Raw genomic sequence first — 202876 nt, 5'->3', positions numbered from 1 at the left:
CCCACGGTTTCAGACTGTAAGGGATAGAACTGGGAATTTCAACAAAGGACTGTCTGACTCCAAAACCAGGGAGGAGAAATGGGCCTTTAGCCACCACTGGTTAAATCCCTATTTTGGTAATTTCTTCCTTTTAGGGATACTTAAACCTCACTAGGCAAAAAACAGGGAGAGAAAGAATAAAAGTTATCTCCCATTAAATTCAAATGAAGTTTTCTGACAGACTTATCTGACACCCTGCCAGAGTCTTCGAGCATCTGACCTCAGTTTACCACTCCAGCTTCATCTCCCAGAACTCCTCTTTATACTCCAAGAACACCCAAACTGAACTCTACCACCTGGATCTTTGCCCAGCTATTCTCTCCACCAGGAGCTCTCTTACTCTCCTGATAGGCCTGGCTATTTCTTCTGGTTTTCCATGTCTCAATTTAGATGTCACTTCCCCCAGGAAGCCTTCTGTAACCCCTGTTGGGCTCAAACTGCACTATGGGCTTCTTCTATCAACATGCTCATTAATTTAAGTATTTACTAAGCACCTACTATGTGCCAGCACTGTGTTGCAATGAGCAGAGACCAGGGCCCTACCCTTGTGCACTCAGGTCTTCCTGCTGTTGAGTTCCTGGCTTGCTTGTCTGCCTCTCCCTCCAGACTTTGATGGGAGCAATGCCCAGCAGAACTCTCTTGGCCATTTAAATCCACAAAGGTAGCCTCCCTGCCTTTGCTCACCAAGCCCTCCAGTCTGGCCAAGTATGGTGGACTGAATTGTGTACCCCAATTTAGACATGTTCTTGATGTTAGTCTTCATTCTGGTGAGTGTGGATCTCTTATAAATAGGATCTCTTGAAGATGTTTTTTCAGTTAAGCTGTGGCCCAACTGAATCAGGTTGGGTTTTAATCTGGATCACTGGAGTCCTTTATAAGAAGATTGAAATTCAGGTGTTGAAGGAGAAACTCATGGAGAAAAGCTGGAAGCCAGCAAAACCCAGAGGAGAAAGGAGAAGATGCTGTCATGTGCATTGCCATGTGATAGAAAAGCCAAGGACCAGGAATCAACAGCAGCCAGCCCCAGAATGCCCCCATCTTCAGGGAGAAAACATTGCTTTACTGACTCCTTGATTTTGGACTTCCCCCAGCCTCAAAAGGTGAGCAAATAAATTTCCATTGTTTAAGCCAACAATGGTATTTGTTTTAGTAGCCGGGAAACTAATACACTGAGACTGACTGAATAGGGCAAGTCCTTGGTTTTAGGAATGGGACATTGACAAGAAGCCCCAGAGATGTGGCAAAGGGGCATTTCCAAAGCTTTCATTCCTGTAAAGCCCGCCTCTGCTGGGGCCACTGGAATTAACACAGCGTTTAGGACAACCCCCTGGTTTGGGCTGGAGCATCTTTCTCTGGGACCTTGGTCACCTCATCTCCCAGACCTCAAAGGCTACATTTGACCCACTTCAGGGAACTGTTCCCAGAGTTTGGGGGGAAATGTACTCATTAGAGGGCACGTTGCCTGGTTCTTCCTCTCTGGCCTTATCTCTCCTCACTGCCAAACCTGAACCTTTCCATACCAGCACCCCTAGAGCAGGCCCAGAGAGGCAGTACAGAAAAAGACTGCCCTGTCTTGTAATCCTGATCTACCACTGATTAGCAGTTTTAGGCTCCATGAGCATTCACCAAACAGGTATTGAAAGGGTGAATAAATGAATAATGAATGAAACCAATAAATGATTTTCTGGAAGGCCCCATTCTGGAAACCATCAATAAACTATCTGGTGTGTTGGAAAACAAGTGTCTCTTAAAAAGCTGCTTTAAAAAAAAAATTAAATTCCTCTCCTCCAAAACGTTAAAAGTGGGTAGTTCATTCTTTCTTCTGACTCACAGCCTGTGTCCCAGGGGCCTCCCAGAGTCTGAAGTTTCCATTTATTTCCAGAGAGGTTTTCCCCCCATTAGATTTAGACACATTAGAGTTGAGCCCCAGGTGGGAGTCACATTCTTGGTGACTCATTGCTGCCCCTGGTGACTGACGGGAGAATCTTAATTAGCCGCAGTTTTACAGTGAAGCCAAGGAGGCAGAGGAGGTGAAGACATTCATCTGCAGTCCCGACCTCAGGCAGCTGTGCCTCTGAGCACTGTCACTGAGGAAGCAGCGGTGGGTGGGAGGGTAGAGAGCTGCCCCACGGGGCATCCACGTTCCCGATGGCACCTTCAGTCATCTCAAATAGAAACTCCTGATAAGCTGATAAGTCCCACCCCAGTGTTAAGAAAGAGTCTTGAAACCTCTCCTCGGCTAGCACATGCAGCAGAACACCCCAGGCTTTGCCCTGCCCGCAGTCTGGACTGAATGATGCTGGCAGTTGCCACCATTTAGTGCACAGTATTACCTGCTAGACACTGGGTATCATATCACTTAGTCCTCACAACACCCTGTGAGATGTACTAACCCATTTTGCAGATGGGAGCAGTGAGGCATATGGTTAACTGACACACAAAATCCCATAGCCAATGTGTGGTGGCACCAGCAGTCAACAGGGTTCACTGTATTCATCCATTCATTTGTTCATTCTTCAAACATTTCTGAGCACTACTACATACCAGGTACTCTCTGGGTGCACAAAGATATACTTATTGCCCTCAAGGACTTAAAATGTATTTACAATAAGAAAATATTAGAAACTACTTAATCTGGGAATCAGACACAAACTTTGATGGTATAAACAAGTGCAAAGGCCATGTCAGCACATGGAAATGTGTGTAGGAGAGCACACACAGTGTGTGTGCCCAGATGTCAGCTGGACAGCCTCCCTGGGCCTCCCAGTCATTTGCATGATCCATTCTCCAAGTATTTACTGCATTGCAGCTCTGAGCCAACCACTGAGTCCCCTGTTTAATGTGCAACTCAGATGGCACTACTTCAAGGCAGCCTTCCCTGATTACCCACGCAAAAAAATGGTGCATTATCCATGATATACTTATTCATTTAGGTGACTTGCAACCCCACTGAGTTGTAAACCCTTTTCCCACCTCTATCTCCCCAGGAACCAGCATGATGCGAGGCACAGAGCAAGCAATTGTTAATTAGCTACCATGTATTGAACTTTGCCTGTGTGCCTTGACTTGTGCTCTGTGCTTTACATGCATTATTTCATTTAATCCTCCCCAAACCTCTATGAGATGGGTACTATTATTAGCTCCATTTTATAGATGAGGAAATTGAGGCTTAGAGAGGTTAAATAACCTGCCCAAGGTCACATAGCTAGTAAGTAATACTCCCAGAAAACAAACCAATTTGTGTATGTCTGAATACAAATCTATGTTCTAACCACTACACTACCTGCTGCCATAATTGGTAATAGAATTAAATGTGAAATATATGACAAAGTCTCACCTTAAAAGAGCTTGTATCCAGAAATCCAATATGAAATATTAATTAATTAATTACTCAAAACATTGCTTATTTGCTTATTTTTGAATTAAACATTTATTTGGCATCTGCTTATACATAGGACCCAAGCTGTAGAAGATACACTTTGGCTCCTTCCTTCAACTGTTACAGTCTGAATTGTAGGATAAGTTATACATACTTGAAAAAAAGAACATCAAAGCAAAAGTAAGAAATAAGAATATATCATGAGACAAGTCTACATATATCAAAATGTAGTATGTGATTATGGAAAGAAGGACTCAATAATAAAGAAGTTCTAAAATTGTAATTTTTATCTGTATTGATTCATTTATTGAAAATGCTGATTGAGCACAACACTATACCAGAGAGCATCCTGAATGGGAAGAAATGTGAGAACTTTGAGAGAGCAGTGTGGCTGACAGCTCTCTGAAAAGCCCAGATTTTCCAAGCACCTGTGTAGAAGTTGGAAGGTGATGGAAATTTCCAAAAGATTAGCCTGAACTTCTAAAAAGAAGCAAGGAAGACCAAAACTTGGAATGGTTGAGACACAAATGCTAAAGACAATAAAAGGTTAATTTAAATCCATATATGGATCAAAAAATAAATTAAAAATGAATTGAGCATATGTAATGTTAACAGATGGCAGTAGGAAAGCAAAACTACCAGTTTCCTGTTTTACTCAATCTTCATCACAGAGAAAGAGCTTCCATTTGGTCTACATCATAAAAATGGGAAATAACCAGGACAGGAAGAAAGATAGAGAAAGAGCACCTAGCAATTTAAATTATTTCAGTAGCCAGATCATGAGGAATGACTGCCGAGGGTCAAAAAGGATATTTAGGTATGATCTCAGAAACTTATTCAGTGATCATGAAGAAACTATGACAGAAGAATTTAATAAGTGTGTCCCATTTCAAATAGAGGAGAAAGATTGACACCCACAAAGTTCTGCACCTGATTTTTTTAAAATTCAGTTTTATTGAGATATATTCACATACATACAATCATCCATGGTGTACAATCAGCTGTTCACAGTATCATCATATAGTTATGCATTCATCACCCCCATCTATTTTTGAACATTTTCCTTACACCAGAAAGAATCAGAATAAGAATAAAAAAAAAAAAGAAAGTAAAAAAGAACACCCAAATCATCCCCCCCATCCCACCCTGTTTTTCATTTAGTTTTTGTCCCCATTTTTCTACTCATCCATCCATACACTGGATAAAGGGAGTGCAATCCACAGGGTTTTCCCAATCACACTGTCACCCCTTACAAGCTACATTGTTATACAATCGTCTTCAAGAGTCAAGGCTTCTGGTTTGGAGTTTGATAGTTTCAAGTATTTACTTCTAGCTATTCCAGTACATTAAAACCTAAAGAGGTTTATCTATAGTGCATAAGAATGTCCACCAGAGTGACCTCTCGACTCCATTTGAAATCTCTCAGCCACTGAAACTTTATTTCATTTCATTTCGCCATCTCCCTTTTGGTCAAGAAGATGGTCTCAATCCCACGATGCCAGGTCCAGAATCATCCCTGGGAGTCATATCCTGCATTGCCAGGGAGATTTACTCCCCTGGGAGTCAGGTCCCACGTAGCAGGGAGGGCAGTGAGATCACCTGCCAAGGTGGCTTAGCTAGAGAGAGAGGGCTACATCTGAGCAACAAAGAGGCACTCGGGGAGATTCTTAGGCACAATTATAAGCAACTGCAACTGATTATTAAACTAAAATGAAAGAGGAGAGCATTAAGAGCTTGTATGGGTTCACCAGGAATAATCTTACCAAAGGTCACAGTTACTAGTGTAGGTAGATCTGGAACCTGTTGTAGGAATTGCATCCAAAAACATGACTGTACAGGGATTTGTACAAAGCATTTCATGATCTGCTTACAGGAAAAATGAAGAAATCAGGACTGCATAACATTACAGTTCAGTGGATTTGTAGGTCAAAAAATAGTGGACCAACTTTGTTTAATCTGACGACATCAGACTAGAAAGAATTTCCTAGTGAAATGCTCTAGTCCTCTGTCATTGACATTTAAAAAAGGAATTTAATGAACATAAATCCAGAATTCTCATCAAATTTTAAATTGAACAAGGCTGATAAGGAAATCAAGATTCAAAATTGTTTCAGTGATTTGTAATACACCAAAGGAAGTATGGTGAAATTTAACAGTCCCATCTTTAGGCTTTTAAAATTCAATTACATTTCAGCATGTGGTAAGCCAGATATTCTGAAGCACCTTCTTCTCAAAATACCTCCATCCTGGATAAAATAGACTTTGTCATGTGTTACTAGGCTGAAAGTATATCAAAGAAAGAGTGGAGGGCAGTGAACAGCAAATAAATATGAAAGGCAGAGTTTTCTTGAGACCGAAGGTGTATATCAGACCCATAAACATAAACCTTGGCCAGTTATAAGTTGGAGGAGCTGAGCCTGAGAATCCATATTTACACAGGACTCTCAAATGGTCTAGAGCAGTCTCAGATGGGTAGCATTTCTTCACCACTAATCTATGGCATTAAAAATTAAGAAAGTGGTTACCTTTGCTGGGGGGGGGGCAGGAAAGGGGCATGAAGCAGGTTTCTGAGGTGCTGGTAATCTATATGTTGATTTGGGTGCTGATTACACAGGTGTATTCACTTGTGCAAATTCATCAAGCTATATACTTATGTTCAATTTTATATACGTATATTATGCTTCACTATGAATAAACATTTTTAAACAAAGTTAAAATCAGTATCAGCAAACACAAGGAAACAAGTCACAGAAAGAGTCAGCAGATAGAGCAAAGCAGATCTTTAGATGCTAAAATTATTAGATACAGAACATAAGTAACTATGTATGTAACGTTAACATAAATAAAAGATGAAATCACAAAAATTGGTAAGCAAATATATTATGCTTAAATGACAAGAGAGGTTTTAAAAGACCCAAATAGAAATTTTAGAAATGAAAATGCCCATTTCGAAGTTAAAAGAACAACATTCAAAGTATGGGGTAAGCAGCAGGTAAGAATAGCCAATGAGAAAATTGGTGAATTGGAAAATGAATCTTAAGAAATGACCCAGAATGCCACACAGAGTGACAAGCCATGAAAACTCTGAAAGATATATTATGGAATATGCAGGATAGAATGAGAAGTTCTAATATCCATTTAATCAGCACCAAAAAGATGAGAAGGAAGGCGAGGCTATATTTGAAGAGGTAATAGCTGAGAATTTCCAGAGCAGAAAAAGACATGAATCCTCAGATACAGGAAGCATAACATATCCCACACAGGATAAATAATAGAAAATCCACACCAAGAAACACTGTAGTGAAACTGCCAGATACTGAAAACAAAGAAAAGATCTTAAAATCAGCTTAAGATTAAAAAAAAAAAACAAAAACAGATTACTCACAAAAGTAGGAATTAAATTGTTAGCACATTTCTCAATGATGACAACAGAAGCCAAAAGACAGTGAAATTATATCTTCAAAGACCCAAGAACTGAGTATCTAGCAAAACTAAGTTTAAAGAATGAGAGCGTAATACAGACATTTTCAGATAAATAAAAACTAAGTAATTTACCACTGGAAGACTTTGATTAAATGAACTACTAAGATTTACTTCAAGAGAAGAAAAATGATCCCATTAAGAAGAATTGAAATGAAAGGAGGAAAAATGAGCGAAGAAATTGACAAAATTATCAGTATGATAGTGATGACAACAAGAATAATAGCTAATTTGTGAGTTTAAAACAGAGTCATAAGTAAAATACTGGACAACACTAAATTAGGACGGAGGCAATTGGAGTTAAAGTGTTTTAATGCCTTTGTATTTATGTGGGAAGGGAATTAAGATATTAGCTTTAGCCTTTGTTGAATCTGTGTGGTAAAATGTCAGTGGTACTCACTAAAATAATGTAAATGACATATATAACTTTCAAACTAGTAGAAGGCAGGGGGGAATAGCATAAACCAGTAAGTGGAAAAATCAACTATCAACCTAAAAGAAGTGTCGGAAAAAGAGAAACAAATGGGAAAAGTAAGTGCAGATGTGCCAATAATCACAGTAAATATAAATGAACTAAGCTCATCCATTAAAAGTCAGAATTCTCAAATTGGATCATTATCCCAGGAATGCAAGGATAGTTTAACACTAGAAAATGTATTCCTGAAAGCACCGACCTATCAAAGGAGAAGCGCTTTAAGATCTTTTTGGAAAAAGTCAGCAATTCTTCATTGTAATAATTCATAGCAAACCAAGAACAGAAGAGACCTTCCTTAAGCAGTTAAGATTTACAGCAAATATCATTCTCAATAATAAAAAGTTAGAAATATTTCCTTCAAAAATCAGAAAAGAGGACAATTCCAATCTCAACAGGCCTTTTCAAAGACGTTGATGAGCTGATCCTAAGATTCACATGGAAGAGCAAAAGTCCAAGAAAAGTCAAAACATTCCCAATTGTTCTAGTTTGCTAATGCTGCCAGAATGCAAAACACCACAGATGGATTGGCTTTTATAAAAGGCGGTTTATTTGGTTACACAGTTACAGTCTTAAGACCGTAAAGTGTCCAAGGTAACACATCAGCAATTGGGTACCTTCACTGGAGGATGGCCAATGGTGTCCAGAAAACCTCTGTTAGCTGGGAAGGCATGTGGCTGGTGTCTGCTCCAAAGTTCTGGTTTCAAAATGGCTTTCTCCCAGGACATTCCTCTCTAGGCTGCAGTTCCTCAAAAATGTCAATCTTAGTTGCACTTGGGATATTTGTCCTCTCTCTGCTTCTCTGGAGCAAGAATCTGCTTTCAACGGTTGTCTTCAAAATGTCTCTGATCTGCAGCTCCTGTGCTTTCTTTAAAGTGTCCCACTTGGCTGTAGCTCCTCTTCAAAACATCACTCACAGCTGCACTGAGTTCCTTCTGCTTGTCAGCTCATTTATAGGCTCCACTGATCAAGGCCCACCCTGAATGGGTGGGGCTATGCCTCCATGGAAATTATCTCATCAGAGTTATCACCTACAGTTGGGTGGGGCACATCTCCATGGAAACACTCAAAGAATTCCAATCTAATCAGCACTAAAATGTCTGCCCAACAAAATTGCATCAAAGAATATGGCTTTTTCTGGGGGACATAATACATTCAAACTGGCACACCAATGAAGAAGAAAAAGAAAATATCAAGACTTATTAAAAGTGTTATAATTAAGACAATGTAGTATTCATGCAGGGGTAGATAAAAATGCCAATGAAACGATAGAAATCACTGAAATAGACCAATGCTTATCAGGAAATGATTTATGAAAGAGGTGACATTTCAAATCACTGGAGAAAGGAGAGACAAATCAGTAAAAAGTACTAGGACAATTGATTATCCAAAGAGAAAAATACGTAATTTAACCACTATTTCACCTCTCACCAAAAAAAAAAAAAAAGTCAAATGGGTCAAAACCCAATGTAAAAGACAAATCTTTAAACTTTTAGAAAGCAAATAGGAGAATGTCTTTAGGCTCTTTGAGTCATCCTTGACAACACTTGCCACCATCAGCCTTTTTCTAATCTAGTGGGTGTAAAATGGTATCTCATTGTGATCTTAATCTTCATGCCCATGATTATTAATGAGGTTAGGCAATTTTCATATGGTTATTTGCCATTCATGTTTCCATGTCTGTGATATCTCTGTTTATATCACGTCTACATTTTTCTAGTTGTTCTTGTCTTAATGATTTGGATGGCATATGTGTTGCAGATATTTTCTCCCAGGTTGTGGCTTATATATATATATATATATATATATATATTTTTTTTTTTTTTTACTGTTTTTGGATAAACAAGCACTAATTTTAATTTAGTCAAATTATCATTCATGATTAATGCTTTTTGATCTTGTTTAAGAAATCTTTTCCTACCTCAACTGACCCACATGAATGGGGATTATAGGAATATAGTGCCCCAAGGAAAATAGGGTTGCTAGTACTGAATTGGGAGTAATGGTTGCTGAACTAGCAAAAAACAACAGATGAGGAAACAAAAGTTCAAAGGGTTTAAGTCGCTTGAATACATTTCAGGTGAAGATGGTAATGCCAGCTTCATCTCTGCCTCTTATTAGATATCTAAGGATCTAAACTTCAGTTTCTTCACCCATAAATAAGAAATGATGAAGAAATTGATGAGAGCGCCAACCTCAAAGGGCTGAGAGAATCAAGCAGCATAACATCTCTGACACAGAGGAAGTGTGAGTAATGTTAGCTATCATCATCCTCATTCTTGCACCAAGCACTTATGGGCCCCGCCCAGTCCTTAGAGGGACCTGAAAACTGTCTTTGAATAGTGGAAGGTCAGTCATGGAAAAGAAATTGTGAAGACCCAAAAAATAGATCTGGAATCAGTGGGTAAAGGTTTTCAGCAGGTGTGTGCATGTGCAGGGCAGAGTTCTTGCTGAGAAAACACGCTTTTTCCAAGGCTTCATGCTGGATGGCTCACAGGCTTCATTTCAGGATCCACAACACCCATCTCATTATAGGGAAGCCTCTTCCTCTTAGCTGTCTCTGGTTTCTCTCCTGGGACCTTTAAGCATCTCACCATAGCCACATAAACACAAACATCTAAACAAAACTTTCAAAGATGTGTGTCACCTTATGCCATTTAAATCATGATGCTTCCTGATCCGTCTGATCAAAGATCAGGACCCAACTTGTCTCTTCTCTGAGCTGTGGAGGTTGTACATGGACCATCCTTGTGGTCATCCTTCAGTAGGAGATCCTGTGCCCAGATTGGAGTTCTGGGGACTGGAAGTACTTGGTACCCAATGGGGCCAGGAGCAGGAGGAGCCAAGTCTGGTCATCTCTTCCCAAGGGCACACAAGTGGCTGGGAGCAGGCCAAAGGTCAGAAACAAGATGGACATTGGAACAGAGTAGAGAGAGATGGCACAGACAAAAGCCAGGATGTCAAGGCAGTGTGGAAAACAGACATAGGGTGGGCAGATGGCAATTAATAGCTAGCTAACACTTCTTCATTGCCTGCTCTGTACCAGGCATGTGATTTTCATGCATTATTCTATTTGTTTTAATCTTAAAAACAACGAGTGTGAGGTTATTACTTCCACCATGTAACAGATGAGGAAACCAGGCTGGAGGTTAGGTAACTTGCCCAAGATCACGTAGCCAGCAATTGGTGGATCCGGGAATTGTCTCCAAAGTCCATGCTCTTAACCACTGTATCACATGATACTCAATGAGCACCTAGTAGGACTTTGTGCAAGACTTACATTGTGCAGGCTGTTACGTAGACTCCATTGAAGTCTCAGATGATGGAATGCACGTTGGGGGAAGCTCAGGAAATTACCACCTAGGATCCTTTCCCTAGGAAATGTGCCTCATTTTAGAGATGGCAGCTCACGACCGCTGCGGCTACATTTGAACACAGCCTGGTTGGATGTGATTGGGTCTCCATGGAAACACAGCTTCGCTGGCTTCTGCTTCCAAGGCAGTCTGCTTCCAATCTCTGAGAATTAATTTCAAATATAGTTTCAGGACTTAATCTGTACCATATTTATACATGAGAACTCTACTGCAGTACAAAGTAATGGCTAGGAACACAGGATTGGCTCGCCGGCAGGCTTGCCTCTGCCATTTGCTAAATGTACACTTCTGACAAGTTGCTTACTCTTTCTGGATCCCTGTTTTCCCACCTACAAAATAGGAGTAATAATAGCACTTACTTCACAGGTTTGTTCTGAGTATCATCACAATCTTTAGCACAAATTAAGTGTTATTATTCCTCTCCCACATCCCCATTCTCCTGCTGCCATCCCCAGTCCCAACGCTAGAGGAACCAACTTGTCCTACATCCGGGAAGCCCCTCGGTCCAGGATGATTAGTCACCCTCCCCAACAGTGCAGTAAGGAAAGTCGTAATTGTCCAGCTACAATGGTAGCCAAGGGGGCTTGAGGAGGTTTGAGTTCAAGGCTTACACTGGTAATTAAAAATCATGGCAGTTTTGTGGTCAGTGGATGTAGAATGATAGCTCAGAGGCACAGAAAACTCACTGCAACCAAAGGTCAATCCAATTAACTATTTAAATTTGCATCCTCATGGGTGGGAGTTGCCTTATTCATCTTTGTCACCTCCTCCATACTGTGAATTGTCCTCCATACCATAGAGTGAACTGTCAAATGAGTGAATAACAAATCCCTTAAAACACATTTGATGCAAAATGATCTTAAATCCCAGACCAGGAACTGCTTGTTTCAACATATCTCCAGAGCAGCCAAACAGGTCTATTTCTTAAGGTCATATGTTATGTATACAGTGGCCTGCATCTAAATCCCTTTCTGGAGTGACTTTGGAGTAGGCCCTGCCTCTGGAGGGGAAATCCCATCCTGGGAGTGCAATTCCTGCCTCAAAAATCATTCGTGAGTCATTGATAAGGAATTGGCACCTTCTGCTCACAACTGCTCCCCACCCCCCACCCCTGTCTCCGGCAGCTGGGGCTGATGCGATTGTCAATGGATTTCTAAACAGATGCCTAATACATGGCCCAGAAGGTGTGTCTGTCCCTAGAAAACACCTGTGCTCCTTACATCTGAGGCAAGCAGGGGCCATGTTTCAGAATATGGAGAGAAAATGTCTCTTTGCTGGGATCCGTGGGGTGTGGGGGTAAGGAGCATGTGTTGTTCTCAGCGTTCCAGGCTGGAGCACTGGCAGGGCTGTGACACTGTGACATGGCAGGAAAGAGATGGTTTAGGAGACTGACCGTGTGCTCACACGCTGGTGTGGAACAGTCCTGGCTGTGCCCCTTCCTAGCTGTGAGACTTGGAACAAATCCCTCTCTGAGCCTCAGTTTCCTTATCTGTAAAATGAGGATAATAATAGTACTGGGGGATTGTGAAGATTAAAGGACTTATTACTTGTAAAGATGTGAAACATGGGGCCTAATAAAGCTCAATATTCATAGCCACTATTACTGAGTTGTTTTGTTTTTTTTGTGTGTGCTCTAACATAAACACCTCACATGATATTGTTGCAAGGGGGAAAATACCCCCCAAATCTACAAAGGCAGATAACAGGCACTCAGTAAATGTTGGCGACTGTTATTAAGAGCTTTTAAGTCATGACCTGAATCCTGGGCCTAAGACTCACCAAGCTGCCCTGTGAATACTCAGAGACACTCATTTAAGAAATTTCTTCGAGACACACTCTCAAGTGGTATTCCTGTCCAAAACATATCACCTGACTGTAATCGTGAGGAAACCTCAGACAAGCACAATGTCAAGGATATGAAAGACAAAGGCCAGGGAACTGTTCAGATTCAAGGATCTGTGACTGTTATGTGCAATGCATAATCTTGAATTGGATCCTGGACCAGAAAGAAAAAAAAACACTATCAAGGACATTATTAGAACAATTGGTAAAATTTGAAAGGTCTGCAGATTAAGTAATAATATTGTATCATTGCCACACCTTCTGGTTTTTGGTAATTGCCCTGTGATTACATAAGAGAATGTACATGTCCTTGGGAAATATATTCTGATGTATTTGGGGTAAATGGACATGACAGCTCCAACTTACTCTCAAACAGTTTAGAAAAAAGTAATACGTATGTACAGAAAACAAATGAAAAAGCAAACATGGCAAAATGTTCACCAGTGAAGCTGGATGAAGGGTATATAGGAGTTCTTTGTACTATTCTTGCAACTTTCATGTAAGCTTGAAATTATTTCTAAATAAATAAAATGAGGCTGAAAAACAATAAACCCTTAAAAGAAGCAAAGAAACCGTGCAGTTATGCAAGCAGCTAATTCCCTGCTCAGGGCCACAAGTGAGTAACCCTCCCGCTCTTTCCTCACTGTCCCTCTTGTGGTCAGCCTGGAAAAGCCAATATTATGATTATAGGCAGCTTTAGAATCTGCCACAGAAACAGGGCCAACCCTCAGACATGCTTGTGCAGGTGACAGAGGGAGGAAGGTAATGGATCCAGAGCAGTGCAGCGCCGTGGCTGGGGGTGAGAGGTGGGGGCACTCCAGTGGCATCCTTTGACCTGCCTGCAACAGTTAACCTAGATGTCTCATGAAGAGGTCAGGGAGAAAAGCAGAGACTGTTTTGGCACTTCAGGGCCAAAGAAGGAGAACTTGGCTCCCAGGAGAGGAGCTGTGCTGGTCGCCAGCAATAAGAGGGCGCTGTTTCCTCCCGTGTCACCCCCTGAGCAGCACCAACTTGCCGTGGACTCTGGATGTGCCCACTGAGTGGTTTCACAGATCTGCAGATCCCGGGGCCCGGATTGGGGTGAGGCCAGTGAGATGAGTCAGGCAAGTGAAGGACCGAATCCTGTCTTTATTTTAAATTTTAATATTTTGTTCATAATGGATTTTTAAAATTAATTTTTATTTTTCAAAATATTGCATTAACATATTATTTATCTCGATTACTGAGTTTCCTGGCACCCCCTTACATTTTGCACCCGAAACAAATGCCTCACTTTACTCACCCTAGTCCCACCCTGGCAGATCTAAGCTGTTCATTGCAGCACCACCAGCTCAGGATTTGCAATTGACCGGATGAGAGCTCGAGTTACGTGGACCCTTTGGTAAAGAAGGCCTGGCAAAGGGAATTAATCTTGAGAACCCACATGCCTGCCTTTGACAGCACTTCACAGCCGGCAACTGGAGCCCCACTTCTTTTTCTCCAAGTTTCAATTTTCTCATCTGTAAAAAGGGTATAGCCATCCCTTCTTTGCACAGTTTATTCTAAAGACTGAATATCACACTGACAGAGTACCCTAAGGGCCAGGCACTGTGGTGAGTCTTTTCTTTAGTTATAAATTCGACCTTCAAAGCTAGTATTATCCCCATTTTAAAGGTGAGGAAATGGGCACAGAGAGGTGTAGTTATTTGTCCATGGTCAAACAGCCAGTAAATAGAACATTTGCGTTAACCTCTACACCAGCATTCTCAATAGGGGGTGATCCCCCACCCCTGCCAGGGGATGTTTGGCAATGTTTGGAGACATTTTTGGTAGTTGTGGCTGGGGTGGGGGTTGGGTTGCTACTGGCATCTAGTGGGTAGAGGCCAGAGATGCTGCTAAACATCCTACAGTGCCCGTGACAGCCCTCCCACCACAACAAAGGATGACTCAGCCCCAAAACATCAATAGTGTCAAGGTTGAGAAGCTGCACTCTAATCCATGCACCTGAGGCCAGGGAGTTATTTGAGGACTTAGCACTTAGTGCTCCATGAATGGGATTATGTTGTGGGGGTGCTTATTATTATTATTATCTTTCTTCTTTATGGCCTGGGGTTTCCCTTGGTTTTCCAGGGAAGCCGAGTTCCCCTGGCTTAGGGGTCACAGAGCAGTTGAGAACCTGGGCTTTGAAGTCCATCAGAGCATCCTATTATTCATTCAACAATTATTTATTGAGCACCTACTACGTGCCAGCCCTGTCCTGGGCAGTGGAAATGCGTCAAGGTGTCCCTGTCTCCCCAGAGATGTCTAGTGGGGAGACAGACAGACATCAGACCTGGAAAAATGCAAGCTCGTGGATAATAATACATTATGATACTGCCTGGGAAGCAAAGGAACTGGGCACTAGGAAAGAGAGCAAGAGGTAACGATCCCAATGGGGAGGGGGTCAGGAGGGCTTCTTTTTAAGCTGAGACCTGCAGGTGGAAGGAGGAGCATTGCAGGTGGAGAGAACAGCTGTAAGGAGGCCCAGAGGTGGGAAATGAAAGGCAGGCAGTGTGAGAGGAGGCCATGGGGAGAGAGAGGGGAGCAAAGCAATGTGACCTTGAAGAGGTGAGTAGGTAGAGGCCAGATCACTGGGGCCTGGGGGCCACTTTGAGGAGTTTGGGCTTTACACCTTATGAGGATCCTTTGAAGGCTTTTAATCATTGCAGTGACACAATCAAGGCCTGCCCTTCAGAACGTGACCCACTTGAGGTCAGGCACCACTCGGTGTGGAAGATGCCGAGAGCAAGGTTGAAACCCAGAGCCTGCTTCATCAGCTGGCACCCATCATACAAAGGTGAGGTATGGCCATTACACAACCTCAAATGATGCATCTTCCCTGTCCCTAAACTCCAAGCCAGTTGTGAAACGTGATGACTCTAGCGATTTGCGTACATTATAAGATTATTGCTGGGGCACATCATTATTAGACAAAAGATGGGCTTAGTCACTGGAAACACCTGTTTGGGTCCTGCAGCTGGTCCCCTGCCAGTAGCAGGGAGTTTCCCACAGGCCCCTTGTTTCCCTTTGTTGCTTGTTCATGACTCAGACTGTGACACTTTCACTCCCCCAGAATCTCCATCTTGCTTCCTCAAATTCCAATCTTTGCCCCACTGTACTGGCCCCTACTGACTCTTGTCCCACCCGGGCCCTGTGATGATTGACTGTGGTTGCTGCTGATGTTTCTGTGATGATTTGAGGTCATGTGCCTGAACTCCTGAACGTCATTTCTGCCCATTCATAGACATGCATCGGACTCTTGGGCAGGGACTTACTGACAAGGACAGGAGCTGGAGGCTTTGAGGGGACCTGATTGTCTTTGCACAAGCAGGAACAGTATTTCCCTAGTGGGAATTTGCTCAATATATTAAAAGGAATGATATGGAGGGTTCCATGGACCATAAATTTGGGACATCCTCTTTCCACACAGTTAAGCAGCTTTCCTGATTACAGGATTTTTCAGAGCATTTAATATGCCAATGTGCATTGTAAAGGAAAGATGCATATGCAACTTTTTTTTCCAGAAGCATGTTGCAGATTAATGTCTGCAGGTACTTGCACTGAGAAACATCATAATAAAGCTAGCTCAGAGCTACTAAATGGCCGGAGGAAAAAAACCTCAACCGACTCAGACAGTGTGTTTGACTTAGGTGAAGCCATCGTCTTCCTTTCCTTCTAGGCTCTAGGCTTCTGGAAGGGACTGCCCCCGACTCCCAACAATAGACAAATGGGCCAGAGAGTTTTTCCTTTCCTGAGCTATCTGCTGGAGGCTTGTTCACTCTGACCCTCCGGCTTACCACTGACTGGAGAAGTGGAAGGGTAGAGTGGGGTGAGGCTGGCTCAAAGCTACCCTTGACTCAGTTGTACACAAAGGCAGAAAACGTGTTTGCAAGGGCATTACTTAACCTGCTTAAAAGAACAAAAAATTTTAGCACTTTTTTTCTGTTTTTCTTTAAATTACTAAGGAAGTACATATTTTTGTTTAAAAAATTTCAATTCAAACAATACACAAGTGTAGACAGTAAAAAGTGGAAGTCCTCCTTTCATCTCTTCCTCCCCCCCCACAGGCCACAGCTTTCCTTATAAAGGTTTTGATATGACTGGTTTGGTGGCTAAGAAGGCTGATCTGGCATCTGAGTGGCTGGGTTTGAATCCCAGCTTTGCCATCACTAGCTGTGTATCCTTGGGTGCTTGGGTGCAAACCTTTTTGCTCATCTGTAAAACGGAAGAACTAAATAAGGGTTTGGGGGAGTATTGAGTGAGATGAGACACATAAAACGCTCAGCATGGTGCATGCACCTGTTAGATTCACTTGGCTTGGACACTTTTATTTTAAAGTTCAATTTCCATCCATTTGCAAATGTCCAAAAATCCATTTGCAATGAAAGTTCTAATTTAAAAAATGAGTTCAGTCTCTTCAGTCTGTTGATGTGAATTTTTTAAGTCCCCAAGGACAGTTTCTATGCAGAAACCACTCTTCAGAGTGGTTATTTTAAAATAAAGTTTATTTTTCAAATTAATATTCAAGTTATCAAAGTTAAAAATTCAAAAACATAGACTGGTTGACTTTCTTTATCCTACAGGTTAGTTTATTTTTAATGCTGGGGACTAAAAACTTTCTTAGGACTCTGAAGGGTAATTGTTACCTTAGAAAATACCAGGCTTTTATATTTGCCTTGCAAAAGGTCTTGCTCTTTTTATAAGACCAACTAGGATTGCCAGATAAAATTCTGGATGCCCAGATAAATTGGAATTATCTGAAATTCAAATTTTACTAGCATTTTTTATTTTTATTTGCTAAATCTGGGATCCCTAAGTTCAGCAAACTTATACAATTAATTTTAAGGGGGTTTGGTTCCATATAGGAACCTTTTAAACTTCTTTTATAAATTTAATATACTCTATTTCTTAAAGTTCTTCAATTGTCTGAATTAACAAAAACAAAACCCTTTTTGAAGACCAAGTAATTCTTCTAATAAATTAAATTTCTAAAGCATGCTAAACCAAAGTTCTTGTAAATTTTCCATAAATTTAATAGGATTTCAACTTAAAGTCACAAATCTAAACCAATCCCGTCAATTGCACAATTTACGTTAGAGTTACAAGACTAAGTTTAACAGGCCCAAATCCTCCATAAGTTCCAACTTCATAAAATATCAGATATGTACAGATTCCTTCTTGAAACACTCAAAATTGTATACCATGGTTCTGAGTCTTTTAACCATTTTTATACTCATTTTATTCTAAAATCTTCCTGTGGTTGGAAGATGCCCATTCCCCAAGGAAGACAATTACCCCCCAGTTAAAGAGAGCCACGGTAATCATGCAGTGCAATTCATTTCACCATGAACTAAGAAAACCATTATTTCCTTCCATGTAATATTTGGGGTTATCTCCTTAGAATATCTGGGGCATGGATTTTGGTCAGGCTGCTGAGTGGATATATGGGGACACCAAAAACACACACTTCCCCCTATTTATGGTGGCTATGCCAATAACTCTGTCACTTCAAGAGGGGGTGGTCACCTAGGTCCCAATGCTGGCTTCAAGTTATTGTCGTTATCTAACCTTTTCATGGGAAGAATTTCCTTGCAGAAGTCTAGAAATCTCACCTGGGATTTATAACTCGATTGGATTTTGCATTTCTTTTTACTTTTCAGATCTTCATGTTTTCCTGCTTAAATCTCTAAAACTAATTTCACTTGGACTGAAATTATACAATTCTTGCAAAAACTTCCTTTCTTAGGGTCACACAACTCTGAGAAACAGTAAAATAATATCAGGTTGAATCATGGAGCTCTCCAGGGGTTTTAACTTGACTATCTGTCCTCCAAGTCCAAGGGCGTTTGCTGGCCTGTTCTAGCAGATCAGCAGTTGCTCTCCCTGGTAACACATTGCCAGTGTTTTGGTGTGTTAAATCATGCACAATGAAACTGCTTTAAAAAATTATGTAATTCAAACTAGACTTGGTCTTAATTTATTCTCATTAGGGCAGTTAGAGAGTTAGCATCTGGGTGTGTCCAGGGACAGCTGACCTCCAAATCCCTGTGATATCAGAAACCCTGCAGAATTTCCCGCTGCCGCCTGCCTAATTGTCCCCCAGCAGAAGGCTCCATCATGCCCTCTGGGGTGGACCACACTTCCGAGTTCGTCAACTGTCAGGAAAAAGGAAAGGCACAGGAGAGATGACCAAATGCCAGAGCTGGCTCTGGGGTGAGGACGGAGCCTAAATTAGGCGGACTAATTTCCTCCCCAGGGTGATAAAAACAGGGGCTCCTGAAGGCTAGCCCATTTCCTTGGGGAATGAAACTTGTGATCTTCAGTTCCTCAGAGAAGTGAAAGTAGCAACCAGGAATCCAGTAATTCCTGTTATCTGCAGGCTTTATAAGTCAGCAGAGCTCAGGGAAGCGCCAGGATCCTGGCTCTCAACCACCACTGTGTTCTCACCAAGCCCTGAAGCCGGAGGACTCCTGCGATGTCGCGGACACTGGGGCCCCTGCTTCTCCTCCTCCTCACCATCAGCAGTGCCTTGGCCCTGAGGATCTGCTCCTTCAACGTAAGGTCCTTTGGGGAAACCAAGAAGGACAACGGGGAGGCCATGGAAGTCATTGTCAAGGTGAGCCCCCTTCCCTGTCACCACGATAGCTGGACACCCCTTGTGCTCTCTCGGCCGCCTTCAGACTTTGGGTCTCTGGAGGAATTTAACTCAAGTCAGCCCTTGGAGGCGAAGGCTGCAGCTGGCTTGGAATTCTGTAACAACAATGGCAACAATTACAATCTGTGTAACTGTTACCTCTCTGTACCCTGTGTCATCCTCCTTAAGATGGGGATAATAGTGTCTCCCTCACAGAATTGTGAGGCATATAGGAGTTGGTAAATGCAAAGCTCTTAAAACAGAGTAGGGCTCATTGTGAGTTCCAGGTGAGGGTTGGGTATTATGGATTCTTTTTACCATTTATTGAATGCGTGTGTCATGCACTTTACATACAATTTCATTTCATTATCCTTATGAGGACAGATTATTATTCCCGATGTAGAGGTTAAATAACATCATGGAGCTGGTGAGTGGTAGAGCTGGGAGGCCAGCCCAACCTAATCTTACCTTTTAACCACCAATGCAACACAACATTTCCCTCTCGCCTCTCCCTCCTTCCTTCTCCCTCCTTCCTTCTCCCTCCTTCCTTCATATTTCTCTTTCTCTTTCTTTCTTTTCTTCTCTCTCCCTCCCTCCCTCTCTTTTTTTCTCTTTTTCTCTCTCTCTTTCTCTCATCCTCCCGTCTCTCCATTCTAATCTTTCTCTCCTCTCAGGGAACACTTTCCTTGGGCGATACGACTGATGCCTGGGATGGTGCTCACAGTTCTCTGGAGTTGGTTGACTCTATCCCACAGGTTAATTTATTTTTGATGCTGGGAATTAGAAACTTTCCTAGGGCTCTGATGGGAGTGGTTTTACCTCAGAAAACTCCAGAGGCGCCATGGTGTGGTGGAAAGACGATGAGTTTTAACACCAGGCAGCCCGGGTTCAGTTCCCACTTGCCAGCTGAGTGAGCTCGGGAGTTCCCTTCACCTCTCTCAGCCACCAGTTCCATTCACGAAATGGGGCTGCTTTCCCCACAGCCCCTGTTGGCTGGGAGAATTCCAGAAGCATAAGGCCCACGGCAGGCCTGCGACAAGGCAGGTGTTCACAGCTGAGAGCTGTAGTTGTTATTAGGCAAAGTAGAGTCGAGTGAAGACTGACAGGCTCTGTTCTCACTGAGATGATCCTCCCAGCCCAGGTTGGCCCTGCCCTTTGGATGGTGAAATAATTATTTAGATGTTGTTGTTTAGCCGTGACAGCCATGCCAAGCCTGTGGGAAGCATGGCTCCCCAGCTCAAGAGGGAATTCTGACATGCAAGGAAACTATTTTCCCCACTTCCTCACACAGGGCCCCATGGAGCCTGAGTCTCTGTTGAGTTCCCATCACCTCCCTCACTTGCTCAACCCAGGAAATGTCACCACAGTCTTAAAAGGCTGTCTTTTTGTCCCTTGGTGAGTCCATGGTAGGTGGCCTACACTTGGCATCTCCCCAGTGTGGTCATGCCCTAGGGGACCAACTGCTGGGCAGCCCATCACACCTAACACCAAGAGTGTCTCAAGTCTTCATCAAGCCCTCCTTACCTTCCCCATGGCTGCAGACACATCCTACAAACAGAGGCCCTCCCCAAACTCTGCTAGAGTCACCCCCAGAGTGTTTACAGCCAAACCCAAATCCCAGGCATTCTGAATAGTAATATTTTTAGGGTCTGTTGACTGAGCACCTACTCTAGGCCAGTCATTTTATATTTGTATTGGATACCATGAGCTATGTGACCTTACCCCCATTTTGTAAATGAGAAAAGCAAGCCTCAGAGAGGTTAAGTGACTTGTCTGAGTTTTATAACTAGCAAGGGGAAGAACCAGGATCAAACCCAATTTAATAACCCAGTTTGATAAGTGGAAATGCCTTTCCCACTCTTCCACACTTGATTTACCACTTTGGAGGTGAGCTCTGCAGCATCCTGCTGTCGTCATGACTACCTTCATTAGGAAGGTTGGAGAGTCCAGGAGGCCTGCGTTCGCCTTCTTGGGTTTGCCGACAGCACCGTCCTCCAGATGCCATACCCCGCCTGGTGTTCGGTTCTTTAGCTTGTGCCCTTAAACAGCAGACCTCATTCATCCAAAAAATACTTACCGAAAGTACACTATGTGCCAGCCATGCTTCCAGATACTGGGGCTACCGACGGTGGATGTGGGAGGCATTGTCTTCATTTTCTTACCACTTAGAGCACATGATAATTATTTCAGGACTGCTTGCTATATCCCAGGTCCTTACTGTGAGTGTAAGTTGAATCTTCTGAGTGATACGTAAATCTGAACCTATTTTGCGGGATGGAAGCCACCCATATCATCAGTTTTGTGGTCTGATTTTGCATTAGAAGTATTTCCCATGTTGTTAATAATTCTTTAAAACATGACTTTCAATGCTGTAGAATGCTTGCTCCTGTGTTTGCAACATACTTGATTTAAAGTTTTCCTATTTGGGGGTACTTAAGCTGTTTCCAATTTTTTACTGCAATGCATCTTCCTCTTTGATCGGTACAAGCAATAAAACTAATAATATTAATTTCTTGAGTGCCTCCTATATGGCTGGCACTAAGTACCCACTTAATCCTCCAGCAACCCTGTGAAGGACTATCACCCTCAATTTATAGATGCGGTAACTGAGGTGCAGTGAAGTAGTGGATTTTTTTTTTACAGTAGAACACATTCCTCAAATTGGGAAGACTGGATCCAAGGGTATCTACATTTTTAAAGATTTTTTGATACATCCTCTAAAGTGCCTTCCAGAAAGGTCTGACAGCCACAAGTAACTAAATCAGCAGGCTGGCTTAATGAAGGGCTTCCAGCTCTCCCTGGTGAACCCTGCATGGCTAATGCCATGGATTTCAAACAAACCCACTGTCCTCTTTCCCAGTCACTCCCTGGCTGGGTCCCCAGCCTGGGGCAGCTTTTGAAAGGCTGAGCCCCCAGTTGCCAGGGAGGGAGGTCCTGGATGAGTGAGCACTGCTGGCTCTGCCCTCTCTGCCCTTCTGGAGACAGAACAAGAATACATGCTCTGCAGACAGAGCGTCAGTGGTATTATTCTCCTCCATGTCTATGGTGGTTGTGTGAGAGGATAAAATTAACCTTAGGGATGCCCTATCCCTGAACAACAAATTCTGTGGCATTGACCTCACCAGAATACACAGAAAGGCCCCAGTGGTCACCAAGGTGCATGGGCTTGATCTGCACCCTGGTCTCCAGGCTCACTTGGAAGGAGATGCTCCTGTGTTCTTTGCCCACTGAGCCCCTTCTCACCTTTCAGGGCCTCTTCAAATGACACTTGTTCCTTGGAGCCTTTCTTGATCCTCCTAGCAGAAGAAATTAATTATTCCTTCAAACTCCCACAGCTTATGACTCTTATTTAGCACAAATTTGATTTGCCTCACATTACAGTTAGTTGTTTCCATTTGTCTCTCTCTATAGTGAGGGCAGGGACTGTATTTAACAGTTCAGCAGGGTTTGCTTTGGAGTCTCACAGACCTGGGTTCGAATCCTGACTCTGCCACCTATTGGCTGTACCACCTTGAGCTGGTCACTCAACCACTCTGAGCTTGGTTTTCTGCTTTGTTGGGTGAGCCAATAATCATAGTCTCTTATAGGGTTGCTGTGAGGCTCAGAGGAAGCTCACAATACATGCTAGTTCTTGGCAAGTGCCTTGGGAACTAGCAAAACTATGAGGACATTTTCCTGTCACCGATACCCTCTAATGTGTCCCTTTTGAGTTGGCACCTTAAACTGCTTGCTGAATAAAACATTAACTTCTTCACCCCAACCTTGTCCTTACTCAATTATTATCATTATCTTTATGCCTCTTTATTTCTGCAGCATCCAGCACAGTGCCTTTCCCTTACTAAGGGTTTAATAAATATCTCTTATTTTAGTTGTAGTTGATCAAGCAAAGCTGAGAGGTAGAATTTGCAGGGGTCATGACAGTGGGCTCTGGACTTGGATTGCATAGATTCAAATTCTGCCTCAGCCGCTTTCCAGCTGGATGATTTTGTATAACTTTCTTAGCTTTCCCTGAACTGCAGACTCCTTATCTTTAAAATGTACTTAACAGCACCTATCTCAGAGAATCTTTTCAGGGAAGAAATAAAATTAATTTAATAAAGCACCCATGCAATACCTAAAATATAATAAATGCCCAATGAAAGATTCTATTATTAATAATAATTATTATATTGTTGTTAATACATGGCCTCACACGCTTGGGCATTCTCTCACTGCAGGTCATCAAACGCTGTGACATCATACTGCTGATGGAAATCAAGGACAGCAACAACATGATCTGCCCCATGCTGATGGAGAGGCTGAACAGGTAAGGACGGGGGCCAGGCCCTCTGTCATTCAAGGTCAAATGCAAGCCCAGGGGAACTGAAACTTAGAGTGGGGCCACACGTCGCCAGAGCGGCCCAGGATTCCAGCTATCAGCCACAGTGGTGAGAACTTTCAGCAGGCTGGTTTTAATATGTTTCATAAAGTGAAACGGGAAAAACGTGAGGAGTCAGGACAGAGAGAGAAACGAAAGCAGACAAAAGGCTGGGCTGAGAGGTACCATCATAAAGAGAAGATTGAATGCCAACAATAGAAGAAAGGTTCAATAAAATTATATGTCCACTGGCAGCCATTAAATATGCTTGCTACAGAGGAAATTAGAGCTCTGTATTCCAGCATGGAAAGATGGCAGCGGTAAATTGCAGAAAGCAAGTTCAGAATTGTAGGTAGAGTAGTCCATTTCAGTCATCACATTACATTGTACGTGAATAAGCACGTGTATGTGTTTGCAAAGCATGTGTTTGTGTTTGCATGGGTGTAGAAAAAAGACTGGATGGATGACCTCCAAACTGTTAATAGTGGTTACTTTTGGAGGGTGGGATTGGAGGCCAGTATGGGGCTGGAGGGGGCAGTCACTGAAGAAGTGGGAAATATTTGCTTCTTATTTTCTATTATTTTACAAGTCTGAATTAATTTCATAATTTAAAAATCAATAAAAACAAAAAAGTAATGCCCATCAAATAGTTTTAAATGACACTGGGTGACATTTATGATTTATATTCTTTCTCAAAGAATGATCAGTAGACCCACTCACCTGAAAATCACCCCAGAGAGTGAGTTAAAAATGCATATTCATATGCCCTAGATCTATTGAATGAAAATATCTGTTACAGAGGAATCTGTATTTTAACAAGCTTTCCAGGTGATTCTGGTACACTCTAATTTTTTAAAACCTCTAGTATAATGTTTCTTTTGCAGATGCAACAACAAACTAGGTACACAATAATATGTACCATGTAGCTCAATTCTGTTAAAGAAAAAAGCACATGTAAAAGATCCAAAGAAAATGCACCAAAATATTGAAAGTGGCTATCTCAGGGTACAAATTTACAAGGAATTTAAATGTAATTTCTTCTATATATTTTCTGTATTTTCCAAGTTTTCTACAGTGAAGATGTTACATTTTCCCCCAGTCTTTTTCTTATGAACTATTTCAAACATACTTAAAAGCACAGAGATTATTATAAACAGCCATGTGTTCACCTCCCAGATTTAATAAACAGCAACATCTGGCCAATATTATACTTTGATAATTAAGAAAAGTCACAATATTTTTAAAAATACAGGGCAATCCAGACTCAATATGTATGGGGAGGAACAGCTGTGAACACTGTCCTTTACACAGGGGCCTCTTGGACTTGCCCCACCCCTGCCTGGACCTCTGTTTCTCATCTGAAAATAACTGGTTGTAGCAGAGCATCTCTTTTTGAGCCTCGGCTAATCCTCTGTTTCTGAATTCATCTTGGATTCTGAGAGAGTGTGGTAGGGGTTAAGAGCCCAGGCTCTGCTCAGACCACCTGGGTTTGGATCCTGGCTCTGCCATGACCTCAGGCAAGTTACCGAAGCTCGCTGAGCCTCGTTTTACCTGTCTGTAAAATGGGGCTAATGATAGAACCCACTTTCCTGAGGTTTTGTGCTAATTAAATTAAATCATGCATGTAAGTGGTTTAATGGTGCCTGGCATATAGCAGTACTCAATAAGTGCTAGCAGTTTCTTATACCAGTGAGGGGAAGGGAAGGAAGCATTACAAGGACAGGTAATGGTCCAGGGTGCCACATGATAACCAATTAGAGCCAGGCCTCCTGTTACCCAATCTGCAGGTGCTTTCTCATGCACTCTCCACAACAACCCTGTAGGGTAGGTACTATTACTGCGCCCCATGTAGCTGAGGGAAAGGAGACACAGCGAGGAGGAACCTGCCCAAGGTCACCAGCCCATAAGTGGCTGAGCCTACCTTGGAACCTTTGGAACCTGGGTCACTCCTGACTCTAAAGCCTACGCTTTATTCTGACGCCACTCAGCTTTCCTTGGAGGGGCCCCAGTCAGTTTCCAGGAGTGTGGAGGACTGAGGGGACAGGTGAGCTCCAGACCTCTCCCCACCATTGGTATAGGGCAGATCTTTCCACCACACAGGCCTCAGTCTTGATGCTCCCTAACCTGCCTAGACCGTGCCATGGACCCGAGGCAAAGCCAAGCCTGTTTATTCATCCCCTTATCCCCCATAAGCCAAGAAGGCCCTTGGTCACCTTGCAGCTGAGTCACTGCAAGAAGTTTGCCAGTCCAGGCCTTGGCAGGCTAGATTCAAAGCAGGAACAGCCTTCCCAGGTGGGAAGCCCAGCTGGATCCATGGTCCACACATCTGGGGCCCCAGTGGTGAGTCTGCTGTCAAACACACATCAGAGGTACCAGGGATTTTGGTACCCCCAAATACCCCTTCTGTTTCTTTCCAACCAAATCTGAGAATATGCCACAGCGGTAGATGTGCCCTAGAACATTTTGTGGGCAGATGGAGTGAAACTGTGTCAGGCTGTAACCACGGTGGAGTTATCAGCTGGTTTGGCAAACACTCAGAGAGACTCAAGTTTCCCTAGTGTAGGTGAGGGGTGGGGTCATCTGTATCTCCAGCCCCCAGAATATAAACAACTGACGGGAAATCACAGTTCCCAGGCTTATGAGAAATTGCCTGGTGATTTTCAGAGAAGGAGAAAATGCTCAATTAAGATGTTACTAAGAATCTATGATGTAATAAATGCTCACGAGCAGCGCATGGATGGGGTAACCCCAAGAGGTTTACTACACCGGGAATTATGAGCTGCAGCCTCAGCCGTGGACCAGAGAGGGATCTGGGACTGATTCTGATTTGAATTGCCTATGGCCTGCAGGCTCAAGTGTGTGGGCTTGGGAGTGAATCAGAACTGGGTTCAAATGCCAGTTTTGCATTTGCAGGCTATAATTTACAAGGACAAGAAATAATAGCTCTAAAGATCCCGGCTGGTGTCACATCGCCAATCAACCATGACCCTTCTTATCAGACTCAAAGAAGGTGCCTTAGTTTCCTAGCTGCTATGACAAATACCACACATGCGTTGGCGTAAACAAGAGGAACTTATCGGCTCTTGGTTTCAGAGGCTAGAAGTCTTGCTTCCTCACTGGATAATTTGTGGGTTCCTCAGCTTTCCCATCCCATGGCGACATCTTTTTCTTCCGGTTCCATTGACTTTGGTTTCAGGCTCCTTCCTGTGTCTTTCTCTGTTTCTGGATTTCTTCTACTTGCCAAGGACTCTAGTAATCGGATTGAGGCCCCCCTCATTCATTTGGAACACACCCTAGCTAAAACCACATCCTCAAGAGATTCCATTTACAATGGGCTCTCAAAAACAGGAATGCAGACTAAGAACAAGAAAAGGTGTTTGGGGGAGGACATAGTTCAACCTACCACCGAAGCAAGGATGCTGATGAACAGTAGCCCTTCCACAGGATGCCGGGGCATATGGAAGCAGATTGGAGAAGGGAGGACATATGCAGTGTGTGAATATTTATTCTTTAAGAAGCAACGTGAAATCTTTATGTTTTATAGAAATTCAAGGAGAAGCATAACATACAGCTACGTGATTAGCTCTCGGCTTGGAAGAAAAACATATAAAGAACAGTATGCCTTTCTCTACAAGTAAGTATAATCTATGCTTCCTGGAGGATGGCCCATTTATAAATGATGACTGTGAATTAAATCAACATGCCTTTTTTTTTCAAAACCTGATTTTCTTCTTGCAGCAGTTCTCAATATTGATCAAAATAATTGCTGTCAAAATTGGGTCTGATGCAAACTCTTCAAGCTAGAAAAAACAAGCAGCTTCCTTACACCTTACTTGTTGACTGGATCAGTGGTTTCCTTGGCTCAGGGGTCCTTTCTTCTACATAGCCAAGTCCTGGTCCAGGAAACCTGAGCTTCCCAGCATTGCTGACTCTTGAGCTTCATATTCTTGGTTCCTTCCTGCTAAATGATTCTTTTTTTAAGTCTGCACATTAACTTGTGGGTGCTTCAGATAATGAGTATGGCTCAGGCCTGCGGTTCCCAAAGGGTCTTGGCCACTGAGAAGAGTTGACCCAGCCTTGCTCTCGAGGAAAAATCCCTTCCAGCTAACAAAGTCATAGAATCCTAACGAAGCCATGGGAGCCTTCTTTCTTGAAAGAAGCAAGAACACAGAACTGACTTTGTTGAGAGGGCTTCCTCTTTTCTCTTTTAGGGAAAAACTGGTGTCTGTGAAGAGAAGCTACCTCTACCACGACTATCAGAATGGAGACGCAGATGTGTTTTCCCGGGAGCCCTTTGTGATCTGGTTCCAGTCACCCTACACGGGTGAGACCCTTAGGCCCCTCCCACCCATGATGAGAGTGGCCAGATCTCCCAGTGACCCCAGGAGTGGGCAGCAGCCCCGAATGTGAGCCCCCAGCTCATAGGCAGGGGTGGGGATCCAGGGGGAGAAGGAGAGAGAAACCCCAAAGGACGTGCTCAGAACGTGACAGCTACACTTAGCAGATGGGCAAGGCACGGGTTCCTGGTAGAGGAAGGTTTTTAGACTCTCTGCACAAGACCACTTTATTTTTAAAAATAACTTTTATGGGTTTTTTTTTCCTGATTATAAAAGGAGTACAAACTGACAAGACTTAATTTTTCAAGTTAGAAAAAAAATTTTTCCCTAATCCCAAAGCCAAATAGGCTCATTATTTTTTTACAAAAAAAAAAAAAACAAAATGGGAAAATTAAAATACCCGCAATGCCAGCAAGGAACACTGTCTAACAGTTTCTCTTACCCCTGAAGGGCAGGTGGGAGAAAAGAGGCTTTCATTATGAAAAATAAGCCACGTAATGACCCTGACAGCATTCAAATCCCAGCCACTGGCTGGAACCCTCTGGAAATGGGGGGACCCAGATGATGCAACTTGTGCCTTCTGGAGGGAGATCCTGCTCCCCACCGAGCAGTGCTCCTGTGACTTTGACAGGGGAAGTGTGTGACCTCCCCTCTCTCCTGTCCTCAGCTATCAAGGACTTTGTGATCATCCCCCTGCACACCACTCCTGAGACGTCCATTAAAGAGATCGATGAGCTGGCTGATGTCTACATAGATGTGAAACGCCGTTGGAAGGCTGAGGTGACAGCCCACTGTGTTTGTCCAACTCCCATCTAGCAGGAGCAGAATCTTGTCCTCGAGTGGGCATGACTCCCAGGGAAGGATGAGGGGGTCAAGGCTTGTGCAGGCCACCATCATGTTATAGTCTCATTATAGGCCCTAGATATCCCGCTTGCTAAATCTGCCCTGATACCATCCATGTGGGTCAGGGAGTTCATATACTGCACCACTAATGATGGCTGCCAACGTTTACTGGGTGAATAGCTCATGACAGGCACTGTTCTGAGGCTTGGCATGCACAAGTCTATTTAATCCTTCCAATAACCTCATGAGGTAGGTCCTTTTATCAGTCCCTCTTTGCAGTTGAGGAGGGTGAAGCACAGAGAGGTCAGGAAACTTTTGGTTTCAAGTGACAGAATCTCAAACTGGCTCATAAAAAGGGGGAACAAATAATTGGCTTGTGTAACTGAAATGCCTATGAGTAGTTCAGGCATAGCTGGATCCAGGACTCAGACAATGTAATCGGGGCTTGGTTTACCTCTCTCCTCTCTCCTTCCATCTCTTGGCTCTCCTTTTCTCTGGGTGGGCTCCATTCTCAAGCCAGCTCTAATCTTGAGGTAGCAAGATGGCTGGCAGCAGCTCCAGGCCAACTGACAAATTCTCTTTCCCAAAGTAAGATAAATGCCCTGGGATTGAGTCTCATTGGCTCTGATTAAGTCACATGTCCCTGAGCCAATCACTGTGAACCAGGGGGTTGAGATGCTGTGATTGGCTAATTCTGTGTCAGCTCTGCCAAACCTCATGGGCTTAGTGGGGCGAGGGGAGGCTTCCCAAGGAAACTTGTGGTGCTGTTTTCAGCAGGAGGAATACATCCTCCATCCCTCTAGGCCTCAATTATTTCCTCTTCTGGAAAACAAGGATGCCACCACCTGTGGCCATGAGGGTCCATGAAAGCTCCTGGCAAATGTGGAAGTGCTCCAGGGAGCTCTTCTTCCACACATCTTGCTCCTCCTTTAAGGATATGACTTCCCCACCCCCCTTTTTTTCTCCGCGGTTCTCTGCTCAAAGTGCAAAATGGGCCAAGTGACATGTGGACACATTTGCTCAGAGTAGGGGCTTGGAGAACACAAGGAGTGCATTTCATTGCTTTTTGGTAAATAGCAAGGCAAAATGAAGGCTCATTCATTTCTTCTTTCCTTAAGTTATGAATGCATTCATTCATTCAGTCTGCAAGAATTTATTGAGCTCTAGGGAAGCGTTAGTGGTGCAAAAGGGATTCAGAGGGGAATTTTGTGCTTCAGCGAGGCAGATCTGGAGACAATTCTTGACTTCACCACTTGACCTCCCAGTTCTGTGACCTTGAGCAAGTCTCTTAATTCCCCTGATCACAGTTTCTACAGCTGTGAGGCGGGGCTAATGGTCCCTTCTACCTCCTAGTGCTTGTTGTGTGAGAGTTAAAGTAAATTTTACAAAAAACTTAACCTTGGGCCTGGTACATAGAGAGTGCCCAGTAAATCATGCCTTTTATGAGTAAGAAGTTATAATCATTCAGTTTAAGGGTGTCATCCTGCCCTCGAGTGCACTCGTCAGTCTCAAGGGGAACCATCATCGCAGCGGTCAAATAAAATGTTTCTGAAGAAAACTCTAAAGTCAGCAATAACCCCAAACCTTAGCACAAACCAGGAAATCCGGCCCTTCCTCTAGATTGAACAGGCAAAATTCTGTTCCAAGTGCCCTGCAAGAAAAAACACTCCCATGACAGAAAGATTCTGTTGGTGGCCTCGGGGTGGAGGTGGACAGCTCACTGTAAGACTCTGTTCCTTCCCACCCCTACTCCCCACCTTCTCTAATAGATAGAATTTCCACAGGAAAAGGGCCCAGGTTCAAAACAGTGGGACAGAAGGAGCGGAGGCAAAGCCGTCAAATATACCACACATGTTCATTTTTCTTGCTTGGAGGCAAAAGGCATTGATTCATTCTTATGTTTATACCCTGCAATAATTCAAGCCAGAGACAAAAGAAGTGTGGGAATACATGAGCAGGATTCTTTCATCCCCGTCTAACTCTGTACGCTGGATTATACAGATGCTCGCTGAGTAAGAGCAGGAAGGAGCAGCTCCCCCACACACCCTCCTTCCCACTAAGAACACCCTCCCCTGTACGCGCCCGCCTGTCAAATACTCATCAAAACTGTGACTCAATTTTACACCGTGGCCCCTCCTTTTCAAAAGCAAAAAGAAATGGAGACAGACCCCATTGTTTCCTGGGCGTGGGAGGCAGAGTCATGGTTAGCAGTCCCGAGCCAAAGCATTCTGCAGCAACGTGAAAATGGTTCTTTCAGAATTTCATTTTCATGGGCGATTTCAACGCAGACTGCAGCTATGTCCCCAGGAAGTCCTGGAAGAGCATCCGCCTGAGGATCGACCCCAGGTTCGTTTGGCTGATCGGGGACCAAGAGGACACCACGGTCAAGGGGAGCACCAACTGTGCATATGACAGGTATGAGCCTCTGCCCGGACCTCTGCTAGGTAAATAGCAGGGCAAAATGAAGACTCATTCATTTCTTCATTCCTTAAATTATGAATACATTCGTTCATTCAGTTCACAAGAATTTATCGAGCATCTATTAAGCGTTGGGCTATGGGGAAGCGTTAGTGGCACAAAAGGGAACCAGAGGGGAATCTTGTGCCACGAGGCTTTCAGTGCGGCAGATCTGGGGACAATTCTTGACTTGTCCTGTGGTGCCTTGGTGTGGGTTAGAAAATGTGCCCCCCTTCTGAGCAGACAAAGCATCGCCAGGGCACACTGGTTGCAGAACAGGCAGTTAGATTTCAGAACTGCATGACCAAATTGCAATGGCTTTGCACACTGTAGCTTAGCAATGATAAGCACGCGCTCTAGAGTCAGGCAGCCCCGGGTTCAAATCCTGACTCTACCACTTACTATGTCTGTGACCAAAAGATTTAAGCTCTCCATGCCTTAGTTTCCTCACCTGTAAAATGGAGATTGTGACAGTCCCTCATTCATGGAGATCTGATGAGGATTAAGTGAGGTAACATATGTAAAGCTGCTAGTACAGACATTGTATAAGTGCCTGATACATTCACTGGCTGCGAATTATTCCATCTCCAAGATATGCCACAAATTATTCACCCAATCTCCTGTCGTTGGGCATTAGGCTATTTCCAATGGTTTGCTGTTATAAATGCTGCTGCAATGAACATTGGATATATGCTATTCCAGTTTGCTAATGCTGCCCTTTTGCAAAACACCAGAAATGGATTGGCTTTTATAAAGGGGTTTTATTTGGTTACAAAATTACAGCCTTAAGGCCATAAAGTGTCCACGGTAAGGCATCAACAAAGGGTACCTTCTCTGGAGAAAGGCCATTGGCATCCGGAAAACCTCTGTTAGCTGGGAAGGCACATGGCTAGCATCTGCTTGCTCCCAGGTTGCATTTCAAAATGGCATTCTCCAAAATGTTGCTCTCGGGCCATTTTATCCTCTCTTAGCTGCAGCTGCTCTGTGTCTGGGCCTGTGTGGCTCTTTTTAAAGTACTCCAGTGATCCAATAAAGACCCACCCTGAATGGGGGGGGGGCAACACCTCCATGGAAATAATCCAATGAAAGTTCTCGCCCACAGTTGGTTGATTCACATCTCCATGGAAACACTGAACCAATAGGTTCCAACCTAATCAACACTAATACATCTGCCCCCAAAAGATTGCATCAAAGAATATGGCTTTTTCTGGGAGACGTAACATATACAAACTAGCACATATGCCTTTTGTGCATAGTTGTATGAATTGTTCAGGGTAAAATCCTAAAAATGAGACCAGTCAAGGCAAGGGTATTTATACTTTTAAAGTTTTTGTTGCACATACCTAAATGCAAACAAATGCATTAACATAAAACATTCCCTTGTAACTGTGAGGGCTCTTCGGGGATTTTCAAGTGGCTTTCACCTTTACTCCTTAATTCAGGAGCAAGGTGGGGGTGCCTGAAACATGTGAACATTAGCGAGCTTCTGGTGCAAAGCAGAGACCACAGACTGGGAAAATCGTCGGAGCCCTGGTCTCATGGGTGGCCGCAGTTCCCAGCGCTCACCCTGCTGCCGAGGAAGCACAAGGGGGCCGTCTGTGAGAAACAGTTCCCACTTCTCAAGTTTTGAGGTCTGGCTTTCATTTCCACCCCATGACATCCTTTGTTCCTCTTAGAGCTTTCAGGGCTGGCGTTTGCCTCGCTCCAGCTCTCAGAAGTGGAAACAGCCCTAGCATTGGGGGCATCAGAATCGAGGTGGGGAAGTGTGCAGGAGGCTTAGCTCCCAGACTGCAGCCTCACCCCCACCCCACCCTGTTTGAGGGGCTTCCAGCAAAGCTCGCTGGAGACGGCCACGTGCCAATCACACAGGCCCATTGTGTGACCTTGGGCAGGTCAAGTCCTTTCCCTGACTCCATTTTTCTTCCCTGGCAAATGAGGGGGGATGATAAAAAATAACGGTGTAGAAGAACAGTAAATCACAAGGAAAGTGTTCATAATAGATCAGATGAGGTGGGGAAACAGGTTAAAAAAAGTATTTACTAAAAGGACCACATATTTTATAAACCTATATGCCAAATGATGGATTACATGTGATTTATTTTTCATTTTATTTATTTATTTATTTTTAAATTTATTTAAAAATTTTATATACAAGCTAGGATGATCTGTTGCAATCAAATGATTCGGCTATTTTTATTTTTTTTTTTTTTACAAAACAATTCGTACATTCAATTGTTCACAGTACCATTACATAGTTGTACATTCATCACCTAAATCAATCCCTGACACCTTCATTAGCACACACACAAAAATAACAAGAATAATAATTAAAGTGAAAAAGAGCAATTGAAGTAAAAAAGAACACTGGGTACCTTTGTCTGTTTGTTTCCTTCTCCTATTTTTCTACTCATCCATCCATAAACTAGACAAAGTGGAGTGTGGTCCTTATGGCTTTTCCAATCCCATTGTCACCCCTCATAAGCTACATTTTTATACAACTGTCTTCAAGATTCATGGGTTCTGGGTTGTAGTTTGATAGTTTCAGGTATCCACCACCAGCTACCCCAATTCTTTAGAACGTAAAAAGGGTTGTCTAAAGTGTGCGTAAGAGTGCCCACCAGAGTGACCTCTCGGCTCCTTTTGGAATCTCTCTGCCACTGAAGCTTATTTCATTTCCTTTCACATCCCCCTTTTGGTCAAGAAGATGTTCTCCATCCCACGATGCCAGGTCTACATTCCTCCCCGGGAGTCATATTCCACATTGCCAGGGAGATTCACTCCCCTGGGTGTCTGATCCCATGTAGGGGGGAGGGCAGTGATTTCACCTTTCAAGTTGGCTTAGCTAGAGAGACAGGGCCACATCTGAGCAACAAAGAGGCATTCGGGAGGAGGCTCTTAGGCACAATTATAGGGAGGTCTAGCCTCTCCTTTGCAGCAACCGTCTTCCCAAGGGTAAAACCTATGGTAGAGGGCTCAACCCATCAAACCACCAGTCCCCTATGTCTGTGGTCATGTTAGCAACCATGGAGGTGGGGTAGGCCAATACCCCTGCATTCTCCACAGGCTCCTCAAGGAGGCACTACATATTTTTTTCCTTGTTTTTCTTTTTTTTTTTTTTAACTTTCCTTTCTTTTTTAAATCAACTGTATGAAAAACAAAAAACAAAAAAAATACAATAAAAGAACATTTCAAAGAGACCATAACAAGGGAGTAAGAAAAAGACAACTAACCTAAGATAAGTGCTTAACTTCCAACATGTTCCTACTTTACCCCAAGAAAGTTACCTAATATAGCAACATTTCTGTGAACTTGTTCCTACTATATCCATCAGAAATTAACAGACCATAGTCATTCCTGGGCATCCCCAGAATGTTAAATAGCTTATCTGTTCTTCTTGGATTATTGCTCCCCCTTCCTTAATGGCTCTCTATTGCTAGTTCCCCTACATTCTAGATTATAAACCATTTGTTTTACATTTTTCATAGTTCACGTTAGTGGTAGCATATAATATTTCTCTTTTTGTGCCTGGCTTATTTCGCTCAGCACTATGTCTTCAAGGTTCATCCATGTTGTCATATGTTTCACGAGATCGTTCCTTCTTACTGCCGTGTAGTATTCCATCTTGTGTATATACCACATTTTATTTATCCCCTCATCTGTTGAAGGACATTTGGGTTGTTTCCATCTCTTGGCAATTGTGAATGATGCTGCTATGAACATTGCGTGCAGATATCTGTTCGTGTCACTGCTTTCCGATCTTCCGGGTATATACCGAGAAGTGCAATCGCTGGATCGAATGGTAACTCTATATCTAGTTTTCTAAGGAACTGCCAGACCGACTTCCAGAGTGGCTGAACCATTATACAGTCCCACCAACAGTGAATAAGAGTTCCAATTTCTCCACATCCCCTCCAGCATTTATAGTTTCCTGTTTGTTTAATGGCAGCCATTCTAATCGGTATGAGATGGTATCTCATTGTGGTCTTAATTTGCATCTCTCTAATAGCTAGTGAAGCTGAACATTTTTTCATGTGTTTCTTGGCCATTTGTATTTCCTCTTCAGAGAACTGTCTTTTCATATCTTTTGCCCATTTTATAATTGGGCTGTCTGTACTATTGTCATTGAGTTGTAGGATTTCTTTATATATGCAAGATATCAGTCTTTTGTCAGATACATGGTTTCCAAAAATTTTTTCCCATTGAGTTGGCTGCCTCTTTACCTTTTTGACAAATTCCTTTGAGGTGCAGAAACTTCTAAGCTTGAGGAGTTCCCATTTATCTATTTTGTCTTTTGTTGCTTGTGCTTTGGGTGTAAAGTCTAGGAAGTGGCCGCCTAATACAAGGTCTTGAAGATGTTTTCCTACATTATCTTCTAGGAGTTTTATGGTACTTTCTTTTATATTGAGATCTTTCGTCCATTTTGAGTTAATTTTTGTGTAGGGTGTGAGGTAGGGTCCTCTTTCATTCTTTTGGATATGGATATCCAACTCTCCCAGCCCCATTTGTTGAAAAGACCATTATGACTCAGTACAGTGACTTTGGGGGCCTTATCAAAGATCAGTCGGCCATAGATCTGAGGGTCTATCTCTGAATTCTCAATTCGATTCCATTGATCTATATGTCTATCTTTGTGCAGGTACCATGCTGTTTTGACAACTGTGGCTTTATAATAAGCTTCAAAGTCAGGGAGTGTAAGTCCTCCCACTTCGTTTTTCTTTTTTAGAGCGTCTTTAGCAATTCGAGGCATCTTCCCTTTCCAAATAAATTTAATAACTAGCTTTTCCAAGTCTGCAAAGTAGGTTGTTGGAATTTTGATTGGGATTGCATTGAATCTGTAGATGAGTTTGGGTAGAATTGACGTCTTAATGACATTTAGCCTTCCTATCCATGAACATGGAATATTTTCCATCTTTTAAGGTCCCCTTCTATTTCTTTTAGTAGAGTTATGTAGTTTTCTTTGTATAGGTCTTTTACATCTTTGGTTAAGTTTATTCCTAGGCACTTGATTTTTTTAGTTGCTATTGAAAATGGTATCTTTTTCTTGAGTGTCTCTTCAGTTTGTTCATTTCTAGCATATAGAAACATAACTGACTTATGTGCATTAATCTTGTATCCCGCTACTTTGCTAAATTTGTTTATTAGCTCTAGTAGCTGTATCGTCGATTTATCAGGGTTTTCTAGATATAAGATCATATCATCTGCAAACAATGACAGTTTTACTTCTTCTTTTCCAAATTGGATGCCTTTTATTTCTTTGTCTTGCCGGATTGCCCTGGCTAGCACTTCCAGCACAATGTTGAATAACTGTTGACAGTGGGCATCCTTGGCTTGTTCCTGATCTTAGAGGGAAGGCTTTCAGTCTCTCACCATTGAGTGCTATGCTGGCTGTGGGTTTTTCATATACGCTCTTTATCATATTGAGGAAGTTTCCTTCAATTCCTACCTTTTGAAGTGTTTTTATCAAAAACGGATGTTGGATTTTGTCAAATGCTTTTTCAGCATCTATTGAGATGATCAATTGATTTTTCCCTTTCGAGTTTTTAATGTGTTGTAATACATTGATTGTTTTTCTTATGTTGAACCATCCTTGCATGCCTGGAATGAACCCCACTTGGTCATGGTGTATGATTTTTTTAATGTGTCTTTGGATTCGATTTGCAAGTATTTTGTTGAGGATTTTTGCATCTATATTCATTAGGGAGATTGGCCGGTAGTTTTCCTTTTTTGTAGCATCTTTGCCTGGTTTTGGTATTAGATTGATGTTAGCTTCATAAAATGAGTTAGGTAGTGTTCCATTTTTTTCAATGTTTTGAAAGAGTTTGAGTAAGATTGGTGTCAGTTCTTTCTGGAAAGTTTGGTAGAATTCCCCTGTGAAGCCATCTGGCCCTGGGCATTTATTTGTGGGAAGATTTTTGATGACTGATTGGATCTCTTTGCTTGTGATGGGTTGGTTGAGGTCTTCTATTTCTTCTCTGGTCAGTCTAGGTTGTTCATATGTTTCCAGGAAATTGTCCATTTCCTCTACATTATCCAGTTTGTTGCCATACAGTTGTTCATAGTATCCTCTTATAATTTTTTTAATTTCTTCAGGATCTGCAGTTATGTCACTTTTTTCATTCATTATTTTGTTTATATGGGTCTTCTCTCTTTTTGATTTTGTCAGTCTAGCTAGAGGCTTGTCAATCTTGTTGATCTTCTCAAAGAACCAACTTTTGGTGATATTTATCCTCTCTATTGTTTTTTTGTTCTCTATGTCATTTATTTCTGCTTTAATCCTTGTTATTTCTTTTCTTCTACTTAGTTTAGGATTGGTTTGCTGTTCATTTTCTAGCTTCTTCAGTTGATCCATTAGTTCTTTGATTTTGGCTCTTTCTTCCTTTTTAATATATGCGTTTAGTGCTATAAATTTCCCCCTTAGCACTGCTTTTGCTGCATCCCATAGGTTTTGGTATGTTGTGTTCTCATTTTCATTCGTCTCTATACATGTGATTTTTAAAAGATTAGTTTATTATGTTCCTGCTCTGAATTTTCTATGTTTTCCATCACAGCATGTGTAGATTTTATGACTTTTAAAAAGCCATAAAAATATTTTTGGTAAGGGAAGTTAGATGAGATGGTCTCAATTCCAGTCTTTATTCTGTGTTCAAATATTTATTTATTGAACACCTACCATGTGTTGAGCACTGGTGGGCATGCAAAGACGCCCAGGTCTGGCCCATGCACTGGACGAGCCTCGAGGGCACATAACATGAATTGGTGACTCACTGCACACATAGCTAGAAGAAGTCGAAAACCAGAATAAAACACAGGAGAGCCTTAACTACGTTGTCCTTTGCCAGCTGGGTCTGAACGAATGGCCTTAACAAATCCTCAACCTGATATATGAGCTTAGTTTTGAGTTGCTTTAAAAATTAACAGTGTGTCAAAGGACATTATCAAGAAAGTGATCAGACAACCTACAGAATGGGAGAAAATTTGGGGGAAACATTTATCTGATAATGGCTTAGTATCCAGAATATATAAAGAACTCCTACAATTCAACAACAAAAGACAAGTGACCCAATTGAAAAATGGGCAAAGGACTTGAATAGACATTTTTCCAAAGAAGATACACAAATGGCCAATAAGCACATGAAAAAATGCTCAATATCATGATCTGTTTTAGTTTCCCAGCTACTAAAACAAATACATGCAATGGATTGGCTTAACAACAGGAGTTTGTTAGCTCATGGTTTAGAGGTTGATGGCTGGCTTCCTCCCGGGGTCGGGATTTCCTGGTTGGCCAGCAATCTTGGGGTTCCTTGGCTTTTCTGTTACATGGTAATGTGCATGGTAGCATCTTCTCCTTTCTCTCCTGGATTCCATTGACTTCTAGCTTCTGGCTGCTCCCTGTGGCTTCCTTTTCTGTGTCCTATTTCCTTTGTTCATAAGGACTTCAGTCGTGTTGTTAACTAATAACATCTTCAAAGGTCCTATTTACAAATAAGTTTACACCCACGGGACCAGGGGTTGGGACCTGAACATGCCTTTCGTGGGGGACATGACTCAACATGAGCCATTAAGGAAATACAGGTCAAAATCATGAGATACCACACCCATTAGGATGGCTATTATTTTTAAAAATGGGAAATAGCAAGTATTGGAGAGAATGTGGAGAAATTGGAACTCTCATGCATTGCTGGTGGGAATGTAGAATGGTGCAGCTGCTGTGGACATCAGTTTGGCAGTTCCTCAAAAGTTAAATTTGGAATTACCATATGACCTGGCAATTTCACTTTTAGGTATATATTCCAAAGAGTGAAAGCAGGGACTCAGACACTTGTGCACCAATGTTCATAGCAGCACTAGTCACAATAGCCAAAAGGTGAAAACAACCCAAGTGCCCAACAACAGATGAATAGATAAACAAAATATGGCATATCCTTACAATAGAACATTATTCAGCCATAGAAAGGAATGAAGTTCCAATAAATGCAACAGTGAGCCTTGTTTTCGATGAGTCTTGAAAGCATTGTGCTGAGTGAAATAAGCCAAACATCAAAGGACAAATATTGGATGATTCCATTTATACAAAATATCCATAATAGGCAAATTCACAGAGACAGAAAGTAGACTTTCTGAAGGGAGGAGGAGGGCTGAGGGGAGGAAGAATGAGAAGTTATTGTTTAAAGGGTGAAGAGTTTCTGTTTTGGGTGGTGAAAAAGTTTAGCAATGGAAAGTGGTGATGGTAGCACAACATTTTGAAAGTAATCAATGCCATTGAATTGTACATGTGAAAGTGGTTACAATGGGACATTGTATGTTATATATGTGTCACCACAACAGCAACCAAAAGTTAAAGATGGGGATGTTGATGAACCCAAAATCTGCAGTCAGAATCACGGGAAGGTTGGTGGATATTCGTGATATTCATGAAACGGCGGTTTGACAGCTCGTGTCATTCTTCGGTCACTCGGTTGGAACCATGTAGCACCGGACTGCATCATCCCTCTTGGGCTACATTTGAGTCCATGTTTCCAAACTCTAGTCATTTAAGTGCCACATTCCCATTTTTTTTTTTGTCATTGCTGCAAAACCTGTACTATTGTTTTTCTTTATATTTTTCTTTATTTGCACTCCTGAAACAAATTACTTTTAAATTAAAACTTCATGATATTGGAGACTCAGGCAAGATGGCGGCATAGAAAGGAGTGGAAGCTAAGTAGTCCCCCTGGAATAACTACAAAAAACCAGAAACAACTAGTAAATAATCCAGAATAACTGCGGGGGGACAAACGAGACCATCCATTCATCATACACCAACCTGAATTGGGAGGAATGCCCGAGAACACAGCATAAAATCTGTAAGCAAAACCTGTGGAACCAGGTCGGGAGACCCCCTCCCCCATAGCCCGAGCTGTGGAGCCTCATGGTGCCACAGAGACGCTCTCTCCCAGCAAGCGAATACAGCTCAGCTGAGCTCCAACTGGGGTTTTAAGTAGCGAGTGTGAACTGCTCACTACAGGTACGCAGCCCCAAAAAACAGACAGAGGCTTTGGGTGATGACTGACCTGGGAGAGCCGTAGGGTTGCCTTGGACTGGGTCTGAAGTGGACTATCTGTTTCTTTTTTGGCTCAGTGGAGAAAGCCCCAGTCATTTTCAGTTTCCAGGGCTGTGACTCGGGGAAGGATGAAGACAGCACAAGCAGAGAGAGAGACCATTGAAATGCTAATGACCTCCACCTGAGGGGTCTGTCTTCTCTAGGAGGAAAGGGGTGGGGCCCTTTCCATTCAGAACCAGACCCCAGAGCCTGGGGGAACACAGCCATACCTCCTCAAACCAGTCAAGAATTATAGGCTAACAGGCGTCACCTGCTGGGCAGAAAAGCATAGTGACCCGAGGCATCAAAGGGTGGAGCAATTTTCTAAGACACACCTGCAGGGAAACCAGATACTGAATATTTCTTCCCTCTGGGGCCTGAGCCTGTTCTGGTCCGGGAAAACCTGATTTGGATAACCAAGGAAACCATGCCTAGACAACAGAAAATTACAACCTACACTAAGAAAAACAAAGTTATGGCCCAGTCAAAGGAACAAACGTACACTTCAACTGAGATACAGGAATTTAAACAACTAATGCTAAATCAATTCAAAAAGTTTAGAGAAGATATTGCAAAAGAGATAGAGGCTGTAAAGGAAGCACTGGACATGTATACGGCAGAAATCAAAAGTTCAAAAAACCTACTAGTAGAATCTATGGAAATGAAAGGCACAACACAAGAGATGAAAGACACAATGGAAACATACAACAGCAGATCTCAAGAGGCAGAAGAAAACACCCAGGAACTGGAGAACAAAATACCTGAAAGCCTACACGCAAAGGAGCAGATGGAGAAAAGAATGAAAAAATATGAGCAACGTCTCCGGGAACTCAAGGATGAAACAAAGTACAATAATGTACGTATCATTGGTGTCCCAGAAGGAGAAGAGAAGGGAAAGGGGGCAGAAGCAATAATAGAGGAAATAATTAATGAAAATTTCCCATTTCTTATGAAAGACATAAAATTACAGATCCAAGGAGCGCAGCGTACTCCAAACAGAAGAGATATGAAGAGGCCTACACCAAGACACTTAATAATCAGATTATCAAATGTCAAAGACAAAGAGAGAATCCTGAAAGCAGCAAGAGAAAAGCAATCCATTACATACAAAGGAAGCTTAATAAGACTATGTGCGGATCTCTCAGCAGAAACCATGGAGGCAAGGAAGTGGTGTGATATATTTAAGATACTGAAAGAGAAAAACCACCAACCAAGAATCCTGTATCCAGCAAAGCTGTCCTTCAAATATGAGGGAGAGCTCAAAATATTTTCTGACAAACAGGCAATGAGAGACTTGTGAACAAGACACCTGCCCTACAGGAAATACTAAAGGGAGCACTACAGGGTGATAGAAGACAGGAGTGTGTGGTTTGGAACACAATTTGGGGAGATGGTAGCACAACAATGTAAGTACACTGAACAAAGGTAACTATGAATACGGTTGAGAGAGAAAGATGGGGAGCATGTGAGACATCACAAGAAAGGAGGAAAGATAACGACTGGGACTGTGTAACTTGGTGAAATCTAGAGTATTCAACAAATGTGATAAAATGTACAAATATGTTCTTTTACGAGGGAGAACAAGCAAATGTCAACCTTGCAAGGTGTTAAAAATGGGGAGGCATTGGGGGAGGGATGCAATCAGCATAAACTAGAGACTGTAACTAATAGAATCATTGTATTATGCTTCCTTTAATGTAACAAAGGTGATATACCAAGGTGAATGCAGATAAGAGGGGGGGATAGGGGAGGCATATTAGACACTTGACATTGGTGGTATTGTCTGATTCTTTATTCTATGATTTAAGGTTATTTTTCCTTTTGCTGCTTCCTAGCTGTCTTTTTTTTTTTGTTTCCTCTTTTTTTGCCTCTCTACCTTCTTTGACTCTCCCTCCTGCCTTGTGGAAGAAATGTAGATGCTCTTGCTTAGTATGAGCAGCATGTTCAATTAGGATGAACTTAAATGTTTGGAAATGAACACGGGTGTTGGTAGCAAGATGTGAGAATAACTAACAGCGCCGAATGGTGTGTGGATGAGGTGGAAAGGGGAAGCTCAGAGCCATATATATCACCAGAAGGAAAGTTGGAGGTCAAAAGATGGAAATGTATAAAACTGAATCCTATGGTGGGCAATGTCCATGATCAACTGTACAAATACTAGAAATCACTTCGTGAACCAGAACAAATGTATGACAAAAACAATTAGAAGTTAATAATAGAGGGGCATATAGGGAAGAACTATATACCTATTACAAACTATATACTACAGTTAGTAGTATTTCAACATTTTTTCATAAACAGTAACAAACGTACTATATCAATACTAGGAGTCAACAATTGAGGGGGGTTGGTTAGGGATAGGGGAGGTTTAGAGTTTCCTTTTCTTTTTTTCTTTTTGCATCTTTCACTTTATTTCTTGTCTGGAGTAATGAAAAGTTTCTAAAAATTGAACAAAAATTAAGTGTGATGGATGCACAGATGTATGAGGGTACCCAGGGGCAAGTGATTGTACACTTTGGATCTTTGGATAATTGTATGGTATCTGAACAATCTCAATAAAAATGAAAAAAAAAAAAAAAAAAAAAATTAATGATATTGAGGTAAATAGGAAGATGATCATTTGCCACAACTTGAAGGCTTATGTTGAAGTTAAAAATAAACCCATGTAACAAATGTTCCATATCAATGCAAGGTTTTGGTGGTGAGATGGTTTATGGGTATCCTGTATTTTATGCATGATTGTTCTGTAAACCCTTGACTTCTCTAATAAAGAAAAAAAATGAAGAAGGAGAAGGAGAGGGAGAAAACAATGGAGGGGATGGGAAGGTAAAGGGAAAAACCAAGCATTATTCACAATTGCCAAAAGGGAGAAGCCATACAAGTGCCCATCAATCAACGAATGGACAAACAAAATGTTAAAAAAAAAAGAAAGAAAAAAATACAGTGAAAACTGAACAGTGTTTAATTCTGCCTTAATTTTCTTGCCTGCAGAATGCTCGGATCCTGTGGTCTGCTCTTTTGTCAAAATGGGTACATAGAGAGGTATTAAAAATGAGTCAGCCCCTAACAGAGAGTTTTTCCAAAACCTCATTGGGAAAATTGAAAAAATAATTGTAAAGGGAACAACAACCTTCTCAGTACATAAGCCATTGAATGTGATGTGGTGTCCATGTGTCATGTAAAATCTCCTCTAATCCCACCAGGGGTCCCTGCCCACAGTGGGAAATGCTGTCCTGGTTCTCACAGGGCCAAGGTGAGGGCTGATTCTATTTAGCAGCCTTAGGGAGTGCCCTGGAGGGTTAGAAGCTTAGCAAGGTGTGGACTGTGAGCACCACAAGAAATGGCCAGAGTGCTCAGGCAATTCCAACTGTGAAATACAGGCCTCAGTTGAATCCCAGAAACCAGCAGGATGCACTGACTGTGACTGCCTTCCCTCCCCTTGCTCCAGGATCGTGCTTAGAGGGCAAGAGATCATCAGCTCTGTGGTCCCAGACTCAAACCGCGTCTTTGACTTCCAGAAAGCTTACAAGTTGACAGAAGAGGAGGTGAGCTGCCATCTTGTCTTTCTTGGGAAGGTGGGTTGGTGCCACCCTTCGAGGTCAACATTGAAAACGCAATTGGGCCATTGGACCTTGAGCCTCAATGCCTGTGATCTGTGATTTGAGCATCTGCCCAAATTTCAGATTGGGCTGCTCTGCAGATGATGCTCTCTAGAGGGTGTTCTGTTGGGTGACTTCAGGCATTTCATCTTCCTCCCATGAGTCTGAATTTGCTCATCATGAAATAATTTGTCAAATAATCTCCCAGGCATCTCCTAATTCCCCAATTGGTCTCTCTTTCCTCCTTGCAGGCTCTAAATGTCAGTGACCACTTTCCAGTTGAATTTAAACTACAGTCTTCAACAGCCCTCACCAACAGCAAAAAATCTGTTGCTCCAAGGAAAAAAAAAGCCAATCTTTCCTAGATACAAGAGTGCCATTTATATAACCATTTCTCGCCTCTAAATAAAACAGCTCTAACAGGTATAAACTGCTCCCTGCACTCAGGAAACAAGACTGATCCAACAGCTTTCATTTTTCAACTTGAATTTAATCCACCCTGAGCCAAATTCCTAGGGCTCCTATGTCCCTGAATTGTCCAAAAATAAACAAGAGGTTTTTGTGGTCCAAAAGGATGGTAATGGTGCCCTGAGCTCCGTCAGCTGTCACTGCCACTGCTCAACCCTGCCACGTAACAAACAGGCTGCAGGAAGAGGAAGAACTTATGCCTTCTGTCTTCATGAGGTGTTCCTAGGAAGAGACCAGAAATGCCAAGGTCCAAGGTCCTAACTACACCCCTGTGATTGGGGGTGCAATTAACTGTTTTAGGAACCTGCCTCCTCCTGTCCAAGGTCAGGCCACCAGCACATCTTGCCCGGATGAAAGATGAAGGCTACTCCCACCAGCTCTTCCTGCCTCCAAATTGTCCTCCTCCAACTCAGCCAACTCAGCAAACTTCAGTGCCATCCTTTGAAATACCACCTGACAACATCCCACCTCCGTTCCCACCCCCTGCTTATAACTCCTTCAGGGGCTCCCTGTCATCATCTGATAGACCCTGGAGTCTTTGGAAGCCCAGGAGGGTCTCTATTATCTGGCCTCACCTTGCACTTTATGCCCCAGCAGGACTTCCTGTTCTGTGCACATCCCATGCTCTCCCTCTTTCTGGGCTTTGGTTCTGTCCCACCCACCCCTCCCGCATCCCAGAAGCCTGGGCTAAGTGTCCCCGACCCCCAGGTATGCCATATCTCTATTGTAGCCTCTAGGATGATATTCGCCACATTGTATTCTCACCAAGGCTGTTATTAGGGCTCTCTGGGGTCCCCATCGACAAAAAGTCCAGTTGGCTTGGAGATATCCGAGTTTTTGTTCTCTTTCTGCAACCAAAGAAACTCATGGGAGACCAGCAACACGGCACCATTTTGCCTGTATCCAAGGTGTCATGTTTGTTTGTTTTGCTTTGTTTTCCCTTATACATTTTCTTTGTTCAAGTAGTCCAAGAACATGGCTAAACATGTAAGCAGTACCAAAGAATAAGCAGCAAGAAGCAATGCCGCACCCCGATTGCCATCCCCCAGTTTCCCATCCCAGAAGCAACCTCTGTTACCAGCTTATGTGTTCTTAAGAGAAATTCTATGCATAAATAAGCACCAAATAACCTTTAAAAATACAAAGTATAGCATCCTATATGCACAGTTCTAGTCCTCTGCTTATTTTCCTAATATATTGTGAACAACTTTTGAAATTATGTAACATCTGACTGCGGGAATAAAATCAAGAGGGCCTGCTTGAGCAGCGGGAAATCATCTTCTCTGAGCATCCAAATTAAGCTCAGAGGTCTTATTGGAGTCGAAGAGGCCGTAGAGTGTCAAGGCTGCTAAGACTTCTGTCACCCCCTCTCCTTATTGGGCTTGCTGTCCCATTTTCCAAGGCTTGATCTGTGCCCTAATGAATTCTAAGAAGGCATGACATGCCATCTCACTTAGTTCCAACCACAACACCAAGAGGTGAGGTCTGTAGTCTATTTTATAGATGAGGAAACTGAGGCCCAGAGACGTTAAGTAACTTGTCCAAGGTCACACAGCTGGTGAGTGGTGGAGTCTAGAGCCAACTTGTTCATTAGGCACAGGAGGCATGTGCTGAGGGCCCATCCCACACACAATACTTTAAGGGCCCACAAAAATGTTTAACTTCTTTCAAAATCAGAAGACAGAAAAGGAACATTTAGGTTGAGGAAACAAATTTAATATATAATATTAATATACTTGTCTTTATATCAATGCAGTCATAAAATATAATGTTTAATATTTTTTTTAATGGGAGGAAGCGGCCCGCAAAGGCAAAATTGCCTGGGTACCATGAAAGTCAGGATTCAAATCCAGGCCGGTCTGCCTCCAAAGTCCATGCTCTCATCGCTGTCTAGCCTAAGCCCATTTTACAGGCAGGGAAATTGAGGTCTAAGGTCTCACGGCAAGTGGGTGGCAGAGCCAGGGGAGAATCCAGGTTCCCAGTGGTCCAGCCATCACACCGTGTGGTTCAACACCACCACCTGGTGGCCTCTCTGGGAACTTCCCTTTATCAAAAGATGAAACCAGGAAGAGAACAGGTTCAGGCAACCCCAGAAAGCAACTGCTGGCCGCAGGACTGATTTTAAGCTCTACACCCAGCAGTGGAGGAGTCAGGCCAGGGAGCTGACTCCACGCCCTGCCTCTCTGAGCTGTCATCGGAATGCACACATCCCTCTACACACACATACACACAACTCCTGGGGGAGACTAAGGTGACAGAGCCAGCCCGTAGAGTTCATATTTGTAAAGTTCTTAGACCTGCACTGTCCAATAGGAATATAATGCCAGCCAATATGAAATTTTAAATGTTCTTGTAGCCACAATTTTAAAAAGTAAAAAGCAAGTGAAATTAATTTCAATAATTTCTTTTATTTAACCCCAAGTTCATGGCACCTGTGGGCCAAGTCTGACCCACCACCTGTTTTTGTTAAAAAAAAAAAAAATTTCATTGGAACAGCCATGCCCGTCCATCCGTCCATATGTCTGTGTATTGTCTATGGCTGCTTTCACCCTACAATGGCAGGGTTGAGTAGATGCACTGTTGAGACTTGAATGGCCCCAAATCTGAAAATATTTACTATCTGGTCCTTTACAGAGAAAGTTTGCCAACCCCTGATTTAATTTCATAGATCCAAATTTGGTCATTTCAACATATAACTCAAATAATTCAATATTTTACATTCTTTTGATCATATAGATTTTTGAAGTCTGGTGTGCCTTTTAAACTTCAATTTGGACGAGATACATTTCAAATGCTCAGTGAACACGTGCAGCTTATGGCTGCTGAACTGGACAACACAGGCTTAAGGCAATGCCTGGCATGTGGCAAATATCATATGGGTGTTCATTAAAAACCTACATAGATAAATGCCCCACAAGCCCTCCTCAACTGGTTTCCCAGAGAGAATTAAGCCCTAACATCCTAGGATATCCACTGTTTGTAATGAGTCAAATTTCTCCCTGTGCATCCAGAGTGGTGCTTGCTGTGTCCCATCCTTGGGAGAACTGAGAAAACAGTCACTCCAGTCATGTTCAGTAAGGCTGCATTTTCGACCCCAATTGAGGAAGGCTGCCCCAGTGGAAGCCTGTCCTCTTCTAAGTGGTTTGCAGACCTGCTGTGAGTACAGCCATCATCATCATAATTTATACAATTCACACGTGTAGGACCAGGCACTGTGCAAATCACTTTCTGGGCATTGTATTGTTTAAGGACAGAAATGATAGTGATCTCCCACAGAAAGCCTGCCCTGACCACCCCCAGCCCCATGCTGGCTTAGGTGCCCGTCTGAGCTCCACAAGGGCCCACCTGCCCCCTCACAGCCCTTCTTACTCTGAGCACCAAGAGGGTCTGCTTCCCTTAGACCCCAGGAGCCCAGCCTGGGCCTGGCCCATGGGAGCTGCTTGATCAGTAGCTTTTGCATTCAATCAAATGACCCCAGACAAATCCAGGGGGTTATTTGGTATTTGATTAAACTCAGCAGGTATTTATTAAGCACCTCTGATGTATGAGGCTGCAGTGCAAGTTCCAGGAGAATCACATTCACCCATTTATCCTCACTCATGCTCTCTGCCTCTTATTTTTTCTTGCTCAAGATCTTCCACAAAATTGTTAAAGGAAACCAAAGCAAGTTAGCTCAACACACAGTTCTAAGTGGCCCAGCTCCAGCTCTAAGTGGCCCAGCTCCTTTGTACAGTTTCAGGCTAAGAGGCAGACTAGGAGAGACCTGAAAACCATCCTAGAGATGGCCCTCCAAAGCACTGTTTACCCAGTTTTTTCTCTAGGAACTGTTCTTTTGACTGGCTGAGGACTGGAGGAGAACCACAGGCCCTTGGTTAAACAAGACGAACCCACCAGCATTTTGGCTTCACAAAGAGCTGCTGCATGCAGGGGTGACTCTGGGCTCTGCACGTGCCCAAGGTCTTCTGAGTGATGGGGTGCTATGTGCACCCACACTGGATAGGCTTCCATGTACAACCACTTGACATTGTGGGATTCTGGGAAAGAACTCTTCCCCAGGAAAGGAGGGAGTTCCCTCAAGATGGCCCCAGGAACCAAGGGTCAGCTATCAGAAGGTAGGGGACTTCTGAGTTCAGGGTGTTGGCTAAGCATCAAAACTACTCCCAGAGCAGCCACAGGACACAGCAGGCATGGTAGCAGAGACTGGCTAAATTTCATCAACCTCCCTCTTCCTTCTGGCCACAAGGTCACACGACATTCCCCAGCCTTCTTGCATCTAGATGGGGTCCTGTGACTTGTTCTCATGGGAACAGTGAGAGTGGAAGTGATGTGTGTCACCTCCAGGCCAAGGTGGTTACGAGTGGGTGTGTTGTCTCCATTCTTTGCTTCTCTTCCCTGGCTTGGGGAAGGACTGTGAGACCCCAGGGGATGGCAGAGTCACTGGATGGGAGGAGCCTGGGCCCCTGGATCAGCATGTGGAAGGTCTCCCATGGAACATCAGATAGGACTGTGATGAAAGAAATACATTTTTATTGGTTTAAACAACTGAGATTCAGGGACTGTTTGTTACAGCCATAAAGCAACGCTGACTAATACAAGTTATGGGGGCTGAGAGAAGCTGCAAACTACTTCTTCCCTCAACTGTGGATATATTGGGACCAAGCAACTCTGCTATGGATCCCTTCAAAAGAATGTAGAGGTAAAGAGCAGGGAGATATTCTACACCCCACTCCCGACTCAGCACCTTAAGGACTTTGAGAGCCCCTCCCCCAACCCAGGTCTGCAGATGGAGCACTTGGTGACTCCCCAGATTTCCTCAGGAAAGCGGCACGGCGCCCCACACCGTGCTGGGGGTGACGGGGATGAGGGGAGCTCTGCAAGGAGCTGAGGTCCTTGAGAGCAGACAATAACTGGCTCAGAGGGTCCACCCACCCATCAATCCCAGGGTGTCCGTGTCAGAGTCCCGCCCCTGCCCATCCTCAGTGGTGGGCTTTGGAGGGCTGCCCTCAGCAGGAGAGGCAAAGCCACAGGCAGGGCTCAAAAGAACAGAGTGAGGTGGGTGGTGCCTCCACCCTGGGTTCACATGAGCTGGTCTGTTCGCCGAGGGCAAGGGAAGATGCCACTTTTGATATAAAAAGTCTCTGTGATGGGCTTGGCCCTCCCATAGGTGGGAGCCTTGGCGTCCTTCACGGCATCCCCTGGAACAGAGAAGAGGCCTGGGTGAGCAGGGCCACCACTCTGCTGACCAGCCCCACACCAACCCAGAGGGCGGGGATCCGCAGGGACGCCTGGTACAATTGCTTGGTTGTTCCAGTCCTGAGAGACTTCTGTACCAGTTAGGAACAGCTGCTGCCCCAAGGGCCCCCAACTCCTACTTCAGGAACCCCAGACCTTCCCATGATCTGATAACTAAAGCCTGGCACAGAGTGAGGCTCTCGAGACCCTGCTTTGGCCCCAATGGCTGGGATCTCTTCTGGTGAGTACCACTCATGCCATTCCAGTGGTTAAATATTTTGACCCTATCTCTACCCCAAGCTCCCTTAACCCTCAATCGCATTTCTCTCCATTGTCCAGGGATACCCCACTCATTCCAGTGCCCAAGGCTGAACTTGTTCCTTGCTACCCAAATGCCCATAGCCTGCAAATCCTGACTGTTGAACCACTAATAATGCTGCTGCTGCTGCTGCTGCTGCTGATAATAATAATAATAATAATAATGACCACCATTCACTGAATAGTTACTATGTACCAGGCACTAGACTGGTGCTTTATATGTGTAAAAGGGCATTTGGGGCTGACTCAGCTGTTGCCCAGCCAATGCTTTCAACCCCTCTTTCCCGGGGTCATTTGCACCCCCTGGGATGATGGCAGCTCCCGCGTGTAACTGCAGGGAGAGGGCAGGCGTGGTCAGCAGGACGTGTGGCATCTCCTCCCCATCTGATCCCTGAACCGGGTGTGGGTTAGGGGTCTGAGGTCAAAAGCTTACAGAATGTTCCAGAGACACTGTGAGCAACTCTGGACTCAAGCACAGCTACCAGGGAGGAAACCAGTCTCCCGGTCTCTGACCCGAACCCGGCTCTAGTGCCCAGGGAGCATCCAGAACCGGCTGGCATGGAGCTGCTGGATAAAATACAGGATGCTCAGATGGATTTGAATTTCCAAAACATATCATGGGACATACTTATACTAAAAATTTATTCGTCATTTATCTGAAATTCAAATTTGAACGGGCACCCTGTGCTTTTATTTGCTAAATCTGGCAACTATGATTAGCGGTGGCTTCACAGGCAATGGCCATGGATCCAAGGGGCCAAGGCAAAGGAGGAGGAGTATGGGGGACACTACATGGGGCTCAGACTGAGAATCGCTCTGTGGACATGGGAAGTCAGGTCTTTCTTAGGGGAATCCCCAAGGAGAAGATACTACTCAGGGATCTGCTCAAACGTCCCCTCCCCAGTGGCCCTTCTCTGTCCGTCCTGCCTACCAGAGCAGCCCCCGTTTCCAACCCCTTTCTCCTGACATATTTCCAAACTTTATCACCCCAATACTCAATGTGTGGTCTCCAGACCAGCTGTAGCAGCAGCATCTGGGAGCTTGTGAGAAATGCAGAGTCTCGATGCCATCCCTCCCTCCACCTCCCACTGAATTAGAACCTGCACTTTAATAAGAGACCCTGTGACTTGTGCGCACAGTAAAGTTTGTAACGCGCTGCTCTACAGCATGCACCACTGTGTGACACTAAATCATTGCTCTGTGTTTGTGGATTGTGTTCTGTGAGGACATGGGCCATGTCTGTCTTGTTCTCTGCTCCATCCCCAGGCGGAAAAAGTGCCTGATACGTTATCAGGTGCTCAATAAAGATGTGTTGAATGAATGAATGAACTAGAATTGAAACCCAGGGCTCCTAATTTCAAGTGAGCTCCCTGGGCACTCTTCTCTAACTCATTTCAGGGATCTCCAGATCTTCCTCTGTGTGGCTGTCCTAAATAAATAAAGGACCAGATGTTGAATGAATGAATGTCCTACTCAAGCCTCACCAGGATTTGTGAGGATAATTCCAATTCAACATACTTCCCCATCTGATTTCCCTAAAACTCTGTGACAGGAGGGCAGGTTCTATTTTATCGTCATTTATCAAATGCGGAAACTGAGGCCCAGAGAGATTAAGGCTCTTGGCCTAAGATCACACAATTCAGAGGTAGTGGCATCAGGACTTGAACTCAGACTTCTTGATTCCAAATCAAGTTCTGTATAACCCAGTCCATGTTCATTCATTCATTCATTTGTTCATTCATTTCACAGCCATTGAAATAATGACGTGAACTAAATGCTCACCAGGCCAGAAGGATATGCAAGAAACGGTGATGCTGTGGCCCAGTGCTTTCACAGGCTCAAAAAGCTGCAGAGGCACACAAGGGGGCTCAACTAATTCTGCCTGGAGGATTCTCAGAAGACTTCCTCGAGGAGGTGACACTAAAAGTTAGCCAGGAAGAGGGAGGAACAGGAGACAGCACCCCAGGTGGAAAGACCAGAACACGCAAAGGCCCACAAGGGTGAAGGTACCTGGCCGTGTGGGCAATGGTGAGCCAGGGCCATGCACCGGCGAGTGAGGGGTGGGGAAGGAAGAGGCTGGGGAGGGAGGCCATGCTTCCTGCCAAAGGCCCGCAGCGGCAGGACGGCGGTGGTCCTTACCCACGTGCCAGCCGTACTCCCAGGATGACAGGATCGGGTACCGGTACTTCTCCCGAGGCTGCTGCCGTTTCCGCTCCCTGAGGTACCGGGCCCGGCCTTGGCCCTCGTGGGAGATGCCCTGGAAGAGCAGCTGCAGGATGCCTGGGGGGACGACCCTCATTTCCAAGCCCTCTGGCCTGGTCTGGCCCGCTGCGCCCTGGGCTGCCCCTTGGGCATCCCAGACTCTGTCTCCCTTGGGTGGGGGGCCCTGGACACCCACTCCCCTGGACAGCTGACTCTGGAGTCCCTTTGTCTCTGGCCATGCACCCCGCACCTCCTTGCTGTCCGGGGAGCTGGTGGAAGGCACGGGGCCTGGTCCCGAGGCTGACCTGGGGGGGCCCTGCTGGGGCTGCTTCCTGGGCAAGGGCCTCTCCTTCAGGTACTTGTGACCATAGCTGATGTTCCAGGCCACCCTGGTGGCAGTCTCCTTCTGGATGCGCTCCTTCCAGCAGGCCTGGTTGTGGGAGGTGAACAGCTCCCTCATGGCAGTAGGGGGAGGGCAGGGGGGAAGGAAAGAGTCTGCCTGCAGCTCTGCCCGCCTGTGTTTGGGCTGCTGGTGCCCCATCTCCAAGGATATGTGCAGCCAATGAAGATCAGGTTGCCGGGGCCCTGCAGGAGAGGAGGGACAGAGCTGTGCCCGGGCCCATCCCACTGTCTCACAGGCAGCACTTAGGACCGGCCAGGCTGGGAAAGGGGACAGAGGCTAGCCAGACCCCTTCCAGAGACGCTGCCGCAGAGGGACTCAGGGCCTGGGACTTTCTCCCTCACGCCCAGAGGGCCCTGGAGTGGGGCATGAGGCGTCACACCCTCTGTTCCTTTCACAAACCCTGATGTACACCTCCCGTATGCCAGACATCCCAGGGGGTCCAAAAGGAGCCCAGTCTCTGCCCTCGGGAGAGTTTTGCCACATGACTCTGGAGTCCAACCCTGCAGACACTGGGCTCCTCCACTCCTAGCTGCATGGCCTTGGGCGAGTCAGGAGACCTTTCTGAGCCTCAGCTGCCTCATCTTTACAATGGGACGATCGTGGGAACTACCGTCCTTATCAGGAATGTATAAAAATGACTGGGGCAGTGCCTGATGTGGAGGGAGCCCTCTGAAAACGACTGCTGGTTATCAAGCACCAATTGGGTGCCAGCCGCTGTGTTGGGCCCTGATGCCTTAAATCACCTTTGGAGAAGTGATGTGGCTGCCTCAGAATGTGGTGGGGCTTGCCCTGTGCAGTCCCTAGACTGGGGACTTCACTGCTTCATCTCACTCCATCCCTCACTGCAACTCACAAACAGACCCGCTTACCTCACTTTTCCAGAGGAGGAAACTGAGGCTCAGCAACATCAAATGGCCTTCCTACGGCTGACTCCAAAACCCATGTCCATGTGTTATAAAACTCTCCCCAGGAGTGTGACAAGCATCAGGACAGAGGCACAAGCAGGGTGGGGTGAGGCAGAGGAGGAACCAGCAGCACCCTAAAGTCTGCCTCCCAGATCCCCCACACCCTCTGCCTCCCCGACTAGGGCCCTCCAGGGTGAGTGCCAAGAAGGGGAAGCTTACCGCAAATGCCCCAGGGGTACCTGCCTTTCTGTTCTCTGCTCATTGTGCTTTCTTTTATTCATTCAACAAACATGCGTTCACTCTTGACCCTGTGCCAGGCACTGAGCATGGTATTAAGGGTAGATGAGGAGGGACAGAGCCATGTGCTTCCTGCCCTCAGGATTCCACAGTCCAGAAGAAGAGGCAGACTCATAAATCTGTCTTGCTGAGGGAAAAGAGGAATGGGGTGGTCAGGGAGGACTTCCTGGAGAAAGTGCCCTCTGACACCTGAACTATGAACACAAGTTCATAGAGGGAGGGGTGTTGCAGACTGGGGTCCCCAGTCTGAGAGGCAAGAAAAATGATAGCTCTATAAGACCATCCTCTGGGCCTCAGTCCTCCCAGTTATAAAACAGGGCCTTAGAGAGAGACTAGGAAGTTTGGGAAGATTAAGAGCAGGTCAAGCAGGACAGCCTGGGCCCCTTCTGTTTCCTTTTGAGCACTCACAGTGATGATCGATGAGCTGTGCAGCCACCTTTTAAATCTGAGCTCCCTGATCAGGCCATTAATTCTTTCCACATTTACTGAGGGCTTACTAGGTGCCAGGAGCGTCACTGAACAAAACCAAATGCCCTGCTCTCCTGGAATTTGTGCTCCTGTGCTCTGTCTTGCTAATACAGTATCTTCAGGGTCTGGGTAGTGCCTGAGGCACAGTAGACGCTGGAGGAAAGGTTGAAAAAGCGCCCTTCACACTGGCTCTGTTGCAGAGGGGCGGTTCGGGGTGAGGGGTGGAGGGAGGAGAGTCAGATGCTACGGAAGCAGGGTCCGGGGGAGGCGGCGCCGCTCCCCAAGCTCAGGGAAGCCTCCTCTGCCCAGACCGCCCCAGCTCGCAGGCTGCTAAGTCCAGGAGCCGGGAGAGGCGGGGGGGGGGGGGAGTGTGGGCGTCCCGCCGCCCCCGACTTCCAAGACCACGTTCCTCCCCGACAGCAGGGTCTGTCCTCGGCGAGCAATTCGCGTGTCCGAGGCGACCCCTAGCGGTCTCCGGGGCGACGACAACTGGGCGGCCATTCCTCAGCCCACTTGGCCGACACCAGCCGGCGCGGGCGGGGTCGACCCCGGCTGGTCTGGGGGATGGAGTTTCCCCTTCCAGGGGAGGGGAATGGGGAGGGCGTAGAGAAGCGCCCCAAAGCACCACCTTACAGCGGGCCCGAGGACTCCGACGGCCCACAGAGAGAGCCGCCCTCACCCCCGCTCCCCTGTACCAGGCCCCTGCACACAGTTCCCAACTTCACGGTCCCTGCCCGCGCTTTTACACAGGCTTCACCATTACTACCTGTGTGACCTTGGGCAGGTCACTTAACCTCTCTGAACCCTGGTAACCTCCCCTGTAAAATGAGGATAATAAGAATCATTACCTAGCACTAGTGCCTTATTTAGGAGATTATTTTTCTTCCTCTAGATTAGTTTATTAATTTATTTAAACCCTACCCAACATCCTCTGGGTAGATGTGGGGCAGCCTTTTCTTAGTAGGAAAACCCATTTTCCTACTAAGGGGAAATGGGTCACAGAGGATCTGAAACCCAGGAGGAACAATGGGCAGGGATGAGGGCTGACTGGCATGGGCTCTTCCCCCACCTGTCTGGCTGCTCCTCCCAGCCACCGTGTCCTGCCTTGTTTGGAGTTCTGCCCTGGGCCTGCCCCCTCCAGTCCCACTGATGACGCCCCAACCTCAGTCCCCAGGCTGGGCTCTGTCCACAACGCCCATCCTTGGACTCAGAACTTAATGTGTGTCCTTAAAGTCTAAGGACCCTCTCCTGGATTGAAAACTCCTCATGCAGAAGAACCGTCTTAGTCACCTTACCACCATCATAGTATTTTGAACACTTACCATGTACCAGACTCTATGACATGTCCTTTACGTGCATTTTTCAGTTAATCTTCAGCACGCCCTATGGTGTGGGCCCTATTACCCCATTTCATAGTGGAGAAAACTGAGGCATGGAGGGGGTAAGTGACCTGCCTGAGCTCCTGACAGGGCCAGAATTTGAACCCCCAGCCAGTGCTCACAACCACCATGATAAGCTGCTTCTCCACGAGCCACCCTTCCCCCCACTGGGGCAACCCCTTCCTTTCTTCCTCAGGGAGCTGACTGTCCCCAACATATAGCAGCTTTGGGGGAGGGGAGGGTCTGCCCAAGCCACTTGGGGATGGTATGCTGATGGGTCTTCCTAAAGGTTAATCTTATAATGGAAAGCTGCCCGTTATTTTCCCATTTTATGGATGAGGGCACTGAGACACCAATTTGTTAATCGCCAGCATTTTTTCAGCTGGGAACCTGCAGCACTGGGGTTGGAAACCACACTTGAACCTGTAGCATCAGACCGACTGCTCCTGATGGCTTCACACACACTAGTACTGTCTGCTATAGTTGAGCCTGAAGCTGGCGTTTCCGGGGCTTGGCGCCTCCGCCAGTTTCCTTCTCTGAGATCACCCCACCAGAGTTCAGCATCATCTTTTACCCAGGAAAATATCTGCTATGTGAAAAAGGAGGGCAGATGCAGACAGAGAAAGGCATTGGAGAAACATGGGCAATAAAAGATTCCTGGATTTTTTCATCTCTGACCTTTGTCCTGGGGAGATAAGCAAGTCCCCAGAATGAAACACCCTTGGATCTGAGCCACAAATCAGGCTCGTAAAGTAAATTCCTTGTCTCCTGCCTGCAACTGAGAATTGAGAAAGAGAAAAAGGGGTGTGTGGGATGTGGGGCGGCCCACCCTAAATTCCATACACATGAGCTGGTCCCCCATGGGCTTGGAGGGCCCAGACAAAATGCCTTATAACAAAGCAGAGAAGGATCCCTTTGTTTAAAAAGATTCCTCCCACCATGTGTCTGGGTAGCACCCTTAGGACAAAGCCAGAGGAAAAGAATCTAATCCGGGCTTGCCTTGGGCCCTCACTCCTTCTGATGTGACATTTTTACTCCCTCTTCCAGTTATGATTTGCTATTGTGAGGAAGAAAAATATGACCTATTCGAGACAAATTTCTGGAAGAGTCTTCATAAACGAAACAGTCTGATCACAAAACCCCTTCCCCCTCTAAGTTAATGGAGACTTGGAAAGATTCCATTCTTTTACTAGACCCTGCTTCTGTCATCAGGCCAAGTTCTAAGGCTAAGGGGCACTTAAATTAACTATCTTGTTTCTCTATTTTAAAATAGAAACCTGGGGGGATTCGCAAGGCTGGAGTACTCATTTTGCCATTAATCTCTATTCTGCTAATTTTTAAGGCTGTGCAATTTTCAAGGGAAATTCAATCCCTATGTGCCTGATTCTACTCATCAAAATGTGGCTTTCAAGGCTCCTTTGAAGTCCTAAAATTAGGTATGTGGTCAAAGGCCCACGTAGTTGGACTGCATTGGAAATAAAAAGCTACGTTGATGAAATGTTTCCTTCCTGGCAGCGTTTGCTAAATGAGCAAACCGGGTTTGTTGGGTTACAAAGGGAAAAGTGATGGGGAGAAGGCGGGAACTGGGTTTGGCGAGGTGGGGGTGGGGAGCTCTTCAGTGTCAATTAGATTTGTTTCATATCCCCACCCTCACCCCAAAGTGGGGGCCAGGCAGGTGAGGTCTGAGGCCCCCCAGAGGGCTCTGCTTTTGCCTTCAGAGGTGTATCCTTGTCCTGGATTGTCAGTCTCAGCATTAGCACCATCCCCTGAGAGCCATCTCCAGGCACACACAGGCCAAGGCAGAGAGGCCCGAGAACAAGGTGGCACACTGTCCCCAAAGCAAGGACGGAACTACCTACCTACCCACCAGTTGGTTAAAGGGATTAATGCATTTGGGGACCTCCAGGCAAAGGAAAATTGCATCCATCAAAACAAAACAAAAATGAGGTCATGCTATCGGCACTGGGTTGGAAAGAAATTTATGATCAATTGTTAAGTTGAAGAACACTCTGCCTAACATGATTCCATCTTGGAACAAAATAAACTATGCACATGCACCAACATCTTAACAGTATCTTTGGCGGAATGGATGGTGAAAAAGAAGCTTTATTTTTTGTACTGTATTCTTGTGTATTCGTTTAAGTTGTTAAAGGGAGCAATGAAAACGTTTTTAACTAAAATCAAAAGCAACAACATATTAGCGCATTTTAAAATGCCCATCAGGTTAACAGGCAGCTGGGAAGGTGCCGAAGCGTCTATGTCCTGCCAGGGAAATGCATTTCCCAAGTTGACTCCTTATTGGATTTCTACATCCTCTTGACAATTTGAACACTCTGGTTTCTGCCTTTAGGGAAAATAGGTGTCCTGATTCCAGAGTGCAGATGAAAGTGCCTAACCAGGTTATACAGAAAGAGAACACGCGACCCTCGTGGTGGAAACTGTGTCTGGTGGGCCCACACAGAGCCCAGCAAGAGGCATTAGGGTTGACATGGTAATAGCGGTAATAAATAACAGATCTCCCGGTTGAGTTCCTACTATACACTATACACCAGGCACTAGGCCAAGTGCTTGACTCAGCAATACAATCAGGTGTTACTGTCAGGTAGTACTATATCACTGTCCCTATTTTATAAATGAAGGAGTCAGGGATCACAAGGGGAAAGCACTAACCCAAGGCCATTCAGCTAGAAAGAGGGAGAGCAGGGTTTTGAACCCAGATGTGTCCTTGCTCCAGAGGCTAAAAAAAATTAAAGGGAATCATCAGGGACGCGAGTCAGCTGCTCCATTTGGTACCGTCCCCTGGAGGTTGCCGGAGGCCACCCTGAAGCCCCAAAAGCAGCAGATCCACATTATGGACAAGTACAGAAAAAAGTCATTCTCCCATCTTCAGTCACAGAAAGTGACATTGTTGGCTAAAACACAAAGAGATGCAGGGCCTCTTTTCAGGAGAGAAAGTAGGCAGGGCCTCCCCGGGCCCAGCAGACCAGATCACCCTCTCTAGGCCCTTTGTACCTTTCGGACCCTGGTCAGCTGCCACCCGGGCACCCACCCAGCTCAGGCAGCCTCCTGTTAGGGACCACAGCCCTCTAGCTGGGACCCAGGCCCTGGACCCCAGCCTCGGCAAGCTCAGACCCCAGTCTAGCTCCCAGACCCAGCAGCACCAAGAGAGGCGGCTCAAAGCCCAGCACAGGCCTGTCTGGAAATGCTCCTGTCCTTGGTTCATTGGCCTTCCCCAGTTCACCTGTACCCTAGCCCCTGTGGGGGCAAAAGAGCCTTTTTAGGCAAGCAGATTTTAGGCAAGACTTAAAACGACCATGACTGCAGTAGAGACTGAAAAGAAAAGAACAGAGGGAGCTTGGAAGGCAACAGGATCAGAGAACAGACTCCCAGATCCTCAGCCAGGAGGCGGGGCGGCGAGAGAGGAGAGCACAGCCTGCAGCTCCAGGACATTCGGTGCCTTCCCTTCCCCATCACCCCCACCCGCCCCCCAGCCAGGCAGAACTGGGGAGGGCACTTCTCCCTGTCTTCTCAGACAGGTACCGCGTACCAACAGTTCTTATCTGTGTCTGCGGCACTTTTCAATACTAGAATTTGGGGCAGCACATTTGGAGGGATTAAAAGAGTCAAAACCAGTCAGCTGTGCTAGCACTGCAGCCAGCGTTCCTGTGTGGCAATGACTCACAGGGACTGCGTGTCACCAAGACTCTGCTTTGTCGCTGTCAGAGGAGAACGTTCCCTGCCCTCCCCTTGCTGTTGTATGTGGTCAAAGTTCTTATAACTCCCAAAGTTCAGGGTTTGCTTCACCACCTATTTCATAAGGCTTTCGACAACCCATCAACTCCACACTCCAACTGACAGGCATGGCCAAAACAGATTATATTCTTAAGAGTGGGAGCCACTGATAAAATTTGGGGACCCAGTGTGGAGCTAAGGACTGCTGCCAAGTAGCTGACTGCCCGGCACTCCACCAAGCTTGACGGCTTGTCCACCACCCCCTGCTTCTAACCTTTACTACACACCAGGAGGGGCAGGTACTGCGTGGCAGGTCCATTCACTTGTTTTCTTGTGTGATCCTCACAAATGCTCAGGGAGGTTAAAGGACTTGCCCAAGATGACCCAGGAGTAAATGGCAGAACTAGGATTTGAATCAGGGAACCCAGATTCTCCTGGCTCACCTATGGTGTGTGTGTGTGTGTGGGGGGGGGGGCTTGGAGGAGACTGGGTGTCTAGTGTGGATGGGGCATGGATGCGGGGGGGGGGGGCTTGGAGGAGACTGGGTGTCTAGTGTGGATGGGGCATGGATGCCCAGGGAAGGCATGATTCCAGGCTCTCTGCAGGTGAGCAGGCAGCTGCTGGTAGGAAAGGGGCAAAGTCGATCAGTTAAAATTGGAAAGGACCTGGCACCTGCCTCCTCCAGGGTCAAGTTCCAAATTTTTCAAGGTGTTTACACAAACAACTGGTTCCCTTGGCAGCCCAGCCCAGGTGCAGGTGAGTGCCCTCCTTGCAGTTCCAGCCCGTGACCAGCAGACGCGCACAGCTTTCCACCCTGCGGCCTTTGGGGGGAAATGTGACCCGGGCACGGCCGTCATGTTCCTTTCAGCTCCCAGCGGGACTTCATCGGCTCCTCACGACCACCCCGAGGGAGGTGAAGTGACTTCCCCAAGGCCACATAGCTCGCGAATGGCTGAACCGGGATACCTGCTGTCAAAGTCCATGTCCTCAACCTACACATGCTGCTTCCCCCGAACAGAAACCAGCCAGGCTTCAAGAAGGCGCAGAAATCAAAGCCTGGGCCCCTGTGCTCCTCTGTGGGCAAACTTGTGGCCTGCCTGGACTCCACCGGGCGGAATCTGAACGGACTCCTCCAAACCCACAGGCCTCCTCAGGCTGGAGGAATCCAGAAGAGTCACTCACAGGGCAGGCCACATGGAGGGGCCTCCCTCCAGGAGGAGGGGCAGGAGAAGCCCTCCTTTCCTCCAACTTCCTTTCCCTCTCAAAGGTAAACAAATCTCCACCCTCATCTCTAGCCAGTGGCAAGAAGAAACACACAAAGGTATCCAGAGTCTCCCCTCCCTGCCCCTCCCCAGGCCTGGAGGGCCGGGAGCCTGGAAGGGACTTCCTGTCGCCATGCCAAGGACCTCTCCCGGGGGGGGGGGGGGGGGGGGGGGGAGGGGGGGGGGGGGGGCCCATGTCACCTTTCTTCTGGCCCCTGCTCCCACGGTGGTATGGCCAGGCAGGGAGAATGTCCACTGTGGTGTCAAAAAGACCAGGACCCAGGGACTGCTCCCAGGTGAGTTTTGAGACTGCAAACAAGTCAATGCAGCACCTGTCAGTTTTGCCATCAGTGAAATGAGGCCACAGGCCTGCTGTGAGGATTAGGGGGTGAGATGCTGGCTGCACCCTAAGCATTCAGTAATCAGAAGCTCTTCCCAGCAGGAAGGACAAACAGAGAGAGAGGAAGAGAGAGCAGTGGAAGGGGATATGATAGGTGATAGCTTTTTATTCCAACAGATTCCTTAAAATGAGATTTCCTGAGATAATCAGGAAAAGAGTTTTTAAAAATTAAAAACAAAAATGAAAGTACATACCACAGCCTTCACCTAAGTGGGTTTTGCAATATCCATGACTCTTACAAGCCAGGGCAGGCCCCAGCAAACCTCTCAGGGAGGCTGGGTTCGTGCTGGGGCCTTGGCACCCCCTTCCCAGCATCCCCTTGTCCATCAGGCCCTGCCCTCTGTGGACACCTGACCTCGCCTGGTGATCAATGTCCACAAGACTGAGGGGAGAGGCTCAACTCGATGGGTGGGACCTGACTCCCAAGGATGTAAATCTCTCTGACAATGTGGAATATGACTCCTGGGATGAATCTGGACCCGGCATCGTGGGACTGAGAACATCTTCTTGACCAGAAGGAGGATGCAAAATGAAACAAAATAAAGCTTCAGTGGCTGAGAGATTTCAAATGGAGTTGAGAGGTCACTCTGGTGGACATTCTTATGCACTGTATAGATAACACTTTTTAGGTTTTAATGCATTGGAATAGCTAGAAGTAAATACCTGAAATTATCAAACTTCAACCCAGTAGCCTGGATTCTTAAAGACGATTGTATAACAATGTAGTTTACAAGGAGTGATGGTGTGATGGTGAAAACCTAGTGGATCACACTCCCTTTATCCAGTGCATGGATGGATGAGGTGAAAGACGGGGACAAAAAACTAAATGAAAAATAGGGTGTGGGGGGGATGATTTCGGTATTCTTTACTTTTTTTTTTTTATTCTTATTTTCACTTTTTCTGGCACAAGGCAAATGTTCAAAAAATAGATTGGGGTGATGAATGCACAATTAACTATATGATGGTGCTGTGAACAACTGATTATACACTGTGGATGACTGTATGGTATGGAATATATCTCAATAAAATTGCATTAAAAAAAATAAATAAAGAGGCTAGGCTCATTGTCAAAACAAGTTGTTGAACGGTGGCCTTCAGCCGGGGATTGGGAGAGTTGGTCAGAGGCTCAAATCACTTTTTCCAGCAACGACACTCTCCAAGAAAACAAGGGGAATTTTATGGAGCAAACATTTTATTTAATAAGTTATAAGATACAATTTACAATTCAGCAATTGATTCCAGTTTCTTCTCCACGTCCCAGCTCAGAATGCCTGTGATCATTTCACATTAGACTTTGGCCACTCCAGTTTATAACAAGTGGGGCTGTTGCCAACCCTCACCCCCAGCTGCTGCACCCTGCTGAAGGGCACACACTCGTCCCCTGCCATGTGAGGGCACCCCAAAGCAGTGGCCACTTCCTCAGGACGAAGCAGCAAGTCAGAAGGGTGTACCTGCAGAGACCATACTGCAAATCTGGGGTCTACAGTCAGGCAACATCCCTTTAGCTTTATCTCAGGTCTGCAGGAAGGCATCAAAATGCCCTACACTCCACTTTTGGAATTTTGCACCTGCATCTCGCTTTCTAAAACAGCCTCAAATGACATGGGATCAGGGCCAGATATACCACCACCATCAGCTAAACAGTGGATGCCTTTCCTTCCCCTTCAGCAATTCCCTGCCTTTCAGGCCAAAGGTCAGCAGGAGTTCTGTTCTTTCCTATCTATAATTATTTTCCAGGAAAAGTTACCCACAAAGCTGATGGGGGTGGGTGGAGAGTGTTATGTGGCTGAGATGGACCCCAGCTTAGGAGGGCACTAATGCATGGACCCACCTGAGGCCCCTTTAAACATTCTGGTAAGATTCACCAGACTGACAAATGGCCAGAGTGTGTGTTATGAACAAAGGCTAGTGTTGGTAAAAAAAAAAAGGCAAGTGGGGTGCTGCTTGCCACTGCAAGACCAAGTGACTGAAACAGGTTTTTAAAACAAAAGCAAAAACACGGCCACCAAGACTGTCACATGTTATGACTTTGCAAGGACATCTTCAGCAGCATAAAGGGAGAGGCCCTATGAAGCCACTCAGGCCAGCCTGCTACCTGGGAGACGGCCCTCTGGGGAATGTAAAAAGGCCACAGAGCATTTGGGGAGAGGGGAAGGGAAGAATGAGCAGTGTTAAAAGAATGGCAGCTACCTAATAACATTTTCTTACATAATATGGGCACTGGAGTACATTAAGATGCTTTTAAGTCCACCTCCACTTTCTAAATAACCACCTAAACTAGGTTTCCTTTTTTGTTCCCGGGCCCCTCCCAGTCTTATTTCATAAATGCTAAAAATCAAATCCAAAGCTTAGGCTAGCCAATTTCATTTTCCAAGAATGTCAGTCCTCCCCGTGTTCTCGGCCTCTCCGCAGTGGTGCCACCAAGAGGTCTGATTTGAACTGAGTGCACCCGGAATCTTCGGCCTACGACTTATTCAGAAGGCACTTTAGAATGGCAATGTTAGGGATGGGGTTTCAGACCCACGAACAGGCTGGAGAACTTTGTATAAAATGAGTTACAAACAAGCAACAAAAGCAGCCACCGGCACACACCTCTCAGGATCTGATGAGAACCGTTTTAAGGCACCGTGACATGGAAGGGGCTGCCGGGGATGTGCTCCTCCCCCCACTTCACGGCCAGAATGTAATCCCCCTTCTCCTTGACGACGTAGGTGACGTTGTACTGCTGACTGCCCACGTGCTTCATGGAGACTTCTTCGCAGGGGGTGGTGGGCCCATGGACCCCAATCAGCAGCATATTTGAGCCTGGGAGATAGGAGAAGACGGTTATTTCACCAGGATGCAGTCGGGCAGGGAGAGAACAGGAGGGGATTTGGAAGACACCAGCGACTGCCTGTGGACATTCTCCGAGGATGCAGAGCCCCTAAAGAGGATGGGGCTTGTCAGCAGGGCTGGGTGGGTTCAAATCTCTGCCCAGCCACTTCCTAGTTGGGTGAGCTTGGATGTGGAACTTCACATCTCCCTGTCTTAGCTTCCCCATCTACAAACGGGATGATGATAGCACGTACCTACTGGGCTTGTTGTGAGGTTTAGTGGTTATAGGTGTCAAGCCCTCAGCACACAGAGCTATTTAAGAGTTGCTTTTATGATCTTCTTGTTTATCCTCATAAGAACCTTAAGGGAGTTGCCATTATCATTTCCATTTTAGAGATGAGGAAACTGGCTTTTAGAAAGATTTAGTAATTTGCCCAAGGTCACATGGCTGATGAGCTTTGCAAATGAATGAGTGAATGAATGAATGAAGTGGTAAAGCCAGGTTTCAAACCCCAGATTTCCAGGTTCTGATGCCAGAACCATTGACACCCAAATAAATACCAAGGACTCAACAGCTATTAGAGCAATTAGTGGCAGAGAAGGGGCTGGGTTACTGATTCGGTCTGCCCATCCATTACGGGAATAATTCTACCTTTTCATCCACCTTGAGATCGTTTGGAATAAGCAATATTTAAAAACATTCCAAGAGAGGGAAGCAACCTAAATGTCCTACCTCAGATGAGTGGATAAATAAATTGTGGTACATACACATGATGGAATACTACACAGCAGTGAGAAAGAACGAGGTCATGAAACATAACGACATGGATGAACCTTGTGGATATAATCTTGAGTGAAATAAGTCAGATACAAAAGGAGAGATATTATATGATAACACTAATGTGAACTCTGTAAAAAAGGTAAAACAAGTGTCTTACATTGTAGAATATAGGGAACACAGAGATAGATAGCAACTTGTGAAGGGGGAATGGTAATCTAGTAAGAACAGATAAGATATTGAGGGTGATCTTAATGATATGGAAATGCTCAGGAATGACTACGGTTCGTTAATTTTCTTAGGGTATGGTAGGAGCATATTGATAGCAATGTACTTATTTTAGAATATTTGTTTTTCTTATTCCTTTTGTTTTGTTTGAAATGTTTTAATTTTTTGGTCAAGTTTAAAAAAAAGAACATTAAGGGCAGGAGAAGGGGGTGACAGAATAATTGCAAATGGGTGGACACTGCAGAAGACGTCAGCATGGAAGGCAAGAGTCCCGAGGTGGCTCAGGCTGCCCCAGCCCCACCCCGACCCCCATGCCCGAGCAGGGCCACCCCGCCTACCGGCTTTGCTGCAGTCCACCAGGAAGGAGCTCTTCTGGCCCACAAAGGCCTTTGAGAGGCCTGCCCCCTTGGAGGTGACCTTGCTGGCATCTGAGGATGCCTTGGGGATGGCGCTGTAGCAGGTCTCTGTCGAGGACCTGGTCACCGACTCCACCAGGATGGATGAGGTCTCGTTGGTGGAGCCGGGGCTGACCAGGCGCTGGCCTAGGATGTGGGAGGAAGGGAGGTGGGCATGAGTGGCCAGAGCAAAGGTGAGGGGTCTCTCAGCTAGGGGACAGGGGAGCCCCACACCCCAACAGCTGGATCCCAAATGCACCAGATCCCCATCTCACACCCATGATGTCTTCTCAATTCCCTGGGCTCCCAACCCACACAACTAGGATCTGGTACTCTGGGCAGATGCAGGAGTCCGGAGCTGGCGAATAAGATGGTTACTTGGGACTCCCGCTCATGTAAACATGGCCAATCAGTAGGATGCACATCTTCCCATTTTTATAAAGTCCTCTATGGATAAGCAGTGTAAAAGTTTGGAAGGACATATAACAAAATCTCAACAATGACTCTGCATGAGAGAGGATGTTTTTACTATCTGCAACAAATCTACTTATACTGCTATAAGCAGTATATAATATACAACTTTTACAGTGAATCCATGCAGAAAGATACATGTGGGAGGTATTCACTATAACATTTATGGTGCTTATCTTGGGTGGTGGGCTGTGAGGTGGTTCTGAGTAGGGTATTTTTCCCACTGTTCTGAAGGAGACATATTTTTGCAAAATTAATAAAGCTTTTTGGATAATTTAGAAGTGAAGTTTAGAAGTGAGGGGATATTAAGACCCTGATTGAAACAAGTATCTAAGATCTCAATTATGTAAACATTTCTCCTTTTCGGTTAGAGACAGAAAATCCCCCAACACACTTTCTCAACGTCTATACCCCTGCTCTACCTATTTACTCTGCAAGTGTCAAATGTGCACTCCCTCTGACTTGTGATACTGCTTCTTTACACTCAAGGATCAAAGTAGATTCAACATATCCCAACAAACCATCCACAGTCTCTCCTATCAAACAGCGCTAATGTTATTCTGGCGAAACCAGCTCCACGTGCCAAGGTGACCCATCATTACCTGTCACTTTGGCCTTGAAGGGACTGCCCATGATGTGGTTGGGCCCACCATACTTGACACCGATCAGGTAGTTCCCGGGAGCCATTGGGGTGTACATGACTTTGTACCCTTCTGGGGTTTCCTGGCAATCCATTTTAACCTTGGATGGGCCTTCAATGGTGACGGATAACGTCCCTGGCCCCGCTCGGGTGGTGTTGATGAAAAATTCAGACTGGATACCTGGTGGAAAGGAGGAGGGAATGTCGTGTTCATGGTTTGGAGGGTTTGGGGGGGGTTTGTCTGGGGGTTTTCCCCGAGGGTAATGAGGCGGAGGGGTTGCTGTGGTGGTGTGGGAACCCTCTGGTGCCAGCTCTGAGCTCCTGGTACAGAGCACATTGGGCCCTGGGGGCGGGAGCCTCCTTGCCAAGGCGAGGCAGGAGTGTGGGTGACATTTCACCCACAAGCACCGACTGCCTGGACACCCTGTTCTTTCTTCTGGGCACAAGTCATGGCTGAGGGCGAGAAGCCTGAGTCATCACTGTGAGCCTAAAGGGCTACTTCAGCCGCTGGGATCCGGCTCGGCCTCCTTGGGGGTGGGGGAGGCACGGGCCCCTCTGACTTCCCCTTTCTCCTCTGGGCTCTTCTGGGCAGATGGGGAGAAGCCAAGGAGGCCCAGCGTCTTCTCCCTTCCACCTCAGGCTCCTCACCCCAGAGATGATGCTGACTCCTGGGGGAGGAGCTATCGTCTGCAGCCCCACCTGCTCTGCCAGGAACACCAGCCACCAGGAAGGAAGGAAACAGAAGCTCCTGTGGTTGTAACCCCACCACACCATGTGCGCTCCAGGTCCTGTGCTGAGCATGTTACGTGCTCTGCTGCATGGAATCCTGCACAGGGAGGTTTGGGGTCTGAGCCAGGTCTGCCTACGCTGGGGCCCGGGCCCGCCTCTTGGCCACTAGCACCGGATGGACAGTGAGGACTGCCCTGAATGCCCCAACTGCAGCCCTGAGACCCTTGGCTGGCCCTGCGAGGTCTGTCCCCCACACAGATGACATCCTGCCCCACAACGAGAGGGGAGCTGAGCTGCAGCAAAGGACCAGCCTGAGCCCAGTGCCCCACAAAGGGCCGGCCCCTTCAGGCCCCTTTCCAGTCCAGAGGCAGATGTGGTGGTCCATGGGGACTGGTTGGGGTCCAGACACCAGCTGCTTGACCACCATGGTGCCCTCTACAGGACATCCCTGGCACAGCATTCCCATCCAGGGCCTGGCTTTTCCAGAGCCCACAATGCTGCCCCAGCTGGAACTATTTTGGTTTAATTATAGCTCCTAGGCCAGAGAAAGAATTTTTGTTCTGGTTATCAATAAATCAAAGGATTTGCTCTCCTGCCACCCCCAAACACAACCCAGCTGTTTCTGGAAGCTCCTGAGGTGCTGCCTGCCCCAGGGCCCTCCCCACCATCCCAGCCGTGTTAGGGTATTTAATCTGTGCAGCTGAGACACCCCTGAAGCAGCGGGTGCTGAGGATGGAGCCACATGGCCCAGGAATGGGGAGCAGCAAGGAGACTGGCTTCCAGGAAGTCGCTGCAAGGGGGTGATAAGGAAAGATATTTTGAAAGCGGAGTTGAAAAGAGCTGGCTTCAGTGGAAAGAAGCCTTAGCCTTTTTAACAAGTTACTCCATTCCTGAGAAAAATCAGTTCATCCTGACTGGGAGGACCGGGAAAGGTGGGAAAGGGAAATAAAAAATTATGGGGGAAGAGCTACCTGGCTGGGAACTTTGCACACTACCGCCACCAAGGCTCAGAATGTGCATATCGGGTGGGTTCTCTTCCTACCCCCATTTTACAGAGCAGGAAGTGGAGGCTCAGTGAGGTCAAATCCCTTGTTCCAAGACACACCGCTGGGGAAAGGCAGCAGAACTGGGATTTAAACATAAGGGTTGTCCCAGGCCTGAGAGAAGACAGGAGAACCCTCTCTCTCTCACCACACCTCTAGCAATAACCAATATCCGATACTCCAAACATCTCTGGGTGTGGTCCTCTCCTCCACCCCAAGATTGAGGGGCTCAGTCTCTGTGAGTTTAATGCACGTTTACTGCAGCACCACTCGATCTAAGGCAGGCGATGGGGTAGTGGGAGAGCAGCAGGCTCTTCTGTTACAACTCCTGCACACTGAGGCCCCTGGATCATTTAATCAGGGAAGTAGCTCTGCTGTCACAAAGAGTCTGGAACTCTCTGTTCTCACTCCCAACCTCTCAGCTCCCCCACTCCAGCAGAGTCCTGCCCCAAATTCTCTGCATTCCCTTGCTCCAAAATCTGCAGAATGGACCATTTATAGCTGGAGCCAAGAGAAACAGCAAACCCACCCAGAAAAACACAGGAAAGTTTGCTTTGTTCAGACGGTCAGGACACGGGCCCTCAGCGGCCAAGCACAGATACCTTTTCATTCCATTTGCACTGCAGCTGTGTAATCTTAGGATGGCTATTTGGGAAAAGGCTTGGGAGCAGGAGGGCTAGAAAAACAAAACACCTTTGCCTTGACAAGAGCAATATTTACACAGGGTTTGGAACAGGCGTGCTCTGTACCTCTCCCCTCCGGGCTGAGAGTTTCCCTGCAAGACCAGCTCCTTCTCTCAGCAGCGTCCTGTGCTTACAAAGCAAAGCACAGTTTGAAACTCAAGCTCCCGAGAAGGTGTACAAGCCACCAAGAAGCAGCAGGAGAAGGCTCAGGGTGGCAGGAGAGGGGGCTCCTGGCAGGCGTGTGAAACCCTGGCGCCTGCTCTGGGGTCTGGACCAAGGCCTGCCGGGTGCTCAAATTCCAGGAGGATCCCAGCCTTCGGTGGTGGGTGGCTTGGCAGGGGCCAACTACCTGCACCACTGCCTGGGAACCATTCCAGGGCAGCTGGGAGGACAGGGCGCCTGGTTTAGGGCCCCAAAGCAGGCTGGGGGGGCAGTCACTGTCTTAGGTGAACCAGCCACTGAGGAGATGGTGAAGCCTGGGGGTGAAGGGCACAGGCTCTGAGATCACAGACCTGGGCTGCTCCCTGGCTTAGACCCTCTCAGCTGAGTAAGCCTGGGAAGAGACTCAACCTCTCTGTGTCTCAGTTTGCCCATCTGTAAAATGGGACATCACCTAGCCTCACAGGGCCTTTGGGAGGGAGAAATGACACTGGCTCTTTTACAAAGGGCAAGTTGCTAGCTCAGAGTTCAGTGTGGGGCCTGAATGGAATCAACCTGGGGAGTCTGGCAGCACTCGTATCACCCTGTGAGTGGTTCTGCTGAGGTCACTGCTTTGACCTGGGCCCCAGAGTGGCATGCCAGGCACTCCCACCCCTGGGTGGGGCCCCTTGGCCACTTAGGACATGCGCTCCCCAGGGCTGGATGCTGGGTAACCGCAGCCACTCATCCCCTCATCTATCGGGAGGCAATTCCGCCCCTTATCCCGCCAGGGGAGGAGCACAGGAGGGCTGTGTCCACACAGGGGACTGCAGAAATCTGGGATTGGGGCCACCTTTCTAAGAGGACCCAAAGCCACAGCCTTGTGCAAACCGTGTCCCAGTGCATCCACACCTGCAGATGTGTCCCACAGAAAAGCTCTCACCCTGCATCCTCCCTAATAGTGCTGCACTGGAAACCAGCCCATGCCCATCTCCAGGGGACTGTTCAAGTAACCTACAGTTCACAGTGTGAATACTAAATGCAGCCTTTAAAAGGTAGAGGGGGAATAGATCTTGTGACATGGGAAGATCAATATGTCAAGTGAAAAAAAGCAAGCTGTACAACAATGAATGTGCAGTAAGAGATTGCTTCTGCCTATCTATCTAATGAACCAACTAACAACTGAGCCACAAAGATGAAGATGGAGAGAGAGAGCGTCTGACAGTCCTCTCCTCAGTGTTGGCAGTGTTTATTTCTGGACCTGGAGGCAAGGAGTTAGCAGAAAATGTGAGTGTCACTTTATATACATCTGTGCTGCCTGTACTTTTCACAAATGTGTCCATCTGTGGCAAAGACTGAAAACAAATTATAACAGGCCCCCAAAGCTTCAGAATTCTTTGACCATTTCAGTCATATTTCCTCCTCCATGAGGATCAGAGAGTAAAAGGGGGAGGAAATGGGCTATGATGGGCCTTTCCGCCTCTTCGACATGTTTTTGGGAGCTGGGGACCACTAAGGGAGCTAACAGGCCTCCGGGGAGGCCCCTTAACATGCATCAGGAATCTTGTATAGGCAAAGAAACCCTGAAAACCAACGACAGTCAGGTCCCCGACTATCTCTGACCATCCCTAAGATCAAGGAACTTGGTGAAGGAAAAATCTGAATCCAGAGGCAGTAAGAAATGTGATGACACAGCCACCAACCCTCACTGGAGATTTATCATGGGCAAACCAAATCTCCCAAAACAAGCCTGGAGAGCGAGTGCCTCCAAAGTGTGTGTTATTCATGTGCTTGAGGACAGCCGCCATAAAAGGCTTCCTCGAAGTGTGAAGATTTCACCTGGCTTTGCCCCTGGAGCCGGCCGAGCCATAGGCGAGGGGTGGGGGTCGTGTGTTACCTGTGCTGCCCCCCTCGAGCCCTGCACCATAGGCGGACACCAGGGCGGGGTTCCCCGCTTGTCCAGGCTCCCCAACGCGCACTTTGAAGGGACTTCCAACCACGTGGCTCCCGTTGAACTTGACGTCGATTGCGTGGACACCATTCTCGTGGGGGATGAATCGAACGGCGTACTTATCTACGAGAGGAGGCAAAGTCAGAGTAAAACCAGACAAATGAATACCACCAAGCAAGGTGAGGACAAAGGACAGGCGGCCAACCTGAGGCGGCAAATCTCAGCTCATGAATGGAACAATAGTTCTAGTGGAAGCCTGGCACCCAACACACTGGCTTTCAAAGCTGGATGGGCTTATTTGCATGTCCCTAGTCAGTCCCCTGGGAAATGCATCCAAATCTCAAATTTATGTTTGATACTCTGTGGCTACCCAGGGCTGCCTTATCCCCTGTGACCTTGCCTTGCAAGAACAGTCCTTTCTTTATGAAAAACTCACTTATTACAAAGTTTCTCTACTTGGCCACTTGAAAGGGAAGAAAATGCTTCCAACTGGCATTTATGCTCAAAGCTAGCAACTGTCCTGCATGCCAATGGCCAAACTTCTCGCCGTCTGTTTGCACCATAGCATGAGGCAGGACAATCCGTTAACTGAAATGGCTCTAAGAATATCCATCTATAATGCATCACTTGACCATCCCTTCCTCCTTAAAGCCCTCCCGCCTGGGATGCAGGTAGCCTGTTCTTCCATGTTGTCCTATCTCCCTGGCTCCTTATACCCTTCATCCCCTTCAGAATTTGTTTCTTATAGCTCCACCCTGACCCTCTGCTCTCTCTCCTCTGACCACTATTCACATGAAGTGAACATCTATAAGGAGTTGTTCATCCCACATCCTTCATCACTGCACCTCCCCTCAGCAGTGCCCAGGTGGGTATCCACTCCTTCTCTCTTAAAGCCAATGCAATTTAGGGGAAGCTGATGCCCCCCATTGTCCAAGGGTGGTCCTTGGTTGGATCAAGCTAATCAGGAAAATCCTTTCTCCAAGCCTAAGTCAAGCAATTCTTTATTCACAGGAAGTGACTCAGGAATGGGCATGTGTCCCAGTTCAGTGGGTTTGGAGGACAGGTTTGCTGGAGACTTCTAGGAAAGGAGGCATTCAGACTTCTAAGAAAGAATCCAGAGGAGAGGATGTTTCTCATGACTGATGTGGTGTGAAGATGAGAAGTCTGGGGCTGCTGCAGCCATCTTGCCACCAACAGAAGGACAGCCTCAGAATAAGGCCCACAAAGCAGGAGAAAGAGCACAGATATTCGGGGTTTTGAAAGACACTGCTGGATGAATTAAACTGCTGCTCAAGCCCATCTTAGATCCTGAACTTCCCAATGATGTGCATTGATGGACCTCTTTACTGTGTGAGTCTGCTCCAGTTGGGTGTTCTGTAATTCGCAACCAACACCATCCTAACTGTCACACACTGGTGATCTCAGATATCATAAGGCTTCAAACACTGTCCCAGGATTGCGGACATCATATTTCACTCGTTGCCAATCACAATGCTGTAATGATCTTTGATATTAAACATCCCACTTGGATATCTGGGAGGCACTTCAAAATGCCCCAAAACAAAACAGTCACCTCTTCAAGGCCGTGACCACTGCTCATCCATCTTTATAATTGCACTACCCAATCTATCCAGTCACCCAGATACACGTAACTTTTCTTAATTCACCCTCTCATTCACCCCCATGGTCAGCGGATCACCAAGTGTTATTGTTCTCTGACCTCAAGTTCCCCTCTTTCATTTCCAACACAGTTGATTGATTCTGTTCTCTCTAATCAACCACTCTAGAAGCATTAGCTCACCACTGTGCCTTTCAAATGTTCCAACACATTCTCTATAGTGTTGCCAGACTTAAGCAAGGTGTGACCCCCCCCCCCAATATTTGTTCCTTCTAAGGCTCCCCACTGCCTTTTCTGCCCAGAGGGAGAAAGACATCTAAATGCTAACCCAGGTCTTAGATTGTTACCCTCACTGTACAGACAGCCGGGCACAGAGCAAATGCTCAATAAAGGTGGTGATCATGTCTCTTCCTCATCCATCAAAGCCCACATTAAATGTCACCTCCTCCAAGAAGCCCTCATGCACTTGCCAAGGCAGACACCATTTTTCTCTCCTCCTCTGAGCATCCACAGCATTTGTTCTCAATTTTCCAGGGTACTTGGTGATTACCTGGTACCAGCACAGTGTACTGCAGGTTTCTGGCCAGGTTCTTGCTAGACTTTGAGCTCCTCTTTGAGGGCAGGAAACATGACCCTCAGCTCTGCTTTCCTACCAAGGCTCTGGCACTTAATAAATGTTTATTGGCAAAATGGTCTCTTTAAAGTTGATTGATATTGGTGAATTCCATATACCAAGGCACTGGGCAAGAAAATCTTATGCTATTGAGCCCTAGGGACCCAGATCCTATTTTTTAAGGGTTACTGATGAACACCGATCTACCCTTTCTCTCAGAGTAAAGTGAGATCAAAATGTACTTAACTCACGCCATTAGAGCTGCAATACAATAAAAATCTGTTAAGATTTCACTAAAATGAAACAATATCAAGATAAATGTCATGTGAAAGGAATCTGGAAAACAGAAAATAAAGCAGTATTTTGTTTAAAAAAAAAAAAAAAGATGCATCATACCCTAAAATGTCTTCCCGCCCGTCCCCTGCAAATGTTTATACCCTAATTTATAAAGAGTGCCTGGCACTGGCAAAGGGAACACAAACACTCACTGGCAGTGTGAGTCTGATCAGTCCTCCGCTGGGATGCACATTTGCAGAAACACTGCGCGGAAAGCGCGGATTCTACTGGGCCTTGCTCACCTGGTTCCAGTTCGGACACGTGGCATTCCTCCACGGCGCCAGAGGGGCTGTGCACCTTTGCATCAATCTTGCCTTTTGCCCCATTCAACCTTATTGCAAAGGATGCTGGCTGGTTAACTTTTAATCCCGATTCCTGAGAATTTAATACATTAGACAGGTTATAGCCCTTGGTGGTCCCTGCTCAGTGGCACATGCTGACACAACCCGGAACTCCAGGTGACGGTTCTCAGGCAAACAGGCCCAGAATGTTTGTCCATATAACATCTGACATCAGAAGAGTTGGTAGGCCATCACACATTTCTAGCATTAAATATAATATATGAAAGCAGAGACACACGTCTGCATGGTCTCATACCCAAACCATCTTGATTCAGACTGGAAGCTGGGGCTGGAGGCTTGAAACAGGACTGTAGTCTCAGCATCTCAAATAAGAGCCAGAGAGGTCCAGAAAATAAGGGCTGCTTCTTAGGAGGGGGCTGGCATCTGACAAAACCATGCACCCACTAATGTGAACAAGTTTTATGTGACTGTTTATTATCTCAAGGGTAGGAATGGAGAGAACTTGAAATAAAATTGAAAAGGGCTACACACACGAGGGAGACAGTTCTGCATAATGGTTAAGAATCAGCTGGGCCTGAGTTTACTCCTATTTCCCAGTTATTTGACTAAGTTGATGAACTTCTTTGAGTCACAGTTTCCTCATCTGTAAAACAGGCTTAAAACCAGACTCTCACTCAGAGAGGTGCTGCAAGGATTAAATGAGTTTACGTTGGCAAGCCCAGAGCACAGGACCTGGCCCACACACAGTAAGGCTCGAAATTGTTAGCTCATCATTAAATATTAATATCTATTTAAATTTATCTGTACCCCAAAAGAGGCAATAGGAAAAAGTGTGGCTTTTTCTCTCGCTGGATCAATTTTACTCTCTATGCTCGGTGGAAATTATCCTCTTCAGGAAGGAGCTGATTAAAAATTTCGATACTTAGGAAGAAAGCCGAGCAGCAACATTTCAGGTATTTAAAGACAGGCCAATACTGCCTAGAAAATTTGACAAACTAGCAGCTCCAATTTGACCTTGGTTGGGCAGCTACTTCTCAAATGCTAAAGCAGCAGGACTCACACTTTAATGTGCAAGGGAACCATCTGGGGATTTTGTTAAAATGCAGAGTCTAATTCAGTGGGCCTGGGATTTTACATTTCTTGTTAAGTTCCCAGGTGATGCCATGGCTGCTGGCCTGAGGATCATATTTCAGTAGCAAAGTGATGTAACTGCGCTAAATAGGTAGTCACTAACTATGCAAGTTAAAATTAATTACAATGAAATAAAATTCATAATTTAGTTCCTTCATCACACTAGCCACATTTCAAGTGCTCAATACCTACAGGTGGCTAGTGGCTACCGTTCTGAACAGCACTGATACGGAACATTTCCATCATCGCAGAATGTTCTATTGGCCAGTGCTGCCACTGACCGGAACGGAAAGACAAGAGCACAAAATTAAGGAGTCTTTGATCACCAGATCACCCCTCCCCCAAAAAGTGCCGGCAGACTCCAACTTTCTAAAAAGTCTCAAAAGCAAGACAAAACAATACATGCCCTTCTCTCCTAACTGGCCCCAGATGTTGCCACGTAGGCCTCCAATAAATCTCTGATAAATAATTTACATATTCCTCGGCATCAAATGACCCTGGAAAATCAGAGAATGCTGTGGGATCATATCCCTCCTGCTGGAGCTGGTTACAAAAGCCTGCTGAGTACTTATTTAAATATATATGACTGAGATGTGATGAGAGGACTGTCAACAGAAAAGTTTCCAGGGAGGATTTCTCCAAACCAGCTCCTTGCGGACAGTACCATTTACGTTACCTGAATCCGCTTGCCGCTAAATCCTCAAGAGGGAGATAAATACCTCAGAAGATCCGAAAGAAATCTTCGAGATGCATGAAGGCAGCTGTTTGCCCTCAATGAATGCCAGGTTTATCTCCCTCCGTAGGTTTTAGCTAAGTCGGCAAGAAAAGAAACTTCTGCTAAGAAGCCTTTAAATGAAACACAAGAAAAACATCTACACCACAGCGACCAGTTGGCACCCCTGGCACTCCCCGGTGAGGCCTCTTCAATTGGTGATTATGGTCTGGGTTCCACTTGGGCCTCCAAACTAATGATGTTTGGAACGACTAGCTGTATCCCAACTCCCCTCAGGGTAAGGTTAGAATTTCCAATGTAAACCAAGTGTATGGAATTAGAGCCAATGAGCTTCCCCAGCTGAGATTTGAGATTGGATTGTAATCAATCCAATAATCGTCAATAATTGGGGGAAGCTGAAGGCTATTTAGCCAGAAATCATATGCTAGGATTCGGGTGTTATTCTACATCTGAATAGCTACTCCTCATTCAGACACCTAATTATTTTTGAGGGTTCTGAGAAAAGACCCAAAGGCAGATCCAATTAGTTCTCAGTTTGGCTGAAGGGCTGGTGAAACCTTGAATTAAATGGCCTGTTTATAAGGGAGCAGAGCTAAATTTCCTGACAGGTTGGACGATGCAGCCATTTGGCACAAGGTCGGGGTTAGGGCTTGAGGAACCACAGAGACCTTGCTCTGCTTCATATTAGTTGGTTCCCTGTAGCCACAACCTTCCCATACCTCAATTTGTTCATCTTTAAAATGGGGCTTAATTGCTTCTTGGCCTTTTGGCTACGATTAACGGTAAACCAGGATCAAGAGCTCTTACTCCTCAGGCTGTTGCAAGGATTTCATAAGGTAACACGGATAAAGTTCTTTACACAATGCGATGCACACTTAGTGTAATAAATCATCATCCTAAAGTAAATTACCAATTGACTTTCTTGAGGAAAAGGAAGCCAAAAGAGCAGGCCACCATGGAAGTTACGGCTGTGTTTGTTTTGTCTCGAAAACCCTCCTTATCCTTTAACCAATCATTAACAAGCTTTTTTGGTTTCTTTTAAATATTGATCAACAAACTTGACCCCAAACATTGAGGTGCTTTTTGTTTACTGTGGCTGTTTTTGCTACTCCAACTGTCTTCTAAGTGTCTGGGAGCTGAGAAAGCTCCCCCAAGATTGGCACCACTTGTGAGTGGTCAAAAGTGGGCCCGGGCCCTTGGCACTGAAGCGGGGCTTGAGGTGGCCTCAGGAGTCCAGGGGTCCCACTGGTCGGCCCATGGCCAAGGAGAGGGATGCTTCCTTGTGTCTCACCTGAAGGCTCATAACAGTGAGGCGGCGGGCGTCGTCAGAGGGTGCAACGACCGGCACCAGGTAGGGGCTTTCTGGGATGTGCTCATCGTTGAACTTGATGGACACCTCGTAGTTACCTGCGGGGACAGGAAAGTCCCATCATTCAGAGATTCCGAAAGGGGGTCCCAGAGCAGCCTCTTACGTCTTACCTAGGGCGGAAATGCCTTTGCAGAGACCCTGCCCTCCCTCCTCACCCTCTGCGGAGGGAGTCACGCCCCCGGCCACGGCCAGCTGGGTGAGGGCACATCACCCGGCCGTGCTGGGCCAATGAGCTTTTCTTGGACGGGCAGGGGCTGGGATCCTTAACCTGGGTCCGCAGGGCACCCCAAAGGATCTGTGTATAGAATTCAGGAGATGGACGAATTTGAATGGGAAAAACTGACTTCCTTATTCTTCCCTAATCTTTAATTGAAATTGAGCACTTCCTTCCTTTAGAAATGTCAGCAAACCCACAGCACATTAAAAGTACCTGTGACTCTGTCACCAATGACAATCTCAGATATTTTCACATCACTTTACAGTTTTACATATGTTTTGACATATCATTTATACTCATCAATACTTAGAAATTAGGGTAGTTAATAGACCGTCACCAAATCTTAGGATTTAATGCATGAATGAAGAAGTATATCATTGCTATATTATACGTTTGGTATTTCAATATTTTGGAACTACCTTTTAATATAACTGATTTCCTTTATAATTGGATGTATTGTATTTTATGAATTTCAGAACATTATTCTGAGAATGGTTCCCATGGGCTTCACCAGATGCCACAAGGGTCCACGGGATGTTAAAAGTTAAGAACCCCTGCTCTAGGGAGCCCAGAGGCTGGGGCCACCATTTGGAGGCAGCCACAACCAGCCAAGGTCTGAGGGTCAGTGGAGAGCCAGGCTGGTTGGAAAGAATGGAGCATTTCAGTGGAAGAATGAAGCAAAGAGACAGGCTGAGACAGACGACAAGGAGAAAACCAGAAAAAGAATTTCTGCCCGTTTGAAGCCTGGGTGCATTTCCTGCGACCAGGTTTCTAGGAGGCTCCCCTGTGCACCCATGCAAATGAATTCTTCATCGATTTTCTGTTCCTGGCAACCTACCCCTCCCCGAACAAGGAAAATGTCCTCGATCGGCCTTTAAGTACATACCGGGCTCTTGGGCTATATAAGACACACCACATGATCCATTTTTATGGTCATCAAATGTAATCTCGGCTTTACTGGGGCCCTCAACAGCGATGGAGAGGCCTCCGGCGCCAGCTTCCCGGGTCCAGATGCTGAACTCGGCTGAGAGCAGATAAACACCTGGTTAGTGAGCGAGCCCAGCACACGCCCCTGTGCTGCTGCTTGCTGAAACTGGCAGTGCTGGGTTTAGTTTGATGCCAGCCCTCTTGTCTTTCCCTAATCCCAAGGAAAACCCAGGCAAGAGCCACTCCTGAGGTTTCCTAAGCACCATACCAATGATTGTAAGTTCATGGCAAACCTGGTGTCTTTTTTATACACTCAAACCAAGCCAGAAAAAGACAAAAATGTTCAGGTTGTTCCCACAGATCTTCCCACCAGCAACCACCACTAGCGGAACCTTACAATCGGTTCTGCAGAATTCGAGTGCGTTCCACAGAACATAGCCCTGCAAGATGCTCTGGAAACAGCCCCATTACTTAGCTCCTTACTTAGAGATTCCTGATGCAAACTAATAAATTACAGGCTTTGAGAAGTCCCTTTGTTAGAAACTTGTGAGTTTTGGGTAAGCTAGCATTTCCAAGCTTATTTAGCCGCAGAGGCCATTTTTAAGACATGCTCCATCAGAACCCCAAGTAAGAAACGATGCTTTAGAACAGGGCAAAGGGTATATACAGCATGTTCACACAGCCCACGCTCGATCCACTCTCCTGCCGGGAAGGCTCACCTGGAACTCCCGCTTCTCCTCTCTCCAGGCCGGGGCCTCCCGCCCGGACCTTGTGGGCGCCCCCCTCGCCGAGCGGCCCCACTGTGAACTGGAAGGGGCTGCCCGTCACGTGCTGCCCGCGGTACTTGACGCTGACCGTGTGAACGCCCATCTCCTGAGGCACAAAGCGGACACAGTGCGAGTTCTTCCCCATGGGCACGATCTCTGCCTCGGTCACGCGGCCGGAGGGGCTGGTGACGTGCGCTGACATGTCACTGCTGTTGATCTCTGAAGGGGGATGTGAGGTTGGGGAGAAAGAAAGGAGGGTCAAGGCAAAGGCTCGAGGAAGGGCAGGCAGTAAAGGGCAAGGTGGGCGCAGCCTGGTGGGGGGTGGCTGTTCCCTGGTGGGTGTGGGGTGCTCAACTCCCTCCCCTTCAGCCTGGATGCTTCCCAGCTCCTCAAATCCCTGGGCTGCTTTGGCCACATGGAGAGAGCAGTGTCCTTCCAGCCACCTGGTGCAGAAAGCATTCTCAGGGCACTGATACATTCTGCTCCATCAGGTATTTTTGTAGCCTCCTAATTCCACACAGCAGCTTTAAAAGGGAGCCTGAGCTGTCACAGCATGTGAACACAAACCACGATAGCACAGATGTTTCTAGGCCAAAGATAACACGAAGCATGTGTCAAGCTTAGAGGGACTCCTTTCTGTAGGCAGCTAAGGACAGAAAACTCAAGAGCCAACACCGCTCACTGCCTAGAAGCCGTGGCATTTCTTTTAGGCAACAAGACAAAATGCAAATGGAGAAAAAATACACACACATCAGTCCTAACGGCAAAGGGGGAAAACATGCATGAGCAAAGTCTGCAGCAAACTGAAGACCAGAGGCCACACTTCCAGAAAAGCGTTGCCTCAAGTTACCAACACTGGGAAGCAGACCATGCCGAGCCCACAGGGTGTGCCCATATCATGCCAACGACCAAGCCCGACATAGCGGGAACAGGCAGAGAGCAGACCATGCCGAGGAATAGAAACGGATCACCTATAGCAGCCTGAGACTGCACCCTCCAGCCCTACAGCATCTGGGTGGAGCAGTTCATGACTCTGAGCCTGAAGACAGAGAAAGGAAGGGAGATTGAGGAGTGGGTCACCCCACATGGCCTGTGGCCTCAGGACAGACAGCTGGAAGCTGGTCCATTGTCCTCCACTCATAACTGACAAGAGAGGATCATTTGAGTAATGAGCGGGAAAACGAGTCTCACTGAGGGTCATCTGGTACCCAGTAACTGAAAAGTGGAACAACGTGAACGAGTCAGAAGGGATTTAAGAGAAAGGGTAATTATTCATATTACTCAAAGATAAGATACTCACTAGTTCCTCAAGAAACAAATAGGCAAAAGCAAGAGAACAGACCATTCTCAAAATGAGAAATGCAAAGCAGATGAAAACAGTCTATGTCACTAGCAATCAGAGGAATGAAAGGGAAAATGAGTACCATATTTTCTCCATCAGATTGGCCAACGTGAGAATGGAAGCCAGTGCCCAGTGTTGGTGGGCATGTGGAAAAATGGGCACTGACACCTTCTCTGGAGGACATTTTACCAAAGTGTGGCTGCATCTGAACTGTATTACCCCAGCCACCTCATAGCCAGGCATCCATAGCACGTGATGGCGACTGTCACAGCAGCCCAGTGACAGAAGTCAGGGAACTGGAAATGAGTGCACAGGGAAGGAGACAGCAAAATGAAGGAAGGTGCATCTAGACACAACGTGGAATACCTTGTGGTCATTAGATGGTGTGGAGGCTTGCGTTTTTATGTGGAAATATTCCACAATATAGTGAGTGTATGTTGTGGAAATGGAGTACACGTGTCCGTGAGGATGCAGGCATTGCTGTCCAGTTCTGTGTCTCAAATGTAGGGTAGCTATAATCAAAACATGGAAAATAACAAGTGCTGAAAAGGCTATGGAGAATTGGAATGCTGATGCATTACTAGTGGGAATGTAAAACGGTGCAACCGTGTGTAAAATGGTTTGGTGTTCCTCAAAAAGTTAAGCACAGAATTATCCCAGCAATCCCACTCCTAGGACCACAACCAGGAGAAATGAAAATGTATTTCCACACAAATATACTGTACGTGAATGTTCTTAGAAATGTTATTCAAACGAGCTAAAGAATGGAAACAACTTAAATGTCCATCAACCAACGAATGGATCAACAAAACATCGACTATCCAACACAGTGGAGTATTACTCAACAACAAAAAGGAATGAAGTGCTGACATGTGTTATAAAATGCTAAGTGAAAAAAGCCAGTCACAAAAAGCCATGTAAATTGTCTGATTCCGTTCATATAAAGTGTCCAGAATAGGCAAATCCATAGAGCTGGAAAGTAGATTCATAGTTGCCAGAGGCTGGGGAGAGGGGAATGGGCAGTGACTGTTAGTGGGCAGAGGGTTTCCTTTTTGGGATGGAAATGGTCTGGTATTGGACAGTGGGGATGGATGCACAATCTTATGAAAATACTAAAATTACTGAATGGTACACTTTAAAATGGTAGATTTTATGTTGTGTGAATTGTATTCTCAATTTTTAAGAAATGAAGTATGCCAGTTTGAATGTATTGTCCCCCAAACACCATTATTTTTCATGTAGTCTTGTGGGGCAGACTTTTGGTGCTGATTAGATTTGCTTGGAATGTGCCCCACCCAGCTGTGGGTGATGACTCTGATGAGATGTTCCCATGGAGGCGTGGCCCCGCCCATTCAGGGTGGGCCTTGATCAGTGGAGCCATATAAATGAGCTGACTCAAAGAGAAGGAATTCAGTGCAGCTGTGAGTGACGTCTTGAAAAGGAGCAAGCTTGCTAGAGAGGAACGTCCTGGGAGAAAGCCATTTTGAAACCAGAACTTTGGAGCAGAAGCCAGCCACGTGCCTTCCGAGCTAAAAGAGGTTTTCTGGATGCCATTGGCTATCCTCCAGTGAGGGTACCCGATTATTGATGTGTTACCTTGGACACTTTATGGCCTTAAGACTGTAACTGTGTAGCCAAATAAACTCCCTTTTTATAAAAGCCAGTCCGTCTCTGGTGTTTTGCATTCCGCAGCATTAGCAAACTAGAACATGAAGAAAAACATGAACAACCTCCTTGGATGGTAAGATATGAGGTGACTCTTCCTTTCTCCATTTTTGAGCACATAACTTCTTATGATCACAAACATCAAAACAACTCTTTTTAAGTGATTCCAGTTTGACACTACAGTGAGGAAGATTTTACCACATTCAGGCATGTCTACACAGGAAGAACCCATCAGATTCAGCTGAGAAGGCAGAGTAACCGAATCTGCAACCTGTCAGGAGAGCCGCGAGATGCAGCGGAGGAAAGAGAGCCCACTCTCCAGGAGATCCCAACACGAGTTTCATCGGAAGACTATTCAGATTTTCCTTCTCCATAGAATTTGTGCAACTCCACAACGTGGGCCAACTTCTGGGAGGAGGAGCCTCCGAACCTTCATTTACACAGTGACTCCTCTGGTGGAGGGTTCTTTATAGAAAACACCTGGGCCACACTTCAGACAGAACATGGTCTGTTTACTGGCTAATTTGGCCCCAGGAAGAACAATTCACAGCCAAAGGGCTTGATGAGGCTGTCCAGCCTGCAGTGCAGCCCTCGCAGCCCTCGTTCTTATTTTAGAAATGAATAGAAATGTTAGAAGGCTCCCTCTGGGCCGCACTTCTTAAATACTTCCAGATATTGGCATCAGCAGAGCCACTTTTCTCACTGACATTATTCTATTCAACAGACAGTAAACCTAAAATGTTAAAGGATTTCTGTTTCTCCTGTCATGTGACAAAGTAAAGTTATTTCATTTGGGAGAAGAAAAAGGTAGCAGGTTAACGGACTTATTTTTTCTTGGACGGGCCTCTGTGCAAAAAAGTAAGAACAGAAATAGAAATAGAAAATAACAAGAAAATGAAATAAAAGATCACCAGACCCACGGTTGCCTAGGATAGTAAATTCTGGGCCATGCCTGGACATGGTATCCCAGTGGTGCTCATTGTCCTGACTTCCCTGGGGGCTGGTGCCAGGCTGCCCTGACCCAAGAGCCCTGTGCCCACCTGGAATTTTGAGGTTCAGGTCACAGATGCTCCCAACAGTGGCCACGGAGGGGGCCCGACTGGTACGAGTGATACTCTCCTTGACTCTTCCCTCCCCGCTGATCTTCACAGTGAAGGGGCTCCCTGCAAGAACCAAGAAGGCCTTCAGGAGCAGCCAGAGATGCAGCACGACAATCTCAGAATACGCAAGCACCAGGCAGGGCAGGCAGAGGGGGCCCCACTTACCAGGCACATGCTCATCAGCAAATTTGGTGGAGACGATGTAAACCCCGGGCACAGTGGGGAAGTAGGAGACCTTGCAGGTGCCATCCTCCAGGTCCTCTGTCTGGATGTCCACTTTGCTAGGGCCTTCCACCGCTAAGGAGATGCCACCGTAACCTGAAACACAGCAGCCCAGGACTGTTCTACCAGCAAATCGTGAGGAAAAGGGAGCTTGATGAATGCAGAAAGGGCATCCCACCCTTAAAACGTAAACTGCTATTTCCAGACAATGGAAAGGAAATAACGGTGGCTCCTTTCGTTGAGTCCCTGGGCTCTGAGAAGTCCTGTAGTGAAATAATCTGCTGAATGTGACTTTGACCACAGAACCTTCTTCTTGAGGATATCTACTAATACTCCACGGAGCAAGTGTTCTGCAGAAACCACTGGCAAAGATGCTGCCCATATGCCTCCAAGAACAGGAGCCTTGGGTACTTTATCACTAGTCACGGGCCTGAGAATCTAAATTTTTAAACAGCTGCCTCTGATGTCCAGCAAGAAACCACTGAGTCAGCTGTTCTGATGGTTTACCAACAGGGAATGTCTGCCCATTAGGATCAGAAATTCTCCAGCCTCCTCCCCTGGGAATGTGATTTTGTCTAGAATTCACAAACACAGCCATCACTCAAGAGGGCAGAAGATGAAGACACTGGGTTGTAGCTTGAAAGAGCTCCTCAGACCATCGCAAAGAGGGAACAGGACGAGATTCCTCATTTTCATGAAAGCAGATGAAACTGAACACGATCCCGGAGAGCAGGCCCAACATTCTTTGCTTTGGGACATGCCTGGAAGCTCCTGGGAAGCTGAGAACAATGGTGGGAGTATGGATATTGAAACAGGGAACTGGGAGTTGTCGTCGCCCTGGGTTCAAATTCCATAAGCAGACTGGGCTGTTAACTCCTGTGAGCCTATTTCTTCATCAATAAAACAAAGATAATAATACCCACATCCCCAATTGCTATGAGACTTAAATGACAATGCAGATAGAAGGATGCTAAGAAAGAAGAGGGAGTTGGCAGGATGAAAAGGTGAAGCAGTCTGTGCAAAAGGAAGCCAGTTCCCTCCCTCAAGCCCTGCACCTCTCCCCTGGGGCCCCCCACCACCCCCACCCCACAGACCTGCATCCCTTGTGTCCACAATGAAGTCAGACATCTCGAAAGTCCGGCCTTCCACCAGGCCGCGGCCGTAGACTTTGGCTCTGCGGGCATCACCGATCTCAGACTGGACCACCATGATGGACACGGGGCTGTTGGCCACGTGGTTGCCGTTCTTCTTGATGCTGACCAGGTGCTCGCCCACCTCCCGGGGGATGAAGGAAATGCCTGGACCAGAGCACAGAGTTTTGTAAAGGGGGTGGAGAGGGGCGGAGGGATGGAGGAGAGGAAGTGGGAGGGACACAACCCTGCAGGGATGGAAACATGACTTCCTTCATGACTTTCTGGCAACCCAGATTGTCTAAGAGGCTGGTCAGCATCGCAAAGCAGAAACGCCTGTGACCCAGAGGTTTACCACATCTCACGCTTCAAGGTGTTATCAGTTGTCAAGAAAGGACCACAGGAGCCTCCCATTTGCCACCCCAGATGTCCAGGCTCTGGCCAGGAAGGCAGCCTGGGCTCACCGATGTGGTTGTTGGGCAGCCTCTTGAGGAGGCAGGGCTCGTCGCGGCCAGATGGGGCCTTAATGCTGGCCGTCAGGGTGCTGAGGTCAGTCTCACTGATGTCCAGCAGGAAGTCAGCGGCAGAGCCCAGCTTCACCTGGGAGCACCGTCTGCTGTCGTCTGGGAAACACACACCCCCACCCCCAATGGCTCCTGTTACATGTGGGCTCCACCCTCTCTGGAGCCCTCACTCCACCTGCTGTTTACAGACACACAGGCGAGACAGTTGCCCAACATTTAGTGAAAAGGGTGCCTCAGACAATAAGCAGACCTAACCAATGAGGAAGGATCTTGACTTATTTCAGGTTGAGGAGAAGACTAGGACCTGGCAAAACTTGGATGTGGATCCCAGGATACATCCACGTGCGAACTTTGACTAAGCCATGACCTCTCCAAACCTCAGGGTCCCACTTGTAAAGTGGAGAGCAGAAAATCTAGGAGCAGTGCTGTGGAAGGCCTCCTTGAGTTTATTTATTCATTTATTCCTTCAATGAATGCCTCCATCCGAGGGCCTGTTATGTGCACGGTGGAGTCACAGCGGCACAAAATAAGTGCCCTCCAAATGGCAGCTCCCATTGTTCCCTAGCTTACCAGAAAAGGGAGGAATTTGGCCGGCCCAAAGTTTAACTTGCCTCCCCAGCTCCTTCTCAAGGAGTCTCCGTGAAACCTCAACTCAAACAGATGCCCGGCCTGCAGCCCCTGAGCCCCCAGCAAGCCAGGCAGCCCCACCTGTGATCTTGGCTGTGAAGGGGCTGCCAGGGATGTGCTTGTCGTTGTACTTGACCAAGATGCTGTAGTCGCCGGGCAGGGTGGGCAGGTAGGTCACTGTGCACGTCCCATCTTTGTTGTCAATGCAGCTGATTTCGGCCTTGGAGGGCCCCTCAATGGCCAGGTCCAGACCACCTGTGAGTGGGAGCAAGGAGGCGGGGATTCCTTGTTTCAATAGGGATAACAATGCACCAAGGGTATTCCCCAACCCTGGGAGCAAAGGGCCTGTGTCATGTCAGAACAAAGCAGCTTATACAGTAAAAATGCCCACTGGGAAGACAACCCACCATCTGAATCCCTCACATGTGACCCTGAAGTTCTCTCCACTCTTCAGGATGTGTGGGGTGAGCAGAGGATGGAGCTCCCACATGCCAATCACACCCACTGTTGGGGGAGACGGGGTGTCGGGCACAGACACCTGGCCACCCCATTAGAGCCACACATTTAGAAATCTCGGTGAATACAGTGGGCCCAGAGTTTTGTCTGGAATGGGCCACTAAGTACTCATGTGATCCTGTGGAAACATTTATTTATATGTGTAAGAATCCAAAACAATTAAGTTTCAGGCCAGACACACAGTATTTCACAGCATGAATCTGATTTCAGTCAGAACACGAAGGACTGCAAACATTTCTGTTTTGGGTAGGAGACAGAGCAGCATTACATGAGAGACAGATTTATATGAGAAAACATAAGACAACACTCCCATTCAGAAGTTTTAATTTTAAAAGCTGCCCTAGAATTGTGTCCCTGTAACTTTCCCAAATGGAAGTTTGAAAGTGTATAAGCACACACCACACCGTACCTTCTCCTGCGTCCTCGGTGACGATGGTGAAGGTGGCGGTTTTGTTGGCCACCCCGTACACCAGGCCTGGGCCGTATGCAGAAACGCTGCCACTGTTGGGGTAGTTCACATAGAACTGGAGCGGGCTCTCTTGGGTTTGCAAAGGACACAGACAACAGCAGGAGTCATTAAGGGGTGAATGCGTACAGGCAATGGGTTTCTTAAACATTCACGGACCAGCAGGCGGGCCTGGTGTCTTCCATGCAAAGGCAGAAGACAAAGGAGACATGGTGGAGCTCACCATCCTAGGACACCCAAGGGCTCTGTTTAGTATGACTCCTTCAAACACCACAAAAGAAAAATAATCCCTGAGTTGGCTCTAGCTAGGAGGGACAAAAGCAAGGGACTCCGGCTCAACTTAACAAATGAGGAGGACACATCTGCGCCAACTGGAGAAATGACCAACTCACACTACCAGAGGGAGCGAGATGGGAGAGGCCTTTTGGAGAGGCCTTTTGGTAAGGTCATTTGCCTGCACCTTTCAAAAGGTTAGGCCCGTGACCCGGGGATCCCACCACTAGGAATTTATTCCACAAAAGTGGCCCCCATCCCACCCCTGCTTCCAGACTGATGCAAGGGCTTTCCTCTCCTCTGGGTCCAGATGGAAAACAGGGTAAGACCCTGGCGTCTAACAGCAGGGGCTGGTTAAAGAAACACGGTTCTATTCATGCAGCTATTAAGAGGAATGAGGTAGATCTGTGTGTACTAACTTGGGAAATCATCCATGATGTGTTGCATTAAAAATAAAAGAAAAAAACAATTTGATACATATTAATACCATATCCCATTCACTTAAAAACAAAGCAAGATGAAATTGTGTGCATGTTTATAAGTACACAGAGAAACATCTGAAAAGATACACACTCAAACCAGCAGTAGAAATGGAAGGGGAGTGTGGGAAAGACACTTGTTACCCTCTATGCACCTGTATTTTTAGCATATTTAAATAGAAGCAGATAATACATTTTTGTTTTCAGCAAATATTATGTACACTTATACACATCAACTAAAGTGAACGTCAAACTAGGGGAAATATTTGCAACACCTATCACAAAGGGCTCATTTCCCCAATATTTAAATGCTACGGAAACTTAAATATTTAACATTTAAATTTTAAATATTTAGAGACTAGCATGACAAAGGCCAGTAAGCAAATGAAAAAAATGAGCCAAGGATAAGTTCAGTTGACAGAAAAAGAAATGCAAATGGTACTTAAACCTATGGAAAGTTGCTCAATCTTATTCACAAGAGAAATATAAAAACAAATAAGCAGAGATACCATTTTTCAACTATCAGATTGGCAAAGATCCAAAAACTTTGGTAAATGTGTGGGAAATCAGGTACTCTGCTACAGTGCTGGTGGGTGTGTGGCTTGGAACCACCCTGATGAGAGCAATTTGGCAAGATCTATCAAAATTACACCTGCATCCTGAGACCCAGCAGTTCCTCCTCTGGGAAATAAACCTCACAGATACACCTTCACGAGCACGAAGAGAGGTATGTGGAAGGTGCTTCCCTGTGGCATGGTTAGAAATAGCAAAAGCTGGAAAGAACTAAATGTCTCCCATGGGCTCTGGTTAATATCCAGATGGCGGAAGATCATGAGGATGCTCTCTCATCCAGGATATACTGTTAGGTAAAAAGGGCAAGGGCAGCATAGTATGTACAGTACGCAACTATTTATGCTCTAAAAGGGGTGGTGGGCTTAAAAATCAGCATTCCTATTTGCTTTTCTATTCTAAAAGATACTCTGAAATCGAATGGAAAAAAATTAACAACAGGCAGCTTTATTTTTAAGCCACGTGAATGTGTTCCCTACTCAATTGCTATTAATAAGAAATATTTAAACAATTTGGTTAAAAAAATAAATGAAAGAATAACACTGTGCTGGCTTTCCTCAAGGGCATGCTGACAATAAGGCAGTTTTGTCCTCTTTTCTCCCGGTCACAACCTCTTCCACCCGCACAGGATTCAGGCTGGAAAGTCCCTCCCCATGCCTCCCATTTTTCTCCCAGCTCTCCCTTTGGCCACACTCAGCTTAGTGGCAAAGACAAACAACCACAGCCCGACGGGCCTGCACTGTGACCCAGGAGGCTGAGCTGCAGCACCCATTCTGGAATCACTGGATCTACTAGGCTCACAGGCTGTTTCTTTTCACAGGGACGTCAACACTGCTTTCCCAAACTGACACTGAGAACCGCTCCCACACAGCGGCCAACCTGGCTGTCTGCAAACCTCCCAGATCTTCGGGGCCCTGAACCCTGGAATCCTGCTGGGCTGGCGGCAGGGCTGCGGAGCCCAACTCACCTGGGATGTGGCTGCCCATGTATTTGATGTGCATCTCGTGGAGCCCGACCTCAGTGGGGGCGTATCGGACGGTGACCGTGCCATCCTTGTTGTCCACAATCTCCGGTGTCGCCGTCTTCCCGGAAGGCATGTGCACCTCTCCTGGGGAGCACAGGGACACAGGACCACAGCCCATCAGTGACTTTTCCCGGAGAAGCTGAGCCCAAAGTGCAGGCTGCCTTCAAACTAAAGGCTTTCAGACTCAAGAACAGGTTTTGTTGTCCAAAACGTCCAAGTTGCACCATGGGAAAAAAGAGACCTATTTGCTTTTATTTCCATTCTCTCTGGCTTCCACAAAATGCAGCAAGCGACTCTTAAGTAAAGGGTTTTCAACATCTGATGAATTAGGAGCTTAAACGGGATTCGAGAAGGCCATGAAACCAGTGGGATTAGTAGAGTCAATTCAAAGAGAAGCAGGCATTAAAAAGAGGCTGGAGAGAGAAAGGAACTTGTGTATGGTAGACCTCGGTGCCAAGATCATATTTGGAAAAGTTACAGAATAAGAGAAGACAGGGAAAAAGGGGGAACAGAAACCCAATAGCTGAGAGGTGTCCAACTTTGAGGGAATCACAGGCCCAATGGGGACTGTGATGTAAGTTACAGATGAACTGCATCTTTAGAGAAACATATACCACCCACGACATTCTGCAATCTCAGGGGCTCACGGACCCCTGGTCTGGTCTGGTGGGCAGGGGGAGCCACCTCTGGGCACCATTCTGGAGTGCTGAGGCAAGTGGATGCGAACAAGATGGCTCTCAGGACCACACTTACCGGTAATTTCTCCTTTCCTGACAGCGAATGGAATGACCAGGTCGAAAGGCTTAAATCCTAGGCCGTTCATGTTACTCACTGGGACATAGGCCTCTTCGGTGACCTAAAAACAAGAAGCAGCGGTCACCAGGTAAAGCAATATAACAGAATGGGCTGAGGCAGCTATTGGGCAAAGCAGCTGGTGATTTTGCAAGCCAGTCAAACCAGGATTTGGGGATGGGGCTGCCCATGCACAACAGATTTTATCTTAATTGTGCCCAGACCCAGGGCAGATCCTGAAGGATTTGAGAAGTAGTGCTGACCAATTGCTAGAAATCACTTGGCTTGTAAAACCCCCAGGAGTGCCCACAGGCAAGTGGAAAAGTGAGAGACAGTGATGTCTGTGAGTCCCAAGAGGCTCCACCTGGAAAGGTTTAGTTGCTTGTGGCCTGGAAAAAAAGGTGTATTTTAAATGGCAGAGAGTAGCACAGCAGTTGGCCTTTTCCCTGAACAGAAACCAAATGTGCAAGTAGTGACTATGAGAGTCAGCAGGAGGGCTGGAGACAGCTGTCCATCTTTCCCTTTAAATGCAGAGACAAACTGCACCGAGCGTGAACACAGACATGACGGTTGGTGATTCATGGAGCGTGTATGATGACAAGGAGCTGGGTGGTATTACAGAGAAAGCAGGGATCTTTGACATGGACTGATCAGTGGGGGAGAAACAAATGACCAGGACACCCAGAGGGCCTAAGCAATGCCCAAAAGCAGGCTGCAGCTTTTCTGAAATGAAGGCTGAGTGAACAGAGAAACACAAAAGGGAAAAAACAAAAGTGTACCCAGGGCCTGAATCCAGGGGGACATGCATTTACCGGTGCCTCTTCCACAGCCATGACTTCCCCATCCGTGGCCTGGTTGGTGGCAAATGGAGATTAGTTGGAAGTCACATTGGAGGGATATTGCTACTCAGTAGATTCTACAACCTGAGAGCCACTTCCTCCCCGTCTGCTTCATCTGTACAATAGCGTGTCACTTGCAATCATGGGTGCCCACATCCTTAGTATCCTCTCGGAGAGCAGGTCGGTGTCCTCTCTTCACATGTCAAATGCACATGCCACTTGACCCCATGCCCACTTTTAGGAAGCAGTCCTACAGAACTGCTGGCAGGAGACTACACAGCTAAATGGTAAGAGCCAGGGGGTTTATAGGTGCCACTGTTTGTGATGGTGAAAAATGGAAGCAACCTAAATGTCCACCTTTAAGGGAACTGGTTAAATAAACTATGGTAAATCTGTGCAGTGGAACACTTCAAACCATTAAGAAGCAGTTCAGTTTTATGAATTAACATGGAAGGGGATCTGTGGCACACTGGGGGAAGGAAGAAGGATGTCAAACAATATGGACAGTGTGAGCCCATGAACAAAACAGCAGTTTGTTGTGTAAGCAGAGAAAAACACTGGTCATCTCTGCAGCATGGAATTGGAAAAGGGGTCTCTTTTTGCTTGATAAATGTCTAAATGGTTAGTGTTTTAAAATTTTTCATATATTAATAAAACATGAAATCTTCACTTCATTCTCCTAATCTGATGTTCCTGAGCTATCCGACCCTCTGGTGCCAATAACCCTCTCACCAGCCCTCTTCTGCCATGATGAAGAACAGGCTGGAAAGCCTCCCCTAGCAGGAAAGGCCTGTGTGCCCACGAGAACCCTTTCTTGTGTATTCTGCCATCTACAGAAGGGGGCATCACTTACAAAGGCAGCTTTGTGAGCTTCTACATCTGGGGACAGCCCTGTCCCCTGCTTCTAGCACCCTCTCCAATTGGGCTACACAGGGCTACATCAGCCAGGGGGAAGATTTTTTAATGCATAAGCTATGGCCTTTCATCCAAGACTTCTCAAAGCTGGAAGCAGATAAGCAGGTCAGTGGCTTCACAGGCTATGCCTGGGGGGTATATTAACTGAACCAGCTGCTGGGTCTCCTTGGCACATCTGCTATGAATACAGTGCTGGAAGTTCAGGCCCCTTTGGACCCCAAGCCTGTAGAGGAAGGCAGGGAATCTGCCCAGTTGAAGCCAGTGGACAGCAGTTGGTCCACTTAGGAAAGGCTGGAGACAGCCTGGAACGGGAGAAGGTCAAATCCAGCTACCATAGGGGAGCATCACTTTCTGCCTTTAGCAGGCTTGGAGCGGTGTGTAGACACAAAGTGTCCCTGCTGTGTGGGCACTGCAGGGCCTAGTTTCCTAACGGTTCTCATGGCCCCCACTTCATGCCTCTGGCCTGCCTGCTAAAATTTTCACACTCAGTCCCACCCAATGTGGTGTCATCTCTCCCGCTGACAGCAAGTCCAGGCCATGACCTCTGTCCCTGGGCAGCCCTTCCATCCTGCCTAATTCTAACTAGCCAGATAAAACCTACCATGAGTGAAATACAGATCCTGAGAATTGCAACTGGGACCCTTCTCTATAAACAAGAAGGATGTCAACTTTCTAGCTGCAGGAGAAAAGCACTCCCAAATGAATAATGTCAAAAGTTGACAACTGTTTACATATTGAGACATAAAAGAGCCTCCGGATCTCTGGCAAAATGTTTACAGATAAACAAGTGTCTACGAAAAGAAAAAAAAATGCTTGAACAGATTATAGATGGTTTGGAAGAGTCCCCAGACTTCTGTCTGGAATGGAATCTTCTTGCCCTTTTCCACTGCTGCACAAAGAGAAATAATTAGAAAGTGCTTGTTAGGCCCAGCGCCAGGTCATTAAGGGCCTATGAATCTTGTGGTCAAGTGTGGTCACTGCCCTTGACATCCAAGGGCACTGGGTGAGGGACATGACACTCGGGCTGTCAGAGCAGGCCCTGTGGGTCAGCGGACTTGGGCTCTGAGCCTTGCTCCTGTGCCACGGGGTATTACCTTGGGGGCTGCTGTCTTCCTTTGCAGAAGGGTCAACAATGCTAGATTTTGAGTGTTAAATGAGATAATGCACCTAACTGTCATTAATTGTCAGAGGAAAATCTAAAGCCACTCAGAAATGAAATTAAAGACCCTAATCATTCTCTATCCCAGTCCTTCGCATAATAGAATCTTTTACTCCAGATGTTCCTAGCTTCAAAAGACAAGGCATTTCCCCCTCATATGCAAAATTTGTATCTTTCAAAACACAAACTGGAAGGCTTTAAGTCCTGGGTATCAGTGTCAAGTCCTTGGTCAAAATAGCATCAGGAACCTCCCTCTTCTAGCCGTGGGAAAGGAGAGGAGGAACAGGGAAGGACTAGCAGAAAAGGATAAAAAATTGTACCGCTCTACATATAAACTTTTTTGGAAAAGTGCATTTTTCTGAATGGGGTTAGGCTGGGACATTGCCTAAGTCCCTTAGCATGACAGACACCTCGGTGGCCAATAAGAATCCCCATTGACTCTTAGAGCCAAAGGGTCTCTGGGTTTCCAGAGATTACTCTAGGGCTCTACAAGCCTACAACTGCTTAAAAACTTTTTTTTCGAGAGAAAAAAGTAGAAGGGGATGTCCTAGGCAGGACTCCATAAAACAGCAGCTGGTACTGTTCCTGCTAACAGAATCGTGCTCTGGAGTGGGTCTTTGCCTTACCATGACAGTGAAGGGGCTGTTAGGAATATCGACACCACCAAAGCGCACGTAGATCACGTAGGTGCCCGGCTTGGCGGCTGTGTAGAAGATGTCATAGGTCCCGTCCTCGTTCTCAATCACGTCGGCCTCAGCCTCAGTGCCGTCTGGGGTCAGAACCGTGCAGGTCACTTTCCCCTTCCCGGCCGTCTTCGCGTCAACCACAAAGCCCACCTCCTCGCCGGTTTTCACGGTGGAGGCGATTCCGGGACCTGGCGAGAAACAAGTTCAGGAGCAGGGAATGGAAGCATCAGCCTGGGACACTCACCCGGGAGGCCCTGGAACAAATCACACTCATCCGCGCTGCATCTGCAAATGTTAGATCTTCAGCTGCCAGCGCACAGAGGGATGTCCCAAAGAGCACCTGGGATGGTGTTGCTCAAGGAACTAGTCCGTCAATTACTGATTAAATGAGGAGGATCTGCAAGCTCTGAGTGTCATCAACCCAAGGTTAGGTCTGTTTCATTAGCAGTCAAAGGTATGGGGATAAGGGTTAACTTGCATCAGCAAACATATATTGGGTCTTGTCTAAGTGCCAGATACACACAAAGGTGAGCAAGACAACTCCTTGCTCTCTGGGACCTCAGAGCCCAACAGGGCAGATGGAGGCAGGCACCAAGAATGACACACAACCTGCCACGGAAATGCTACACAGGACCAACGTGCAGAAGAAAGACTCAAGCATTCTTCCTAGAGTGCCCTGCAGCACATCTCTGAAAAGGCTCTAAGAATTCCTATCCCAGGGTTGCCACATTGACAGAGGGCTTCCTGAAAAAAAAAAAGGGGAGTGTGGGAAATGGCTGAATTCTGAAGGATGTGGGTACTCTTCGTTAGGGGAGACATACAAATCTTCCCCAAACAATGACCAGGCTCTCTTTCTCTCTGACATGTGACATCCCTTTACACAGGATTCACACAGCAGCAGGGAGTGCAGGAAGTGTGAACTAAAGGCACACTGACAAAAAGAAGCAAAGTATGTAGGAACAAGAGACAACGAGTAGAAGATGGGACTGGAGAGTCTGTGGAAGGCCTTGAATGACAGACCAAGAGATGGGGTCTACAGCTGCAAGGCTCAGCAGAGTAAGCAACAAGTCTGCCTGGCTGAGGAAGAGTCCTGCCGGGCTGGAAAGCAAAGAGGACTGCCCAAAATTAACACTCCCTCTGGCTAGCAAAGACAATCCAGTTTGTCAATGGCAGCAGGACACACCTAGGAGGTAGCAGATTGGCCAGCGTTACAAAATTTCTCAATTTTTGATCCCAAAAAGGCCACGTTGAGCAATTTACAACTTCGCCTGGAAAGCCAAAAGATTTTCTCCATTCAGAATAGGCTGAGATATGAGAAAAGCAGAACACATTCAGGAGGGGCCTATGTTTAGTTTTCTTATTTCAAGAAAAGTAAACCTCCTCCATTTCAGAGATGGGGATTCGTGTTTTGAAATCTACTAATGCAGCCCCACAGACTTACAAGAGTTGTTTTTAGAAACTGAAGGGCTCATAGTCATGTCTTAGAAATTGAAGGAACTATGATGCTCAGACTGTCATGGAAAAGTCTGGAGAGGCCTACGCATAAGTCCCTAGTGTAGGGGAAAATCTTTGATCCTTTAACATGTTTCTTTAATGCTGACCCAAAATGCTCTTGAATAAATCTTGAATAACACTCTCTACTCATGAAAGGCAGAAACTTGCTGTTTTCACAGGACTTACCATCATAGCTGAGATTTCAACAAGTACCCACTTCAAAAGTCATACAATAGCTACTATGGGCCAGACACCGTGCTAAGCATTTTCATGCCTGACCTTACCTAATCTTTGCAATAACCGTAACAAACAATCTCTGATCCTCAGCAGAGCTTCTGAAATCTGAACTTCCCCCAAAAATCTTTTACCCTAAGTCTGACTGAAGCTCAGAGAGGCTGAACAACTTGCACAGATCACACAGCTATTATGCGGCACGGAAGGGCTAGATCACCCTTTCCAACTCCAAGGCCCCAGCTCCTGACCCGAGGCTTTGCTGCACTCACCCGTGGCCAGGCACTTGCTGGCATCGCCCGTCTGTGTGGCCCGGATGCGATAAGGAGAAAACGGGATGTTGTCCCCGCCGTAGGTGACCCCGATCGAATAGCGCCCAGTCTTATCGGGGATGTAGGTGACGCTGTACGTGCCGTCTTTATTGTCATGCACAATGGCTCTTTTGGGTTTACCATCTTGGTCCTGTGAATCACAGAGAACTGCTATTTAGGGGGTTGTAACTGAGATTTAGAAACCATTCATGGAAAACCTTAGCACATTTTGCTCATTAACTAAGAGTCAAAATTAATGGCTTAAAACAATCTTTTTTTTTTTTTTTTTGGTAGGGAAGATGGCACCAGATCCTTTAAAACCATGATGGACACAGCCAATTCTTAATAACTTTTCTGTCAAGGGAACAAATGCATAGTGTTTTTGCTCCAGATCCACTGAAATGCAGGAAGGAATGTGTGGCAAAAGCTCTGGCTTACACACCACAACATGTACTCTCCCTTTCCTCTTTAGTAATGGGACCCTAATTCTTAGCTGGGTGCACTGCTCCCAGAACACGAGACCCCACTGCCAAGCTCACTTGTCACTAGGCACGGCCATGTGATTTGTGACTAACTTCTAGCTAATGAGATGGAAGTGAAATTCTTCCGAGGGGCTTTTGGCAGGGCAGCTTACGGGCGCTGACCGAGCTGAGAAGCCCCCTTCTCCCCTCCTGCCCTCCTTCCTCCTCCTGGCCTGCCATGCCAACAGCCTGTCAGTCCACGAGGAGACCCTGAGCCAGACGCCACATGCCGGGACAGGGGAGGAGGAGATGGCGTCTGATTTCTCGCTGGACCACAATCACCTAGACGGCAGCTTCCCCCTGGGCCTTGTTTTACAAGAGAGAATAATCCCACATGTTTAGTCACTCTCTTATTTTGGAGTTTACTGTGATTGCAGCAGAACTTAGACCTAACAGACCCAATGAGTAATTTTAAACATTCTATAATAAAAATATAGGACTAAAAAGCAAAATACATGAGATTCACCAAACCTTGGTGCTTGGAGCTAGACCTTCAGGCCTCTCAGGTGAGCGTCTTTGATAGGAAACTCTAATAAACGCTTGCATCAAGTCAGAAATTGGTTATTAAAACACTTGTTCTTATCCCTGGCCAGGAAATTAGGTCCTATCAATGAGGTCTGACTCCAGCAAACAACTCGAGGTTACCGTTATCTGAACAGCAAGAAGGCCTTCCCCAGCATCTCTGGCATCGATGGCAAACTCCACGGGCAGACTGGCAGGCACACCGTAGGAACTGAGGCCCGGGCCACTGGCGGTCACTTTGCTGGCGTCGTAAGTGGGAAGGACCTTGACCTTAAAGGGACTTGCACACACACACACACACGCAGGTCAGTAAGGACACACATCGGCCCTCTCTTACATAAGGGGACTGGGACCAAAAGGGGGCTTTCTACAGCAGATGAGACAGTACGTTTCTTCAAGTGCCCTGGGTCCAGCAGAAATTTACAATCATGAGGAAATAACCATCATATGACAACTGGGCTTTGTGCAGAGAGTATTCTGTGGGATACAAACAGCTTGGGAGAAAACAGCCCCCAAATTGTCTGGGAAACATGGGGTTAAACATATTTAAGCCACTTTTGTTATGCTAGGACAATGTCACCAAATGGAAAACAGAATATTTTAATATTTTTCTCACCTTCTTTTATTTTCTATTTCTAGTATGTTTTATGAGGTAAATGATCTATTAGCAAAGTAATAAACAAATGTAATTTATAAACTATATATTTTTACATAGCTAGAGCTATATGCATATCTCTATATGAAACGTGCGGTATCGGGGATGTGGATAAAACTTTTTTATCTTAAGGGGAATGACCAAAACCATTTGGAAGTTGTTCTGTGAAGTGAAGAGCTTATGCAATATTTCTTGTATTAATATGAACAAGGAACAAGGCTTCTACCGAACACCTTCTGGGAATGCTATTATCAACCAAACCCTCAAGTAAGGAAATAAAAACTTTTACCCTAACCAGAAAGCTACTTGCAGGATCACCAAAAAGAAGCCTCTGGTTATACATTCCTCGTTTCTTCAAAAATTCCCCAAAGTCCTTAATTTTAGCTCGCCCTTCAAGGCAGGGGTGTGCACCAAGAGTGGGAGCCACATATACTTAGGCTACTGGGTCCTTACACCTGTGCAAAGCACACAGGTTCACGGTGTTACTGACTGGATGGATGGATGGTGGGTGGATGCATGGGTGGGTGGGTGGATGGATGGATGGATGGATTGATGGATGGATGGATGGATGGATAGATGGTGGGTGGATGGATGGATGGATGGATGGGTGGGTGGATGGATGGATGGATGGATGGATGAGGAAGAGAGGGAGGGACAGAGGGAGGACAAACCCCCAAAACAGCACTAGCCTGCAGGGGGCTAGGTTCAAGGCTGCTTTGGACAAACTTCCCCGAGTGTTAGGCGCTTACCTGCGAGGGATCTCTTCATCAGCATATTTGACTGAGATCATGTACGGCCCCTCCTGGGACGGAGTATAGGTCACTGTGTGTGTGCCATCCCCATTGTCCACCACGTTAACCGGCTCCACCAGGCCTGAGGACAGAGACGAGAGGTCTGAGGACCTGCTTGGCCTCCTCTTCACGCCACCCTGGGCTGAGTTTGAAAAGGGATCGCATTCATCCCCAAGCAATACCAGTCTCCACTGATAAGCAACATGAAGGCAAGCAGGCCAGAATCACAGGCCTAATCACAGTGAAAAAAGATACCCAATGCATGGCTGCAGAAATGACCCCAAGGGACAACTTTAGTTTTTCGTTGACCAAAGGACACTTGGTCTGTCCTAGAGCATAATTAAGGAGACTGTCTGCCGCTTGCTACCAGAGGGCAGAAGGTGAAGATAAATGTTACAGACATGCAATTTCCTTTTAAGCTTGTTAGGCATGCTTACAATTTGGCAGCTTTACTCTACAGCTGAGAAGGGCCAAAGAGTCAAGAACTCTGAATGGCAAAAATTAACCAAAGGGCTGGCCAGTCAGGACTTACGGCCACCTCTGAGCAAAGACCACCACGGGGCGAGCATGCTAGGTGTCGGTGCAGGGCAGTAGAGGTGTCAGTCCCATGGGGGGCGGGGGGCACCCACATTGTGACACCTGTGGGGGGATAGTTAGAGATTATGTTAAAGCGTAATCAAAGCATGCATTGGGTTAGTAGATTCCAAATCCCAGTTCTGAAGATGAGTTAAGGATGGGTCAACTGCAGGGTAGGTTAATCAAAGTGTGGCAGACTCATTAAGCAAAGCAGGTGAAGCAGGCCCAAGCCACTTTTAGAGGCAGCAAGAGGCATTCAGGTTACATAATTTAAACAGCAGCCAACAGGAAAATGCAAACCTGTCTCCATAAAGTCACCCTTCGGGTCACCTTTAAAGAACTCTGATACGGCTTTCAAGGGGCTACGCCATGACTGGGAATCCGTCTCATCAGCTAAAATTAAAAGGCTGTTACTTGAGGGTCCTCCACAATAGAGGCCAGTATAATGTGTCTCTCCCCACATCTCTCTCTCACACACCCACACACCCACACAGAGGTCTTCGAGTTTGGTGACTTCGCAGAATCAGATTCCAGCCCCATGACCTCGTTTCCCCCAAATCACTTCTGCCCTGAGCTTCAAAGGGTGTAACCTCCTGCTGAACCTCATCAGGGGAAGATTCTTCTTCAAAGAAGGAAGCCCCCATTTGCTACTTCTACTGTGGGGCCAAGCCCACATCATTGGGGGAAAAATCCAGATTATTTGTACGGGAGAGAACAGCTAAAAAGGAAATGTGGTTGCTTACCAAAACAGGCAAGTTTCAATGCACTTTAGGGCTTTGTCCCCAAATGGCCTGTTCTCCTTACCAAACCCAAATTCCAGGCTGCCAACGGGGTGGGACAAATTGCCAACAAAGCCCATTCCCCAACAGACACTCCAAATGGGTTTGGAACAATGACAAAGCTGTCTGCCATGTGGGCTGAGTGCCTGTCATTTTCAGAGAATCTGGGTATGTTTCATGAGAGTAGTAAAACATCCCCAATGGGAGTTATTACCCCACACCCCTCCACCCATCCAAATCCAAACCCTGACCCTGCCAGTCATCCCACAAATGCTGGAACACAGTGCAGCAGCTGGGACAGTATCATATATTTAGAGTCCAAACTCTACTTGCTTCATCTAGCTACTTTTAAAAAAATTAAATTAAAAAAAAAGTTTAGGGAGGGCTATATAATCAAATGGGAGAAGACAGTTAAAAATAACATCCCTGCCTGCTTTCCAGAAAGAAATTTTACTATCTAGCTAGAATATGGTACAACAAAGTAACTTAAATTTAATTTTAAGTTCAAGACAAAACTCGAAAGCCAAGTGCCTGCTCTGGGTCATGGCTGCCCCGCCCGGGCAGGTAAACGTCAGTGGAAGGCGGGGCACATACTCACCCCGTGGGCCCAGGACCCTCACTTCCAGGGGGGCAAGGCCGGCCTTGCTGCTGTCTACCGTGAAGGACTGCGGGATGCGGGCTCGGACGCCTGAGCCCACCCCGGGGCCAGCGATCTTGACCTTGCTGGGGTCCACGACATCCTTCACAGGAACCCTGAAGGGGCTGCCTGGAAAAGAGGACACGGGCTTCTGAGTGCAGTCTGTCCAGCGGTCAGTCGTGCCGTCGGTGTGCCCAGAACTGCCCCGTTGCTCCACCTGGGTCCTTGATCGTGCGACTTCCGTCGGCTCATCCTGCCTTGCTGCTCATGCACCCATGTGTCCACTCGCTTTCACCAACCACTACAGAGCACCTACTATACGCAGATATTGTGCCAGGGGCTCCAGGAACCCATAATCCACAGAAAAAAGACACAAACAAGCTGTATAACACATGTTGGCGGATGTACAAGGCACAACCAACTTGGTCTTCAGGAGACCAGAGACAGCTTCCCCAGAACATCTAAGCTGAGCAGGAACGTGAGCAGATCTCACCCAAGAGAAGTGGGTAGAGAGGTGCTTCAAGCAAAGAGATCATCATGTGCAAAGGCCTGGAGGTGAGGGAGAAGACAGGTTGTTGAGAAACTGAAAGGTGGAAAGAAGGGGCAAAGAGGACTGGAGGGAGATGGGCAAACCCATTTTTAACACCTGCTCCCAGTCATAGCTCATGAGAGCCTCCTGGAATCCTTCCAACCACACATGGCCTTCCTCATTCCCTGGACGCTTGGTGATGCCCCGGTCCTGCTGCATGGTTGACCCCACAGGGTCACTGGGGGCCTCTGACTCTTTGAGGGTGTCAATTTTAAAGACCACTGAAATGTGGAGAATGCAAGGAGATCAATGTTTATGAGAGAAGCACTAGAGAACCAAGGGCTAGTCCAGGGACCCTCACGGAATTCCTCCAAGGAGGGGGACCAAATAAAACCTCCCTGGAGGTGAGCCCCAAACACGACCCCCAATGTCCCCAGCACTGTGCCTCAGGCTAAACACACTCCTGCTGCGTACAGCATTAAAGCCTCCTGGGCTCCCCGTGAAGTGGGGCAAAGTTAATGACCTGTGTTAGGGAAGCTGAGGTCTCTCTGTTCTGCACCCTGGAAAATGTATACTTTCTAGAATCAGCAGTGGTAAATAACAAAGACCACATGCAAAACCAAGACCCTGACTTTCTAAAAACAGCTGGAATTCAGAATGGTCAAAAGCATCCAGTTTTCCAGCTAAATGAAATAAATGGTGGAATCTGAGAAAGACAAGCACTTCTCCCCATTCTGGTTTAGTTAAACAAGAGGAAGTTTTATTCTACAGAGTGACAGTGAGGCTGTTAATGTCAACAGGTGATGGCAACGGACTACCTCTGAGGCTAATAACTGAGTCACAGCCTTCGTTGGAAGTTGTCTGAACTTAACACTAGGGCAGCCAAGAACCAATAAGCAAAGGTAAGAAAAAGTTAGGTACAAGATGACCATATAAGGTTATCTGCCATTCCTCTGTCCCATGCTCCAGACAGACATCATCAGTCGATCACAGGCAGCCTTTCTTCCTGATGTGCTCTGAATTCCAGCCAACCCACCACCACCACCAGACCACAGCTGGCCACCAGAGGAAACCAAGACAAAAATTACAGGTAAGACAAGACACCGTGTTAAAAGGAACCCCACTACTGGTTTGTACAAGGCCAACAAAAACTGAACAAATATTTAACTACCCAGAATTCCTACGAAAGCAAATCAGAAGCTAGCAGATTGCTGAATGTTTCACAACAGCATCTCATGTGTTAGCTATGAAGCCTAACACTAAAACAACCTACAAACATTTTACTAAATGCCATTGCCTGGGAAAGTTCTAGGGTTCAAGAGAAGCTGGCAGTCTGCTCTGGGAAACAACGGAGTCTAAAGCGTAAAGAGGCACCATCTGCATCTGACGGGAAAACCCCAAACTGATCTCTTTCTGTTGTTATGCTTGAAGATGGCCATCTGCCTCAAGCTTGCAGGTCAGCCACAAGGGTCCAAACTCTCACCCTCTCTACAGGGGAATTCCTAAGCTGATGGCATCCACCACAATTTCCCAGTAGAGTCAAAACAGTGTTGTTGCCTCCGCAACCAGGAGATGGTCATCTCTACCGCTGCCTGCCTGGTCTAAGCCACTACATTATCTCTTCTTGAAACAGCCTTCTACTCTCTCCCATCCTAAGCATTGTAGTGTAAAACTCCAAAAGGTAACCATCAGTCTGTGTTCTGTAACTCTGTGTTCTGTCACTGCACCATGCTATCTTTCCTTGGAGCTGTTATCACAAGTTTTAGTTACATAAACACCAGACAGCAAGCTCCATAAGGGCAGGAGCTGTCTTCTTGCCCCTACTGAATTCTAGTAGCCTAGTGAAGTGGTTATAGGAATGTAAAAAGTATATATTGAATGAGCTACAAGGACACATTTGAGGGGAAAACCTGTCACCTGAAACCAGTTAATTCTTAAATGAACATTTGAGTAGAAATAATTTGAGTTGAATGTCAATGCTTTCTGATCAGTGTGATAGAAAGATGCTTTCTGATCAGTGTGATAGAAAGAATGTGAGTGGGTATGCACATTTTGCATGTGGTAAGAGGGAAAGAAGGGGTGGAACCAGGAAAGTGGGTGATCAGTGGCCCTCCTGTTTCCTGGGAGCCAATCCAGAATCCCACCCGAATGCTCCTCAGTCTGCTCCCTCCCCTCAGGGCAAGAACAGTAAGGACCCATTCAAGACACTTCCTGCTTCCAGGATGGGGCTCTGCTTCCTTCTCAGCACACCTGAGATATGAGACAGTGGTTCTCAACTGGGACACCTGGCAATATTTAGAGACATTTTGGGCTGTCACAACTGAGTGGGTGGGTGCTACTGGCTCCTAGTGGGTAGAAATTAGGAAGGCTGTTAAACATCCTACCACGCACAGGATAGCCCGCACAACAAAGAATTAACCTGCCCAAAAAGTCAGTAGTGCTGAGGTCAATAAACCCTGTTTTACATTAAGTGTGCAATACATCATTAAATAGAAAAGCAATTATTAAACAAGAATTTGAGTGTGTGTGTCTTTATCAGCCATCAGAACTGTCCATGGAAAATAAGAAAACAAAACACATACCTAAATTGAGTTAAGAACCAAACACAAAATAACATGGAGATTTTTAACTTTGTAAAGAACCAGATTTCCTTAATTGTGTCAAGAACTAGGTCCTCCAACACAGAAACAATCATTTGCAGTCAGAACTCCAAGCCAATGCTTTCTGCCACATTAAAAAAAAAAAGCACTCACTGATTTCATGTGTCAAATGTTACTGGTTCTACAGGGAGTTGAAATATTCTTGGAGATTCAGTCCTAAGGAAAATTCTTCCTTTGCAGCTACTGCAAATATCAGACTGTTTTTCCTACTCAAAGCAATAGCAAAATCAAACCCACTTTTCATACAAAACCAATTATCTTTTGGGTTGGGTTCTTCTCCACGCCACAGCTTACCAGGGATGTGGGCTCCTCCGTATGTGATATTAACATCGTAATCCCCTGGAGCAAAAGGGATGTACTCAGCACTGCAGCTGCCGTCTTTGTTGTCCCTGCAGTTTATCTTTGATTCTGAGGGTCCTTCGACAGTTATGCCAAGCCCACCAATTCCTGCTCCTCTGGAAAGCATGGAAAAGAGAGCAAAGTGGTACATGATTCATGCTAGTTTGCTTAGTGCCAAATTCATTTACAATCCTTCTAGAAACAATTCTATTCAGCTAACCAAATTCAACAATTGTGTAATACAAAAACAAACAAACAAACAAAAAAACAGCTTTGACCCCCTCCCTTTCCCATGCTTACCCTTAATTTGTTTTTCATATCCAACTGCCTTGGCTAGGATCTCAAGTATGATGCAAGTATATGCCTTGTGACCAATTCTAACGTTTCACTTAAATACAAAATTGGCAGTATATCTCCGCATTATCAGGTTAAGGAGCTTCCATGTAGTCCTGGTTTGCTAAGCAGTTTTATAACAATTATCAAATGCTTTTTTGGTATATTTTTAGCTCTACCTGCTCTTTCTCTGGTAAAAAAAAGTTAGAAGGAAAACCCACAAACATCATGGAAAAAATGCCTCTTACCAAAAGTTGGGAGACCATGAGACACATGTTGGGTACATCCATAAAACTTCCTGAAAGTGGTTACACTATCTAGGGCTGTTCCTTTCAGGGAGTCAACACACAGACCCCAGAGACTTGCCTACCTGGTAACCACAGTGAAGACATTGGGTTTGTTGGTAAAGGCCTCTTTCAATCCAGGTCCGTGGGCTTGAACCCGAGATGGCTGGCAGCCTTCAGTTACAGCCACTTTGAAGGGACTGTTGGGGACGGGCACATCGTCGTACGTCACCTCCACTACATGGAGGCCTGGGCAAAACACAGAGGCACATATTTGCACACGAACCTCCTGTTTGAAGGAAATGACACTCTATTCCAGGGTTTTATCTAGCATCCAAATCTGCATGTTATACTGTATTTTGCAAAGAGGAGGCTAAAAAACAGTAAAGTTGGTACGATCTGATTTAAAAAAAAAAATACAAACTCTCTGCTTATGCTGTCTGTTCACTTGGCGCATAGCCCATGCACTGCATGGGACCCCACAACGGCAAGTACCACCAAGGCTACATTCAAGTCAGTCCATCTCAAACACACTAGCCTGAGTAGGGAAAACTCCATCCAGCCATTATCCTAAAGACAACGGGAAACCATGAAATAGAGAGACGCGCATCTACAAGGAGAGACTGGAAGTACCCATACCAGCATATTAATAGGGATTACGTAACCAGATGATGGGGCTCTGTGGTGCTTTTACTTTTTTCTTTATTCTTTTCTGTTGTAGCAATCGTGCCATGACATGATCCCATATCCTGCTCCGATCAGGCTGAGGCTAAACCCTGGCCCTGCAGTCACACAACAGGGACAGCAAGCCAGGCCCCGAGCGGGCAGGTGGCTCTGCGGGGGAGGAAATGGCCCCACGCGGCTCTGAACCAGGGACATGCCCGAGGAGAGGGCAGCTCACCTTTCTCGAAGGGCGTGTACTCCACCTGGTACGTGCCGTCGGTGTTGTCCCTGACGAAGCACTCGGTGGAGGCCCCCGAGGGGTTGGCAATGTGGGCCTTGATGTGGTCCCCCCCGACCTGGGTCAGGGGCCGGGAGTCAACCGTGAAGTCGGTGGTGGCTTCGCGGAACACATCTGCAGAGCAATCCCACAGACAGGGAGGTTGCAACACCTCGGGCCCGGCAGCAAGTCCAAGAACAAAGTTTCTCAGCTCGTAAGAACACATTCGAGTCCAATTTCAGTGACAGCAGATGACTGCTCTGCCTGGCTCTTAAGAGATCATCATTATTACACACACACACACACACGCACGCACACATGCATGCACGCAGAAAGCCAGGGCAGTCTTGCCCAGGCAAAAGCACCACTCACACACTTCTCTCAGGGCAAGGGTAGAGATCCAGGGTGAGTTAAAGATGGAAGACTGACCTGCTCTGTGGCCCGCGTGGTGTTTGCCAGCCCTGCATTTTAAACTTTTTCGTTTAAGTGCCAACAGTTAAATATGTTGAGTTTCCACATAAAAATCAAGATTTCTGGCTTCTCCAGAAGAACAGAAAAATCTGCTGACAATGCTGGGCCCCAGGCTCCATGGAGAAACAGGAAGTGGGAGCTGGGCCATAGCAGCCTCTGGAAAAACACTGTGCCCACGACTCCCCAGCCAGAGGCCACGGGAGCTCTTTCCTCTACCAGCCTGACCCCCACAGCACCCGAGTTTGCAACCCCTGCTCTGTGAGTTCCCGGTGGCTCTTCAATCCCATGTTACTTTCCCAGCCTCCCTCCTTTTGACAAAACCCACCTTTTCCTTCTATTCCTGGCCCGAAGACTTTGACCCTGCTGGTGTCCACCGCGGGCTCCACGCGGACGCGCGTGGGGAAGTGAGGCACCAGCTCCCCGCCGTACTTCATGGTCAGCGTGTACATGCCAGCCGTCAGGGGCACGTAGGTCACTGCGTAGGTGCCGTCCTTGTTGTTCTGGACGTGCACTTCAGCTTTCGTCCCCGCGTCTGACACAGCTTCCAGACCCAGGGCCCCGGGGCCCGCTTCCGAGCAGTCGACGCTGAGCAGCCCAGCTTCTCCCACCTTCCCATGCTCGAGTCCAGGCCCCGACGCCACGACCTTGGAGGGGTCGAAAGGCATCTCGATGTCGGCTTTGAATGGAGATCCAGGTATGTGGACCTCTTCAAAGAGAATGTTGACGAAGTACTCCCCGGGCTTTGTGGGGAGGTAAGAGACAGAGCAGGTCCCATCGCCGTTGTCAGAGCACTCGATTTTGGCCTCGCAAGGACCTTCCACCGTTAGGCCCAAACCTCCAGTTCCGGCGCCTTTGGTGTCGATGGTGAATTCGGCAGGTTTGCCCACAACACCGCCTCGAAGCCCAGGCCCGTGGGCCTTCACCTGTTTGAAAAAAGAATAGAAAGTCAAATTCTGCCTGGCACTGCTTTCAACAACCAAGCGTGCAATGACCACCGTTACGGACTGAATTATGCCTCCCACAAAGACACGTTAAGTCCTGACCTCCGGTCCTGTGGACAGGACCCCATCTGCAAATAGGATCTTTACAGAAGCTGTCACTTAAGGTGGGCTTTGATCAAATATGACTGGATCCTTATATTTTCTTATAAGAGAAATTTGGACACAGTAGGAGAGAGCCAGAGAGAGACAGCCAGAGACAGGGGCAGAGATTGAGTTATGGACTGCCGATGAGCTACCAACAGAATGCCACAGACTCTGGAGAGTAAGATCCTGCTGACATCTTAAGTTTGGACTTGTAGCCTCCAAAACTGCAAGACAATAAATCCCAGTTGTCTAAGCCAGCCCACCTGTGGCATTTGTTATAGAAGCCCTAGCAAACTCAGACAAGTACTGAACTGCATCTCAATATAGTAGTCCTTCTCCCTGGGTCTAACTTGTGTCTCACACACATAGAATCACAGCAGAGAGGCGTGGCCCCTGAAGCACGGGGGCAGGAGATGAGCTGGAAACCCCTCCATGAGTTTCTTTCCTCCTGCCATGCCTGGCCCTTTTTTGATCCGCAGGGCTGGAGCGGGAGATCTGGAGGCCAGTCCACCACACATGTGATGTCCTCGTTTGAGTGCTCACACACAGCTCTCCTGGACCCTCATGTGGGTTGAACTGAGTGCTGGGAGCCAGGCTGAGGCTCCACATTCACTGTCTCACCACTCCCTCTCCCAGGCTCGCTCTGATGCCAGTACCATTACCATGCACACACACAAAGGAATGAATGGGGATAGGAAGTCAGAAAGTGAGAGGAGGAGCAGAGCTATGACCCAGCTGCCCGGGGATCCGCGTTCTTATTTGACAATCATAGGAGGGAGAACCACCATCAGCCATGGAGAACCGACTCTCATCACAAAGTAATTTTCAAAAGGTCTTTGCAACTCCAAAAGATACTTGGACCCCAACGTTCATAGCAGCATTGTTCACAATAGCAAGGCAACCCAGGAGCCCATCGACGGATGAATGGATAAACAAAATGTGGTGTAGAATGTATATTATTGAGACATAGAAAGGAATGATGTTCTCATACATGTCACCACATGGAAGAACCTTGAAAACATTATGCTGAGTGAAAGAAGTCAGACTCAAAAGGACAAATACTGTATGATCCCACTTATGTAAAATAAACCTCGAATAAGCAAATTCATACAGACAGAAAGCAGATTACCAGTTGCTAGGGGCCAGGGGTAGGGAATGGGGTACAGAGTTTCTGTTTGGGTTGATGAAACAATTCCAGTAATGGATGGTGGTGACAGAAGCACAACAGTGTGGATGTGATCAATGTAATAACTGTACATTTTAAAAAGGTAAGTGACAGGTTTTATGGCATATATGTGCTACTACAACAACAAAAAAAAACCTCTGCAAGGCAGAACCAGAGAAGGACAACAGCACTGTTTACCCAAATGGGGCAAATTCTGCAACTAAAAAGAAAAGCTGAGTCCTCCAGGTGTTGGGCCTGACCTTGGTGGGGTCTGGCGGCAGGGAGGCCTCCACTGTGTACGGGCTCCCAGGCATGGGGTGTCCGTCGTAGGTCACGTCCACAGCGTAGAGCCCCTCCTCCCGGGGGATGAACTTGGCCAGGCTGCTCTCCCGGCCAGCCAGGGGCGTCACCAGGCACGGCACAACCTTCCGTGAGGGGCTCAGGATGGTCACGTCCAGCTTCCCCTGGCCTCCGGCACCCCTGGTATCAATGGAAAACTCCTGATCCTTTCCAACTTCGACTCCTGGAAAAGGAGAACAAGCCAAAGAGATGAGCTGGCTCTTTTCAGCAGCAAGAAGAAAGTGACAGCAGGGAAATGGTTCCTTGGACGTGGAGATTTTTCTCAGTCTCTACAAAGCAGAGGACAAGAAGCAAAACTGAGTAAGTATAACCAGCATAGAAGCCTCAGTAACAGTTGGAACAAGAACAATAAATCGTTGACTGATTGATTAACTGATGATATGGTAATAATAATAGCATAGTCCTGAATGAGGGTCACGTGCAAAGAGAGGGTGATGGAATGCTTCTTGGATGCCAGGCATGAGTGAGGTCCTATATAAGCCACAACCCCTTTTATTTTCACCACAATCCTATGAAGTATTTATTATTAACCAAAGACTTCATGAGATGGGGAAGCTGAGACTTCAGAGAAATTAAATGAACTGTTCAGAGTTACGCATTCAGCAAACAGCAAACCTGAGACTCAAACCTAAATTTACCTACCCCACAATCTGTTTTGCTGACCAGTAAGTTATATTCTGACACTATCCTTTTTCCTTAGCTTACTTTTGGTAATAACTTCCTATCAAAACTATCCCATAATCCAAAATTTTCTTTACTAATTCTTGGCAGCAAATTCAATCATCCAGTCCCTCCCATCCCCAAAGAAGGCAAAAGTCACAAAGCTGGCAACGCAGGGGCACTGAAGTAAGTTCTGAGAACTGATTCTGTACTACAATGATTTTTTAAATGTTTTGCAAAGCTGGGCCACAGGAAACCCATTTGTTATATTTGACAAAAGCAGGGAAAGACTTTGAACAAAAACAAAAGCACTGGGAACACAGGGCCCCCACCACAACCCAGAGAAATATTGACTCTAGGCAACACAGCGCCTGCCAAAACGAACACTCCTGAACCACAAGCAAGAAGTCCAGAGGGAGAGAGGCTCCTATGAATTGGTGCAGCGCTTTTCCTGTTCTGGAGTTGAAACCCTCAGTGTCTTGGAGAAAGAAGGGACAAGACTTCTGAAAGGGCCAGGGGGTGACAGCTCATATGCTCAGAGCTGGGTGCTCCCCGGGAATGGAAGCCAATGCCGAGCTCTTGCTTCAGCACCTCCTGAACTGGGAGCCGGCCTCACCCACACCTGGCATCTGGGTGCCAGATGAGTGAGGGGGCCCACACATGGCACCTTCACAGGTGCACAAACAGCCCACCCTGGGGACACCCTCAGCCCCGTGGGGCCCTGACACCAGGTGAGCACCTAGCAGCTACACAGGCCAGGGAGAGCTAATGTGGATGTGAAGGCCCAGATGCTCAGCTACAAAGGCAAGCTGAAGACACAGGGGCAGAACAGGATAACTTTAACACAAAACAAACATCATCAAATGTTTCATGTGTGAAGAGATGCAGCAGACAGAGGAGAGGTCTGGGACGATGCAAGGATGGAAACAACAGATAACTCTGGTTAACCCTAGGGAGGGGGAAACATGTTGATCAAAATGGAATTTAGATGAGAAATGGATTGATGCATGCCTTGTGTAATAAAAATTAATTTTACAAGCATGTGTTGAACTTCTGAGGCTGAGTGATGACTATATAAAGCGCTTGTATTTCACTGCTGTCTTTACTTTGTATGTTTGAAATTTTCCATAATTTGAAAAAAATGAAAAATTTATTTTCAAATAAGTGAAATGAGCTTGCACTAATAAAACAAGCAAGAGGAATGTTGGCTGGGGGTGGGGGTGCTGTGGTCCCCACATGGAAGGGAGTTGGCTTTTATGCTTGACCGTTGATCTCAAATGTGGATTCAATCAGCCAAGGACAGTTGGCACGGTAGAAACTCACCCAAAAGCAAACGTGGCCCCACCTTTCTTTGTAATGAAAACCTCTCACTGTGATGCCAGCAGGTTACTGGGGACTGCCTATGTGCCAGGTCCTGAACTATCAGCTTCTTTAATTTTCACAATATTCCCAGGAGTATGCCACTGTCCACCAACCCTCATCCCACCCCACCCCCCATACAAACGGGAAAACTGAGGGCAAGTGGCAGGGAGGGCCACAGAGCTGTTCCAAAGCCCGGCCCTATTCAAACCCAGGTCTGTCCAACTGCGTCTCTCTGAAGACAGAATTTGCTTCTCTGGGGATTCTGCCTATGAAGGAAATCTAACTGGCAGCCCCGTTTGGTGGCTTCCATGACCGGCCTCCCCTCCGGTCGCACACTTACTGTTTTCCAGCCCATTAATTTTTATCTTGCTCAGATCCAGCGGAGCAGCCACGCCCACGGTGAAAGGGCTTTTGGGGATGGGATCGCAGCCGTACGTCACCAGGACCTGCATGTTGCCCTGGAATGAGAGGGAAACCCTAGTGAACCTTTGGATACCTAGTTGCTGACCTGGTGTTTAAAACTGCCCTCTGGATCATCGATTCTTCCCAAAGACACAGGGTGCTTAGTGCTAATGGATTTAGAAAGCATCTAAGATATATTTTGCTAAATTTTTTGGCCACGTGGCAAAAATGATGGAAGAAATAGATAACATAAGAGCAGCTAATAATAAGAGAGATGACGTAAGAGCATTTACTGCCTGCCAAGCACTGTACTGCATGCTTTTATGCATTTTCTCAATTCCATCTCAAAACCATCCTAAAAGGGTTGTCCCCACCAATGTCCCCTTTTCCAGAAGAAATTCTGGCCCAGAGAGGTGCAGTGGCCTACCCTGAGTCACACTGCTAGGTATAGAGCTAGGCTGCACATCCATGGCACCCAAACCTGAGCTCGCAGCTGCTCTGCCACCACCTCCCCACCCAGCAACACCCAACCCCAGCCACAGGGAAGCAGCTGGGGCCAGTGGCCTCTAATGGGATAGGATCATTTTTTCTATGACCCAGGAATCAATTTCAGGCCACCAGGCTGTAAAAGGGATTTGTGAACATTCACCTTGAGCCTATCTAAGACCATAGCAGAGTATCTGAACTTCCGTGTCTAAGACAAAGAAAGAAAAGCTGCAAGTGTGAAGGGAGAATGTGGCCGCGGGCCTGGCAGGCGTCCTTCCACTGGCAGCGGTGGCCCTGGAGACTGAGGCATGGACAGCATGTGTGGGACAGCACGTGTGCCCCTGCTATGCTCCTCTGGCCAGTCGTGGCCCTGCTCACTGTTTGCCTTCTCTCTCCACCGTTGTCTGAGTCCCCTCCCCACAAACCACAGCTCCATGAAAGTCCATGGCTGTCTCAGTAGATTAAGATCCTCCTCACCTCCAACTTAAAAGGACATGGAAGGGAAAGAAAGACTCCACTTTCTCTGCCCCAAGGATCTAGCAGGCTCACTGGAATTCAGCCCCTGCTAAAAGCTGTCAATGATCAAGTATTAGAAGGATGTAGCTTTTGGCCTATGTGTATTTTCTCACATTTCTTTTATAATAAAGGGGGTGGGGGACTTGGGACCAAAATAAAAAAATGGGTTACATCTTAACAAAGGATTATGAATACTGAGTCATTACATAGATTGTTTTTTTTGTCTCCAGTGTATTAGAAGAACTAGAAGGAAACAACTGAAATTGTGGAACTCGACCCCACACTATACTTTGAAATTTGCTCTATAACCACTTGTGAAACCGTACTTTGAAAGTTATCACTTTTCTGTATAGATGTTATATTTCATAATAAAAAAATGTTTTAAAAAAAATGGGTTGCATCTATGGCGGGGGGAAGGTTTGGTTTTCCAGATGTATTAGCACAGCACACAAAACCAATGGGTCCCCTGCCTCAAGGGTACAACATTTCATGGTAAAATGTACACAGGTCAGAGTCAACAGAGCTGAGAGACAGGAAGGGATGGGAAAGCACTGTTCGTTGTAATGGTTCAGGCAGGCACTAATTTGTGACTTCAGCCACCACAGCTATTCCGAGCATGCCAGCTCTCCTCGAGCCTCAATTTGCCCACAAGCTCCTACCTTTTTGGAAGGCCAGGCTACAAGGCTGAGCAGGGGTCCTGGAGAACACCTCTCATCCCACCCACCCCATATCAGCGGGGTGACTTTCCTGGCCACTGCTCTGAAGTGCCAAAGGAGAGAGGGGGAGCTCCTCTTCCAGTTAAGCCCACCCATCCCATAAAAGCAAGCATGTTCTCATTTCCAGTTGTAAAAAACCAAAACAACAAGCTCAGATAGGAAGTTAATTCTCCCTTAAATGACCTAAAAAGGGAGAGAAAGAAATCAGAGAATGATGCCTGGAACACGTACAGGTTTCCTCTGGGGCCACCAGCTAAGCAATGGACTCTGCTTTTCCCCCCAGAGCACTGCTCAGTGTGGAAATGCTCCGTGTGGAATGTCTGAGCAGTGACTGCCGGGATGGGTTCATTCTCCTGCCTACATGTATCTGAGACCTAAATCTTATTTGGCAACACACACATCCCCGAGACCTGGCAGCTCAGGTGGGGAGGGGACAGAGCGAGCCACCCATGGCCCCTCTCCTCAGAGCCCACTGTCAGCAGCACGGTCACCAGCGTTCACCAGCACTTCAGGCAGGGACCGTCATCCTGTAGGGCCGGGGAACTCACGGGGTTTCCGAATTTCCCACTGCTAGCGGCTCCTGGCCTGGGTGTAACGGAGCTGCTGCCCTGACTTCCCACACCGCCCAGCTGGGGGAGGGGGGAAGGGGGTCTTGGGGCAAGAACCTTAAGTCACTTGAGGCCACAACTGAGGGTGAGAAGGCAAAGCCCTCAGGACAACTGGCAGTGCACAGTTTCCCTTCTATAAACTCAAGCCTTTGTCTGACCTTTGGTAGGGTCCTCAACCCCAACCCAACAAGCCCACCCCTCCAAGGCAGAGAGACCTCTGACAACACATAACCTGGCTGGGGTGAGGGGAGCAAGAACTGACAGCGCCAACCAGCAGCCCCCATTGCCGAGTGCTCCGGGTCGACAAGCATCTGCACGCTGTCACCCAGGGACCCGGAAGGAAAGGGCAGGTGTCAGAGGGCACAGCAGGAGCCAGCAACTTGCTCTGGGGGTAGGTGGAGCTGTGGCCTCCCAGGTGGCACCCGGTCCACGTTTCGGGGGAAAGCACTTGCCCCAGCCAGGGCTCACCCACGCCTCTCCACATACACCAGGCAGCTGCATTTCTGGGAAGTTCCAGCCTATTATTCCCTAAAACCACTGCGAGAAGGTGTGCCGTGGGCATTGGTGCCCCAAGTATGCTTGCTATCTTCTTGTCAGGGCACGGCCCCCTGGGCTGACCCAGGCCTCTTTAACCACATCCAAAAGCATAGGCTGCAAGACACGCTTACTTAACCCAATTCGAGCTCTTAGCTACTCTTCAGAAAAGAGAGCTCAAAGGAGAGTGTTGGCCCCACTTATCGACCAGGTCTCCATGTTGGTGCTAACTCTGCTCACGCGTCAAGGCTCTGCTGCATTTATTTACTCATGTGGCCCAAAGACCATGGGAAGGGCTTGCCCAGTGCCGGCCGTGAATCATATCATTCAACATGAGAGCCTATCCTTGGGGAATTTACAACCCAAGAGAAGAGACTTCTGTTTTCTTTGCCACAGAGAAATATGCAGAATTTCAAGCTGCCCTAGTAATGAGACAATAAACCTTGCTTTAAACAACAAACAACAAAATGGGCCCAAGAGACACCACACCAGTCATTTGCTAAAGGCAACAGTTGACACCCAGACTCTGTAGGGCTCCTTGCACTTATCACAGGCAGCATTTTGACAAACAGCTCCTAGTGGTTACTGAATATGCCAACGGTTCTCAAACTAGCTGCTCTTAGAGAACTAACTAGAGGAACTTGACTTGGGGTGGGTCTGAAGCAACTTCCCACTCCAGCACCACTTCAAATGCAGCAAACGGGGCTTGCACTCTGAGCCTCCACACCCCCAGCCTCAACCTTCACCTCAACTGGCAGCTGGGGTGTGTGTGTGTGTCCAGGGCAGCAGGTTCTGAAGTCCTTTCTGGGGGTGCAGGCCAAAATGCAATACTGTACAGAGGATGTCTGCAACTCTAACAAGTCAGCCAAAACAAAAAGGTATCTAGATAAGGGATAAAACAACTGTTGCAAAATGTTTTTGGAAGAGTCTATGACCCTGCGAGCTCGGTCAGTGTGCATGGCCATGGCTTTCTGGTAACTTCTCCTAAGGAATGCGGAGAATTGGCATTTGCACAAAAATGTCTCATTATACAACAAAAGATCATGTCAATGTCAAGCTGGATGCATCCAGGCGTAAGGCTCCCAGTGTCCTCAGAACCATCAACAGGAAAACTAATTACCCACTTATCATCGCTGGGCTGCCTGATGAGAAAAGGATATTCTAATTGCAAAATAGTTGGTTTTACCATGACTAATAATGAATCCCTCAGTAAGAGGGAAAAAAGCACAGGAAGAGGTAAGTCTGAAGATAAGAGGTCAGGTTTGTAACGTGGAATACAAGGACCTGGCCCCAGAAAACCATTCCCACGGTTCTCATAGTAAAGACCCCAAGGATTTTTAGCTCCAGGCAAAGCAACGGGCCATCTACAACATTCCCTCATCCTGTTGTCCCCCCTTCATGCTCCCCCTCTTGACTCCTGCCAGGAGTAACTCCATCGGGGAGTGTTTCTACAGAAAGCCTCACTCATCTTCTCCCACAAGTGGCGTCTCTCACACTGGGGGACTTGTTTCTTCAAGGATGAGAGGATCTCACAAGTTTGGACAGACTGTTTAGAACACTACACATAAGAAGTAAAATCCAGGCTATTCTTCCAGGACCCTGCTCTCCATACCCTAAGTTTGTGAACATAAAGCACAACAAAGTTTTAAATGAATAAATATGAACTTCTACAGGGAAGTAGCTTCTGAGGCCCTTTTTGCCTAACATAATCAGAGCAAACCAGTGTAAACTGTGAGATTCTGTTCGAATTCCTACATTTTGTAAAAGGGGGATAATTTGGCTTCAAGACTAAAGCCTGAACTGGCTCTTTTCTCAAAGACCCCATACAGCACCTTGTAAAAAAGATAAACTGCACGGAAGGGCCAGTAAAGAAAAAATTGAAGACGTGTCCATTCTTTCTCCATGAGTAAGAAATAAAAAAATTAAAACAGTAGCTGGTAAGGATCTGAGGGTGAGTGTGTGTGTCTGTGGGCAAGAGGGTGATAGATATCAGGTTCTGAATTTCAAGACTCAGCAATTCTCTGATAAAACTCCAAACGGAGGTGGGAGATGTGGGGTGGGGAGATGCAGGGTGGGGTTCCAGCTTGTTCTGCAGAATTGGAATTGCATAGACTTGAACACCACAGGCTCTCCTGCCATACCACCCAGGCTTTTTGTCAGCGTTAACAGGGAGGTGCAGAGCACACGGCATGCTGGCTCCACAGGGAGCACTTCAACAGCCAGACCAGATATTACACCTCCTTGGTGCAGTGATCCTGCACAGCTCCGAGTAGACAGGACCCTACCTGCTGGGTGGGTGTGTACTTCACGGTGTGGGAGTAGTCGTAATTATCGATGATGTCCAAGTCCTTCACCGCTTCACCAGGGAGGGGGCTGCTGAACTGCACGTTGAGTGGGGCTTTCCCAGCCCCTTTGGTGTAGACGGTGAAGTGGGTTGGTTTCCCGTTTTCCACACCTGGAAGGACACACCGTGAAGTGAGGAGACAGGTCTTGTGGAATGGTTTCACTTTTAGAACCAGTCTGACCAGTTCAACTGTCCCAGCTCGAGGGGCTGGCTTTCAGCCACTGGCCGACAGCTCAGACAGGAGGCAGCACAGCCACACTAAACTAGGCACCCACAGAAGACCTGCCTTTGGTGGAGATCAGTCCTGGATCAAACACACCCACCATCCCTGGCCTGCAGGCCTTCGGGGTGGTCCAGCTCACATGCCATCTTACCTGCTCTGCTGAGCCCTGGGCCTTCTGCCTTCACTTTGCTGGCATCGTGGGAAGGGTCAACTTTGACTCTGAAAGGGCTAGCGGGGATTTCCTGTAGCAAAGACACTGTCTCAGCAGGAAAGCCCCTGGAGCAACTGCCAGAGCTTACTTAGCCTTCTGTCTAAACGAAGGGTGAAACCTGAACACAACTCAAACTTTAGGGGACAGTGAGCAAACGTCTGTCACCAGGGGTCAGGTTTTCATATTCTAACCTTCACACTAGACCATCATATGAAAAGGCCCACAATAGATCACTTATCCCCCAAATCACAGGCTTTGACCTGTTTTCTGTATAGCCAAAGGGAGGTTTTCCACTAGCAAATCTAAAAACTCTGAGCCTTTAACACCAAATGTTGAGTACTCAGGATGGAAAAACACCCCAGTAAAACCAAAAGCAATAACCACATATGGGTATGGGGGAAGGAAACGTCCTTCAGGGAGAGCTGAGAGCTAAGGTTTGGGGAAGACAGGAATTGACCAGGAAGAGAATGATTACAATGCCTCAAAAAGAATGTCGCACATTATCAGAATAAAGGCAGGTTAATTGACTCAAGATTACCTCTAGGTAAGGTACTTTCTCCTGAGGTTCCTGATTTTATGTCAGGTTAATTTTAATCACCAAGATTTCATTATTCCCCATCTTCACTATCACGTGCAAACACAAACTACCTGAAAGTTCAAAATCCCTCTCCCTATAAAATTTTATATAAAAGTTTAAGGGTGGAAGGCAAAGTCATCACTTCAAAGAGGTCAAAGGAAAACCCATGTAGAAGTTAGGTTTTAATTTAAAACTTAGCAATTGTCTACAATAAACCAGTCTCTTTGCAGAGCGTCCCTGCTTGTAACCACTGAATACACTGCCTTGCTTTTCTTAGAAAGTGGTAAAACTTGAGTTCTGTTTTTCCCTTCTTGGTTTTAAGGAGCCAGAGAAGAAAATTATGGAGCAGAGTTCTCAAGATAACTTCCCTGCTGCTAAAACAGTAAAAGGGAGACAAGCGCACAGGCAACCGGAAAGAAGCCAATCCCACTCCCCTCCGCCTCCTCCTTGCCCAAACACAAACCTGAGACGCAAACAGAACCTTGATCGTGTATCGCCCAGCGGCAGGAGGCACATATTTGACTGTAAACGTGTCGTTGGCATTGTGAATGATGTCAAAATCCACGTCTTCTTCATCCTCGCTTAACACCCGGGCATCACACTTAATGCCAACGCTGACATCACCTGGAACAGACCAGCTCCTTAGCACCAGTTTACAAGAAACAGCATGCCCTGTGCAATCACTTCCAGCTCAGACTAACACAGCAAAAAAGCCATTAGGAAACTTCCCGGAGTAAACTTGAGAAAGGGATGGTGATAAATCAGGGTTTTAGGGAGGAGACAGAGGATTAGCAAACATATCACCAAGGAGCTGACAGAGATGTCCATTAGATGGACAATTACCTATCCAGATGAGCTACTTCCTGGTTTAAAGTTCGAGGCCCTCAAAATGTGAGGAAAAGAGCTTTCTTCCCCAAGGAACAACAGTCCCTACTTTGGTTCAAGCCTGTCTTACCTTCACCAGCCTCAGTACAGTCCACTGTGAAGTGAGTAGGCTCATTTGCTTTCAGACCACTTCTCTCCACACCTGGCCCAAACACTTTGACCCTCTGGGGATGGCTTCCTTGACCAATGTTGACCTAGAGAAGACATGGAGAAAACTGTTACCCAGTTCTCCTGCCCAGGAAAACAGTGTCAGAAAACACTGTTAGAAACAGTTCTTTGGGGCAGTCTAGAGCCCTTGGCCCTTCAGGCCCCTCATCATTCATTGTGCAAGTGCTGCCATTCTGCCTCAGCAAGCAGGAATGACACCCCCTTGCCCCAGGACTGGGTATTTTCATACAACAGCCAGGATTCTGCCTGACGACCTACCCTGTAGGGGCTGTGGGGGATGTTCACACCTCCCCAGACCACGGAGATGGTGTGCTTGATGGGCTTTGTCGGGGTGTAGGAGCAGGCGTACGTGCCGTCCATCCGGCTCTTCATCTGGATGTCAATAGGCTGGCCTTCCCCGTCCTGCAAGAGAGCTGGGGCTAGGAACGGAGCTAGCCTCATGCTGACTTCAAACGGCAGTACTGCAGCCTTCTAAGACAGCCAAGTCACTACTCACCCAAGAAAACGTCACTGGGCAACTTCAGTGTGCCATGTTCTCATAATACAATGACAACAGGCCATAAAATATTACATGCATTATTATTATTATTATTATTATTTTATTTTTAAGAGTGAATGGACCAAGAAGAAAGACATAACCATTCAATACTTCCTAATTTCAGTTCTTGCATTTAAATCCTGGGTCAAATGCAATTAAATTACATAAGCAGATTAAAAAAAAAAATTCTTGCTTCCAAACCTTTCCTCTATCACGGCCTAAGTAGCTTCTGCCACATTGAGAGACATTATAGGACAATCGGAAACCACTAAGCCTTTGTTTCCATGGAATATAAATCATAATGATGAAAAAGCACCCTGCCATGCTTTGTATGTTGGAATCTCATCTAATCCTCACAAAATCCCAAGAGACAAATATTTTTATTATTCCAATATGTGGCTAAGGAAACAGGATCAGATGGCCTGAACAACTTGTCGTTAAACCGAGAGATCCTGTCACCCGCCAACTATCTGCACATTTACCTACACAGGTGACCCCCAGAAACTTACCTGAGCAAATATCTTTAAGGGAGCCTTTCCAGCATCCTTAGGATCCACAGTGAACTCAGCCAGGTGGTTGACGATGCACCCGGATTTCTCCAAACCTGGCCCATATGCTTGAACCTGGGGCAAAGGGCCAATTATGATTCTCTTTCTGTGTAATGTCCCAACTAAACCTCTATATGAAAACTGGTGACCAGGGAGCAGGGAAAAACAAAACAACTTGCATCTGGTTTTACAGTATCTAAATAACATGATGGTTAGGGGAAGTAAAATGCTAAAACAGACTGTATCTTAAAAATAAGTAGTTATCATTAACCTCTCAAGAGGAAGAAAACTCCCTAAAATCAGGCTCCAACTAGCCCAGGCTCCCTACCTTGTTTGGGGCTGATATAGAGAACTTCTAGGAACTGGGGCAGGGACTTCCAGCCATTCCATTCTCACCATTCCCTCTTAGAAGGGGCTTAGAATCTTCATCACCAAAAATGTTCCAAAGTTTGCAGCCCTCAGGGAGCTAAAGACTAGTAGGTGGCCAAGGAGGGGTAGCTACCAGCCTGGACCCAGGTCAGCCTCCCGACAGCTGCCCATGTAGGGGAACAGCAGTGCACGCAGGGCCACGGGGGCCTTCTGTCAGCCAGGCTGGCTCAGAGTCAATGCTTTGCAGCCTGCTAAGTGTTTGAGCTGAAGCCTCTTGGAAATGCTGCAAACATTTCTCGAGTTTAAGAGAAATAACGCCAGAGGGAAAAAAAACACTTTATTTATGGAGCACCTTGAAATAATAACTAGACAGAGGCAGGACTGAACTATGATGTTCTGGGATGCAAGAGAAGAACAGCTTCCGGAGCCCCTGCATGGGCCAGGCACCGTGCCAAGGGTTGTCTTTATGCATGTTACTCCTTGAACCCTCTCAGAAGCGCTACAAAGAAGCAGACACTATTACATTTCCCATTTTATAGGCAAAGATCCCAAGAGTCAGAGGGGTGAAGTTACTGGCCCAATATTATAAAAGCACCAAGACTACCAGGATTCACATTCAGGACCATTTGCTCCCTAAGGGCTGAACAGCTCCTCTCTGCCATCTCTCAATACCCCCCAAGGCAACTTCTTCAGGCACCAGGAAGCGAATCGGGTGCCAGAGAAGAGAAGACAGAAACAGGATAAATTGATTCACCAGATCTGGGTTGTAGTCTCCGGTGGACGGGTGGATGAAAGCCATGTACGGGCTGTCCTTGATGTCTTCGTCGTCACACATGATGTGGACAGCATATTCCCCGGGCTCCTTGGGCCAGTATTTGACATCACATGATCCATCATTCTGGTCATCATACTCGATCTTCGCCTGAGAAGGGCCTTCGATGGCAAACCCTGGGCATGGGGAGGGAGGGTTCCCTGATTACGTTGTGGAAAGCACCTGTTCTATGTCACACCATCTCATTCCCTCTGCCTCCCTAAAAACTAAACATTTGCCAGAAAACTGAAATCTGATATTGCCCCTTCCCCAAAATAATAAGCCTACTGAGCCGTCACTAGAGATGGAGGGGTTGAATTTTGTTCTTTTTATTAATATCATCTAATAGGAAGGTTCAACTAGCAAACCTTTCCGTTTGGCAATACAGCAACACATATAAAAAAGCTTAAATCCACGCCCACTTTTGCCCCACCAAATTCACTTCTGGGCATTTATCTTAAGGAAATAACCAAGGATATGTGTAAACAGTTAGCTAAAAGAACAAGCCTTCAGCATTGTTTTTACAGCAAAACCCTGGAAATAATTTGAGGGCCTAACAATAGATATATCCATACAATGGAATTCCACGGAAGCCAAGGAAAATGAAGACATACTCCATATTTATCTGATGCAATAAGATATAAAGACTTGCCCCAGATATTTTATGTGGAAGATAAAAAAATTTTATGTGTAGCTACAGAATAAAATCTGGAAAAATATACCAAAAGGTTAATATTATTTCTAGAAAGGAGGATTAATGTGACTCCCTATTTTTCCCTTTCTGCTTATTTCTGTTATCTAAAATAGGAGTCACCAAACTATGGCCCATGGGCCAAATCCAGCTCCTTGCCTGTTTTGGCAAATAAAATATTACTGAAACACACCCATTCCTTTACGCATTGGCAATGTCGCTTTCATGCCTACATGGCCGAATCCAGTAATTGTAGCAGAGACCATATGACTCACAAGCTGAAAACATTTGCAATATGGTCCTTCCCAGAGAAAATTTGCTAACCCCCGATCTAAAACAATCATGTATACGGCAGATGCATACCCTCCCATTTATGCTCCAAAGAATATATTTACTTCTAAAATTTCTAATTTCAGCAAAATCCATTCATTCATTTATTCAAACTAAGGATCAGTCAAACAATACTTGTTGAGTGCCTTCCACGTTCCGGGCACTGTTTTAGGACAACACCCATAAATGGCTTCTGCTATCCACGTCTAGTTGAATGAATAAATGCCAGTGCCAGAGACAGTGAGCAACTAGAAGGACAGGAGGAAAATGGGAATTGCAATTCCATTCCAGCAGTATCCAGAGACGGCCTTGGGTGGTCAGGAGACCTTCCTACAGCGTAGTGAGGCTGAGAGATGGCCCCAACACCCAGCTATCAGCCGGCCTGGGCCCAGGCCCAGGAGCCCTATAATCTCAGTCCTCCAGAAGCTGCTGGTCAGCTGCCTTCACTTACCTAGAGACCCCACTTCAGAGCCAATGGACTCCACCACGAAGTCCGCCGACCTCCCAGCGATCCCACCATGGAGGCCAGGGCCCCAGGCACGGACTTTCTGCATGCCTGCTTCAGGGCCGACTTGAACTTCAAAAGGGCTAGGAGGAAAGGAATCCAAGAAGCATTAAAGAAGAACAAAGACAGGTCTAAATAAAGTCATGAGTCGCTAAATGTATATTGTTTCCACTTGACTGCTCCTTTTACCCAGAGTCCCAATCTCCAGCTAAGCCCTTCCTCCACGCAGGTTCCCCCACAGCCATTGTTATGTCAACAATATAATGTAACATGGCTGCCTCAGGGGGCTCAGGTGGCCACTGGGCTGACACTCAAGTCACACTGCCATGCACTAACCTTCCAGTCATTTCCCTATGTCTTTGTGTGAGGGGCTTCCCACACTGTAAGCCCCGGAAGGTAAGAGAGTATACACTTTTTCATTGCCTGCTTCCGCTACAATAAGAAAACTAGGGTTGAGTAGGCTTTGTCTCATATCTGAATGGATATGCTTTAACTTTGGAGCAAGAGGTTGAAAAAAAGTTTGCGCAGACTCCCAAAACCCTATAATGCCTAAATATTTCTCAAGGTAAACAGAATTTATTTATTTAAAGTTGCCCCAGAGGACAGCTGAAAAGCATGTGAACATGCAGGGCCCGCAACTGTGACACCCCCAAGGCAAAGCTGTAGGCTGTATCTCTTGGTCCCTGGCGGCACTGGAATAGATGATTTTAATGTAAACCATAGTGGAGTTTACCACCATGGAATTTCTGAACAGAGGCACACATTGAAAAAAGAAGATATCGGTTTACACAAGGGTGTAGAGACAGAGCCCATTTGCTCTCCATTACTGCTCCTTCTGGTTTCCCTACCTCCCACCAGCCCCAAACCACCAGCATTCAATTTAAAGCAAACGGGCTGAAACCACAGCAACTTTCTGCTGCTTTTGAGAACAGGCCAAACGTCTGCATGCTGCTCTGAAAAAAGTTTTTCAACAAAGAACATCTCTTTCCCTCCTGCTGCTTCGGAAGCAAATGGCTGTGCGTTTTCCCTGAACCAAGCAGCCTTCAGAAGACGCACCTCCAGCTGGAGACTCACCTCTTTGGAATGTGGTGTCCCCCCCACGTGATGGCAATGCTGTATTTCCCCGGGGTGCTGGGGTAATATTCAAAGGCATAGACCCCATCCAGAAAGCCTTTCTGCTTCACCAGCTCCTCCAGACCCTCTGTGGGAAAGAAGCACACAATCTTTCCAACACAGTTTTAGACTCAGAATGAGAATCAAAAGACAAGAATAGAGAGACAGCAACAAAGCAAAGCCATATTTGAAAACTCAGTGGACTGCTTCAGAGTATGGGGCTCCCCAAACCCAGGAAATTACTTTGAAGCTGAAAACATATCCATCTCTATATTAAGGCATGGAAAAATGGAAGATTTCCCAGATAATTGGCTGTAGAAAGTTCTCTCGTTTATGAGGGACCCTGAGATCCTGAACTTCCTGGGTCTGTATAAAGATAAATTCAATCACACCTCAATATTAACTCCACTTTTCCCAACCACTGGAGCCACCCTTCTCAGTCCCCCACAAAAACCAAGGCAGGAGTGAATCTTTATGAGCATGAGTTGCAGGTAAGTGTCCTAGCATATCTTTTTTAACAAAAATGAGAAAGCTCTTGTATGATATCTACAAGAAGATAGGTTTTAGACACTACACCTCAAACTCCAGACTGAGCCATCAGGCAGAAACTTGTTTTATGTCAAGCCCTGAGGTTTGGCCAGAAAAGCTGTTGAGTCAAGTGAGAATCCAAGGTAGGGGGGGAAAAAAAGAAAAACCACCTTGGCTCCTGTTGTAACAAGCCTGGAGGAAGGGCAGCCCCAGAAGCAACTTGGCTGTCAGTCTGGGCAGTCTAGAACCTTGACCGCCCTCATGACACAGCCTGCCCCAAAGCCTGGTGCTCTGAGATCAAATAGTAACTTTCTGGAGCACAGAACACTCCTGTCCTAGGCTGTTGGAACACAGAGAGTGAAAGAACAGAGATTCCACAAGGCATGGGAGTGAAACCACCAAGGCCTGCTACACCTGTGAGCTCAAATGCTGAGCAGCTTCTCTGTTCCAGGGGAAAACGTGAGGCCAGGGAAGAGACCTGTATCCACACCCATCTCCTTTCCCAAAAGAGGGAGCATGAATGTGTTGCAGGGCACAATCTATCCCTCCACATATGGCATTCATCTACAAAGAATATTCAATCTTTATTCTCATTTTATAAGCACTGATCATAGTAATTAGGTACTTGACATAATTTCATAGTCTATAAATTATAACCTGTCGTGGGCAAAATCATAGGCTTAGGAAACCTGTGCCTGAATTCCAGCTCAGATGCTTATGATCTGTGTGAACTTTGGCAAGACCCTTCCTTTCTGAGCCTAGGTTTCCTCAAATAAAACAGGCCTCTTTGGTTGTTTGAAGTGAGGCATTTCCCTAACTCCCTTACACGACTGCTTTTTTCTCTCCCAAAGTCCTTAACATTAGTAATGTGAGGCTGCCAAGCCACCTGCTCTTCTCGCCTGTACCCAGGGCAGACATCACTAATCAATCACTGCTCCCTTCCCCAGGGAGCCCAGAGAGCCTGAAATCCTCGACCCAGCTCTATGGGATAAATCAATCAGAACTGGCTGTGGAATGCAATCCTTGTGCCAGGGTTGCAAAGTTAGCCCAAATCACACCAGAAATGGAGAAGGAAAGGAGTACTTACTAGGACCCTTCACGGTTATGCCAAGCTCCCCGCTTCCAGCAGCTCTGGTGTCAACCTTGAAGTCTGCGGTCTCCCGGATGCGGACGCCTTTGGGCTGCAGGCCTCGGCCACTGGCCCGGCAGGCATTTGGACTGCAGGCTGCAGACACAGTTTCAACATCAATTCAACCTTTCATTCTCTAGTCATAGTTGAGCAAGCCAAGGTAACTTGGAACCATGCGCCAAGAAAATGTTTGCTTTGCACAAAGAATGTGCAGCAGTTGCCCGAGACCAGGGGTCCTGTTCAGGCAGCATACCGGGCTAGCAAATAAGGACACAACATAACTGTGTCCAGCCATACCACAGAAGGACTCAGGGAAAGTTACTTTGGCAGAGAAAGCAGGAGAGCTCAGCGAATCCACACTGTGCTCCCGGTACCAGCTGTAGCCTGGCATTTCTCCTCCCAGGGCTGAGGGGGAGTAGAGACCCAGCACTGGAGGTTGTTCAAACCTCATTTTCATATTCAAGGACCCAGTAATTGCGAAGACTGGACTTTTTCAAGTCTACTTGGAAAATGCAGCACTTGCATTTGGACCAGGTTCTAAAACTCTGGGTTAGCCATTTCTAAAAGTCTAAATGTCATTGTCACCTTCGGCATGAAGAAGCAGGCAGAAACAATAGCTTGAAGAGACCAGGTCAGTCTCAACTTGGCCAAAGCAGACCAACAGGTTTAATGCCGTCTGTCACAAGGTCCTGGGAATGTGGGCTACAACTAGCAGTAAACACCACTCTTGATTATCTAGTTTAAAAACCTAGTTATAAGTCTAGAAATTAAGAAGGACAAAGGTAGCATCTATATTCCTTGCATGAGAGGTCCACAAACTACTGTTCCATGGGGTTAGCCAGAAGCTTTTAGATGGCTGACAACAGAATCCTTGTATCCTAGGAATTCTTTGTCCAGTGTGAACAACCTCATTAAGTATAGAAATGAAAGAGTAGGTAAAATGTCATGTTGTTTGTTAAGTGGCTTTTAAAATCTGACACTGCATATTTGACAACTCTTGACACACTAGAACACAGACTCCAGAAACTGCGACTCTTTACTCCACGGAAAGAAGCTGTGTTCCCTGTGACCCACTCCCACAGGTCCAGCAAAGGCTTCGGCTGGCTCTGTGGCGTACCAGTGCTTCCCAACGAGCATACACACACCCACGAGGCTAGAGATGATTTTAGGTGGTTCATGAATGAATAGAGTTTAAGAGTGGACAGTTTATGGTGGAACTCCGTGGCACTCATTTTCCACTTGTGAAAGGGATATAATGTTTCTTTTTAATATAAAATCATTTGGGGGGAGGTTAGTGAATCAAAATTAAAACTCTATTAATTAAATATGAAATAGCACTAATAGACGGATAAGCCAGAAATGAAATAGGTAGTCCAAGAGAGAAAGAAGGTCAGGAAATACTGTTTCAAAATTCATTCTTGCATTATGTCAAAGAAATTTGCTATGAATATGTGTTTTGTTTTGTTTTTTCTTTGTCAAGGCAAGAAAAGTTGGTCGTACTAGAAATAAATCACAACAGGATGATACGACTTCCCCTGGAAGATTTTCAAAAAACACTCACGGAAATTCTGAACATGGATAATAGTCACAACATCAAAGGTAACTTCAGTTCACATAAACACTAAATGAGCCCAAAGAGTACGAAGGAAACTGCCAGATTTCCTTCCATCCTGACAAGTTTTAGAGATGTTTAAATGCAGCTGGAGAGTAGGCTTGGGGTCTAGCTGGACAAGTTGTAATAACACCTGCACAGGAGTTTCCTGAAGCCACACTCAGTACGAGCGCAGCTGTCATTCGTGAGCAGCACAAAGAACCAGCAGAGAAGCCCCACCCAGCCAGCCCTTACCAAGCAGATGCCTCTGGCCCAGTGCGCTCAATTAGGAAGCCACCAGATTCAGGGTCCAGGCTGGCCCAGAGGTGGGATTCAGAAGAGGAAGCCAAGTCTGCAGACAGAGATACCGAGGACAGAACAGGGAAAGGCAAGGATCAGTTAGAAAAGGCAGCAGAGTTGGAAAATAAAAAAAGGCAACAAAGTCAGAAGGAGAAGGAGTCTAACATTAGAGCAAACCGCATGCTCCTGGTTGCAGAGGGAGTTTAGCAGAGTGGTTAAGGCCATGGTCTATGGAGACAGAGACCTGGGTTCTACTCCCAGCCCTGATGCCTAGTACTTGTTACTTATCTAAGCCCCGGGGTCCCTACCTGTAAATTGGAAATAATGACCCCTTCAACACACAGGCTGGTGTAGTGATTAGATGTGGTCATGCTATGTGCCTGGCAGCCAGCAAAGGCCAAGCCGCAGAGGCTGCAGGCCCCGGCAAGGTAGCTGCTGTGCTGTGCTGCCACGACCTTCAGCCACAGGCACCAGCTCCTCAAACTGCCTCAGCCTACACCTGTCAGTGATGATAGTGACACCCTCCTCTACAAGCTTGAGAGAGGATTAAATGAGTTCATACAAGCAAAGCACTTAGGACACTGCAGGTCTCACAGGAAGATACAAGTGTTAATATTTTGAGACAAAGTCAGCCACTTCCCACAGAAAGTGGCCCCATGAAGGGACAGGTGTGAGATCAGCATCCCCTGACCATATTCCCAGCCTTGGTGCCCAGAAGCACACAGAGTCAGCCACTGCGGCACTCACCTTCTCCAACTTGCACTAGGAAGGGACTCTTGGGAATGGTGTCGCCGGCAAAGGAGACCCTGACCACATGGGGGCCGGGCTGCATTGGTTTGTACACACATCGGTACACCTGGTTTCCTTTGTCTTCCACGAGCAACTCCACAGTGTTCTTCCCCTGGGGGTCTTCCACCTCCACACCAATGTCGCCCACGCCAGCTCCTGAGACAGAGAACGTGCCATGAGCCACAGGCCCTTTCCGAAAGCTCCCTACTGATGAGTGTAAAAGCTGGTGCAAAATGCAAACAGAAGACAGACAGACAGGCCCTCAGGAAGGTCCACATCAAGACATTAAAACTGTTTCCACAGGGTGGTAGAACTTCTTTTAATTACATTTTCTATTTTCTAAATTTTCTACATTGAAAATTTTCTACATTCAAGGACTTTGTCTTAGTTTGTCCTTTTTTTTTTCATAGGACCTTGCTTAGAACTTTGTCCAGTAGATGATTCTCAAAACTCAGTTCCTTTGGAACATTTATTTAACCAAGTCAGAAATGTGTACAAAAATCAACCGAGTTATTAAAAGTCAAGCTTGAGTGTAAGATTTTGGAGAAGAAAGGCTGGTTTGGAAAAATCTAAAAATAAAACCAACACCTTTGAAAAAGCTATTGTTGTTATTGTTTGACTGATTTAAATGATAAAAGGCAGTGTTCCTAAGCCTTGGGTTCCTGAGGAGTGTATCTCTGGCTTTGGAAGAAAGTCCAAAGGTCTGACCCACGGAGCAGGAGGCATATTACCTGCTGTGTAGATGTCAAAGTAGGTGGGCTTATTGGCAATGTTCCCTGCAGCTTCCAAGCCAGGGCCTTTTGCAGTGACTTTACTGGCATCTCCCTGGGCCTTGTCGACATTCACTTCAAATGGGCTCTTGGAGATGTGCTGTCCTGCAAAGAGGACTGTGACCTATGGGTGACACAGAGGTGAGATATAATCACTTTCCGCCCAGGGAGACAACCATCACGCCACATGCATTGACCATCTTCTCTTGCACCCTCTTCATGATTGCACACAGGGTGGCTGGAACCAGGAACCCTGCAACCAAGTTAAGTGGCCCGAACAGGACTTCTGCCTGGCCCCATCAGCCACACCGCTAGACCTGGGACATCATGCCCAGCACCTTCTCTAACTGTGACTCAGTAGCCTGAAGGCCTCACACAAAGTCAGGCTGGATCCCCATCATTCCTCCACGTGCAAGAGCAGACACACCACTTGCCCCCACTGTAGTCAACTGATCTCCTCCATGCTCAGGCTTGATGCAAAACAGAGCACCTTGAAGGGGAAAACTTAAGGAAGCAACAAGGACAAAGAAGAGACCAACGTTTAGTCACCGTAGCATCTACACTCCAGACATACACCTACAATCACTAGTTACCTAGACAGAGTTAGAAAGATCTTATGACATTGCCAAGAACTTAGTGAAATTCAACCAATCTAACTACATTAGCTACTATCTCAGGTCTGATTCACAGGGATTCCAAATTTTCTACAATGAGCACGAATACTTCAATAATCAGAAAGGAAAATCACAAGTTAACTTCAGAAAACCACTCTTCTTTGCAAGTTGTCGCTCTTTCACACATCTCGAAGCCAGCCTAGAACGGCCCAGGCCATGGCCCTGGTGCCTCATCTCACCTTGTGCAGCCCGGTGACCTTGGGCAGGTACTCCACAGAATACGTCTTGTTCTTGTCGCTGTCAGGGGTCACTCGTGCCTAGGAGGAGGATGAGCAACATTTAGAGAAGATGCTGGGTGTGAGTGAGAGCATGCTATGTCAGCCAAGTCCCACAGGGAGCTGCCGGCTCAGGAACCCTGAAGGCACAAGCTACTTCCTGTCCTATCATGCCTGTGAGGTGTCCCAAGAGACACCTTAAAGTCACAAAAACAAAACCAGACAGCACAAAGCAAAACAAAGTCGGGCTGACCTTCCACTGTTTCAGGTCTAGAACTCTCTACAAGAGGAAGAGTACGAAGCAAACTGCTTAAACCTTTATTGGCTCAGTAATTATCGAGAGCTTATAAAATACTGGGCATGGTGTCAGGTCCCAAAAATAAAACAATGAGCAAGACAGGCATAATCCCTGCCCCAGTAGAGGAAGGAGGCAATATGCCAGTAAATTTAGAATTTCAGATTATGCTACGAGCTAGGGATAAAATATGGTTCTAAGAGATTACGTGGACAGAGGAAACAGCATGTGTAAAGGTCCTGGGGGAGGAACCAAAAGATGGTCCCTGTAGGAAGAGAGTAGGGCAAGAAACACTGTGTTATTCCAGCCTTTACTACCTAAAAATCCTCAACCGACAAAGACCTTATGAAACCCAGAGTATCCTTTATTTTATTAAACATTGTGCCCTTGGGTATCAAGTTATATTATTTTTTTAAGGCACAGCCCTTGAGTAATTATTTTAATGACTGTAAGCCTCAGTATCCTTCTAGTAAAAATAGTTTTGTTTTTTTTTTTAATTAAATTCAGTTTTATTGAAATACATTCACATATCATACAATCATCCACGGTATACAATCCACTGTCCACAGTATGATAACATAGTTATGCATTCATCACCACAATCTATCTCTGAACATTTTCCTTACATCAGAAAGAACCAGAACAAGAATAAAAAGTAAAAGTGAAAAAAGAACACCCAAATCATCCCCCCATCCCACCCCACTTGTCCTTTAGTTGTAAAAACAGTTTTGATGTGAGCTTTAATGAGGAAGATGGAGGCACAGTCCCTGGTGCTGTTACAAGCCCCCAAAACTCCACGGGATGCTGGACAGGGAAGAGGCAACATCTCCCACAGACCTCCTCTTTGTTCCCTTCTGGGTCCTCGATAAACACCATCACATCTCCTTGCCCGGCACTGATGGTGTCCACGGTGAACTTGGCCGGCTGCTTCACCATGTTTCCAGTGGGCTCAATTCCTGTAATGAGTTAACACAAATATGTTACAAGCCGGCCCAGCTCTGGCACCTCAGCTGCCGCCCACTGGGTCTCCTTGGGGAAACTGAGAGTGGGGTTGAGGGGACCCAGCACTGCAGCTCCCTGTGGGAGACAGAGACAAGTTGGCAGGACAAGGATAACCAAACAGGTCAAAAAGCCTTTTGTTCTTGTTATTTCAGCAAGATCCAGCTCTGAAATATTCAGAGCAATTCAGTCAGACATTTATACAATTGTGAAAAAATCATGTGGTGAGAAACTAGCAGGGGGGCTTGCTTCAAGAGAAGCAACATGGGTGAAGGAAAACAGGTGTAGATGAGAGGATGGCTCGGTTTTTCACTAAAGACCATTTGTATTGTTTGAAGTTTTTAAAAATTACATTGCATTAGTACTTTTTTTTAATTAACTTTTTTTTGAGATAATTATAGATTCACATGCAGTTTTAACAAATAATACCCTTTACACAGCTTCCCCAATGGTAACATTGTGCAAAACTATAATACAATAACATAACCATGATTCCAACATTGACACAGTCAAAATACACATCAATTCCTTCACCCAAGGATCCCTCAAATGTTGCCCTTTTCTAACCTCACACATTTCCCTCCTGTCCTGCCCCTCAGTAACCCCTGGCAACCACTGATCTGCACTGTATTTCTAAAATTTTGTTATTTCAAGATGTTACATAAATAGAATCATGCAGTAGGTAACTCTTAGCATTAGCTTTTTTCACTTAGCATAATTCTGTGGAAAATTATCCAGGTTGCTGCATGTATCAATAGTTCATTCCTTTTTTATTGCTGAGTAGTATTCCATGGAATGGCTGTACTTCAGTTTAACCATCACCCAGTGAAGGACATCTGGGTTGTCTCCAGTTATGGGTGATTATGAATAAAGCTGCTATAAACATAGTCATACAGGTTCTTGTGTGAACATAAGTCTTCATTTCTCTGGGATAAATGCCCAGGAGCATAATTGCTGGGCTGTATGTTTAGTTCCAGGTTTAGTTTTATAAGTAACTGCCAAACCAACTTCCAGAGTGGCGGTACCATTTTACACTCCCAGCAGAAAAGTAGGAATGATCCGGTTTCTCTGCATCCTTTTCAGCATTTGGTGTTATCACTATTTTTTATTTCAGACATTCTGACAGGCATGTAAATTCACTGTGTTTGAATTTACACTTCCCGGATGGCTAACAACATGAAACATCAGTGAAATGTCTGTTCATGTCTCTTGCCCGTTATCTAATCTGATTGTTTGTTTTTACTGTTGAGTTTGGAGAGTTCCTTATGCATTCTAGATACCAGCCATTTGTCAGATGTGATTCACAAATATTTTCTCCCAGTCTATAGCTTGTCGTTTCATCCTCTTAACAGGGTATTTCACAGACTAAAGTTTTGTTTTGTTTTGTTTAATTTTGTAAGATCAAATTTAATAATTATTCCTTTTCTGAAGTGAGATTTTGGTATTAAGTCTAACTCTTTGTCTAGTTCTAGATCCTAAAGATTTTCTCCCATTTTTTTTCTAAAAGTTTTATAGTTTTATATTTTATGTTTACGTCTACGATCCTTTTTTAGTTCATTTTAGTATAAAGTATAAGACTTAGGTTACGGTTCATTATTTTGCCATGGCCACCCAATTACTCTAGCAATTGAACTGCTTATGCACCTTTCATGTTGAAATTAGGTAGAGTGATTCTTCCCACATTATTCTTTTTTCAAAATTGTTTTAGCTATTCCAGTGCTGATTCTTTCCATATAAATTTTAGAATAACCTTGTCTATATCTACAAAAATCTTGCTGGGATTTTCACAGCAATTGTGTTAAACCTCTCTATTGATTTGGAGAGAACTGACATCGTTACTATGTTGTTTTCCAATCTATCTATGTGTTGTGCTGCTCCATTTATTTAGGTCCTTTGAATTCTTTCATCAGCGTTTGTAGTTTTCAGCATGCAAGTCCTATAAATGTTTTATAAGATTTATACTTATTTCTCAGCAATTGCAAATGATATTATATTTTAATATATAGAAACACAGCCTTTTGTATTTTTGTCTTATGTCTTGTGACCTTGCTGAACTCAATTAGTTCTAGGATTGTTCTGATAGAATATTTGGGAGTTTCTATGTAAACATGCTTGTCATATGCAAATAAGGACAGTTTCATCTCTTCCTTTCTAATCTGTATGACTTTTATTTCCTTGTTACACTGAGTATAACTTCCAGCCCTATGTTAAATAAGACATGGTAAGAGTAGACATCCTTGTCTTTTTCTTGATCTTGAAAGAAACATATTAGTCTTCACCATCAAAACATTGATGGCTTTTTGTGATAGATGCTCCATATTAAGGAAGTTCCTCCTCCATTCCTATTTTTCTGAGTTTTTTTTTTTTTTATCATGACTAGGTGTTAAATTTTGTCAAATGCTTCTTATGCACTGACTGATAAAATGACGTGATTTATCTTCTTTAATTAGTATGTTGGATTATACTGATTATTTTTTGAATGTTGAACCAGCCTTCTATCCTTGGAATAAACTTGGTCTTTATTCACCCCTGTACTATTTTGTTTTGTTTCCAGTTTATTTATTTCAGCTTCATCAGTAATTCCATTTTTCTAATTTATTTTGGTTCATTTCAGTATTTTTTCTAATATCTTAAGAGGACTACTTAATTCTATCTTTTGTCTTCATTTCTATTTTATTTCTTTCAGCTTTACCTTTTCTTATCCTATGTTATCTTAATTTATATTATGGTTTCTTTTTATTCTAGTTTTTTAAGTTCAGACTAAATTCTTATATTTTCTCTTTCTTCTGGATTCACTTTGTCCAAATCCTGTTTGCATATGGCTATCTAGCTTTCTCAGCACCATTTGTTGGAGAGACCATTCTTACCCAAATAACATACTTGGCACCCTTGATGAAAATTATCAGCTTATTTCTGAACTCTCAATTCTATTCCATTGGTCTATTTGTCTATCTTTACACAAGTATGACATATTTTGATTATTTATGGCTTTGTAGTAAGTTTTGAACTCCTGCTTTATTTTGATGCAAATCATAGACATCATAATATTTTATCCATAAATATACATTATGTATCTTTAAAAGATTTTTTTGCTTATAAACAATACCTTTTATCACATCAAAAAATTAATAATTCTTTAATATCATCAAATATTCAGAATTCAAATTTCCAATTATTTCACAAATGTAATTTTTTTAACAGTCAGTTTGAAACAGGAACCAAATAAGTTCTCATAATACAAGTGGCTGCTAAATTTCCTAAGCCTCATTTTATCTCTAGGTTTTCCTCCCTCTTCTTTTTCCTTGTCATGCATCTGTTGAAGACACTGGGTCATTTGTTCCTATGCTTTGGATTTCCATTAATTTCCATGAAATAATTTAGTTTAGGAAAAACTGGTGGTAGATTGTTATATAAGATGTCCTTCACACATTATTAGGTAAGAAATGCAAACTGAAGAAAATATATAGTTTGAACCCATTTCAGCATAGAAAAAAGGCTGGAAACCTAGAAGGAAAGACTCTGAACTCTGAAGCAAGGAACCGATTCGGCAGCTGGGAAGTAGGGCTTCCAGTTTTTTATTTTCTGCATGTTTACGTAGTGATCAGGTAATTGGTCATTTAACAAACAGATGAATTAAACATGAACTTAAAGTATTGATAAACACCCATTCCACCTGACTTCAACAGTCTAAGAAATAACTTACACTGCAGCTTGTCCAAGGCGCAGGCCTGGGCACGCCTACCCTGGCTAACGAGCCATGGTTGGTAATCAGAATGAACCACATTCCCACAATCTGTAAACTCCACTGGAGCTACGCCTGCCTTTCGGAGAAACAACGGCTCCCTTTCATTACTCAGAACAAAGGCTGCCCACCCCCCTCCTCCCAAACAGGGTGTTCGCGGGCTTGCTCAGCAGAAAAGGCTTCATCCGGAACGAAGGTTCTAGAAAGGGTTTCTGCTTGGGTCATGGGCATCTAGCTCTGCAGGTGAGACCACTACAATGATCTGTTTGTGGCTACAGGCTTGCCCCACCCCAGCCCTCTCTCCTTTGGACTCCCTGGAGCTGAGCAAGTCAGGGCAGTGAGTAGATCTGCAGTGCTAATCAGCTGGCACCTGGAATTTATTCAACAGCCTAAACAGAAAATAAAATAAACTTCTCAACCCTTTTAGAAACTAGAAGAAAAATATTCTCTATTCCTTGGTTCAGCTGACAAAAATGAAGTACTGCGGCCACATAGGAGAGACAGCAAAACTGACCCTGTCTTCCATATCACCACGGGACAAGGACCCTATCTCAAGGCCCGCTCATGTGGCTTCACGCTGTGGAACTGCTGCCTCCCATGACCGTTTTGTCTTCCTACTTCCTACCATGTGTTTCCTCTCCAAGTGTGTAACACTTAAAAAGAGGCAGAGAAGGAAATAGCAACGAGCAGCCACATTCCTGAACTGTAGCAAGTGGTCGTTTTCTTAGAAAACAGCACCGTGAAAGGAAACCAACTCACATTAACAATGGATAACTGGACATCTAGTGATAAGGTTATTATAAACAAGCACTTATATCTTGATTAGATTTAATCCACTTGACCAGTTTTGTTGACAAGGAACTTATTTGGCTGTCTGCCACTTTTTCACCCCAAAAGAACATAACCTTTCAAATCAGAGGGTCCTTAATCCAGCCACCACCTTGGGTCGTGGCTTAGAGAAAGCGCTTTTAAAGCAAGCACAGACACACCCACCTTGGAGTGACTGCAAATGGGGGTAGGGATTCAAATAGTCTGTAGTCTCTCTATAATACAAACAATTGCACACACACCATCTCATTGCCAAGCAGGACCTTGAACAGCCAGCAGGTTTGTTTCAGAACTATCAGGCTCTTTATGGGTCTAAATCATGCTACAAACACAGACACAAAGGACCTGGTTATTTAGGTTGAGAATAGCATGTGGTCAGCACCACTGCCCTGGTGGTGTAGCCTTAGGACGAAGCTGATGTCAAGTAGGAAAATGCTCTATTAAAAGGGAGTGAGCAAACAAACAGACAAAGGTACCCAGAGTTCTTTTTTACTTCAATTGCTCTTTTTCACTTTAATTATTATTCTTGTTATTTTTGGGTGTGTGCTAATGAAGGTGTCAGGGATTGATTTAGGTGATGAATGTACAACTATGTAATGGTACTGTGAACAACTGAATGTATGATGTGTTTTGTATGACTGCGTGGTATGTGAATATATCTCAATAAAATGAAGATTAAAAAAAAAAAGGGAGTGAGCATATGGGTGTAGCGGTTTGGAGCAATATGTACCCCAGAAAAACATGTTCTTAAACTGAATCCATTCCTGTGAGTGTGAACCCAATGTAGGTAGGACTTTTTGATGAGGTTCATTTCAATCAGGATGGTTCTTAATCATATTACTGGAGGCCTTTAAAAGTGGAATGAAATCCAGGCAGATAGAAAGCAAGCCATGGGAAGCAAGAAGCTGAACCTGGAAGAGAACAGAGAAGCCAAGAGAGGCCAGAGGCCACCAAGCGCATTGCCATGTGACAAAGGAACCAATGACTAAGGATTGCTGGCAGCCAACCCCAGAACCCCAGTCTTCAGGAAGAAAACATCGCCTCCATGGTCACCTTGATTTGGACTTTCTCAAAGCCTCAAAACTGTGAGCTAATAAATTCCCATTGTTTACATCAACTCATTGCATGGTATTTGCTCGAGCAGCCCAGGAAACTAAAACAATGGGATATTGTACAAGACAAGTACCCTGGTCTGTTCACAAAGTTGGGGGAAAGTTATTCTAGATTGAAACTGTCTAAAGAGAAATAAACAATGTAGTATGGTACCTGTTCTAGATTGCTAATGCTGCCAGAATGCAAAACACCACAGATGGATTGGCTTTTATAAAGGGGGTTTATTTGGTTACAAAGTTACAGTCTTAAGGCCATATAATGTCCAAGGTAACACATCAGCAATCGGGTACCTTCACTGGAGGATGGCCAATGGTGTCCGGAAAACCTCTGTTAGCTGGGAAGGCACGTGGCTGGCGTCTACTCCAAAGTTCTGGTTTCAAAACGGCTTTCTCCCAGGACGTTCCTCTCAAGGCTGCAGTTTCTCAAAAATGTCACTCTCAGTTGCTCTTGGGGCGTTTGTCCTCTCTTAGCTTCTCCGGAGCAAAAGTCTACTTTCAATGGCTGCCTTCAAACTGTCCTATCATTTGCAGCTCCTCTCTCAGTTCCTGTGCATTCTTCAAAGTGTCCCTCTTGGCTGTAGCTCCTCTTCAAAATGTCACTCTCAGCTGCACTGAGTTCCTTCTGTTTGTCAGCTCATTATATGGCTCCACTGATCAAGGCCCACCATGAATGGGTGGGGCCACGCCTCCATGGAAATATCTCATCAGTTATCACTTACAGTTGAGTGGGGCACATTTCCATGCAAACAACCTAACCCAAACGTTCCAACTTAATCCCCACTAAATGTCTGCCCCACAAGATTGCATCTAAGAATATGGCTTTTTCTGGGGGACATAATACATTCAAACCAGCACAGTACCTTAATCAGATCTTGGTTTTTTGTTTTTTGTTTTTTTTTAAAAAAAGACAATAGGTTAATATGAATATAAACTGAGTACTAGATGACATGAAATTACTGTTAATTTTCTTGTTTGATATTGAATGGTGGGGTTATGTAAGAGGATTTCAAATTCTTAGAAGAGGCTTGCTGATGTATTTAGAAGTATACTGTCACTATGTCACAATTGTGACTGTCATTGTCACTATCTCATTTATTTTCAAATAATTTAACCACTTGGCGTGTATGCACGCACATGCAAGGTGAGAGAAAGCTAGCAAGTTAAATATGAACAATCATTAATTCCAGGGGAGGATATACGGATATTGTGTATGCATAAATGTTATCCCAATAGAATGCTCTCCCTCATAGAAAAAGGAGTAAGTTGAATCTTGCTGTGCTAATCTTTACCCAAAACCACACCACCATGTTGACAGGCAACCAACTGTTCTCCTTAAAAAGCAAATGTGCCAACCAGAACACCAAACAGAGCCTGAGCAGAATGCTGTCCTGCAGCTACTCAGGTCATCAACAGGATGTCTTAGCAAGGAAGTGTCTGCCAGGGGTTGACAATAGCTCCCACCCAATCTGGAAATCGTGAGGCTGCTTTAGCATAACGGAAGGAGAAATGAATCAGCGGACAGATGACCCTGGCGGCTGCCCTGCCCCCATCACTGATTGTGGTGACCTGGGACGAGACCCCCTGGTGGACCAGGACTCTGATTCCCCACCTGATAAATGCAAGCAAGAGTCCTCTCTTCATCCCAGGGTCACTACACTAAAATCACAGAGCAAGGAACAACATTCTCCACCATGTGAAAGCAGCAGCATTTCTTAAAGCCTTAGAGTCATGAGGCAGAAAAAGATGGTCATAAACAAACAGACCTATAAGTCAAAAATGTCTGAAAAAGAAGGCCTGGAGTATCTTTAAGGATTAAGCCTATTCATTCTTGATTCTGAAAACATTTTGCCTGAAGCTACACAGTAATCTCCAACTCCAGAGGACAAGCCTCAAATGCAACATGACCAGCTCTTACCTCGGCCATAGGCCCTGGCTTTCTTCGGGTTGAGTTTGGGTTTAAGAGGAGCCCCTGGCTTGAGCTTGGCTTTGGGAAACTGGGATAGGTAAGTCATCACCGAGTGCTCATCCACATCTGGGTGAATAATTTCTTCAGGAGTGATGACCTAGAAGAATAACATGTTGGGTGAACGTCCAGAACACATCACTTTTCAACTACTGGAACTTTTGCAAAAGTCTCTTAAACCAAGCACTGCAAATATTAAGAAATTGAGGCAGCTTCTCAATAAACTGAAACTACATTAATTCTATGCGACAAAGTCAGTGTTTTTTACCCTTTAAAGGGTATTCTCATCCCCTCTGGGAATCTTATGGAAGCAGGAAACCCTCTCCAGAAAAATGCTTATGCACCAGATTTGCATGGAATTTCAAGAGGTTCGTGATCCCCTCCGCAACAGAAAAAGTCCGCTCACTCCCCAGGTTAAACTTTCCAAAGGGACACGATATATCAAGTCACAAGGAAGGAGAAAAAAGTACACACAGGATTATGATTATATTACAAAAGAGCACATGGATAAGCTGGCCTTTTCCTCTGGTCAGTATCTACTGTCTGTATCTTTATTAACTCAGCTACTAATAAAAAATAAAAATAAAGACAGAGACAATACAGTGACATATTAAATATGCAGTCTCAACACGTTAGAAGTCATTTAAAAAGGGAAGGGGGTGAATTTTTCCTGACATTCAGCTGAGGAGTGAGATCAGACCCAGGTTGGACAGGGGGTGCTGGCCTTCCTGAAGCCAGCAGAGCCTCACTTCCACCCTCGACCCAATTCATAAAGTCCTCACTGCCCCCAACAAATGATGCCAAGGAGTAAGCCATACCTCCCCAGACAAACAGAAGGCTCTGCCTCATGAGCCAGAAAAACCAAATGCAGATGAACAACAGATGTGTCCAGCTTCCCTCACCCCAGGGTAAAACACCATAAAACATTCTGATGATTAGCCTTCAGAAACAAAATAGCTACTTGGGTTTGAACTGCCACCTTCAATATATTCCCAAAAAGGGGGATGTGTGTTGATTTGGCATTTCTTCCAAACAGCCCCTTTGACAGTACTGACATCACATGAACATCAAAAGCAGATGATTTTAGGTTTAAGAGGAGATAAAAACATACCACACCACTGCTGGAAGGTGGAAGAGCCAAGAAATGCACGCTATAGCAGAGACGTGATTCCAAAACCGAACCAGAGAAACGCAGGCAATACACTCAACTCGGATCTGAACATCAACTTAGACCTTAATGGAGCCTAAAGTGAGGTCATCCATCCCGTGGCACTGGCTACCCACAACTTCTCTTGACCAATGCTTTGAACACGAGAGTGCCTAATTATGAAGGGAATTTTTAGAAGGAAACACTGGTTTTCCTCCCTGCTTGAGAGACTGGACCCCAATTAAGAAATGTGGCTACTGTAGATGGGCTCCAAGATTTACCCAATTTCCAAGTCCTCATGCTGCATTCCCTTAATAGCTTTGTGGGCAATGCAAATTCCACCACAATTTCCATTAAATGTCAATTACCCTGGTTTAAATTTTTTTCTAAAGTTCTAAGTCCTAGGACTTTCTCTTGAGATATTGGATTTTTTTTCTTTATAGGTCAACAATGGCCAGATACTGGCAATTTCTTATGGCTCAACTTCCTTTTTTAAGGTCCATATTTGTACTCTGGGGTTCAAAGATATCTGGACCAGAAATACTATAAAGTTTTCTAGCACATAGCAAAGAAGAGTGGCATAAAGATTTTTTAATAATTTGCAAGCATCTAAGTTAATGAGAACCTATTTTTAGGAGGTAAACTGAGGAAGATGGGAGAATGTCACAGGCAATGCTTCAGTAACATTCCTTGATGGCTGAGTGCCAGGAAGGACAAACTGCCTGCGTGATCCAGAAAGGCATCCATAGAATGCCGGAACAAGTAGTGGGTGAAAGCAACGATGTGGGACAGGGCTCATGTGAATGGATACCTGTGGAACACCCAGCCAGTCATCTGCCTGCTGCATGGCTTCTCGTGCATTATCCACAGGCTTTCGTGGATCCCAGGATTCCCAGTCTGGGCATAGACCTGTTAACACAACACAGAAGATGCTTTTAGCATTAGTTGGCTGAAAAAATTAAAGGAAGCCATGTGCCTAAACTAAAGCTTGAAGCAATATAAGCAGAACTAATTCACTTGGACTCTTAAGTCACAAAATGGTTTCTTCCAAAAATCATAGTGAATTATGTACTATAAGGGCAAAAATATCACAGACATGAGTGTGCCAGGGTAGTAACTATTCTGTATTAACTTGAGACTTCTGCAGGCTGCTATGATTAAGATAAGGATTATCCATTCCTTAAAGGTTTGGTAAAAAATACATGGAGCAATGATTAATGCCTATAAAACCATTTGAGCCTCATGTCTTTTGGCAGGAAAGACTTTTTTTAATCATATCTGGATATATCTAAAAAAGACCAGACCAGCAGCCTGTATGATTCAAATATCTACTTGCTTAAAGGCAAGAACTTAGGATCATCTCAAAAGCGTTGGCACACATAAGAAGTGTAGGGCTGGGGAAAAAAATCTCCAGGGTTAGACTGGGAAGAGCTATCCTAAAATGCATCTTTGGATGAAAGCAAGGAAGAGGGCCTTGAGAAACGAACTAATGATGGGCTTTGAGTTACGGCTGAATGACACCAGCTTATAGGCTCATTTAAGAAAGAAAAAGCCCAGATTCAGTCCTCCGTCCCTAACCAATCGATGCTAGCTAGTTCTGCTTTGAACATGCTGAGAACCTTCCTTGTAAAACATTAATTCTTCCTTGTAAAATACTAATGTGCCTAATGCATACATAGCACTCAGTAAATGGAAAACATAATTATTGGAGTAGATTTTTTATTAAAAACAATTTTGGAGGGGTTCCTCTAAACACAGGCTCTGATTTTTCTATTGAGACTGTACCAGCAAACTCTACCCATCAATCTGAACCCTCCAGTGAAGATAATTACTACCTTAGAATGCACTCAACCACTTGGAAAAGAAGAGCCCACCAAGGGTGGAAAAGGCTCCAAATGGATCATGACCAAGCACTATTTCACAGCAATGTGAAAAGGAGAGGGCGGAGAAAACCATATATAGTCAAACCAGTGGTTAATAAAAATGGGTACTTTCCACTCAGTGGAAGTTTTTAGATTTTCATGCCAAGCCCCCTAACAGGGCCACATGTTCCTGCCAAAGCCAGTAGGAAGCTAAGTACCAACTACGGGAAGAAGCAGGACTTGGGAGTTTGGAAGCTGCTCTAAGCAGATACACTGGGAATTTGGATAAATAACTGAATGTGATGCACAAACAGGTCTATGGATACACCTGCAGACCTGCCACTGGAAGGGTAAACAGAGCCATTTCTAGTTCCATTAACAGCCTTACAATGCAATGGGCTAAAACCAGGAGAAAAACACCAAATCAACAACAAAACTGGCTTTCTCACTGACATGGAGGCTTAAGGCCCAATAACAGCATACATCCCAATCCCAAAGAGATGGTTTAGATAGCCATTGACACTTACCTGGAGCACAGCTATCTACCAGGGCTCCCAGGGCTTTGCCATCCTGCCAGTTCTGATTAAAGTTGGTGATGGGCAGGTAGGGGATCTTGTTCTGGATCCATCCCAGCAGCCGCTGCTTTGGTGTCTGCTTCTTGGCATCATCGTCCCCTTCATCCTCCCACACAGGCATGGAGATGGAGTAGTGGAGGATCAGTGTCCACACCAAGCCCAAAATGAGCTTCAGGTTCCCATCTACGATGGCTTTGCTGTCTGGGCAGAGAGGGAGAGGCTTGGTCATTCCTTTGGGTTATACAAGTGTGAATCAAGCTCTTTGTAAAAAAAAAAAAAATTAATTAATGAAATTCTCATTCATTAGAAAACCGTAAAGAGATATTTGAGAGTGAAAGGAAGTAATGTCTGGAATTTGCTTCAAAATACTTGGATGAGAATAGATGAAATAAGATTGGTAAAATGTTGTTAATTTTAATAACACAGTCACAGGTACATGAGGGAGGCACTGTACTACTGTCTCTACTTTTGTGTATGTTTTGTGTAAATTTTTCCATAACAAAAAGGGCTTGAAATTTAAAGACTCAATTAAAAAAAAAAAAGACAACCCAATTAAAAAAATGGGCAAAGGACTTGAACAGTTTTCCAAAGAAGACATACACATGCATACACATGGCCAATGAGCACATGAAAAGGTGCTCAACATCATTAGCTGTTAGGGAAATGCCTATCAAAACCACAATGAGATCAAATTTCACACTACAATAGCTGTAATAAAAAATAAATAATTAAGTGTTGGAGTATTTGTAAGGCTATGGAGAAACGGCAACCCCTGTAGGAAAGTAAAAAAACCTTGCAGCCATTATGGAAAACAAAAAGTTAAACATAGAATTGCCACAGGACCCAGCAATTCCACTCCTCAGTAAATATCCTGGATAATTAAAAATGAACAAGTACATGTACACACATGTTCACAGCAGCACTACTCACAACAGACAAAGGTAGAAACAATCCAACTGTCCACCAATGGATAAATGGATACAATGGAATATTATTCAGCCATAAAAAGGAATGGAGTACTGATAACATGCTACAACATGGATGAACCTTGCAAACATGCTAAGTAAAAGAAGACAGACATAAAAGGTCACATACTATATGATCCCATTTATATGACCACTCAGAATAGACAAATCCATGACAGAAAGCAGATTAGTGGTTGCCAGGGGCTGCTGGAGAGAAAACAGAATGGGAAGTGACTGCTTAATGGGTAAAGGGTTTTCTTTTGGGGTGATGAAATGTTTGGGAACTAGACAGAGACAACATTGTGAATGTGCTAAATGTCAAGTTGCACACTTTAAAATGGTTAATTGCATCTTAAATGAATTCTACCTTAATAAAAAAAAATCTAAAGAAACCATTTCAGAAATATAGACAGTAAAAGAGGTGGCTGCATCCCTGAGATAACCACCTGTCAATTGTGGTAAAGTCTAACCACATTGTGTGTGTGTGTGTGTGTGTGTGTGTGTGTGTGCATATGTATGTGTGTTTGCTGCTCTGAATTTTTATGATACTATACAATTGATCTTGAAATTTTTCTTTTCAGTAATCATTATGTCCCAGACACCTTTTCCCTATAAAAAGCTGTTTCTGTTCACACTCCATCTACAGGTTTGAGAGGCCAGCTTCGTTTCCAATCTCACCAGCACTGGGTATTGTCAATCATGTTCATCTTTGCCACAATGACAAGTCAGCCCCCCATAAGAGGAAGCCATTAGAGTCAGGCCAATCCAACTGGGCAAGTGACTGGCCAAAGCCATGGCCCCTTCTCATCCTCCCCCTGCTTCAGGAACACACCATACCACCAACTATTCCCCTTCTGGGAAACTTGCTGCCACTGGTTTCCACTATCCACTTCCCTTGGCTTCCCTGCAGCAATTTGTCCTCTTGCCAACCTCCAACTATACTATTAAAATTCAAACATTATCTTCAGGATCTTTCTCTCAGTTTCTCTATACCACCCCCTCCACCACGACCAGACATCCTCCATAGCTACCCCCATTCTAGCAGGACCCCAAGCCGAAAATGTCAGAACCCTCTTGGACAACTCTTTCAAACCCCTGGTATAGTTCCTACAATGTGTCATTCTCCACCTACCCAAATCTCTTGGCAAATCCTTTTCTACACCCTCCCCATAAATATGCAGAGTCCCTGACAGCCATGTCATTGAATCCACTGTTCATATAACCCCAGAACCAACTTTCTAGTCAGGTATCTCTGTGCTTCCAAATTCACCAATAGTTCCCACTGCTCACTGTGAAACTCCTTAAATATGCAGAAACTTCAGAACCATACTAATGTTCACCTTATCATCCCTAACCCCATACTCCACATACCAGACTCAATGACTCTTTGTTCCTGGACCTCATCTTACTCTGAACCCCTTGGGCCTTTCCACATGTTCTTTATTCCCCTTGTTTGGAAGACTCTTTGCCCTACCGCCTTGTGGAGCTCATCACTCAAGAGCCAGGTTTAAAATGGTTGGTGGAGCGTCACTGCCACCAGCATTCGTGCAAATGTGCCAGGGTCCTCTCCCTCCTCCACCTCCCAACCCTACTCCAGGACTACGAGCTCCTGTTGGGGAGTAACTGAGCCCTCTTCATCTTGGAGTTCCCACCACCCTGTCCCACCCACCCACAGAGCCACCACAATTTTGGTTAAGCACATGCCAGATGGCACTTAATGAAACCCAACTGCAAACACATGAAAGACACACTCGCTTGCTGATAAGGAGTAGGTGGCAAGACACTCAAAACTGAAAGGGCGGGCTCTTTTTTTTTTAATTAACCTGATCACTGTTACATCCTCTTGCAACAAAGACCCTCTTTAAAAGCCCACACCCAACCCAACAGAAATCAGAGATAACTTCACAGTTATAGATTCAGTCATAATAAAACTCAATCATCTGAAACCGGACAAAACAAAGATGATCATCAAGTGGCTGGTAAGACAAACTAAATTTTAGCAAACCTCGCTCAAAGTTAAGGTGCCCAGGGATTTTCTATGTAATGAATTGTACAAATAATAACTTTTAAACCGGACTGTTAACTTTTGAGACCCAGTAAAAAAATAAAGATGTAAGGCTCCTTGTTGAAAAAGCATTAAGAGTTTCAAGATGGTGACAGCAGAGCATTAAACCACACAACGGAGCCCGTCTGAGAACAGAGCCCTCTGCTACCGCACAGGTTGCACGGCCATGAAGCCAATCCTGCTTTTAAGTTCCTGAGGTCAGTAAAGCAGCAGTAGTCTGCATAACACACCAGACCCTGCACAGAACTCAGACATTAAGGAATTCAACCCACTGGCCTGTACATTTTCCTGGTGGCAGTCTTTAACTTTGACTGAAACTTTTCAATTTGATGTCCTGTTATGAGGATGTTTTGGACGTGCTGCTGATTAGAGTTACTACCTACCCATCATGAGAAATTCCAGGTCAAACAATTTCTCCAAGGAAAATTCCCTGGTTTCCTTTATTCAAACTAAAGGGAGAAGAACGGTCTTCAAAGGGGGTGGAAGACTAAACTGTGTGTATGCTTATCATTAGTAGGGTAATGGTGGTGGCATATATCTCTTGCATCGTGTAGGATTTGAATAGCTAAGAAATCTCATCCAGACATGGGCATCAGTCCACAAAGCTGAAACTGTTCTGAGTTATATGTTAAATGCTCTTCAAAAGCAAACTTGCAGATTTAGTTCATAAATCAAAACACGAAACTGGTTGGTTCTATTTTTACCCAACTTACACATGTTGGTCTAAAGGTGTGAGACATGAGTCTTTCTCAAAAAACAATCTGGGGGGAAATATGACCCAGCTACAGTCTGAGCCAAATTTAAAAAAAACACAATGCCCAGAATTTCTGTTTCCAATGAACTGAAGGTGGGTGTCCAAATGGGAAAGCCCCCATTAAGATCTTATCGGAATAAATGATGGCTTCGTTCCGCTGTTCTAAGAAGCGGGAAGGAGAACAGTCCTCATTCCAAAAGTGATTTTGACAGGTGGAGGTTCAAATGCTAACATGAACTCTTGGAACAATAAAAAGATGGCGAATAGCCCAACAGGCCTCCCCAGTTCCCAGTGACAAGAAACAGGAGACTCTCCCACACCCTGAAAATGAAATGCTACACAGTGCCGCACAACGTCTGATTATCACAGCAGATTACAGAGCTTTCGGACTTGACCACACTCCACTATGTTTATGCCAAGTGTAAACACGGAGCAAAAGTAATAAAGGACGAAAAGGCCAGATGAGCCAGAAGCCGCTCCGGTAGGATTCCATGATGTTAAGAGTTGCCTCCTTCAGGAAGAAAATAAGCCAACACCTGCCATGCCTGACCAACCACCCAGATCTGCCTAGATTGCAGTGGGCTGGAACCTGGCCATGGGTTTCTCCTCCCCGAATCCAGACATTGCAGCTCTCATGGAACTGGTCCTGGACACAGTGACCCTCAAACCTCACATACTTTCTTAAACTACTTAAAGTTATCCAGTGTTGCTTATACGTTAGGGTGGTGGCTTTTGAATAGCTAGAAAGTCAATCTGAGCTACCGCAAATTCTAAGATGGGATATGTTTATGTCATTTCAGTACATCAGTTCTTGAACCCTGATTAAGAAGCATTCTGGAAGGGTTGCATGTATGTGGGTGTAAACCAGCTATTTTTAGGCAATCCTCCGAAGCTGGCTATATTTTGGAAGCATCTCTCCTTTGCAGAGATGTTTCCCAGATGGCAGGGGGGTGGTGATCTTCCACGTCTGTCTACTCACATCAGGAGGGACCAGGTTCATGCAATTATCTGTGTGCATCCGGGGAGTTCTGGAAATCAATCCAGGCACCTTCTCTCCCGGCTGTTATCGATTAACCAGGTGGCAGGGGTGGTGGCTAGGAGGAGATGCCTGGGGGACATCGTTCTGAATTTTTGCCCTCCTGGGTAAGGCGGTCACCCTTTGGCCACACTACAGTGGCTGCTGGGTCAGAGACAGCAAACAAGAGATTCTGCAGGAATCAGGAGAGGTAGGGGTTTCTGAAGACCTACTACTGGTGTGTTTGGGGACAAGTCACCAAGGCCATACCCGCACTGTGACTTGGCCATCTGGGGAGCAAGCAGCACACACTCTGCTCCCTGCCCTCCCACCTCTGTTTCCCTGTGAGAGGCAGTACTGCAGAGCAGTGACGAGTACAGGCTCTGGAACCAGAGAGCTCCACTACATATATGACTTTGAACAAGCCAACTCCCCTTGCAGCCTTATTTTTTTTCATCTGCCAAAGAATCGAACGCAGTGCCTGGCATACAGAAGATGCTTAATAAATGCTACCTCCCTCCCCTCCCTCACTCATTCACCTAACATTTGAGCATGTGCTATATGCCAAACACTCCTCCCAAGAACCAGAAACCTAGAAACTATAATCCAAATGCTGCATGCAAGCAGGAAATGAAAGGGAAGAAAACGCCTTGTGAATTACCAAGCAGATGAAATGTTAAATGTATCACTTCTCTGAGCCAAGCAATTTATTAGGAGGGACTAACCACAGCATCCAGAGGTCCCTGCTCCCCTGTTCCAAGGGGAGGCTGACCCACAACACTGCAAGGAACGTAGGCACACAAGGCCTGTGCAATGAGGACCCTCAGAGCTGAGCAGTGCAGGAGACCAACATGGCCTGAGATCCCCAGAGAGGAACCAAGAATCACCCAGATACTACTGATAATTTGTTATCAGACCTTCCTGAGACAGAATCTGGTATGAAGAGCAGCCCACATGAGCCCTGAGTCTGACCCTTTCTTGACTTTCCCACTTTGCCTGGAACTGTCTTCTACATCCAACTTTGCAAACTTAGGACAGATCCCCTGTTAAATGCCCTCTCAGTGACAAATGATTCTCTCTTACAACTGTACTGAAACAATCTTCTGAGTCCCTTCCGCCTCTCGGCTCAAAGTGCCATTTCCAGAAAGTCAGGAACCAGGTGGGTTTTGCTCCCTGCTGTCCCCACAGCCCAGCACACGTGGCCATTTGGGGGACAGGCTGCCCCCCTACCCTCCTGTCTCCATGACTGTGAGAGGCAGTGTTGTATGTGGCACACACACACACACACACACACACACACACACACACACACACACACACACACACAGCCTCTTCAGACAGAATTCTAAACTGCTCCAGACCGTGGCCTTCTCTGAAGCCCCAGCAGGTGGAACGGCTTCTGGTGCAGAGGCAGGCTGGGAAGAGCTTGCTAAGTGTGCAGGATCTGGAGATGGTGGTCTCAGTTCCACCACCTGCTAGCCATTAGGACCCTGGCCAAGTGATCCAATACTTCTGCACCTCAGTTTCTTCACCGGTAAGTAGGGACTACCTAGAACACGAGCATAGGACTGCTGGGGAGACTAAAAGAGATAACACATGTCCAGCACTCAGCACAGACCCCAGGAACCAGCCAGTTCTCATCCATTGCTAGGATTATTGTTACTATTTTTCTCACCACCACTGACTTCAGCATGCTTATATCAAATTTTCAAACAAAACAGACAAAGGCAGGAGGAAAAAGTGAAAGCTTAGCAGTTGAAGGTGGTGACATGCACGTTCACATTGGGGTTTCTTATCAGCCCTGATGACTCGGGTAGCTGACAGCAGCAGCATCCTGTGAAGGGCTGCCCCAAGGTGACCCCACACAGCAGAGATCAGATTACCTGGGCCCAGATGCCAAGCAGCAGGACCGAGACCCCAGGAGGCGCAGGGCCCAGTGCTCAGTGACATCCCAGGCCGGCGGTGACATCTCTCCCCAACCTGCCTTCCTTCCAAGCCTGAACAGACCATGGCTGAATCCAAAGAGGGTGTCCCCAACTAAAAGGAGGAAGTTTACCACTGTGCTGGCTTGGATATATTATGTAACCCAGAAAAGCCATATTCTTTAATGCAATCTTGTGGGGGCAGACCATTGATTAGGGTGGAACCTCTGATTAAATTATTTCCATGGAGGTATGAACCCTGCTCATTTAGGATGGGTCTTGACTGGTTCACTGGATTACTTCAGAGAACTCAAGAGCTAACACAGATGCCTGCTGATGCTTATAGATGCTTGGAAATGAGGACAGAAGGACATTTGGAGATGCTAAGCTAAGAGATGAAGCCAGAGGTTGCCCTGGAGAAGCTAAGAGAGGACCCCCAGATGCTTAGACAGAAACATCCTGAGAGAAAGAAAAAAAGGATGCAGAAGAGCTAAGAGAGAGGAGCTAAGACAGAAGCACAGAGACATTTTGGAGAAAACCATTTTGAAACACAACCTGGGAGCAAAGGACCAGCAGGTGCCAGCCACGTGCCTTCCCAGCTGACAGAGGTGTTCCGGAAGCCATTGGCCTTTCTTCAGTGAAGGTATCCTCTTGCTGATGTCTTAGTTTGGACACTTTTATGGCCTCAGAAGTATAAATTTGTAACCTAATAACTTCCCTTTATAAAAGCCAATCCATTTCTGGTATTTTGCATAACGGCAGCTCTAGCAAACCAGAACAACCACCGCGCTCAGTTCCTCAGTCAAAACCCGGTCTGAATGCCACCCGCCCCTGGGGCCATCAGGAGGAGAACCTTTTATGGACGGCTGCCCAGGACCGGGCCACATTTCGGGCAGATGATGGACTGTGTGCTTTGGCTCTTTTCCCGACCCCTCACATTGTGAAGGTCTGTGTTTACATCAGTGGGGAGCTTCCAGGTGCTCCAGATGTCCCTGGGCAGAACGAAGGGGGCCAGGTCGGCTTCTCTCCTGAGCTCGAACCCACAACAGGGAAATGTGTGGGCCACAGGCCCAGACATCACCAGATGACTCATGCCTCCAGTGCCCGAAGAACGTCTGTGGCAAAGGCCACTCCCTGGCCACTAAAATCTTTTCTCCCTTTCTTCTGGGCACATGGCTTCGGCTGGGTAGCACTTCCCAGCCTCCCTGGCAGTTGGGTGGCACTGTCTGTCTCAGCAATGGACGGTGAGCAGAAGGCAGTATGTGGCCACTCTGGGACTCGAGGTCACGGGTGCCTCCTCCACACACTCCTTCCCCTACTGCCAGCCAAGCCCGGGCACCGTGGTCTCCTAGCCTTGACCTGCTGCCCCAGGAGAGGCCACAGCAAGGAGATGAAAGGAGCCTGGGCCCCAGAATAGGGTGCCCCACCAAACTGGAGGCAGAAAAACTCATTTTTACAATTTTAAATATATACATTTATCTCTTTACTGTTACAGCAATTTAACTATAACGAGGATGTTCGGGACCTTAGAAGATCTGAAGTTACACTGACACAGGCCTATTTCAATCAGTAAGATAAAATAGGGACCACAATAAAATACAGGAAGATGGGGACATTGGGGTCAGCTGGATTTCCAATTCTTCCTTCTTAAGAATTATTCAAGTATCACAAAGGAGCTGTTTGAGTTACCTACCAATTTTCACACATCAATATGGCAAGGTTCAGAATCAAAGAGTTCAATTGGATAGCCTTTTTTATGTTAGCAATTTTTAAAGAGATGATATAATAATAAGACCAGGGAAGGCAGATGGTGCTGGCACATGAGACGAAAACTTTTTCACTGTGTTCAGACGGATTCTGGGGCCACACCTGGATTCAGCAGAAAGACCGCTAAAATTATCTATGTCTGCCAAGGCACAGGGAGTAGAGGCTCAGCAAGGAAGCTTTCTAAGCAGATTAGCAAAGCCTGCCCTGGGCATGGCATGGGAAAATGATGGCCAGGATTTCTCTACAATGAAATTTAGTAAACATCCCCAAATCTCTGATTTCTATGATCGGCTGGTAACGCATTCCTTATGCATAAACTCAGACTTCAGATTTCCTACATTGCCAACTGTTCCTTCTGATCCCTCTCACTTGGACAATTTTTGCCTGGAATGGTTGGAACAAATCATTTTACAAATACCTTACTTTTATTTCAGTACAGTGTTCAGTATAATTTCAGATCATAGATCCTATGACAGTGTACTGCTCCATGATTTATCCCAAACATCTTATTTTCTGTTTAAGAGGTATCACTTTATCTAATAGCTTCATTTCCATCGCCCAGTGGGTTTCTTTTCAATGACGCTTTTGAAAAGTTTCTATCACTTTGAGAATGACTTCATAGCCAACAACAAAGCAACACTGGATTAAATGAGATAGCTACACTACCGGGCCCAGAACATAGTGACCATCCTCCCACTTACTATTATTAGAAATCCTTGAAAAGTTAGAACAGAAAGGAAAAAAAGGAAAGATTCTCTAAAATGTTCACAGCAACACATTCTAAACTAGGTTTCTGACCCCAAAGCTGCAGGTCTCTGCACAAACTCATGCTGTTGTCAGACTACTGGGTGACCGGCTGGACAAGGTCCCCAAAGACTCCTGAGCACGAGATCAAGGGCGGGGAGCCAAGAGTCCAGGCCCTGGGAGGTGTGCGCTGAACCCCAGTGGGAGCCGGCAGGCCTCGGCGTGGTGGCGTCCATCCTCTCGCTCCCAGCTCCCAGCACAGGACCCTGAGAGCATCTCCAGCTGAAATAACAAACCCTGGCTGTGCACAGACATCCTTGTAACCTTTGACTCCAGTTCAGCCAAGAGTCTGTCCTGTGGGGAGGCCACCTCACTTGAAATGCAGCTCCCTCTCCCGCCAGCCGGTCCAGGGCCACCCTGAGGCTGCCCACAGCCCCCCGGGACAGGTCTCAGGGAAAGGGGAGAGGGGCGGAGGGGCCCTGCTGGGAAAGACTCCTGGCAGCCTCATCACCTTATACCAACAGCAGCCAAGAAATCCTCCAGATTTCTCCTCTGTGCCAACCCCATACAACATGCATTGCCTCACCTGACCCCCACCACAACCTGATAAACATGGCTTTTATGGTTAATCCCATTTTACAGATGAGAAGACAGAGACCCACAGAGGGGAAGCCACTTGGCAAAAGCGACAGAGTGGCAGAGCCTAGACTTAAACCCGGTTGTTCTTCTTGCCATATCCCAACCTCTCACCTCACCGCTGCTCTGAATAAACATTATCTCACCACAGCTCGATGAGAGGAGTCCAGTAATTACTCCCATTTTACAGGTAAGGAAACTGAGCCCAGGGAAGGGACCCACTCTCAGTCACATGGCCAGGAAGTAGCTGCATTTGGGAGGTGAACCAGGCTTTTTTGACCCCCAAGTAGTAGTGCCTCTGACCTTTCACCTGCTCCAGTCGTTCTCACAGTCCCTAAACGCCAGTGCTTGAGGAGAAAAGCAAAGCAAGTGATAGCATAGGGCTGGGAAGAGCAGGCGAGGAGTAAGAGCTGGAGTCTAGCACCCTTGGCTCCACCGTGACTTACTCAGCCTCTGCTATACCCCAGGGATGGGTGATTCTAGAATGATGATGGCCTGTCCCTGTCTGCAAGGGGGCCGCTGTGCATCCCCTACTGCACGGCATGTGACCCACCGAGCTGGGGGAATTGGAGAAGATGCAGCTCTGCCCTTATTTACACAAACCTAACTTGGGTTTTCCCTGGAAAACAGAAATTGAATCATTACATACCTAAAAGCTCAATTTGTTCTATTCATTGTTCTCATATCCAACTAATATTTCCTAAGCGCCTATTGAGCACCAGGCTCTGTGTTGAACACAAATTTTACTTTTAAGTAAGGAAACAAGTTAAATTGGCTTTAAAATACCTCTCAAAGAGATGACAACACTGTTATAATGAAAAACTGGCATCTCCAGAGGGCAAGGCTTTGAAGCCTTTTTAAGGGAAAAAAGGAAAATAAAAATACATTTTGCTTTTTGTCTCCCATGTTAGGCTATGTTTCCTGAGTTTTTGTTTTGTTTTGGGTCATCCTTGAATTTAATTAGGAGTGAAAGTTTAAAAAAAAATCATGACTAGGACAAGTATTCATTCTTCAACTGTAAACTTGTAGAAGTCGAGCCTCGTTACAAAATCAGATCAAGGTGGCTTCCTTGGCTTGAAATGGGAGAAATCAGTTTGCATTTCCCCCCCGTAACTCAATCTTACAATCCATATGAGCCTGTTATAGAAATGGCAGCCTGCCCAAAGACTGTGAGGTCATAAAAGAAAAAAAATTCCAAGTTTAAAGTCTTGAATAGGAACCAAACTGAGGGAAATTCCAAATAATTTATAACTGCTGGCTCTCACCATTTCCAACACAAAGAGGATGTAGTTGGGGGAAAGGAAATTCTCAAAAGGCAGATCACACAGGTACTTTCTCTGCTTTACCTATATTGACACTTTTCCTCCCGGTACGAGGTCTTTAGCACAGTCGGAGGTTGAATTTGTCTGCCCAGGTGATACAACCTTTCAACCCACAATTACATGAAGAGGTCCCTGAACGCACATCCCACTCAATTACAACAGCGTTCCCTGACTCCCTGCAAAGGTTCAACCCAGAGATACCCGCTGCCTCCTGGCGGAAGGAATTCCTCACCAGCAAAGCCCACAAAGGGTGGCTCACTCGCCCAAGTACTGGGTGTAACTGACACTAACCTACTCAGTGATCTGGGCAGAAGCCCTGGTTAGGGGTCAGAAAGCCTGGTTCACCTCCCAAGTGCAGCTGCTTCCCAGCCGGGTGACTGCAGGTAAGTCACTTTCCCGGCCTCAGTTTTCGCATCTATAAAATGAGAGTAATAGCTGGACTCATCTCCTCGAGCTGTTGTGCGGTAAGGTAGTGAAACGGGTAGCGTAACGCCTGGTGAGGGTTCCATAATACTAGCAGTAATAACAACTAATATTACTACTCTTACTAACATAAGCACATGCATGTTTGGGGACTAGCCGTACATTGTCAGCATTGTGAAAAAGATTCAATGCCAATCAATTCTGGTTCAAGGCTGTGCAGGGCCGGATGCCCCGGAACCCAGTCTGCCACCACAGACAAGCATTCCATGTGCTAACAACCACAAGAGCTAGGCCCAGGAGGGAGCTGGGATTAATGCTGATAGAATCAAGATGTTCTCTGCTGCGTGAGCTGCTCAATGAACTGGCAGTTTGCTCAAATCTGCAGGCCACCCCCATCTCCTACACCGGATTCCTGAGCAGTCTGCAGGGGCCAGGCCACCACCAGGGCAGAAAATTAAATGCAAGGTTAATAAATTCAATTCAGAACACAAAGTATTCAAAAAAGTTCCCTAATTTTATTTCTTTTTCTAATGGTGGTGGTAGGAGGTTGATGGTGAGAGGGTTAGGAAGGACAACTTTTGATACTACGGTGATCTTTAAACATTACAGCAGTTCATTACAACAATAAAACAGGGAAAAAACTGAAAATAACTGAACTGGCTCCCCATGAGTAAATGGTTAAATAAACTTTAAAGCATATTCATGCAAAATTATAACCGGCTGCTGTGAAAAAAATGAGAAAGATTTGTTTATTCCAATAGGGGTAGGCATCCAGGATATATAAAGGGAGCAGGTCGATTTGCAGAAATATATATTATAAAGAGCAACCACATCTGGACAGCGATCTGGAAGCGCATACAGTAAACTATCCTCGCCGGCTCTCTCTGGGAAGAGGACTGAGGGGAGATGGTGGAAGGTGGGTTTCACTTTTTTTGGTTACATACCTCACTGTTGCTTGAATTTTTTAAATCTTAACTACATGTATTACTTTTACAATAAATTTTGAGATACATTGCCCCCCAGAAGAAATAGATGTGTACATGTTAAGGAACTATTCATTTTAAGAAAATTACTTGTTGGGATCCTTAGGCACTGATGCGGGAAAATCAATAGGTTTTATCAAATGATGAAAGTAATGTGTACAGTAGGTTTGCATTTGAATAGAGATGTGGCTGGGGGAATTACGTAATTGGGCTTATGGATGCACAGAGTATCTCTGGAAGAGACATGAAACCGTCAACAGTGCAGCTGCTTCTGGAGAGGAGAGCAAGGGCTACGGTGGGGCTGGGAAGAGAGGGAGAGAGCTGGCCTTGTATCTTCTTACAGTGCATATAAGCGATATTACTGTTAACACATGAATACATGTGGGGCCGGGGGAGCTACCAGGTATCTTTCTGGTGATCTCCTTTCTCCTTTGTTCAGCTTTCACACACCGGTCATCCAAATGCCTTCCCTTTCCTCAGCCAGACACACCCATCCTGGACAAGGCCTTTGAGATGTTCTTTGCCATTTCCAAACAGCTCCACAGAGGAGTGGGAGATGTGGAAGATTATAATGCCAGAAGATGGAGTTATCTGGTTGCCTTTGGGTATGATTTTCAAGCTAACAAAAAAATCAGCCACCTGCCTTCCTGATCACTGGTACCTCCCTTCCCTGGCACCCCAAACATGCTCTCCCCATGTTGCAGTGAGTGGCCCAATCTCTCAGGTATATGTAAAACGGGCAGCCTGGTCCAATACGATCACCCCACTAAACTCGCACAGCTGCCTTATAAGGTAACACTGTGTGCCGGTTTGAATGTATTACGTCCCCCAGAAAAAGCCATATTCTTTGATGCAATCTTGTGGGGCAGATATTTTAGTGCTGATTAGACTGGAATCCTTTAAGTGTCTCCATGGAGTTGTGACCCACCCAACTGTAGGTGATAACTGTGATGAGATAATTTCCATGGAGGTGTGGCCCCACCCATTCAGCATGGGCCTGATTACTGGAGCAGTATATAAGCTCAGACAGAAGGAGCCAGCTTGCTACAGCCAAGAGGGGCACTCTCAAGAACGCACTGGAACTGAGAGAGGAGCTGCAGTTTCTGAGACATTTTGGAGACAGGCTTTGAAAACAGACTTTTGCTCTGGAGAAGCTAAGAGAGGACAAACACACCAAGAGCAACTGAGAGTGACATTTTGGAGAGAAGCTGAAGCCTAGAGAGGAATGTCCTGGGAGAAAGCCATTTTGAAACCAGAACTCTGGAGCAGACACCAGCCACATGCCTTCCCAGCTAACAGAGATTTTCTGGACACTGTTGGCCATCCTCCAGTGAAGGTACCGGATTGTTGATGTGTTACCTTGGACACTTTATGGCCTTAAGACTGTAACTGTGTAACCAAATAAACCCCCTTTATAAAAGCCAATCCATTTCTGGTGTTTTGCATTCAGCAGCATTAGCAAACTAGAACACATTGTCAGCCCCATTCTCCAGATTTAAAAAAGACTAACAGATAACGTAAGCCCAAAGTCACGTAACTCATAAGAGGTGCTGCTGGGACTTGAACCCAGGCCACAGGACTCCAGAATCTGTATTGACTGTTGGCCACTCCTCTTTGGAGACCAGGACCCAGGACGGGGATGCAAGGGAAGAGGCCCATACATGGACCTCAAAAGCCGAGGAGGAAAAGAATGCTGAGAACTTATACATCATCTTCCTAAAAGAGATTTATCGCTGTACCTCTTGAATTCTGTGCCATAATAAACAACCGTGGCAGTAACATAAATGGGCCAAGTACACAGCAAGTCAGCTTTGCTGCTAAAAAAGGAACACATTCTAACATTCCTGAGACACGCGGTAACAACACATGATAACTATCCAAGGTATCAACCAACCACCAGCTGCCGCTGTTACTGAAGAGTCGCAGTCCAGGGCCAGATCCCTTTATTGCCAATTCTTCATCTAAAGAGTCCCGGGCTGGAGTCAGAAGCTGCTTCACAGCTCAGCAAGAACACTAACTCTAGTGTCTCAGCGCAGCTCTGCCTGAACTTGCTTCCGAGTGGCATTTAAGCAGCATCCCTCAGACCTTACTCACAACCCTGGCCCTCTACTCTTACCACTGGACCATTTGATTTTCCTCAAATCAATTTGCTTTTTCTTTTTTCCTCAGCCTAAGCAATTATATCTGTAAAATCACAGTTTGGACACACTAGTTGCATTTTTCTAATACTTGTGAAAATACATAACTGTTAAAATTGTGTCACACCTAATATCTTAAGTACCGCATCCCAGAAAAGACTGCTCTAGAGTTAGCTGGTTTTCTATGGGCAAATAAACTGGAGACACGCCGAACGGAACAGTTTTTAAACTGCTGCAAAATTTTTCAGAGCCTTTAATAGGCAAACATACATTGGCAATCTCCGAGAGCGCTAGAATCCCAAAGAGCATTTGTCAACTTTACTGGACAAGGGAACTTTACTTTAGATTGCCTTTCAGATCCTCTACAAACACTTATCTTGAACACTCCCATAGACTGGGAGATTGCATTTTATATAACTGCAATATAACTGTGGGGATGAGGGAGACAGGCAAGAGAAATAAAAGGAAGACAGCAAGCAAGAAACTGAGGTTTTCTCTACTCCAAAACTGTTTCTGTGGCAGTGATTAAGAAACTAGAACCTTGCTAAATGGGAATCAACAAATTTTGCAGAGAACTTCTGCACACCCCTTAACTATTGTGTTTATGTAATTCTGGCGATAACCAACTCACTTAAAAACCACATCAAGAAACATCTTATTGTCCCAGTGCAAACTGTAATTCTTAAACAGAGGCAATGATTTAAAGGAATTCAGGCCAACACCAGCCTCCTTCTAATGTCAAAATCCTCATCTGCAGACAACTTACTGCCAAGTGGGGAAGACACAGAGATGGAACCCGGCAATTTGGACCGCAGCTAAGTCAGTCATTCTGATGTGGGCAACTGGAATATCAAATTATTGTTAACAGGGGAAACCTCCAGAGCCTCCACTCAAGTGCCACTTAACTCTAAACTTCCTACACGGGGAGGATGGACTCCCACTAAGAGTTAGTAAAAAATATTTCTCTAATAATTGAAACTCATCCAAGTAGCATCCCTAGTGTTACTATGAGGAAAAATGCTCATCAGCATAACAATAACAGCAATAAGCCAGGCAGCTTGAGAGCTGATTAAATCCACTCCCCAAACCTCCTGTAGTATTCAATCTAAGCCTGAGCTTGCATCATCTGTAATGAAAGCCTCCTAGAGGCCAGGCTCTGTCTTTAGCAACATCAGGACCTAGTACCATTGTGATCCTGCCGCAGAGTAGAAAGAAGAAAAGGAAAAAGGAGAAGGGGAAGGGGAAGAAAGGAAACTAAGAACAACCTACTACTACCATCTGTCACCCAGCCAGCAACCACCCACTCACTCATCAACCAACCAATCACCCAATACTAACCAGCAACCACCCACCCACCAACAACCACTAATCAACAACCAATCATGAAACCACTCACCCAGTCAACCAACTATCAACCCAACCGCAAAAACCTGATTGGACCTCAAGCTTGACTCCCCTTTCCCACCAAATCCACTCACTCTCCCAATCCACCTCCAAGTTCCTCCTCAGTCCAGCAGCCACCAGCCCCCTTTCTGACCGCTCTGCCTAAGCCTACAGCTGAGAAGCCTTCCCAAATCTCCCCAGTAGCCCCAGCAGGGCCACTTCATACCCTCAGGCACAGCTCCTTCTCAGAGACCAAGGAAACTATTTGAAGCCTGGGCTGGGGAGACAGGGGGAATGCCAGCAAATCACAGATTTCATCTCTTCATTAATTGCTTACTTTAGTATTCACAGAAATTCCATTACATTTGAAAATGATTTATAAGGCGAGTTTTTTTCACATCCCAAAGTTCCTAAGTAGGTATAATGATTACTGAGAAATCACAGTCAATTATAAATTAAATGAGTTAGTCATAGCCAAATAATAAAACAACACAAATATGAATACAAGGAAAACTTTTTTTTAAATAAAACTATCAAATTGTTTTACAGCAACACATACAAACATAAACTTATTTTTTTTAACTGTGAGAGGTGGGTGTGTTTTATTGTATTTGATAGGATAGGCCCAGAAGACCCTGGCACCTGCTCTCTGCCCATCTCCCCAGCTGCCGTTGCCCCACGCCCTCTCCCTGCCTCCCTCTGTGCTCCAGGCACTGACAGGCACGCCTCTCGGTCCCTGCTGCTCCCTCTGTGTGCAACGCCCTCCTCCCCCACCTTTCACTCTTGGGCGGCTTCACAGCCATCCTCCAAGATTCAGCCTCCTCAACACATCCCCCTGTGTGCACACACACACACCCTTGCCTTTGACATCTGCTTTTATGATGATCTATAAAGAAGATCTCACAAAGTAGACATAAAGTGGAACTTTCCACATGATCTACTATGAAGCTAAATTCCAGGGAGAAAGCAGGGCCACTTGTCAGCAAGAGAAACTAACATCCTAAATCACCCCAAATTAAAAAAAAAAAAAAAAAAAATGATGACATTAGATGAAGATCTAAGTCAGGAGCTTTTGTTGGGGGAGAGGGTCTATGAACTTGAACAGGAAAAAGGTTACATCTTTATTTTTACCAACTTCTGTAATTTAGCATTTCTTTCCACTATAACTGTAGACCATAAAACAAGGATGTATTAATAGCACCTGTGGTTTTGTCACCAACAGAAATCAGATATTTTCCCATCACATCATTGTGCTGTAGAGATCTTGAAATATCCTTTATCTCATCACTACTTCAAAATCAGGCAGTTATTAGGCTCACTGCTAGATCTTTAACATGTTAACACAGAACTGCATTTATTACTACGTCTAAATACTTGTTTCTGATAACTGTATTTCAGTATAATTATTCCCTTTGTGACCCCATGTATGGTATTCTATACATTTAAAAACATGTTCTGAGAAAGGGTCCACTGTCTTCAGTCAGCCAAAGGGATATCGGACACACACTGAAAGTTAAGAACTCTGGCTCCAATTAATAATTTTTAAAGCCAAGGAGTGAAAGAACTTCAATGATGGACGTTTGGTTAAATGGACTATAAATTAATGGGACCATCCCTGCCAGGACAAAGCCTCAATCATCTCTCATGGGTACCCTTGGCAGTCACTGTGAACGTCCATCTCCCTGCTCCTCCAGACCCCCAAACACCATGCAAGTTACTCTCTTAAACCATAAATACAGTCATTCATGTTACTTTTTAGCTTGAACACCTTCCATGGCTCCCTATGGTCCACAGCAAAAGTCGGCAGAGTTTTTCTCTGAACGGCCAGAGAGCAAATATTTTTGACTTTGTAGGCCAAACAGTTTCTGTCATAGTACTCAATTCTGTCATTACAGTGAGAAAGCAGCCACAGACAGTATGCAACCAATGGGCATAGCTGTGTTCCAATAAAGCTTTATTTGCTAAAAAAAAATTTATTTGCAGGCTAGTCATTTGCCAACCCTGGGCCACAGCACCCTGCCTGAGAGAACTTTCTGGGATGATGCAAATGTTTCATATGCACACCGTCCAATACAGTAGCCACTAGCTAAATGTGGCTGTTGAGCATGTGAAATGTGGTTGGTATGACTGAGAAACTAGACTTTAAATGTTATTTAATTTTAAGTAATTTAAATTTAACTAGCCACTTGTGACAGATGGGTGGTGCAGATCTACAGCCCTTTCATCTCACCTTCACGGTTCTTCACAACCTGGTCAGCAACACAGCTGATGGTCCCGGCTGCAGCGCCTGCTGAGCACCAGGCCGGTGGCTCCATGCACTCTCACAGGCCTTGCACTTCCCACCACTGGGCCCACCTCTGCCTGAGCAGTTCTGTAGCCCAGATCAGGCTTTATCTCCTGAATCTGCACCTTTAAACCCCACTGTTCCTCCAATCCCACCTTAGCCAAGGGCCTTCCCTGATGCTCCCAGGTGAAACATGCTGCTCCCCTAATGTGTCCTCCCCTCTCCTGGGAGACTCTGTGACCAGCCTTGTCCTATAAAACATGCCACAGTGACCTGAACATGCATCTTATCTTTTCTTCTCCACTCTAAGATATTTGAAGACAAAACCATGTCCCTCGCATGAGGCCTTTAAAATCAATAAGAACACACTCCATTTGTAAAATGAACACAGTTTAGCCGAGAGTCTAATAACAGCTCTAACTTGCAAAAACAATAACTTCCTGAAATTAACAGATTTAACTAAAAGGTTATTTACTCTATTTTTCTAAGGGCTAGGGTCTAGACTAAGGTAGAAAGTCTAAAGCTCGGATGATTTCAGACCTATGTCACCTGGGTTAGCGTCCCCTTCCACCAGGGCATAATCTCACCCTGCCACAACCTCAGTTTTTCTCATCTGTAACACAGGGACAGTGTACACCTCACAGGAATGGAGCACACTCAGCGCAGGGCCGAGGGCCATCAAGGCCAGCACCTCAGTGGAGGATCACACTCACTATACCTGGCAGGGCAGAACTGCAGAATCACCTGGTGAGCTAGAGGCTCCTGGGCCAGCCTTTTGCACAGCCTGTCTTAGGGCCAGGCAGGCATGTCTTTTGCAGAATGGTGATGCTACTTAAGTCTGTTCACCATGAGTCCTTCCTTCTGTGCTCAACCCCAGCTCCAGTTACTCAGGGTGGGTCAGACCCCCACGGCGGGGGTCCGCCAGCCCACAAGCTACACATCTGCGTGGTGCTGCCCTCGCTTCTCAGATGACAGCTTGCCGTCCACATAAAGATCACAGCCAACGGCCTGGCCATTGTACACAAAACGGTTTGGAAGCTGTGGTTTTTGCAACTTCTGGGGCTTCTCTGAACAGATAAGAAAATCCGGCCATTCATCATCCGGGTTTTTCTGGCCCATGGTCCTCTTTTCTCCTCTTACTCAGCATTCTTACTCATCCAGCCGGCAGGGTGCCAAGCACTCAGGCCATTGTTAACAATCAAATCCGCCCTTGGAGGGAGGGACGGAGGGAGACCCAGCGCCTCTGAGGGGATTCAACAGTGGGCTCTGGCCCTTTCAAACCAAGCTCTGAGAATGATTTGCAGACCCGACAGCCCTGTTGGAAGAAGTCTTTTATTTGAAGGAATTCCAGGTACCTCCTATGTCAGTATAGATGTGAATGAAGTGACTGGGTTTTTTTTTTTTTCCTGATCATGATCAAATTTTCCTTAATTATAAAATATACCTATTACAACCGATTAAAATGTTGTTCAAAGTAAAGAAGAAAGCATAGCGAGCCTCTTCCCCAGACCTCATGCAACCAGGGCCAGCCCTCCAAGAGGACACCAGGCACATGACCTCAGCCCTAACTCAGGCTTAGTTTGCACAACTTTCTTCTCAAGTCTCAAGATTCTTTTGCTCACAAAAAAAATCACTTGAATCTAAACCCTGGAATCATCTAGGAAGCTTTAAAAAAAAAAAAAAAAAGCAGTGACCCTCCCCAAAAGAAAACAATTGACTCAGCATGTTTAGGGGCTAAGGCCTGGGTATCAGCAATTTTAAAAGGTTTCCAGGTGGTTCAAAACCCCTGCTTTTCAACCAGATCTCACAAAATTCCAATCACACGAAAATCACCCCCCAGGAGAACAACAACACTTTCTTCATGTGAGACTGGGCCAGGAGCAGGCCCAGAGGGAGGTGAACAAGGAAAAGAAAAGGAAAGCAAGTTATATGCACTCAGCTGCACACAAGGCTGCTGGGTTAAGCCCCTTTCACTTGTCTCAAGGTAATGAAACCACATTCTAACAAAGAAAAGAATGATTCTGCCAGTCCCTTGGAATAAATATGCTGTGATGGTAAACAGAGGGCTGAAGGGTCCTCTTGAGTACGGTGTTTCAGTTTTTCTTCTTTAAAGAATAACCATTAATAATGAAATCTTATTCAGGGGAGTAGAAGGCTGTTCCAGAAGTGAGGGGCCTGCCAGTTGCTCACTGGGGAGGCCTGGCCCTTGGCTCCTGGGGTACTCCATGGCCCCCCCATTTTACAGAGAGGTCAGAGGTGGGGGAGGGCCTCAAATGATGAAGGGCCAGGCTGGGACAGGCAAATCCAAAAGCAGGAGAGAGGTCATGCCCAACTCTTTGGATGACACTGATTTCCTCTAAAAGGCTGTTGACCAACCATCAGCCACCCACAGAGTAACAGCTCCCACTACCTGAGCACCTTGGCCACAATACACATGCAACACACACGCAACACACACAAATATCATCCTATTTTATGGGTGCTAAAACAAAGGCTTGGAGAAGCTACACGATTTGCTCAGGGCCACCAAGTCCATGAGTGGAGGGGTCCTGGGAGGGGGGTGTGGAAGAAAAGAGAGCCCCGAAGGATCTGTCTCAGTCATCCCATCACATGGGCTACACCGTGTGCCAACCTGGAGACTAAGGGTCAGTGCTTCCAAATTCTAATTTGACAAATAAAGCCAGACAGGACAGAGGCCAGCCCTTCAGAACCCAAGCTCTGAGTCTCCCACCTGCTCACCAGGAAGTCCTTTCCTGGGGAAGGGTACAGGCAATTAGCACTGCAGCTGAGCAGAAACAGCTTAAGCAGAACCTCCAACAGGCCCAGAGAAACCTGAACTGCATGACTGGAACCCCCTGGAACCCATCATTTTCCACCATGTTTCATGAGAGACTAAAACAAAATTGAGTGATTGCAGTTACCACACTCAGCACCTGATCTGAGTCAGGTCCCCCTTCTAGCCTGACAGCACACTCCTGCAAATTACCCTTTTAAAAAACAGCTTGTTCTGTTGCTTCCAGCTCACAAGGTGAAAGGGTTTTGTGAGTGTCTAAATCCAGAGGCAGAGGGGCCCTTCCCACACCTCCTACATTTGAGGTTGAGATGAGAGAGAAGGCGAGACCCAGGAGGTCACAAAGCATGCATTTTCTAGAACTGCTCTGAGCAGCCTAATGAACAATTTCCACACCAGACTTCCCTCCTCCCCAATTTAAGGGTCCCGCTCAGAGCTGCAAAATAGTCCTGATGCCCCTTTTGCAGCTCCTGGAACGTTCACCGAGAACGAGCCGATTTTTCCAGGGCACTGGGCCAACAGTGCAATCACACAACAGTGCAATCACACAACAGTGCAATCACACAACAGTGCAATCACACACCACATTAGAAGCTTCTGGTTGTTCAACAGGACTCAGAAACCTGGCTGGGGGCCACACACTGGCAGGAGGCTCCATCAGGCTTCCTGTCGTAATAAATTCCTCCACACCCCACCTGTGAAACTCCATTTCCATTTATTACCAAAACTGGAGCCATGGCTCTCTAGCTTTTTCCTGAGGCCTTAAAGCTGGCTTTTCCAGCTGATGACATCACTCCCAAGCTTCTGACAATGGCTCCCGAGAGCCTAAACCTCCGGCTAATACCTAGCAAAAGCACATTCCTCCTGGGTGAGGTCATGCTTAATTACTAATTTGGCTCCCACCCTAACGCCCAAAGTCACAGGGTGATGGGATGCCACTACAATTCTCTTCTTCTCCACGGACATCCCCCGCCCCAGCTGCAAATACCACCCCACAGCAAACATGCTGTGACTGGGACTTAGGGCTGTCAGACTTAGCCAGTAAAAATATAAAGATGCCCAATTAAATTTGAATTTAAATAGAAAACAAATATATTTTTAGTATGTCCCATGTGATACCTACAATATTTAGAACATGCATAGTCTAAAAATTATTTGTTATTTATCTGAAATTCAAATTTACCTATATTTTCCCTGGCAATCCTGGTGGAACCACAGGTAACTCTTTACCCTTTCATTTGGCTTACATGATTTCCTAAACTGCCAATTACACATTACAACAAATGCATAGGATGCTCCACCCCCCAAAAATATAAAATGTAAATACTGTAAAAAGAAAGAAAAATACAAAACAATACAAAAAACACGTGTTTTTTGTCTATTGAATTATATACAGGTAAATTACTGTCAAAAATTAAGGTGGTGGGGGAGACAGAACTAAAATCCAAAAGGATTCTGCACACATGCACTCCTCACATGAATCCTTAAATTCTTGCTCCACCTTAAAGACGCCCAAACTGGAAATGAGATGATGTGCTCTGGAAGTGGTTTATGCAAGAAAACCCACATGCCTTCAGTCAATGTGCTATTTGACAGAAAAAAACATCCTGGCCCTCATGAAAAAAAATGGGTAATCAAAATAAAGAAAGAAAAAGAAAGAGGAAAAAATTGCATGATGCCCAACCTAAAAAAAAAAAAAAAAAAAAAAAAAGTTGGGTATCAACCACCCATAGGTTCCACAAGACAAGAATCCATACTCCTTGCACTGGAATAGTGCTTGGTGCAGAGTAGAAAGCTTGGGTAATATCTGTGGAATGAATCTTTCTGGCAGGACCTTATTTCTTAAATAATGATGATGCTGAAAGTGGCCAATGATAATCCATTCCCTCGCCACCCCTTTGGCTTCAGTATATCAGCATATAATAGTATAAATGCATATAACTTAAAGATTCATTTCTTAAGTTAGCTCAGCAAACCAAACTTTATACACAGAACCTCTGATAATTGGGGCTAACATTTGTTTGTTTAAAACATGACGTGATAAATAAAATTAAGCACATGGCGTGCTTGAAAATATTGGTGAGTGAAAGCACAGTTGTTTTAAGTTAAAATAGGTTTAAGACCCTTTTTTCTAAGAACTAGAAATTCATTCTATCAGTATTTACAGGCATTCACTGTGTACCAGAACCTGCAATACGCATTTTGCTCAGTCACCTCATTTCCTCTTCCTGACAACCCTATGAGCCAAGTCCATTATTATCCCAACTTCCCAGACAAGGAATCGTGAGCAGTGGGGCTGGGATTTAGAAGCAGGTCTTTCAGACTACAGGCAGGAATGTTCTCCTATCTGACCTTTCTACCTGTACCATCAAAGGAAGAGAGGTCAAGGAGCCACTCAAGGCTTTGGACCAATTTATGAAACTGTCAATCACCCCAACCTTACCGGTAAAGCGCCCTCATTTGGAAATCCCTCCTGTGTGGCTTGGGAACTGGGAGAGGAAGGGTCTTCATAGCCTAGAGCACCAAACCCGTCTCAGACACTTTTGCCAGGGGCTCCTGCTCAAATACTCTATTCTTGGTCACACGACTCTTAATTTAATCAAAAAGATTAACTTGTAACATGTGAGTATTGCTGCCAAGTTTAGAAGAGTGATTTTCTGAAGTCTGTGGGACAGTCACAAGTCCCAACAAGGGAACCAGCAGGCAATCCCAGGAGGTTCTCAAAATATTTTAATTGATTTTTTTTTTTTTTTTTTTTTTTTGGAATATGCCCTACTACTCCTGGTTGTGGGATGTAAACATTTCTCCGGGGAATCATACAGAATAGGATTGTAAAGCCTCAGAATTTGACAGGCTGTAAAAGCCAATGTTTACAATACAAAGGGGAGACTATCAACCACTAGTTACATTTTAAAAATAAAAATCTCTTCCTCCCTCCCTCTGTTCCTCCCCCCACCCCACCCACACAAAAGCTCAGGAACAATTCATTGCTGATTACATAAGAGACATGTGTTGCCGGCAGGGGATTGTAACCATAAAATGCTATCATTTTTTTTCTCCAAAAATTTATTAATGGGCAAACGTTGCTGGGAAACAGGACATTCATGAAGCCTCAAAAGAGCACACTGCAGATTACTTATTAATTACAGTGGGAGAAGGATACTGTCTCCACTTGAACCAAGTGGTCACACATAGCATCACTAACAGCAGGACAAATTGACACAACGTGCCTCCTGTGTGATGCAATGGTTAATACCCATGATCTTTGGAAGGGCACTTGCCAAAATTGTTTAATTTGAATCTAATTATGAAACAATTAGACAAATCCAGAATGTGGGACGTTCTACAGTCTCAGAACGCCAAGTGTGAACTGCACTGGCATCACCTGGGAGCTTGCTAGAAGTGCAGACTACCCGGCCCCACCCTGTCCTCCAGAATCAGAATGTGCACTTTTCCCAAGACCCCTGGTGATTCACATGCATATGACATTTGAGAAGCACCGGTTCTACAAGACAACTGGCCTGGATTCTTCAAAAATGTCAATGGCATGAAAGACAAAAAAATTTTTTAAGGTGGGGGACTATTTTAGATTAAAGGAAAGACTGGAGTAACTTTGAAACCAAATTCAACTAAGTGATCTATAATTGATTCCTGGATCAGAAAAATAAAAATAAAAAAACCAAAAAAACAGCAATAAAGGGCATTTGGGAGCATTTGGGGGAGTTTAATACTGGATATTATTATTTTATCAGTGCTAACCTCTTGGGTATGACAGTGGCATTGGGGTTAGAAGAATGTCTTGCTTCTTAGAGACACCTGCTGAATGAAGCACATGGAGGCGAAGAGCCATGATGTGAGCTAGATATGTTCAAATGAGTCAATAAAAAATAAGGATGTGGTGTGTATCTTTAGAGAGAGTGTCAAAGCAAGCCAATGTAGCAAACTGTAATAACTAGAGATTCTAGGGAAAGTTAGATGGGAGTTTGCTATCCTGTTCTTTCATGCTATATGCAGGATTGAAATTTTCCACTAAATTTGGGAGGGGAAAAAGATAAAAATTACACTGTTGCTAAAATTAAAATTAAAAAAAAAATAAGTCAAGCATGTGGAAAATAAAAGACAAGGAAAAACTTCATTAAAATTCCAGCTCTAGAGCAACTCTGTTAACTAATGTGTGTTAATTTTCTTTGCAATACAAGAAAGAATACACTTTCTTCAAAGAACCCACATTTCTACCAGATGTCAAAACATTTACAAAAAGCAGCAACTATTTAAGCAGAAGGAGACTGAGAAAGTTTCCCAGTTAGTCTCCAAACATAGAGACTGACTTTCCAGAGAAAAACTCACTAGGAAAGGAAAAATAAACCTGAAAACATTGCAGATTTTCTAATTCAAATGTTAAACATGCTATTACTCAGCCAAAAAAAAAAAAAAAGGAATGAAGTTTGGATACAACATGGATGAACCTCAAAAACATTACGCTTAGTGACAGAAGCCAGTCACAAAAGACCATGTTATGTGAACTCACTTATATGAAATGTCCAGAATAGGCAGTTACACAGAAAGAAGAAAATGAGGCTGCCAGGGGCTGGGGGAGAGGGGAATAATGAATGACTGCTAATGGATAGGGGGCTTCTTTTGGGGGAATGAAAATGTTTTAAATTTGACTATGGTGGTGGTTGAACAACTCAGGGAATATATACTAAAACCCACTGAACTGTACACTTTAAAAGGTGGTTTTATGGTGTGTGAATTATATCTCAACAAAGCTGTTAAAAAAAAAAAATCCGATACATTCCTCCAGACTGCAAGTTCTGCTTTATTCTTCCTAGCATGAGACAGTATTATCATTACAGGACATGTCATTGGCAGGACAAGCCAAATCTCTGTGACTGGGGATCCAGGAGGCTTTGGGTTCTAGTCCAGCCACTACAAGCTCCCTACGTGACCTTGAGCAAGTCCTGTCCCTCTCTGAGCTTTTATCTTCCAATCTGAAAACTCTGGGCTTGACTAGAAAGAATCTCAGATTCTCTAAGACATTCTATGAGAATCTATGACAGGTCTTTTACCTCCATTTTAAACAGCACAATTATTGACAAATTGACACGGGACTTAAAAGAACAATAAAACTTCATTCGGTTCATCTAAGATCAAGTTTCAGGTTCACAGAATTGAGTTACTTCCTTTAGATGATCTTGGGGCTTGAAAATATTGTACCTGTACTCACACATAGTATTTCGACAGTTTAAAAAAAATAAATAAAGATGGGGGAGAAAAAAACATTTTCAACACAGATCATGGTGAGGATTTTTATGGAAAAAACCTGTTCGGGACTTCGTGTAAGCAAGCAATATTATGTATTATGACATCCCAACTCCACCCCAAGTGTCAATGCCAGAGGCCAGGCCAGCCAATGACCTACGAAATTTGTAATTAGGGTTCTTCATACCTAGCAAAGATCAGGATGACCAAGTGACAAAGTAAATAGCACCCAGGCTCACCCCTACAACCGCATTTCTCATCTCTTGAGCAGCAGAAGCCAGATACTGCAGCCACAATGGACAAAACTCTGCAGAGCCAAAGGCAACACACTGGAAGCAATCAGTGCTGATTATCCTTTGGGGAAATCCTTGCCCTGAGCACACATTTTGATTCAGTTTTTCCAGTCGAAGCCATCCCAAGTCATGCTGACTTGGGCCTGGAAGGAGGAAATCCCCATTCATGCCTCTCAGAGGGGCCGTCGTCTCTGCAGGAAAGAAGGGACCAGCACTGGAGCAGAGGCAAGTTCAGAGAGGCCCCCAGGTGCTGGTCCCTGGGCACTATTTCTAGGCAGGAAGCAATCTTCCACGTAGCTGGGCTGGAAATACACACATTTTCCTAGCCTGGAACAAACGGAGAGTCCTTTATATGATTTATTATCAACGTCTTGGACTCAGAACATGCTTCACAACCAGGCAAGGAGATGCAGCTATCTGCCCCTTCTGGGGCATCAGCTCACATCACAACTTCCCTAAGAACAGGCTCCCCTCACTCAGATTTGTCCTGAAGGGGCCCAGCCTCAGCCCCCTCTGTCCACAGCTGACTGAACTGGGGTGAACCCTACACATGAGCTGAATCAGACTGTCCCTTGAGGTCTCAGCATGCAGCTCGACTCAGTGAAATGTTAACAGCCAAGAGTTATGGGGCAGCCATGTTGTGTGCTGTAGAGAGACGGGAGGGAAAGAGATACCAGGGAAACAGAATTATTGGTATCTGAGGCCTCTGGGTGGCTTTCCACTTCTGGTTCCAAGCGCTCCCTGATGCTCCACTGCAGGCCTGCCTTTGCATCTGTGAACCCATAGTTCCTTGTAGGGATCACTGGCTGTTTCTGAGGCTCAGTATGGGGGTGGCAGCATGTGACCAAGGCCTGGCCAATCTGAGCACTGAGTTTCCCTTCGAGCGCAGTGATTGGCTCAGAGCGAGGTGCATGTTCCAAGCTGTCTAACCTGCAGTTTCTGGGAGGCGTGGGAGCTCCAAGAAAGAGTTTTGTGCTTGTCACTCTCTCTCTCTGTGCTGGCTGGACGTGGATCTGGGAAACAGAAAGGCCCTGAGATGTCAGCACCCATTCTGCCACCACATGGAGCCAGAGAAGGAAGCTGACTCTTTCAGTTTGCTAAAGCTGCCAGAATGCAATATACCAGAAATGGGCTAGCTTTTTCAGTGGGATTTATTAGGTTATTTACAAATTTACATTTCTAAGGCCATGAAAATGTCCAACTTAAGGCATCAAGAGGAAGATACCTTCTCTGAGGAAAGGCGGCTGGCATCTGGGGTTCCTCTGTCACATGGGAAGGCACACGGTGACATCTGCTGGTCCTTCTCTCTTGCTTCTGGTTTCAGTGGCTGTCTCCACATGTCTCTGGGTGTTTCTCTCTCAGCTCCCCAGGATTTTTACTCTCTTTTATCCTCCTCACAAAGGACTCCATTATAGGATCAAGACCCACCTTGAATGGGCTGAAATAGCCTAACCAAAAGGTCCCACTTAGAGTAGGTCTGCCCTCACAAGAATGGATTAAAACGACATAGCGATTTCCGGGGTACATAGCAAACCAACATCGTGGAGATGAGGGAACAAACCCCTGATCAAACCCCATTGGAGCCACAATACCCAGTCACGCTTGCAGGCAGCTCTACTCTGGGAATTGTCAGTACTGGGCCAAGTGGCTTCTTTCGTCTTCAAGTAGTTTCAGTTGGGTTTCTAGCACTCGTAATTAAAAAAACAAACCAAAACAAAAAAGCCACAAAACATTGATAAAATCGTCCCAACAAAAAATAATTACTTAAGCTAGCTCAAGTGAGTTTCTCTCGCTGGCACTCAGAAAAAAAAAAAAAAAAGCATGCCTAATAAATTACCAAATAACTTATCTAGGCTAGAGTTTAAGGCATGTTTTCCCAAAACCTCCCAACGCTGGAGAGATAAAGTCTGTAAAATTTCCTAATGTCTTCCCAGGCTGTCAGAAGTACAGAACAGAGGTCTGGAGGTACCAAATGAACTTGGTCAACAGCAAGCATGGTCCAATCTTGGGCCTCCTAGTTAATTCCCTCCCAGCACCAATCTACCTGCTGTACACTTTCTCAGCATAAAATCACCAATCAAGTAAAAATCTAAAAACTGCTTTGTGGTATAAGATGGGATAAATCTATAGACACCAAAGCTCCCAGAAGGTGAACAGACAACAAAAAAATTAATGTGATCCCTCAAATGTTTAAACATAGATAAACAGATAGAATGATATAATCAGTGTAGCAAAATGCTAATAGTTGTTAAATCTGGGTCTCTGGGTGATGGGTACATTGGAGATCTATATATTGTTTCTGCATTATTTTTACAACCTTCCTGTAAGTCCGAAATTATTTCAAAATAATTTTTTTTTAAATTAATGAGATTGTCTAATCAAAAGGAGCTAATGCAAATCTGAAGTTTACCAGCACGAAAGGGGAGGCCAAGTCTGCTACAGCTGCATTGCCAGGCCAATTTGGGAAACCAGGCTGGTTTGAATCAGCAATCATTCAGGATTCTAGAAGATGTGTTAAACCTAGGTTGCAGAAAACCCACATAAACTAAACACAGGAGACTTCCCGAGAATGCATCTAAGACAGTCGGAACACAGGGGTCAACTGAGAAATTGAAGAAATGAAATGGGTTAGGAAAGTGGCCACAGAGAGAATCTCAAGAATTCTACAATCTTCAAAGTCTTGAAAAGTCTCAAAACTCTTTAAAAAGAAGGAAGTGAGGGCACTCGGGACAAGAGAGCTGAATGAGGAACCCATACGGGGCTGTTTGGGGCTGTTTGACGGTTAAATTGTGTGGCTGGGACCACCCAGCCAGCCACAATCAAGACAGGCTGTAAGGCCTCCTGACAGAAGTCCACAAAGAGAAGCCAAGCAGAGCTCTGAGAGGGGATCTGTAGCGGAGGTTTCCAGCTATTTCAAAAGCACAGCCCAGCTGACCCCGAGCAATCACACAACTGCTGTCACACAGCGCGCTAAAGCAAGGGTCTGCCAATCCCAAAGGCTACAGCAAGGCTGTTTGGTTCAAGGCAGGTGTGTTTATTTTCTGTGCCTAAAATACCAAAGCTATGAGGGTAGACAAGTTACCCATTATTTGGAAACTAAGGTAGGAGGGAAAAGATTGGCTTGGAGCCCAGGGGCTTGCCCTTTGGTGGGGGAGCCTCAAGTAAGTCCTTCAGGAAAAGCAGGAGCCCTTGGGGTGCAGCCACAACCCCACAGCGGGTCTGAGCTGCCCCAACACCCAGGGGACCTGACAATGCTCCTGAGGCTCAGAGGCCAGCCTGGCACAGCAGGGCACACCTGGGGCACCGGGCTGGTGAGCTGGCTGCACATGGCTGATGAGTCACTGCTGGAAATCCCTGCTCACCTCTCTTCTTTTTTACAAATGAAAATAACCAGAATGGCTTTTATTTGGAAAATAAACGAATAAACTGATTTATTATAAGTAAAATGATAACTGAAAGCAAAAAGAATCAAGTTAAATCCTTATCCAGAAAAAAAAACTCAGTGAAAAATAGGGTGAGATGGGGGGGTGGAATGTTTTAGGTGTTCTTTTTTCCTTTTCCTTTTTTTTTTTTTTTTAAGTAAGGAAATGTTCAACAATTGATTCTGGTGATGAATGCACAACTATATGATGGTACTGCGAATACTGTCGGGTATGTGAATATATATATCTCAATAAAACTGGATTTAAAAAAAAAAAAAATCCTTGTCCAGAGAAACATACCTCACAGGGTGAAGAGCTCTGGTCTCCGAGTCATTGAACCTGACTGTTGACCCAAGCTTGGCCACTCCTAACCAGCAGGATGACCTTAAAAACTGAACCTCAGTTTCTCCATCTGTAAAATGGGGATTTAACACTGTTCCTCTCACCTCTAGTAAGGATTAACTGAGATCAGACATGAAAAGCCAAGTATATAATAAGCACTCAATCACTCTGGTTTACATACAAATAATATTCTAATTAAGTTGCTAAAATGATTATTCTTTTTTAACCAAGCATGTTTCTATTTTGTGATCTAAAAACACTAAAGATTTAGGGAAAGATTTAGAGGGAAATAACAATCAGATACACTCAACTCCTGTGTATGCATGGAGTGGAAGGGGAGGATTTTTAAGGAAATTGTGTTCTTACATGTAACCCACACCCTCATCAGGTCCCCAGGACTTGCAACCACAGGGATCCCCCCTCTCCCCACAGCCTCACCCCCTATTTTAAGGAGACCACCAATGGTTCTGTCAGAGTAAGATGTAAACAGCCATCAGGTTGCTGGCCAGATGCCAGCTCTGTGGGGGCAGATGTTAACTGTTCACCCACAAGCTCCCCTGCAGTTTCCATGACCGTCCTACTATTTGCTTTTGCTCCCTGGGTCAGGGTGTGCTATTATTCAACAAACATCAATTCTGCAGGAGAGCCTGAAGTCAGAGCCTTCAGCGCTGGGAGAGCTGCCCTCCCGGCACTCCAAGGGTCTGGCTTGCTTCTGTGTATCTCTTCACAATGTGAGATTTCTCCTCTCTGCTGGGAACCTCTCCTAGTGTTGAATCACTGAGGTAAAATCCTGACACTCCCCATCCACTAATAAATCGGGGTACCATTCTGGGTTAAAAAGTAGAATAGGCAAGAAAGCGACTGGCTTCCTTCCAGGAGCAAGCAGAACACTTCTGAATTCTTTGGGAGAAAAAGAACCACAATTAGTTCCCATTTTCAGAGCGCGAGAAGGCTAGTTCTTTCTGTTCAGTCGAGTCACAGTCCTTGTTTGTAACTCAGCAATCTGAATTACAGTAGGGCCAAGTATGGTAGGAAATACACTAGTGGGGTAATCAAGGTGTGGGGGTGGTAACCTAGTAACGTTCCAGTCGTTCCAGTCAGACTAGCCCCATTATCAATCATTAACCCAGGCATTAGTTTTCCTATCTATGAAATGGAATGTACGTTGCATTCTGCTATCTAGATGAGCTTCAGCTGCAAGGAACAGAGAACCAAGTCACCAAAGTTCTTAAGGGTGTTCCAAGGGTGGAATCAATTTTTCTATACCATTTTTCATTATCCAATTAGCTAAGATATTTAAAGAATAGCTTGAGTTTTTTCAGCCCCCACTGGTGGGAGAGCCATTCAGCAATGCATGTTGAAAGTCTTAACAGCTAGAAGATCTCTCTGGAAAGACGTCTTTATCTTTGGGAGGAAGAACTAGGGGGCTGAGGCTCAGGAGGAAAAAGCAGCTTATTTTTCACTTATATCCTTGTATATTATTTTGAATTTCATATCATGAGCATGTGTTACAAACTCAAAAATATATTTTTATCTTAAAGCAAGCTGTAAAACAACTGTATGCCCATGAATGGCCTAGATGAGTAGGAGCACACAATTGAACAGAAAAGAGTAACATGAAGGCTTTTCCAGGGCCTGACCCGCAGAGCAGCATCTTCCTAATAGAGAAGCAAGTACAAGGACACCTGCAAAGCAACACCAGCCCCAGGAACTGTGATCCCTTAAGGATTCCAGAGACAAGGCAGACAGCTTCCACCCTCAGAAAGCCTCCCCAGAGCCTAAATCCTAATCCAGAAAGCAAAGAAATGAGTCTTTCCTATCAGTCAGTGGCAGTTATCTACGGTATTTGATTTTCCACTCAACAGTTCTGTTGATCCTTATGCAACTCCTACTTTTCACAGTAAACAAAGGCACTACTCCACTACCCCGGAGGTTAGCACTGCCGTGTCAAGTCATCTAGCAACAGCTATGGCGATCTACCTCTTCCATGCTGGGCATGAGCCGTTCCTGCTGAGAGTGGGGGCAATCTTTCCTAAGGAGCAGGACAGACAGACCAGATGTTATAGATAAGTGCTACAAGCTGCGGTGGATTACAGACAGAACTATAAAATCCAGCGGTTCATGAGGAATCAGATTCTGCCAAGAAGTCAGTGAATAAAGTCGGTCTTGCCTTGGTGCTAAAACCACTAGTGGCTCTCACACTGGTCTCCCTTTGTAACAACAAGAGCAGTTCTCAGCTACAGCTCCGCGTCTTCAATAAACTTTGCAAGAATGTAGTAATGCTGCGCTGTTGTTGTCATTGACTATTTTTACAGTTGCCTATTCCCTATGGCAAGTGATAGTGGTTTTCTATTTATGAGAGTATTCTATAGTTTCCTTTTGAAATAAATGAAGAAACCAAGTGAGTCGATGTCGAGAAAAAATGTTCAATTCAGAAAATAATAATGGCCCCTTGAGTTGGTGGAAATTATGATGGTGAGCTGAGAAAGCCAAAGGGTTTACAAGCTGGTCTGGTAGGGGCCATGATCATAAACAGTCTCATGGCCATTTTATAAGGATTATAATTTGTGTGTACAGTGCTGTGGGAACACAAGGGAAGAAATGACTCATTCTACCTGGGGGATTCAAAGAGGGTGTCACAAGGAAAGAGGCATTGGAACTGGTTCCTGAACTTTGGAAAAAATGGGCGGCCAAGCAAAGGACACAGCAATGGCAACAGCACTGGGGGTGTGAGAGAGCAGTTAAGGAGTTTGGGGCTGATGTGAACAATGAAGCAAAACAGCCTGCACCAGCAGCTCAGAGACAACTTGCTGTGCAGGAACATAACAGGGTAAAATTCAAACAACTATTAAAGTTCACGGAGCTTCTCTAAGACAACGGGGGTTTTATCTCAAGGACCAAACCACTGCCTGGAGCAGCATATTGGGAAAGATTCTAATGTCTCGTCTGGGCACAGTGGGAAAGAACATCCTGATGCATTGGTAATGAAAATGGTCTGCCATGAAAAGAGAAATGTGTAACACGGAGGCCAGGGATTTGCTGACCCTGATTCTGGTTCAGTCCTCTAAGTTTACAGACAGGCAACTGAGACCCAAAGTCACAGAGCTGATGAGGCACTGACTCTGAATGAGAACCAGGTATTCCTACTCTGTGTTCTTCTCCTTCTGTGCTCCAGGATCCCAATCCATCTGATTCAGAAGAATCTAAGGCCATGGATTCAATATAAAGAACAGGAAATTTTCCCTATGTCTCAAATAAATTCATTAAAAAACTAGAAGCTTAAATTTATGAGTCCAAAATAGTTAAGCTTTGAGGAATAAGGATTCTGGTGAGATCACCAGTGAGAAAAGTATGGTCTCATTCGAAATTGCATCTCTGTAGAAAATTAATCCCAATAAAAATCATTCCCATGTTGCAGCCCCAGGCCAAGCATGTCATACTGGGCCAGACTCCACATGTGGCCCACTTATCTCTCCAGTGAATACGGTGTTCTCCTCTAGCTGGAGCTGTGATGCAGATCCACTCTGACCATCCAACTGGGAATTCTCAAGGCTTCCACTCGCCTCCTAACAGGATTTTCCAATCTGGAATAACACTCAACATGACTGAGGTTGCTGGCCTGTCAGAAGTCCAAGACCTATAACCATGCTCTTTTTTTAAAAGTTTTTAATTGGGGAGAGTCACTGTGGCTGACCTACATTTTCCTCTCCTTCAACACAGACCCACGAAGGCAACCGAACTCCCTATTCCTCACACATTTCCTTTCTTTCAACTCTTCCTCTTAAAAAGGAAGGGGGAGGAGGTGGGGGGTGGGGTGGGAGTATCTGCTGGTTCCCTAAGCCACCATTGTGCCCCTCTTCAGATGGGATTCCAACACGTCTGCAAGACTGAGGATCCTAAATGAAGTCACTGGTATTTTAAAAGGCATGGAAATTATGCCACTCAAATTTGAAGTCAGATTTTATCTCAGATCCAAGTCTAAGTAACACCTTTTAATTATATAGACAGCTTAAAAGGAACCCCAGGAACTCTGCAAATTACACATTTTTCCTGTTTCATCTTCCTGTGTGGTGAAGAGGTATTCTTACTTCATCACTGGGCAGAGATGATGTGGCCGTGGGACCTGGAACTGCTAAGCAGCTATCAACAAGCAAATACAAGAGAATCACAGAGAAACAGGGCTAGGACCCTAACGAACTGGACACTTCTAGGTCAAACCGCACCTGAAGCCTGCTTCACCCCTGGAGCTTTCCCTGGGGGGAACCAATGAACTCGTTGTTTAATAAGCCAGGATTAGTTGGTTGCCCATGACTTGCAAACATACACATCCTAACTGATGCATTTACATTCAGAGCCTGTCTCTACTACTTCCTGGCTGTGCAGCAAGTTACCCCTCGGTGTCTCAGTTTCCCCATCAGCAAAGTGGAGATAATACCTAGCTCAGAGGACTTAGAATTAAACAAGATAATCTGATGTAAAGCAACAACTTAGTACAGTCTCTGGCACACAGCGGATGTTAGCTTACCTACCTGTCCTTGAATGATGACTGTGAAAGATTTTTTTGTTTTCAAGGAAGAATCACCACTCCAGTAGTTGTCATGGTGTTAGGACAGCAGGAACTTTTTCCTATAAGCAAACTTTATGGCAGAGAATAAAAACTGACTAAACAAATAAAAACTGACTAAAGCCACAGCTGCTTTCACTAACCAACTTTAACAAATAACTTCTTTAAAAAAAAAAAAACCTTCTCTTTTTTGTGTGTGGCAAGGACATAAAAGATCCAGAACTCTCATACACTGCTGGTGGTACAAGCACTTTGGAAAACAGTTTGGTACTTTCTTAAAAATTTAAACATACGCCTACTATATGGTCCAGTCATTCCAGTTTTAGGTATTTACCCAAGAAAAAAGGAAATATATATCCACCTGTAGATTTGTACAAGAATGTTCACAATAGCTTCCTTTATAAACAACCCAAATGTCTTCAGCAGATAAATGCATATAGAAATCGTGGTGTATCCAGACAATGGAATACTGCTCAGCAATAGAAAAGAATGAACTATTGATACACAACAGGAAGGATGAATCTCAGAATAGTTATGCTGAGTGAAAGGGCCAGACAAAAAATAGGACATAACTGTATGATATAAAATTATGAAAAAAGCAAACTTATCTGTAGTGACAGAAAGCAGATCAGTGAATGCTTGGGGATGGGGGGAGGGGGTAGAGGAGGAGGGATTACAAACAGGCACAAAGAAACTTTGGGGACTGAAGGATATGTTCGTTACCTTGATTGTGGTGATAGTTCCCCAGTGTATGTGTATATCAAAACTTGTCATATTGATTGTATAACAATGTAGTTTATGAGGGGTGACAATGTGATTGGGAAAGCCATATGGACCACACTCCCCTTTGTCCAGTGTATGGATGGATGAGTAGAAAAATGGGGGAAGAAAAAAAAACAAAAGGCACACAGTGGTTCTTTTTTACTTTAATAGTTCTTTTTCACTTTAATTTTTATTCTTATTATTTTTGCATGTGTGGTAATGAAAATGTTCAAAAATTAATTTTGGTGATGAACGCACAACTATATAATGGTAGTGTGAACAACTGAATGTACACTTTGTATGACTGTATGGTATGTGAATATATCTCAATAAAAACGAATTTAAAAAAAACTTGTCATATTCTACACTTTAAAATGTGTAGTTTATTGTATGTCAATTGCATCTCACTAAAGCAGTTTTAAAAATAAAACACTTCTGTGCAGATGCCTGGAACACCAGGCCACAACCCACCAGATGGGGGACCATAAAACCACAAAGTGAAGTGGCTTGAATTTGGCCACAACTCAAAGGTGTTCTTAGAATGCAACTCTCCTACCGCTCATTCCACTGCTGAACCATCCCCCAGCTGGACTTTCACCCATTTCTAGGGACAATGCAAATAAGTCAACAATCCCTTAAGATCTTTTCTTCAGCAATATCTCCTTTGTTTGGACAAAATCTGACTGATATTTGTACACCGATGTCCATAGCAGCATTATTCATAATAGCTAAAAGGAAGAAACAACCCAAATATCCGTCAACAGATAAATGGATAAACAAAATGCAGTATAGCCATACAATGGAATATTACCCAGCTATACAAAGTAATGAAGTTCTGAAACATGCAACAACTTGGATAAATGCTGAAGACATGTTGAGTGAAGTGAGCCAGACAAAAAAGGACAAATATTGTAAGATCTCACTTATATAAATTCGAATAGGCAAATTCAGACTTGGTTACCAGGGGCTGCGGTGAGGATGGGGGTGGGGGCTGGGGAGTTAATGCTTAATAGATACAGAATTTGTTTGGGGTGATGGTAAGGTTTCACTAATGGATGGTAGTGATTGATGGTAGCACAACATTGTGAATGTAATTAACACCACAAGGGTACTCTTGGAAGTGGTTAAAATGGGAAATGTTAGGTTATATAGATGTTACCACAATAAAAATAAAAAAAAAATTTAAAAAAAAAAAACAAAAACAGAACTGTACAACAACCATCAAAAAGCTATTGACGACTCGGGCAAGATGGTGGCGTAGAGAGGAGTGGAAGCTAAGTAGTCCCCCTGGAACAACTACAAAAAACCAGAAACAACTAGTAAATAATCCAGAATAACTGCGGGGGGACAAACGAGACCATCCATTCATCATACACCAACCTGAATTGGGAGGAATGCCCGAGAACACAGCATAAAATCTGTAAGTAAAACCTGCGGAACCAGGTCAGGAGACCCCCTCCCCCATAGCCCGAGCTGCGGAGCCGCGTGGTGCCACAGAGAAGCTCTCTCCCAGCAAGCGAATACAGCTCAGCTGAGCTCCAACTGGGGTTTTAAGTAGCGAGTGTGAACTGCTCACTACAGGTACACAGCCCCAAAAAACAGACAGAGGCTTTGGGTGACGACTGACCTGGGAGAGCCGGAGGGTTGCCTTGGACTGGGTCTGAAGGGGACTATCTGTTTCTTTTTTGGCTCAGTGGAGAAAGCCCCAGTCATATTCAGTTTCCAGGGCTGTGACTCCGGGAAGGGTGGAGATAGCACAAGCAGAGAGCAAGACCATTGAAATGCTAATGACCTCCACCTGAGGGGTCTCTCTTCTCTAGGAGGAAAGGGGTGGGGCCCTTTCCATTAAGAACCAGACCCCAGAGCCTGGGGGAACACGGCCATACCTCCTCACACCAGTCAAGAATTATAGGCTAACAGGCGTCACCTGCTGGGCAGAAAAGCACAGTGACCTGAAGCATCACAGGGTGGAGCAATTTTCTAAGACACACCTGCAGGGAAACCAGATACTGAATATTTCTTCCCTCTGGGGCCTGAGCCTGTTCTGGTCTGGGAAAACCTGATTTGGATAATCAAGGAAACCATGCCTAGACAACAGAAAATTACAACCTACACTAAGAAAAACAAAGTTATGGCCCAGTCAAAGGAACAAACGTACACTTCAACTGAGATACAGGAATTTAAACAACTAATGCTAAATCAATTCAAAAAGTTTAGAGAAGATATTGCAAAAGAGATAGACGCTGTAAAGGAAGCACTGGACATGTATACGGCAGAAATCAAAAGTTCAAAAAACCTACTGGTAGAATCTATGGAAATGAAAGGCACAACACAAGAGATGAAAGACACAATGGAAACATACAACAGCAGATCTCAAGAGGCAGAAGAAAACACTCAGGAACTGGAGAACAAAACACCTGAAAGCCTACACGCAAAGGAGCAGATGGAGAAAAGAATGAAAAAATATGAGCAACGTCTCCGGGAACTCAAAGATGAAACAAAGTACAATAATGTACGTATCATTGGTGTCCCAGAAGGAGAAGAGAAGGGAAAGGGGGCAGAAGCAATAATAGAGGAAATAATCAATGAAAATTTCCCATCTCTTATGAAAGACATAAAATTACAGATCCAAGAAGCGCAGCGTACTCCAAACAGAAGAGATATGAATAGGCCTACGCCAAGACACTTAATAATCAGATTATCAAATGTCAAAGACAAAGAGAGAATCCTGAAAGCAGCAAGAGAAAAGCAATCCATTACATACAAAGGAAGCTTCATAAGACTGTGTGCGGATCTCTCAGCAGAAACCATGGAGGCAAGAAGGAAGTGGTGTGATATATTTAAGATACTGAAAGAGAAAAACCACCAACCAAGAATCCTGTATCCAGCAAAGCTGTCCTTCAAATATGAGGGAGAGCTCAAAATATTTTCTAACAAACAGACAATGAGAGACTTTGTGAACAAGACACCTGCCCTACAGGAAATACTAAAGGGAGAACTATAGAGTGATAGAAGACAAGAGTGTGTGGTTTGGAACACAATTTTGGGAGATGGTAGCACAACAATGGAAGTACACTGAACAAAGGTAACTATGAATACGGTTGAGAGAGGAAGATGGGGAGCATGTGAGACACCACAAGAAAGGAGGAAAGATAATGACTGGGACTGTGTAACTTGGTGAAATCTAGAGTATTCAACAATTGTGATAAAATGTACAAATATGTTCTTTTACGACGGAGAACAAGCAAATGTCAACCTTGCAAGGTGTTAAAAATGGGGAGGCATTGGGGGAGGGATGCAATCAGCATAAACTAGAGACTGTAACTAATAGAATCATTGTATTATGCTTCCTTTAATGTAACAAAGGTGATATACCAAGGTGAATGCAGATGGGGGGGGGGATAGGGGAGGCATGTTAGACACTTGACATTGGTGGTATTGTCTGATTCTTTATTCTACTTTGATTTAAGGTTATTTTTCCTTTTGCTGCTTCCTAGCTGTCATTTTTTTTTTGTTTCCTCTTTCTTTTGCCTCTCTACCTTCTTTGACTCTCCCTCCTGCCTTATGGAAGAAATGTAGATGCTCTTACTTAGTATGAGCAGAATGTTCAATTAGGATGAACTTAAATGTTTGGAAATGAACAGGGGTGTTGGTAGCAAGATGTGAGAATACTAACAGCGCCGAATGGTGTGTGAATGAGGTGGAAAGGGGAAGCTCAGAGTCATATATGTCACGAGAAGGAAAGTTGGAGGTCAAAAGATGGAAATGTATAAAATTGAATTCTATGGTGGGCAATGTCCATGATCAACTGTACAAATACTAGAAATCACTTCATGAACCAGAACAAATATATGACAATACAATTAGAAGTTAATAATAGAGGGGCATATAGGGAAGAACTATATACCTATTACAAACTATATACTACAGTTAGTAGTATTTCAACATTTTTTCATAAACAGAAACAAACGTACTATATCAATACTAGAAGTCAACAATTGAGGGGGGTTGGTTAGGGATAGGGGAGGTTTAGAGTTTCCTTTTCTTTTTTTCTTTTTTCATCTTTCACTTTATTTCTTGTCTAGAGTAATGAAAAGTTTCTAAAAATTGAACAAAAATTAAGTGTGGTGATGGATGCACAGCTGTATGAGGGTACCCAGGGGCAAGTGATTGTACACTTTGGATCTTTGGATAATTGTATGGTGTCTGAACAATCTCAATAAAAATGAAAAAAAAAAAAGCTATTGACTGGAGGTTCCTGGAGGCAATCTTTTGAAGCTCTCTCTCTCCGGCTTCGAGAAAAACCCAGTACTGCCACATTCACAAACAACCAGAGGAGCCTTACATTCTAAGCTTATTGGCTCAGGAGTTTCAACACATCCTTGAGAGGTAAAATCCTGCTAAGCATGAATATCTTGTGTCTTATTATCATCCTGCCATCCTGAGGATAATTTATTTTCTTTCTTACAAGCTGGGTACAAGCTTGTCTTTAAAAACACACAAACAAAAACTAAAGTTTTTTCCCCTTCCCCTTGTCAAGCTCAGTAATGCATTGGACCAGCATTGAAACAGTATACTTTTTATAAGGGAAATATCTCAGATACACAAAATAGGGAAGAAAACATAATACAAGGTAACCATCTACAACTGAAGAAATAAATGTTGCAAAGAGTTAAAATTAAAAGGCCCTGCACACCCCCTGGTGCCAGCATACCCCTCTCCCCAAATCCCTGTCCCCCCAACAACCTCTATGCAGAGATTGGTGATAATCATTCCCTTGAACATATCTGTATTTTATTACATATAACAAGTTTTCTAGAACCGGTACCATACCACATGCATCCTTCTGCAATTTGCTTCTACTGCTCAACATGTTTGTAAAATTGATCCATGGCAATACACTTGTTGGTCAATGTCTGGTTTCAGCCACAACTGGAACAGGCAGTTCTGTGCGAGCTCAGATCATCTCCCCAACTCAAGCACAAGCCCTTCCTTTCCCCTTGCTGCCCCAGGTCTTTGCAGCAACAGAGCCAAGTCTAGAAGCGGGAGAGAATGGATGCTTCTGCGGTAACCCTGCATCCTGCAAAACAGAAGCTACTGATCTCCAGCCCCCTGTCCAGGTGGACAGTTCTGAAGGCATCCTGTTCACTTCTCAGGGGGCCCCAGCAGAACGGAGGGCCTGCCCCCCACGGCAGCAGCCTTGGTTTCTTCTCCTTCCCTGTCTCACTCTCCGCTCCCTCTCTCCTGCTACCTGGGATCACCTCTCCAAAAAAAACATTTATACTTGGTGCAGATCCTTGTCACTGGATCTGCTTTCAGGAGAACCCAAACTAAGCAGAATTCTAATTTATTCATTTGTAATGCTCTGAACTCCACTTTTAATGATATGATTTATTTTAAAAGGCCAGGCACTTTATTATGGAGTATCATAAAAAAAAAATCATGTTTTTAATGCTATTTAATGACACAGTTATCAGCAAATGATGGTCTATAAAACGATATACTGTCTGTTTCCTAAGCTGTTTCTGAAATGTGTTATATACAAATGTCAGAGAAAACTGAAGGGAAATGTTAATAATTCCTTTGTTATCTTTGGGCAGTGAGAGTACAGATAATTTTTTTCTCTTTTACAACTAATTTCCCATTTTTATGCAAAAATATGTATTTCTAACTAGGAAAAAATAATAAATGCTATAAAAATGATACGCAATTGACATCAGTAGGGTTCCTGTAAGAAATCAGCATGGAGGAGGAGATTCTGTGGAAAGAACAAGGTAAGAGTCCCAGGGGAATCCAGGGAACAGAAGAAGGTGTGCACATGGTCCCTGGGTGTGTAACAAAGGGGCTGGGGGAGACAGAGATGGAGAAGGAAGCCTGCTGAACGAGCACCCCCTCCCCATCACACTCACCCTGTCCCCAAGCACTCTTCCCCCTTTGCTGATACTACTCAGAACAGACTCACCCAGCACCCAGATCCCTCCTCCCCTCCTCCAAGGTCCAGGGAAGGGCCTGGATCTGCCACTCCCAACATGACCCACGGACCTCAAGGGAAGTGCCCCTACCCCCAGCCCCGGGGAAGGCCTGATTAGTCCGAGGGCAATCCATCCCCATTGCAGCTACTGCTTCAACGATGGCTATGCGATCCAACTGAGGCCAATGAGACAGAAGACGAGGTTTGCTGCAGACCTCTGGGAAGGTTCTTCCTGGCCCTTTTGGAGCTCTCAGGAACTGTCTCTCAACTTCGTAGGAACTCTCGGTTATGGGAAACCTCAGGGGAACCAGCCTTAGGATTCATGAAACCAACCGAGGAGACCCAAAAACCCAGTCCTTGAAGACATCTGTGAGCTGCTGAATCCCTGAAACCCACAACCCATTCTCTGTCTGGGCTTGCTGACAAGAGCAAATTAATTTCCTTGTATGTGTGCCAGTTTTCAGTCCCAATCCTTGCAGCTGAAAGAACTGTAATTACCCTACCTCTCCCCTTTAAGTCTCTTCTTGCTGTTCATTTCATCCTGATTCAACCCGTACCATGTCTTAGGGGTCTCAGCCCCATTTACCCCAAACCCCAAATCCCTTCACAATGTCCTGATGCCAGTCAGCAGGATCTAATCAAAGGCCAAAACCGACATTTCCCTTCATCTCACTCATCACCAGAAAAGAGTAGTAAACACCCGACCCTTTCAGTCCCAAGTGTGGGATCACCTGTTAGCACTTCCTGAACACTTCCGTGTGCCAAGTATTTTACAAAACTTCTTTATTTAATCTGCTCACTCACTCTTTGAGAAGGAAACTGTAATTATCCTCAATTTGCAGAAGAGAACAGGAAGGCTCCAGAGAAATCATGGTACTCAATCCTAGGGCACACAGTAAATCCCAGATCCAACCCCAGGGCTGCCTCCGTCTGACTCCCAAGCCCTCTCTCTGAACCATGACCGCCTTTCTCCCAGCAACACAAGAGAAGCAAGCCACACCCTAGGTGAGCAGGTGCACAGAAGAATCAGTCTCAGCCCCATACCCACTGCCTCAAAGAATACCACTCATTCCTGGAGGCTAAGGACATGGAGCTCATCAGAGGTCCAATCCCAGTGCATATCTTGCTTTGCAGAAATGACAGGGCATGCTAATCTGAGGGAAAAAAAAATTAGTGCTGCAAAGAGTATGTCAGGCCATTTTGTTTTATCTTATCTACTTACAACTGACATGGATTCCAAGGAGCATTCTGGACTGAAATAGGTTTATTGTTCACTTCAAGGAAACTCAAGTTTTAAAAAATCATTTTCTAAACCCATCTCATTTGCAGACCTCAATATAAGTGACAGAACTTGGTTCTGTGGTTTTTTAGACCCCTGTAGCTTGTGCAGTTCTTTATTTCTATTCAATCTCTTCCTATGACTGCCTCTCCCAATTAGGCTAGGAGCCCCCTGAGGTCAGTGACCGAGACCCAGTCCCTCCAAACCCCTAGCCGCTCACACAGCTCCTGGCACACGGTGAAGGTCCACAGTATTTGTTGAACAATATTACATTACTACTCTGAGCTATTAGTGAAGCTCTACCAGTCCCTTTGAATCACAGAGAAAGTGTTAAATCTCTTTTCAATTATTTTTCAATCCTTCAGCGTAGGTCAAGGAGAAAGGCTCAGCGTGGCTCTAGGTTACCTTGAATACCTCTCTATCTCTTGCTAATTTTTCCCTTTGAACCAAAAGAGAGCGAGCCCAAAGCTGCGAGCAGGCAACAAGGCTAGGTAGAATTCAATAACTCTGTTTTGGGTTTATTTATGGTTACCTTTGATTTACCCAGTGATACTGATGTTCCATTATGATACGTCACAAAGTCTCCTTTTCAAATACGTTTGTTTGGTGGTTCCCAAACGAAGGACTGAAGTTTGGGAAACACAGACCTAGTCCAGTTCTTTTATGTGCGGAAGGGGAAGAGGCTCAGAGGGGTGGGAGAGCCTTCCAGGCCATTCCTAGCGAAGCCAGGAGGAGGGCCTGGACCGAGATCTAATGTCTGGGCTCTGCAGTCTGCCAGGGACCTGCAATCTTGCCAAATCCAGCCTGCTCTGGCCCTTTCCCTGGACCAGAAACTGGCCTCCACAAGGAGAACAGGCTAACACCTGCTGATCTTATTGATAATGCCTAACTGATGGTCAAATTTAATAGCTGGAAAAACAAAAGCCATTGTGCACAGGTTTACATTTTTGCCCTGTCACATGCTAACAGTACCCTGGCTGACAAATCATAAAGATCTGCTTAATCATTCACTCAAGTAAACCCCCCACAAATACTATCTTTTGGAGAAGTGTTGGGTGTTCCCTGCCCCTGGAGAGAAGACCTTAAAATGACACTCTCCTAAAATGCAGCGGTTTTAGAAAACCGGCCCAACCTCAGAAACTGCAGGCAGGTGGTTGATGCAAGACCCAGATCCCTTGAGCTGGCAGGGCAAAGACCAGCACGACCCCCGAAAAGAAATGAGAATGGTGACCCCCAACCTCCCAGACCTCTTCTCATCTCAGGAGCCATCGACTTCACCACTGCCAGCCTCCCGCCGCGGCCACCCCAGCCCAGCAACTTGACATTGTCTGTACAGGGCATTACCCCAGGGTCTGCTTTCCAAGCACAACTGTAAAAATATTGTCACCAACTCCGTGACAGGAGGGCGGACAATACTGGGCTTAAGGCCACACCCAGGGTGGCAGCGAAAGTCCTAACAGGTGGGGCCAGTATCCCCACAAAGATCCCTGAAGTCAAAGGGCCAGGACCAGAAGGGAGGGGAAGTGGGGCCCAGGGCCAAGGCAGGGATGAGTCAGCCCCCTCTGCTCCAGGATGAACGTGTATAAGGCAGCACCGCCGCACTCCTAGCACAGACTGACTGGAACCACCTGTGTCTCTCCAGCTCCACCCTCTTCATTGTCCTCCACTGAGCCCTGAGAAGGAAAAGCAGGAGCCACTGAGCCCTCTGTCTTGGGACTTGCCCCTATGAAGCTTGTTGCTGCAAGGAGAGGCTAAATCTGCTTATAATTGTGCGTAAGAGTCTCCCCCTGACTGCTCTTTGTTGCTCAGATGCGGGCCTCTCTCTCTAACTAAGCCACCTTGGCCAGTGATCGCACTGCCCTCCCCTCTACATGGGACCTGACTCCCAGGGGTGTGAATCTCCCTGGCAATGCAGGATATGACTCCCGGGGATGTTCTGGACCTGGCATCGTGGGATTGAGAGTGTCTTCTTGACCGAAAGGGGGATGTGAAATGAAGAGAAATAAGGTTTCAGTGGCTGAGAGATTTTGGGTGGAGTCAAGAGGTCACTCTGGTGGATATTCTTGTGCACTGTATAGATAACATTTTTTAGGGTTTGATATATTGGAATGGCTAGAAGTAAGTACCTGGGGCTACCAAGCTGCAGCCCGGTAGCCTTGACTCTTTTAAACAATTGTGTGGCAATGTGGCTTGCAAGGGTGACAGTGTGATTGTGAAGACCATGTGGCTCACACTCCCTTTGCCCAGTGTGTGGGTGGATGGGTGGAGAAATGGGGACAAAACCTGGATGGAGGATAGGGTGGGATAGGGGGGTGATTTGGGTGTTCTTTTTTTATTTTTATTTTTCATTCTTATTCTGGTTCTTTCTGGTGTGGGGAAAATGTTCAGGGGTGGATTGGGGTGACAAATGCACACCTATAGGATGGTGCTGTGAACAGCTGATTGTACACCATGGATGACTGTATGGTGTGTGAATGCATCTCAAATAGAACTGAATTAAAAAAAAAAAGAAGCAGGAGCCACCCGATGATATTGGCACAGAGGACTTTGCTAAGGGTAAATGGGAGATGTGGGGCCTGCTGCTAATAATGCTGATTACAACAACACAACAGCAGCAGATGTCATTTATTGAGCACGTATTATATTCCAGGCACAGTGCTAAGGGCTTTAGATGTATTCTCTCCTTTACACTTCAGAACTCTGTAAGGCAGAGCATTTTATTATTACCGTTTTGCATATGGAAGGCAGGCTCCTGGAGCTGAAGCAGCTTGCTGTGGCCGTCTGGCTATAAGGGGCAGAACTAAGCCTGAGACCAACGATTGGGTCCATTCATGACCAGGACGTTACAGCTGCCTTGAACGAGAGCATCATTCCAGAGAGTGATCTGCAACAGGCAAAACCAGGAAAGAAACGGGAGGGAAGGACATTCCAAGAGACAAAAAGGAAGGATTAAAGAAAGGAGGAGCACAGGATCTAATTTAAAAACTATATCCATTAGCCAAACAGGACAAGAGGGAAAGTGAGGGAAGATTCAAGAATAGTTGATGCCAGTTTTCTATTCTTAAAAGGAAGCTTGGCCAGCCAAGAAATGCCACTGGCCTATGGTTCTTACCAACAGTCACTCAAAAAATGCAGGTCACTTCTCCCAAAAACAGCCCATTGAGTACAAGCCATCTTTGATCAACTTCTGAGTGTATTTCCAACCTCCTCTTCCCTTCCCAGATAATTAAGTAACATCCTCCTTCAGTCTGAGGGGGCCACGGGGCAGAGATCGGGCAAGGGAGAAATGAAGGGCAATGACGGCCACCCATGGGCCAAGTCCCACCAAGGACTGGGCCAAGTGCTTACCACTACGGCATCACTAGGAGGGGAGTGCCGTTACAGCCTCAGGACACTGACCCTCAGAGCAGCCAAGCAAATTGCCCAAGTCTCCCAGTTAGTAAGTGGCAGGGTGTATCTGACTCACACTCTTAAGTTCCCTCAGGAAGTGGCTCAACCTTGCTCCCGTTTCCACACCATGCCCTTTGCTCCAACAAGGCGGAGACAGGATGGGCCTGCTGTCCTGAGAACCATTGGGGAAATGGTCTCAGAAACACCAACAGCATGAAGACTTCTGCCTTCAAAAAGCTCCCAAGTAGGAGGCAAGGGTGAGCCAAGCTGCCCGTCTACATTCTGTTAGGGGCACATTTTAGACATATTTAAACTGCTAGTGGAGCTGAGCAAGTAAAAATTAAATAAACTCTGTGCTGGGCTGACCAGCAGATAAGGTCACTACAGTTACCAAATGCAATAACTATTATTAAGAGGCCCTGGCAGTCCCAATGAAAGGTCGTCTATCAAACTTTGAGAGGTAGAAAGTGGCTGGAACATCCCCATTCTGTAGTTGATCAAAATATGTTTCTGGACCAAGGAGACTAATAATGATTAACCATAATGATAATCTCCAATTTTAATGCTGGCCAAAAGCTCAAAGGTGAATCTCGTTACAACCATCAGTATGTATCACCAAGATGATTTCAAAAACACATTTCCAGTCAACATTCTTTTTTCCTGAAAAAAATGTATCTCCCTCTTCTCCAATCCAATCCAAAGGTGGCTGTAAGTAAAACTCCCTAAAAGTGAAAAAGATTCATGACTCTTCATAGGTGATATGTTTTTTTCTTTATAGTTTCTGTGTTCTTGCCTTCCTTGCAAAGAGCAAGAGCTACAAGTGCAGTTTTTTTAAGTCCCAAAAAAACTCATTAGAAGTGAATTTCAAAGACATGCTGAGTGACAGGTGGATTAAAAGCTCAGACAAAGGTTTGAGTCATAGTCTATCATATACTCACTATTGAAAAGCATTTACCACAATTCCTGGTACTTAGCAGGTGCTCAATATAAACACTCATTATTATTACTGAGACTATTACTATGACTATTGTAACTGTCAATGACTTCCTACTATATTCCCTTTCTGAGCGTCGCATGGCAACTTGGAAAAGGCCTTGTTCTCTAACAGCTGAAGCAAAACACAGATGTTCAGAGAATGAATATGAAGCAGCAAGTTCTTTACGTTCAGCATCCCAGTTACAAACATGAGGTATTCTACTGGGACCCCAGACCCTGCTGTCCACTACCCATGATTCCCATTTCACTACAGGCTGCAAAGAACCATCATCTTGCATTTTCTGAAAGCAAACACACTGCAAACAAGTCAATGTACCACACTTATTATTCAATGCATCCATGCTCGAGACTGTTTAGTTATTCAATAAATTATTTATTCAATTCCTACTAAATGACAAGCTCAGAGTCACAAGGGTGAACAACAGACATAGACCCTGCCCCTGGTGAGTTAGGAGATCAATACAGCTCAGTGAGCTATAAAATGGGATGAGGGGCAGGGGCTTTGGGGCCCGGGGAAGGTCCTCGTGGCCTCCAATATCAGGTATGACTCCCCACGGATGTCAAACAAGATAACCAAGGAAAAGGAAGCAGAGAGGCAATTACAGGAAGAGAAGCATGCCTACAGGAAGCATAAGGCACCACCTGGGCCACTCCTGTAACAGACTCCGACAGGAAGGGCATTCCCCAGTGCCAGCTCACCTCCTTAGGCAGAGATAAGGAATGTGACAAGCTACTGTCCAGGTGCTTTCGAGCCAAGATCCAAGGCTCCTCCACTCAGGACACTTTTTGCATTCTGCCCCCCAAGGTCTGGAAACTTCCCTGAGGGGCCTTCTTCCCACCCACTGCACATCTGCTGCACATCCCCCATCTTCCAGCACCTCTGCCTCTTCTGATAAGGAATCTTGTAAACAGAACCCAGAGCTTCAGTTCAATCGACAGACCCTCCAAGCCACAAAAGCCTCACAGGGTCTCCTCCCAAAGCCCTCAGCAGCTCAGGTCTCCTGGGGTGCAGGGCCTGGTCCCTGCCTCTGGCCTGCTTTACCCCACCAAGAGCACAAGCCCTTTGTTCTGGGGCAAGCAGCACCAGGCCCAGCAGTGCTTCCCCCATGGGCTGAGGAATGCCCAATCATTCCTGTTTCCTTGGAATCCGATCAATCACTTCTGGGAGGTGCAAGGAAATCAGTGAGTCACATGAGAAGTGCAGTACCAGCGTAAGTACTTGATTATTTTGTTGCTGGAGGAGCAGGGATAGTGAGGAATCCTAGGTACCACCATGATCACCGAGTCCTTTCATTCAGCAGCCTCCAGGGGAGCCTCTCAGTCACAAGCGGCGTAAGACTGCAAGGAACACCATTCCTGCTTGCAAAGGAAAGCTGACTGCTGCTTGCCTTCTTTTAATCTTAAAATCTAAATTTATGGGCCAAAGCAAATTTACTTAGTCCCAGCCACAAATCCCCACCCATTTCCCTATAGCTCGAAAGCCAAAATTCCACCCTGTGCTCCAGATAATTCCAACCTCTTTGGTTCCTTTTATATCTGAAAGGAAATTCCAGAAAAGTTGTCTGGCATGGCAAAAAGCTAACCAGCCTTATGAAAATACTCAGAAAGGTGACCCATTTAGTCAAAAGAGCTTTCAGATCTCCATGAGAAAAGGAATTCACGCCAGCATAAAGGGCCTACAGAGCGGGAGAACAGGAGTGTTGTGTTAACACCCAGACCTTTCAACAGGACAGCCCTGCAATTTCTGGGAGGCTGAGCACTGACTCAGCCAGACAGACCAGCTTTCTCTCTCAGGAGCAGCAGGGAGAATCCCTCAGGGGGGGGGCCCAAGTTCAGCTCTGGTGCACACAGCTTTGCTTTGCACCGCACAGAACAGCAAAAGGCCTGCTCACCAGGTTCCTTGCAGATCAGCAGAAAGCCACTTTCTTGGATTGGAAGCAGGGTGCCCACTCGTGCCAGGGCTGCCAGACTGATAAAAGGCCAGTGGCAGGCAGAGGAAGAAAAGCTTCATTTGCTTGGCTCACCAGCGAACACAATGCTCCTGCCAGCCAATGTTTAAATTTCTGACTGAGTACAGCTGTGCCCGCGGCTGCTGTCACCAAGGGCCACCTCGCCCCTCACCTGCGCGCACGCGCGCGCGCGCACACACGCACGCACGCACACGCACACGCGCACGCACGCACACACACACACACACACACACACACACACGCCTGCCTGCCTGCCTGCCTGCCTGCGATGGATGCTGTGAGCCCCGGGGAATACAGTCCAGGGGAATTCCAGGGGCATCTTCTTCCCTGGCTCTGGATCTCACAAAGAAAGCCCTGCCCAGCTCCCCCCACAACCTTTAGCTGGTCCCCACCATCCAGACCTGCAGTGACACCACTGCCTCTGGGAACCAAACTAAGGAGGGGAAAGAACTAGAGAAATGTCTCCAGAACCAGAGAGAAGGCCCCAGTTAAAGCTCCATGATGCTGGAAAAGGTAAGGAAGGCAAATGGGCCAAAAAAAGTTTTATTTTGTACAACAAAATTTCAATTTCATATTAATTAAGCTCAAATGAGTAAAGTTACAAGCAAAACAAAAACAAAACTAAAGCAGTAGGGAGTTAATGTTTAATGGGTACAGAGTTTTTTGTTTGGGGTGATGGAAAAGTTTTGGTAATGGAAGGTGGTGATGGTAACACAACATTGTGGATGCAACTGATGCCATTGGAATGTATAGTTGAAAGTGGTTAAAGTAGGAAATGTTATGTTGTATATACATTACCACAATGACAATTAAAAAAAAAAAAAAAAAAAGACCTAAAGCAGAACACACTTTATCCCACACGCTCTCATTACAAAGTATCTATTTTATTTTACAAGCATGGAAACCAACTTTGCATGAAAAACAAAAACATGATACTTTGATTCTCAGTGGGCACCCAGTAGTTCCATCCATTACAGCATGTATTCCGACTCTCATCTACTGTTTCATCACTTTACACTTTACAGCTCCATGCAGATATCATGCCTGGCCTTTTGCAGTAGGCAGATTTGAGCCTCAGTTTTCCAATCCGTAAAATGGAAACAAAAATAAAGCTTCCCACTGTGCAGGGTCGTAATGAGGATTAGCAGCAATAAAGGCAAGGCATCTCTTAGCTCACAGTTGGCATGCAAAAACAGTAGATATTTTATCAGAGGAGGTACATGGCCATACACACATCAAAAGTGGGTGCACGTCAGGACCTTCAGTGGTACACGTTCTTGATACCGAGACTAGCCAAGGAATCTGCAACGAGGACAAACATCCTGTTTACAAAGTTTTCTACCTGCACTGCTTAGGGAAGCCAGGTTTTGATGATGGGGAAAGAGAGGAAGTCAGGTGATCTGTCAAAATAGCTCAGTGTTACAGCCAGTCTTGACTGTGAAAAACCAAACTGCTTCTTTGCTTATCATACAAGAAAGCCTTGGCCAGGACATGCTACTGCAGGCGGACAGGTCAAAAGGGATCAGAAAAGGAAAATGTTCCTTGGCAAATGTTTTAAGTAAACAATGGGTGTAAATAAAATCCCATTAAATTGCTTTTATAATGAACAGTTTGCAACAGAGTTATGACAACCATCTACAATTTATTAAATGAACACATATAAGGCAACTGCTGTAAGACTCTTTAGGAAAAAAGCAGAAACTTCATATAGCTCAGTATTTTTCTTGGCAAAAACAAAAACATGATACTTTGATTCTGAGTGGGCACCCAGTAGTTCCATCTGTTACACCATGTATTCCAACTCTCACCTACTGTTTCATCACTTTACACATGAAGGCAACCATTTGGTTTTCTAATCATCTTCCCCAAGAAGCTCTCTCCCCAGGACACAACATCTTAAAAATACAAGACCACCTTCCAAGCTTCTGTGGAAGAAAGTAAAGTCATTTATTATACAATAACCTGAGTCAATCTGGCCATTATTGGGCATGTCTAATGAATAACTGGATGTACAACAGTAATGTAAGATGGCTTCCAGGAGAGTGTCATGAAAGGCAATTTTAATCATTTATAAGAGCAGGAGATAGCTCATTCCATTTGACTTATTCATTTAGTTAAACTTGCTGGGGGAAGGGATTATAATTGCAGATCCAGCTCCTTAACGGGATAATCAAAGATGAAAACTGAATGTAGAATAACAACAATATAGAAAAGAGGAAACACTGCATGGGGAAACAGAGGCAGTCAGGAGCCTCCAAATGGAGTATGTGCATACCAAAGGCACACAAAATAATCCATTAGAGTGCAGGAAAAACCAGATTTTGTATTTGGCTTTGTTATCTAAAAAGAAATTAAACTTTACTAATATTTAATATATACAGATTGACAATGGTATGTGTACATAGCTTATAAATAAATATGCATATAGGGAGGAAAGGCATATTAAAAAATTCTTATTGATAGGAATGACTGGCGCAAAACAATCAGGAGGTCTCATTCAGCCAGGTGCACCCACCCTACCCAAAGCTCATTCAAGGAGAACACCCGACTGGCAGCCTTCAGCTTCAGGAGACCTTTATGAGCCAAAGCCTGACTCTGGCATGACTGTGGCCACACTGAAGAGGCCCAAGAGCATCCTTGCTGGCTCACACACACCTCCAGGTCCTCTGCTTGACACGCTCTTCTGCTCCTGTGCTCACCTGGCTAATTGTTCACCTGGTTAGTTTTCAGTCAAGCTTTAGGTCTCAGCTTAAAGGTCCCTTCCTCCAGGGAGCCTTCCAGACTACCCACCCCAGCCTGGGGGTAGGTGTTCCTCCCCTTCAGAGGGCTTGCCATCTAGATAGATCAGTGTGGTGCACAGACAGCAGCATATGGGAGCCAGTCAGAAATGCAGACTCTCAGCCCTCCCCCAGACTTACTGAATCAGAACCTGCATTTTTAACAGAGTCCCCAGGTAATCTGTGTGCGCCTTAATGCTGAGAAGCCCTGCTCTATATGACACTCCTTGGTTACCTGTCTCTCCTCCCCGCTGAGCTGTGGTGATTCCTGCGGCCCCAGCACCTAGCACAGGGCCTGGTTCAGAGTTGGTCTTTCACATATTTGCTGAATGAGGAAAGGAAGAAAGAAAGGATTTTGGAAGACATCTTCATCAGAGGTTCCAAGCAGGGAGGAAGGGACCAGCTAACATGCCAGATGACAGCTACAGGACTCCAAAAACATCTGGACTGGCTGATGGAACACAAGACAAAATCCTGGACTTGGGTTCAAAAGCACAATAATATTATTAACAGTAATGCTGGGCATTGCACTATAACTTAACCTAATTATAGGTAACGTTCTCAGCAATTCTGAGATAGGAACTATTCATTTCTTCCATTTTACAGATAGGGAAACTGAGGCTCAGAAAGATTAATACATGGACCAGAGTGCACAGCTATGAGGGGGCGGAGTGGGATTTAGAGCCCAGGCAGCCTAGCTTCAAGGGCCCATTCTGAATCATTAGACTGTATCTAGTGTAGCCTACCGTGTGCTGACCAGGAGGCCATTTATAGGGAAAACAGGACAACGTGGTACCCCTGGCCATGGAGTCATCCGAGGCAGGGCCTAAAGGCTGCAAGCCCTGAACATCAGCCGCTCCAAGGGGCAAGGCAGCCATCCTCAACCAACCCAGCAGCTGGCAGAACCAAGACCCACAGGTGGGAGTGTTCCAGAGACACAGTTTGGCTCCAAATCACAGCCCCCTCCTTCAGCACAGATGCTCCAGGAACACAGGTGGCTGCTGACTGGCACGCTGGCGCGGCCGTTGCTGGAGGAGCTCCGCAGAGGCCCGACCACCATATGGAAGTGATTTGGCCCCGAGATTCCTAAACGGGGGTGGGCGGTTGGAATGACCAGCTGCCCCCAAGATTCCATCCAGCTCGGAAACAAAGCTGATGTGAATGGGCCCCGGAGGCAGCCCGAACATACCAGGGGTCATCCCCTTCCAAGGAGGCAACGCCCTCCAAGCAGTCCATAACCGTATTATAGCAAGCTGAAGCTACATTAGCCAACCAGCTGGGCTCCCCACAGTGGCGCCGCTTTTAAATGTCCTTTCCATGTGCAAATCCCTCCAGCATGATCTTTGAGACTATTATTTAACAAACACTCACATGGCATTCACTATGTGCCATTATTCCAAGCACTTTACAGAGCGTTTACTTGTTTAATCTTCATAACAACCTTTTGAGGAGGTAGTTATTATCCCCACTTTAGTGATAACGAAACCGAGGCACACAAGTTTCACAGCAGTTAGTCAGTGGCAAGTGGGATTTGAGCAGAAAATCTTTGCTCTTAACCATGCCACAAACCACCTCTCACAGTTGTGTGCTACCTTGTTACAAATGGCCCAGGACTTGTTAAATTCTTACAAAGCATGCTACTATGCTACCTTTTAAAGGCTCTCTGGGTCTGGACTACATTACCCAAAAGACACGTGGGCATTTGCTAGGCAGCTAAGGAAAGAGCAGAACTCAGAGCTATTTGTACATTATTTTGGTGCGGGTGGGACAAGGGGAGAGGAAGGAAAGGGGCAGAGCAAAGCAGTGACCCACAACTCTGGGAGCTCTGCCTGGTGACCCAATGTCACGGGAACATGCACCCTGCCTGCCGTGAGCCACTGCCCTGGCCCAAGCAACTTAAGTCAACATTAAGGTCAGACCACATGCTCTGAAAATGAAAGAATTCCTTTCTTTAAACCAAAATAGACTGCCCAAATTTTCTAGGCAGACTTGATTGCTATTCTTGTGCCAGGAGACCCCTTTTTCTCCAAACTGGCTGAGCTGCCCAGTGTCAGAAAGGTTTTTGGAAAAACAAGTAAATAAAACCAACAGCTTCTGGCAGACAACTAGGATTAAATATGCTAAGGCCTCATTGTGAACTATCCAGGAGACAACAAGAAATTTAAGAAAAATCTTCAACTTTGAGAGAGCGCCTAAGATGGGCCCACCTTACAATGAATCACAAATGTGTGTCAACAGCCAGAGTAGCCTTTTGGTGAATTCTAGGCAGAAAAGCCACAGACCTCTGGCAGCTGTTTGACCATCTCATGCCTCAGAGCTGGGTGCCTGTACATAATCTTAAGGATACCCACAATGCATGTTGTTAGGAGTTATCCAAAGTATACAAAACCCTGTATCGGTTAACTGATACTTCCCTGATAACAGAGTAAAATGTTACCCATTAGGGAGCAAGAAATTTCCCAAAACACACCAATGAAGACAGAGTCATTCCCCCAGCAGATTCTCCTCCAGGCGTGACCTCCAACTCATGGGACCTGATCACAACCTAGAGCATTAATCCTGTCACTTCTAGAGGCCCTGAGATACCTGCTTTGTCCAAGGCTGGGCCACCCATACCCAACCCAGACTTGAAAAAACCTAGTGATACCGGGGCCCTGAGGGGAGGGAGAAGGGCTGTATTCTATTCATCTGTCTGACACCGTAAGGCAGATGAGCTAAGGCACAAGCTCAAATGCTCAACAGCTGGGCAGACCTGGCTTCTAGTCATCATTTACAAAGTGGGTGACTTCTGCAAGTTACTTCACTCCTATGAACCTCAGTTTCCCCATCTTTAAATAGGAAATAATAGTAATAATAATAATGGCTAGTCTGTCTTTGTTGGTGTTTCCTTAATGGGTAAAATTTTACTCTGTAAACAGGGATGGTATCACCGAACTAATACAGAGTTTTTGTATACTTTGGATAACTCCCAACAATATACAATAATAGCAACCATTTTCTAAGCACTTTCCATGTCCCAAGGGACTGGGCTAAGTCCTTCGACCCTCCCAGAGACTTGCTGAAGCAGATCATTTAATAGATAAGGAAACCGAGACTCAGGAAGGACATAACTGCTAACAGTGATCACCTTGAGTATTCAACAGGGTGATCAATGAAGCACACCTGGCACAGTGCCCAGGTGCAACTACCAGGTGCACCAAAACTGGCGTTATCCCCCTGGTCAGCACAGCATAATGTAACCTGAGCCATAAATGCGTGAAGTCCAAGTTGGATGTGACTTTAAGGGACCGGGGCAGAGGTCAGAGGCCTCAGGCATTACCCCCACAGGAGTGCTGGCACTTGGCAAGTGTCCCTTAGTCTCCAGAGGCTGGAAAACCTGTTTGCTGTGAAATCTTTCTGGAGAGCAACTGGGCAGCCAATGACAAGAATCATAAATGTGGTCACACCCTTTAACCCAGGAATGCCACTTTGGTGAATATGGTCCAAGAAGTTATTAAATAGGGAAAAAATAAACAAAACTATGTAACTTGTGGTGGGAAGAGGTCCACAGCAAGAAGCTGCCAACAGCCCACAGGCCCATCGCGGAGGAAGGGCAGGCTGCCCCTGGAATGTCAGGACAATGGGATATGCTGTGGCCTGGGTGGGTTCAGGAATGAAAATCATGAAGACCAAACAGAAAATGTAAGGGACCAGACAAAATCTGGAATGAGGCCCACAAGCCTGGGGCACCAACATGAAGCTGTGTCTGTAAACTTGCTGGTGAATTAGAGGACCAGGACTTTCTGGTGCTATGGTTTTAGTTTTCCTTATTTAAGAGATTTCATGTCATGTTGGATACTTCTGGTTTAACTTGAAGTTTCTTTGTTCAGTTAATTAAATAAATACACATTTTTTTAAACAAAGAGGAATGAGCTCTACCAGACCTTGGGATCTCTCAGGGGGAATCCTCCTGAAAAGGAAGAATTCCAGGAGAATTCTAAGGTTCTCCCTCTCCAGCGCAGGAGATGGGCCCCCCAAAAAAGAAGACCACAGCACCCCACATGGCTTCCCTCTGCAGAGAAGCTACCGTTGAAGGAAGAGGCTGCTGGGAGACCAGTTGGGCCGGTAGTAGCCACCGAGGCCCAGGAAGCAGTCCTACCTGCCAGAACAGGTGTGGGGGAAGGCAAGGGCAAGGCTCAGAGGAGGCTCAGCCTAAAGGCAACCTCTTTTTCTACTGCAGAAAGTCCCAGCAGCCACACCCACCTCCCTTTCTTTCTGTTACTGGGTTCACTATGGCCTGGTTTCCTCAGGAAGAGACCCCAGACCCAAGCCTGGGCCAGCCCTTCCTGGCAAGGCACTCACCTGGCAGAAATCGCCCAGTACAGTGTACATGCACACACACACTCTGCACACATACACACATGCTCTGTGTACACACACACACTCTGCACACATACACACATGCTCTGTGTACACACACATTCTCTGCACACATACACATACCCCACACCCCTTTCCCCTGCCATCAAAGCCCACATCCTCAGCAGCCTGTGGCCCTCCTGTAAGCCCTCAACTTCACCAGATCATGGGGAGAGCTCACCCCCATTACTCCTCTCCAGCCCAGTTGGGAGAGGAACCCAGACACCAACCCCTCCCTCCTCTCAGGAAGACCCTGGTGCGCTGAAGGCAGCGAGAGGAAAGCAAAAGCCTCTTTCTAATTGTCACCTACTTCCTTCAATTCTCAGCTGCACCCTGGCTACTTGGATGACCTGAGCAAGTGAATTAACCCTTTGGATCCCCTTATCTGTAAATCGGGTCTAACGACTACCAGGCTCCCCGGGCACAGAACGGGCACTAGTTTGGGCTCTGTACACGGCTGCAGTTACTATTACCACCATCTCTAAATTATAACCTCAGCGGCGGAGAGCAGACTCACTCTGCCGCGCGGAGCCAGAGAAGAGGGAGCGAGAAAGGACACACCCCCGCGGGGCCCCTTCCAACCGCGCGGCCCACACCCATTCCGGCGACTGCGGGGGAGGGTACCGGGTCCCGCTCTCCACCTGGGCAGGGACGCCCCAGGGGCAGAGAACAGTCTCTCCCCAAGTCAGCCCGCCCGACCTCCGGGCCAACGCCCATTTCGCCGCCGCCGCCGCGCGCTCCCGCCTGGGCGCAGCGGGGCGAGAACTCTCCCGAGTATCGGATTAGGGCCCCGCCCCCGGGGATGGTAGACAAGAGGTTTTCAGTCTCCCAGTTCCCACAGGGACACCCCAAAAGAAGATAAATGCCACATCCCCACCTCTCCTCCTGCAGCCCCAACCCAAGTTCTCAACCCACAGCCAGCCCCGGGCGCACGGCCGAGCGCAAGGCGGGGAGCGGTCACACGAGGTCCCAGCCCTGGGGACGGCACCGAGAAGAGGCCCAGGTCCCCTACCTCCCCACCCTCTCGGGGACGACTCCCTTTCGCCTCCACGCCTCCATCCAGCCCACGGCTTCTGGGCGTGGCGGGGGCTACTTCAGGGAGCCCCCGCCTCCCGCCGGGGCGCACGCACGGGGGACGGATGGTACACGGGGCTGGCGACTGGGCCCGGCCCGAACACTCACCGATGGACACGAGCTTGATGTTCTCAAGGTCCAGGAACTCGAGCGCCACGGAAACGTTCTCGAGCTGCATTTGGCGGAAAGTGGGCCGCTGGTGGTATTTGCGGTACATGCGCTTCTGGCTGAGTACCTCCAGCAGGGCGATGAGCCGCAGCCCGTCGCTCAGGTCCGTCTGCAGGTTCCCGATGCGTTTGTTCACGCACTTGAGGTGCTCATTGCACCAGCGCGTGAACGTGTTCTGCTGGATCTTCTTCCACGGCGCGTCCTCCGCCAGATCCTTCTCTGTTACCGGCATTCTGGCGGCTGGGGAGCGCACGGGACTAGGGTTGGAAGGCCCAGGAGCCGAGGAAGCACGAGCCGAAGCCGGAGCGGGAGTGGGGTTCGAACTCGCTGCTGCTGGAGCTGCGGCCAGGACTGCTCTGCGGCCGCCAGCCCCTGACCGCGCGAGGCGGCTGGCCCCGCGCCTGCGCGGTGAGCCGCCCCGCCTCCGAAGCCCCGCCCCATCCCGGCCCTCCGGCAGGAGTTCCCGGGCCGCGCTCGCCCCCTGCTGCCCGGAGCCGTCACTGCGCCTCGTGTGGTCTGAGTGATACCAAGACCCCGCGTTCCGAGCTCACGGCCCTGGCAAGGAGGAAGCCGGGCTGGGGTCTTCAGGCTCCCTTCGGAGAAGGGCACCCGGTCCGGAGTGAGAGGGCGTGCGGAGGCAGGGGGCTGGATAGAATGGGTGGAAACAGCGGCGTGGGTCATGGAGAAGGGGTCCGTGGGGCGGGATTCATCACCAGCTGTAGGTTCAATAAGGGTTTTTATTGAGCTTCTGCCGTGTCAGGCACTGTGTCAGGCACTGGAGGGATACCGTGAAGGAAACAGATATTTTATTCATATTAATTATAACTAAATTATAACATTATCAATAGCTAGCATTTATTGAGTGCCTACTGTGTGCCAGCCCCCTTAGTGTCTGGGAACCGGTAGGAAATAAGACAGACTTACTCCCTAACCTCAAGAACTTCATAACCTAGTAGAAGAGAAAAATACAAATCAGTCATAAACAGCTCAGTAGTAGTTGTAGAAATTGGTAATAATGGTTGACAAGTATTAGTTGACAATTTCTGCTGTAACAAATTACCAGAAATTTGGTGGCTGAAAAAAGCATGAATTAGGTAGAAGTCCCACATATGTCTCACTGGGGCTAAAATCAAGGTATTGGCAGTGCCCATTCCTTTCTGGAGGCTCTAGATTTCCTTGTCTTTTCCAGTTTCCAGAGGCCACCCACATTCTTTGGCCAAAGGCCCCCCTTCTTCCATTTTCAAAGCCAGCAACCTCAGGCTGAGTCGTTCTAACCTGCCATCTCTCTGGTTCTCCATAGTCATCTTCCTTTAAGGATCCTGTGATCACATTGCCCCCCTCATCCATAATCCAGGGTAATCTCCCTATTTTAAAGTCAGCTGATTAGCAGCCTCAATCCTGTCTGCAATCTTAATTCCCCTTTGCCAGGGGTAACATATTCATGGGTTCTGGGGATTAGGACACAGACATCCTTGGGGGTCATTATTCTGCCTCCCAAACCACAAATTGAGCACCTACTGTGTACTCATTCAGGCCTCTGCTTTCTGGAGCCTGAATAACCACAAGAGCCACAGCTAGCATTTGTTGAGCATCTGCTCTGCACCTGCTCCAAGTGCTGTGCTACGCAATTTCCCTGCTATTGGCTCCATCTAACAAGAATAAACTGAGTAGCTAAATGACACAGCTGCACAGCACAGTCAGAACTAACAACCAGGCCTGTAAAACTTGCAAGATTCTGCTTAATGTGGGAGGGGAGGAGAGAGGCACAGTGTGCCCCGGGGCCAGGCTAGGGGGAGAGGGTTAGTTCAGGCAGGCTCCCTGGAGGAAGAGGGGTTGGGCAGGATGGAGGTCAAGGGCTTCCTTCCCTGGGGGGTGCCCAGGAAAGGACAGCAGATTTGGGCAGTATTCTCTAACAGATCATCTACAAAACCAAAGTGCTGTGTTCAGACCGATTGCCTCCCTCACTAGCAATGCTCACAAGAGCCTGAGGGAAAGAGTGTATTACCGGGTCCTGGCCATAGCAGGGGTTCAATAAACATTAGAATGTTCATTGCCCTCTTTAGTGATTAGGTGAAGAGATTTACTGGAGGTGGCTGGTAAGGGCTAGACAAAGTGGGACTTGAACCTGAGTCTAATTCCAAAGGCTGTACTCTGCCTGAGGACCCTCGTGCTGCCGTTCACCCCAGCCTTGTGTTTGCCTTTGTCCACAAGATAGTACAGCTGAGCAGTGGAGTCATAAGAGGCAGGGTTGCTAACCTTTGCCTCCTTCTTGTCCAAGGCTCCCAGTTCCTCATGCTTTCCTCCACCCAAATACGTCCATCAAAACTTATCGGCCAGGGCCTCACTCCCTCTGGGACCTCTTCCCTGCTAGGTGAGACTGGAGCTGATGTGATCAACTCATCCCAGTCTCTGGCTGCTAATGTGCTAAGGTTCCCCTTTCTTATAAGATATTTTTATTTTCCCCAGATCTTGACTCAAATATGTAAGAAAGTCCTGTATGTAAATATCCAGTGATATTTACTCCTAGGAGTTTTTGATAAATGAGAAACTACGTGTACAGCATTTAGCATACAAGTATCTGCTGAGGGAGCTGCTGTTATTATTATTGTGATTATACCTTTGTGAGTGAACATCCAAAGAGCGCAGTCTAAATGTTCCAGACTTATAAGCCCGCTTCCAATAGAGAACAGGGATGGACAACTAGGCGTTCGAAGGGAATCTGTGTGCTCCCCAGTTGCACACCCACCTCCCCCACCAGGGCAGGGGCCTTCTCTGTTGTAATTTTACACCAATGTCCACACCCTGCCAGAAAGAAAAAGCAAAATAATGAGAATATTTGCTTTGCCTCTACCTCCTAGAGGAAGAGTAGCCGGTTCTCTCAGCAACTCCCTGGAGAGGTTGGAGGACCCACCCACCCCACCCCCAGTCCCCAGCTGCCAAGGTTCTGGGACCACCTGGTGGGGTGCCGAGAGGAAGCCCACTCTGGCAAGAAGGGGGAGGAGGGGTGACGGGAGAGCAGGCCTTCCCTGCGTGGGGTGGCAGAGGCCCTGGCATTTTGAAGGCCCGAGAGGCCCCCCCCAGCCAGCCCTGCCCTGAGATGAGGAGCAGGCTGCCAATGGGCCCGCTCCTGGGAGGAGGCACCCACCTTCCCCCCCACCCTCAGGTAGGGTCCAGATTGGGCAGAGCAGTGTTCATGAAAGCCGCCCTCCAGTGGACTCACTTAATGGAGCCAAGTGATTTTTTTCTACATTCTCTCCTTTGATCCTCACAGCAACTGTGTAAAGTGGTCGCTTTCGAGTGCCGGGTACTGAGCTAAGACATGGGCCATCTTTGTTGATCATCTCAAGAGCACTGTGAACGTGGTACTGTTACTCTCACCTCGTGTTACAGATGGGGAAACTGAAGCTGCAAAAAATCAAGTCACTTGCTCAGGGGCCCATAGGTATCAAGAGTCTGAATTTGAGGCCTGGTCTCCCGAGTCCAGCTATGGATCATTCAACTCTTCAGCCCCTCACGGCTTGGGATCCCGACCGCCGGAAGCACAGCTTCCCTGGTGATTGCAAAGGAACGCAGGCGAGGCTGCCATTCCCTCCACATCTGTGTGTCATTCACTCGTTCACTCGGCAGGCAGCGGTGGGCAGAGTGCGCCTGCGAAGGGGCTTGACTTCCTCCCACTGGGCTCTCCCAGCCTGAGGTGGAACCGACAGCCAGAGCAAGCCTCACACCCACCCCAGTCTTGCTAGAATCACAAAAAATTAATTTGCAAATGACTGGGCCCTCTTCTTCCACCCAGTCTGGCCTTGGCTTCTTTGAAAGGTCTAGGTATGCATTTGTTTTGGTTGTTTGGTTGGGGTTGTTTTTGTTTGTTTTGGGTTGTTGTTGTTGTTTAACCACAGACAAATGCCACAAAGCACTTTCCTGCTAAATCTAATCAAGTCCAGCCATCCACCCACCGCTCACCTGGCAAACCCAGGCCACTCGCCAACTGGAACGGAATCTCCCCTTTGTGGACGGCTTTATTGCTGACAA

General features: G+C 45.7%; 3 protein-coding genes and 1 long non-coding RNA gene across 6 annotated transcripts; 2 read left to right on the top strand and 2 right to left on the bottom strand.

The window, feature by feature from the left end:
• Nucleotides 1–18842: 18842 nt before the first annotated feature.
• On the top strand, nt 18843–44482 carry DNASE1L3 (deoxyribonuclease 1 like 3). Its single transcript, XM_037799004.1, has 8 exons — nt 18843–19220; nt 23456–23544; nt 27140–27229; nt 27807–27919; nt 28600–28712; nt 31033–31190; nt 43760–43856; nt 44162–44482. The coding sequence occupies exons 1-8, from the start codon at nt 19080–19082 to the stop codon at nt 44273–44275; spliced, it is 915 nt and encodes a 304-aa protein (XP_037654932.1). The 5' UTR covers nt 18843–19079; the 3' UTR covers nt 44276–44482.
• A 3689-nt stretch (nt 44483–48171) lies between these two features.
• Nucleotides 48172–52663, bottom strand: LOC119506097 (protein ATP6V1FNB). The gene is made up of 2 exons (XM_037798984.1): nt 52068–52663; nt 48172–49573 (listed from the first exon to the last, which is right to left on the bottom strand). Exons 1-2 carry the CDS (start codon nt 52588–52590, stop codon nt 49455–49457), a joined length of 642 nt encoding a protein of 213 aa, XP_037654912.1. The 5' UTR covers nt 52591–52663; the 3' UTR covers nt 48172–49454.
• Nucleotides 49716–60734, top strand: LOC119506104. The gene is made up of 3 exons (XR_005210920.1): nt 49716–49851; nt 51678–51956; nt 60055–60734. It is a non-coding gene; the product is annotated as an uncharacterized LOC119506104 (long non-coding RNA).
• A 1416-nt stretch (nt 60735–62150) lies between these two features.
• On the bottom strand, nt 62151–199079 carry FLNB (filamin B). 3 transcript variants are annotated; one of them, XM_037798961.1, is made up of 47 exons: nt 198788–199079; nt 140940–141188; nt 139362–139459; nt 137356–137503; nt 129597–129715; nt 128429–128506; nt 127537–127699; nt 126764–126961; nt 124084–124221; nt 122430–122556; nt 121302–121438; nt 119773–119966; nt 118611–118724; nt 117822–117965; nt 117466–117589; nt 116974–117134; nt 115874–115964; nt 115441–115610; nt 110234–110351; nt 107772–108034; nt 105587–106184; nt 104752–104925; nt 103937–104099; nt 103189–103349; nt 99667–99834; nt 98590–98682; nt 97672–97795; nt 96391–96547; nt 95186–95375; nt 93129–93376; nt 90369–90440; nt 89551–89653; nt 88741–88881; nt 86395–86523; nt 85551–85724; nt 84783–84941; nt 84283–84486; nt 83132–83284; nt 82907–83029; nt 78812–79078; nt 78052–78189; nt 76871–76986; nt 73656–73788; nt 70793–70969; nt 66265–66483; nt 65135–65338; nt 62151–63781 (listed from the first exon to the last, which is right to left on the bottom strand). In XM_037798961.1, the coding sequence occupies exons 1-47, from the start codon at nt 199077–199079 to the stop codon at nt 63594–63596; spliced, it is 7902 nt and encodes a 2633-aa protein (XP_037654889.1). In that variant the 3' UTR covers nt 62151–63593. The 3 variants fall into 3 exon arrangements, with proteins under 3 accessions (XP_037654889.1, XP_037654892.1, XP_037654901.1); XM_037798964.1 differs by lacking the exon at nt 98590–98682 and having other exon boundaries at nt 63594–63781; XM_037798973.1 differs by lacking the exons at nt 90369–90440; nt 98590–98682 and having other exon boundaries at nt 63594–63781.
• Between the last annotated feature and the right edge of the window lie 3797 nt (nt 199080–202876).

The sequence above is a fragment of the Choloepus didactylus genome, chromosome 1 (assembly GCF_015220235.1).
Source record: "Choloepus didactylus isolate mChoDid1 chromosome 1, mChoDid1.pri, whole genome shotgun sequence".
Lineage (NCBI taxonomy): Eukaryota > Metazoa > Chordata > Mammalia > Pilosa > Megalonychidae > Choloepus > Choloepus didactylus.
The sequence above is the reverse complement of the archived record's forward strand: the minus strand, read 5'-3'. Positions and strand labels throughout refer to the sequence as shown.

Excerpts from the sequence above, each read along its gene's own strand:
- LOC119506097 (XM_037798984.1), bottom strand. The coding sequence starts at position 52,590 with ATGAGGGAGCTGTTCACCTCCCACAACCAGGCCTGCTGGAAGGAGCGC. Across the intron at positions 49,574-52,067 it reads GGAGTACGGCTGGCACGTGG|GGGATGCCGTGAAGGACGCC; the intron begins GTAAGGACCACC and ends TCTCTGTTCCAG.
- FLNB (XM_037798961.1), bottom strand. The coding sequence starts at position 199,079 with ATGCCGGTAACAGAGAAGGATCTGGCGGAGGACGCGCCGTGGAAGAAG. Across the intron at positions 137,504-139,361 it reads ACTGGCTGGGTGTTCCACAG|GTCATCACTCCTGAAGAAAT; the intron begins GTATCCATTCAC and ends TTATTCTTCTAG. Across the intron at positions 118,725-119,772 it reads GAGACTACAACCCAGATCTG|GTTCAAGCATATGGGCCAGG; the intron begins GTGAATCAATTT and ends CCTTTGCCCCAG.
- DNASE1L3 (XM_037799004.1), top strand. The coding sequence starts at position 19,080 with ATGTCGCGGACACTGGGGCCCCTGCTTCTCCTCCTCCTCACCATCAGC. Across the intron at positions 23,545-27,139 it reads CTGATGGAGAGGCTGAACAG|AAATTCAAGGAGAAGCATAA; the intron begins GTAAGGACGGGG and ends TATGTTTTATAG. Across the intron at positions 31,191-43,759 it reads ACCAACTGTGCATATGACAG|GATCGTGCTTAGAGGGCAAG; the intron begins GTATGAGCCTCT and ends CCCTTGCTCCAG.